Below are 288358 nucleotides of genomic sequence, written 5' to 3'. Positions count from 1 at the left end.
ATAAAGAATCTCAGTACGTAAGCCCCAACTTGAAGATTTAATTAAGGGCATGAGGAGTGATGGATTCTAGATGCTGATCAGGGAAGATGACCTGCCATGCATTAGAGAAACACCTTTGAAATCTGTGAGGGAAAAAAATCTTGGTTTCAGATTGAAGGTCTACTGAAAAACATTTTGAACAGACCGGGAAGAGCAGAACAAATTGGAATATCTTATTCCAAGATTGAAAAAAAACACACACACACACTTTTTAAAAAATAAACTATTTGGTGGAAACATTAGCCAATCCTATTTTTCCCCCTTTAATTCGAAAGAAATTGTCAGCCTGAGAAATAAAGTGGGTATGCTTTCTTAACTAAAGTGTAAAGACTGGCAATACCATGTCAAAACAATAGCTCAATGAAGGAGATGTAAGATAGCAGAATGGAGACAGGGTGAATCAGTTGGGTTGATTTAGAGAGATGGGTGTTCCTCATACTTTCCCTAAAAAAGATGGCTCACCAGCAGTGGCAGAAATGTTCCCAGAGCATGCCTTCTGATGGCTGGCATCTCCAGGAAGCTCCCCCCAAGATTCCATGCAATCATCAATAATTCCAATAATGCACGCACAGCAGTTAACACAATGTCTGTTACACAGACATCCTTGCAGTGAAAGATTTCAGTATTACCGTGAAGGTGATGATGATGACAGTAGTGATGATGACATGGTGACATTTACAATTTAGGGGAGGGAGCATCCTAGTAAACAGGCGGTCATGATACGATGTAATGAGATAATGCATGAAGGGCGATCAGGACTAAAGAGAGAAATCCACCAAGACTGGGGGCAAGGGTGCAGGTGGGAACCACACGATTCAGTCAACACACAGATGTGCAGTGTGGATGTGCATGACTGGCTGTCAAGCGGCCGCTTGGTTGTCCATCTGTCTGTGTAAACAGGAACAGAGTTGGGTTTAGACAACTGCTGCTTTATTTGTTTCCTCTTCTATGTGTTACATAAGGTCAGGATCTCCAGGAGCTTTAAAAAATGCCACTTTAGGATGCTATTGAAGAGTAGTTTGGATGTGTATTCCAGTCATTAGAGCTTTCATTGTTATATAAAGGGGCAGGCAGGATGGAAAGAAAAAGAATTATGGTTGCTTAGGAAACAGAGCACTCTTTCCTGTGATTACAATCTCAAGTCTAAAGTTTCATGCTCACTGTGGGATTTTCTTGACAGCAGGGTATACCAATCAAAAGATTTTTGAAAGAATATAAAACAAGGGTTCTTTGGGTTTCAGGAGACTTTTGCGCTGGACTCTTGTCTGTTGACCTTTCTTGAATGGACTTCCCTGGCCCTGGGTACTTGAAGACTTGGCCTCCTGGCTCCTGGTCATCTGGAAACATGGCTTTTATCTTCACAACCTGCCCATCAAAGGGCAGGGTAAATATTCAATCATTATCCAGTTGTTAGTAAGTATTAAAAATGCCCAAAGTGCTGTGGTAGGCTTTATGAAGGACACCTGAGCCCTGACCTTCATGATTCCAGTGTGGTGAGAAAGGTAATGTCTACATTAGGAAAGAATTAGTACCACAGTGAGCTGTTGTGGGGGGGAGTGCAGATACTGAGGGTCACAGGAGGCTGGAGGTGGCAGAGAACCGCCTTGCTTCACATAGGTGTTCGGGGGAAGGAATAGAAGGATGGTAGATGGTCGGCTGAACAGGTGGACGGGAGGGTGGATGGGTGGGCAGGCAGATGGGTGTCTGCAAACAGGAATGGGTATTACAGCATAACAGTGGCTTTAAACCCAACTGGGTCAGAGTGGCTGGTCTGTCGTTTACCGGTGACATGACCTTCAGAGATTTAATTAACAGCTTCAAATTATTTTACCTATAAAATAAGGTGATAATCCTTACCTTGCAAGATTGTTGAGAGAATCAGATGTGATAAGGTGTGTAAAGCAGCTTGTATATGGTAGACACTCAATAAAGAGTGAGCTTCCCAGATGGCACTAGTGGTAAAGAACCTGCCTGCCAATGCAGGCTAGGCGTAACAGATGCGGGTTTGAACCCTGAGTTGGGAAGATCCCCTGGAGGAGGGCGTGGCAACCCACTCCAGTATTCTTGCCTGGAGAATCCCACGGACAGAGGAGCCTGGCAGGCTGCAGTCCATAAGGTCGTACAGAGTCTGACACGACTAAAGCGACTTAGCACAATAAAGAGTGACATTTGTATTCGCACTGATCTAGATGTTTCCAGGTGGACATGGAATAAAGGCAGGCCTGGAGAAAGGACGGGATTGAGATGGATTGACAGGAGGAAAAGGACCTTCTGATGGAAGAACCGCGTGATGAGAGCGGGTACCTCGGAAAACTGGAGCACGTTCAGCGTCACTAAAGGAAGCCACCTAGAGCCATAGTTTCCTGAGATGGCAAAGGCACTCTGAGGCTGAAGCTCAGGGGATTTGCCATGCTAAGGAGTTCCGGCTTCTCCCTGGAGGTTGGCAGGGGATACCGGATGTTCAGAGGAAGCAGAAAGGCTCCCTCTGGGCCCCCTTTCTTCCTCAGCCCGACCTTGACAGCATCCGGACTGCCTTTGAACCTGGAGGCTCTCGGTTTTTACAGTATTTATAGTTCCCCTTACTTTTTACCAGTAGCCCCTGGACTTCCCGTGCCCGGCACAGCTGCAGGGCTCTGGCAGCCAGCCTCTCCATCTCCAGGGGAGCAGCTGACAGGCTGCTTACCACACAAACCCTCCCCTGACAGTGAGAAGCAAATGATTTTCAAAGATTAGCTGCCACAAAGAGAAACAAGGCCCCTTACACCTCCTTTGTCAAATAAATGCACCCTGTGAATCAGAAGAGCTCCCGCGGTGACTCACTCTTACACAAGGCTCGGTGGAGAAGTAGGCCATCTGCCAGCAGCTCTGAGGGCCTGCTGCCAGGCAACCGGAGGCCCCGGCTTGTGGGGAGGGGCTGCGCTGGTCAGGGCCACGCAGACCTCCTGGGGGCCAACCCCAGGGCCCGAATGTACCAGGGAGCTTTCCTTCCACAGGAGGCGACAGAGAGAGAGAAGGGAGAGCGGCCCTTTACTGCTTTCAGCAAGCTACAAAGCGCCCAGAGTCAGCCGATCTTAACAGCGGTTCAGGGACACTCTTCAGGAAGTCTGCCAGCTCCTGCAGAGTTAGGTGACTGCATTTTGTGGGGAGGGGACCCCTACTTTTAGCTAGATAGTTTTGGTTCTAAATCCCCCCTGGAAGCCTTGATCACGTCTCAACTCCTCACTTTGCCCAGAGAGCATGAATGAGTGACTTCCTAAAGTTACTCCACCAGTGGGCAGCAGAGAAAAAGGGTGGAAGCCAGGTCTCCAGGGCCCTTCCTCCAGGGCCTCCCTGGCCCCCTGAGAGAGCCAAAAATAAGATGACAGCCTGTGATGTTCCATCCAGGGCCCCCTGGATGGAAACTATGCGCATCAAGAAGGACTACTTTGAAAGTCTTCATGTGACTTTAAATGTGGCCTCTCCTCCTTCCGGGGAAGCCCTCTCCCCACAGACCACCCACCTGTCAGGCTGGCTTCTTATTATGAGGACAGCGAGCTCTTGGTGACAAGCGTTTGTGATGGGAGGATCGCTGAGGCTGGCTCCCTGACTACTAAGCATCTGGCAGGGAGGGGAGGGGAGGTGTGGGGTGGGGGTTAGGATCCTTGCTGGGTTTCTGGCGCTCCTGACTACACTCAGAGAAAACAGCAGGTTGAGAGTAAGCAGAAACATGGCAGCACTCTGGGGATCTAGAAGTCACTGTTGCTTTTTTATTCTCATTCATGTGGGTGGCTGGTTGTCATTCTGCCCTAACCTCCATGGAGCATTGTCATAGCTGTAGTGATAAAGCACATATACTCTGGGGATTGACAGCTTGGCTCTGAATCCTGGCTCCATCACTATTTACTGATACAATCTTGGGAAATTTTTTAACCTTCTAGACTGTGGTCTTCTCCTATGTAAAACAACACACTGGTGCCCACCTTTGGCAAAGAAGATCAGTGCCCACTGTTCACACACAGCCAGACTATTGTTCCCAGCCCAGTCTCCCTCCTGGCAGGCCTGCTGTGGGACTGAATTCTTCAGTGAATGGATTGTAAGGGGAGTGATGTGCTCTGATTCCAGGCCTAGGCCAGGGAAAATTCCTGGGTGGTACTCCACATTCTCTCTTATCCCATCCACTAGCTGAAGGTACCTAAGACGATCCTGAGGCGTTGGGAGTGATGGATTACCAGAGGGAAGGAGCCTGGGTCCCTGAGTCAGAGTGGAGGCTGCCTGCCAAACACCTGCATGAACTATTACTCGCGTGAAAAACAAATTTTTACTGTGTCAAGAAGCTGAGAATTTAGAGTGGGTTTATACAGCAGTTAGCCTACCTCATAAGGTGGTTGTAATAAATGAAGTAACATATGCAGAACTCAAAACAGTGTCTGGAATATATATAAATAAGCTACATACATGATTGCTATTATCATGATAGGTGGATGAATGGATGGATAATTAGAGATTGAGAGTGAGAGAGAGAGCCAGAGAATTGCGTTTAAGGGTTGCAAAGAGTCTTTCCCCAGAGTCTTTCCCCAGTTTTGCTGAGCTATAACTGACACACAGCACTGCATAAGGTGTAGAGCATAATGATTTGCCGGACATATATTGTGAAATGATCTCCAGAGTAAGTTTAGTTAACATTCATCATCTCATAGTGATATAAAAAAAGAAACAGAAAAACTTTTTCCTTTTGAGGAGAAGTCCTGGGGTCTACTTTTTAAACAGTTTTTAAATATACCACATATCAGTGTTAAATATAGTCATCATCAGTTCAGTTCAGTTCAGTCGTCGTGTCCAACTCTTTGTGACCCCATGGACTGTAGCACACCAGGTCTCCCTGTCCATTGCCAACTCCCAGAGTTTACTCAAATTCATGTCCATTGAGTCGGTGATGCCATCCAACCATCTCATCCACTGTCGTCCCCTTCTAATCCCGCCTTCAATCTTTCCCAGCATCGGGGTCTTTTCAAATGAGTCAGTACTTCGAATCAGGTGGCCAAAGTATTGGAGTTTCAGCTTCAGCATCAGTCCTTCCAGTGAACACCCAGGACTGATCTTTAGGATGGACTGGTTGGATCTCCTTGCAGTCCAAGGGACTCTCAAGAGTCTTCTCCAACATCACAGTTCAAAAGCATCAATTCTTCGGCACTCAGCTTTCTTTGTAGTTCAACTCTCACATCCATACATGACTACTGGAAAAACCATAGCCTTGACTAGACGGACCTTTGTTGGTAATGTCTCTGCTTTTTAATATGTTGTCTAGGTGGGTTATAACTTTTCTTCCAAGGAGCAAATGTCTTTTAAAAATTTCATGGCTGCAGTCACCACCTGCAGTATTTTGGAGCCCCCCAAAATAAAGTCTCTCACTGTTTCCACTGTTTCCCCATCTATTTGCCATGATGTGATGGGACCAAATGCCATGATCTTAGTTTTCTGAATGTTGAGTTTTAAGCCAACTTTTTCACTCTCCTCTTTCACTTTCATCAAGAAGCTCTTTAGTTCTTCTTCGCTTTCTGCCACAGGGTGGTGTCATCTGCGTATCTGAGCTTATTGTTATCTCTCCCGGCAGTCTTGATTCCAGCTTGTGCTTCCTCCAGCCCAGCGTTTCTCATGATGTACTCTGCCTATAAGTTAAATAAGCAGGGTGATGATACAAAGCCTTGACGTACTCCTTTTCCTATTTGGAACCAGTCTGTTGTTCCATGTCCAGTTCTAACTGTTGCTTCCTGACCTGCATACAGCTTTCTCAGGAGGCAGATCAGGTGGTCTGGTATTCCCATCTCTTTCAGAATTTTCCACAGTTTATTGTGATCCACACAGTCAAAGGCTTTGGCATAGTCAATAAAGCAGACATAGATGTTTTTCTGGAACTCTCTTGCTTTTTCTATGATCCAGCGGATGTTGGCAATTTGATCTCTGGTTCCTCTGCCTTTTCTAAATCCAGCTTGAACATCTGGAAGTTCATGGTTTACATACTGTTGAAGTCTGGCTTGGAGAATTTTGAGCATTACTCTGTTAGTGTGTGAGATGAGTACAAATGTGTAGTAGTTTGAACACTCTTTGGCATTGCCTTTCTGTGGGACTAGAACGAAAACAGACCTTTTCCAGTCCTGTGGCCACTGCTGAGTTTTCCAAATTTGCTGGCATATTGAGTACAGCACTTCCACAGCATCATCTTTTAGGATTTGAAATAGCTCAACTGGAATTCCATCACCTCCACTAGCTTTGTTCATAGTGATGCTTCCTAAGGCCCACTTGACTTCGCACTCCAGGATGTCTGGCTCTAGGTGAATGATCACACCATCGTGGCTATCTGAGTCATGAAGATCTTTTTTGTCTATTCTGCTGTGTATTCTTGCCACCTCTTCTTAATATTTTCTGCTTCTGTTAGGTCCATACCATTTCAGTCCTTTATTGTGCTCATGTTTGCATGAAATGTTCCCTTGGTGTTTCTAATTTTCTTGAAGAGATCTCTAGTCTTTCCCATTCTGTTGTTTTCCTCTGTTTCTTTGCATTGATTGCTGAGGAAGGCTTTCTTATCTCTCCTTGCTATTCTTTGGAACTCTGCATTCAAGTGGGCATATCTTTCCTTTTCTCCTTTGCTTTTCACTTCTCTTCTTTTCACAGCTATTTGTAAGGTCTCCTCAGACAACCATTTTGCCTTTTTGCATTTCTTTTTCTCGAGGATGGTCTTGATCACTGTCTCCTGTACAGTGTCATGAACCTCCACCATAGTTCTTCAGGCACTCTGTCTATCTTGAATCTATTTGTCACTTCTACTGTATAATCATAAGGGATTTGATTTAGGTCATGCCTGAATGGTCTAGTGGTTTTCCCTACATTCTTCCATTTAAGTCTGAATTTGGCAATAAGGAGTTCATGATCTGAGCCACAGTCAGCTCCCAGTCTTGTTTTTGCTGACTGTATATAACTTCTCCATCTTTGGCTGCAAAGAATATAATCAGTCTGATTTCAGTATTGAACATGATAGTCATCATGTTGAGAATTACATCCCTAGAACTTGTTTATTTTATAACTGGAAGCTTATACCTGCTGACTGTGCGTGCATGCTAAGTCACTTCAGTCATGTCTGACTCTTTGTGATCCTGTGGACCGTGGCCTGCCAGGCTCCTCTGTCCATGGTATTCTCCAGGCAAGAATACTGGAGTGGGTTGCCATTTCTTTCTCCCAGGGATTTTCTCCATCCAGGGAATGAACTCGCATCTTTTACATCTCTTGCATTGGAAGGCAGGTTCTTGATCACCAGTGCTGCCAATTCCTCCTCCCCCTCCTCACCCTCTGGTAACCACAAATCTGATTCTTTTTCTATAAGTTTGGTTGGGGGTTTTGGGGTCTTTTTTTTTTTTTTCAGGTAGATGCAATATATGAGATCACACTGTATTTGTCTTTCTCTATTTGGCTTATTTCATTTTGGCCAGAAACTTATTTCTCATATTATTGCCAAGATAATGTTAAAAATATATTTTTACCATACAACTGTAGAGTTTGCATTTGGTGGCAAAAGATGGCATTGTAGAAAAATATGCTGAGGCATTTATTAGTACATTCATATATTTCTTGAAGAAATACAAAAGACTACTGCTTTCCTCAAAGAGATATAGTATGGATGATATAATTGGATTTTTTTTCAACCAAATATGGTATTTATGAAAAAATAATACTTTTACTCTTCCACTCAAATAATTATTAAAATCATTTGCTTATTGAAATAAGAAGGAAGGAACATCATAACTGAGCATACCTCAGGAGTATCTCCCTTTCCAAATGTTGGTATTTCCCCTGCAGGGGTAATACTCTTTCTGCCCCAGTCACAAAGGCTTAAACCCCAAAATCATCATTAGTTCTTTCTAGATTATAAAAATGACATTCTTCTGGCCAATCTGCCCTCAGTTTCCTCTGCATGCCACCCTGCCCACCCTCGCATCCATCCATCACACTTTCCCCGAGAAACGAACCTCAATGCTCATCTGTCACTTCTCTCTCTCCTGCTCTAACCTACATGGCTCTTGCCTCCTATAGAGAATCTCAAACTGTTCTAAAGAAGAGTCATGTAGCCTAGTGGTAGAAGAGAAGAAACTCTGCCACCCATTCTTCAGTCACTGAGTCAATTCATTCTAATAACACTTCTAAGTACCTACTATTAACCAGGGGATACAACAGTGGGGGAAAAAAGGCAAAAAAAAAAAAAAAAAACACACCTCTGCCCTCAGGGAGCTTACATTAGAGTGCAGGAGGATAGAGGATAAATGAATAAAATAAATCATGGTACGTTACATGATGATGAGCAGAAGGAAAAAAATAGAGATGAATAATAGTAGGTACAAGGTGTAGATGTAGTAGGGTGCTATTTTAAATAAGGTGATCAGGGAAGGACTCACTGAAAAGTGGTGTTTAAGCCAAGATCTGAGAAGATGAGGGAGCAAGGTATGTACAGAGCTGAAGAAGAGCATTTCAAAAGGAAGAAATTCGAGCCTAGAGCAGGCCTGGTTTGTTTGAGGAACAACAAGGAACCCCTCAGGACTGGCATGGAGTGAGTGAGGAGAAAGAAGACAGTAGACCAAGTGAAGATATGAAATCCACCAGATGAAGTTTGGCTTTTCCCCTCAGTGAACTGGGAAGCCACTGGAGGGTTCCAAACGAGGAATAAATGGCATGGTCTGACTTACACAGTGAAATGGTAGCTCTGGTTGCTAGGTGAAAAATAGCCTAAAGTGAGCAAAGGCAGAAACCAAGAGATCAGTAAGAAGTCTAAGGGAGCATGAGCAAGAGACAATGGATCAATGCAGCTGAGACCAGGGTGGCACCAGTGGAAATTCTGGGTGTAGTCTGAACATAGAGGTGAGACAATTTTCTGATTGATCCGATGTGGCATGTAAAAGAGGAATCAATCCATTGTCTGAAGCCTAAAAATGTCAAAGATAGAGTTGTCATTTAATGAGATGGGAGAAGAACAGGTTTATTGTGGGAAGATTAGGAATTTCCTTTTTGAGTGCATTAAATATGAGATGTATATTAGATGCAAGTAGAGACGGTATGGCTAAGAGGTTAAAGCGTCTGCCTGCAATGCGGGAGACCCGGGTGTGATCCCTGGGTTAGGAAGATCCCCTGGAGAAGGAAATGGCAACCCACTCCAGTATTCTTGCCTGGAGAATCCCATGGATGGAGGAGCCTGGTAAGCTACAGTCCACGGGGTCGCAAAGAGTTGGACATGACTGAGAGACGAGACGAGACTTCACTTCACTTCAGAGATGTTAAGTAAGCATTTGGAATTCAGGGGGAAGTCCAAGCTGAAGACTGAAATTTGGACATGAACAAGCATGTAGATGGTATATAAAGCCGTTGTTGTTTAGTCTCTAAGTTGTGTCCAACTCTTCTACGACCCCATGGACTGTAGCCCACAAGGTTCCTCTGTCTATGTGATTTTCCAGGCAAGGATATGGGAATGGATTGCCATTTCCTTCTCCAGGGGATCTTCTGAGCCCAGGGATCAAACTCACGTCACCTGTATTGCAGATGGATTCTTTGCCATCTGAGCTACCAGGGAAGCCCATTTAAAGCTATAAGACTGATTAAGGTCACCACACCAAAGCATGTGAATAGAGCAGGCATCAAAGGACTGAGACCTGGAATGCTCCATCCCTTGCCCCCTGACACTTCCATGCAAAGTGGTCTGGGGAATGAAAAGAACCAGCAAAGGAGATGGCAAAGGAATGTGGGGTCCTGGGAACCAACTATAGACAGTGCTTCCAGGAGGAGAGGCCGGTGAACTACACTCAGCTCTGCAGCGGTCATGGGAGCTGAGGGCAGATAATCGGCCGCTGGATTTTAGCAGCATGGAAGCTGCTAGGCAAGGTGACGTGGGAGCCAAGCACTGGTGAGGTGGTTTCAAGAGAGAGTAGGATTAGGAGAAGGAGAGACAATGAATTTAGACACAGCATTTTGAATGAATTTGGCTATTAAGGAAGTCAATTAAAGGGGCTAGAGCTGGAGGAGTGTATGGGATCCCAAGAGGACTTTGCTGAACATGGGAGAAATTGCATCCTAATTATATGACACCAGAAAATTGGGAGTACATTGGCTGAAGCAGCCTGCCATAAGCATTAAACTCCTTTGAAGTCTTAAAGATGCACATCAACTTTCCCTTTTATTCTGATGAATATGTTTAATTTATAACAGTTTACCCTCTCAAAATCTTTGAGTAAAATTGAATCTCAAAAAAAAAAAACAACAACAAAAAAACTGTATCTGTCCTTTTGCCCTGCAAGTACTCAAGTACTCAAAAGATATACACACTCCATTATGATAAGCCGAATTCAGAGCAAATTCTGGCTGTTTAGAGGGGCTTTCCAGGCCCTCTATGCCCCCTGAACACAGGTCCTTTCCTGGCCTCCCTCACTCTCCACACCAACACACACTTGCCAGGCAAACGGGTCCATTAAAGAGGTAGTTCTGTGACCCAAAAAAGTACGCCATTCTGACTTTCTCCCAAGTCAAAATATTTAAACTTCCAGCCAGCCTGTAAATAAAAGGGTTTATTTTCTGTTACCCTTAAAAAATACCAGCATCTGACAGGCAACCAGAAGACTTGGAGAACCAAACCAAGTAGAAGTTGTGCACTGAGCAGGCCTAGGCCTAGGCAGTGGGCCAAGAACGAGGGAGTCAGGAAGAGTGAGTGGTGCGACCCAGAAAGCCTAGAGTATGTGGGGGGTCCCTGCCAGTGCCAACTTGACCCCTTTCTACCAAGAGACATGCAGGGGCGACACAAACTGTGTCTATCAGGAGCGTGGCGTGTGTCAGAAGTCCAGTTCAGACTCACTGGACAGAAGTATAAATTCACTCGCTCATTGTAACGGGAATGTTCAAAGGAGCTGAATCAGCTCAGACATGACATGGTGTCATTGAGAATCCATTGCTTCTGTCTCTGTGTTCCTCTGTGTTGACTTCATTCTCAGGCTCTTTCTAGCGGCAGCAGACAGTCACCAGCAGCCCCAGACTCTCTTGCTTCACAGCACCTGAAATCTCAGAAAGACAGGCTCTCTCTTTTGCAACAGCACTAGCAAGCCCTGGGAAGATATGTAATTGGCTCATCTTCTGTCCTATGCACATTCTGGACCAATCACATGATTGGCTAGATATAGAGCTCTGATTATCTTCGATCTGAGTCTTGTGCTTCCATCCTTGAGCTCGGCAGGGAGATCTCATTGCCTAAGGATGAAGGAGATGTTGTCCTCAAAAGAAAATCAATGGTCTGTTGCCAAAAAGAACAAGGATGCATATTATAAAAGCAAAAATAAATATTGACGTCCATTCTACACTACTAATTTCAATTTATTTTTGAAGGGAAAATTCCTAATTTAGTTAAGAAGTATTGTTGCTTAGCTCTTCACATTTTCCAACCTACTTTGTTAATGCTTTGGAGCTTAAAATTAATTTTTTTTTTGTTTTTATTTTTATTTTTTTTTCCATTTATTTTTATTAGTTGCAGGCTAATTACTTTACAGCATTGCAGTGGTTTTTGTCATACATTGAATTAGCCATGTATTTACATGTATTCCCCATCCCGGTCCCCCCTCCCACCTCCCTCTCCACCCCATCCCTCTGGGTCTTCCCAGTGCACCAGGCCTGAGCACTTGTCTCATGCATCCAACCTGGGCTGGTGATCTATTTCACCCTAGATATACATGTTTCGATGCTGTTCTCTTGAAACATCCCACCCCCGTGTTCTCCCATAGAGTCCACAAGTCTGTTCTATACATCTGAGTCTCTTTTTCTTTTTTTGCATATAGGGTTATCGTTACCACCTTTCTAAATTCCATATATATGTGTTAGTATACTGTAATGGTCTTTGTCTTTCTGGCTTACTTCGCTCTGTATAATGGGCTCCAGTTTCACCCATCTCATTAGAACTGATTCAAATGAATTCTTTTTAACGGCTGAGTAATATTCCATGGTGTATATGTACCACAGCTTCCTCATCCATTCATCTGCTGATGGGCATCTAGGTTGCTTCCATGTCCTGGCAATTATAAACAGTGCTGCGATGAACATTGGGGTGCACGTGTCTCTTTCGGATCTGGTTTCCTCAGTGTGTATGCCTAGAAGTGGTATTGCTGGGTCATATGGCAGTTCTATTTCCAGTTTTTAAAGAAATCTCCACACTGTTTTCCATAGTGGCTGTACTAGTTTGCATTCCCACCAACAGTGTAAGAGGGTTCCCTTTTCTCCACACCCTCTCCAGCATTTATTGCTTGTAGACTTTTGGATAGCAGCCATCCTGACTGGCGTGTAATGGTACCTCATTGTGGTTTTGATTTGCTTTTCTCTGATAATGAGTGATGTTGAGCATCTTTTCATGTGTTTTTTTGCCATCCGTATGTCTTCCTTGGAGAAATGTCTGTTTAGTTCTTTGGCCCATTTTTTGATTGGGTCATTTATTTTTCTGGAGTTGAGCTGGAGGAGTTGCTTGTATATTTTTGAAATTAATCCTTTGTCTGTTGCTTCATTTGCTATTATTTTCTCCCAATCTGAGGGCTGTCTTTTCACCTTGCTTATAGTTTCCTTTGTTGTACAAAAGCTTTTAAGTTTCATTAGGTCCCATTTGTTTATTTTTGCTTTTATTTCTAAAATTCTGGGATGTGGGTCATAGAGGATCCTGCTGTGATTTATGTCGGAGAGTGTTTTGCCTATGTTCTCCTCTAGGAGTTTTATAGTTTCTGGTCTTACATTTAGATCTTTAATCCATTTTGAGTTTATTTTTGTGTATGGTGTTAGAAAGTGTTCTAGTTTCATTCTTTTACAGGTGGTTGACCAGTTTTCCCAGCACCACTTGTTAAAGAGGTTGTCTTTTTTCCATTGTATATCCTTGCCTCCTTTGTCGAAGATAAGGTGACCATAGGTTCATGGATTTATCTCTGGGCTTTCTATTCTGTTCCATTGATCTATATTTCTGTCTTTGTGCCAGTACCATACTGTCTTGATGACTGTGGCTTTGTAGTATAGTCTGAAGTCAGGCAGGTTGATTCCTCCAGTTCCATTCTTCTTTCTCAAGGTTACTTTGGCTATTAGAGGTTTCTTGTATTTCCATACAAATTGTGAAATTATTTGTTCTAGTTCTGTGAAAAATACCGTTGGTAGTTTGATAGGGATTGCATTGAATCTATAGATTGCTTTGGGTAGTATAGCCATTTTGACAATATTGATTCTTCCAATCCATGAACACGGTATATTTCTCCATCTGTTTGTGTCCTCTTTGATTTCTTTCATCAGTGTTTTATAGTTTTCTATGTATAGGTCTTTTGTTTCTTTAGGTAGATATACTCCTAAGTATTTTATTCTTTTTGTTGCAATGGTGAATGGTATCGTTTCCTTAATTTCTCTTTCTGTTTTCTCATTGTTAGTGTATAGGAATGCAAGAGATTTCTGTGTGTTAATTTTATATCCTACAACTTTACTGTATTCATTGATTAGCTCTAGTAATTTTCTGGTAGAGTCTTTAGGGTTTTCTATGTAGAGGATCATGTCATCTGCAAACAGAGAGAGTTTCACTTCTTCTTTTCCTATCTGGATTCCTTTTACTTCTTTTTCTGCCCTGATTGCTGTGGCCAACACTTCCAAAACTATGTTGAATAGTAGTGGTGAGAGTGGGCACCCTTGTCTTGTTCCTGATTTCAGGGGAAATGCTTTCAATTTTTCACCATTGAGGGTGATGCTTGCTGTGGGTTTGTCATATATAGCTTTTATTATGTTGAGGTATGTTCCTTCTATTCCTGCTTTCTGGAGAGTTTTAATCATAAATGGATGTTGAATTTTGTCAAAGGCTTTTTCTGCATCTATTAAAATTAATTTTTTAATAAGAAAATAAGCCAACTGAACTAGGAAGATGAAATTAATGAGACAAAATCTAATATTATAGAAAAAGAAATCAAACAAAATAATGAAAGGATAAATAAATCCCAAGTTGAATTAATTGCAATGACTAATAATCAGAGTTTATGGGCTTTATTAAGGATGAAAAAGAGAAAATATATATTTGAAAATAGAAAGGATATGTACAGAATATGTATAGAAGAGATTAAAAGTCATAAAATGGTTGTACAATGAAAAATATGAAGGAAATATGAGATTTTTTTAAGCGAAATAAAAAATATCAAAATTAATCATAAAATAACTAGAAAAGTCAAATGTTAATTAGCATGTGAAAGTGGAGTCACTTAATCATACCTGACTCTTTGCGACCCCATGGACTGTAGCCTACCAGGCTCCTCTGTCCATGAAATTTTCCAGGCAAGAATACTGGAGTGGGTTGCCATTTCCTTCTCCAGGGATCTTCCTGACCCAGGGATCGAACCTGGGTCTCCCACATTGCAGGCCGATGCTTTACCATCTGAGTTACCCACTAGGGAGGAGATAGAAAAGGTGATTTTAAAACCACCATTGAAATAAGACATTAGCATCAGATGGCATCACAATTAAATTTAAACTTGTAAAAAATTTCTTTATTTTTAATTGAAGGAGAATTGCTTTACAATACTGTATTGGTTTCTGCCATACATCAACATGAATCAGCTATTGGTATTTATGTGTCACTTCCCTCCCATCTCCCATTTCATTCCACCCATCTAGGTTGACAAAGAGCATCAGTTTGAGCTCCCTGAGTCATAGACAAATTCCCACTGGCTATCTATTTTACATATTGAAATGTGTACGCTTCCATGCTACTGTCTCAATTTGCCCCACCTCCTCCTTTCCCCACTGTGTCCACAGGTCTGTTCTCTATGTCTACACCTCCATTGCTGCCCTGCAAAAAGGTTCATCAGTACCATCTTTCTAGAGTCTCTATATATGTGTTAATATACAATATTTGTTCTCTTTTGACTTACTTCACTCTGTATAATAGGCTCTAGGTTCATCCACTCATTAGAACTGACTCAAATGGATAATTAAATCTTACTTAAATAGTTCTAAGTCATTGAAAAAGGTAAAAAGTTCTCTAATTTAGTATTAAAAGATAAAATTAATCAATTAAACTGAAATGCAAAACTTGAAAATGAATCAGTCAATATAATCCAGCAGGGAATCAGAAGAATAACGGCCTCATGACTTGAGTTTTTATTCCAATAATTCAAGGCTAGTTTAGTATCAGAAAGTCTATCAGCATAATTCATTACTATATTTTCCCAATTATCTATTAATACTTAACAAATAACCTTAAAACCTGTGGCTTAAATAAATAACAATGTAGTATTGTTTGAGATTCTGCAGTTTGGGCTCAGAGGGGTGGTTCTGTCTCCCATGGAGCTGTTGAGGCCCTCATGTGATTGTCTGTGGGAGTTAAGCTGGGCCTGGAGCATGGACACTCATCACGCCGTAGTCTCAGCTTTATTATAGCATAGTGCCTGGCTTCCAAGGGGGAGTTCTCAAGAGGACCAATTCCATTGTGTAAGTGCTTATCAAGCTTTAATTGCAGCATGCTTGCTAATGTCCAATTGGCTGAAATCGTATGCAGAACTACACAGGGGTGGGAATACGGGGACGGGTATTCACTGGGGTTACCAATGCAACAGTCTACCCCAATATTAAAACAGAAAAATCATAGGACCCTGCCAAGAGTGCCAAAGCACATTTGATAAAATTTAGCAGTCATTTTTTTTAAAAAGCTAAGTAAAAGAGGTGTGGAAATCAAGAGCAAATATTTATATTGAATCATGTGAAGTAACTGATTTTTAATTCTTTTAGACCTATAAAACAAAAACTGTGAATGATTCAACCTAGTATTAACCTAAATGCGAACTGCTGAAACTATTTCCATTAAAACTAGAAACCTGACGTAGGAACAGACTTTTGGACTCAGTAGGAGAAGGCAAGGTTGGGGTGATTTGAGAGAATAGCACTGACCAATGTATATTACCATATGTAAAACAGATGACCAGTGAAAGTTCAATGCATGAAGCAGGGCATTCAAAGCCAGTGCTCTGGGACAACCTGGACGGAAGGGGTGAGGAAGGAGGTGGGAGGGGGGTTCAGGATGGGGGGGACACATGTGTACCTGTGGCAAATTCATGTTGATATATGGCAAAATCATCACAATATTGTAAAGTAATTATCCTTTAATTAAAATTAATTAAGAAAAAAGAAAACCAAGAATTTGGAAGTAAAACCATCGTCATTATTATTTAACAATGTCTCGAGGTTCTAACAAGCGCATTGAGACAAGAATATGAAAAAACTGATGTAAATGTTGAAAGAGTCTAAATGATCTCTGGTAATGATATGGTTATATATCTAGAAAACCCAAGGTAATCTTACAAAATATTACAGGAATTAATAAAACAATGAATGTATTCCCTCTTCAAGCACTTGCAAAGCAAAATGGGGAAAAATGTTTCATTCACAATAAAGTCAAAACTTTTCTAGAAATAAATTTGATAAGAAGACACAACCATAAATCAAAGTATCGAAGCCAAAATCTTAACAAATAGAAAAATATTTCATAGTCTTGGCTGAGAAGACAACATAATTTAGAAATCAGTCTCCCAAAATTAAGATATAAATCTAATGTGATTACAATTGAAATGCCAGCAGCGTTGGGAAGATGAGAATTGGCTAAAATTATCTTAAAATTTGTACAGAAAGATAAATGCCTTAGAATAGCTAAGAGAAAATTTTGAATAGGCAAAATTTTAAATTAAAATAAAGGGGAAAATAATACAGTGAAAAATGTTTTCCCATCATTGTCCCATACCTGCCCAGGTCCACCTCACCCCCCACCATATCCTTCCAGAATTTCTTTGTATATGTATAACGAAAGTCGTTCAATCGTGTCTGACTCCTTGTGACCCCATGGACTATACAATCCATGGAATTCTCCAGGCCAGAATACTGCAGTGGGTAGCCATTCCCTTCTCCAGGTTGTATATGTATAAGCAGAAGCGAATACAGAATCTTGTTTTTTTTCCACATTTTGTACATAAAGAGTTGCATGTTATTCACTCTGAATCATGTTTTTTTGTTTTGTTTACTAAGACTCCAAGGTATTTGTAGTATAAAAAGAGCCTTTCTGTTCTTTACTATAGTATGAGCTTCCCAGGTGGTTCAGTACTAGAGAATCTGCCTGCCAATGCAGGAGACTCAGGTGTGGTCCCTGGGTCAGGAAGATCTCCTAGAGGAGGAAATGATAACCCACTCCAGCATACTCGTCGGGAAAATCTCATGGACAGAGGAGCCTTGCGGGCTACAGTCTCTGGGGTTGCAAAGAGTCAGACACAACTAAGCATGCATGCACATTCTTTACTATATAGCGGCTTCATGTTCTACTGTATGAATATACCATAATTATTTGACTATTCCTCTACTATTAGAAGCTGAGGTTGTTTCTAATATTTTGTTACAGTGTTGCATGTGTGTCTGTGTGTATGTGTATATGCATACCTTTTCTCCTTAAAGAAAATGTATCTGTAGAATAACTTCCCAAAGTACAACTGCCAGGAATATGCATTTGACATATTGCCAAGTTGCCTTACAAAGGGGTTATGCCAAGGGGTTATGCTCTTAACCGGAAATGAGTAAGAATATGTTTGTCCATAGCATCACCAGCACAGAGGGTTAGCAAGCTTTTGAATTATTGCCAACTTAAGAGGTAGAAAACAGTGTCTTGACACAGTATGTATTTTTTTCTTATTGAGTAAGATTGAGCATCTTTTAAAAGACAGTTGTGTTTTCTTTTCAAAACTCTTCATATCCTTTGCTCATATTTCTACTGGGTTGAAGGATAGACAAATGAATCAATGGAATGAAACAGGGTCCTGAATGGATTTAACCATATATTTACAGTTTCAGGTAGGACAAAAGTGAGATTTCACCAATCAAAAAGGCAAATTTATAAACACAAAAAGCAGACCTGTGGTTGCCTAGGCTGGAGGGTAAACAGGCATAAAAAACATGTTGAGGTGATGGAAATATTCTAAAACTAGATTGTGGTGATTGTTGCCAAACACTATAAACACACTAAATATATTAAAAGTCACTTAATGATGGGTGAATTTTATGGTGTGTAAATTATACCTCAAAAAGCTATTTTTAAAAGTGATTTTTTCAATCCAGTAGGGAAAGATTAGGTATTAAATAAGGATGCTAAAACAACTGACTCTCCAGCCAGAATAAAATAAAAATGAACCCCTGTTTTACCCATATGCAAAAATAAATTATGGGTGGATTAAAGACCTAAATGTAGAAAATTAAATAGGATAAATAATACTAGACCATCACAAGTAAAATCTAGGGTGGGTGAAGGATTTTTAATCAAGACTGGAAACACAGAAGCCTTAAAGGACATATACATATATTAGACAAAATGAAAATGAGAAACGTTTGGAAAAGACACCATGAACTAAGTCAACAGATAAACACTAGATTGGGGAGCAGGGGAGGGCTGGCAACCCAGAGATCAGAGGGTAAATGGCTATAATATACAAAGAACTCTTACAAAACAAATAAATAAAGCAGGGATGAATACCACAACAGAAAATTAAGCCAAGGATATGAATAGGAAATTCACAAAAAAGCAATTTCAGGTGGCCAAACAAATATGTGAAAAGAGGCTCAAACTCGAATGCAAGCAGAGAGATCACAAAGATCTCTTGTAATCACAAAGAGACATCAATTTACATGGGTCAGGTGGAAAAATTAGAGACCAACAATCCATATTGCTACAGGGGTTGTGGAGACTTGTGTACATTTCTGGTTGGAAATATGTATTAATGTTGTCTTTTTGGAAAACATTATGACAGTTAGTGATTAAAAATACATACATCTTTGACTCAGAAATCCTACTCCTAGAAATCTACCTCTTAGGAATGAAAGCTTCCAAACCTAACGACATATTTACACAAAAGTGGACTGCATTGTAAACACTGGTAAAAAAATAAACCAAAAACTGGAAACAAAGTGAATATCATCCATATGGGAATAGTTGAATAAATTATAGTCCTGTCACTCCATAAAGTTGTATATGGCCATTAAAAATAATAAATCGAAGATAAAGCAGGTGAATTAAAAGAGATCCCATTAGGTTTTGAAGATTGTTTTTAAAGATAAGATACAGAAAAATATCAAAATAATAAAACAATGGTAAACAAATGTGCACCTGTGTTAGTGTACATGGATATTTACAGATGATTATATGAACATGGATACAATAGTGAAAGGATAATATCTCAGTCAGCTAGGGCTGCTATAACAAAATACCATAGATTGGGTGGCTTAATCATCAGACATTGACTTCTCACAGTCCTAAAGGCTGAAATCCAAGACCAAGGATCAAGAGATTCGGTTCCTGGTAAGCACCTTCATTTTGCCCTAATTACCTCCCAAAGACTTCACCTTCTAATGCCATCACACTCAAAGGTGGGACTTCAATACATGCATTTGGAAGGACATATACACAGTATAATAACAAGTATGTCCTAAGTTGTCTATACAGGTTGCCTAGGGTACCAAAGATGCACTGGGGATGCTATCGTACAACTAAAAAGAAGGGTGGATAAAGAAGAAAACAAATCACAGGAATTATCTGTTAAAATAAAGATTTATCTTCTACCAGCAGATTTCAGTGCACCTGACCAACAGCTGTGGCATGGAAGGTTTTTCCCTGTTTTCAATGTGGAGAAATGCAGGCTCAGAGAGGATTATTTCCTGAGCCAGGGCCCCACAGCGAGGCAAATACTGAACCATAAATACCACCCAAAGCTCCTGACTTTCCCATGACTTGAATCAGAATCATTCCCAGATAAATATAACCAAGTCATTAGCATGAAATCAATGAACATAAACATATAAATGACAAAGGCTTGGCTTTATAGCCTGGGAGTTTGGATCTGGCTCCGTGACTTAAGAGAGTTATCCAGTGTCCCTAGGCGGGGGTGGAGGTGAAGGTGGCTGCCTCTCTGCGTTTCCGAAGTAACAGAACAAATGCTATTGTGGCTGGGGAGCCATGTGAATCAGCCCCACAGTCCCGCTCTCAGTTGTCTCCGGCCCATTTGTGGCAAACGGTGCATTTGGAGGGATTAACAGGGAGTGGGAGTGGGTGAACAGATGCAACAGATTAGAGAGGAAATCTGTTCCTGGGTGGCTCTTGGCAAACTGGAGGGGTTTCTGGCAGAACAGCGGAGAGAGGATGGTTGGGGAAAGGAGATGGAAATGTCTCTCTCATTTTTTATTTTGCAAGGCCTTCTGAACAATAATTTTTCTGCCTGCATGCCCGTAGTAAAATGCAGCTATATTGTAAATAAAGGGTAGGGGGAAGTTAAGTTAGGAAATGTGAAATTTTTTGAAATTCAATGGATTCTAATGAATTCAGGTGGAATTCAATAGGCAGGCTCAATTTCTCTTTCAGTGGACTTGTCTGGGAGAACCCACGGATCTAACTTGGGATGGGGGGCAGGGGAAGCAAGTAGCTAGCTGCATTTTTCTGCATTATTAAGAAGTTAATCACTGGTAATCTCTGACAGCATATCGTGGGTGTTAACCCTGGCATCTGAAAGTCTACATGTGACCTGACTCCTCCCCAGCCTTTCTCTTGGGGGAGCTGGTAGACCTCAGCTAAACTAGAGCATCATGAAAGAGCAGGAAAGCCACTTCCCAACCTTGGTTCACTCAGAGGGGCGCTGGCTCGGCTCTAATCACCATGATGACCAGGCACAACGGAGACTGGTGTGGTCTGGGCAGCTGCGACAGAGGTCAGCTCAGGTTTGGGGGCCGCTCTCCCCTTCCTTGCGCTCAGCCATCCACTTCACTAGCACTCGCGCTGTGTGCGATAAATGGAGCTCTTAAATAAACGGGAAGCAGTAGACACAGTCCAGAGGGCAAGATTTATTTTTATTTAGAAAGGTTGAAGAGGAAAAATTTAAACCTGATTTAAATATTTACTCAGAGAGGAGATCTGCGGAAGGTTGAAGCATTCTAACAGACTCAGGACAAGAGGCTGAAGACTGATTTTCTGCAGTCAACCGCAGGCCACAAAGAAACCCCACTGGTAGAAAAAAAAGAGGGCGTGAAGATTCAGGAGATTAAGGAAATCAAGGTACAGTCCAAGGTCATGTAGCCCAGCTCCGCAGCCCACAGATGCTTCATTGGACTTGCCATGAAACTCTGGGAGAATGACTGAGGAGCTCGCAACCCTGATGTTTGCACCTGTTACAGCTGGGGAGGAAAGTACCTATCTCATAGAACTCTTGTGAGATTAAAAAAAAAGACAGGAATGTAAAGTGCTGGTTCAGAGGAAGTGCTTAATAAAAGTAAGCTATTATTACTTCACTCTACATGAGGCGTAGGAAACTACAGGTTCCTGGCACCCCCTTACATGAAGATTTGGTTTGTCGGAGAAAAGGCCCAGGGATCTGTATTTTGAATATGCTCTATAGGTAACCAGGTTTGGAGACCAGGGTCTCATGACCTCACACAGAAGTGGCCCCAGCCCCTACAGTGGATGCCAGCAGGATTCTCAACCCAGGGGTCCTCATTTCAATTCAGCGTTCACTCACATGTACTTATTGTTAACTATGGGCTTCCCAGGTGGCGCAGGGGTAAAAAATCTGCCTGCCAAAGCAAGGAGACACAGGAGACTCCAGTTTCAGTTGGACAAGGCTGAGCACACACACATTGTTAACTATAGTCATCCCTACACATAACTTATTTATTTTATAGCTAGAATTTCATTCTTTTTGACCACTTTCACTCATTTCCTCCCCCTTCCCATCTCCCACTGCTGGTGACCATCAACCTGTTTTCTGTATTTATTTATTTTTATTAATGTATAGTTGACTTACAATATTGTGTTAGTTTCAGGCATACAGTAAATGATTCAACTATACATATATAGGTATATATCTATATTTTTTAAAATTTCATTTCTATTGTAGTTTATTACAAGATATTGAATATAGTTCCCTGTGCTTTATATAATAGATAAATCCTTGTTTATCTATTTTATATATAGAAGTTAACATCTGTTAGTGAAGTGAAAGTTGCTCAGTCGTGTCTGACTGTGACCCGATGGACTGTATAGTCCGTGAAATTCTCCAGGACAGAACACAGGATTGGGTAGCCTTTCCCTTCTCCAAGGGGTCTTCTCAACCAACCCAGGGATCAAACCAGGTCTCCCGTATTGCAGGTGGATTCTTTACCAGCTGAGCCACAAGGGAAGTCCATCTAGTCAAAGCTATGGTTTTTCCAGTAGTCATGTGTGGATGTGAGGGTTGGACTATAAAGAAAGTTGAGCACCAAAGAATTGATACTTTTGAACTGTGGTGTTGGAGGAGACTCTTGAGAGTCCCTTGGACTGCAAGGAGCTCTAACCAGTCCATCCTAAAGGAAATCAGTCCTGAATATTCATTGAAAGGACTGATGCTGAAGCTGAAGCTACAATACTTTGGCCACCTGATGCAAAGAAATGACTCATTCAAAAAGACTCCGATGCTGGGAAAGATTGAAGGCAGGAGGAGAAGGGGATGACAAAGGATGAGATGACTGGATGGCATCACCGACTCTATGGACATGAGTCTGAGCAAGCTCCGGGAGTTGGTGATGGACAGAGAAGTCTGGCGTGCTGCAGTCAATGGGGTTGCAAAGAGTTGGACACGACTGAGTGACTGAACTGAACTGAATGTTAATCTCATATGCACTATTTATCCCTCCCCTCACTTTCCCTTTGGTAACAATAAGTTTAATTTCTATGTGAGTCTGTTTCTGTCTTGTAAGTAAGTTTATGTGTACTATTTTTTAGATTCCACATACAAGTGAGATCATATGATATTTGTCTTTCTCTGACTGGTTTAACTTAGCATAATGCTCTCAAGTTCCATTCATGTCGTCACAAATGACAGGATTACCTTCTTTTTTATCTTTCAATAATATTGAGCACACACACAATATTATATACATATATAATATATTTTGTATAAATAAATAGTATAATGTTTTATAGAAATAAACAATTACATATCTTACATTTTTCTTATTCACTCCTCAGTGGAAAATGTATATTGTTTGAAATAGTGCCAGGCACTTAGTAACTGCTCAATAAATGTAAGATGTGACCTCATATTTGTCTCACTGAATTACAATAATTTATTTATGTGCCAACTTCTTCTGCAGGCTATAAGATTATGAGGAGGTCTTACTCATCTTAATATTCGGGCCAACTGGCAGAGTGTCTGGCATAAAGACGTCTCTACTGGGTTGAATAATATACCCCAAAATTCATGTTCTTGCAGAACCTCAGAAGGTGACCTTATTTGGAAACAGTCTTTGCAGATGCAACTAGGTGAGATCATGCTGGATTAGGGCAGGCCCTAAAGCCAGTGACTGGTGTCCTCCTAAGAGACCATGTGAAGATGCATACAGGCACAGACACAGAGGGAGAAAGCCATGTGGTGACAGAGGCAGAAACTGGAGTGATGCAACTTGAGGCTAAGGAACACCAGAGATTGCTGGCAAATGCCAGAATCAAGACAAGGCACGGAAGGATTATTCCTGCTGGGTTTCAGACTTCTATCTTCTAGAATTGTGAGAGTAATTTCTGTTGTTTTAAGCCACCCAAAATTGCACTTTGTTACGGCAGTCCCAGGAAATGATTACGACCGCTGGTAACTGCTGACAGAGAGAGAGAGAATAATTCAAAGACACACTGTTCAGATTCCCCTGGCACTCTGACTCCCAAGAGAAGGCAAAGGCTACTCTTCTCCTTTCCCTGTAACATTACCAGGGAGCTCTGCAGGGTGTTGGCAGACAGGTGTTGGCAGTCCTTAGGGGATATAGAGCTGGGGACCCAAAGTCCTTCCCACTTTTGACTTGGAGTGGGGAGACCAGTAACCACCCTGCTTCAGCCAAGGTTAGCCCAACATAAACTGAGCCACCACCTGCCATCAAGACAATGGCATCTGTCCAAGGCAGGAGAAAGGTCTTCCACAACAAAAGTGGTTAAAACCCATCCATTGGTTCGGTGACGTCGACTGAGTACCCCTGAGTGCCAGGTACTGAGCCCGACTCTGGGATCCCACAAACAGTGCTCTGCTCTCTCCTGGGAAACCTCTCACTTCCTCTCTTGAATCTTGGCTATTTATATAAACTAAGCTGCCTCGTTTTCCCAAGGGGGTCATTTGGCAAATATACAAATGGCTCGGCAAAAACCACAGACCAAAATACATTTCTGATGAGAACCGCCCACCCTCAATGTGCGATTTGCAGGGTAAGTCCATTCCTTCTCCCATCCATGGTGGGACATCATCAGTTCACATAGGACACAAGAGCACACAGCTCAGTGGGTTTTTCTCTCTCTCTGGATCATAAATTCTTGGCCTTATAAGGTCAACTCCTACATTCTCTAGGCCAGGTCACAGGGTGAGACATGGTTATAGACTACATCAGGTTGATAGAACAATGGAGATTAATAAAAAATAATAACAGTTAATCATACCCAGGCATCATGCACTCTCTTTAACTGTCATTGGGGCTTCCCTGGTGGCTCAGAGGTTAAAGCGTCTGCCTCCAATGCCAGAGACCCGGGTTCGATCCCTGGGTTGGGAAGATCCCCTGGAGAAGGAAATGGTAACCCACTCCAGTATTCTTGCCTGGAGAATCCCACGGACGGAGAAGCCTGGTAGGCTACAGTCCATGGGTCGCAAAGAGTCAGACATGACTGAGCAACTTCACTTCCCTTTCACTTTTCACACCCCATGGGGTAAGGACTATTATGAACCCTGCTTCGGTGATGGAGAAACTGGAGCACAGAGATGTTGAAGAACTTATCCAAAGTTACACAGTAAATCAAGGACAAGTGACGAGCTAGAGTGTGATGATGGTGTTCTGGCCTCAGAGCCACTGCTGATAGCAGAGATGAAGGATACATCTTTGGAAGAAGCATCTCATGATATCATTGAGGACCCAAAAATGATTCCTCAGAGGTCTTAGCTTGTTTGCTGTGTTTCTAAAAATAGCTGGTATCACTTTCTTAGTGATAATCCATTAGAAACCTGTATCGAAGCACAAAAGAATATCGAATTTGGAGTCAGTGAGACATAGATTTCACTCCTGGCTCTGCCCTCACTAGATATGCAGCCTTGAGCAAATTAGTTAGTCTCTCTGGACCCTAGTTTCTCCACCTGTAAAGTGATGGCATTTACAAGTTGCCTGGCACATGGTAGGTACTCATTTCATAGTTCTGTCAGCTCACTCTGCCTAAGTAGATTTTACATGAAATTCCACAGTTTAGGAGACATGATATACCCACTGTCTTAATCCATTTTGGCCTCTCTAACAGAATTCCACAAACCAGGTGGCTTAATAACAGCAGAAATTTGTTTCTCACAGTTTTGGAGGCTGGGAAGTTCATGATGAAAGTGCTGGCAGGTGGGGTGTCTGGCATGAGCCTGCTTCCTGGTATATTTTCACAGGACAAAAGTGAGAACTCCAGTCTCTTCAGACACTTATAAGGGCACTAATCCCATTCCTGAGGGCTCGTGCTTACGACCTAACCGCCTCCCAGAAGCCCCACCTCCTCAAACCATCTCCTTAGGGGTTAAAATTTCAACACATGAATTTGGGGGCGTGTGCAAACATCGCATCCATAAAACTACTCTGGCTCACATCTAATGTGAGATTATTACTAAACTGATCATTGATGCTGTTCTTTAGTCACTGAGTCATGTTTGACTCTTTTGGACTGTATGGACTGCTCGCCAGGCTTCTCTGTCCATGGGACTTCCCAGCAAGAATACTGGAGTGGGTTCCATTTCCTCCTCCAGGGGAGCTTCCAGACCCAGGGATCAAACTCGAGTCTCTGTGTCTCCTGCATTGCAGGCAGATTCTTTATAGCTGAACCACCAGGGAAGCCCATTAAATTGATATTGGAGGCTAAAAGCGACCTCCAGGAACCGAGGATCAGGAAGTTTGGTTACTGATTCTAAACACCAACTAAACAATTATAAAAGTGTTTGGTAAACACTTAGAATGCAGTCATCGCTGAGCACCAGTAACCTGACTTTCTGGGAAGACATCGTGTACTGGAGTGAACCCTGGACGTTGAAGCGGAATAGATTTAGGCTCTTGGCTCAGCAGGGAATGGGTATTGATACCTGCTCTGCCCAGCTGGCCCAATTATGTTGAGACAAGGATGTCTGGGTTCAAGGTAAAGAAACAGCAGCTCTAAGAAGCCCACAAGTGTAAGGCATTGTTGGATAAAGCTGTGACATGAAATGGTGAGGCTTCCAGCAGCACAGACACCAACCTGAACAGTGAAAGTTACGAACTTCACCCTGGTGGGGGACAGGTGTACTGGACGTCCTCTATTTGGCTCACCCCCGCTGTTCCCTCCCTGCTCGGTGCCCCGGAGACCCTTCCTTTGGGGTCCACCGGGTTGCTGGGGCTTCCTGGCTCTCTGGCTGGTGGACTGGGCAAGTGACGGGACAAGGGAGCTCCTGCCTTCAGCTCCCAGCCTAACAAGCTGTGCCTCGGCAGGGCTGCAGTTTTCTAGGTAAGACCACACTGCCCTCAGATAACCACTTTCCCTGGGCTCCAGCTCTCCCTTCTTCTCTCCAAAGAACGCTCTTGGGGAAGGACTTTCAGCCTAGTGGGGAGGTGAGCCAAGAAAGGGAAGGCAGCGATGCAGGGAGCACTCATGAGCTACTGGGTTCAGACCTTTGAAAACAGTGTCCACGAGCCTCAGAGTTGTCCCGCGGAAGAGTGAGTAGGCCGGGGTCCCGCTTCGGGTACGCGAGGGCTCACTGGCTGCCCAGGGACACCAGCCTGACCGGCCCACACCTCTGCCCGATCGTCCCTTCATCCAGTTCTCTGTATTTTACCCCGTGGGTGCGCTTTCTCTTCCCTGCCTGACTACTAACGCGCCTTGTTTCTCCAGCTCATTCTATCTTAATAGCCAGAGGGCTCAGATCCTCGCCCCCGCCCCCGCCCAGCCCTCCATCACTAAAGTGATGCGCGCCCGCGGCTCTGGCTGCCGGCTTCTCAGGCTGCCGGCTCTGCTGTGACCCCCACTCACTCGGAGCCACAGAGTCGGGAATCAAAGCCCCAGGGAGCCGCTCTCCAGCAATGACGGAGCAGTCCCCTGGCGTCCTCGCCCCTGGAGTGGAATAAGTCTGAAGCATGTTTTCCAGCTGTCCAGGGGTCTGAGCTGAAGTGCTCAGGGCGGTAACCGCTGGTGGGAGCTCCCTGTGTTGGCCGCCATCCCTCTCCCTGCCCACTTTGCCAGCCCCCTAACAGTCCCTCTTGGGATCATCTCCCAGTGAACCTGCTGGCCCTTAAACCCTTGTCTCAGAATCTGCTTCTGTGAGGACTCAACCTAGGACCCCAAGTAATCAGATCCTGACCGCAGCATCATCGTGTGGGTGATGGCTCTATGGACTGAACTGTCTAAATTCCATAGCAAGATGGATAAGGTCCTCCAAGATCTTATCAACATCTTGTCCAGCTTCACCTTTCCCCAATCCTTTCCCCACCACAACCTCCTGCCTGACTCCCACATACCAGCTATGCTCAATTATGTGTGGTTCTTGGAAAATATTCCAATCCTCAAGCCTTTGGCCCTGTGCCATGCTAGTCTCTCTGCCAGGAACACCCGTCCCCACCATTCATTACTCTCCCTCTCACTAGGCTGAGTGACAGGTTGCAGAGGCTCCTCCCTTGTGGGACCACCTCCCACAAGCTGGGGGACCCGCCCCCTTCTGTTCTTCCAGGCCACTCTAGCATCACATTGCCTGTCTTCTCCCACTAGACTGTAATTTCTGGCATGCAGGAACTCATCTTATGTATCTTCAAATCCCAAAGTCGAGCACCATACCTAGACAGAAGAGGTTTTGAAAAATGCTTGATGAATTAATACGGACGAAAGTAGTAAATGAACAAAGTTTTTAATTTTGACAAATCCTCTAATACAAGGTATGATATGGTGAGATCATAAGGAAAGTCTAAACCACTTTGTGGGTGGCCAGCGCAGAGACAAGGCAGCGATGACTTTCTGGTAAAAGAGGTGAACTTTGGCTTTGAAAGTCATCAAGGAGGGTGATAAACAGGCAGTGGAACTGGAGATGATGAGGAGAAGGGAATGGAGTCATTCCAGAGAGAGGGAGCCCTGAGCACGGATGGCCTGAGATTCCAGGCCAGCACTCAGGAGAGCTTTGGGGGGGGGCGGGCAGTGAGGAAGGTGCAGATGGGGGTGCTTCCTCTGACCATGTAGACACTGTCTCCAAACGTGTGACTTTACTTATTGTTTCATATACTGACCCTCCCCCGGCTCTGCCATCTTTCCTTCCTTCCTCAGCTTCCTCTGTTAGTGGGTGAGGTTTCCTGTTAGTCGTTCTGAGAATTGTGGTTTTCATAGCTTCAGAGACCAGGAATGCCTGCCAGCAAAATCACCACTGAAGATCCCCAAGAATTCCAAGATACAATTCCTCGCTCTGCTAACCTGTGCACTCTAGGAAGCCCCAGCCTTCCAGGGCGTTAAGCTCATCTCCTCACTGTGGGAGTCCATCCTTGATAGAAAATTCAAGGCCACTAAGGAAGAGTTCCGTGCCCTCCACTTTTTGCCCAAAGCCAAATTGTAATGACCAGGATGCTTGCTATTTAAAGGAATCCTGCTATGAATCATTTCCAGGACAGAGACTCTTGTAAAGTGAATTGCCATTCTTTTCTATTTTTTGATTAATAATTTGAAAACATACCTATATAAGGTAAATTTCCATTTTTCTAGAATCCAGACGATACATATGTATATATATGTGTGTGTGTGTATGTATATAAAACTATGCAGTAAAAGAAAGACTATAAAAAAAATCAACATTCATAATAGTGACAATAAAATACTACAACTCCTAGGATGACTTCTGAAAATTTAACTTGTCCAGTTGCTCAGTCATGTCCAACTCTTTTGCAACCCCATGAACTGTAGCCCCCCAGGCTCCTGTCCGTGGGAAATCCTCCTGTCCATGGGATTTCCCAGGCAAGAATACTGGAGTGGGTTGCTATTTCCACCTCCGGAGGACCTTCCCAACTCAGGGATCAAACCCACATTTCCTGTATTGGTAGAAGATTCTTTACTACTGAGTCACCAGGAAAGATTTAACTACTAGTTAATAATTTCTTATCAACAGTTCAAAAAACCATTTGGTAGCAAAACTTGACTTGAACTAATGATAAATTATTTATATTTATTTGTCTCACTTAGGGTAAATATTCATGCCTTTTGCTGCAGATATACGAATGTATTTTGTTATAGGGTGCTGCCCTCAACCCTGCTGGGGGCGTTATATAACATGTAGTTCATGAGAGTAAAAATGCTTTCAATTCCAGGATGCATCGGGCCCACAGGGTTTCAGATAAGGGATTACGAGCCTGAACCCATATAAATTGTATTCATGTTTATTTTAGTGTTAGACATTTATTTCAACCCTGTGAAGTAGAAATAATGGCATTCCCTTCGAATTCCCGCCACTTTCCTATCCCCTGCTGGACCCATACTTCCTTACCCTGCTCTTTGTCATAGGTGGCCAGCCTATGTCATAGGTGGCCACATATGTCATAGTGCAGACAGCCTCATTTCTGATGGCCTCTGGATGGCCAGTGTCAGGGGCTGGCTGGAGCACCAACGGAGAGGGAGGTTGGAGTGTCTTCTCCCCTCTTCCTCCCACTTCAGTGTTGATCACAGGCACTTTACCTGCCTCCCTCCCCAAGTCAGCTCCTGCTGGGTAGCCCGATTCACAGTCACAGCTCCAGCCACTAAAATCCCCCACTTTCTCCTTGCTTCAGCTCTTAGAGATAGTATTTGCTCCCTACTCTTGCAGGAGGTGAATGCACCCACCTCCGTGTTTGTTCTCTGTACCCTGCCCACACCTCATAAGGAGCCCATTTATTAGAGTCTCTCCATTTGAACCATCTGGAGTGAACGCTGTTTCCTGCTGTACCCCAACCAATATACCAACAAATCAGGAAGTCCCTGTAATGCCCTGTAAAATACACTGATCTGGAATCACAAGGCTCAAGTTTCAGGACTGACTGACTTTGGGCAAGTCACTTCACTTTTCTGCTCCTTAGTTTTCCTATCTTCAAAGGTGTGATAATGCTTATTTGAGACAGTTCCTTGGTAATAAGACAGATCAGTGTATGTAAGTATCCAGGAAACTCTACAGAAATGCTAAGAATTCAAAAATGCTTAGGAAACTAGAATATGCAGTTATTCCAAATAGCCTAATCTCTCAGATCTTCTGGATGACAATGTCTGCTTTGTGTCACTTCAGACCGCTATAACAAATCAGCATGGGTGGCTTAAGCAGCAAACGTCTTGGGATGTCTAAGATCAAGTCTCTGGAAGATTTAGTCTCTCATGAGGGGACACTTCCTGGTTCGCAGATAGTCATTTACTCCTTATATCCTCAGCTGATGGAGAGAGAGATCTCATATCTTCTCCTCTTTCCATAAAGGCATTAATCCACCATTGGAGCCCCACCCTCATGATCTCACCTAACTCTAAGTACCTTCCAAGGCCCTACCACCTACTACCATCCCACTGGGGTTAGGGTTTCAACCTATGAATTTGGGGGAGTGGAACACAGACATTAAGTTCATGACACTTTGTTAAAGCAAAGTCTACCTGTGCCCTGTGCTGAGACTGAGGTGACCAGAAAAAGCAAAATTCCCAGCCTGCCCTCGTTCTTCCTAATTGTGCACCTTCTTCGCTGCCTAAACTTAATTTTTATCATCCAGCTTCAGTGAGTGTCTGAGGCAGAAGCTTCTGTGCTTTAGTCTTACAAGGCTAAATCTATTTTTTCTTGTCCATCTTCTGCTGTTTTGTAATTATTTGGGTTGCATTTTTATGATCTTCAATATTTTGTCCTGTTTGATGGACTTCTCTATCTGTTTTAAAGTCACATGTGTCCCCTAGAGTAATAATCTTTAGTAAGAACTCTATCGGGCTCCCCTGGTGGTCCAGTAGTTAAGCATCTGCCTTGTAATGCAGGGATATGGGTTCAGTCCCTGGTCAGGAAAGATCCCACATGCCACGGGGCAGCTAAGCCCGTGAGTCATGAGCACTAAGACTGCACTCTCAAGCCTGTGCTCTACAACAAAAGTGCTCCGTCACAAGAGAAGCCCACTGCAACGAGAAGCCCAGGCACCAGGCCCAGAGCGTAGCCCCCAATCTCCGCAACTGGAGAAAGCACGCCCAGCAATGAAGACCCAGTACAGTCATAAATAAATAAATATTTTTTTTTTAAAAAAAGAACTCTATCACTCACTGAAATTCTCTTTATCACCTTAATCCAAAACTATTTCAGACAAGAATCTCCTGTGGATTTTTTTTTATCAGTAAGAAATTGTGCTTTGGCTTTAGAAAAATCTAGATCAATTTTTTTGTGTGTGGCCAAAATTCATCAGAGAGATCTCACTCTGTACTTTAGTCATATGCTGCTGCTAAGTCACTTCAGCCGTGTCCGACTCTTAGCAACCCCATGGACTGCAACCCACCAGGCTCCTCTGTCCATGGGATTTTCCAGGCAAGAGTACTGGAGTGGGGTGCCGTAGACTTGACCTAAAAATCTGCTCTGTTCCTGGAGTTGGTCATTCCAGCACTACATGGGTGTTCCCCATAAAAGGGAACAATCAAGATTAAGTTACTTTGAGTTCTTAATTGGTTTGCCAGAACTTCCTCCTCCTGTCATAAAACATAGCCTGAGCAGCACATTCAGTTTTGCCTAATTCTGCCTGGACTTTAGTGAACAGGATACATTCTGGAAATAAAAGTGACTTCACATACAGATGACCAGTTGATACTTTTAACCTCCCAATAACCCTTATTATTATATGGGGCTTCTCTCATAGCTCAGTTGGAGAAGAATCTGCCTGCCCTGCAGGAGACCCCGGTTCGATTCCTGGTTCAGAAAGGTCTGCTGGAGAAGGGACAGGCTACCCACCCCAGATTTCTTGGGCTTCCCTTGTGGCTCAGATGGTCAAGAGTCAGCCTGCAATGTGGGAGAGCTGGGTTTGATCCCTGGGTTGGAAAATACCCTGGAGAAGGGAAAGGCAACCCACTCCTGTGTTCTGGCCTGGATAATTCCATGCACAAAGGAAACTGGCGGGCTACAGTCCATGGGGTCACAAAGAATCGGACACAACTGAGTGACTTTCACAGCCCTTATTATTTATCTTTACCAAATCTAGTGTAAAACAGCTTTGAGGGTTGTTCAAATTCTTTTGATCCCTCAGTTTCCTTTTACCAAATTTACTAGAAGTAAAGAGGACATTCTTACAGGACTTGGAAACACTTTGATATACAAAAATTTTAATCACGCTAATTATGATAATATATTTAATTTCTGTAACTTAGTAAACTTTTCCTTCTTGATAATTTATAGTTATATTCCAAAAACAAACAAAGACCAGAATGAATCTCTTTTTTGGTAAGACATTGCATGACCCCTCTGTAGTGTATGTGGGAACCCAAATGGGGAAGTCCTATACATGTCTGGGTTCCAGGGCAGGAATGCAGGTACCCCCACCTCCTAGACTTGCTATACCACTCAGGGCCACAGAATGAATGAATATTGCCTATTGTAAGTTAAACAGAAGTCCAATTCAGCAGAGCTGTCCCCATAGGCCCTTTTATCAAGAATCAGCGGACTTTTTTTATCAGGGCCAGGTAGTGAATATGTTAGGTTTTGAGGGCCATGTTGTCTCCACTGCATCTTCTCAATTCTGCCATTACTGTGTTAAAACAGTAGTCAGAAATAATAGGCAAGTAAATGGGCATAGCTGTGTTTCAATAAAACTTTATTTACAAAAGTAGGTGTTGGGCTAGATTTGACCTGGGGTCTTTTAGCTTGCATCCCTTGCTTTATTTCAGAGTAATTGCTATGTGGTACTGTAATTATCTGAAACTTGTCTGTCTCCTCCATAAACATATATACTTCTAATGCAGATTCTCCCCTGTTAAACATTTTAAAAAATAAAGTCCAATCTTTGGGCAACCCTTCATAAAAAAAATTGATTCCGGCGAGTCATCAGTAGATACTGAAACAAGTGGGAGAGTTTAATGAGAAACCAGATATTTATATAGTCTCTAAATATCTCCCCACAACATACTTATTAATTACAAAGAAGAAAATAGTTATTTTACCAAGGAGAAATCTGACAAAAACCTCCTCAGTCAAGTGATCGAAGTTAAAATACCTGGCCATGGGGTAAATCAACAGCATATGTCTCACTTCTGTGTGATTGTGATTCCTTCCAAAAAGAAATAATCTGGATTCCTGCCAAAAAGAAATAATCTGAGTCCAGTTGTGCGAAAACATCAAAGAAACCCCTTCTGAGGGGCATTCTGCATAATACTTGGACTGTATCCTTCTAAAGTATACAGGAGACACATAATTTTTCAAGGCAGAAGGCTGGTGTGTGGTGTGTCTCCCTTTGCTTGGCAAAGCAATAAAACTGTTACTGCTTCACCACTCCCCACCCCCACCCCTTGCCAAAATATCAGTGCCACTAAGATGAAGACTGAGGAACTGGTTCAGATTGAAGAAGGGAAAAAAAACATGACCAGTGACGGTGACACATAATCCAGGGTTTTATTTTTATTAAGAAAGAAAATCCTTATAAAATCCTTCTTATTGGGAAGACTGACAAAATCTGAAAAAGCTCTACAGATCGAATAATATTTTGCATCAAAGTTGATTTCCAGATTTTGATAATTGTACAGTGGTTATGTTCTTGGTTTTAGTAAATACACACTTAAGTATTTACAAGTAAAAGGGCATCACAGCTGAAAGAGGGCGATTAGTTGTCTCAGTTTGCCTGGGACCGAAGGAGCTCCCAGACGTAAGGCTTTTTCTAAAAATTAATTTTCTTTATTTATTTTTGGCTCTGCTGGGTCTTCACTGCTATGTGGGCTTTTCCCTAGTTGCAGCGAGCAGGGGTTTCTCTAGTTGCGGTGCCCAGGTTTCTCATTGCAGTGACTTCTCTTGTTGCAGAGCACAGGCTCTAGGGTGTGCAGGCTTCAGTAGTTGTGGAGTCTGAGCTCAGTAGTTGCAGTTCCCGGGCTCTAGAGGACAGGCTTAACAGTTGCGTCACATGGGTTTAACTGCTCTGAGGCATGTGAGATCTTTCCAGACCAGGAATCGAACCCATGTCTCCTGCACTGGGAGAATTCTTTACCACTGAGCCACCAGAGAAGCCCTCTCCCCACCCAGATATAGGACTTTTAATACTAAAATCAGTAAAGGCCCAGTTAAACTGGGAGGATTTGGTCACCTCAGTTGCAGTGGACTCTCAAAACGATTCAGAACAAAAATGTATATGTGTGTGTGTCTGGGTGTGTCTATGTGTTTGTGTTTGTGTGTATGTGCATACATAAAACAAATGTGGTAAATGTTAACATTTGGGGGATGTGAGTGAAGAACCTTTGTACTGTTCTTGCCACTTCTGAATGTCTAAAATTACAGCAAAATTTAAAAGTTGAAAGAAAATAAAAAGTGTTTTTTTGCTCAGTCGTGTCCAACTCTATGTGACCTCATAGACTGTAGCCTGCCAGGCTCCTCTGTCCATGGAATTCTCCAGGCAAGAACATTGGAGTGGGTTGCCATTCCCTTCTCCAGAGGGTTTTCCTAACCCAGGGATCGAACATGGCAGGCACAGTTTGAAGGAACGGCCTCCTAGATAGACAGATTCAAACGTGTTTTTGGTGTCGTAGTAATAAGTAAGTCGGACAGGACTGAGCACTCAGGCAGCAAATATAGCGGCCCAGTGGAGGAGCCACGGCGAATAGCAGCCTCCTTGACCTCGGCGGCAGGGAGCCCTGCAGCGCCCTGACCGACGCACTAGAAGCCCGTCTTAGGAGCCAAGCTTTTAGAGACAAGTTAGAGGTGAGCTGGAAAAGAACTGAAAGTCAGTTATAGTTTCCTCAGACTTTTCTTCAGGTACACTCTCTCAGTCCTCAGAACAACCTCAGGGGTGACTGTCAGAAACCTTTTCACAAATGAAAGGAAAATGTCATGAAAGAGTTAAATACTTAACTAATGCAACACAAACTACAAAGAGGGATGAAAACCAGGGATAAAAGCAGAAGACAACACAAATGCCTAATAGCAGGGCTGGACAGGGTGGTGGTGGGGGTGGGCAATTAAACACTGCACCGAGTCAATCCCTACAGGGGAATAGAAAGTGGCTGTTTAAAGATATGAACAACTGTTGCATATAATGATACATGGGAAGGTTGTTGATGATGTTATTGAGTTAAATTAGTTAGTCGAGTTACGTTCAGTTTGTGTTACGTGAATCCCTTTGTGCATGCAGGTATACGTTTAATCTGTGTGTGTGTGTGTGTGTGTGTGTGTGTCTGTGTGTGTGTTCAGTTCAGTTCAGTAACTCAGTCATGTTCGACTCTTTGCAACCCCATAGACTGCTGCGCGCTAGGCTTTCCTGTCTATCACCAACTCTCGGAGGTTGCTAAAACTCATGTCCATCGAGTCAGTGATGTCATCCAACCATCTCACCCTCTGTCATCCCCTTCTTCTGCCTTCCATCTTTCCCAGCATCAGGGTCTTTTCCAGTGAGTCAGTTCTTCGCATCAGGTGGCCAAAGTATTGGAGCTTCAGCTTCAGCACCAGTTCTTCCTATGAACATTCAGGACTGATCTCCTTTAGGATGGACTGGTTTGATCTCCTTGCAGTCCAAGGGACTCTCAAGAGTCTCCTGCAACACCACAGTTCAAAGCATCAATTCTTCGGCACTTAGCTTTCTTTATAGTCCAACTCTCACATCCATACATGACTACTGTGTGTGTAAAGCTATATATTAATACATATACACACATTTTGTGTTAATAGAAATGACAAAAGACTTCTCAAACTTTAGCGTTCATAAGAAATGCCTGGTGAACTTGATACTAATAAAATGTGTATTAATATCACACTCTGCTTCTGGTAGCCCAGGAGGGGACCCATGAATCTGCCTTTCCAACAAGCACCTAGAATCTGAAAAGCTGTCAGACTTTTTCTAATATTTTCACCTGGAGAGTAGGCATTTTTACCTTTTACTTAAAAATTTGAATTGTGTAAATATTTTTTAAACAGGCATATATCACTGTTATACATCTAAAATCTAATTCTCACCCCTGCCTGGATCCCAGTCCTCTGACCACCCCCCACAGCCACCTGATAGTTACAGGACTCAAGACCAGCCCATTACGGGCAGTGGAGACTCAGATTCCAGGGGAACCAGAGCACTGCGAGACCATCCTGTAAAAGTGAATCTTTCCAGATACCAGGCTTAAGGTAAGCCCAGGGGCTAATGTATATGCAGAAAACACATCTGAACTTCTGGAAACCACAGCTGTGGCATCTCCAAAGAAATGGATGCCAGGGAGGCCAGTGCACAACACAGGCGGGTTGGGACCTCCCAGGGGGGCTGCTGGAAGCAAGGACAAAAGAAATCCCCAGCGACTAACTGTTCCTAGAAAAAAGAATAACTGGTTTTTTTTCTTTAGTGTTTGCAACTTGCTCTAAACTTGGGCATCTGTTTCCTCTCCCAAGGTAGTGGCCCACGGACGTTCTAGGAACCAGAGATGGCACCTGGAGATCGAGATGGCTGGGTCAGAATCTCTGCCATTGGGAGTGCCTGGAAGGGGTGCTGGAGCTTCTGGGTCACCCATTCCTGCTCAGATTTGCTTCCTGAACAGAGTGGGGAATGATGGAGAGAGGAGGGAAACACACACACAGAGGAGAAGGAAAGATATAAAGTCTAAATGGACCCAGCACCTTATCATTTCTCATCATTTCCATCACACACACATTGGTGCAAGCTGCCCATGTCATCTCATCTAAATGACTGCAATGGCCACAGATTTGGCAGTAGCAACAGCAATACCCATGATTTCCCTGCTTCTGCTCTTGTCACTTTCGGTCTGTGCTCAACACTGCAGCTGTGGTCATCTTGTTAGTACGATATAAATCAGACTATGCCACACTGTTTCCTCCAGTGGCTTCCCATCTCACGCAGGGGAAAGTTGAAACTCCTCACAATGGCTCATGAGACCCTTCCCTGTCTGGTATTCAGATGCCTCTCTAAACTAACCAAATACTAGTCCCCACCTCGATTCCTTCTCTGTAACTGTGCTGACCTCCTTCTCTTCCTGAAGCTACCCAAACATTTCATGCCTCTGGACATCTGTGCTTGCCCTTCCCTCAGCCCAGAATGCTTTTCCTGGGCTGACATATCTGCCTGACTTTCTTCCTCTTAAAACTCATCTCTTTGCTCAAATAATCCTTCTTAGTGAAGCCTTCTCTTGCCACTATGTCTGTCTAGAACTGCAATCTTCAGCACACTTCCTTTGCTTGACTTTTCTTCTTAGCACTTACAACCACCTAAAATACTGACATTATACATTTAACTTATTTGGTGATAATCTTTGACCCCATTAGACTGAAAGCTCCATCAGTAAATGGATTTATTTGTTTTCAAAGCTGTATTCTGAGTGCCCAGAACATCTCCTGGAATACAGTAGACACATAAGTGTCTGTTGACTGGTTGCTAAATGGACGAGAATCACTCTACTCAGGTTTCTGCATGTCCTGCCCCTCGTGTTGAATTTGATGTAGGAATGCATTGGTCCTGATGTGGTGCATGGAATAGAGGACCTTTGGACTTAAGCATGCTTGTGACTAAATACTCAGAAGCTTCAGACTATTTGAAAGGTCTTCAAGTCCTAGCTACCCTTTCTCTTGAAGATCCCACATCTTAGAAAATTCTTACATCTTAGAAAATCTATTTAAATACACCTACCTTCTACATTCAACATAATTTTGGCTTAAATTTTCTTTAAAGGACTATTATAATTTTGCTTTTGAAATCATTTGGCAGTGAGTGACACTGTTAATTTACAATTGGCTCTGACTTTCAGCAGTTATGCACTTAGGAATTCTTTAGAAGTGAAGTCAAATCTAACCTTCAAATGGCCTCCAAATGTCATGAAATTTTTCTGAATAATCAATTCAACAGTTAATGAGGTGGGGATAATGCTATGCTTTGTGGGCGTTTATGTAAGCCTTGTGAATTAAGGTCTTACAATATGAGAGCAGATAATCATTTTCTTTGGGGGCTCAGCCAGGTTTACATGCTCCTGGAATCTCATTGTACCCACGTCTTGGACCTAGAAAATCCAACAGATAAAATAGTCATGGCAAAAATCAAAGATTAGAAAATCAAAGTGTCCCTTTCCTGCCTGATAATGTGAGTCCTTGGCTGGTAGAAGACGTTCCGTGAGCATGGTGAGGAGCCAGTGGCTGTGGCTGGGCTCGTCATGGTTGGGCTAGGGGTCTTCCTCCCAGACTGCTGTCATGCATGAGCTGGGCACCCATTCTTGATGTGTGGCAGACCTCTGGTGGCCAGGCAGACCACTTCCCTCCTGACCCTTGTCTCCATCACCTCCTGGGCTCTGGCGAAGGAAAATATTTTCACTGACATTTTATGACACTTCTGCAGAATTCTGTTGACTCATGTGAGACAAGATGGGGGATTTTTCTGCAGCAGTTGCCACCTGGGGCAACAGATGTATTAGTCACATCGTCTGCCAAGCCAGGCTGTTGTCTGTGCAGGGCATTCTTAGTCATGTAACTTTCAAAACTGTCCCTAATCTGCAATGACACTAGCCTGGGTGAATTTTTTGCCCGGTGTTAAGCTGACAGTGGTTGAAGTTTTCTTGTTGCCTTCTCTGGCAGAGGCACATTTATTTATCACAGAAGAGCCTGCCTCTGAAAGGATCCGTGCAAACTTCCTTCTGGAGCTGAAAAGAAAACATCTCATTCCTAGCCTGTGCCATCCACTGAAAACCTTCTCAAACCCAAAACTAGTGACTGTCCTAGGGGACAGATGTCATCTAAAGTAGGTGTGGACCATTTTGTTTGTTTTTCTTGCTAACGCTGCATGACTTTAAACTTACTCCGTAAATAAAAGAGACAGGAGCACAAAACTCCTTATACTTCCTACTTTCCTCCCGAAATGCTGACACTTCAAAACCCCAAGCGGTTGTTGTTCAGTTGCTCAGTCTTGTCTGACTCTCTGTGACCCAATGGACTGCAGCATGCCAGGCTTCCCTGTCCTTTACTGTCACCTGAAGTTTGCTCACAGTCATGTCTATTGAGTCTATTCAGTTCAGTTCAGTTGCTCAGTCATGTCTGACTCTTTGCAACCCCATGGACTACAGCATGCCAGGCCTCCCTGTCCATCACCAACTCCCGGAGTTTACTCCACTCATGTCCATCGAGTCAGTGATGCCATCCAACCATCTCATCCTCTGTTGTCCCCTTCTCCTCCTGCCTTCAATCTTTCCCAGCATCAGGGTCTTTTCAAATGAGTCACTTCTTCCCACAGGTGGCCAATGAGTCAGCTCTTCGCATCAGGTGGCCAAAGTATTGGAGTTTCAGCTTCAGCATCAGTCCTTCCAATGAATATTCAGGACTGATTTCCTTTAGGATGGACTGATTGGATCTCCTTGCAGTCCAAGGGACTCTCAAGAGCCTTCTCCAACTCCAGAGTTCAAAAGCATCAATTCTTCGGCGCTCAGCTTTCTTTATAGTCCAACTCTTACATCCATACATGACTACTGGAAAAACCATAGCTTTGACTAGTCAGACCTTTGTTGGCAAAGTAATGTCTCTGCTTTTTAATATGCTGTCTAGGTTGGTCAAAACTTTTCTTTCGAGGAGCAAGCATCTTTTAATTTCATGGCTGTAGTGACCATCTGGAGTGATTCTGGAGCCCAAATAAAGCCTGCCACTGTTTCCACTGTTGCCCCGTCTATTTGCCATGAAGTGACAGGACCAGATGCCTTGATCTTAGTTTTGCTCAGAGGACCACTGAGCCTGTGATACTATCTAAACATCTCATCCTCCCATATGTTTCCCTAAACAAAGCTTCATGAAAATATGTGTTAAAAAATAATACAATGGTTTTTAAGTTATTAGGAGGAGAGGAGAGAGGCTGACTGCCTGTGGCCGTGGAAAGTAGTTTATAGAGGTTCTGATTGTCTCTACCTCTCTTGGTAAACAGCAGGCATGTTTAAAAGGTTTAAAATGGAGATATGGTTGAAGACTTGGGATCCATGTATGCTTTTTCATTTAGACAGGTAGGTAAGCAATATTCTGCAACAATGTTGCAAGCAAGATACAGTTTTTTCTTTTTTTTTTTTCTTTCCATTTATTTTTATTAGTTGGAGGCTAATTACTTTACAATATTGTAGTGGTTTTCGCCATACGTTGACATGAATCAGCCATGGATTTACGTGTGTTCCCCATCCCGATCCCAGATAGAGCTTTTTCCATTTATTTTTTTAATTGGAGTATACTCCAATTGCTCTGGGGCTTCCTTGGTGACTCAGACAGTAAATCCACTCGCAATGAGGGTGACATTGGTTCAGTCCCCGAGTTGGGAAGATCCCCTGGATAAGGGAACAGCTACTCACTCCAGTATTCTGGCCTGGAGAATTCTGGCAGTCCATGGGATCACAAAGAGTTGAACACAACTGAGTGACTTTCACACACACGCACGCATAGTCGCTTTACTATGTTGTGTTAGTTTCTGCTGCACAACAACATGAATCAAGTCTACATACACACGTATCCCCTCTCTATTGAGCCTTCCTCCCACCCCTCCATCCCACACCTCTAGGTCATCACAGAGCACCAGGCTGAGCTCCCTGTGATATACAGCCACTTCCCACTAGCTAGCTATTTTACACATGGTAGTGTGTATATATATGTGTGTGTGTGTGTGTCAATCTTCTCCCTCAATTCGTCCCACCCTCTTTCCCCCTGTATCCACAAATCTGTTCTCTATGTCTTCATCTCTATTCCTGCCCTGCAAATAGATTCATCAGTACTATTTTTCCAGGTTCCATATATATATGTTAAAATATGATAGATACAGTTAACAAATATTTCTTATTCAGAAACACTATCTAGAGAACTAGATAGTGTTTAATCACATCAGATTCCTAAAGAATTTTTGTAGACACTTGCTACTCACCCCTCCAGCATGGAGTCTTCATTTCTCCATGTTGATATTCTTTGGGGGTACACATCTTCCAGCTTTCACTGGTGGTCTAGTTGGGACTGACCCCAGCCCTGGCTCCAGGAATGAACTATAATGGGCTGAAACCAATCAATGTATCCTTTTCCTCAGGCCATGTGGGTTGGTCAGGGATGAGTTCATGATTCAGTTTAGGTCAGTGATTCATGGTGATAAACACTGACATTAAGAAAAGAGTTCAAAAGAGCAACCTAACTTTATACCTCAAGGAACTAGAAAAAAGGGGAACAAACTAATTCCAAGTTAGTAGGAAAGAGGAAATAACAAAGATAAGAGAAGAAATTTTCAATGAAAAAGAGACTAAAAAGGCAATAGAAAAAAAGACAATAGGAAATATCAGTGAATGTAAGAGCTGGTTTTTTGAAAAAGTAAACAAAATAGACAAAACTTTAACTGGAGTTACCAAGAAGAAAAGAGGGAGGACTCAATAAACAAAATTAGAAGTGGAAGTGGAGACATTAAGAGTAATACCACAGAAATACAAAGGATTATAAGAGATCACTGGCAATAATCACACATCAACAAACTGGACAACCTAGAAGAAATGAATAAATTCCTAAAAGCATGCTTGTGTGCATGCTTAGTCACTAAGTCATGTCCAACTCTTTGCTACCCCATGGGCTATAGGCTGCCAGGCTCATCTGTCTATGAGATTATCCAGGGCAAAAATACTGGAGTCGGTTGCCATTTCCTACTCAAGGAAGATCCAGGAGATCTTCCAGACCCAGGGATCAAACTCACGTCTCTTGCATCTCCTGCATTGGCAGGAAGATTCTTTACCACCGAGCCACTTGGGAAGCCCTATACAACCTACCAAAGTCGAATCCTGAATAAAGAGACTATCTGAACTAGTAAAGAGTTTGAATCAATAGTCAAAAAACCTCCAACAAGAAAAGTCCAGGAGCAGATGGCTTCATTAGTGAATTCTACCAAATATTTGAAGAATTAATATCAATCCTTCTCAGACTTCTCCCATATGGGCCAGTGAGAGAGGCGACAATCACAGGACTTATGTGGAAACATTAAAAGAGTTTCTGTGTCCCAGGATCATACCTGGTGTGGTGTGAGGATGAGAAACTTCAATCCTGGGGAGAGAGCCCTGAGCTGCAGACGTCTTTGGTGTGGAATCTGGAGCTGGAACTGTCACCACTAGAGAGACTGAAAGAGCCAGATCCTTGGGTGTCTTAGCCTCAGTGGAGCCAGCTCTACCTCTGGATTTTTCAGTTGTGTGAAACAATAATTTCAGTTGTGTAAAACAACAAGCCACATCTAATTGAATTCTCTGTCACTTGCAACCACAAGAAATCTAAATGGTTTAAGGCTGCTACGGCTACTCCTAGCCATGCCCAGCCAGCCTCTGAAGAAACTGCAATCTTGTGGTGAATGTATCTTTGTTTTTTGCGTTTGTGACTTTTACCTCACCAGCACACTCCACTCTTCTTTTTTCACATGGAACCCCGTTGTTCCTTACTTCCCAAACTCTCACTCCAGCCTTCCTAGCTAATCCCACATCCTGGCTCCAGTAGAGAACCTGTGACCAAGACATAAAATGGCATTCCAGCTCACAGGGCTATTTGATAGGATCGCAGATGGGTGCGCTATTCCCGGATGGCCAATGAAAATAAGATCCAGGACTTTTAGGTCTTATTAAAAAGGCAATTGTTGGCTATGCCGAGGGAGAAGGGGACATGTGTGCCACCATATGGAGAGAATATTCCTGAAAATGAAGAAATAGAAAAGAAGACCATGAGATAAAGAGATGGTAAGAGAAGGACCAAGTCCTAACATTGATTGTCTGGGGCCTGATCCAACCATGCCTGAGGCATGTTCAGCAAGAACTTTCTTCTTAACAACAGTTTGATATGGGTTTTCTGTCACTCAAGTTTAGAATATTGATTATATAGACCTGATTTTTTTTTCACAGTAAAATATTTTTATTTATTATAATATTCTTATTTCCCCTAGTACAAAAGAAATACATGATTAATGCAGAAAATCTGGAAAAGCAAAGAAAAAGCAAAGGAAATAAAGCACTTTTCATACTACAACTCTGTAATCACTGTTAACCTCTTCATGTATGCTCTATGAGTCTATATCATATGCATATTTATGGAATTCTACAATATAATTTCCAAATTATGCAGGTGCACTGTAGTTTCTTTAATTCTTCCTTTTTAACAACTGAAGTAATTTTCTTTCTTCCTTTCCTTCTTTCTCTTTCTTTTTCCTGTTATTTACTCTTTACTAACATAAACATCAATATCAATATTGATATTGAGAAATATCAATAACCTCAGATATACGGATGACACCACCCTTATGGCAGAAAGTGAAGATTCAGGAACTAAAAAGCCTCTTGATGAAAGTGAAAGAGGAGAGTGAAAAAGTTGGCTTAAAGCTTAACATTCAGAAAACTAAGATCATGGCATCTGGTGCCATCACCTCATGGGAAATAGATGGGGAAACAGTGGAAACAGTGTCAGACTTTATTTTTTTGAGCTCCAAAATCACTGTAGATGGTGACTGCAGCCATGAAATTAAAAGATGGTTACTCCTTGGAAGGAAAGTTATGACCAACCTAGATAGCATATTAAAAAGCAGACATTACTTTGCCAACAAAGGTCCATCTGGTCAAGGCTATGGTTTTTCCAGTGGTCATGTATGGATATGAGAGTTGGACTGTGAAGAAAGTTGAGTGCCGAAAAATTGATGCTTTTGAACTGTAGTGTTGAAGAGTCTTGAAAGTCCCTTGGATGGCAAGGAGATCCAACCAGTCCATCCTAAAGGAGATCAGTCCTGGGTGTTCATTGGAAGGACTGATGCTGAAGCTGAAACTCATGCGAAGTAGTAGTTTGGCCACCTCATGCGAAGAGTTGACTCATTGGAAAAGACCCTGATGCTGGGAGGGATTGGGGGCAGGAGGAGAAGGGGACGACAGAGGATGAGATGGTTGGATGGCATCACTGACTTGATGGACATGAGTGGAGTAAACTGTGGGAGTTGGTGATGGACAGGGAGGCCTGGTGTGCTGCGATTCATGGGGTCGCAAAGAGTGGACACGACTGAGCGACTGAACTGAACTGAACTGAACATAAACATCTATGTTAGTAAATCTTTGTACACATCCATGTCCATTTCCTTAGAAAAAATTGCATTGCCATATGCATAATAAATTTCTCATGAGGTTGCTCCCAAGTTTTTATTATATATAATGCTTAAATAGACACATTTATGCATTCTTTTGCATAGAATTAACTCTTGGAAGTGGAATTACCAGGTGGAGGGCATGCCTGGTGAGGGTTTTGATCAAGTTGCCCTGTGGAAGCTTACTTAGCCCTATTCCTCTGCTGCTCCTCCCCATGATTGCACACACTGCATGTTACTATTACCTCATACTATCAAGATGAACAAATTCTCCATAGTTGGTTGGCTATTTGCATTGATCTTTCCTTAACACTTTATTTTATATTGGGGTATAGTTGATTAACAATGTTTTATTAGTTTCAGGTATATAGCAAAGTGATTCCGTTAAACATATACATGTATCTATTGTTTTTCAGATTCTTTTTCCCATTTAGATTGTTACATGATATTGAGCAGAGTTCCCTGTGCTGTCCAGTAGGTCCTTGTTGGTAACCTATTTTAAACAGAGCAGTGCGTACATGTCAATCCCAAACTGCCTAAGTATCCCTCCCACCCTGCTCTTTACTCTTCCCCCTTGAGAGCAATTAATTCGTTCTCTACGTCTGTGAGTCTGTTTCTATTTTGCAAATAAGTCCATGTATTGATTTTTCTTGACTTGCCTCTTTGCAACACAAAATTTGGAATTCTTTTACTTTTTTTTTTTCAAGCGGAACTGGATAGATAAGGGAATACCTCATTATTCAGTTGTTTTAGTTATTTTTCTGGAGGTGAAAACAAAACAAAAAACCCTCCAGGCTCTAATGGATGCATTTTGGTTGGAAATACCCATTGCCCATGGCTTCAAGTTTTTTCTGACACTTTTCTGTATTACTGACCTGCCATGAGTTAAGTACAATGGCTTGAGAAGCGCTATTGTCTAGGCACACTACTTGTGTAAAAGGGATCTGGAGCCAGACGCTCTGGATTCAAATGTGACATTGGAACCATTGCTTCAAATCTCTGTGCCTCATTTTCCATATCTTTAGAATGATAGTACCTACTTCTTAGGATTATTATATCATTAAGGTAAAGTGAGTAAAGTACTTGTAACAAAACCTCCTGATACAAGTTAAGCCCTCAATAAGTATTAACCATTAATACTGAAATATAATTATAGCTAAACTATATTGAATGTTTACTATGATACAAAAGAAAAAAAAATCCAATGTTATCTTCATCAACTTTCTGAATCAATTTCTTTTGTTATATTCATTTTATAAATGAACTAAGGTGTAGAGGGGTTAACTAACTTAGTCAAAATCTCCTTGTTAACATGTGGAACTGGGACTAAAATTCATCTGCCTTACCTCTGGGAGAATATGGAGGACAGGTGGTTCACATTTAAATTTTTTTTTAATTTGAAAGCAGTACTTTTGTTATAAAAGTGTAATTGAATCCCCACTTGCAGGTAAAACTTCGCATTCTGTCTGCCTATCACTTAAATCTAACATTAGAGCATTTTTACCTAGCAACCTAATACATATTTAATAATGCCAAGTATCACAAAAGGCAGGAAAATTTTTAACTGTTTAAAGCTAATATATATATATAATATATAGCTATATATATAAAACTGTTAATACTTATAGACTTCCTGTGGCTTTTCAATACACCTTTGGGAGTAATTGTTATAATTGCGTGCATTTTGTCAGATTGGGTTCAGCTAGACATTCAAGTCCTCTAACCACAAAGTCCAGGAAAGCCTGGCCTTATGACATTTCAGTTTATAACCATGTTGGTAGGCAGAAAAGATGGCACTGCTTTTACTTAATAAAGATTAGTGCTCCAGTGTTGGGTAGGTGTTTATATTGGTTCAGGATGTGATTGGTGACATAGATTGAGAGGAGAGGGCAGACAAAGTAGAGACTGAAGTGTTATTAGCAATAAAAGATAAGCTCTTCCAGAGAAATAATAATAGTTTTGAAATAGGAATGAACCTCCCAGTCAGTTCAACCCCCTACTGAGAGGTGGGGTCAGGCAAGTCTCTCTCCTAAACCGATTACATAATATTTTCTTTCCCCTTAGGAAGTTTCACAACCTCTTTTATAAACTGCTAATGTGCTTATTCAGTCGTATCATGGGGAAAGGTAACTAATTTTTAACTTTAACCAGGAGGGCTTGACCTTTCCATGATCACTCTGGTGAACCAATGTGGGTTACTGTTCCATAACCTTTCTTTTACTCCTCATCACAAATTCCATCATAATACATGATCAATACAAAAGCTGAACACAGTTTATTTTCCCTTTTACTTGATTAAAACACTCAGCTTTAAATGTATTACTATTTAAAAGATCTCTCATCTTATTCACTAAACCCATCATCTGGGTCAAAAACATGAGGCTGGCACCCACCTATCCAGCCCTAAATCCAAGCAAATGTGTTTTGAAGAAGGGACCACTTCACTGGGCTTTGAGATGGACAGAGGCCATCTGAAAACTCCACATCTGAAGATTTGTAAAACAAAGAACTTTGCACCGGCTCCTCCAAGAACTAGTATGGCAGAAGTTTTGATGACTGTGTGTTTAAACGGTAAGATGGAAACTCCCCAACACCATAAGTCCGAATACCTCAGCTCTGACTCGCATTGTGTGTGGTCCCAGGAGAGATATCAAGTCCTCTGAGCCTCGGTTTCCTCCTCTCTAAAATGACCTCAGCAGAGGATCCATGGGCTATATGTATAAACACAAAGGATACCCATTATTTTATTACTTCTGGGGAAGACATAATGTACATCACCTGGGGAAATAAACTTCGGCCTCCAAGACTGTAGCTTCAACTGCCTTAAATGGAAGGAACCTGACCTATGAACCTTAGCTAGGTTTAAAGTAGACTCTTTTTGGTAGATTTTTGTTTTGTTTTGTTTTTTCAGAAATTCACAGTGGGGTTAGAGACAAAAAGTAAGTACTGAAACATCTTTGCCTGTTTCATACAATCTTGGAGCTGTTGCTTTTACACTGAAAGATGATTTAATAGGAACCACTTTGTCATTCCAAATCATCTCTAGATTAGCCTTTGCTTGGATGATAAAATACTAGATGAAATGACATTTTAAAAACTTCAATGATAAAGCATTGCTTCCCAAATTCATACATGTCCAAGTACAACACTGCGCTAAAGTAGTTAAGAGTCTGCGCTCTGGAATCCTACCACCTTCAAATCCTGCTTTTGCCGCTTATTAGCTGTGTGACACGTTACTAAAGCTCTCTGTGCTTCAGTTTCCTTGTTGTTAAATTTGAATTAAAAAAGTATGTACCTCATAGGATGGGCTTCCCTTGTGGCTCAGCTGGCAAAGAATCTGCCTGCAATGCGGGAGACCTGGGTTCCACCCGTGGGTTGGGAAGATCTCCTGGAGAAGGAAAAGGCTACCCACGCCAGTATTCTGGTCTACAGATTTCCATGGACTATATAGGCCATGGGGACACAAAGAGTCAGATTCAACTGAGCGACTGTCGCCTCATAGGACTGTAGGGAGAGTTTGCTAAATTAACAAATTAAAATACGTAGAATATTGTAAATGCCGTGTTTAGTGTTAGCCCTTAGAACAGTTTGGCAATTAGCAGGCACTGAGTAAACATTAGCTTTTATATTACTGTTTTAAATGATAGAGACTGTGATGCAGGAGAGTGGGAAGAGCTCAGGAAGGGAGATTAGAACAATTTCATTTAGTTAATACACTTTAGCCATTGTATGTACAATGTTTATCAAACTAATTATCTTTCTTGAGAGCAACATTTGCCTGGGCATCCAGAGATGCCCAGAATTCAAGATTGGGAGCAAACATGAAGCTCTAATAACAGGTAATTAGAAGGAGCTCACTTAAAAAAAAAATTTGCTTTTTAATGGAGCTTTAAATGAGCTCATGGGAAGTTTATTATACAATGCTTGCCTGCACCAAATGCCTTAATGGGAAAAAACTTACTGCAGTTCAGTTGTTTAAATAATACACAGGCCATGTTCTTTCTGAGAGACTTTGTTCCCGCTATGCGAGTCAAAGATTTCTTTGACTGTCCCAAGGTATTCCAACACAATCATAACATCACATTTCAGAGCTATAATAGGAGGGAATTTAGAAACCATCTCCTCCTAAGCTCTCTTTTTATAGCTGAAGAAACAATCCCAACAGGGTTAAAGGATTTGCCTGAGGCAACTCAGCAACCTCCAACCTTGAAGCTGAAGTCAACCCCCACTTTCTTTAATTCTTAGTTCAGGAGAGAGGGGGAGAGGAAGGAAAGAGGGAGTGGTAGAGGCGAAAGGATATGCTGCAACTTGCAGATGGGGAGCACCCCAAGTTTTTCCCTTTCACACAGAAAAAAGGATAAACTGATCACATACCTATAGAAGCAATTATGGTTTACCACAAAGTGTCGAGGCTAAGCAATGGTCAACAGGTATTCAAGGAGCAAGTTTATTGGCCACAGGTATTTTCTTGTTTGTTGATTTTTACTTAATTGGTACTAAAACCTGAGCATTTTGAGATGCCTGTGGACAAACAGCATAGCCAGCTACCCAGCTGGTGAGGTTTCACCCTCCCGGAATTCCTCCAGCGAACAAGGGAACCTGACACGAGTATAATAGGGCTCTGTGGGTGGTTATAGCTAATCTTTGGTAATTCCTTCTGCACTGCCACCACACTCATAAAACCCTACAGGAACCATCTGGGAGCTGGGCTCGGGGAACAGGGACTCGAAGGTGTGGGTCGTTCCATCTCAAGGAAGTTATGGCTTCCCAACCTCAGGTGTCCACCATCCACAAAAGAGATTTCTGTAAGAAGCAGACCCCATCATAAGAGCACTTAGTCTCACATATTCAATGGGGAAGATCACATAACCGTTTACTTAACTTAACAGGTACTTGCAAATCACCTGCTCTGTTCTCTGTGAATAAGCAAAGCCTATATGCAAATGGTGAACGCCCTGTGTTTGACCAGGACTCCTGAGCAGTGTGGGTCTCATGCCAGTGGAGCTTCACTGGAGGGTTTCTGGCTCCCACCTTTAACTTGGTGGGTTATCATCCAGTTATTCTGATTTCTTTAAGTGTATGTGACATCCTACCTCTGCTTAGATGTTTCTGCCAACCTGACTTCCCTGGTATGCTAATGGGTAGACAAAACTGAAAGAGATAAGAGAGAGGTAAGTCTTTGCAGTTAAGCATGGGGCCCATGTGCAACTCTCAGAACTGGGCAGTGTTTGCATATTTCTGGGGTGTTTATCACTTCTGACTTCTGCAGTTGCCTTCTATTACTGGGGATTCCCTAACCACCAAACTGCAGCTTCTTCAATTCAGGGGCTCACAAAGGTTTTTGTTTGTACCTCAGATCACATAGTAGAAGCATTCAGATTCTAGTATCTGCAGCTTAAAAACCCTTTAAGGTTTTAGTTTCATAAAACGAAGTGACTGCCTATGAGGTTGATTTTCCATTATTGTTGGGACTGCCCAAGAGCCTCCACATACCCCTCCTCAAACCGGCTTATGCCTGGAGTTCTGCCTGTCAAGACTCATTGGTCAGTAAATGAGCAATTTACCTGGACTGTACAGGTAGACTTCAGACCTCTGTAAATTCTTGAGGTTAAACACAGAGTCTGTATGCGTTTGCCCATTTTTAGCCCTGAAGAGAGATACTTTAGATCTTTGCTGGTTCCCAAAATTATCAGTAACCCCCCAAAAGTTTAAGAATGATTGCTTTTTCTGGTAAAATGTTTTAAGTTATTTACTATTGAATGTTCTGGAAAACACATAAATGAAAAGACAATCATAAATTTTATATGTCACAAAGAGGGCCAACTGGAAACTTTGCCTAAGATATTTTCTAGAAAAACAAACAATGATTTTATTAGCTTTGCTCTCATTCTTTATTCAAAACAAAATATCTTCTTTCTTGAGAGAGCTGATCACAACACAGATGTGACCTTTTCATTCTTCACTTCAAAAGTAAGGCTAAGTACAGGACTAAGGAGAATTCTGAACCTGACTCTGGAAAATGTCATTTCTAAGAACAGAGGTGGTCAAATTTCTGCAAAGAGTCGGTAGTAAATGCTTTCAGCTTTTTTGGCCCTTGTGGTCTCTGCTGCTTTGTGCTACTCAATTGTGCTGCTTTGTGGAAAGCAGCCATAGACAACGTGTAAACAAATGGAAGTGGTGATGTTTCAATAAAACTTTACTTACAAAAACAAGTGGTGGGCCAGATCTGGCCTGTAGTAGCAGTTTGCTGATCCCTATCTTAAAGGTTTAAAGATGCTATTGAGTAAAAATAATAAGGCTTACATATTTTCCAGATTTATGTTATGTACCAATGTCAAGCTACTTTGCAAAAAATGATATGTCCGATTATGTTGCGTTGGAATGAAAGTAATTTCAACAAGTTATTCTGCAAGTCAGGCAAGCCGTGCATTACATTAAACATCTGACAATTAAAATCCATAACTCCACATGCCACCAACAACAAAACAAAAAGACAACCTACTGAGTGGGGGGATATATTTGCAAATGATATGACCAATAAGGGGTTAACATCCAAAATATAGAAACAACTCATGTATGTGTATGTGCTAAGTCACTTCAGTTGTGTCTGACTCTTTGCCACCCCGTGGACTGTAGCCCACCAAGCTCCTAAGTCCATGGGATTTCCCAAGCATGAATACTGGAGTGGGTTGCCATTTCCTCCTCCAGGGGATCTTTCTGACCCAGGGATCAAACTCGTATCTCTTGCGTCTCCTACATTGACTTTACCACTAGCTCACATGGGAAGTCCAGGCACATGAAAAGATGCTCAACATCATTAACTATCAGAGAAAAGCATATCAAAGCCACAATGAGATATCACCTCGTGCCTCAGGACATGCCTCATGGCGGTCATCAAAAAGAGCTCAGATAACAAATGTTAATGAGGATGTGGAGAAAAGGGAACCCTCATACACTGTTTGTGGGAGTGTAAACTGGTGCAGCCTCTGTGCAAAACGGTGTGGAAGTTCTTCAAAAAACTAAACGGAGCTATAAGAGATAAATGCATAAAGAAGATATACATACATACACACACAATCAGAAAAAAGAATGAAATTTTGCCATTTGCAACAAGGCAGAGGGACCCGGAAATTATTTTGCTAAGTGAAATAAGTCATACATATTTGTGTACATGATATCACTTATGTGTGGAATCTAAAACATAAAACAAACAAATGAATATAGCAAAATAGAAACGGACTTCCAGATATAGAAAATAAACTAGTGGTTACCAGTGAGGAGTGGGAAGAGGGGAGGAACAAGATAGTGGTAGGGGATTAAAAGGTACAAATTACTGTGTATAAAATAAAGAAGCTACAAGGATACATTGTATGGCACAGGGACTATAGCTAGTATTTTATTAAAACTTTAAATAGAGTAGAATCTATAAAAATATTGAATCATCACATTGGACACCTGAAACCAATATAACATTGTACATCAACTACACTTCAATTAAAAAATAAGATAAATAAAAGACATAGCTTAAAAAGACCAAAAGATTTAGACATGCCTGATTTTTCCAGGGCATAAGACAAAAATAAAACTGGATTCTTTAAACCATGATTTGTCTCCATGCACCTCAAGGAAATTGTATTTTTGGCAAATGATGACAGTAAAATAACCCTTTTACCCTCAGGCCTCACTCCAGGTGGGAAATCCCTCCCTGATCCTCCACAGGTAGACTTCTGTTTTTTTCTAGAAACCTGATATCCTTTAGAATCACAGGCTTTTGGCATCACAGACGCAAGTAGGCAGCTCCTGGCCAGGCTTCAGGCTGCTGCTTGTCCAACAGGGGAGAAAAGAAATCCTTGTGATGCTCCCAAAGTCTGCAGTTCCTTTCATTTCTAAAGCAAGTTGACAGAAACCCTGGACCTCTTTTTTACTTTCTGCGTTTGAAATAATGAGTCATTTTATCTTCCTGTTTAATATCTAGTTTTGCATGCTGTCTGGTTAGAACATTTCATATCTGCACAGTATCAGAGTGTGAGGTTTGAACAAATGAGCGAAAGGGCTGGAATGGGCACCAAATGAATCAGAGACAAGTCAATCGAAAGACCATCACGGAGCCCATCAAAACTGAAATCACTCTCTCTGGAAAACAGACTCCCTCGGAACGAGTGAGTGCTAACTGACCTACACGAAAAACAGCCAAAATGTAGGTAAGCTCAGCCCATTGTCTGCAGGAGCAAACAGCAGTTGCAAACAGCAGTTGCAAACACACACAGAGACAGACAAGGGATGATTTTACAGTGCTGTGCTGCGCTTAGTCTCTCAGCCGTGTCCGACTCTTTGCAATCCCAAGGACTGTAGCCTGACAGGCTCCTCTGTCCATGGGAATTCTCTAGGCCAGAATAGTGGACCGGGTTGCCATTCCCTTCTCCAGGGGACCTTTCCAACCTAGGGGTCGAACCCAGGTCTCCCGTGTTGCAGGCGGATTCTTTACTGTCTGAGCCAGCAGCGAAGCCCTAGTTTTACAATACACTGCCCAGTAACAGATTTAAGCTGACATGAGTAGCCAGACTTCATACATGCCAAAGTAGGAGTGGGTACAAGAGAGAAATTAGGGGTGCAATGCAGATGCAAGAGTCAGTAGGAAGAAAAGATTTTTTTTATAAGTTAAGCTTATTAAAGCATAATTTACAAGCAGTTAAATCACCCTCTTGAGAGTACAGTTCTGTGAGTTTTGACAAACACACACAATCAGGAAACAGGATTTTCATCACCATAAAATATTCTCTTGTGCCCTTTGTAGTCAACCCCTCTGGGGAGTCCCAGCCCCTCCCAAACACTGACTTGATTTGTGTCCCTACATATATATGGGGTGTCTGTTTTTGCCTTTTCCAGAATATCAGATAAATGGAAACATCCAGTGGGTAGCAGAAAAAGTGAGATTTTAATCTCAAGCAAAAAGGAGTGTTTTAGAGATCAAATGTCTATAAAGCATCTCAAGACAGAGAGGGCAGTTGGTAAAGGTGGCCTGTGCCATAAAATCTGCCATGGATAACGGATCTTCTGCAGGCATGTTATTTCCACACAAACTTCCTAAAATGAATACCACCATAATGGTTTCCCACTGTCTTTTAAGATAAAATCCAGATTTTAGGATGTAGCTTACCAGGCCTTCCTCGATAATGACATTCGTTGCCTCCCCCAGCCCCATCGTTCCCCATTTTCCTCTTTTCCATTCTCCACTTCGGAATCCCTGTGCCGTCCACTCTGCCTACACACTGGGTCTTCCGCTCGCGGTCCACTCTCTCTCACCTCTGGACCTTTGTACGTGAGTTTCTATCAAGTGCCTTTTCCCCTGACCCCCACCTCTTTGGCTTCAGACTTTGACTTCCTCTAGAAGCACTTCCTGACCCTCCCAGCTTGCTTTAAGCACCATTCTTGTGTGGGTTCCCACACTTGAACTTCCCCTGTCTTAGTGTTCATCAAGCTGCATCGTATGATAGTGAAAGTGAAAGTCACTCAGTCGTACCCCACTTTTTGCGACCCCATGGACTGTACAGTGCATGAAATTCTCCAGCCCAGAATACTGGACTGGGTAGCCTTTCCCTTCTCCGGGGGATCTTCCCGACCCAGGAATCAAACCGGGGTCTCCTGCATTGCATGTGGATTCTTTGCCAACTGAGTTATCAGGCAAGCCCACATTGTATGGTAAGTGCAGATTTAATGGTGTGTCTCCCCAATGAGATGTTAAACTCCATGGAGCTTCAGGGGAACTGAAGCGCAGGCTGTCTCACTCGTAGCTGTATCTTCGGCACCTAGCATGGAGCCCAGCACAAAGTGGTTTCTCAATAGGTATACTTTTAAGTTGTCAAAGAGACAAATGTAATGCAGACAAGATTTGGAAGAGGGAGTGTTTCTTTTAGCTAGGGATGGTGAAGGGGCAGGGAGGTAGGAATTAAGAACTCCTTTAGGAAATGCATGGAGTTTTTACAAGGCTCTAGTCCAGTTATTGCCTGTGGTCTTACAGCCCCATTCTGCTCCAGAGAGGTAAGTTGAGTGCCAGAAAATTGTATTTCCTAGACTCTCTTGTGAGCAGGGCCCAGGAGGGAATCCAAAGGCAGGAGAGAGAGGAGTCCTGCTCTGGATCTGAGAGTGAGGTGGTTGCTGGGGTCACTGCAGGGATGGGGGTCCAGACTGTGGCAGCCCAGACGAAGGCAGCATCATTTCAGCAGTTTCAGACTGGTCCAGGCAACACCCCTTTGGCAAACCCAGAACTGACCAGCAGCACAGTAGCAGGTGTGGACTGAGGGGTTTAGACCAAGGGTGCCTACTTGTGGTTTCTCCTTCATTCCTTCAGCTTACCCCACTTCACCTTTTGCTCTTCTACCACTTTCAGCATTTTTGCAACCCATTCCCTGTATTAAAATTCCCTATGTTTGAAACACCTAGAGTAATTTCCATTCTCCTGCCTGGATCCAGATCAATATTGTCGAAAAATCAGAATGAGGGTGAAGACATAAAGATATTCTGTTGGGAGAGATTGCCATGAGAAAAAGTCCAGAGTTGGAGGAACTTTTAGAAAACACAAAATAGTCTGGTTTGGCTGAGGTATAGCTCAGCTGGTAAAGAATCCACCTATAATGCAGGAGACCCCGGTTCGATTCCTGGGCTGGGAAGATCCACTAGAGAAGGAATGGGCTGCCCACTCCAGTATTTTTGGCTTCCCTTGTGGCTCAGCTGGTAAAGAATCTCCCTGCAATGAAGGAGACTTGGGTTCGATCCCTGGGTTGGGAAGATCCCCTGGAGAAGGAAACAGCTCCCCACTCCAGTATTCTGGCCTGGAGAATTCTATACAGGAACAGTATTCTGGCTTGGAACTGTACAGTCCATGGAGTCACAAAGAGTCAGACATGACTGAGCAATTTTCACTTCTTTTGGCTGAGGTATAGTGATTAAATGGGAGAACGGCAAGGAGAAAAGCCACAGAGGCATACAAAGCCTATGGTGTGGAAGAACTCAGATACTGGTAGAAACATCTGCCCCGGGGCTGGTGAACAAAGAGATTCACTGAGGTTTGAGTCAAGGGCTCTGACTGGAGATGGGCATGAGATGACAGTTCTGCTTAGTGGTGGGTAGGATGAGTTGGAAAGAAGGGAAGGATGCAAAAACTGACATCCTCTAAACGCTATTAGTATTATTAAATAGTATTTAGAGGTTGTGAGGCTTTGTTGGTTGAGGTGAATGAGAGAGGAAAAACCAAATGGCACCACAATTTCCCCCTATTTAATTCAGAGAAAAGTGGAGGTATTAGGTGAGTCAAGAAGACAGAATTAAAGTGACTGGGAAGCTGCAGAAGGCAGAAAATGACAACTGGCATCTGTAAAGCAGTTTGAGTTTTCGCCTATGATCACATTTGGTTTCAATTCCAGTTTCCTTGCTTTTCCATTACACTGCTTGTTGATCTTAGTCTACAGTTTGACAAAGAGATTGGGTTTACATGACATGACTCGACAGTCATTTGCACAAAAGAGAGAATCCAAAACCTAATGCTGGATGAGATCACTAAAGATGAGAGTGGAGAAGCCAGCCCCACCAGGATGACTGTGGGCAGGTGGGTAGGAGAATGAAGTGTTGGATGTGAGAAAGCGAGGTAGAGAAGTAGTTGGCATGTAGATGGCAGGAGGATCAAGGCAGTTCTGTGCCACGCAAATCAAGAAAGAAGAAGGCTTGATGAAAAATGGGGCTTGCCAAGACTGTCACCTCCTGTAAAGTGTTAGAAAGCATAAAGGTTGAAGAAAAATCTTTGGGCTTTGCACATATCAGTTTGAGTGATGTAGCAGGGACAGAATCTAGATTTCTAATGGCTGTGTGCGTGCTAAGTCGATTCAGTCACGTCCCACTCTCTGCAACCCCATGGACTGTAGCCTACCAGCTTCTCCGTCCGTGGGATTCTCCAGGTAAGAACACTGGAGTGGGTTGCCGTGCCCTGCTCCAGCGGATCTTCCCAACCCAGGGATCAAAACTTCATCTCTTATGGCTCCTGCATTTCAGGTGGATTCTTTACCACTGAGTCACTGGGAAAGCCCACTTCTAATGGCGAGAGTGGTTGAATAATAATGAGGAAGTAAGACAGTGAGAATGCATGTTTACCATCCTCCTGACCCCTTCTACACCTACCACAAAACCACTCTCTCTCACATCTCAGCCCCTTGCCCACAGCTCCCCATACCACCTTCATCCAAGTCTAGGATGGGTCATCTGTAGGAATTATGCATACAAAGCCAGCTCGCTGACTTTCAACTTTGGACTTCATGTAGATAGTATCAGCTTATTGTGGAGACCAGAGCTATTTATTGGGCTTCCCTCGTAGCTCAGTTGGTAAAGAACCTGCATGCAATGCAGGAGACTCAGGTCAGAAAGATCCCCTGGAGAAGGAAATGGCAACACACTCCAGTATCCTTGTCTAGAGCATCCCATGGACAGGAGAGCCTAGCAGGCTACAGTCCATGGGGTCGGAAGAGTTGGACACAACTTAGCAACTAAATCACCACCACCAAAGCTATTTATTAGCATCAAAGAATGGTGCTCAAAGCTGTAGATTAATGACCCTTAAAATTATGCTTAGGGGTTTTCCCTGAAGATAACTAATAGTTTATTAAATAAAGGCTGGTTGCCTTCTATAACTTCATTAAAAACAAACAGAAGAATTATGCAGCTCTCCCCTCCCCTCCTTTGTTTTTTGAATAAAGTGCAGCTTGTCTCATGTACTTGATATCCACTCAAAGTCACAAAAATCTCATCAACACACACTTTAAAGTGCCGAAAGCTGCCTGTGTACAAGACCCGGCTGAACTCTGAAGAATACACTCTAAATACTTGGTGAGAGGAGGCCACAGAGGGAGTGAGCAGGCTTCCTGTATTTTGAGACTAGCGGAAGCCAAGGTTAAAATCTGATTACTTTGCAAGGATTCCAAAACTTGACGTAAATCACCTTGCACAAGTCCATTAACAAATCAGAGCGTCTCCAGTAACACTGAGCCAGAGGTATTCAACCCTCATGATTCTGGTAAGTTCCGCTTTGGGGGTAAAGTATACTTGCCCAAGTTAGACCTTCCATAAAATGTAGAACCCACTAAATCCAAACCTAACTAGTTCATGGTAAAATGTCAGCCTCTAAGACTCATTCTGTATGGAAAAACAAGCCTGCAAAATATCCCAACAATGGTGCAGTAGGTGGAAACAGATGTCATCATTTATTTTAAGATTAGTTTATTCAACAATTGAAAGGGAGAATGTTGCTTATTCTACATAACAGCTTAAGATTTGAGTAGTTTACTTGTTGTTTTTTTCATTTTTAATACAGGGCTATCAAATAGTTTTCTAGATTTTTTAAGCAGTGCCTAAATGTTAGACTCTGCATTGTCCTGCCATATTAAAAAGAAAATCAGGTTTTTCCATACAACACTATGTTGCCATGGGATAAAATATTTTAAAGTAACTTAAAAAAAAAACCTTTGCCTTCGTCTCAAATGGCCTAATTTTATTTTTTCTAACTGCCAATATGAAGCAATAAATACTCATGATTGTTATCTTCGAGGATGACATTTTAACATTGAGCAGTAAAATCTCAGTTAATTTCCACTTATGGTCTTGAAGTGATTTTTTTTCCCCCAAGTGTAAAATTTCAAACAGAGATCTTGCTTCATGTCATGTTGCTTTCCTTCTTTATTTAGATATAGAGAGTGTGTGGGAAGGAGGACGAGGGAGGGATATAGAGAGCTGGTGGGTTCAAACCACTTTTCTATCACCCTCCTTTATGACAAAAAAAAAAAAAAAAAAAAGCCGAAAAATGAGTTCTTAGCCTTGCTGACTCAACTTCATCACCTCCCATTCACTTCACAACCCACTGCCATCTGGCTCCCATCCCATGGCCCCATTCAGACTGTTCTGATGCAGATGTCACTAGCGGTTTCCTACTTGCTGAATCCAGTGACCCATTTTTAGGCCCCCTCCTACTTGACATTTCTGCAGATTGGACAGGCTGTGGGAGCCGAGGTTCTGATCTCAGCGGTGATCGGTTGGGGGAAGCGGGTCCTGGCACGCCTGCACCGGTAGAGCCCAGTGAGTCGCCAGAGGCCGGTTCAGCTCATCGTCGATTGATTTTGGCTATGCTGGAGATGGTCCTCGGCTGCTCTTGGCATCTGTGCTTACCTCTCTGTCTGTGATCATCTCTGCCTTGTTTCCGCTTCCGTTTCTGTGTCTGATTTTCATCTACTCTCTCATGTCAGGGCTCCCCAGTCTTCCTTCTTGGCCCTCTTCTATTTTCTCATCCTCTTGGGTGATACCACAGGCCTAGGGCTGGCTCTACCGGTTCCATTGCAAAGAGTCCCCCACTTGGGGTTTCATGCTACTGTCTTGAGAATCTTCTGCCGGTTTTGAATTTGTTTGGGAGTGAAGCCTGATGGGACAACGGGAGCTTGCGCTGAGGGCTTGGCATCTCAGTTTAGGTGCCTTCCCTCCCCGCTGCCTCCCTAGGAAGGGTTCCTGGCCCCCAGCTCACTACGCTTGCACCCTGGGTCCTGCCTGCTCTCCTCTTCCTCGCCTTCTCCCCAAACTGTTACTGCCCTCCGCCCTGGCAGGGATCTGAGCACAGGTGTAAGAGGGTTGGGGTCACAACCAGTGGCATCTCGGGGGTACAGCCTGGCTGGTGGCTTTGCCCACCTCAGGTTGTCAACGCTGCAGCTCCTTCAGTGGGTGATTGGCCAGAGCCAACCTCTCGCCATAGGTAATTCAAATACCCAGCATATCCTGACACAAAGGCCATGGTACCCTTGGGGTTGCCTCTCTGCCGTGGGTTGGTCTGTGGAAATGGGAGATGCCTGACTTGATTTCCCCACTCCCTATTGAGGTATGGCCTTTAAGCAGGGGAATGGGAGGGTCCACTGGTGGGAGGGGGAATACGGTAGCCATGATGCAGAACTTTCCAGTTCCAAGGTGGAATCCCCAGGACCATTGAGGCACTGAACTTACCCTTCAACTACCTCCAGATCCTTAGGGCCCACACTGTGCTGGGGGAACCTCTTCTTCTTAACTTTCCTGAATCTGGCTAGGATTTATTTTTTATGAGCAGCTTGAGGCACCCTCCAGGGTCCAGCCATAAATATAAATTGCATAATTTCAGTGATTTCATGTAAGCTAAACATTCTGATATCTACATTTAGAACTGGCATTGCACAATATAAAGATGAATGGTAAAATTCATGCCAATGATTTTAAATTTTTATTTATTTAGCAGAACATTAAGCAGCAAATAAAAACCACCATGACATGCTAAGAGACTGGAAAAAAGAAAAAGCTTTGTGTTTTGGTAGAAGTTTAATAACTTTAATGGCATCCTTTCTCTGCTTTGTGAACAAGGAGGCCCACGTTTTCATTTTCACCAGGCCCCGCAAATCGTAAATCTGGTCCTGTCCTGGCCTTCATTTGCTGATGGCTCCCACCCTGTGTCTTCAGCCTGGGCACCCCTCCTCCTCTCAGACCCACATTTCTGAGGGCACAATTGGTCACTGCACCTGGAGGTTTGCAGGCCACTCAAATTCAACATATTCTCATCTGATCTCATCCCCTTAAACTGCTTCTCCCCTTACATTTCCTTTTTCTGTTACTGAAATATTCTCTTGTAACAGAGGAGGTAATAAATTTTTTGATGTATTTATGTGTTTATGTTGGCTGGGCTGGGTCTTCATTGCTTTGGGCACGGCCTCTCGTTGTGGCAAGCAGGGTCTGCTCTCGGTTGGGGTATGCAGGCTTCCCCTTCTGGTGGTTTCTCTTCTAGTGGACCATGGGGTCTAGGCTAGAGGCTTGGTAGCTCTGGTGCATGGGCTTAGTTGCTCTGCAGCAGGTGGACTTTTCCCAGACCAGGGATTGGCAGGTGGGTTCGTATCCACCGCACCACCAGCAAAGTCCTAAAATTAGTAAATGAACGAATAAAATCTTAGAAGCATTTTCAATTCTCTCCTTTCTCTCAGTTTCCAATATCCCATTGGTCATCAAGTTCTATCAGTTCAACCAGACATTCCATTCCCTCTCATGTCTCTGTGCCTACATATGGTACATGCTGCCCACAATATCTGTTTAATTCTGGTTCAAAACCCAGATCACATATCACCTTCTCCAAGAAGCCTTTTCATTACCATCCAGGAAGAATCAGTCATTCCTTTTTCTGTAATCCTATAGCCTGCTTTTACATTTATTATGCTATATTATGATTATTTGTGTGTATATATATATATATATCTGTCTCCCTTACTGGAGTGGGAGCAAGCCAAAGACAGGATATATTTATTTACCTCTAAATTCCCAAGTAGTGCTAGTGATTAAGAATCTACCTGCCAATGTAGGAGATGCAGGAGACTCAGGTTCTATCCCTGGGTTGGGAAGATCACCTGGAGTAGGAAATGGTAACCGACTCCAGTATTCTTGCCTGGAAAATTCCATGGACAAAGGAGCCTGTGGGCTATAGTCCATGGGATCAGGAAGAGTTGGACACAACTGAGCACACATACACATACTTTTATGTCTGGCATAGTATATTGGACACTCTCAGGAAATGATTAGATAATGCAGGAAAAATATGACAGAATTTATTGGCGCCAGAAAAAGCAGAATCTTATACAGAATAAAGCTATTCTCTAGGAATACCTGGGCCTCAGTGGACAGAAGATGGAGGCAGACCCCATACCTGCATAGCTATAGTTTCATTTCAGACACAGACTTGTCAGGAAGAAGAAAAAGTGAAAAAGCAGGAAAAAAAATTACTTGCAAAAGCGTTCAGTTCAGTTCAGTTCAGTCACTCAGTCGTGTCCAACTCTTTGCGACCCCCTGGACTTCAGCATGCCAAGCTTCCCTGGCCATCACTGACTCCCCGAGCTTGCTCAAACTCATGTTGGTCAAGTTGGTGATGCCATCCAACCATCTCATCCTCTGTCGCCCCTCTTCAATCTTTCCCAGCATCAGAGTCTTTTCTAGTGAGTCAGTTCCTCGCCTTAGGTGGCCCAAATATTGGAGTTTCAGCTTCAGTATCAGTACTTCCAATGGATATTCAGGACTGATTTCCTTTAGGATTGACTGATTTGATCTCCTTGCAGTCCAAGGGACTCTCAAGCGTCTTCTCCAACACCACAGTTCAAAAGCATCAATTGTTCAGTGTTCAGCTTTCTTTACCGTCCAACTCTCACATCCACACATGACTACTGGAAAAACCATAGCCTTGACTAGACGGACCTTTGTTGGTAAAGTAATAGTTTCTGCTTTTTAATAAGTTGTCTAAATCTGTCATAGCTTTTCTTCCAAGGAGCAAGTGTCTTTTAATTTCATGGCTGTGGTCACCATCTGCAGTGATTTTGGAGCCCAAGAAAATAAAGTCTGTCACTGTTTCCATTGTTTCCCCATCTATTTGCTGTGAAGTGATGGGCATTATATAATGAAAATTAATGAGTAATGAAATAATTTCTGTATTAATTTTTTTGGAAAGCATATCATGTCAATATGACATTTAAAAAAATGTAATATAGAGAAAGTTGTACATAATTAATGTATATGACTTGATGGGTTTGGAGATAAGTATATATCTGTGATGGAAAAGAGAACAGCAACCCATTCCAGTATTCTTGCCTGGAGAATCTCATGGACAGAGGAGCCTGGTGGGCTACCATCCAGAGGTTCACAAAGAGTCGGACACGACTGAAGTGACTGAGCATGAATGCATATATCCATAAAACCATCACCATGATCTGGGCATTAACTTGTCCCTTACCTTGAAAAGTATTTATTACTGTTGTTATTGCTATTACTGTGTGATGAGAACACTAGATATAAGATCTACCTTCTCAGCAAAATCTGAAGTATGCAGTATAATATTGTTAACCCTAGGTACTATGCTATACAGGAGGCCTCTAGGACTGATTCATCTTGTATAACTGAGACTTTATACCCTTTGGCCAATACCTCCCTGTTTCTCTGGCAAACTTCATTCTACTCTGTTTCTAAGAGTCTGACTATTTTATATTCATCTCATAATTGATATCGTGACACTTAAAGCTTCATGCTTATTCAAAGTCCACACAAGGAAAAAATATCAGTGCCATGTACGAGTAAATTCATGTTTCCCCAGACATTTTAGTCATAGCATACATTTGATCAAGACTTCTCTGTAATCGGTACATAGTCTTGCAGAGTGTTTTATAAATCCAGATGTTAGGATTAAGGAATTAGGGGAAAGTGATGTTGCAAAAGCATTCCAGTGAAAACACTATGATAAAATGTACTGACACCAAAGACCATTGCTAACATCTATTACACTTTCATCAGCCTTAACTAAGAACTCTGGGACAAAGTCTGTTGTTAACTCAAACTTTAAACTTTAGTAATAGCAGAGTGAGTGTTTTTTAAAGTTAAAAAGAAAACCATGTGATCAATATTACTAATCACCTGGGAAATGCAAATAAAAACCACAATGAGATATCACTTTACACCTATCAGAATGTTGGTATTCAGTCACTAAGTTGTGTATCTTTGTGATCCCATGGACTGCAGCACACCAGGCTTTCCTGTCCTTCTCTACCTCCAGGAGTTTGCTCAAACTCATGTCCCTTGAGTCAATGATGCCACCCAACCATCTCATCCTCTGTCGCCCCCTTCTCCTCTTTCCCTCAATCTTTCCCAGCATCAGGGTCTTTTCCAATGAGTTGGCTCTTCATATAAGTTCAGTTCAGTTCAATCACTCAGGCATGTCCAACTCTCCGCAACCCCATGAACCGCAGCACACCAGGCCTCCCCGTCCATCACCAACTCCCAGAGTTTACTCAAACTCATGTGCACCAAGTCAGTGATGCCATCCAACCATCCCATCCTCTGTCATCCCCACGCCTCCTGCCTTCAACCCTTCCCAGCATCAGGGTCCACCCAGATGAGTCAGTTCTTTGCATCAGATGGCCAAAATATTGGAGCTTCAGCTTCAGCATCAGTCCTTCCAACGTATATGCGGGGTTTACTTCCTTAGGGATTGACTGGTATGATCTCCTTGCGAAGGGACTCTCAAGAGTCTTTCCAGCATCTCAGTTTGGAAGAATCGACTCTTTGGTGCTAAGCCTTCTTTATGGTCCAACTCTCACATCCATACAGGACTATTGGAAAAACCATAGCTTTGACTATATGGACCTTTGTTGACAAAGTGATGTCACTGCTTTTTAATATGCTGTCTAGGTTGGTCATAGCTTTTCTTCCAAGGAGCAAGTGCCTTTTAATTTCATGGCTACAGTCACCATTCACAGTGATTTTGGAGCCCAAGAAAATAAAATCTGTCAGTGTTTCTACCGTCATCCTCATCTATCTGCCACAAAGTGATGGGACCAGATGCCATGATCTTAGTTTTTTGAATGTTGAACTTTAAGCTTGCTTTTTCACTCTACTTTTTCACCCTCATCAAGAGGCTCTTTATTTCCTCTTTGCTTTAGGCCATTTGAGTGATATTATCTACATATCTGAGGTCATTGATATTTCTCCCAGCAATCTTGATTCCAGCTTGTGATTTATCCAGCCTGGCATTTCTCATGATGTACTTTGCATACGTCTGTACCCTGTCAGAATGGCTATCCTCAAAAAAAAAAAAAAAAAAAGCAGAACAGAAATAACAATTGTTGACAAGGGTGCAGAGAAAAGGGAACCCTTGTACACTGTTGGCGGGAACATAAATTGGTAAAGCCACTATGGAAAACAGTATGGTGGTTTCTGAAAACATTAAAAATAAAAGCACCATTTGACCCAGCAATTCCACTCTATCTGAATATTTTCAGACATATATATATATATATATATATATACGTATCTGAAAAAAACAAAACACTAATTTGAAAAGATACATGCTTCTCAGTGCTCACAGCAGCATTATTTACAATTGTCCAGATAGGAAGCAACTTCAGTATCCATCAAATGATCAATGGCTAAAGAATATGTGGTGTGTATATATATATATATATATATATACACACACACACACACACACACACACACACACACACACAATGGAATACTACTTAACCATAGGACATTTTGCCATTTGCAACAACATGCATGGACTTGGAGGGTGTTATGCTAAGTGAAATAAGTCAGAGAAAGAGAAGTACTGTATGATATCACTTATGTGTGCATATGTGCTCAGTTGCTCATTTATGTCTGACTCTGCGACCCCATGGACTGCAGCTCACCAGGCTCCTCTGTCCATGGAACTTTCCAAGCAAGAATACTGGAGTGGGTGGCCATTTTCTTCTCCAGTGTATCTTCCTGACCCAGGGATCCAACCCACATCTCCTGTGTCTCTTGAATTGGCAAGAGATTCTTTACCACTCTTTTACCAAGAGAATTGGCGATGGATTCTTTACCACTGAGCCACCTTCCGCCTGATGTCACTTGAATGTGGAATCCAAAAAAAAACCAAAAAAAACTAGAGAATAAAGCGAAAAAGAAATAGATTCACAGATACAGAGAACAAACTAATAGTTCTCAGTGGGAAGAAGGAAGTGGGGAAAGGCAATATAAGGGTAGGGGGTTAAGAAGTACAAACTATGGTGTATAAAATAAGTGATAAAAATATTATACAACACAGGGAATACAGCCATATTCTATAGTAAATATAAGTGGAATATAATCTTTAAAATTGTGAATCAATATATTGTACACCTGTAACTTATATAATATTGTACATCAACTGTACTTCAGTTAGCAAAACCCAGAATTATAAAATCTTAATTAAAGGCAGTATAAGTGTGATCCTCAACTGCCTTAAAAAAATGCAACCAATTATTCTGGGTAGGTTAGTACTTTCCTTTAATCTAACAAGTGAGATTCTCTACCTCTTCCTCTGCAGAGCAGCAAGCACTGATATGTTCTGAGCTGGAGGCCTGATAAAGTGGAGAACTCACTAATAATTCTTAAGGTAAGTCTTCATAGCTTGATGCCACTGCTTCAGGATGTCCAGACCACATCATCTGAAGGGTCTGTTAAAAATGCCAATACTTAAGTCCCATCCTAGACTTGCTAAATTAAAATCTTTGGAGGAAGGACTGAGAACACTGCCTTTTTAACAAGCCCTCCCCACCATCTGAAGTGATCATTAGGCACTCCAGATTTTAGGAAAACCCAATTTCCAACATAAACACAAGAATTTTAAACTGTCAAATAAAATAAATTTTCTTTTCTCTTTAACAATATTGGGGAAATGAAAGTTCCAGCTGAGTTTCCCAAAAGAATTTAATTTCAGTTTACCCCCAAAAGTTTCAGTTTTTTTTAACATTTTAATGAAAATCCTTCTAAACTGTGTTATATAAGCACCATCTTCTCAAACAGAATATATTATACACATTAGGCAGCATTGTGGATGACTCAGGATCATTATTACAAATATCCATTATTACAAGAATAGCTTAAAAAGTTTTGAAGTCTATAAAACTGTCTGATCCTGCCCTAAACTCTACAGTCAGCTGTGTTTTTATAATACTACATTTACTTTTTTTGCTTTGTTTAGGTATTTTTTTCAGTTTTCTCCCTTGCTGGTAGATAACTTTTCTTAATGGTACCATTATTTTTTTTACTTTCCACATCACTCTTTAATAAGCTCTGGGAAAGCATGAAGAATTCTAGATGAGTAAAGTTCTTGTGTGGGTGTAAAGATCCGCTGGAATGCTTTCAGGTGTCATAAAAAGCCCCAACTCACATCGACCTAAACAATAGGGGAATTCACTATCTCACATACAAGAATCTTTGTTTTTGCATAGTCCAAATAAAATTGTATATACAAGTTTTACTCTGCTTTTTCTTCACTTATTATATCACACCATTTCCTAACAGGGTCTGGTATCTATGTGTTGAGCTTTCTGTGGTAAAATGCAAATGTTGAACATCATTTTAACTACTTCTAAATGTACAGTTTAGTGGTATTAGATACATGCACAGTGTTGTACAACCATCATCACTAACCATTTCCAGAGCTTCTTATCATCGAAAACTGAAACTACTCATGAAATGATAACCTCCCACTCCTTTCTCCCTAGACACTGGTAAGCACCATTCTGCTTTCTGTATCTGTGAATCTGACTATTCTAGGTACTTCGTATATGTGGAATCATATAATATTTGTCCTTTTATGTCTGGCTTATATCACTTAGCATAATGTTTTCAAAATTCATTCACAATATCAGTTTAGTTCAGTTCAGTCACTCAGTCGTGTCCGGCTCTTTGCAACCCCATGAACCGCAGTACACCAGGCCTCCCTGTCCATCACCAACTTGAGGAGTCCACCCAAACCCATGTCCATCGAGTCAGTGATGCCATCCAATCATCTCATCCTCTGTCATTCCCCTCTCCTCCTGCCCTCAATCTTTCCCAGCATCAGGGTCTTTTCAAATGAGTCATTTCCTCGCAATAGGTGGCCAAAGTATTGGAGTTTCAGCTTCAGTATCAGTCCTTCCAATGAACACCCACGACTGATCTCCTTTAGGATGGACTGGTTGGATCTCCTTGCAGTCCAAGGGACTCTCAAGAGTCTTCTCCAACACCACAGTTCAAAAGCATCAATTCTTCAGCACTCAACTTTGTTTATAGTCTAACTCTCACATCCATACATGACCACTGGAAAAACCATAGCCTTGATTAGACGGACCTTTGTTGGTAAAGTAATTCACAATATAGCAGTATCAAATTTCCTTTTCAAAGCTAAATAATATTTCATTATGTATCATTTCAGTTCATTTCAGTTGCTCAGTCATGTCCGACTCTTTGCGACCCCATGAATTGCAGCACACCAGGCCTCCCTGTCCATCACAAACTCCCAGAGTTTGCGCAAACTCATGCCCATCGAATCGGTGATGCCATCCAGCAGCCATCTCATCCTCTGTCATCCCCTTCTCCTCCTGCCCCCAATCCCTCCCAGCATCAGGGTCTTTTCCAATGAGTCAATTCTTCGTATGCAGTGGCCAAAGTATTGGAGTTTCAGCCTCAGCATCAGTCCTTCCAATGAACACCCAGGACTGATCTCCTTTAAGATGGACTGGTTGGATCTCCTTGCCATCCAAGGGACTCTCAAGAGTCTTCTCCAACACCACAGTTCAAAACCATCAATTTTTCAGCGCTCAGCTTTCTTCACAGTCCAACTCTCACATCCATACATGACCACTGGAAAAACCATAGCCTTGACCAGATGGACCTTTGTTGGCAAAGTAATGTCTCTGCTTTTTAATATGCTATCTAGGTTGGTCATAACTTTCCTTCCAAGGAGTAAGCATCTTTTAATTTCGTGGCTGCAGTCACCATCTGCAGTGATTTTGGAGCCCCCCAAAATAAAGTCTGACATTGTTTCCACTATCTCCCCATCTATTTCCCATGAGGTGATGGGACCAGATGCCATAATCTTAGTTTTCTGAATGTTAAGCTTTAAGCCAACCTTTTCACTTTCTTCTTTCACTTTCATCAAGAGGCTTTTTCATTCCTCTTCACTTTCTGCCATAAGGGTGGTCTCATCTGCATATCTGAGGTTATTGATATTTCTCCCAGCAATCTTGATTCCAGCTTGTGCTTCTTCCAGCCCAGCATTTCTCATGATGTACTCTGCATAGAAGTTAAATAAGCAGGGTGACAATATACAGCCTTGATGTACTCCTTTTCCTATTTGGAACCAGTCCGTTGTTCTATGTCCAGTTCGAACTGTTGCTTCCTGACCTGCATACAGGTTTCTCAAGAGGCAGGTCAGGTGGTCTAGTATTCCCATCTCTTTCAGAATTTTCCACAATTTATTGTAATCCACACAGTCGAAGGCTTTGGCATAGTCAACAAAGCAGAAATAGATGTTTTTTCTGAAACTCTCTTGCTTTTTCGATGATCCAGCAGATATTGGCAATTTGATCTCTGGTTCCTCTGCCTTTTCTGAAACCCGCTTGAACATCTAGAAGTTCTTGGTCCATGTATTGCTGGAGCCTGGCTTGGAGAATTTTGAGCATTACTTTACTAGCGTGTGAGATGAGTGCAACTGTGCAGTAGTTTGAGCATTCTTTGTGATTGCCTTTCTTAGGGATTGGAATGAAAACGGACCTTTTCCAGTCCTGTGGCCACTGCTGAGTTTTCCAAATTTGCTGGCATATTCAGTGCAGCACTTTCACAGCATCATCTTTCAGGATTTGAAATAACTCAACTGGAATTCCATCACCACCATATTTTGTTTATTCCTTCATCTGTTGATGGACACTTGGATTGCTTCTACCTTTTGGCTATTGTGTATATCCCATTTTCTTTTTAAATTTCACTCTAAAATAAATTATACCTGGTTAGGTCCATTGACAGTATATAAGTAATTTTTTTCTCCTTAGTTCCCATAATATTTTAAAACTTTGTTAATTAATAGAAGAAAAATGTCTTAGCATTGTTTTAATTGATATTTCTCCATTTGTTGGTCAAGTAGGGCATTTTCAATTGTTTATATTTCCACTTTTGTGAAATGTCTCTTCATGTTTTTCACCTATATATTTATATACATATATATTAGAATCTTAAGATTTTTCTAACTGGAAGAGTTTTTTAAATTTAAAAATATTTCCCCAATGTCAAATTTACTACATTTATTTTATCAGCCTTTTCATTTTGATTAAGCTTGTTTTTGATACTGAAAATATTTTTTATTTTATTGTAGTCAAATTAATCATTTAGTACATTTGTAAATTATATAGTTTATCTTAAGCTTAGAGAAGTCTTCCCCATCAAGAGCCTATTTCTTCACTGATTTTTTTCATTCAACATTTTATCTATCTGGACTTGGATATATGATGTAAGATGATCTAAGCAATTTTTGTGGACACTTTTTATGGCCACTCTTATCTTTCTGCTACATTGGCTGCTAATCACTCTTTCTGAAACTATGCCTACAATTTGCTGTTCACTGTTTTCCTGGTTCTTCCACATTCTTGCTATTGGTTTTCAGGCTCTCTCCCTGCACCTTTTTCATACCTGTTCCTAAGACTGATTTCAATCATTTGTTCTTCTCATGCTGTGCATGCTGTCTGAGTAATTAGCCCCTTGGGCCCATATGTCAATGATACCCTCTCCCCATTTTTTTTTTTAAATCTTTGGCAGAAACTCTTGCCCAGATCTATAAGTTCAGTCATTAGATCATTTAATATTCACCAAATATTACTTGAACATTTACTCTACCGGGCACTTTTTTAAGCTCAGGAGATAAAATGCCTACTCTCATGCAACTTACAAGGGAGAGACTGACAATATTCTAAGTACATACAATATACAGTATTTAACAGCTATAGAGAACAGGCAAGGAAGTTCAAAAGTGACTGTGGGTGGATATGAGGGTTGCAATTTTAAACTGAGTGGTCCCAGAAGGCCTGGCTGAGAAGGGGACATATATGCAAGCAGCTGAAGGAGACAGATGAGGGAACAACCATTGAGTACATTTGTTAGAAGAACATTCCAGGCAGAAGGAAAAGCAAATGCAAAAGCCTGAAGCAGGCTGTACTTCGTTTGTTCCAGAAGGAGTGAGGGAACTGAAAGGCTTATGCAGATTGAATCAGGGGGAAGGCAAAAGGAGATGAGGGCAGAGGTGCAATTGGGGCCAAATCACACTGGGATCTGTCAGTCATTTATTGTCTTTGCTCCAAGCAAAATTGTCTGTTTGAGAGTTTTAAGAAGAGCAATAACATGATCTCTGGCAGATGTGTCAAGAACAGACTTTAGGAGAGCATCGGCAAAGCAAGGAAGCCAGTTAAGAGTTGGTTGCAATAATCCAGGCGAGAGGTGATGATTGCTTGGACCAGAGTGGTAACTGTAGAGGCGATGAGAAATTGGCAGGGTCAACAGGATTTACTGAGCGCTTAGATGTGGGAGTGTGAGGAAGCACACTGACTGAGCTAGGGACTAGAGAGAAGCAGGATTGTGGAGAATGTCAGGAGCATGGGTTTTGAACATATGGACTGGAGATGTTAATTGGAGATCCAAGTGGAGATGTCAGTATGAGTCTGGAGTTCACAAGACAGCTCTGAGCTGGAGAAATTTGGGATTCATTAAAATATGATGGCATTTAAAGCTATGAGACTAGATGAAATTATTAAAGAATGAATGTAGCTAGAGTAGTGATCTATGCACTGAGCTCCAGGCATTCTGTATATGTATAAAATCACAATTTTCATAGAACAGAGGAATAAAAACTGAGTGGAAACAGCAAGCTGTTATATAGGTTTAAGTTTCTATATGATTATTGAAATTTCACAGCACATTTCGCTTTGACCTTCCTGGCAGCCAAGGAATAACACTGCTCATCAAATTCTCAGAGTCTTATTTCCATTATTACTTCTTTTACTTTGCAATGATAAGCCACTAGCTTTTCTAAAGATCTTCTCCCACCCATTTCTGCTCCAGTGGGTGTACATGACTGTGGTTTTCATTGCTTATTAGGCAGAAATAAACTTTTAGGTTTAGATCTTTCCATTTAAAATGTGGTATTCTAAGAACTTCCCAAGTTGCTCAGTGTTAAAATATGCATGTATGTGTGTGCGTGTGCGCATCATGGACCTGAGGCATCATGATGTCAAGATCTATTATTCAGTTATTTACATTTTAATGTTGAGTGAAAGGGTTCTCCAAAAAGTGCATATTTACTCTTCTGTAAGGAAGGTTTTACTTAGCTGCTAGTACTTCCTTTTGGAATATCTTCTCCTTCCTTTTCGTCTTGTTGCCCTTAGATAACAAGGGTATCTTGTTATCTAGGTAATTAGATAGGAACTTTCTTTGTAGCAAGCAGTCTATCTTTTTAACCTCTGATACTCAGCTAGGAGCACAGTGACTGGCATTAGTAATCAGTTAATACAAATATGGTGACAAAATTAAGGCCCTTTGCAAATGAAAGAGTTTAATGACTGCACAGAAAAATTAAAGTTCTCTTGTTGTTGGGTGGGCTTCTAAATAATTTTCGAAGTTTTACGATAACCTAACACACTTATTCTATGGGGTCGCACAGAGTCGGACACGACTGATGCGAGTTAGCAGCAGCAGCAGCAACAGCAACCCACTTATAGCTGCAACTATTGGTTGGCTCTGAAGGAGAGTGACATTTTCATTATTTTTAAAGCCAGGTCATGTCTGGTACTGTGCTAATTGTTGTTTGTTGTTTAATTGTGTCTGAATCTTTGCGACCTCAGGACTGCAGCCTGCCAGTTTTCTCTGTCCCTGGGATTCTCCAGGCAAGAACACTGGAGTGGGTTGCCATTTCCTTCTCCGATGCATGAATGTGAAAAGTGAAAGTGAAGTCGCTCAGTCGTGTCCGACTCCCAGCGACCCCATGGACTGCAGCCTACCAGGCTCCTCCGTCCATGGGATTTTCCAGGCAAGAGTACTGCAGTGGGGTGCCATTGCCTTCTCCGAAGTGAGGTTACTGGATGGGCTCTAATCCAGTATAACTGGCGTCCTTATAAAAGGGGGATATTCGGAGACAGACATGCATAGACAGAACACAACATGAACAGACATACGGAGAAAATGTCCATCCACAAGTCAAGGAGAGAGGACTGGCCAGATCTTTCTCCCACAGTCCTCAAAATGGACCAGCCCTACCGACACCTTGGTTTTGGACTTCTAGAACTCTGAGAATTCTTTTCCAGAACTCATATTTCTGTTTTTTAAGCCAGTGTGTGGTACTTTGTTATGGTAGTCCAAGTGAACAAATACAGAAATGTATTCATTTTCTCAATGACAGAGTGGACTGATTCCAGGATTGATTAGTTTCAAAGACTTTTTCTTTTATTGTGAAATATACTCCTTGGCATTTCAAACTTCGGGTGAGTGGTGCAAGAATATAAACGTAATCTGCAAGCTCACTTTGGACCATTAACAAAGTCTTTGCAGTTATTTAGTACTTGTTTCATAAAGCTTCTAAGGGCAGTACAGTCTATAAGTGAGTTCCTTGCTGTAATAAGTAATTTTTCTTTGATTTGTATCTGTTTAGTGCACACACACAAGAAGGACAGGGTGGATATTATTTTGGTAAAGTGTGTGTGGATAATCTCACAGTTTTATAGTCAACCTATGTGCTAATGAGCACTAAAGGAAGATCTCTGAACTCCAGGCCTGTATATCCAACAGCTCTTTGGTGTTTCTATTGGGATACCTAGTAGCATCTCAAATTAAACCGATCCAAAACTGAGCTCCTTATCTTTTCCAACACACACCACCTGATCTTCAAACAGTCTTCACCATCTTGGTTGATGACCACTCTACTCTTCTCGTCACTTAAGGCAGAAATGTCAGTGTCATCTTTGACTTCGTTGTCATGCATTATTTTCAGTTGGTTCAATAATGCCAGCTGATTCTACTTTCAAAATGTACCCAAGAATTTCACCATTTTTACCACCACATCTGCCTCTGTTCTGGCCCAAACTGCCATCACCTCTCATCTGGATTGTGGCAGGAGATTCCAAACTATTGTCCCTGCTCTTGCCGCAAAGCAACTGGAGTGATCCTATAAAAATGTATGTTGGATCTCATCATACTATTCAAAACCTTCTACTCATTTCTGAACTCATTCACAGGGAAAAGCTAAAATTCTTACTATGACCTGAGAGACGCTGCATTTTCTGGCTCCTGTTACTTCTCTTACATCTACTATTCTCTTCCTATATCTACTCTATGACACTTGTGTGGGCATGTGTGCATGCTCAGTCATGTCCAATTCTTTGCAATTCTATGGACTGTGACCGGCCAGGCTCCTCTGTCCATGGGATTTCCCAGGCAAGAATACTGAGTGGGTTGCCACTTCCTTCTCCTGAGGATCTTCTCAACACAAGGATTGCAGCTGCGTCTCCTGTGTTTCCTGCATCGGCAGGTGGATCCTTTGCCAGTGAGCCACCGGGGAAGCCCACTCCACCACAGTTATGTCCTTGTTATTCCTGGAACAAGCCACATGTATTGTTTTCCCTCAAATCTTCCTGCTTCAGGATCCTCTCTCCCCAGATATCTGTGTGATTATTTCACCTTGTTTGAGACTTCACTCAAAACTCTTTCACTCCCCCCCAATCTTTATTACTTATTAGCATTTAACACTGGACATGTACTTATTTATCTCATATATTGTCAACTTCCCCAGCTAGAACATAATTCCCATGAGGTGTGTTTTTCTTTTCCTCTTATATTTCAAGGACTCAATAAATTTTGGACAAACAGCACTAATTTGTCCTGTTTAGAGAGAGAACACTGAACTCTCATCTTCTTCCTTCTGGATTTGCAATAATGCTATGAGAATGTGCTCCTCCATAATCTGAACCTCCACGTCTCAGGCTGTTTTCTTTCCTTTCTAAGTCAGGCGGCTTGTTCCCAAACTCTGCTTTTATCATTCCACTCACCTGATTGCAAACACATTCTGGAACACCTTTGTGTAAACATTAAAGCATTCAGACAAATGCCTAATTTTCCAGTTCCTGGCAGTTGTACTTTGTGAAGTATGAGATCATTCGTAAACTCACTTGATATTAATCTTTTTGGGGGAAGAACTTTAAAAACAAATTATTTTCTTGGAAGTTTTAGCCACACCAGATATTGTAGAACCAGTGTTTAATGATGGCAGATATTATTAAACAGTTAACCAAGCATGAATAAATGAATGAAATATCTATTTTTTATTGCTGCTATGTGACTGTGAGCTCCTTCAGTCCTGGACCTAAGGATTATTTAATTCATCTTTGATTCTAGCACCTAATTTATCATCTAACCCCTAAAATAAATTCAGTGTTTGATGCATGAATCATGAAGGGCTTCTGTTAGTTCATATCGCCTTTTAAGCCTTGGTCCTCCTATGTCTCTGCCATTACTATTATGTCTAATCCAGGTTATGTGCCTCCTTGAGTTTGCTTGGCTAAAGTCTTCTGTTTGATGCTATGTTTACCATCCAGTAACTTGACTCCACTGTACAGCACTCTTCTAGGTTGCAAAAGGGATGTTTCAGTCTTCCTTGGAAGGAGGCGTGTTGAAATCTGTGGCTGCCTTGATGATAGTGGCCAAGATACTCTTGATGCTCTGCTTCTCAGGTTCCTCATGTTGCTTTTGGACATAGTAACGTTTTACTTAATACCTTGAAAACCCAGGCTTTTCCCCCAGAACTTCTCTGCTGCTACAGCGGTGGTAGGCACTGCTGGAAGCTGCAGGTTGCAGGTGGACAGCTGGGGAGTGCTACCGGCTCTCATTCACTTGCCAGCTCAGCTCATGCATGGATAATGCCACTGGTCTTCAGAGTCTCACTTCCCTAGAGCTGCCTGGGGAGACCAGGGACATGATTCAGAAGAACGGGGGAGTCCACAGCTCCTGCAGTAACCTGTGCCCAAAGGGAGCTCCATTATTCTCTCTTCCTCTGTTCCAAAACACTGTGGTCTCCCAGGTCTGCCATGGAGAAATCACACGAGACTGGGCAGCCAGAACTGTTTGTGGCCATCTCAGTTCATCACCTTGGATATCTTTCTTTTTTCTTTTTTTTAAACCTACTTGCCTGCCTCATTTCCCCTTTTCCCTCACTCTTGCTTTCCTGGGGTTGCACTCCCTAAAGAATTGCTATAGGGGAGTTCTACATAATTTTTGGAGGTCTTGTGAGATAAACAAGACCAAAAGAAAAAAAAAAAAAAAGAATTGTTATATAATCCCTTGCCTCAGGTTCTGTTTTCTAGACAACCAGAATTCAAATATCACCATTGAACATCTCCTCAGGCACAGGCCTTGTAAAGATTTTTATGTGTTTACTTTTGTGGTATGTGCTTTCATACATGTTTCTTATGTTCTTTCTTTCCATGCTCCTCTTTTGCACAATTCAAGTGAAAACAAGCTTTTATCCTTAACACCCTTAAGGGCTTAGATCAGGGGTCCCTAACCCCAGGCTATGGACTGGTAGTGGTCTCTGGCCTGTTAGGAACCAGGCTGCACAACAGGAGGTAAGCAACAGCAAGTGAGCAAGCTTCATCTGTATTTACAGCTGCACCCCATCACTCTTATTACTGCCTGGACTCCTCCTTTTAGATCAACAGTGGCATTGGATTCTTGGAGGAGCACAATAAATGTAATGTGCTTGAGTCATCCCCAACCATCCGCCCATCCTGGTTTGAGGAAAAACTGTCTTCCTCAGAACAGGTCCCTGGTGCCAAAAAAGTTGGGGACCACTGGCCTAGATAATAACAGCTAATTATGCACCAGGCATCTTTACAATCATTTTTATCTCACACAGCTCTGTCTAGGTACTAGCATTAAGAATGGATAATGCCACTGCTGTTCAGAATCTCACTTCCCTAGAGCTGCCTGGGGAGACCGGGCATGATTCAGAAGTACTTGGTCAAAGCTGCACAGTTAGTAAATGGCTATGTGAACTCCAGAATTCATAATCTTAAAGACATCATAGCTCAAATAAGCCTCCAGCGAGGACCTGGCTTTCCTGGAACCAAGATACAGGAGCTTCTCTCTTTACAAAGAGTTTAGATTCCAAATGGCTATACTTAACAGCCATGGCTTTAATTCATTCAAACTTAACACGAAGGGGTTTACATTTCCAGTCTCCAGATGAGTTTTCCACAAAAGGAAAGGGAGATGGGCAACCCTTTAAAACTTTAAAAGATGTCTACTTTTCTCGTCCTTGCTCATGTATGTCCCATGGCATCTCTTTCTTTTTTCTGGCCACTCCATGTGGCAAGTGGGATCGTAGTTCCCCAACCAGGGATTGAACCCATGCCCCCTGCAGCAAGCGCAAGGAGTTAACCCCTGGACCACCAGGGAAGTACTATAGTGTCTCTTTCTAAAGGAAACTTGTTTTGCATACTTTGAAATTGAGGGTAGGTAATTCCCTCCTAGATGATCTCTTCAAGTGTGAAGAGGAGCTGTTTAGCAGCTTTGTGCCCACAGATATTTTGAACATTTGATTAGTGCTTTGAGCCTATGGAACCACATTTTGCCCCCAAACACAAATTTTACCATCTTAAACTTTAGTTCTAGAGCCAATACTTGGTCTTAACTAACTTCAGATTAGGTTAGTAAGCATCTGACTTAAAAGCTTATCTCTTGGATTATACTACAAGGTTTTTCCATTCCATCAATCACTTTCCCAGTTCCCTGCTGTCAAGAGCATAGGCATATCATGTTTTACCTGTTGCATGATTTGCTTTTCACCTTCAGAATTGTCAGTACTATCCAAGGAGTCATCTGTGTGCAAATGAAGCAGTTCTCATTCTCATCAGTTTCAATTGTGAAATCTCTTTCTCTTTTATCTCCATCACAATTTTATTCCTCTTTTTTACAGGACCTATCAGCACTCCTACTGCTTTTGTACCTATCAGATACTACGTGATCATTATTATTCATGTAGCACCTCAAATTAAGCAGCAACAGAGCAAACATCTTTAATAAAAAATGACTCCAGAGCCCGCTGACTCCCGTGGCTTTGGTGGGGAAAGCTGACTTGCTTTTGCTCTGATTCAGTTCAGTTCAGTCTCTCAGTCGTGTCGGACTCTGCGACCCCATGGACTGCAGCACGCCAGCCCTCCCTGTCCATCACCAACTCCCGGAGTTTACTCAAACTCATGTCAGTGATGCCATCCAACCATCTCATCCTCTGTCGTCCGTTTGCTCTGATGGGTCGCTTTAAAAAATATGTTAATAAATTAACAGTTCTTAGTTTTTGATTTTCTACTCCGGATGCTTGACACCTTTTAGGAGGCTTCCTTCCTTCACTCAAGGAGAAAGATGTAATAAGGTTTACCACTTTCATTGAACTAGTTGACTAATACTCCATGCCTTATTGGGCTTACCGCCTTTAGAAAGAAAGGATCTTGCTAACGAGTTACCTCCCATTTTTATAGTGCTTTAATTTATTGATCAATTTGAAGCCCATGTTCATATGCAGAGGCTTCACTGATCAGATCCCGGGGCCATCACATAAGCAGTATTACTTTGGACATGTTTCCAAAGTTCTCAGGACGTCGATACCCTTGCAAGCTAGTGTGGGGAGTCGGCGGGAAGACATCTCATCTAGAGTTGTTATGCAAAAAGGCTTCCACCAACGGAAACTCTTTGAATTTCTCTGAGGGGCTTAACCAGGATGAGCAAATGAAGCGAGCTGTCAGTCCCCGATATTCCAGGGACAGGGAATGGAAGCTGAGAAATCCAGATCACAGGCGGACGGGAGAAATTCCGTGCGTGGAATGAGTCGCAAGACTAAGCCCCGCTGGGTGAACCACAGGCTGGAGCGCCACACTTCTTCACCTCCATCCCTGTTCTCGCTCCACGCCCACCCACAGCCCGCCAGCATCGGGACGTCATCGCCGGGTAGCCGGGTCTCGCGGCCCACGGAGTGGGAGCCGGAAGCCGAGCGATCAGGCGCGCGGCGTCCCGGAACCGCGGGAGCCTGAGAGCTCGAGCACCTGGGGAAAACCGGCAGGAGCCAGCGGGCATGCGCGAGGCTGCCGGGCGGCGCAGGCGCTCTGGTGGCCTCGCGCGAGGGACTAGATCTGGTTCTCCGGGTTGGAGCTCTTGGGGCGTCGCGGGTTGTGCTGGCTGCGGGGGCAAAAGGGGGAGGAAAAGGAGATGCGATTGGAGCCGGACTCTTGAGAAGGGCGGATTTGCTTCTTTGATGGGGAAGGGCCGAGTGGATGGATCCTAGTGTGCGTCTGTGCTGGACGTGCACTGCAGAGTCAGGAATTTGTCGGAAGATGAAATGAAACTATTCTGCAAAGGTGCGATGCGATTTTCCTAAGTCAGGAACACGCTCAGATTCACGCCCAGATCCTGGGGATAGTGCTCCTTCGGGATGACTCTGTACCTGTGTGCCGGCACCGCGCGAAAGCTGACCTGTTATTTCAGTCTTTTGTCAGCAACGACTGCAGGGCGGGCTTTATCACATTACTCCCCAGTTTCCCTTCCGGAAACCTAGGCCACATAAAGTTGTCTATAGGTGGCACAGCTGAAAAGTCATGGAGTTGCTCTTTCCACAAGGTTTGTTTCCAAAGCTCACCTGCTGCCTATTAGACGGTTGGAAGTCATGAATGGGTGATAATTAGACAAGAAAGACTTTCTGTAAATAAGTGGTAAATCGTGAGGTTTGGACGTTAAAAGCTATAAATCAGGCTGTAAGAATAGGTATGTGTCAGGGTAAAGGGGTCACAGTGGATTTTGAATAGAATTGGGCTGGAAGTAAGGAAAGGGAAAGCATAAACTTGGAGGTGGAACCGGAAACCTGAGAAGAAAAGGAAACAGTTGCCTCAACTGAAACCTTGTGTTTACATTTGGCTTGCAAATGATAGCGTCTGTAATTTTAGAGATTCTTCCAAAGCAGTGGACTCTCTTTTCTGTACCTAGATTATGCTAGATACATAATGATAACTATTCCTCTGTTCAGCCAGAAGATGCATTCCGGCCACCCATTTAACAGTCGGAAACTTTGGTACCCATCACAAAAATAATAGGAGATGGAGGGTTTCTTGCTGAACTCTGACCTGCCTCAGAGAGGTCTCTTCAACACTTGCAGGTTTTCCAGCTCCATAACTCCTTTTTGGCTCCAGTAGGAGGAATAAACAATCATAACTCCCAATCTAGTACCACCTCAGTGCCAACATCTATTTTTAAAAACAGGAAAAAGCCCATATCATCTTTGTTTAAAGAAGCTTGGACGCAGTGATTTGTTAATTTGTTCGTCGTTTCATACTGCTGTTAATGCTGTTAACAGCTTGCTCTGCCCAATTTAACGACTGATTACTGCCTTGTCTTAAGCTCTCATTGTTTAATGGGTATACATTTTATCTCCTAAGCAAGACTGTAAGATTCCCCAGGCAGGAACGGTGTTTTCTATCTTCTATCTGAATACTGACTTTGACTTTTTCCGCCTTGCATTCCCACTACTGAGCACACGATAGGCACTCAGTTAATAATGAATGAAACGTTGCCTTCTGGAGAGCAGGAAACAAGCCTGGTATGTCTTTATATTTTGCTGGCCCTCTAGCAGAATCTCCTTTTGGAGGACATTCAGCAAGTATGTGACTTGACTGCTGTGCCTTTCAGCAGGGGAAATATAATCTCCCTGTTGCCCTATAAAGAATTGGCACCTAAACACCATGTTCCCAAGAAGTCTGTCAAATCATTGTTGATAAATTGATTAGACTCAAAGAAATTCTTAATTCCTTTCTGAAGTGTGCATCTGTCCTTTCACAGTGAAATTCATGGTCTGGCTGCCCAAGAAATTCTTTGGGAAACTGTAATTTGAGTATCTTCTTGATTGAGAAAATAAATAAACCAATAAAAACCCCAACCCAACAACGGAAACCCAATACCAAACCAGACCTTTGTGCTTAAGAACCTCATCTGCCAATCAACTTCGTGCCGCTGGGGTAGGGGGAGAGAGTGGGGCGGGGGGGGGGGGGGGGGAGTTGGGGGAGCTGGGAGGGAGAGAGTGGGGGGGTCGGCGGGGGGAGAGAGAGAATGCTTGTGTGTGTGTCTCGTGCTCCATTTGAGGGAGGAGAAGCCAAGAAAAATCTGAAACACCGTTTTTCTGTTAGCCTATTCAACTGACAGCAAAGACTCCATAGGGTGGGGTGCGGTTAGGGAGGCGATGAGTTCAGGTAATGTTTGAGCACAGGAGAGTCAGAGGCTAGACCAAATCCTTTTCAATATTTACATTCATTGGAGCTAAATCTGGCCCCTTCTCCCTTATTAGCTGTGGGAACATTTCTGAGCCTTAGTTTCCTCTTTTGTAAAATGGGCATGAAAACGATACCACCATTTAAATTTTGTACTCACAATGTGTAAATTTGTAAAGCGCTCAGGATATTCCCTGGCACACTAGTACTTAGCAAGAGCTTTAAGTAAGTAAAAGGCGATGACCTCGACTTCCACACTGCTAGCCTCCTGTAAGCCCCACCTGTACCAAAATACTGGAGACGCCGCAGTTTCGGGTTACAAGGTTTTCCGACCATGCAATTATTTGTCTGCCGTCTGCTCGGCTAAAACTCGCTCAAACGATTTGGGATGTTGGCACTCTCCTCCTCGCCTCCTTGGTTCCCGATCCCAGTCCCCTGCCTTCTCAATCGCGGTGGGGGCGTGAATGGGGGAGGAGGACAAGCTGGTCTTTCTCCCCACCCCCAATCTTCGCGGCTCTGCGAAAGCCTTGGAAACCACTCCGCGGCCCTGTTCCTCCCTGGAACGCCCCCGGGGCGGGGCTCGGGGGCCGCGCAGGCCCAGTGCGGTCGCTCCGCGCCTGCGCAGAGGAGCAGCTGAAGGAGGCGGGGGATTGGTATCCGAGCGAATGTGTGAGGGGAGGAGGTGTCCGGGCCGAGCGTGGTACTACGACGGGCGCGGGCCGGAGGGGGCGGGGGGATGCGCCGCGGCGGCGGCGGCGGCGCGGGCGCTGGGACTGGTGTTGAGGCGCCAGAGCAGCGGATCCCGGTCTCGCTGCCGCAGCAGCGCGGGTGTCGCGCGCGGCCTGAAGACGCCGTACCTTTTTGCTCCTCACCTTTTTTTTTTTTTTTAAATAACCGGAACCAATGAACGCAGCCGGGACCCAAGCTCCAGAGGCCGCCGGTGCCGACGGGACCAGACTGGCGCCGGGCAGGAGCTCGCGTCTGGGGTGGCGGGGGCGGCCCGAGGAGTCACAGGCGGCGGCGGCGCCTCTCGAAGCGGGCGAGTGGCCGGCGGCCCGGGCGCTGCCGTGCTTTCCCCCCGCTCCTCCTCCTCGTCCTCATCCCGCCACGACGTCCGGCCCGGCCTCGGGCCGGCTGCGGCGGCGGCTCTGGGCTCCGCTGCTGGTGCTCGGGCTGCTGGTGGCCGGCGCGGCGGACGGATGCGAGCTGGTGCCCAGAGACCTCCGCGGACGGCGGGCGGCGGGCTCTGCTGCGGCGGCCGCCTCCCCTGCCCCTGCCGCGGCGGCGGCGGCGGCGGGCGGCAGCTCGGTGCTCATGACAGGTGAGGGCCTGGAGGGCGGCGGGCGGGGCTCTGCCGGGTGCTGCGGGACCCCCATCTTCGGGAGGGGTCCGCGCCGCTCCCCGACGCCTGCAGTTCGACGGCCCGGGTCAGTGCGTGATGCCCGGACGCCAGCGCCCTGGTCGCTGTTTGGTCGCGGACTCCTGCACTCCGGATGCCTTCCCTCTCCCCCCTGACACCCCGCCCTCGCCAGAGCCTCTCGACGGCATTCGCTTCCCCGCCCTTAAGTCTGCTACCCGGTGTTCCACGCTGAGCAATGCAGTGGTTTCTCTTCCGTGCTGCAGAAAGAGCCAGCAGGGTCTGCAGGGTACTGGGCTGATTTTTTTTTTTTTTTTTTTGAAGCTGCTAGAAGTAGTCAGCAGCAGCAATGCGGTATGGAGTCCGCCTCTGGTGCTGCTTTTGCAAAGGCAGCTGTCAGCGAGTCTCACCGGTTCAAAGCCCGGCTGAGCAAAATGTCCCAGGGGAGACTGCTAGAGCGGCTTCTTTGAGAGCCATAATACCTAGTAGTATTAGTGGTTCCTTGTTAGTATGGCAAATCTCTAGTCTAATATGTTTTCTTTTTTTTTTTTTTCCTTTTGAGGAGTGGGAGGAAGACCCTTTTAAAGGATAGATAGATAGTATTTGCTGGTGGGATTGTCACGGTTCACAGGATGCAGAAAGCTCAGCAGCTAACCAGCAAGATACCGAAAATTTACCAGTGCAGGATATTCGGTGCTTGTATTTGAGCAGCACATTTTTTTTTTTTTTTTTGAGTAGCATAGTTCTTACAGACTGCAATAGCACCTTTTAAAAATATGGAACGTTCTTGAAATTTGCGAACATGTATGGTAAGGTGAGGTAGAAAATTAAATCTAAAGCTTTCTGTTGTCATGTGCTACTGATAGGTTGTGGTTTAAGTAATGATGTCAAGGATCTTGAAATGATTTCTTTTGGAAAAGTAGTGGAGTTAAAATCAGCTTTTTTTTTGTATTAACTTTATTTGTAAGTAATTTGTAAGTAATTTGTAGGTTTTCTATATAATTGCAGGACTAAAAAGGAAACAGTCAAGTGTAACAGTATGACCCATCATTAATTTAACCAAAGAGCTAGTCGAACAGGCGTTTGAAAGTTACTAACAGCTGCTGTGAGTGTTGCTCAGGAGGTAGAGTTCAGAGCAAAGCAGCTATTCTCTGGATTTTATGACAGGATGTTTACTATTCTAGAGAGGAGGGTGTTGGTAAACTTTCCAAGCTCTTTGGAAGTTTTATGAAACATAATGATTGGAATATTTAACTTGCTTTACCCTAAAACTTATCAGGCCCTTTAAATGGAACTTGAAACATCAGATCTCCATGATTTTGATAAAAAGACTACAGAATGGTCAGTATTAGAAGTGTAATAGAGTTTGAGTGAGAGAATAGATTGGATATTTTATGCTTGAATAGTTTTATAGTAATCATTAAGAAGGTAGCAAGATAAAACTAGAATGTGGAGTTTTAATGCCTCATGCAGGAAGGAAGGGGGTGAAACTCCTTGGGTTTCTAGAGGCTATAGGAGTGTGACTCTTGGTTTCTTGAGTAGACAAGTTTGGTTGAAAAATAATTGACTACTGTTTTATCAATATGTAGTTGGTAGAAGGGCACATGATTCAGAAAATTTAGAATTAACCGCTAATGTGTGTCATGTAGATTACATCAGGAAAATTATTTAAATGGAAGTTTATTTTAATAAGTAGTTAATAATCCTTCCTTTTGAAGACTTAAGTTTCTCTGAGTTATTTATGGCATTGTGAAAAAGGCAAGGTGATTTGTATTGGATGAAAAGTATGATATATCACACAAAATGAGTTTGAGTGGTAGTGCTTTAAAGTAAGTTTACTAAAATAATACTAACCCTAGAATTTGTTTTTAATATTCTTTCCCTTTGTTAGAATATTGATTTTGAAAAGTTGGACATTTCTGTTTAAACTTTAAGATTATCAAACTACACAATGCACAAGTTAAATTGTCATTTAATAAGTATGTAAATACAGTCAACGGAACTGGTAGCTGGGAAAAGGTAAATTGAAAGTCCACAAGAAGGTTAGAGAATATTGAAAATTTTATTGATTTATATGGTCTGTATGGGGCTCCTTCCTATTCTTCTGATTGTATGAATAGTGCTGTCTTTTATGGTTTCCGTTTGTAAATGTTGTGCTAAACTCAGAACATAATTATTGCTATTGTACACTTCAGGAAGTAGAACCATAGACTGAACCAAAAAAATACTGTATTATCATAATCTAGTCAGTGTTAATGGATAGAAATGGAGTAGAGAGTTTCAGTAAGAAAACTAAGTTTTATGTGACTTTTGAAAGTGGAAAATTCTTGTAAGAATTTGGAGACAGTTGTTCTCTCTGACTCTGTATTAATGATGTCATTTAACCATGAATTCTTCGTGGATCTGAAAATGACAGAGTCACTCTCTTCTTTTCAGATTAGTATTTTAAATACTTAGCTTTAGCAACACCATGAGTTTTTCTCTTACTAATAAAATCTAGAGAGCATTCTCTTCCATTGAAGTTTTCCTCTCAAGAGTTTTACTTCAGAGGTTTAGTGAATTTTCAGAACAAATTGCCTCTCGGTCATCTAGTGCATGCTCAGTTTTGAGCAGGCAGGTAGGTGTTCTTTTAAAGAGAGTGTGTGTGCGTGTGCGCTCAGTTGCTTCAGTCGTGTCTGACTCTTTGCAGCCCCGTAGACTGTTGCCCACCAGGCTCTGCTGTCCGTGGCATTTTCCCAGCAGAAGTACTGGAATGGGTTGCCATTTCCTCCTCCAGAGGATCTTCCCGGACCCAGGGATCGAACCCCCCATCTCCTGCTTTTGCAGGCGGATTCTTTACTGCTGAGCCACTGGGGAAGCCCTTGAAAGGGAGAGACTATGTCAAATCATCAGGATAAACAGACCCATTGTCGTAAGAATATTGATTTATATTTTCCTTCCTTTTTTTTATATTACCTTTTTAGGATTTAGGGTGTGCACATTTTTGATAAGATGAAACCATTAAATGTTTGCAATGCTTTGTAGTAAGGGTTTAAGTTAATGTGTATATGTATCTAAGACATTAATAATCATTTTAACTTAATAACTGGATATATACTTAGGGTTCTTTGAAAGTGATTTTGAAATTTAAAGCAATTTAGGGATGCACTTGTTGATTATAATCTAAAGCAGTGCTTGAATAATTTAAAACATCATGTTTTTTCTCTTTTGCCTAAAAGATTCACAGTCAATGACTTGATCCCAATCAAGTCTGAGTGATTGATCTCATCCAGATATGGTCCCTGAAAAACAGTTTATGAAAGGACACTGACAGAGGGCGTATACATATGTACACACACATATATGTATGTTTGTGTGTGCATAATGTACATACATAAACATATTGCATGTATATAGAACACAGTTATTCTGGCAAAACATGCAGAACAATTGAAATATTAGAACATTTTCAGAGTCTTTTAAAACAAATATTATCTTTAAAAATATATGCTTCTGTCATTCTTTTATGAATTAATATAACCCTTTTTAGTGTTTATACAAAGATTTTAACTGTAATACTTTTCACTTGTTTGGCATACTACTAAAAATATAAAATTCATATTTTTAAACATGTCTTTTGGAAGTATTAACATTTCATTGAAAAAGTATTCTTTTTTGAAAGTATAATACCACTTAGAAGAGCCATGACTACTTTCTAGTGTTAAACATATCTGTGTTGTAGGGCTTTCACTTAGATGAAAATATCTCACATGAGCATGATTGTCTTTGGGAAAATGTTAAACTTTGCTTTTTTCACCTTGCCTCCCTAACATTTACCCAGCAAATGCTGTCACTTTTTTGAAAATTAGCAGTTAGCTTGAGTGTAGTGTGTGTGTGTGTGTGTGTGTGTGTGTGTGTGTGTGTGTGTATGTATATATATATATATGTTACTCTGAGTAATATTTTGTGAATTTACACATGTCAGTGGTTTCATTGTGACAGTAGTTAAATTCACAGTGTAGCTCACATAGTAATAGAAAATGTTTTTTTTTCCTTTCGTGAAGTTACTCTTTGGATTTAGCTTAGGATTTCATGAAACCACCTTTTGATGGCTAGCTCTTCTGCTGTATCCTTTTTTTCCTTTCCCATAGTTAACTTTTACCCATCCCATTCTTTACTAGTCTTTGGCCATAGCTCTAGGTTGTTTTTTTCCTGATTGCAGAATTAAACAATATACTCATATCCCTTTGATCTAGTGTATTCTGACCATTTAAGAATTGGTAGTAATCTCATTGGTCTGGAAACACTGCATTCCTTGGTGCTCTTTGAGAATACTGTGGCAGAACTGATTGGTCTCTGTTGGGAATCCCCTGGCACAGGAAAAACTCAGAGGGCCAGCTGGAAAAGTTAGTTCAGGATTTAGCTTAATTTTAACAATAGGAGGATCCACACAGAAATTGTTTAATTTGCTAAAGGCTTGCTTTGTGTCTGGATACATGCTAATATTTTAAGATTAATTAAGACTTTTGAGTAACTATATCAAGCATTTTAGATATTGCCCTGCTCATTGATAATAATGCAGCATGGAACACTTTATTTGTGTATATGGTAGCTAAAGTATAAACTCATTAAGCTAATGTTAAAATTAACAACTAATAGTACGATTAGTTGATTAGCAAGCCATTTTTGATTTTTGCCAGAATTTGGACCTTACCTGATTAAGACCTACCTAGGAGATTACTTCTGAATTGATCAGATTTCATCAACCAAGCAATTACCAAGTGTACACAAAATACCACGTAGTCGCTAAGTCCTGTCCGGCTCTTTTGCAGCTCCATGGACTGTAGCCCTCCAGGCTCCTCTATTAATGGCATTTCTCAGGCAAGAATACTGGAGTGGATTGCCATTTCCTTCTCCAGGGGATCTTCCTGACCCAGGAATTGAACCTGCGTCTCCTGCATTGGCAGGTGGATTCTTTACCACTGAGCCACCAGCGAGGCCCACCACTTACAGGAATGGGAAGAAACAGAAAAGAGAGTAAGACGTTTGGGGCTTGCCCATTGGGAATAGTACTACTACTTGGTGGTCAGTGTTTTGCTAAGTGCTTTATGTATATCAGTGTTTTTGATTGTGAAATTATTTCTGTTAGATAATTGGTTTCTTCATATAAAAGATGGGAAAATTGAAGCAGGATGATCTTAAGTAACTTGTCCAAGATCACAGTAAGTAGCAGAGTTAGACACTGATGTGGGTTTCTCTGACTCCAAAGCTTTGTTTCTTAACTGGTATGTTGTATGCATCATTATATACTCAAGTAGACATAATAATAGACTGTGATTAACTGTAACAGACTTCAAAATGTTGGAGAAAGTAAGGCTACTGGAGACTGTGCCTTGGAGGAGGGTTGGATTTGAGCTTGACCTTGATGTATTATAGATAGGACTTCTTGTGGAGATGAGTGGAAAGGCTTTCAAGAGGGAGGTGTATACAAGAATAAGTAACAAGTGAAATCGTTTTTTTTAATGTTTAAGCATGACTCAGACAGTAAAGAATCTGCCTGTAATGCCGGAGACCCAGTCCTGGGTGGGGAAGATCCCCTGGAGGAGGAAATGGCAACCTATTCCAGAATTCTTGCCTGAAAAATCCCATGAACAGAGGAGCCTGGTGGGCTATAGTCCATGGGATCGCAGGGTCAGATGCAAATGAGTGACTAATACTGATAGGGTGTATGTAGACTAGTAGAAATGCAGGGAGAAAGAAGGTTTTGCCAAATTATCAAGAACTTTAATATTCCTTAATGTCAGGGCTTCCCTGAAAACTTGGTTGGTAAAGAATCCCCCTGCAATGCAGGAGACACCAGTTTGATTCCTGGGTCGGGAAGATCCACTGGAAAAGGAAAAGGCTACCCATTCCAGTATTCTTGGGCTTCCCTTGTGGCTCAGCTGATAAAACATCCACCCGCAGTAGAGGAGACTGGGTTTGATCCCTGGGCTGGGAAGATGCCCTGGAGAACGGAAAAGCTACCCACTCCAGTATTCTGGCCTGGAGAATTCCATGGACTGTAGTCTGTGGGGTCACAAAGAGTCGGACACGACTGAGGGACTTCCACTTAATATTCTCTAGTTTATTCCCTGGCTATTGAAATGTCAAGACATCTAAAATTGGGGTATGCACCCATGTGCTGGGGAGTATGGAAAGCCACAGGGAAGTTTTGATACATTTTCTTGGTATATTCATTTTACTAAAATTTTGAAAACAAACATTAAATATTTGATAGTAATTTGAAAGATTTAATAATAAAACATGTGTAGGTTATGGAAAAAATAGGTTTATTATAAATTTTGAGGTTGAACAAAAGGCTTAAAAATGTATCTTAAGCTTTCAGAATGTTTTGTTCATGAACTGAGTGCTAAATCTATCATCCTGTCAGGGGTTGAGAAGCCCTGTGGTTTTTAAACATGGGAGTGACATGACCTCAGTGTTTGAAAAGCTAAGTATGGGTGGATGGAAGTGGGGAGATAAGAGAGATAAATAAAGAGGCCAATTAGTAAGCTATATAGAAGTGGAGGTCTTGAGAGTTTAAATGATGCAGTGGCTATGAGAATGTTTAAAGGAAATTTTATAAAATTTAATGTTAGATTAGAAAGGAATCTATTTATAGGAAGTCTGAGAAATAAAAGTTACCTTTAATCTTTAAACTCCTAGAGCTTGTAGAATGATTTAAATTGGTACAAGTCCTTGAAAGTTAGGCAAGAAGAAACCCTTGGTTGTAGAGGGTCTTCTTTATTCCAAAATATGCCTTTTTAATATAGCATTATTTTTGTATATGATTGGACTTATGTGTTGATTTCCTAAGTATTTATATGAAATTTTTTAGTATTCTGTATTTAGAAATGAATGTTTATTCCTTAACAAAGGATAACTTTATAGATTGAACTAACATTACAATGCTTCAGAATTGAACCTCCCCCCCAACCTCCTTTGAATGAATAACAGTGCCTCAGAGTACTCTCATATTGTTTCAGAATTAACTTTTGAGTTTCATTGTGTGAATTACACATTTGATCACATGCCAGATCTAAATGATTTGTTCTTTTCTGTATTCTTCCAGATCTCTATATTAGTAGGTATTAGATACTCAATCCTTCTTGACACTTGCTAATCCTACCTTCAGCAACTATTCTTGACTTTGTTTCACTGTTGCAGATTTAAGGGTGGCTTTCTCCTAAGCCTCTGTGCCCAGTCCTGTGTTTCTCTGGTTTAGCTGAACATTTCCTCCTCAGAGAACTTCATTACTCGGAAAGGTCTAAATTGGGGGTGGGGAACCCCAAGCCAATGATTGATTTGACTTTTGGCTTTATTTCATTTGGCCCTTGAGGTGATACTGCACAGTTATCATAGTTGCGGTCCTGAGAGTAATTTCCTTTTCTGCTAGGCTTCATTAGCCATCTGGACTGAAATGAAACAACTTTTAGGATTAAGGCTAAGATTAGTTGTAGAACAGTGCCTTTTCAGTGTTTTCTTAAGATAGTGGCAACTTCCCCACCCCAGGACCAGGGAGCTTGAGTGGGACAGAGTTTACTTGGACTGATCCATTTCAAAACCAAGTGTCTGTATCTGTCCCAGTATTTCTTTCTAATGAATTTGTGTTTTTGTGTGCTTCTGGATCTTAGCTTCTGTTATTTGCAATTTTTTTTCTCTAGTCATTTTCACTTTCCGTACCTCTCTTTGATTTTCCTAAATGTGATGTTATATGGAGCTGAAAATGCTGAAGACATTTTACAGACTTAAATTAACATTTAAAACTATTTGAATTGAATATCTTATTTGTGTAATTAAAAAATACTGAGAAACCTCATCACAAACCCCCACATTAATGAAGATGATTTATAATTGTTTTTTAAGTGATTCTCAATAATTGAAAAAGGTTTTTAAATCCTGATTTGATTTTTTTCCCCCTGCTATTCACAGTGTACATGTTATTGCACTCATGTTTTCTTTACACTGTTGTTTTTCTTTCCTTTCAAAAATATATGGTGTTGAGTAATAGATAATCTTAGTTTCCCTCCTTTTTTATTCCTCTTCTCCAGCAGTAGATCTTTTAACTTTTCCATTCGTGACAAATACATTATTTTCCCTATGTTTTCGTGCTTTCTGTCATCTTCAGCTGTTTCTACTTTGTCACACAACCTCAGTCTATATTAATCCTTGATGTTTCCTCCTTCTGTGTTTCTGGGTACCAAATGAAAAAAAGAAAACAAAAAACCGACTTGAAACCTTGTCCACCTGTGGTTTAGGCATCCTCTGCTGCTTCTGGGCTGGAGTGCATGTAGGACTCTAGACCCTGGTGAGGGACGGCGCCTGCCTCCCCTGCCTTGGAAGCACGAGGCCTTAACCACTGGACTGCCGGCGAACTCCTCTCTTCTGCTGTTTCTTGAATTCTTTTTAAAATATACCTTGTGCTGTGCATCCAGTGTTTGGTTCTAGTTCTGTCAAAATGGATTCTAAATGCATAGGGGCTAGAAATGAAAAAGTCAGACTTCAGTGAATGTGTGTGTTCACATAAGTTTTGAACATTTTTAAGTGACTGTTTTGTGCCAGGAATGATATAAAGAACTGGGGATATAAAATTTGACCATTTTTATTGTTGCAAAAACAATATAAACTTGAAAATTGCCAGAGTGTTGCATAATTTTAAAAAATGTTATAAATGTTATAGCATTTTAAAAAACTGAGGTATAGATGTACAATAGTGTATAAGTTTCAGGTGTAGAGCACAGTGATTCACAATTTTTAAACTTTATACTCCATTTATAGTTATTGTAACATATTGGCTATGTTCCCTTTGTATCCTTGTAGCTTATTTATTTTATGCATAGTAGTGTGTACCTCTTAATTCCTCACCCTTTTCTTGCCCCTCCCACTTCTGTCTCCCCATTGGTAACCATTAGTTCTCTATATCTGTGAGTCTTTCTTTTTTTTGTAACATTCACTAGTTTGTTTTGTTTTTTTAAAATTCCACAAATAAGTGTTACCATACAGTATTTGTCTTTCTCTGTCTGCCTTATTTTACTTAGCATAAGTGGTAAAATTTTGTTCTTTTTTATGGCTGAGTAGTATACCAGTATGTATGTATGTGTGTGTGTGTATGTGTGTATACATGCTGCACCTTCTTTATTCAGTCATCTGTTGGTGGACACTTAAGTTGCTTCATATCTTGATAATTGTAAATAATGCTGCTGTGAACATTGGGGTGCATATATCTATTTGAATTAGTGGTTTTTTTTTTTTAATGTATATAGGTGTGAAATTCCTAGATCATATGGTAGTTCTAGTTTTAGTTTCTGAAAAATCTCCATACTGTTTTCCACAGTACCCACACTAGTGTGCATTCCCACCAGCAGTGTAAGAGGGTTCCCTTTTCTCAACATCCTTGTCAGCATTTGTTATTTGTATTCTTTTTGATGATAGCCATTCTTAATAGATACCTCATCCATAATGAGGTGATAACTCATTATAGCTTTAATTTGCATTTCTCTGATGATTAATGATGTTGAGGATCTTGTCATATGCCCATTGGCCATCTGCCTGTCTTCTGGAAGAATGTCTATTCAGGTCTTCTGCCCATTTTTTAATTGGGTTGTTTGCTTTCTTGATATTGAGTTTTATGAGCTGTTTATGTTGGATGTTCACCTGTTATTGGTCATAGCATTTGCAAATATTTTCTCTCATTTAGTAGGTTGTCTTTTTGTTTTGTTGATTGTTTCCTTTTCTGGGCAAAAGTTTTTAAGTTTAATTTGGAACCATTTGATTATTTTTGGTTTTATTTCTTTTGCTTTAGAGGACAGAGCCAGAAATTATTGCTGTAATTTATGTCAAATTCTTCTAGGAGTTTTATGGTTTCTGGTCATACACTTTGATCTTTAATCTATTTTGAATTTATTTTGTATATGGTGTTAGGGAATGTTCCAATTTCAGTCTTTTTACTTGTAGCTGTCCGGTTTCCCTAGCACCACTTATTGTAGAGACTGTCTTTTCTCTATTGCATGTTCTTGCCTCCTTTGTTGTAGATTGACCGTAAGTGTGTGGATTTATTTCTGGACTCCCAGTTCTGTTGTGTTGATCCATGTGTCTGTTTTTAATGCCAGCACCATACTGTTTTGGTCACTGTATCTCTGTAGTATAATCTGAAGTCAGATGCCTCCAACTCTGTTCTTTCTCAAGATTGTTTTGGCTATTTGGGAACTTGTATGTTTCCATACACCTTTTAAAACTACTTGTTCTAATTCCATGAAAAATGCCCTTGGTGTCTTGATAGAGATTGCAGTGAATTTGTAGATTGCCTTGGGTAGTACAGTCATTTTAATAGTATTAGTTCATTTCATCTAACCCATGAACACAGTGTATCTTACCATTTGTTTGTATTGTCTTCACTTTTCTTTCATCAGTCTCTTAGAGTTTAATGAGTACAAGTCTTTTACCTCCACAGGTAGATTTCATCCTAGGTATTTTATTTTTTTGATGTTATTGTGAATGGGATTGCCTCCTTAATTTCTCTTTCTGATAGTGTCTTGTTAGTCTGTAGAAATGCAACAGATGTCTGTGTATTTGTTTTTTAAAGGGAAAAGACTATATGTAGTAGCTTATTTAGTAGCATGCCTGCATTTATTAAAAATATCTATTGGAATATTTGTTACAGGTGCTTGTTCTACATTTTCAGTGTTAAGAATAAGTCTCCCCTTTCTTTGGGAAAAGTTATAAATAAACGTTCTTTTTTGTTTACTCTTTTTTGTGTTACTTTTATCCTTTATTAACAAAGAAACTGAAAAATGCAAGCAAACAAAAAGCTTCAGTGGGTTTTATGTGCTACTCACCAAAGATTAATAAACTATCAATCCTTCCTGTTTTTCCAGGAGGGGATATACCCACTAAAAAGGTGATGCTCCATTGTGATGGAGGTATTTGAACTTTAGGCTATTTACTATATTTAATAGAATTACAAAGGTGGAGTTCCTAACTTTGATTTGGTGAGGTGGGTTATTAATGAAGATGTTCCTGCTTCCCCATAGTAGAGGTATATCCTTACTGAGAATATATGAGAGTTTACCAGATATGGAAATTTGTAGTGGTGTGAGAGGCATAAGCTGAGTGGAGTGGGAAATGACTCTGGTCATGGACATTGACATTTGAGAATGCTACATGGAGATTGTGAATTACCAGATACCCAAGATGGTAGAGTCAGTTGTGAGCCAGCTTGTAGTGTATCAACATTTGTATTTGAATGTGAGATTTAAATTTATACCTGGCATTTGTGTATTTTATCTCACTTAAATTTTACAGAAGCCTTGTGAAATTATTGTCTTCTCTGTGATAATTATTCCACATAATGGATAGATTTAGGATTGCTCTTAAATAGTTTATAACTTAAAAATCCTCCAGTGCCAAGGATTTTTATGATAAAGCCCAGGGTGTGATTGGAAGTGAATTAGAAAATGAGGCTGGAGAAGTAGCAGAATTAAACTTTCTGATTAATGTTAAATTCTAGATCTTTATTGGTCAAGGAATTTTATAAATTCCTTCTTCATTTATCTTTGGTTCAGTTGCTCAGTCATGTCCAGCTCTTTGCAACCCCATGAGCTGCAGCACTCCAGGCTTCCTTGTCCATCACCGACTCCTGGAGCCTATTCAAACTCATGTCCATTGCATTGGTGATGCCATCCAACCATCTCATCCTCTGTTGCCCCCCTTCTCCCTTCTCCTCTTGCCTTCAGTCTTTCTCAGCATCAGGGTCTTTTCCAGTGAGTTGGTTCTTTGCATCAGGTGGCCAAAGTATTGGAGTTTCAATTTCAGAAACAGTCCTTCCAATGAATGTTCGGGACCGATTTCCTTTAGGATAGACTGGTTGGATCTCCTTGCAGTCCAAGGGACTCTCAAGAGTCTTCTCCAAAACCACAGTTCAAAAGCATCCATTCTTTGGCGCTCAGCTTTATTTACAGTCCAAGTCTCATCCATACATGACTACTGGAAAAATCATAGCTTTGACTAGATGGACAGTTGTTGGTAAAGTAATATCTCTGCTTTTTAATATTTAGTCTAGGTTGGTCATAGCTTTTCTTCCAAAGAGCAAGCATCTTTTAATTTCATGGCTGCAATCACCATCTGCAATGATTTTGGAGCCCCCCAAAATAAAGTCTCCCACTGTTTCCATTGTTTCCCCATCTGTTTGCCATGAAGTGATGGGACCGGATGCCATGATCTTAGTTTTCTGAATGTTGAGTTTTAAGCCAGCTCTTTCACTCTCTTCTTTCACTTTCATCAAGAGGCTTTTTAGTTCTTCTTCGCTTTCTGCCATAAGGGTCATGTCACCTGCCTATCTGAGGTTATTGATATTTCTCCTGGCAATCTTGATTCCAGCTTGTGCTTCATCTAGCCCAGCATTTCGCATGATATACTCTTCATATAAGTTAAATAAGCAGAGTGACAATATGCAGCTTTGACGTACTCCTTCTGATTTGGAGCCGTTCTGTTGTTTCATGTCCAGTTCTAACTGTTGCTCCTTGACCTGCATACAGATTTCTCCAGAGGCAGGTCAGGTGGTCTGGTATTCCCATCTCTTGAAAAGTTTTCCAGTTTGTTGTGATCCACACAGTCAAAGGCTTTGGCATTATCTTTGGTAAATAACCAATTTTTCCTTCCTTAAAGTTTTTCTTTTACATATTCTGAGCACTTAAAAGTGCTCATTTAAAATGTACATTTCTAGGGCTTAAGACAAAGAACTTTAAAAAAAAAATTGGTATTTTCATCAAGTGGGTATTTTCTGTTTGTGCTTTGTTTTCTTGGCTATTCTTTTAAGGATGAAATGTAATTTTTAAGCAGCATAGCATTTTATATCTTGAATTTTTATTTGGGCCATAAGTCAGTTTCAGCTTTTGTGAAGAGTAATTAAGAGCATAGTCTCTAGACTGCAGCATGATTTCCTGGGCTTGAGTACCAGACTGACAGTGGTATTGTAACTTCGGGTAGATGGTTTAACCTATTAGTACCTGAATTTCCTTATCTCTAAAATGGGTTTTAAAGTACCAATGAGTTAATCTATGTAGAAGAGTGCTTAGAGTGTGGCAAGTGTAAGTGTTCAGTTATTGTTGATTTTTTTTTTAAATCTATAGATAGAGTTGTAGGAAAGTTGTAGAAATGTGAAGTGATATATTACATATTGTTAAGATGTTTTACATACATTTAGAAAAGTAAGAAGATGTAGTTTGAGTCACTTCTGTAATCTCAACAACCATTAATGGCCTGTTCTCCCGTCGCTAAGTCATGTCCCACTCTGCAACCCCGTGAACTGCATCATGCCAGGCTTCCTGTCCTTCGTGGCCTGAGATTAGTTAAAAGTTTGTAGAAATAGAAAACAGTATAGACAGAGATTGAGGAGCACTATGGTATTTTTAAGAAGTTGGTTGTATTGTTAGCTTGAGTTGTTCTGTACCTTTGTTTTATATAATTAAAAGATCTAAAGCATGTAACAGTTGAAATATCAGTCTTAAAAATCGTAAATTTCGAGTGTAAAGATTTATTACAGGAAATTTAGAGCATGTTGAAAATTTTAGTTAATGTATCTACCTCAGTAACTGGAAATAATAATTGTAGCATCAGTTACAAACTTTTAAAGATCTGTTTATATATTTAATAATAGGCTCATAGAATGATTTTTTTCTTAATGTGAAATTAATAAGTATTTAAATGTTAAGTATATAACAGGCATATGATAAATATTAGGGACATAACGATGAACAAGATTGATGAGGTCCTCGTCCCAATGGAGCCTGCATTTTGTTTGGGAAGATAGGGAAAAAAATAGTTAATTAGAAATGCCATCAAGGAGTGAAAGAGACAGAAGACAGAAAATAATGTGGATGGTGTGGGGATACCTATCAATTTAGGTAAGCTGGTTAGGGAAGGCTTCTGAGAAGGTCACATTTAAGGTGACACCTGAAGGATAGTGGAGAGCCAAGACTGTGAAGGATTAGGGATGACTATTCCACACAGGGGCAATAGAATGGACAAAGACCTTGAGGCAAGAAAGAATCTGAATTGTCTGAAGAAGTGAGAGAGTATTATTTTGACTGGGCATCTCAAAGGGAGGAGGGGAGTAGTGTGTGAACAGACTGTGTAAGCAAGAAGGACCAGGTGGCACAGAGCCTCATAGACCTTGTTTGAAGTTTATCAGTGGGTGACAGGAAGCAACTGAAGCACTTTAAGGAGAAGAGTGAAGTGATAGGATTTATTTTTGTTTGGCCTGGTGTGTGTGTATTTTATACTGTGAAAAGAATGCTTAACATAAAATTTGTCATTTTAACCATTTTTAAGTGTACAGTTCAGAAGTGTTAAGTATATTTGCTACCATTCTATCTTATTTCTGTGAATTTGACTACATTAGATAGGTCCTGTAAGTGGAATTATGTAGTATTTGTCTTACTGTGACTAGCTTATGTCACTTGGCATAGGGTCCTCACGGTTCACCCTTTTTGTAGGTAATACAGAATTTCCTTCCATCTGAAGGCTGAATAATATTCCAGTGTATGTTTATACCGCACTTTTAAAAAGAGGTTTGTTTCGTTTTTTGGCTGTGGGTGGGTCCTCGCTGCCGCACATGGGCCTTCTCGCGATGTGGCCGGCGGGGGCTCCTCTTCGCTGTGGTGTGCGTGCCTCTTGTTGGGGAGCACGGGCTGCGTGTGCCTGGGCTTCAGTAGCTACAGTGTGTGGGGTCAGTAGTTGGAGGCTTGGGGGTTTAGTTGCTCTGTGGCATGTAGGATCTTCCTGGGTTAGGGATCGAACTGGTGTCCCTTGCATTGCAAGGTGAATTCTTAACCAGAGAAGCCCTCTACTGCTTTTTTTTTTTTTTTTTAATATTCTTTCATCTGTTGGTTTTACCTCTTGGCTATTGTGAATAGTGCTGCTGTGATTGTGGGTATGCAAATAGCTCTTTGAGATTCTGGTTTCAATTTTTTTGGATGTGTGTGTATATATATAATAGTATATATATGTATATAAATAATATATATATATTAGTGTTTTGAGAAAACTATAAACTTTTTTTTCTTTTCCGTGGTGGTTTCTTTTCTTTTGCACTCTTTCCTATGGTGGTTGTACCATTTTACAGTCCCAGCAACACAGCATGTGTTCAGTTGCTCCATGATTTCTATTTTAAAGATTTCTTTGGCTGCTCTTTGGGGAGCAAGAGTGTCCACAGGGAGATTGACTAGGAGAGTAATTATTAGAGTCCAGTTGAGAGTTAATAAAGGCCTGGACTAGGATGATAGGAGAAAAGGGTTAACGAGATATTTTGGAACTAGAATTGATTTGATTTGCTGATAGATTGGAAAGCAGGGATAACTGTTAAGATTGGTAGCTTCAAGGTTCCTAATGAGATCTGAAATGCTAATGCTGGTAGAAAAGTTTCCCAGAGCCCTCAATGTATTTCTTCTCATGCCTCTTAGGTCAGGCCTGGGTTATTGGACAATGGAAATAGGATTTCCCTTGTTTAGAACAATCAGGATTCATTGTCCCAGGGCTAGGGGAGTGGCCCGCCTTCCTGAGCACATTGCTGGCCCATATTTGAACGAAATGGAGGTTGTCTTAGGAAGGAAGAAGAGAGGGAGTGACACATAAGTAATTAGCTTTGTGAGCTTTGTGAGTTTTGGGGAAGCCTCTTGACCTCTTTGCTTCATTTGTAAAATGGGAGTATAACTATCTCACAGAGATGTTTTGAAGACTAAATAAATAGTGTATTTAAAATGTTCAACGAGGAATAAATTCTCAACAAGTCATTTTCTTTATGTGACTCTTCCTCCCACCCCCACCATCTTGTTTTGGACTTTGTATTTCCTTTAATTATACTACTGTTTTTTGACCAGCCAAACTCAAATTCTGAAAATTACATTTCACCTTTCCCCCACTCCTTTCATTCTTATTGCTACCACAGTGGTTCTGAACTAAATCATTTGTGTTAGAGGAGGCAGTAATCTTATAACTCATCTTGTATTCTCTTGTATTCTAGTTTCATTCATAAAACTTACTATTTTTTGGTTATACCAAAATAAATTTAAACTTGTTTTGAAATTCGTAATGGACACAAACTCCTCCTGATCTTCTGCACGTTATAAATATACTCCACCAAAATTAGGCTAATTCTTGTTCTTTGAAACACATCTTTATTTCCTCCTTTATTCTTTTCCTTACATGTTCCCCTCAGGCTAGAGTGTCCTCTCAGCCTCTCAAGGTCCACTCTAAATATTTGCTTATTCAGTCAGTAAATATTACAATATTCTGTATTCCGCGCACTGTTTTAACAGTTGGAGATTCAGTGGTAGGCAAAAATTGACGTGGCTCCTGCGCGTCTGTGCTTCTTTAGTCATAAAGTATTTTCCGTCATCGTCAATTTGCAGACATGACTTCTTCTACCTTGAAACCTTCTTAACAGATTCTTTATACCCTTCTTATAGCAATTCTTGCAGGCAGTATCTGTCTACTTACATTGTGTTACAGTGGTTTTTTTTTCTTTTTTGACTCAGTTGAGAGGCATCTGTTATGGTGTCTTTCTCTTAAAAGTTGTATCATAGTCTTGTAAATGCTTTTTGACTTGAAGCTTTGTCTCTGTAATCTGTTATAGTTGATTCTTTACATCTGTATAGTGATCTATGGTTTACAAATATCACTTTGCTACATTATGGTCTAGCACTTTAAAATATATGCATAGTTAGTCTGGAATACTGTGTGATTTAATCATTGACACCTGATCTAACATGTATTTGATACTGATTTGTTTATTTGATATTGATATTTCAATATCAATTTGATATTGAAAAGTTTTGTGTATCAAGTATTTTTGGGCAGGATTATAGTACATCTTTATTTGTGCCTGTAACTTCTAGTGGAAAAATGTTAACAGGATTAACTTTGCTTTTCACTTTTAAAAACTGAGCAGTTATAATTAATATGTTAGTTGTCTTAACTCTTGAACTCTTTAATTGATAATTTCACATCTTTTTGAAAGAGTTTAGGGAAATTAAAATGATGTGGTTATTAAAAAGAATGGAATTTATTCAGTTTATAATCTTACAGACTTTACAAACTTTTAAGAAGTGCTGATTAATATGAAATTAAGAGGAATAAAGTCAGTAAGTATTCGGCGGGGACTTACAGTGTGTTCCTTAGTTGGGGAGTGTATTCAGCAGATGTTTGAATGCCTGCTTCAAACTATTAGACATGTTTTACATGCCAGAGGAGTATGGAAAGTGAACAAATGGAGTCTCTGGTCTCATGATTTCACTTGTCACGAAGTTGTAGTTTTGCTGTGTACAGTATCCGATCTTTGACCAGATTGACACTTTCCTCATTTTATGATTGCCACTGATCCCAGTGTTCACTGGTTTCCAGACTCCTTTGTAATTGAAGCTGGGTGGCACATTGATTTTATTTATGCTCATTTATAGTATCAGTTATACAAGTCATAATAAATCTCTTTGAGTTTTATGCAAAGCATATATAAATATATGTTTTCTAAAGTCAACTCTAATATAATATAATAGATCTAGAACTGGGATTCAAAAGCTGTTAATTCCTGGTCTGTGGTGTTTCTTTTTGCCATATGCCGCGTAATATTTCCTTTTAGGACCTGTTTTTCCCCGTTGTCCTCTGCTCCCTGCCCTCTGTCCCTCTGCTTCCTCCTGCCCCAGTCCGCCCCTCGCTTGATGCTGCCGCCCCTGCCCTCTTGCCCCCAGTTGCTCTCCTGGTGCCTGCCCCCGCCCTCAGCTCCTGCTTCTGCCTTGTGTAAAGGTGTGTCCTTAACTTCACTCTTGATGCCTCCTTGGGAGCCTCTTTCTGGGTAGTGCCAAGTGTGTGTAAGCCTTAGGGCAACCCCTGTTCTGAGCCTGTCTTTGTCAATTTTTGTGTTTTTATTTGCACCTCTTGAAGTTTACTTATATATCTTCTTTTCTTAAAGCTTACATTAAACTTTTTTTTTGTATTTGTATGTTTGTTACCATTTGTAAATTCTTAAAAATAACCAAAACAAAAATTCTTAACGTGTATTTTAAAAATTTTACTTTTTAAAACATTTAACCTTTGGGGATCTATTTTAAAATGTCCTAGAAACATGTAGATATGTTGGCCCTTTGAATTTAGTCAAAACACATGAAAATCTCTGAAGTTTTAAAAATTTGTTTATAAAATTATCAACTAGCTTTTATAATGTATTAAAATTTAGTTTTACATTTTGAAGTCTAAAAATTTGTTTTTAGGTAGGTGGCTGGTGGTTATGATATATTCATCAGAAGCCTTAATATTGAACTGTTAGTAATTAGGACTTTTTTCTTCATATTCTAGATTAGTAAAGGAATAAAAAATTGATATATTCTAGGACCTCTAATTTATAATGAAACGACATGGGAATAGACTCTGCTTAGGAAATAAAAGATAAGTCTTTTTTTGTCTTTAGTCAGTTTTTCATGATTTCCAGATAAATAGCAGCTGTTTTTGGTTAAATACAAATTCCAAAGCAAGACATGGTATGTTTATAGATAATTCTTTCCTAATGATGCTGAAGATGGTCCTGAAAAGTCCTAACCCTAGCACAATTTGACATTGAAGAACTAAAATCTTATAGGAAAAGTGGGCTTTGAAGTGAGGATCAACAGACACGTCAAAATCTATTAATATTTATGTTTGTTGAAAGAAAATACCATAGTAAAGAGTCATTGCATGTTCTGACTTAGTAATTCAGAAAAGTGTCTTCCCTGGTGGCTCAGATGGTAAAGTGTCTGCCTACAATCCTGGAGACCCGGGTTCAATCCCTGGGTCGGGAAGATCCCCTGGAGAAGGAAATGGCAACCCACTCCAATATTCTTGCCTGGAAAATCCCATGGACGGAGGAGCCTGGTAGGCTACAGTCCATGGGGTCGCAACGAGTCGAACGTGACTGAACGCCTGTCTTCAACACCTTGGATTTCCATTGATCATCTTTTCACTATAAGGAAGGGTTCAGAATTTCCTTCTGCAGCTTGTGAGGTGCTTGAGAACTCATTTTAAGTTATAGTAGACTCTATGGTAGTTTGTGTCCCTAGTTGAGCTGCGTGTGGCTCTCCTGTTACTAGTGTCCCCTTCAGTGCATCACAGACCTGAAGTTTCCCCAGTGGAGTATTGCTGTTCCTTGGTGTTCTGTGTGGCCTGAATAATGTTCCTGCTTCACTGGCAGCTGTCTGCAGCACGACTGTGCTGTAGAGGGGGCCCTCTGTGTGTGTGCTGGGTTTGTGATAGGAATGGAGGAGTTCTTGATTCTCCTGAGGTCCCTCCAGCTTTAGGTAGGGTTTGTGAGCCTGGACCTTGGCAGTGGGTCTTTCTAAGTCTTCTCCCTTTTCTCCTGCTACTGCTGCTGCTAAGTCACTTCAGTTGTGTCTGACTCTGTGCGACCCCATCCCTGGGATTCTCCAGGCGAGAACACTGGAGTGGGTTGCCATTTCCTTCTCCAATGCGTGAAAGTGAAAAGTGAAAGTGAAGTTGCTCAGTCGTGTCTGACTCTTCGCGACCCCATGGACTGCAGCCTACCAGGCTCCTCCGTCCATGGGATTTTCCAGGCAAGAGTATTGGAGTGGGGTGCCATTGCCTTCTCTGCCCCTTTCTCTTAGTAGAAGCTAAACTCTGCCCTGTGTCTGAGGGAGTACTTAGGCTAGAGCGAGCTTCCTGTCTTTTGCCCAGCGGGACCTTACTGCTTAGTTGCATCATCGGATCCTGGGCCAAGTGGGTTTCTTGTCTTTCTCCGAAGGTGGTGGGATTTTACTTCTGCTCTCTCTTAGGAGCAGTGGGTCTGCCTGGGCCCTGGGGATGGGAGGATTTCTCAGCTATCCCGCTGGTAGCCACCTACTTCTCCCAGTCTGTGCTTTTCTCTCAGACTCTTTAATAGTGGCTTTTGGTATGTGTATCATGGCTAATTCTTTCCTTCCAGGTTTTGGATTCTGTTCTCTTATCCTGGTACTCACTTGTCTTCCCTTTCTCTGTCTTGACTTCCTATTGATAATTTTTTGCTGCCCAAACTCCCATGGTCTAACTAAATTCCTAGTCTTCTGCTTCCTCTGCAGTGTCTTCAGGTTGAGTCATCAGCATTACTGAAGTAAGGTACTTTTCACTTCCTGAAAAGCCAGGAAGTGTTTCAGTTAATTTTGTGAATCAGAAATTGCCAGTTATTCTATAGTTGATCCACTTGACTGTGTATTATACTTAGCCCGCTGGACCTTGGACTGTTGTGTAATTTGTACCAAAAAGTCTCTAATGAGGATTCCATCCATTCTTAGTTGATTTCACAATCTAACAGTTGTTACAGGTTTTATTCTTCATTGCTCACCTGTGGTATAGTATGGTTTTGTAGAGTTTGAGTCAGATGACCTGGGTTTAAATTCCTATTTTACCATTTCTTTTATCTGCCTGTCTATCTATAAAATATTTATTGACTACCTTCTTTATTCTGGGTGCAGAGTCATTACTGTGACTTCTGGCAACTTTAACTTATTGAGCATAGTCATTGTGTTAAGCGCTTTTTCTAGGTTCACATTTAATTCTTCCAACAACTCTATAACAGCAGTAGTTTTTTTTTTGTTGTTGTTGTAGTAATTATTTGAGGATTTTTTTTTTGTAGTAGTAGTAGTAATTATTTGAGGATATACTGAGTAATTAATTTTAGGAACCTGAAGGCTCAAATAGTTAAGAGTCATGCCTACTGCCTCTGGATAGTAAGAGAAAGCAGACCTTCCACAAACATTAGTAATGTTTATCTGATGGATTCTTTCATAATATACTTAACTCTTCCTCTATTAGAAGCATGCTGGAAGTTTTAGTTTTGTAAATAATGATTCAGCCAAACTTCTAGGAGCTGTACTTGATTGTTCTGATTTCTCATTTCCCACATCCTGACCATCTGTCAGTAATACTATGGGTTCTAACTACCCACATATGTTTTGAGTTTCCCTACGTTTCTCTATTCCCATTGCCATCACTCTAGTCCAGGCCGCCATTACCCCTCACTGGGATTCCTGCAGTAGCTTCCTAATTTCTTGTTACTGATGTTAACCTTTGACAGTCTCTCGTCTCTGAAGCCTGTAAAAATGCATATAAGATCATGTCCTTCCCATTTCAGTGGCTTTCCTTTGTAATTACAGTAAAATAGCAACTTTTTACCCTGGTCTGCAGATCCCTGTTTGTTCTGATTTCCTTTCTGCTGCCAAACTCTTTCCCTGTTTCTAAGTCTTAGCACTTGAGGTTTTCTGCCTGTTCCTCATCAGCTTTTTAAAAAAAATTAACTAATTAATTTTAATTGGAGGCTAATTACCTTACAATATTGTAGTGGTTTTTGCCATACATTGACAGTCAGCCACGGGCGCACATGTGTTCCCCATCCAGAACCCCCCTCCCCACCCCACCCCCGGGGGTCATCCCAGTGCACCAGCCCTGAGCACCCTGCCTCATGCATCCAGCCTGGACTCATCAGCTTTTTGCATGGCTGACTTTAGTGTTTTGTTTGATGTCTTTTTCGGTGACTACCTGTAGGATTAGCCTGTTTCCTTCCTCTCTTCAGTATATACACAAATCACTTAATAGTTTGATACACTTATAACTAAAATTATATCATAATATATTTATTAACTTGCAATCTGTACTTGCCCATAGAAATGTATGTTTCTAAAGAACTGGACCCTTGTCTGTCTTATTTGTATCCTAAGTAGTGTCTAGTATGTTGTCGGTAATCTTTTTGGATGATGAATGGCCTGATTCATGCCTTTTGTGCATAAGTCTTTTTCTGTATTTTGATCTTTTCCCTTTCTGAAGCTAGAAAGCCAAAGTAGAATTAAGCTAAGGGAAATGTTTAATGTATTTTTTAACTGTATATGCTGATTTAAACATTCAGAAATGATTTCTGTTTAGATCTTATGATACTTAAAATGGGTGCTGTGTTATCTCAGTTTTCATTCTTCTTTTATACAGTTTTTTTTTATTATGAACTTGGAAAATACAGACAAGTGTAGCAAAGAAAATAAATTTCACCCTCAGAACCACTTTGTTATTGTTCTTTTAAAATATACAGTTACTGGATATATATATAGTTGCAATTCTTTTAGATGCAATTTTGCACCTTGCTTTTAAAAGTGTAATGTATTCTGAGTTTTTCCTAACTGTTAAATGAAATAGAAGATATTTGCTTGTTCTTATTGTTGGGTAGTTTCCCATTTTTAAATAGATTCTCTTCAGTTTTTCCATTGAAAATATTGTTACAAACATTTATGTGCATAAAGCATTTTGGCATTTTGGGTATTAAGGGTGAGTTCCCAAAGGCATACTATTAGATTAAAATGTATGAATGTTTTAAGATTTAAAAAATATATCTTACTGGCAGTAATTACTGGCATATTTTTGCCTAATGCATATATTACTGCCAAATTGCATTTTGGAAGGATTGTGTTTTTGAATGCCCATTGGTGTTTTCTGAAACTCCAGTACTTTGGCCACCTGATGCAAGGAACTGACTCATTGAAAAAGACCCTGATGCTGGAAAAGATTGAAGGCAGGAGGAGAAGGGGTCGACAGAGGATGAGATGGTTGGATGGTGTCACTGACTCGATGGACATGAGTTTGAGCAAGCTCCGGGAGGTGGTGATGGACGGGGAGGCCTGGCGTGCTGCGGTCCGTGGGGTCGCAGAGTTGGACACGACTGAGCGACTGAGCTGAACTGATTGATTAGTGTTTACAGTGAAAAAGAATCTTTGCTATTTTGGGTGAAATATCACATTTCATTTCTTTAATTATTAGAGTTTGAATGTTCCCCCATGGTGTATTGTTTAACACTTTGTCCCTTGTGAGGACTGGGGTGGAGTAGAGTGGTTCTGACAGTAGATCTCTTATCTTAAACTTATGAGAGTATGAAGCTTGATTCTTTCCTGACATTCCATTATTGTGATTTTTGTAAAAGTGTGATGTTAAAAAGGCTGAGCTTTCCCATAGATTATTTATGCTTCTTTTCTCCACTTTTGTTGAAGTTTCAGCTGTTGGTAGTTTTTTCCTCTCTTAATTCACATTAAATCCTGCAACTTAATTTCTTGAATTTAACAACTTAAATTTCTTACCAGTAAGTTACCGTGAATATTATAAATGTTGATTGCCTTTATTTTCTGTTGCAAATTCCCCTTGATTGTTGACTCTTCCAGATGGTAATGTCCATAGTACCTAATTGCATGGTTAGTCTGAAGTTTGTGTTATTCATCTCTTTTTATGGCTTGAAGGATAATATATAAGTCTGGGAACTGTGTGTCTCTCCCACCATGGGAACTGGTGATCAGAGAAAATTGCAGAGTGAGAAACAGGGAGGGTAGGAAGTGAAGACAGGCTTGGAATAAAGGGAAAACTAGCCTTTACGGTAATGTAAACCTGCATTTTAATTGTGTCCCATTTACTGATTTGAAGTTTCTGTGCCTCAGTTTCTTTCTTGGGGAGAAAAGGAGATGATGATTTCTATCTTAAGGTCATATTAAGGATTAAATTTTACACACACATAGCATGTGTATTCCTGTGCTGTATAGTATGTTATGGCATTCAGTAAATAGCTCTTTTTTTCCCTTGGGAAATAGAGGGATTGTCACGGTGTCTGGGAAGACCATATTGTTCAAACACAGGTGTGAGTTGTATGAGCATATGTTAAGAGATTGTCTCAGATTCCGAACATATGCAGTAAGTTACATTGTGGTGAGCAAAACTCTTGAACAGGTTTGTTCTCTGTAACCAAGCTGTAGTAGAAATAGAATTGTATAATTAAAATAGGGTATGAAAAAAATTTTAAACTTTAATTTAAAATGGAACCTTATTGCTACATTTGTTAATTTTTTTGGAAGAAGACTTAATGTTTTATCAAACAATGCTCTTTTTATAATTGAAGAAAGCAAGCAGCATGTGGGATACTGGAATACGGTCGCCTTACAGTGAGTCATATAAATTTGCAATATTGTGTCTTTTGATAGGATGTTGGTGATTTCATATTGGATGCCCATCAGATGGATCCTCAGGATTTATCTTATTCTCTGAAAAGTAGTTGTTAAAATAGGATTATCAGATTGTCACCTGAATTAACAATTGGCAAATGGATTGCCCTCTCAGTGAACCAAAAGCCTTACTGTATCTCCAGTGGGATTGGGATAATGGGATGAGGTGCCTGAGTTCTTCATATTCCTCTGGAAGAAAAGATGCTGCTGTGGAGTTCACTCACATGCAGTTGGGCTTAAGAGTCACAGCTTCTCACCTTGTAATGAGCCAGTCCCTGGAGAGCACCCCCCCAGTCCCTTTGTCCTGTTCTCTGTACCAGCTCTGGGAATGGGGAAAGTGAGAGTGAAAGTCACTCAGTCACGTCTGACTCTTTGTGACCCGATGGACTGCCCAGTCCATGGAATTCTCCAGGCCAGAATACTGGAGTGGGTAGCCTTTCCCTTCTCCAGGGGATCTTCCCAACCCAGGAATTGAACCCAGGTGGATTCTTTACCAGCTGAGCCACCAGGGGAGCCCAAGAATACTGGAGTGGGTAGGCTATCCCTTCTCCAGGGGATCATCCCGACCCAGGAATTGAATCCATGTCTCCTGCATTTCAGATGGATTCTTAACAGTAGAGGTACCAGGAAAGCCCTGGCAATGGGGAGTTGAGTTATTTATAACCTAGTGAGGAAGAGTGGATATAACTCTGAGACACTGTGATTAACAGAGGTGTATATAAAGACTTGTGAGAAAAAAAATTGTGAGTAAAGTGAAGGAGATAAATGTAATAACATGGGCTCTGAAATAAAATGGATTTAGGCCATTTTATTAGGATGAATAAAAATAAAATGGGCTTGTGCCATTTTATTTAGTGGAATTGTTTTGAATAAATGAGAGCAATATAGGAAAAATGTTTGACACAGTGTTTGCCACATATTGACTTTTATAAAGTGTTAGCTGTTAGTATTACTTTAAATTCCTGCTGTTTCTTTCTGTGATGATGAAGTGCTCTAAATGGTTTATTTAATTCTTTTTTTTCCCATTTAATAAATTTTAATATCATTTAGTAATGCAGAGCTTGTTTGAGATGAGGTATCTTAAGCAGTGCAAAGCAAAGCAGTTTCATTCCAATTGTTACTATAAATTCTGAACATAAACATAGAAAAGACTATGATACTGGTAAAGAAATTGTGTGACAGTTGTGTGTAAAGAACATAGAAAGAGATACTGACAAAAAGTGGTAAACTATTTGAAAATCATGGGGAATATTTAATTCTTAAAGTTATTTGGAGTAAAGGTTTAAAAAAGTACTGGAATGGGACTGGAGTGTGATTTGTTGCTACTATCCCAGCTTCTTTAGGAAACTCAAATACAAGGAAAGCTAATAGTTAATGATCCTGTGTTTTAGAAGGTCTTCACTGGTAGCTCAGCTGGTAAAGAATCTGCTTGCAATTCAGGAGACCTCGGTTCGATTCCTAGGTCAGGAAGATCCCCTGGAGCAGGCATAGGCTACCCACTCCAGTATTCTTTTGCTTCCGTGGTGGCTCAGCTGGTAAAGAATCCTCCTGCAATTCAGGAGACCTGGGTTCCATCCCTGGGTTGGGAAGATCCCCTGGAGAAGGAAATGGTAACCCACTACAGTATTCTTGCTGGGAGAATCCACATGGACAGAGGAGCCTGATGGTCTACAGTCCATGGGGTCGCAACGAATTGGACACGACTAATCACAGCTTTTTAGAAAGAGTACAGTGTATTTATTTTAAGAAAGGGCTTTTTGTTGTATACTAGCCCCCATCTGTCATTTGACTGTGGTGGAAACACCCTGTTTATTTAGCATCATTGGAAGATTAAGTATGCCACTCGAGTGAAAAGCTAGGATTTATTGTGTATGTACTGTGTGTCAGCTGTAGTTCTGAACGCTCTCCATGGGGTACTTCATTTAGTCTTCACCACAGGATTGCGAGGTAGAGCTCCATTTCACAGGTGACGTAATGGAGGCCCAGAGAGGTTAGGAAAACATTCATAGGGCTTCCCTGGTGGCTCAGTGGCAAAGAATTTGCCTGCAAATGTAGAAGCCACAGGTTTGATCCCTGGTCAGGGAAAATCCCACGTGCAGCGGAGCGACTAAGCCCATGTGCCACAACTACTAGCTTCTGCTTTGGAGCCTGGGAGCCGCGACCGCTGAAGCCTGCACACTCTATAGAGTCTGTGCTCCGCAGCGAGAGAAGCCTGCGCACCACAGTTAGAGAGGAGCCCCCACCACTTGCTCCAACTGGAGAAAGCCCACACAGCAGTGGAGATCCAGCACAGACAAATAAAAAAGAAAGCATTCTTAGAGCTGGTACATGGTAGAGACAGGTTTCTACCAACAGCACTCCTATCCTTAATCCTCTTTTGATTCTTGAATAATTAATTGTACTTTACTGAATTATAAACTTCTTTTATTTCATATGTTTTAGAAGTAGATTGTTTCTCAAATTTGTTACTTCTCTGCCTTGTACTGAATGTAAATTAAGAGGCACATTGTTAGTACTCATGCAGAAGCACAGGTATTTTTCAGGACTGTTGATTTGAATAGATTTGTTCAACTTTATCTTTCATGGCTTTGAACTGCTGTAGTATTTATTTCTTCATAAGCTTTTTACTAAAGTAGAACAGTACAGAAAATGGCACAAAATCATTCGTGCATTTATTTTTCACAAAGTGAATGCTCCAGTATTACCAGTACCTAGAAGAAGAAAACACACTATTGCCTCCACGTGTCATGTCCCTCACGTCCCCTTGTAATCACTGTCTGCCTCTGCCCATGGTTAACTGCTACTGTCGTTAGTATTTAAATTTTTTTTTTTGTTAGCTGCTTAGGCTGGAATGCAAAAGGAGAAAGGAGTGGCAGAAGGTGAGATGGTTAGATAGCATCACTAACTCAGTGGATGTGAATCTGAGCAAATTCTGGGAGTTAGGACAAACCTGAATCTGAGCAAACTCTGGGAGCAGAGGACAGAGGAGTTACAATGTATGAGGTTGCAAAGAGTCGAACGTGACTTACACGTGACTTAGCGACTGAACGACAACAAAGGTTGGAAGATGGGTGTCTAAAAGCTTGAGTTGTCATAATTATTGGTAGTGTAAGGGATCCTCCTTTGAGTAAAGGCTGTAGTTTTTAATGTGTGATATTTGTGATATCTTTTTCATTTCTGAGGATATATTTGTAGTTTTTCAGGTTTATCTGTGTTTTGACTGGGTGAAATCAGAAGGAAGCTTTCATATAATTCTGCTTATAAGACTACAGAAGGAAGCTTTCATATAATTCTGCTTATAAGACTAAGGAATTTAGGAGCAGAGAAATGCAAAATTTGTAAGGTTCACTGTTACTTGCATTATGAGAATGTAGCTAAAATGATCACCTCAGATTATAGATAGGGTGTATATATATGTAACTTATATATATATTACAGTGTTGACTAATCCTAAGTACTGAGAGATTTCATGATAATTTACTGAAAAATTCATGTGAACTTTGCTTCATACCTGATTTTTAGATGCTAGAGTTTTTAGAAACTGATTACCATGGGCCAGTTCCTCTTATTTGACAAATAAGGAAGTTGGAACACTGAAAGCTCATAATTTGTGGTTAAGTGGAAAAGAAGAAAAATATGACAGGTGGAACATTCACTTTCTTTTTATGTTCATTGTGAAACCAAATCAGTAAGAAGAGTGGAAGGAGAACTAGGATTCATCAAATTTTCCTGCTTAAAGCTTTTACTATCTAACATCATATTCACATAATTGAGAAGATTGTTTTAAATTTTAATTTAGGGCTAATGTATTAAATTAACATATAGTTATTGAGCATTTATAGACATTGTTCTAGGGGCTAGAGCAATGAATAAAAGAGAACAAAACAACGAGCTTACCTTTAAGTGGGTAAGACATAGTAAAGAAGTAGACAAACAAGTGTGTATTAAGTCAGTTCAGTTCAGTTGCTCAGTCGTGTCCGACTCTTTGTGACCCCGTGGACTGCAGCATGCCAGGCTTCCCTGCCTGTTACCAACTCCTGGAGCTTACTCAAACTCAAGTCCATTGAGTCAGTGATGCCATCCAACCATCTCATCCTCTGTCATCCACTTCTCCTCCTGCCTTCAATCTTTCCCAGCATCAGGGTCTTTTCCAATGAGTCAGTTCTTCGCATTAGGTGGCCAAAGTATTGGAGTTTCACCTTCAGCATCAGTCCTTCCAATGAATATTCAGAACTGATTTCCTTTAGGATGGACTGGTTGGATCTCCTTGCAGTCCAAGGGACTCTCAAGAGTCTTCTCCAGGACCACAGTTCAAAAGCATATGTTCTTCAGCACTCAGCTTTCTGTATAGTTCAACTCTCACATCCATACATGACTACTGGAAAAACCATAGCTTTGGCTAGACAGACTTTTGTTGGCAAAGTAATGTCTCTGCTTTTTAATAAGCTGTCTAGGTTGGTCATAGCTTTTCTTTCAAGGAGCAAGCATCTTTTTATTTCATGGCTGCAGTCACCGTCTGCAGTGATTTTGGAGCCCCCCAAAATAAAGTCTCTCACTGTTTCTGTTATTTCCCCATGTATTTGCCATGAAGTGATGGAACCAGATGCCATGATTTTAGTTTTCTGAATTTTGAAAACTAAGTATTAAGTCAGGCAGTAATAAATTCTTTTGGAAGAAAATTAAGTACAGGGAATGAAGAATGCCAGGGCAAAGTCTAAGTGTATTTTCTGTTTTGCATAAAGTGGTCAGAGAAAGCTTGGGTGACATTTGAAAAGAGGGAAGAGAGGGACAGAGTGATGTGAGTCCTACTTAGGTGGAAGGAACAGCAGGTACCATGGGCCCTGGAGTGGATGGAGTTTGTTTGGATGTTGCAGAAACTTCCAAGGAGATCTCTGGACTGGTGGGTGGAGTAAGATATAGAGAGAGGAGTAAGAGATTAAGTTGGAGAGGTAGATGGATTTAGAATGTTGAGAGTCTTATAGATTGATGTAGGGGTGTTGGTTTTTCTCTGAGATGGGGAGCCACTGCAGGATTTGAGGAAAGTTGTGACATGGTCTAACTTGTGTCTTTAAAGGGTAAGGATCCATTGAGATGAGACTGTAGAAGGTGCTAGTCTCAGGAAGCAGGGAGACCAGTTAGGAGGCTTTAAAGTCCATGTGGGAGGGAGTGGTGGAGCTCCAGTGCTAGCTGTGAGTTGGTGGGGGGTGCTATAGATGGTTCTATATGCAGATACTAAATGCAGTGAAAGCCTTTCTGTTCTCCGGCCTTGAAAATCAAGTTCATGTAACATAAACATTGTGATGTAAAGACATAAAAGCTTATGCTATATTACATAATTGAAGGAATTAGGAGATTGTAACAAACTTTGTAGTTTTTCAGATGTTGTATATTAGCATTAATACTAAGCCAAATAAACGTTTTTTTTTTTTTTTACTGCTCTCCATGTCCTTAATCCCTTTAAGACATAGTTTTTATTTCTATTGTAGCTTTTCCCGTGACTCTTTTTGTTGATGTTGCTTTCATTTCTGTTGTTTCTGCTTTTTAGCTTTCCTCTTCTGCGGTGGTGTAATTACAAATACCTCATCTCTTTTATTTACCCATACTTTAACCAGTATTCCTTTGGCAGTTTATTAGGTTTTTGACTTTTCTTTCTTGATTTGGATGATCTTTTAAATTCTCTTGAACTTAGATCATTGTCTCTGCTGCCTAACCTGAAGTTATTTTGCTTGATTATATAATTGGAGCTTTTTGCAATTCTGAAAAGGCGGTAGAGAGATATATGTACTAAGTAAATGCTCAATATTATTTTGCTTGTTCACTCTATTAGTTGCTTGTTATTTGGTTCACGGCTCACTTATCTGTTGCAAACTGTATTCATTATGTTATGAACACACTTAAAAATTTATACATATGCCTGTTTCAGTAATTATAGTCTGTGGTAAGTATCCAGGCTTTGCAGTCAGGCCAGTATGAGTTAGAATCTTATTTCTGCTGCTTATTAGACTTGCAGGGTATGCGAGGCCCTTCTTATACCTACCTGTGAAATGGGGAACACAGCACCTTCTTCCAAGAATATGAAGTGCATAACCGTGTCTGGTAGTGCTAATAATAGTCCTTCAAGTGGTTATTCCCTCTTTTTTTCTTTATAAGCCATTGCTGTTGTTTAGTCTCTAAGTTGTGTTTGACTCTTGTGATACAATGGACTGTAGCCTGCCAGGCTCCATGGGATTTCTCAGGCAAGAGAACTGGAGGTTGCCATTTCTTTCTCCAGGAAATCTTCCTGGGTCAGGGATTGAACGGGTGTCTCCTGCATTGGCAGGCGGATTCTTTACCACTGAGCCACTGAGGAAGCCCTTATAAACTATTGGGGTAATTTTCTAAGAGTTAACAAGTGATAAATATGAAGTTTTTTTTTTTTTTTTTTTTAATTTTCTTTAAGCTGGAATTCCCTTTGCCTTCTTTCTTCTTTCCTTTTCTTTGTTCTTATCCCAGTGCATAGTCATCTCGATAAAAGGCTGTAGATCCATTTTGGGAATGGCTGGGACAAAGATAAATAGAATGAAATTTTTGCTGTGTAGGAAGGTTTTTCGACAAGGGGACCTATTCTCCCCTTCAGCCGAGAGGTTCTAAGTCTTTAAGCTGGGAGGGCCTTGACTCTGTTTTGGTAATTCAAGTTAGTCTTGTGTTCTCTTGACCTGGTACTCTTTTGCGCATATAGATCAAATAAGAATTTAGTAGACAGCTGATCTGTTTCTTTTAGAGGTACCATGATCAACTGGCAAACGCCATATACAGTTTTCTGAGTCAGACTATTCTGATTTCTATTTTCACCCTACTGTGCATTGTGATAGCAAAGTCCACTTTGTCTTTGGTGATTAAATACTGTCTGGGCCCCTGCCTCCCGGGATCCATTTTTGTCCATTGCATTCGGGGACAGTTCAGTGGTAGCAGTTCCCACTGTAATTTCTGACCTGCAGAGAAGAGCAACCATGGAGTTCTTTAGTGATGCTGAGGCTCACCTCACACATTTATTTCTGACAGTTGTCCTGAAAAGTATGTCTTCTGGACTGTCCTGGGGTGGTTCAGCATGTTTTACATGATAAACCATTTTAAATGTTTCAGGTTCTCAAAGCCTTTGAATACCACTTTCTACATTATACTGGTATTCTAACATATTATTATTATTCTACCAATTGAGCTATTTCAAATCCTGAAAGATGATGCTATGAAAGTGCTGCACTCAGTATGCCAGCAAATTTGGAAAACTCAGCAGTGGCCACAGGACTGGAAAAGTTCAGTTTTCATTTCAGTCCCAAAGAAAGGCAATGCCAAAGAATGCTCAAACTACTGCACAATTGCACTCATCTCACACACTAGTAAAGTGATGCTTAAAATCCTCCAACCCAGACTTCAGCAATACGTGAACTGTGAACTTCCACATGGTATTAGAAGAGGCAGAGGAACTAGAGATCAAATTGTCAACATCCGTGGATCATCGAAAAAGCAAGAGTTCCAGAAAAACATGTATGTCTGCTTTATTGACTATGCCAAAGCCTTTGACTGTGTGGATCACAACAAACTGTGGAAAATTATGAAAGAGATGGGAATACCAGACCACCTGACCTGCCTCTTGAGAAAGCTGTATGCAGGTCAGGAAGCAACAGTTAGAACTGGACATGAAACAACAAACTGGTTCCAAATAGGAAAAGGAGTACGTCAAGGCTGTATATTGTCACCCTGCTTATTTAACTTATATGCAGAGTACATCATGAGAAACGCTGGGCTGGAAGAAGCACAAGCTGGAATCAAGATTGCTGGGAGAAATATCAATAACCTCAGGTATGCAGATGAGACCACCCTTATGGCAGAGAGTGAAGAAGAACTAAAGATTCTCTTGATGAAAGTGAAAGGAGAGTGAAAAAGTTGGCTTAAAGCTCAACGTTCAGAAAACTAAGATCATGGCTTCTAGTCCCATCACTTCATGGCAAATAGATGGAGAAACAGTGGAAACAGTGGCTAACTTTATTTTTCTGGGCTCCAAAATCACTGCAGATGGTGATTGCAGCCATGAAATTAAAAGATGCTTATTCCTTGGAAGGAAAGTTTTGACCAATCTAGACAGCACATTAAAAAGCAGAGACATTACTTTGCCAACAAAGGTCCGTCTGGTCAAGTCTATGGTTTTTCCAGTGGTCATGTATGGATGTGAGAGTTGGACTATAAAGAAAGCTGAGTGCAGAAGAATTGATGCTTTTGAACTGTGGTGTTGGAGAAGCCTCTTAAGAGTCCCTTGGACTGCAAGGAGATCCAACCAGTCCATCCTAAAGGAGATCAGTCCTGGGTGTTCATTGGAAGGACTGATGTTGAAGCTGAAACTCCAATACTTTGGCCATGTGATGCGAAGAGCTGACTCATTGGAAAAGACCCTGATGCTGGGAAAGTTTGAGGGCAGGGGGAGAAGGGGACGACAGAGGATGAGATGGTTGGATGGCATCACTGACTCGATGGACATGGGTTTGGGTAAACTCTAGGACTTGGTGACAGACAGGGAGGCCTGGTGTGCTGTGGTTCATGGGGTCGCAAAGAGTCGAACATGACTGAGCGACTGAACTGAACTGAACCATATTATACTGAGGCAGTACTGGCATTTCAAGTTCTTTTAGTGTATACTGCCTTTTGGTACATGTTTTATCCCATTGACCCAGAGCCTTTTCTAACCAGCCCCTTGAGGTACAATGTTGAATCTAGAATAGCCATTTGGTTAGTCTCGTAACAACAAATTGTTCTCATCCAAGTGTGTCTTGTCCATACTATCCCACATCCATGATATTAAATCCCACACATATTTCTCAGGTTTTTATCTGTATAAATAGGAAAAATCATGCTGTTCTTTTGAATTGTAGTACCAGGGGTGTAGACCTCGGGGTCACTCTTTGTATCACACTTTTGAGGGCCAGTTGGGACTTTTGGGTCTGGAAGGAAAGGGTCTGCGTAGATCCTGAAGAGAATTAGCTGTGTCTGGCAAGGCACCTCCCTAACGGGAGGTTATTACAGAGTCTTCATTGCAAACCAGAGGTCAATGCTGTCAAGAGTCTGTGTCTTATAGCAAAGAAGACCCAGCAAAATTTAGGGGTTCAGTGTCCCCAGCTTCATTGCGATTTGCGTACATGTTCTCACCCCAGTTTGCATGGCCCCATATTTCTTCCTAGCCACTGTCCTTTAAAAGACAGTATCTTATGAGGTCAGGAATTCAATTTGTGTTGGAATTCAGCCACTTGCCGGATGACTCTGGGTGTGGTTTACAGAAATCTCAGCTCTGAGGCTTCAGTAGATAAGGGTTTCTTTCAGGGAAGACAAGAAACTTTCAGGTCATTTATATAGCATTTGAGCTAGGCATGTGAAGTGCTGAGCTTATCCTTTTACTTCCCCACTTTACCCAGCACAGGAGTCACCCGCTCATCTCGTTGTAATTTTTAGTTTGACACGTGTTGTAAGGTATCATTTCATGTTCACCTAGAACCTTGATTAAGAGTACCCATTGATTATACATCTCTTTTGCTGTGTCGCGCTATGGATTGGCAGTGCCTTCTTTCCCTTTCTATTGGAAATGGAGCCATTAGTGCCTTTAAATTTAATCAGAGTAGAGAACCAATTTCATAAACCCCTGAAGAAATTCAGAATACTCATGTTTAAGCATCTGTTCCTCTAGACCTACTTTTGATACTCAAGTCAGTATCAGGTGGGGTTCTTTAGAGAAACAGAACAAGTATATATGTGCACACACATGTACACATGACTTCCATGGTAATAATTTTCTTCCTTTTGTTAAGCAGTATTACTTAGTTTTGTCTTGAAGTATGTATTTATAGAATCATGTACCTTTTGTCTCTCTTGCCAGTGCTGAGAAGTATATTTTGTTCATTTTATTGTATGTAACTTCGTTTTATTTCTGTATTATATTCCAGGTGTGAATACTCCACAATTTAATTTTTTAAATGAACATTTTTTTCTTTCCAGTTTTTGCCCTTTTGTGAACAGTGCTTCTGTGAATATCCTCTTATTTTCATTTATGTGATGTAATTAATGAGGATGGCAGGGTGATGTAATCAAGGAGTTTGCTGGGTCAGTATAGTATCATCTTTACTTGTTAGTACCTAATTATTTGCCAAAAGAGAAATGTTAGTTTCCCAGCATCACCAATATTGGTATTATATACACTTAAAAAAAATTTCTAGGGTGGATGTGAAAAATGGTATGTTTTTGAGGGTTTAATTTGTTCATTACTGTTGAGTGTTAGTTGCTCAGTCCTGTCTGACTCTTTGTGACCCCATGGACAGTTGCTCGCTGGGCTCCTCTGTCCATGGAATTCTTCAGGCAAGAATACTGGAGTGGGTTGTCATTTCCCTCTCCAGGGGAACTTCCTGACCCAGGGATAGAACCTAGGTCTCCTGCATTACAGGCAGATTCTTTACTGTCTGAGACACCAGAAAAATTAAGCATTATTTCATATTACCAGTTATTTCAATTTCTTCTTTTGGAGACTGTCTAATCAGGCCTTCTATTTTTTTCTGTTGGGTTGATCTTTTTTTTTTTTTTTTAAATAATGTTTTTGGAATTCTTTATATTTCTATCCTTTGTTACAAACTATTTTGTAATTCTTTGTATTTCTATCCTTTGGTTACAGTTGCAGTATTTCTTTTCAGTTTATGGCTTGTCTATTTACTTACTTATGGTGGGCTTAATGTTAGTTCTTATAGTTAGTATTGTCAAATTAACTGGGTTTTTCTTTTATTGTTAAATGCTTTTTGTGTCTTAGTTAAGAAATTCTTGCTCACTCTGATATATAATCTTACACTGTCTTCTCAAAGCTGTGTAATTGGTATTTCAGTTGAGGATTTTAATTTGCCAAGAATTGATTTTTGTGTATCTTGTGAGAATCTAGTCTGATTTCCTTTTTTTTTTTTCCTGTATGTAGATCCTCAGCCAATTTCAGAGTCATTTGTTTGATAAGTTTCAGTTTTCCTTACCAATTTGAATTACTCATTCTGCCATATATCAAGTGTCTCTATGTGTGTGGTCTGTTTCTGAGCTCTTTATTTCTTCCACTGATTTGTTTGTCTGCTACCTTGACAATACCGTTTTTTAAGTTACTGTCATCTTAAGTATAGTAGGTTTTCTCATTTTTTCCCTCCAAATTGGCTGTTCATTGTCATTTTGCATATTCATGTGCATTTTATAATCAACTTGTTCAGCTCTAGTGGAAAAAAAAACTATTGGGTTTTGACTGGAATTGGATTGATGCTTTCAAATTGATTTGGAGACAGTTGACGTCTTTATAACATTGAGTCTTCCAGTCTGAAACTTTGGTATGATATGTATATTTTAATGGCTCTCATAATGCTTTATAATTTTTTTCCTTAGAGGTCTTACATGTTGTTGTAATTATTCCTAGGTTCTTTGTTTCATTCTCCCCCTTTAAAAAAAATATTCTAGTATCTGTTTTAAAAATGGAATTGTCAGTTCTCATGCTTTAGGATAGCAAATATTATGGATTCATGGTTGTCTTGAGTTAGTTTTTTTTTGTACCTCAAGAAGCATTAACTTGTAAATTTTCTCTTTTCCTGGAATTTTTTAGCATGGGTAGGAAAAGGCAAGAGTTAGGCCTTAAATTGGGTTTTGGAAACCCTCTATGTATGAGAAATGTGAAAAAACAGAAATTTGACTCTAACCAAATTTCATCAGTTTGAAGTCTCCATCTTGCTCTGTTGTTTATGAGGGTCAGCTGAAATTGTAATCCCAACTAGGTAACTCCTTGGATAATTTCTTCTTATGAAACTTTCAGCTGGAACATGAGAGCCTAAGGTTCAGACAAATTTTGAATTAGTTTGAAAAAGTAAGTGAGTCTGCTTTAGACTTTATCCCCTCCTCAAAGTAATAGTCTTTTTAAGCATTTTTGAGGAATAATTCAAACTCACTGTATTATCTGTATTGCTGCATAGTACATTACTACAAACTCATCTACTTAAAACGTGAGTTTATTATCTTAGAGTTTCTATTGGTCAGGTATCTTGGCCTAGGTTAACTGGAGTCTCTGCTCTGTCTCCCAAGGTTGAAATCAAAGTGTTGATTGGGCCACATTCTCATCTGGAGCTTGGAGTCCTCTTTCAGGCTTACTCTGTGTTGGCAGAATTCAGGTCCTTGTGGTTATAATACCAAGGACCTTGATCTCCTGATGTCTTCTGGCCCTTTGTTACTCTCTCCACAGCATGATGGTTTGTGCCTTCTTGGTCAGTCTTTTTTACATGTCGTGTCTCTGACCTTTTTTTTTTAATGGGCCTTTTTAATGTGATGAGGTTACTTACTACCACCCTTGATTGAAGGCAAGAGGAGAAGGGGACAACAGAGGATGAAATGGTTGGATGGCATCACTGACTCAATGGGCGTGAGTTTGGGTAAACTCTGGGAGTTGGTGATGGACAGGGAGGCCTGGTATGCTGCGGTCCATGGGGTCGCAAAGAGTCAGACACGACTGAGCGACTGAACTGAACTGAATGTTCAACCAGTCTTCCATCCCTGGTATAAACTCTGCTTTGTCATGATGTATTGTTATCCCCTTTCTGTAGTTTGTTTAATTTGCTAATATTTTTAGATTTTTGTGTTTTAAGTGAGACTGGATTGTGATTTTCATTCTTAGTGCTGTTTTCTTGGCTTTGGTGCTAGTGTTAAGCTATCCTCATAAAATGAGTTAAGGAAGTTTCTGTTTTCTTTTTGTGTTAAAAGTAGGGTTCCTTTTTCCTTGATTGTTGTTAAAACTCAAAAATGAAAACAACTGGCTTGGATTTTCTTTGTGGGAAAAATTCTAGGTAGTTTAGTTTTCAGTTCTTTGAAGACTGTAAGGTTAAAGTAGTCTTCCTGTGGTGATAAGCTAGTAGCTAAAAGTGAAAAATTCCGTATTTTTATTTTAGGAGTTATTAGGCTTCCCTGATAGCTCAGTTGGTAAAGAATCTGCCTGCATTGCTGGAGACCCCAGTTCGATTCTTGAATCGGGAAGATCTGCTGGAGAAGGGATAGGCTACCCACTCCAGTATCCTTGCCTTCCCTTGTGGCCCAGCTGGCAAAGAATCTGCCCTGCAATGCAGGAAACTGGGATTTGATCCCTGGGTTGGGAAGATCCCCTGGAGAAGGGAAAAAAGGCTACCCACTCCAGTATTCTGGCTTGGAGAATTCCACGGACTGTATAGACCATGGGGTCACAAAGAGTCAGATATGATGGAGCGACTTTCACTTTCACTTTTTTATGTATGTATGTATTTATTTAGCTTGCCTAGTGTGTCAGTGGTAGAGTCTGACTGCAGAAGATGTGGGTTTGATCCCTGGATTGGGAAGATCCCCTGGAGAAGGAAATGGCAACCCGCTCCAGTACTCTTGCCTGGGATATCTCATGGACAGAGAAGCCTGGTGGTTTTCACTCCAGTTATATATTTATTTAAATTGTGTTACAAAGGATCTACAGTCCGTTAGTTTCAGATGTTTGAAAGTGAAAGTGTTAGTTGCTCAGTCTTGTCCAACTCTTTGCGACCCCGTGGACAGACCCCATCTGTACCCCACCAGATATAGAGCAAAGTGATTCTGTTACACACACACACAGAACAGGTCTTTAATGGTTGTCTCTTTTATATATAGTAGTGTGTATATGTTAATCCCAAACCCCTGCTTTATCTCTTCCCCCCTTCACCTTTGATAAACATGTTTGTTTACTTTACTTTGTCTGTGGGTCTAGTTCTGTCTTATAAATACTTTTTTTCATTTTTGAAGATTCTTTTTTTAGATTCAACATTGTTTGATTAGTATTTTTTACTGAATGGTTTGAGATGAGCTATTTTGTCTCCATTTTTTGAGGTATTGCTTGCGTGCTTTTTTCTGTAAGTAACAGTTATATTAAATAAAATTAACATTAAAATTGATTATCTAGTATATTGTGCTTTAATACAGTTTAGATTTGTGTTTTAATCTTCTTAATTTGTAAGCTTTCTAAATAATGAATCTTCAAGGAATCTTTAGAGGACTTTGAGCTAGATATCTAGCTTCAGCTTCTTCCTCTGCTGCTTACAGTCATTGAGTATATCTCTTAATTTTGGGGCTTCAGACTTCTCATTTGTAAAACAAATATCTACTTATGAGGAAAAACTGAGAAGTGCTTTATAACCATACACGTATATATATATATATATGTGTATATATACACATATATATATATATGTGAGAAGTTTAAAAGATCATGAATATAGATAATGTGTTCAAAGAGAGACGTGAGAAGGAAACTTTTTACTGAGGTATAGTTGATGTACAATATTGTATGTTACAGGTGTGCAGCATAGTGATTCACAGTTCTTAAAAGTTACGCTCCATTTATAGTTACTATGAAATACTGGCTATTTTCCCTGTGTTGTTCTATATATCCTTGTAGCATATTTATTTAATGCATAATAGTTTGTACTGCTTAATCCCCAGCCCTGTCTTGGCCTTACCACCTTCTTCTCACTGGTAACTACTGTTTGTTCTTTGTAACTGTGAGTCTGTTTCTTTTTGCTGTATTCACTAGTTTGTTGTATTTTAAAATTCCACACCGAAGTGGTATCATATAGTATTTGTCTTTCTCTGTATGACTTATTTAACTCAGCATAATACCCTCCAAGTCCATCCATTTCACTCTTCTATAGCTGAGTATTATTCCATTTTGTATGTGTATATATGTGTGTGTGTGTGTATACACACATACCATATCTTCATTATCCTTTCATCTGTTGATGAATGCTTAAGTTACTTACATATCTTGAAAATTGTAAAAATGCTGCTATGAACATTGGGGTGCATGTATTTTTTTGAATTAGTGTTCTGATTTTTAAAAAATTTTTTTTGGATATATACACAGTAATGGAATTCCTGGGTTGAATGGTAGTTCTATATTTAGTTTTTAGAGAAACTTCCATACTGTTTTCCATAGTGGCTGCTCTAGTTTACATTCCCACCAACAGTGTGGGAGGGTTTGTTTTTCTCCGCATCTTCACCAACATTTGTTATTTGTGTTCTTTTTGATGACAGGCATTCTAACAGGTGTGTGGTGATATCTCATTATGATTTTAATTTGCATTCTCTGAGTTTTACTGGCAGTGGGCATCTTTTCATGTGCCTTTTGGCCATTTGCATTTCCTCTTTGGAAAAATGTCTATTAGATTCTGCTCATTTTTCATTTGGGTTGTTTTATTTTTTATATTGAGTTGTGTGAGCTGTTTATACATTTTTCATATTAGCTCCTTTATTGGTAATATCATTTGCAAATATTTTCTCCCTTTCAGCTGGTTGTCTTTTTGTTTTGTTAGTGGTTTCCCTTGCTGGACAAAAGCTTTTAAGTTTAATTAGGTCTCGTTTGATTATTTTGGTTTTGTATCTTTTCCTTTAGGATACAGAACCAAAAATTATTGTTGTAATTTATGTCATAGAGTATTCCATTTATGTTTTTTTCTAGCAGTTTTATGGTTTTGTCTTAAAAGTAGGTCTTTAATCCATTTTGAGTTTATTTTTGTGTGTAGTGTTAGCAAATGTTCTAATTTCATCCTTTTACATGTAGCTGTCCAGTTTTCCCAGCACCATTTATTGGAGAGACTGCCTTACATGTCGTTTATCCTTGACTCTATGAGTTTATTTCTGGGCTCTCTATTCTGTTTCACTGGTCTTCTCTGTGTCCGTTTTGGCATCAGTACCATACAGTTTTGATTATGTAGCTTTGTAGTATAACCTGAAGTCAGGGAGCGTGGTTCCTCCAGCTCTGTTCTTTCTCAAGATTGTTTTGGCTATTTGGGGTCTTCTGTATGTCCATATAAATTTTAAAAGTATTTGCTTTAGTTCTGTGAAAAATGCCCTTGATATTTTAATAGAGATGGCATTGAATCTGTAGATTGCTTTGGACAACATCATCATTTTAACAACATTAATTCTTCAGCCCATGAACATGGTATATTTTTCCTCCTGTTTGTGTTGTCTTCATTTTCTTGCATCAGTGTCTCATAGTTTTCTGAGTATGTCTTTTACCTCCTTGAAAGTGAAAGTGAAGCCACTCAGTCGTGTCCAACTCTTTGTGACCCCGTGGACTGTAGCCCATCAGGCTCCTCCTTCCTTGGGATTTTCCAGGCAAGACTACTGGAGTGGGCTGCAAAATCCTTCTCCAGGAGAGCTTCCCAGCTCAGGGATGGAGCCTGGGTCTCCCGCATTGTAGGCAGATGCTTTCCTGTCTGAGCCACCAGGGAAGTCCTTTACTTCCTTAGGTAGCTTTGTTCCTAGATAGTTTATTATTTTTGGTAGGTTTGTTTCCTTAATTTCTCTTCTGATCCTATTTTGTTAGTGTTAAGAAATGTAAGATTTCTGTATATTAATTTTGTACCCTGCAACTTGACTAAATTCATTGATGAGCTTTAGTAGCTTTTTGGTGGTGTTTTTAGGATTTTCTACTTATAGTATCATGTCATCTGCAGACAGTGATAGTTTTACTTCTTTCCTTATAATTTGGATTCCCTTTATTTCTTTTTCTTTTCTGGCCACTGTGGCTAAGACTTCCAGTATCATGTTGAATAAAAGTGGTGAAAGTGGGCATCCTTGTCTTATTCTAGATCTTAGAGGAAATGCTTTCAGTTTTTCACCGTGAGAATGTTGTTAGCTGTGTGTTTGTCATACATAGTCTTGATTATATTGAGACATATTCCTTCCATGCCTGCTCTTTGAAATTTTTTTTTTTTTTAAATCATAAGTGGATGTTGAATTTTGTCAGAAACTTTCTGTGTCTATTGAGATGATCATGTGGTTTTTATTCTTAAGTTTGTTAATGTGGTATATCACATTGATAATCTTCAGTTATTGAAAAATCCTTGCATCTCTGGGATAAATCCCACTTGACAATGGTATGATCCTTTTAATGTATTGTTGGTTTCAGTTTGCTAGTATTTTGTTCAGGATTTTTGTATCTTTGTTCATTAGTGATATTGGTGTACTTTTCATTTTTGTGTGCACTGTCTCTTTGTGATTTTGGTTAAAAAAGTAACCTTTGAGATCTGGTTGAATCCCTTCATTTTTTAGATAATAGAAGCTACTAGAGGATGTATAGAGCTGTCTGCATGGCCTGGGCTTCCTGTTTCCCAAATTATTGGCTTTTCCTATTTTGTCTTCCTTCAAATTAAATACTGGGTACTTGAGAGAGACTGACTTCTTTAGGCACATAGATGACTGTATCATTCCTAAGAGGTCAGGTAGAAAAGTACACATGATATTAGGGAGAAAAAGGAATGTTAAGACTTCAGTTTCTTAAGTTACAAGTAATTAAAACTGCTTCAGAGAAGTTATTGATCTTTTTTTTTTTCCACCACAGTTTAGACAAAGAGAACCTTGTTATACTTTTCAAGGATTAAAATGGATGTAATTTAGTAAGAAGTAAAGCTCTGTGTGGTTGCTGCATAGCTTTGTACTTGAAATTTTACTTAAAAAAACCATTACTTCAGAATAATCTTAGTAAAATTTTACCTTATGTTTAATATGACTTTCAAATCAGTTGTGTTTATAAGAGAGAGTTTCTTGAAATCTAATTCATCTACTTGATTCTTTATTCTCACTAAATGTGCTTGTGCTAAGTTGCTGTAGTCATGCCCAACTCTTTGCAACCCCATGGACTGTAGCCCGCCAGGCTCCCCTGTCCATGGGATTCTCTAGGCAAAAATACTGGAGTGGGTTGCTGTGCCCTCCCCCGGGGGATCTTCCCGACCCAGGGACCGAACCTGTGTATCTTACATCTCCTGCATTGGTAGGTGGGTTCTTTACCACTAGCTCCACCTGGAAAGCCCCTCATTAAATACAGTCTTGAAGAAAATTGTTTCCTTCAAATTTAAGTTGAATCTGTTAGTGGGAAGGGTTATTATTTGAGCTTTGAAGATTCCGTATATTGTATCCTGTTCTGGGCTTCCCTTGTGGCTTAATGGTAAAGAATCCATCTGCCAATGCAGGAGACATGGGTTCCATCTCTGGGTTGGGAAGATCCACTGGAGGATGTAGTGGTAACCCACTCCAGTATTCTTGGTGGGAAAATTCCACGGACAGAGGAGCCTGGTGGGCTGTAGTCCACAGGGTCACAAAAGAGTTAGACACAACTCACCAACTAAACAACAACGACAGCATCCTGTTTGTGGGGGCTTTTTCCTCCCACTTCCTCACTGCTGCAGTAACTGAAGACCCCAGACCAGTCTGCTCTCCAGTCCTCCAGCTTAACCTTCTCTTGCCCCCTCCCTCTCTGCGTGCATGCTAAGTTGCTTCAGTTGTGTCGGACTGTTTGCAGCCCTATGAACTGTAGCCCTGTAGCCAGGCTCCTCTGTCCATGGGGATTCTCCAGGCGAGAATACTGGAGTGGGTTGCCATGCTCTCCTCCAGGGCATCTTCCTGACCCAGGGATTGAAGTCATATCTCTTATGTCTCCTGCATTGGCAGGCAGGTTCTTTGCCACTAGCGCCACTTGGGAAACCCCTCTCCTTCATTAGTACAGCACATATTTCTGTTGCTAATTATTATCTCCGGTTCCTGCTATCTGTTCTTGTTTGAGAATTTCCTCTTCCCTTCCTTTTTTACCCCTCCTTTCCCAGGAAGTTTATTACTTGTGAAATGATGAGCCACACGGGGTCTTATTAATGGGAGGAGCCCAGGTTTGCTAAGGCAACTTTAAAATCCCAAATATCTTGTAGAAAATATGTGGCCCATATTTTAAATGAATTACATGCTAGATTTGTTAATGTTTATTTTGAGTAAATATTTTCTAGAAACTGAGCCTGTGTTGCTTTTGTATGAATAGAAATGTCTCTGAAGAGTTAGGTGTAGTTGCTTAGTTGTGTCCGACTCTTTGCAACCCTGTGTGGTATCCTGCCAGTCTTCTGTGACCATGGAATTCACCAGGCAAGAATGCTGGAGTGGGTTGCCATTTTCTTCTCCAGGGGATCTTTCTGACCCATGGATCGAACCCAAGTCTCCCACATTGCAGGGAGATTCTTTACTGTCTGAACCACCAGGAAAGCCCCTGAGGAGTTAATAAGGATTTATATAGAGTTAATGGTAATTTTGTTTAAAGTAACTTTGATTTGAAGTTGAAGGTGGCATTTAATACAGCTTGTGACTTCTTTGTTCTGAAAAACAAGATATTTTATTCAAATAAAACTCATTACATACATCCTGTCACAAAGGTAGTGCTTATACCTCCACAGAGAAGGTTTAGTTCCTTTATGTAATAAATGTGAGTTTCTTTGTAGGTTTTATGAGTGTTATTAGCGGCACAGTAGTTCTCCAAGTTTACTGAAGTGAAGTATTGCTCTTTACTTGTATTTTTCAATGCTACTCATAAGAAGTCATGAGGATGAGTATTTTATGCTAATTTTTCAGCTAGGGAAACTAAAAACCAGAGATGTTGAAGTTTGCTGAAGGTTACATGGTTACTGTAATAAAATTGAAATTATGGCTTATGTCTGATGCTGAAGTTGAAGGTATTGTGATTATTTAGGAAGTTTTGGTGTTGATAGGTAGACTACTACTTGTAATTATAATCGTTATATATAAAAATGCTATAAGAGTGAAGAATAGGAAGTACCTGTTATGAAGTCAGGAAGTCTTTATAGAGGAAGTTAATCCCTGGTGAAGAGATTCTTCAGGGATCAGAATGTGTCTTGTATTAATGTTGCAGAGATTGGGCTTTACTCTATGGGAGACTGGGAAGTACTGAAGGATTTCAACAGGAGGGGAAGATGTGACCATCATCTTATCCTAAAGATGTGGTGACCATAAAGGGGGATACATTTGTAGCGTGGTGGTACTGGAGATAGGGAGACCATTCCAAGAACGCTGTGGGGCGAAGCATTGAGGTTCTCTCTGATGGCAGTGATGGAGAGGTAGAGAGGCTCTAGCTGGATTTGAGCTTTTTTTTTTAAAAAATTATTTTTTTTGAAAGATAATTGCTTTACAGATGGATTTGAGCTTTTGATAGTCTGACGACATACAATTGTTGTTCACACTTACTCCACTCCCCCTGTCACCACCAGTGTCAAAAATAGAGCTAAAAGTTTGTGTTTAGAAAACTGACCCAGTTCTACAATCTTGAGATTGCTAATTTGCAAAGAGCCTCGCTCTGAATTGTTAAGAGTATAGCTACATTTAGGATAGAAATCATCTTTTAGTGACAAATCTGTTTCTTTGGATGAAAGCTAAATTTATGCCTGGATTATGGTAATAGTGTAAATAAGACTTTTCAATGTAAGATATACACAGTCATTTCAGGAAGCAAAGCTCACGTTACTTAAAGTGATCAGTATTATTTTATGAATGACTTCTTTATTCCCTTCTAGATCATTTCTTAGAAATATCTGATTGAGTTCTGTAGGCAGGAAGAATGCAGTAATTGTCCATCTTTTTGACATCATATCCTTCTAAGCCAGATTCTACTTAACTCGATGCCACCCTGCATCTTGTCCTTTCTTCATATCCTGAAGTGCAAGGGACCTGTTGCAGTGTTCCAATCTGTCATGTGGTGGAGTTTTCTTAGATTTTCTGTCAGAACAGTCTTCCTGTTGTTAACTGTGCCAAAAAAAAAAAGGTTTATATGAGCTTAGTTTTTAGTCTTTAATCATTCAGAAATTTAGTTTATTCGTCTAGATGTGTCTTTCTGTAAAATTATGAAGTACAGAGGAAAATGATTCATCGTTATCTTTATGCTTGATAATCAATAGAGTCTTTTATTTAATGGAGGCTGCATACCATAGTGGAATTAAATGAAAGTTCTAGGAATTAATACAATTTATCTTTTAAATATTTTTGTAATCTGCCTCATTCTATCTCACCTTATTAGCACAACCTTAGTTTAGACCTTGTGGCTTGAGATAATAAAATAACTTGTCTCTCTGCCTCTAATTGGTTGTCCTTACATCCACATACTGGAGCTACCTGAGTATTCTCTTCCAAACATAAATCTGACACCATCCCACTCGTGTCTCCATGAGTTTCTCATTGCTGTTGTGTTTGCTAAACTTTTGAAGTTGTGGCGTAACTAGAGTGGTTTCTTGAATATTTAATTTCCATGAAATCTTGCTGTCCCTGACAGCTTTACACACCCCCCCCCACATATTTAATTTTTTGTAAAATATTTTAATGTAGATATTTCTTTTCATGTTTTAAGTACTATTTACTTAATTACTTATTGGTAGTATTTATTAAAATACTTAATACAGGTTAATGTTAGTTGAGACAGGAGTATAAAGTTATGAAAAGACAGAAAATAGGACACATCAGTTCAGTTCAGTCGCTCAGTTGTGTCCAGCTCTTTGTGACCCCATGAATCGCAGCACACCAGGCCTCCCTGTCCATCACCAACTACCGGAGTTCACTCAAACTCATGTCCATCGAGTCGGTGATGCCATCCAGCCATCTCATCCTCTGTTGTCCCCTTCTCCTCCCGCCCCCAATCCCTCCCAGCATCAGGGTCTTTTCCAGTGAGTCAGCTCTTCGCATGAGGCGGTCAAAGAATTGGAGTTTCAGCTTCAACATCAGTCCTTCCAATGAACACCCAGAACTGATCTCCTTTAGGATGGACTGGTTGCATCTCCTTGCCGTCCAAGGTACTCTCAAGAGTCTTCTCCAACACCACAGTTCAAAAGCATCAATTCTTCGGTGCTCAGCTTTCTTCACAGTCCAACTCTCACATCCATACATGACCACTAGAAAAACCATAGCCTTGACCAGATGGACCTTTGTTGGCAAAGTAGTCTGTCTGCTTTTTAATATGCTATCTAGGTTGGTCATAACTTTCCTTTCAAGGAGTAAGTGGCTTTTAATTTCATGGCTGCAATCACCATCTGCAGCAATAGGACACATAACTGATAGTAAATAAGAAAGTGGCACAGATCTCTGGCAACCATCTTCATAGTTCTTAAAGGCCAAATTTAGCTGAGGATTGCCAACCCTGCTACGAATAATAAAAGACATTTTGAATGTTTGGAGAAAAATAAGGAAAGTAGCAGATTATTTTTGATCTTGTAATCATAATGAAATAGAGACTCAAACTTTTCACCACCCGTTTGATTCTCTCTTTTGTTAGGAAAGTAATTTGATTGAAAATGTTAGATCCAAGTTATTTTGAGAGAATAGGATGAGAAAGGAACTAACTGTCCTCAGTGGCCAGGGTATTTTCATTCTAGGGTCTAAAAACAACTTTAATAATCCTCTTGTCATGATCTCTGAGCAGTCTTAGAGACCAGGAATAGTATGTGAAGGCTGACAGGCTTTTTTTTTTTTTGAAGATATAATTGATGTATAATAAATGGTTTCTATTAAAAGTGTACAGTTGGCAAAGTGTTAGTATATGTATATATACTTTGCCACAGTTAGTGTATGTATGTAAATCTTTGCCACAGTCAAGATAATTTACATAGCCATCATCCCCCCAAATTTCCTTTGCCCCATGGAAGAGAAGACAGAAAAAGCAGTCCATGTGGAGGAAAACAATGATACTACATTGTCCTGAAATCTGGAAAAAGGAGAGATTGATCAGCTGTGGCAGATACTTACTGATAGGCCAAGTAATATGAGAACTGAGCGTTGACTACTGAATTTAATAATGTAGAGATCACTGGTGATTTTGATCAGGACAGTTTAGGTGAAGTGGTAAGAGCACAAACCTGACTGGAATGTATTTTAAAACATTTTTTAAATTCAATTTTTTAAAGGTTACTTTCCATTTTCAGTTATTACAAAATATTAGCTATGTTTCTTCTGTTGCACAGTATTGGGTTGGCCAAAAAGTTTGTTTGGGGTTTTCATTACATCTTATGGAAAAACCTGGATGAACTTATTGGCCAACCCAATACATCCTTGATCCTATCTTATACCCAGTAGTTTGAATCTCCCATTTCTCCACCCATATATTGCCCCTCTCCCCCAAGCACTAGTTTGCTTTCTATATCCATGAGTTTGCTTCCTTTTTATTTTTTGTTATATTCACTAGTTGTATTTTTTAGATTCCCCATGTAAGTGGTATCTTACAGTATTTGTCTTTTTCTTTCTGACTTATTTCACTCAGTATAATACCCTTCAAGTGTATCCAAATTGCTGCAAAACTTCATTCTTTTTTTATAATTGAGTATTATTCCGTTGTATTTGTATACCATATCTTTTGTTGGTGGACCCTCAGGTTGCTTCCATATATTGGCAATTATAAGTAATGCTGCTTTGAACATTGAGGTGCGTATATCTTTTTGAATTAGTATTCTGATTTTTTTTTCTTTTTGAGGGAGACATATACCCAGGAGCAAAATTGCTGGGTCAAATGATAGTTCTGTTTTTAATTTTTTTAGAAACCTCCCTATTGTTTTCCATACTGGCTGCGCTGGTTTATGTTCCCACCTACAGTGTATGAGGGTTCTTTTTTCTCCACATATTCTCCAATATTTGTTGTTTGTGTTCTTATTGATGATAGCCATTCTGATAGGTAAGAGGTGATAATCTCATTGTGTATTTGATTTCCATTTCTCTGATGATTACTGATGGTGAACATTTTTTCATGTGCCTACCTGTTGGCCGTCTACATTTCCTCTTTCAAAAAATGTGTTTTCTTCTGTACATTTTTTAATTGAGTTTGTTTTTGATGTTGGGCTGTATGAGCTTTTTATATATGTTAGATATTAATCCCTTACTGGTCATATCATTCGCAAATATTTTCTCCCATTTGGTAGATTGTCTTCTTGTTGATGGTTTCCTTTGCTTTGCAGAGGCTTTTAAGTTTAATTAGGTCTCATTTGTTTATTTTTGCATTTATTTCCTTTGCTTTATGAAGACAGATCCAAAAAAGTATTGCTGTGATATATGTCAAAGAGTGTTCCACCTGTGTTTTCCTCTCAGAGTTTTATAGTATCTGTATCTGGTCTTACGTTTCAGTCTTTAACCCATTTTGAGTTTACTTTTGTGTGTGGATTGGTGAATGTTCTGATTACTTTCTTTTAGATATAGCTGTCCAGTTTTGCTAGCATTCTTTTGAGAGACTGTCTTCTCCATTGTATATTCTTGTTTCCTTTGTTGGCGATCAATTGGCCATAAGTGTGTGGGTTTATTTCTGGACTCTCCATTGTGTTTCATTGATCTGTGTGTGTGTCTGTGCCAGTGCAGTATACTGTTTTGATTACTGTAGTTTTGTAGTATAGTCTGAAGTCAGGAAACTTGGCTCTTCCAGATGTGTTCTTTCTCAAGATTGCTTTGGTTGCAGTGTATTTTAACAGAAAGGGAGGAGAGAAATTAGAGATGGTAAATTAACAATGTTTATGAGGAGATTTTCTGAAAGAGGAGTAGTGAAGTGAAATTGAAAGAAAAGTACTTTGCCTTTTTTTTTTTTTTTTTTTAAGAATTAGAGAAAGGATGTTTATATTCTGATGCTAGTAATCTGCTGAGAACAAAATGTTAAAATGTTAAGGATGAATACTTGGAGTAGTGCTATTGAGGAGTTCTATGGGGTGAGATTTAGTTCACAAGGGTAGGAGATTAACATTATATAGAAAGTCAAATAATTCATCTGTGTCAGTAGGTCAGAGGCACAGTATGAGGTGCAGACATTGGGAGGTTGATTGGTCCTGAGAGTTTATGGAAAAATCTTTTAATTGCTTCATTAAAATTTCTTTTTTTTGCAGTGAAGCATGGGAAGCAGAGTCATTGCCATGAATACGGATGAGGATAAGACATTAAGGGCTGAGGATCAGGAAGGTGTGAAATAGACTGCGAGAGTGGATAGACCAGGTAGTTGCAGTATGATTCCCTGGCAACATGAGGGTGCCGTTGACGTCTGTGGTTATGAATTTCAGGCGTCATGATCAGCCTTGTTTATATGCATGGGTATAGAGGTACAGTAGGTGGAGAATTAGATTTTTATCAAGGTTGTGGCCTGGCTAACCAAGTGAGATAATAGAGAAGGAGGTGAGGGTGTTTACAGAGGGGTGGTTATAGTGGGTGGCCGTGGATTTAGCTAATAACAGGAGGAGAGAGAAGACATTAAAGATGAGGGACAGAAATCCATGCAAGAGATGATGACCCTGAATAGGGCAGAGTCTACATAATGTTTTGGAGGGAGAACCAGCAGGTTTCTTGAGTTCAGATGTGATGTGTATGAGTGTCGTCAAGAATGACTTTTGAAGTTTTTGACCCTTAGCACTTGTAAGAGTGAAGTTGCTGTCAGCTAAAGTGTTCAGTTTGTTATCACATTTGGTGGTTTGGTCATATTTATTGATATGATTGTTCCATATAAAAGAGAAGGTTTTCTAGTGTAATTAAAAGTTCAGTTCAGTCGCTCAGTCGTGTCCGACTCTTTGCAACCCTGTGAATCGCAGCACGCCAGGCCTCCCTGTCCATCACCAACTCCTGGAGTTTACTCAAACTCATGTCCATCGAGTCGGTGATGCCATCTAGCCATCTCATCCTCTGTCGTCCCCTTCTCCTCCCGCCCCGAATCCCTCCCAGCATCAGGGTCTTTTCCAGTGAGTCAACTCTTTGCATGAGGTGGCCAAAGTATTGGGAGTTTCAGCTTCAGCATCAGTCCTTCCAATGAACACCCAGGACTGATCTCCTTTAGGATGGACTGGTTGGATCTCCTTGCAGTCCAAGGGACTCTGAAGAGTCTTCTCCAACACCACAGTTCAAAAGCATCAATTCTTCGGTGCTCAGCTTTCTTCACAGTCCAACTCTCACATCCAAAAATGACCACTGGAAAAACCATAGCCTTGACCAGACAGACCTTTGTTGGCAAAGTAATGTCTCTGATTTTTAAATATGCTATTTAGGTTGGTCATAACTTTCCTTCCAAGGAGTAAGCATCTTTTAATTTCATGGCTGCATCACCATCTGCAGTGATTTTGGAGCCCCCCAAAAAATAGTCAGCCGCTGTTTCCACTGTTTCCCCATCTATTTCCCATGAGGTGATGGGACCAGATGCCATGATCTTAGTTTTCTGGATGTTAAGCTTTAAGCCAACTTTTTCACTCTCCTCTTTCACTTTCATCAAGAGGCTTTTTAGTTCCTCTTCACTTTCTGCCATAAGTGTGGTGTCATCTGCATATCTGAGGTTATTGATATTTCTCCCGGCAGTCTTGATTCCAGCTTGTGCTTCTTCCAGCCCAGCGTTTCTCATGATGTACTCTGCATATAAGTTAAATAAGCAGGGTGACAATATACAGCCTTGACGTACTCCTTTTCCTATTTGGAACCAGTCTGTTGTTCTATGTCCAGTTCGAACTGTTGCTTCCTGACCTGCATACAGCTTTCTCAGGAGGCAGGTCAGGTGGTCTGGTATTCCCATCTCTTTCAGAATTTTCCACAGTTTGTTGTGATCCACACAGTCGAAGGCTTTGGCATAGTCAGTAAAGCAGAAAGAGATGTTTTTCTGGAACTCTCTTGCCTTTTCTTTGTTCCAGCGGATGTTGGCAATTTGATCTCTGGTTCCTCTACCTTTTCTAAAACCAGCTTGAACATCTGGAAGTTCTCGGATCACATATTGATGAAGCCTGGCTTGGAGAATTTTGAGCATTACTTTACTAGCGTGTGAGATGAGTGCAATTGTGCGGTAGTTTGAGCATTCTTTGGGATTGCCTTTCTTAGAGATTGGAATGAAAACTGACCTTTTCCAATCCTGTGGCCACTGTTGAGTTAGGCAAATATAAATATAAGCCAGCTTAACCCATGACCACTAATTAACTTTCTGTATCGATTCACTCATTCAGTATATGCTTACTGAATGCTTGTTATGTTTCAGGTGATGACTATATTACACAAATATTCTTTTTGGGTATTTTTAAAACTGAGAAGTCTTTTTCTTTTGACAGATTGTGGAATATAGAGAAAAATTAAGTTCTTTAGATTTGGACAGATCTAGGTTGAATTTCAGCAAAATAATTAAAACTTTTGACCTGTGAGTAAATTATTTTACTTGGCTAATTGATCGTGAGAAGCTCTAGTATGTTTCCAACTTGGTAGGGTTGTTGAAAGTAGAAGAATTAGCCAAGCAAAGCAGCTGGCATGTAAGTTACCCAACAAATACGCTATTCCTTCTTTATCTTCTCTTTTTATATTTTAGGGTGTATTTGGTTTTGGGATTAGGCAAAAGATATTCAGAGTTAAGTCTAATTAAAAACTAAAGTTTTTGCTATCTGTTAAGGTAATAGCAGTATAATAGGAAGAGTACACTTAGATTGCTAGAGACTTGGCATTGAATTCCTGCTGTGCTGTTTACTTTCAACGGCCACTTTACCTTTTCGGATAATAATAAAAGGTATCTATTGAGTGTTGTTTGTGGAGTTCTAAGTATGTGCCAACACTGTTAGATGTTTTATATGTAGATGTCTCATTTAATCCTAACAACAACCTTGCAGATATACTGTTATTCCCATTTTATAGATGAAATAGTTAAGGCGAAAAAGTTAAATAACCTCCCTGAGGTTGTATAATAAGTGGCAGAATGAGAATGAATTGAAAGTTCTTTTTTCCCGTATAGAATGCTTAACCTTTGTCATCAATAAAATTGGGATACTGTTTTTATTTTCTTATTGTTGTTGATTTCTTGTGCTGAGACAGAAGTGAAGCAGTGTCATGCTCTTAGATCAATGCCTGGCAGTACCAATAATGTTCTTTATTTCCCAAAGTGTTGATATAGGTAGAATGGTTTTAATAGTCTTTGTTTTCTACTTGTTTTGCTCATAGCTTTTAAAAAAATTGTAAAATATATATAACATCAAATTTACAATTTTAACCATTTTAAGAATATGAATTAGTGGCATAAAGTACATGCACCATGTTCTGGTTGTAATTTTCAATTACCATTTTCTTCCCTCCAAAACAAACGAAAATAAGCAAAGCTATTCCATGCTCTGTGCACATAATATTGCTAATCATCATTAGTGTTCATAGCATCCTGGGAAACCAGGAGTCAGTAAATAAATGTATACATACACCTGTTTACTTCTGTTTTTTCCACCTAGTCAGCAGTATTTTCCTGCGTATGACAGAGACAAAAATGTCCTGTACAGATACAGTATTGCTTTCTAGGAGGTTATAGTATAAAATACAATTGGAAAAATTAGGCAGCTGTCAGTGAATCTCGAGATAAATACAGCTGCATAAATAGTCCTGCTAATTTATTAATATTTATTAATATTAATATTTTAAAAATTGATTATTAAAGTCAAAAGAACATATTGGTTAACCATGAATATAAGTGTAGATATTTTTGGATTGAGGACTGTTTGGTAAATGAACTGCATATTAAGAGTTTTGAGGCAGAGGGGCTTAGCTTCTGTCTCCTGCCTTTGAGAAGATCAGTGGGGACTTCTTGCGGTAGTGAGGACATGTTTTGTGTAGGCGGGGGAATAAGTGGGAGTAAAATAATAAGAGATGGTAAGTTGAAAGATGTCCCTGGAAAGTGAAAAAGGACCTAAGTAACTGAGTTTGTATCCAATAGTCTGTTTAAAACATTTGGAAGGTATTTTTGGACTTAGCAGTTTTTAAGGGAAATTTTTAGCTAACAGATTGGGGAGAGTTTTTTCTCTTTACAAGAGTCAGACTACTTCTTTGTCAACAAAGTCAGTCATTCAGTGCTCCAGTCATTAGAAGAAATTTCAAAGAATAGGCCCTTTATTTTCTGTTCAGTATAACACTTAAGCCATATTTGATAATATCAGTGGATGTTTCTCAAAAAAATAATCTTCCTATATGGCAGGTTTTGGTGATATGCTTGACACTGGGAAAATAAGGGAAAATAAACTCTGCCTTAAAGAGGATATCAAAAAAGAAAGAAGGCATTATTGACTTTCTTTTTGAATTTGAATCAGATTGTTGGTTTATTGGAAAATGACACTGAATGCAAATCTCTGAAGATTTTAGAGAAAATATCTCAAAATACTCTGATTGAAGTATTTGATTTGATAAATGGCTAGAACCATTAATGAAAGTACTAAGTATGAACAATATTTGTTTAAAATTTTTCTCTCCGTGGTAGTAATTAAGAAAATCCTAATCATGAGACTCATAAATAGTCGCCAGTGTGTTAAGTCAAGTTCTTGGCAGTATATGATGTTACACATTGTTAATGGTCTTCAGTCATTGGTTTGTGATTAAGGCTGGCTCTCCTTCTTAGTTGTTATGAAATTGCTGACCTTAAAGGTTTTATAGGGGGGAAACTAGCTTTAAAGACTGGATTTGCTTTTTCAGGTTCATTTATTTCTTAATTTCTTACATTTCTGAACTGTGTCCCTGCTGTATCAATTTACTGGTACAAAAAAATAAAGAATATGGCATAAATATTGGTCTCTAGTAAAGGCTTAATGGAATCACTTTTGATGCATTTTGTAACTATGTTGTTTGGTTACACTCAGCCAAATAGAAGTGTACCTTTGTTTTACCTAGACTTATAGTTCAGAAATGTCAGTCATAGTTGCCTCCTTTCTCTGACTGCATTTCAGCTGTCCCTTCAGCCTGACCTTTTCCATCTGACCAACTGCTGTGATTGTGGTTTATATTCTGTTACTTCCTGCCTGCAGTTGGAATAGGCATTCAGTGGTGACAAGCATGTTAACTGAGACTATAGTTTCCTCTGTAGATTAAAATAAAACTGACTATATAGAAAAGCATTTTTTTAAACTTGAAAGCACGACACAAAATATAAATTGTGACTTATCTCTGTTCTAGTTACTAACAAATTACAGTTCAGTTCAGTTGCTCAGTCGTGTCTGGCTCTATGTGACCCGGTGGACTGCAGTATGCCAGGCCTCCCTGTCCACCCCTGGAGTTTATTCAAACTCATGTCCATTGAGTTGGTGATGCCATCCAACTACCTCATCCTCTGTCGTCCCCTTCTCCTCCCACCTTCAATCTTTCCCAGCCACTTAAAACTTTATCAGCAGCTTCTTGAATATTCTGTTTTTTACAATTTATTTTAATGCTCGGCTCCTTGTCATTCACTGACTGATAGCCCCAGGCCACCAGGTTCACATCCTACTGCTTCTCTGCTTGCTAGTGTTTCCTTCCTCCTCGGGAGGAGTGTTGCCTAGCAGAGGACAGTTCCCTGTAACGTGGGACTGACCTGGGCGCTACTCGAGTGAAGGCCTGAGGCAGCAGCTGGGGGGGGGCAGTGAACAGCTGGGAGCACTCAGTGGCACTTTCAGCTGAGAGCCAGTCTGCCAGCAGGTCCCAGATCTTATCTTACTTCCTCTTTGGGTTTGTTGTTTTCTCTCTTTTTAAAGCCCTGCTGATTAAAATCCAATTTCTTTTTCGTAATAACCCCCCAAAATGCAATTGCTTGCATGTAAAAACCAGTCAGGCATAATTATTTATTAGGAGTGCTGATTCCCTGGAGGAAGGCATGGCAGCCTACTCCAGTATTCTTGCCTGGAGATCCCATGGACAGAGGAGTCTGGTGGGCTACAGTCCATAGGATTGCAAAGAGTCAGACACGATGAAGCAACTGAACATGCACACACTGTATAATAATAACATACATATATCATAACATATATAATGGTAGTAATGTGTAGTAATCAGTAAAATGGGGCTCCTCTGGGGGCTCAGTGCTAAGGAGTCTGCCTGCCAGTGCAGGGGACGTGGGTTTGATCCCTAAGTTGGGAAGATCCCCTGGAGAAGGAAACGGCAACCCTATCCAGTATTCTTGCCTGGGAGATCCCATGCACAGAGAAGCCTGGTGGGCTACAGTCCTTGGGGTCGCAAAGAGTCGGACACGGCTGAGTGACTGAAACAGCAATCAGTAAAAACAAGCTGAGGCCTTGCCTTTGTGGAATTTTATCTGTACTGCTCGAGTTTTAGAGCCTTGAATCTTAAATATTTTAAAGTTCTCCTTCCATTAATGTTTTAATAATGTGTTATATATTTTGTTCATTAAGTATTTATACAGCTGTCTTTGACAGTGGATAGATAAGACTTCATACTTAGGCTCTTGGAGGCCATTGAATAGTTTTCATGAGAGGAGGAGTAATATTAATACATTTCAACTAACTGCTTAGAGTTAATGTCAGTGTCATAAAGGTGTAAGGGATTTTTATTGTCAGTTTCACATCTTAGTTTTCTAATCAGCCAAGTAATTTCGTGAAAAGTTTTTCTCTTCCAAACATTTGTATTGGAAACCAGTTAGGTAAGTAATTCAGCGTACAGATTTTTTGAGTGCTTACCATGAGCCAGGCCCTGTTCTAGGCACTCAAGAAAGAGCAGTGCCTATCATCTCATGATTGCATTATAGTGGAGGAGTGGAGAGTAAGAAGATAAATACATAATATATGCACTGTGATTAAGTGCTGTGAAGAAAAACATAGCAAATAGAAAAGGTGAGGGATATTTTAGATGAGGAAAGATGACCTCTGAGGAGAAACATTTGTGCTGGGATGAAAAGAGTTACCAACAATGGGTGAACTTGGGAAAAAGAGCTTTGCAGGTTGGGGAAACTGCAAATAGGGGGTTTCAGTGAATAATTTATTAGTATTTTTTCCCCTTTTTGGCACTTTATAATAATCTATAGATCCCTCCATAGTCTGGCCTTCATTGATACTGTCAGTCTTCACAATTTACCCAAACTCACGTCCATTGAGTCAGTGATGCCTTCCAACCATCTCATCTTCTGTCGTCCCCTTCTCCTCCTGCCCTCAATCTTTCCCAGCATCAGGGTCTTTTCCAATCATCAGGTGGCCAAAGTATTGGAGTTTCAGCTTCAACATCAGTCCTTCCAGTGAACATCCAGGACTGATCTCCTTTAGGATGGACTGGTTGGATCTCCTTGCATTCCAAGGGACCAAAGTCTTCTCCAACACCACAGTTCAAAAGCATCAATTCTTCGGCGCTCAGCTTTCTTTATAGTCAAACTCTCACATCCATACATAACTACTGGAAAAACCATAGCTTTGACTAGACGAACCTTTGTTGACAAAGTAATATGCTGTCTAGATTGGTCACAACTTTCCTTCCAAGGAGTAAGCGTCTTTTAATTTCATGGCTGCAGTCATCATCTGCAGTGACTTTGGAGCCCCCCAAAATAAAGTCAGCCACTGTTTCCTCTATTTCCCCATCTATTTGCCATGAAGAGATGGGACCAAATGCCATGATCTTAGTTTTCTGGATGTTGAGCTTTAACCAACCTTTTCACTCTCCTCTTTCACTTTGATCAAGAGGCTCTTTAGTTCTTCTTTCTGCCGTAAGGGTGGTGTCATCTGCATGTCTGAGGTTATTGTTATTTCTCCCGGCACTCTTGATTCCAGCTTGTGCTTCATCCAACCCAGCATTTCTCATGATGTACTCTGCATATAAGTTAAATAAGCAGGGTGACAATATACAGCCTTGACGTACTCCTTTTCCTATTTGGAACTAGTGTGCTGTTCCATGTCCAGTTCTAACTGTTGCTTCCTGACCTGCATAGTAGGTTTCTCAAGAGGCAGGTCAGGTGGTCTGGTGTTCCCATCTCTTGAAGAATTTTGCACAGTTTATTGTGATCCACATAGTCAAAGGCTTTGGCATAGTCAATTAAGCAGAAATAGATGTTTTTCTGGAACAGGTAATGGAGTTCAGAAGTCACAACTCATCAAAGTTAGAATTCAAAGGCCTTAAGACACTGTACCAAACGGAAACAATTTCATGTAGAGAAATGGATCACTCTTGCTATATCCTTAGCTCCTGTCTTTCCTTTCCATCGTGGCAAAACACCAAACCTTCGAGCAATCTTCATCACTTACCTTCCCATTCCTCGGGGGCATGGGCTGTTGAGCGCTGCCAGGCTTCCTGCAGCGCTTCCTGATGGTTGTGCCTCCCAGCCTTGTGTCCGATTGTCTTCCACTGTCACCAGAGTGATCTCTCTGTATGAATCTGATTTTGTGGGTCTTCTCCTTGAAATCTCTAGGGAGCTTCTCTTAGTTTTCAGGATAAAAAATCCAAATTCCTTAGTATGGAAAAACTACTTTTAGAGTTTTTAATCCCTTCTTACCAATCTCCTATTTGATCTCTTGTTTATTTAATTATTTTTCCTCTGAATGTAATTTGTACCAGACATGTTAACCAGTTGCATTTCTCTGAGTGTTTCTTCTTGTTTTCATGCCACTGAATGTATGATGCATGCGTTTCTCTCCCTCCCAAGGTCATCGATCTTCTTTTAAAACTCCCCTTGTTAAAACTTCATCTTTAAAACTCCCCATGTTTACCTCTAGAAAAGTTCTGCTTCTTCTTTCCCAGTCTGGATTAGGTGCCATCCCCCCATGCTCTCACAGCACTCTACAGTTAATGTTCTCAGTGCCAGCTGCACGCCTTTTTTCCTTTCTCGCCTGTGAGCTTTTTCAAGCACAGGATACTCTTATTATCACTTTAGTTCCTGATGCTGGCCAGTGGCTTGCACGGTGTAGAAGAGTAGAACTTTGTGATTTAGTTACTGTAGGAAGTAGCAGAATTTACAGAGGTCCAGAATGTGTCCAGCTAAGTTGTGGGCATTATGAGCATGTGAGTAATGGAAGAACACGGCCCCTGCCCTTTTCATAAGCTTAGTCATATGGACAAAGTCACATTAAGCAATTAGAGGTTAAAGTGAAAGTCGCTCAGTCGTGTCCGACTCTTTGCGGCCCCACTGACTATACAGTCCATGGAATTCTCCAGGCCAGAATACTGGAGTGGCTAGCCTTTCCCTTCTCCAGGGGATCTTCCCAACTCAGGGATCAAACCCAGATCTCCTGCATTGCAGGCAGATTCTTTACCACTGGAGCCACAAGGGAAGCCCAAGAATACTGGAGTGGGTAACCTATTCCTTCTCCAGCAGATCTTTCTGACCCAGGAATCAAACCGGGGTCTCCTGCATTGCAGGGGGATTCTTTACCAACTGAGCTACCAGGGAAGCCAAAAGCAGGACCTTTTTGTACTAGAAGAGGGATTCGAACCCACGAGGATATAAATCCATTGGATCTTAAGTCCAACGCCTTAACCACTTGGCCGTTCTGGTACAACATTAAAGAATGAGAATAAAGATACAGTTGAGAATTTCAAATTCCTTGGCATTTCATTATCTGCTCTTTGTTCTGTTTTTCCTTAATATTTACCACTCCTAACATGCTATTCATTTTGCTTATCTTGTTGTGCTCATCTCCTCCACTAGAATGTAACTTTTATGAGAAATTTTTCTCTCTGTTGTTCACTGCTATTTCCAATGCCTGACACATGGTAGTGCTCTGGATATCTGTTGAATGGATGGAATGGCATTCAGAGAAAGAAGTACTCAGTAGTTGGTTTTTATGAAATACTTCATGAAGAAGTTACATTCAGAGGTAGATTCTGAAAGATAGTGTTTTATTAATTTAAGTTAAAAAAATTTTGTTTGCATATGAGTTTTTTCCCAGATCATAGGACTTCCTCCTTTTCTCTGCTTTTTAACATTACTACTGTCCTCACTGTTGACATTGCTTAGAGAGTTTAACAACAAAGCTTATTTAATCAGAGTGAGTGATGCTGATCCTTTCCTTATGTGCTAGTTATAATAAACTTTCACTTCATATGCTTATTTGCAAAATAAAATATGTATAAAATTATGTCTGTGAGAGGCAATAACACATTGTACACATAATCTTCTTTATACCATATGTTGTTGTGATACCTGAGAGCTTATATTCTATTTTGCATTCATTCAGGATATGTTGTGGGCACCTCAGGGTTCTGGATGTTTTGTGAATTAGGGATTTTAATTGACCATTATTTTTATAAGTTCTTAGATTTTTAGCAAATGTTAATCAGAGTTTTAAATATTTACACATTTATGTCACATAGCTTATAATTTCTTTTTTTATTTTTATAGGCTTTTCTGTTTCCTTCCCTTTCAGGACTAAAGGAATGAAAATTAGGTTTTGATTTAAAACTATTAAAAATGTTAAATTGCCAAGATGGTCTGTAAGTAGAGCATGTAGGTAATAGAGGCTTAAATTGTTTTTTTTTTTTTTTGTTTTTTTTTTAAAGGAAGTTATTAGTTCATCTCCAGGACTGACTTCTTTTCTTATTTTTTTCCCTCAGTGCAGAATTAGATACTCTTAGGCCATTATAACTGCAATAGAGCTTAGTAAATATCTAGTCTACTTGCTTTATTTTAGAGGAGATGTAACTAAGACATAAGGACAAGTGATTTGTCCACAGTCAGTTAATTTATAGTAAGACCAGATGATAAACTAGGTTTTTAACTGTTGTTGATGACCATTTTAAACTGTTGCTGTTGTTCGGTCGCCAAGTCATGCCTGACTTTCTGCAGGCTCATGGACTGCAGCACACCAGGCTCGTCTTTCCTTCACTACCTCCCAGAGTTTGCTCGGATTCATGTCCATTGAGTCAGTGATGCTATCTAACCATCTTATCCTCTGCCACCCCTTTGTCCTTTTGCCTTGAATCTTTCCCATCATCTGGGTCTTTTCCAATGAGTCAGCCCTTCGCATAAAGTGGCCAGTATTGGAGCTTCAGTTTCAGCAAGAGTCCTTCCAGTGAATATTCAGGGTTGATTTCCTTTAGGATTGACTGGTTTGATCTTCTTGCAGTCCAAGAGATTGTCAGGAATCTTCTCCAGCACCACAATTCAAAAGCATCAGTTCTTTGGCACTCAGCCTTCTTTATGGTCCAGCTCTCACATCCTCACATGTGAGGATCTCACATCCTCACATCTCACAACTCTCACATGACTGCTGGAAAAACCATAGCTTTGACTTTAAACTTTAAGACCACACTATTTGTAGAAGTACATGTGAATTTAATGACATTTAAAAAAGATATTATTTTACTATGTTAGTGACTTGGTATAAATCAGTTCTTGAAATTTGTCAGTCTACCAGTCAGCCAGATTGGGTATGAGTGAAGTTTTGACAGTACTTTTCCATTTTGGTATATAGGCTGTTTACTATTTGAGGTCTACAAGAGGTAATTTTTATTAATCTCATTTTAAGTCATGAAAAATTACATATTTTCTCTAAATTGTTACTTTTTGACAATCTATATGTGAGGATTCACTCATTTCCATACAAAATTATTTAGGCAATAAATATGTTAAAAACATGAAGAACAAGGTTTTTAAAAATTCATTTTTTCCTTGTTGAATCTAAGAAGTTACACATTTAGAGACTCATGTGATGGACTGTTAGAATCTGTTAGAAAAATGATAGACATTTCTCAGGATCATGTCAATGGTTCTACATTTCTTTTTCTTGTATTTGTGATGTTTCCCTCAGGACTTAAGTTTTAAACTGGACTATACAAAAAAAAAACCCCCTCGTGCTCTGTAATTTTTTTTTTTTTTTTAGTTTTTAAGGAGGGAGCTTATCTGTTTTTTTGGGAGGGTTAATTTTCAAATATAATGAATTGAATAAGAAGATGATTGAAGATGTGGAAGAATGTGGACAACTTGAATTTAGTACTGGTTGTAGTTTGATATCAAGTTGGATTATTTATTTTTAGTCAGTATGTTCATATACTATACTTTTGATGTGATGAGTACCCTGCTAGATAGAATTCTTAAAGCATTGTAGTTTGACTTAGTCTGAAATTTAATTTGTTGCTTTAGTTTGAAATTCAGCTCTCTTGACTACAGCCTGTGTTTTGGGGTGGCAGGTTAGTAATCGCCCTTTGTTTTATTTCAGATCCATGCATGTCACTGAGTCCACCATGCTTCACAGAAGAAGATAGATATAGTCTGGAAGCTCTTCAAACAATACATAAACAAATGGATGATGACAAAGATGGTGGAATCGAAGTAGATGAAAGTGATGAAGTAGGTGGAGACCCTTTTTCACTGATATTCTCTTGTAACAGCGTAACCAAGTTTATATAGTCTTGAATTTTCCCATTATTCCTTATATGACTCAACTCCATTTTCCTCGTCTTTAGTTTTTTTCTTTACGTTTTAATTTTACCCTTTGTATTTAGCATGTTTTTTTCTTTTTTTTTCATGCATATATAAGTCTCCCCAGTTTTATAAGAATCCTTGGCCTCATGTACTTGCGTTTCTCAAACATATATTCTGTTCTATGTCACCTATTGCTGTTTTATAAACCACCAGCACATTTTGTCATCTAAAACAACAGTTTGTTATTTTTCCTGGTTCTCTCGGTTGACCGGGCTTTGCTGGGTGCATTTTCTATTCCCATAGTTATGGCCCAGGGTCACAGTGGCGGTTGTATTCAGTTGTGATCTCTTTTGGGCTGAAATATCTTAAATGACTTTCTTTCCCTTCAGTCTCGCCGTCTGGCAGTTACTAACCTGTCCCCATTCAGGGGTCTGGCTCAGACTTCCTCATGGCAAGACAGCTGGCCTTCCAGGTGGCGGTGTTCCAAGAAAACTTGTTTCCATGTGAAAGTGCTTCACGCACCCCTGCTTGCCAGTACCTGTTAATATCAAATTGGTTTAAAGCAAGCTAACTGGCTGAATTCAGGGTCTGTGTGGGAGAGGATTATATGAAAATATGAATGCCAGGATATGTGGTTTATTTGTGGGTCACCAGTATCGTAATCTACTGTAGCCACTGTACAAATAAATAATGCTTTATTTCGTAAGGATTCTCACCTTACCCATGGCCTGGTGTCCCTTTTAGTTTTCTTCATAGAAATTGTTTTCTTTATTTGGTTATGGTCTCATTCTTACCAAATTTCCTGGTCACTGTTTTAGGTCTGTTCAGCCTTTTTGTTGTATTTGTCACTGTTGACACTGCTTTTCTTTTAGTTTATATAATACTAAGTTATGTTGTTTTCTACATTATTATCTAATGTGTAACAGTGACATCTTCTCATCACACTGTTGTCTAATCACATTGTTATGTAACAGTAGCATTCTCTAAAGATCAATTTTTGACCTGCTGTATCCCTGTGGCTTAAATGGTAAAGAATATGCCTCTAGGCGGGAGACCTGGTTTCCATCCCTGGGTCAGGAAGATCCCCTGGAGAAGGAAATGGCATCCCACTCCAGTATTCTTGCCTGGAGAATTCAATTCACAGAGGAGCCTGCAGGGCTACAGTCCATGGGGTCGCAAAGAGTTGGATATGAATGAGCGACTAACACTTTGAATAGTTTCATAAAACATTTACCTTGAAACTCCTCATCTGTTTTTCGGTTACTCTTATTTCCTCCATCTCTAAGTCAGTCCAGATTCTGACCTACATGTATGGCTTTCTGCCTGATGTCTTTTGAGGACTCTTGTTTTCAGATTAATTTATCTAAAACAAAGTCCCAGCTCTTCTCTTTGAAATCCCTCAATGGCACTTGTGGACCTGTTTCTCCTCTTGTTTAGTCTTCTAAGTCAGGAGTTGGCAGACTTTAATGTAAAGGACCAGGCTAAGGGTTGAAATGTGTCCCACTCCCTAAATATTTTGAAGTCCTAACCGCCAGAACATCATATTGTGACCTTATCTGGAAATAGGTTTATTTCAGATGTAGTTATTTAAGAGGAGCATATAATGGATTAGCATGGGTCCTTAATCCAGCATGACTGGTGTCTTTGTAAGAGAGGAGAAAACCATGTGGAGAGGCAGGTGGGGGAGGACGATTATCATGTGCCAGTGGAGGCAGAGATTGGAGTTAGGAAGTTACAAGTCAAGGAATGACAAGGGTTGCTGATGACCCCAGAAACCAAGAGAAAGGCATCAAACAGCTTGTCCCCTAGAGCCTTTCAGAGAGCATGGCCCTGCTAACATTTGGTTTCAGAGTTATAGCCTCCAGACCTGAGAAAGAATAAATTTCTGTTATTTCAAGTCATTCAGTTTATGGTACTTTATTACTGCAGCCCTAGGAAGCTAACATAGGCTAGCTAATAAATATTTTAGATGTTTGTGGGCCATATAATCTCTTGTATCGACTCATCACTCCCATTGTAGTGCCAGGCAGCCACAGACCGTATATGGAGTAATGGTCATGGCTGTGTTTCAGTAAAACTTCGTTTGCACAAAAGCCAGTATTGGGCTGTAGTGTCAGCCCCTGCAATAAATGAGATTTTGTGTTCTTAGAATTAATTTCCCCCCCTTTTCCACTTATCTGTTCTAGTTATTGTTCCATTTTAATCTAGGTATTTATTATTTTATGGGTAGATTATCACTTCTACATTTTTCCACTCTAATTCATGCATATCACTTTGAGAATGTTTTTCTCTAGCTTAGAAGTTTAACAGTGATTTCTTAGTACTTATTAGATCAGATATTAACTCTTTAGTCTTTTTTTTTTTTTTTACTGTCTGTATCAACTGATTTCTGCTTATTGAGATAATAATCTCTTCTCATTGGGTTTAAATCATTTTGAATTGAGCTCAGTTCCAGTAATATCAAAATCATGGCTTCAGTTCAAAATAGTCAAATTTATTTGTTCACTTTTAGAACTATAGATGACAGGATAGTCCTATTTTACATTGTTCTCAACTTAAAAAGTATTTGAAGTATGTAAATATATTCTATTGTTCAAAAAGAGTGAGTGAAATGAAGTTGATGGATTATTAGTTTTACTTACTAGAATGTAACAAAGTAGTTGTCATTTATTAAAGGTCACTTTATTATACCGAATAATTCATTCTCTCAGCATCATCACCATTTTTTCTCTCTTCCACTACAGAGACACACAGTATACACAACAAAGTCAAGCTATAAAACTACTTTTAGTTTTTTAGTAAAGCATTTAAAAGTAATGCCCTAGATTATTAGTGATAAATTGTTCATTCTAATCCTCTTAAGATTGTCTAAATGGTTTATTTAGTTGCCAGTATATTTACTTAGGATCTTGAAGATCAGTATTCTCACATAAGTTTTATTTACTCCATAAATTATTACTATCTGTATGAATTATGGAATAAATAGCATTTTATGTTCATATATTTGATAACTCTTTGTAAAGGAAATTATATTCTCTAGACTGAATAGATTTCCTGAAAATATTGTTGTACATTTTCTTAATCATTTACAGTATTAGTTTGATCAAACTCTGTGTCAGCTCAGAGTGTCCAGTGTTAAGTAGATGAGTGCCTGTTCAGTTTCATAATTCGGTCCATCAATTAAATTGGAAATAACTTTTTAACACTAAACCTTGTACTGTGTTTGAAAGGTTATAATTTTAAGTTATTACACTAGTGGTGCTGTTTTCCTCTGATTTTTGGTATTACTGAGGAACTAATCATTGTTTAACATTGTTTTAGGTTAAGAAATATATTAATTCAGAGGGTTTATTTGGGGGAGAGTTAGAATTGGGCCTGAAGAGCATATATGGTTAATTTGGAAAGTTTTGGCATTATAAAATGTTTCAAAAAAGATCAGTGTGCACTTTCACTTTTTAAAGCTAGACTAAGTTTTAGATAGCCACATTTCAGAAGTTATAAGTTAATTTAAGATTGATTAATTTTGAGCCTAAAAAAGGTTAGATTTTTTAATATTAAAAACTACATGATAAAATTAGTCTTGTTATTAATTGATATATCAGGTTATAAATATTATTACTCTGGGGTGTTTTCTCACACCAAGCAGTTTTTCAGTTTTTTAACACCCAGCTGCATTTCCAGGAATTCAGTTGTGGCACTCTCTACCTGGAGATAGTATCAAATCCTGTGAGTCCAGTTAAAGGACTCAGTCTCATTACACTGCCCTTACTTCAGATGAGAGCCTCAAGTCTCTGGTTGTTTATGAACTTTAGCTGACTGGCCTTGAATCTGAGATTCCCATGGCTCTTTCCTCAGATTTGAAAATTTGCTGGGTATGTATCTGAATAAAACGAAGACATGAATTCAAAACATACATGCACCACAGGTTCATAGCAGCATTATTTAAAATTGCCAAGATATGGAAGCAACCTAAGCATCCACCAGTAGATGAACGGGTAAAGAAGATGTGGTATATACAATAGAATATGACTAAGCAGTAAAATGAGTGAAATTTTGCCATTTGCAGCAACATGAATGGACTTTGAGGGTATATGCTGTTAAGTGAAATAAGTCAGACAGAGAAAGACAAATACTGTATGATACTGCTGAAGTGTGCTGAAGTGTGAAATCTAAACATACAACAAATTAGTGAATAATACAAAAAAGAAGCAGAGTCACAATATTGAGAGCAAACTGTGGTTACCAGTGGGGAGAGGGAAGTGCTGGGAAGGCCAATATAGTGGGCATAGGGTATTAAGAGGTAAAAACTGTTAAGCTACATGGATATATTGTACAACACAGGGATATATAGCCAATATTTTCTAATAACTGTAAGTAGACTAGAGCCTTTAAAAGTTGTTAGTCACTATTGGTACACCTGTAAGTTAGATAATATTGTTTATCATCTGTACTTCAATAAAAAAAAGAAAATTTGCTTCAATGGCTCACAGAACTCAGGAGAACACTTTACTAATGTTTACTGGTTTATTAAAAAGAATGCAACTCTGGAACAGCCAAATGGAAGAGATGTACAGGACAGGGTTTGATAGAAGGGGCATGCCACCCTCCCAGCACCTCCGACGCCGTGATGTGTTCACTAGCTCTCTGAATCTCTAAGTTCAGTTGTTTTTACAGAGCTCAGGTTTCTCGGAGGTCAGGTGAGTGGTACTGAAATTTCCAATTCTCTAATCACTTGGTCTTTTTGGTGACCAGCTCCATCTTGAGGCTGCCTGGAGGCCCGACCCTTACTCATCTGATTAGTGTGAACTCAGGTGTGATCAAAGGAGAAAAGAACACTATCACTGAGGAAATTCCAAGAGTTTTAAGAGCTCCATGCTAGGAACCAGGGATGAAGAACAGATATATTTGTTATTCTGTCACAATTATAAAAATATTTAAATATGAAAAAACAGCAAAAACTCATGTTATTTAATTATTAAAAGTGCATTCAATGGGAAAGATCTATTCCAATAGTGTGTTATATATAGGCAGGTATTAAGTAAGCTTATACAGATAATTGACAGCCTATTTGAATGTATTTGATTGCATAATAGTTTCTAGAATTACAAGTTATTTTAATCTTTTTACCTCATCATCAGATATTAAGTGCTCCAGTGTGTGAGGTGTTATTATTATCACTGTGCCAAACAAAGTAAGCACGCATGACTGTATAATTTATACCTAAGTGGAATTCTTATTCAATCTTTTAAATTTTAATGGAATTCCAAATATTTTGTAATGAAAATAAAAACTGTAAAACAAAACTTAGGTTTAAAGAATCTTGAATTCTATTAGTATGATAGTTGACCTTTAATATTTAAAAACAGAAGATGATATCTTTCTCTATTTCTTTTAATATTTAAAAGCAAATACAGCGTGCTTCTGTGTTTTAATAGTGCCCAAAAGAATCTAGAAATCCATTGTACAGTGTGGTAGCTACTAGTGCGTGTGTGTATTGAGCACTTAAAATTGTAGTGTGTTACGTGTGTAAAATGTACTTCAAATTTGGAAGATTTATATAAATATAAAACATTTAAACTTTGAAATCTTGGTTACCTGGTGGAAGTGGTTATATTATGGACATACACACTGAGTTACATGAAATACAAAATTTGTTTTACTTATTTCTTTTTACTTTTTAATGTGACTCCTAGGGAATTTTAACTCACAATTTATTTCTATTGGACAGGACTGATCTTAGAGACTATAAGGTATTGCAAGTGTTAAGGAATGGGATTTTAATTCTGAGTTTTCAGACCAGTTTGGTGTCTTCAGTTCCTTACAGCCGTGTCTTGATTTGTATTTCTTCAGTGTCTCTTTTTTAAAGTGAATATTAATACTATTACAGGTCTCCAGTAGGCATCATTAGGAAACTTCCTGAGTTTCTTAGGGAACCTTACTCAGAAATTTTAAAAATCTTGATTTCTTGTGATTTTTTGAGTCAAAGTATTGCTTTTAAAAGTATTTTGAATTGAAAACTTTTTACCGTAGTATAATTTCTTCACAGTGTTGTGTTAGTTCTGCTCTACAGCGGAGTGAGTCGGTTATGTGTGTACATCTAGCCACTCTTTTTTTCGATTTCCTTCCCATTTAGGTCACCACAGACAACTGAGTAGAGTTCTTTGTGCTATACAGTAGGTCCTCATCAGTTATTATTTTACACTGGTGTGTGTTAGTTGCTCAGTTGTGTCCGACTCTGCCACCCATGGACTGTAGCCTGCCAGGCTCCTCTGTCCATGGAATTCTCCAGGCAGGAACACTGGAGTGGGTTGCCATTCCCTTCTCCAGGGGACTTTCCCAACCCAGGGGTTGAACCTGGGTCTCCGGCACGGTGGGCAGGTTCTTCGCTGTCTCAGCTCCCGGAGATGCCTGTTTGACACATAGCAGTGTCTGTGTGTCAGTCCCTGTCTCCCAGTTTGTCCCGTCCCCCACTTCCCTTCTCGATAACTGTAAGTTTGTTCTCTGTATCTGTGGCTCTGTTTTTGCTTTGTTTCATCTATACCATTTTTCTAGATTCCATGTATAAGCAATATTATGCAGTATTTGTTTTTTTTACTTCACTCTGTATGATTATCTCTAGGTCCATCCGTGTCTCTGCAAGTGGCAATGTTTTCATTCCTTTTTATGGCTAAGTAATATCCCATTGTTACATAGGTACCACATCTTCTTTATCCATTTCTCTATTGATGGGCATTTAAGTTGCTTCCATATGCTGGGCTATTGTAAATAGTGCTGCAGTGAACATCGGGGTGTATATAGCCTTTCAAATTATGGTTTTCTCCAGATGCATGCCTACGAGTGTGATTGTGGGGTCATATGGTAGCTCTAGGCAGCTTAGTATAAAAAAAATTCTAATCAAAAATAGGCAGAAGACCTAAATAGACATTTCATCAAAGAAAACATACAGATGACCAGCAAACACATGAAAAAATGCTCAATATCACTAATTATTCCTGGAGAAGGGAATTCTCTAATTCTTAGAGAAATGCATATCAAAACTACAATGAGGTATCACTTCACGCTGATCAGAGTGCCAGTTATTAAAAAAATCTACAATAAATGCTGGAGGTGCAGAGAAAAAGGAACTCTCTTACACTTAGTGGGAATATAAATTGGTGCAGCCACTATGGAGAACAGTATGCAGGTTCCTTAAAAAACTAGCACTATTGCTTAAAAAAAAAAAAAGTTTAGCATAATATTCAGCATTTGAAAATGCTGATTGGAAGCTTAATTTTTTTCTCACATGCCGTTTGTTTTTGGTCATATGAGGAAGCATTTTCTTTTCTAGTTTATTCATTCATTTGATATTGAGCTAATATTGGGTATCTGCTATATGCTAGATACTCAAGTAGGCCTTGGAATACATCAGGAACAAAACAGACAAAATTATGTAAATCTTTAAGCGCTTGCTAACATTCTAATGGGGCTTGTGGGAAGGCAGGAAAGGGGGATCAGACAGGTAGATAATGGATAAATATAGCTGTAGTTTTAAATAGGATGTCATGGCAGAACTCATTAAGAAGGTAGCACTTAAAATGTATACTTATGCAGTGCTTGGACAAGAGAATAAATATCTGGCAATTTCCCAGAGCTGTGCTAAAACTGAAATTGGAGGACTGGGGATGTTTTAGATTAGGAACAGGGTGTATGGCTTTTGCTCTCTAGGTCATTGTCTCCTGACTCAAGATCAAGGAGACTGGGTGTCAGTATATGCTGAATTTGTGACCTGCTTAGATTGACGTGTTGATTATACTTAAGGTAGCATGTTCTGTTAATACTGAAGGTATTTTGGACAGTGAAGGTACTTGATTAACAGATAATTTAAATGAAATTATTGAATGGTTTTGTGGCCCTGAGCTCAGCAGTAGCAGGCGGTGAGAATTGACATTATTATTGCCTACTAAGTGGTTGGAAATTTTATTAAATTTCTAGTGTATATGAACTTTGTTTTCTGTTTTTACTTTTCCTCCTTTTTCTTTTATATTTTAAAAAGTTTTTTCCCTTTTTCTCCTTTCTCTTCCTTTTAATCTATTCTTGCTTTCATTCATGTCATTTCGAATAGTTTCAGTTTTTGTTCTTATCAGTTGGTTTTATATGTATATAAATATATATATAAATTTGTATATACATATAAATTTCTGTGAAAAATCTAATTGTACCTTATATTTCAGTTTTTCTTAGCTATTCTGCCTGAAAAACACCTTTGTCATCATTTATCTGTACCCCTCTCAGAAGACTTAGTTTTAACCACACAGATATATCTGTCTGAAACAAGGAGAGTCACCTAAGAAAATAGGCAAAAGTAGGGTCAGAAAAAAGTAGTAGATAATACATTTCAGAAAAGGATCTCTGAGTTTTGAATTTCATGGAGTCCTGTTTCTAAAGGAATGTTGTTATTGGTGGTGTTTAGTTGCTAAGTTGAGTCTGACACTTGCGACCCCATGGACTGTAGCCCGCCAGGCTCCTCTGTCCATGGGATTTCCCAGACAGCAATACTGGAGAGGGTTGCCGTTTCCTTCTCTAGGGGGTCTTCCTGACCCAGGGATCGAACCCGCCTCTCCTTCATTGGCAGGCGAATTCTTTACCACTGAGCCACAGGGAAGGCCTTCTGAAGGAATAACTGCATGCATTCTTCTTAAGTTTTCTAAGTTAAAATTTCAACTTATGTATTATTATCTATTATATAATAAATTCTCCCAACTTAATGGTTTACTAAGTCACTCGTGGTTTTACCATCTCAGTTTCCGTGCGTCAGAAATCCAGGTGCAGTTTAGCTGGGTTTCCTCGCTCGCAAGCTGCAGTTAAGATGTCAGCTGGTGTACTTCCTGGAGGTCCAGTGGTTAAGACTTCATGCTCCCAATCCTGGGGTCACAAGTTTGATCCCTGGTCAGGGAACTAAGATCCTGCGTGCTCAGTGGTGTGGCAGGAATAAAACAGAAAATCAAACAAAAAGATGTCAGGTGATCCTGCAGTCATCTCAAGGCCTGATTTGGGGAGGATCCACTTCAAGGCCGACTTATGTGGCTGTTGCCCCCCCGGTCCTCCCTGGTCATTGGTTGGAGATGTTGGTTCTCTGTCACATGGCTGTCTCCCCTGGGCAGTGGGCTTCCCTCTGTGAGTGAGAGGGAGCTGAAGGGGGCAGGGGGAGTGTAGGGTGGGGAGAGAGGAGGAAGCAGGAAGAGCGGACAACATGGAAATCAAAGTCTTTTTGTAACCACATCTTGGAAGTGATGTCTCATCCCTTTTTTGCTGTGTTCTGTTTGTCTAAAATGAGCCTTAGGTCCAGCTGACCCTCAGGGGAGGCAGTTACACTGGAGCGCGGTTATCATGAGCCACCTTAGAGGCTGCTCACTGTGGTTTGTTTCTGTTTTCTAAATAGAGGTATTTGATAGGAGCTTCTCAAGCCACAGGATTATAAAAACAATAAAGTTATATAACTTCCTTCAAAAGGCTTCGTTTTATAAAGAAAGAAAAGTGAAGTTGCTCATTCATGTCCATCTCTTTCGACCCCATGGACTGTAACCCACCAGGCTCCTCTGTCCATGGGATTCTCCAGGCAAGAACACTGTAGTGGGTTGCCATTCCCTTCTCCAGGGGATCTTCCTGACCCGGGGATTGAACCCTGGTTGCCTGCATTGCAGGCAGATTCTTTACTGTCTGAACCACCAAGGGAAGCCCATCTTTGTAATAGGATACATCTAACATTTTAGAGCATGTTAAATTTGATTAAAATGATCTATTGAGTAGTGCTTTACATACACAAATGTACAAGTACAACATAATTTGACTGAAGGATCACTTGGTATTCACCCAAAAATGACAGGTGGGACAAAGTAAAATGAAGAGAGTAGGTGCTAAAGAATTCTTGTGTTAAATTATAATTATTGAGGTATTTTCCTGTATGCTGAGATTTTTCATAGTTTCATAGTTCAATTATTTAAAGACTTGATGCCATAAAAACAGGCTTTAGTTCTTTCTGGAAAATAGTAGCAGTAAGTGTACAACTAGAGTAGCGGAGAACATTAATAGTTATTCCATAGAAAGAAGTTTTTCTATGGAAAAACTGGGAAATAGCTAATTTGCTTTTGTTACTGTAGGACTTCTCAAGCTTCTATTTGTGCGTTTATGTACTAAAATAGTAGAAAACATTTATTTAGCATTTACTGTTTCTTACACAATTGTAAGCACTTTGCACACACTCTGGTATGGACTCCTCATAGCAACGCTAGGAGCTAAGAATGTACAATAATTATCTATCTGCAGACAAGGAAGTCCATTTAGGGAGATCAGGCAAATGCCCAGGGCCACTGGCTTATAAGTGATAAAACAGCCTGAACCCATGTTCTTGATTTCTAGTCTGTGTTGCTTTTCTGTGTTAATGTATATCATTAATCTCCATTATCAAGCCCTCCCTGATACAATTTATATAAGTAGTGTGTATATAAAAATATCTTTACTATACAGTGTATACATGCATGGGCTTCCCTGGTGACTCAGTGGTAAAGAATCCGCTTGCCAGTGCAGGGGATGCGGAATCGATCCCTGGGTCAGGAAGATCCCCTGAAGAAGGAAATGACAACACACTCTAGTATTCTTGCCGAGAAAATTCCATAGACAGAGGAGTTTGGCAGGCTATATATAATCCATGAGGTCACAAGAGTTGGATGTGACTTAGTGACTGAGAAACATATATGTACATGCTACTATATCAGTGTTATGTTTTTAAAATGTTTACAAAAATATAACTTAAAAATGATATAAGATTAAATACAAATGGAAGCTCTAATATTTTCTCCCTTTAAAGTGGATTAGATTGTACATCCCTTTGGCGTCTGGGCAACCAAATTGGAGACCACTGCAGTAATGAATTGTAAAGCAATGTCTATTATCAGTCACATAGGCTTCACTTCATTTTTGTAAGTACCAGCAACTGTGAGAATGTTTCACAAAAGCAAGTTCCTAAACACTGATAATGCTAATATTCTTCTCTAATTTTCCACTGTTCATTGTATACAGGTCTCTTTACTATATAGAATATCAGTTACTGATATTCTTATGGTGACTGCCCTGTTTCTTATGATTGAAGTTAGCTCTGATACTGTGATATCTTTAAGAAATTATATTGTGGCTGGGCTTCCCTTGTGGCTCAGCTGGTAAAGAATCCACCTGCAATTGGGAGACCTGGGTTTGATCCCTGGGTTGGGAAGATCCCCTGGAGAAGGGATAAGCTACCCACTCCAGTATTCTGGCCTGGAGAATTCCATGGACTGTGCAGTCCATGGGGTCGCAAAGAGTTGGACACAACTGAGCGACTTTCACTTCACTTCATTGTAAGAATGGAGGAGAGGTCACACTCTTTATACTAATTTAGAAAAAGGCAGGGGATGACTCAGGCAGAAAATTTAGATATCATTTTGATGAGTGAATCAATGATTAAAATCTATACTTTATTTCCTTTGAACAGTATGCTTTTTGTAAATTTATAATTTTTCATTTTAGATGCAAATTCTTTTAATTTTTAAGTTGAATTTTTACTTGGCATGTGTCTAATTATTGACTTGTAGAGATCACAAAAGAAGTAATGATTTTGAACACCTTTGAAGAGGAGTCTGTGCAAGAAATACCCTTCTCTTTCCAGGAGAAAGTCATCTGTTGGGGTTTATGCACTGTATTGTTTTTAAATTTTATTTTATTTTAAATTGGAAGATAATTACAATATTGTGATGATTTCTGCCATGCATCAGCATGAATCAGCCATAGGTTTACATACGTCTCCTCCTCCTTAAGCCTCCCTCCCCATCCCACCCCTCTCAGTGGTCACAGAGCGTGGGCTTTGGGTATCAAGTCACACAGAAGATTCCCACTGGCCATCTGCTTTACGTGTGGTGATATACATGTTTCAGCGCTACTGTCTCAAACCAGCCCACCATCTCTCTGCTTCACTGTGTCCGAAAGTCTGTTCTCTCTGTCTGCATCTCCATTGCTGCACTGTAGACAGGTTCATCAGTATCATCTCTCTGTATTCCCTATGTATACATTAATACATGACATTTGTCTCTCTCTTTCTGACTCACTTCACCTTGTATGATACGCTCCAGGTTCGTCCACTTCATTAGAACCGACTCAAATGCATTCCTTTTTATAGTTGAGTACTATTTCATTGTGTATATGTAGGATGTTCAAGGTGGTTTTAGAAAAGGCAGAGGAACCAGAGATCAAATTGCCAACATCCTCTGGATCTTCAGAAAAGCAAGAGAATTCCAGAAAAACATCTGTTTCTGCTTTATTGACTATGCCAAAGCCTTTGACTGTGTGGATCCCAGTAGACTGGAAAATTCTGAAAGAGATGGGGATACCAGACCACCTGACCTGCCTCTTGAGAAACCTGTATGCAGGTCAGGAAGCAGCAGTTCGAACTGGACATGGAACAACAGACGGGTTCCAAATAGGAAAAGGAGTACGTCAAGGCTGTATATTGTCACCCTGCTTATTTAACTTATATGCAGGGTACATCATGAGACACGCTGGGTTGGATTAAGTACAAACTGGAATCAAGATTGCCGGGAGAAACGTCAGTAACCTCAGATATGCAGATGACACCACCCTTACGGCAGAAAGTGAAGAACTAAAGAGCCTCTTGATGAAAGTGAAAGAGGAGAGTGAAAAGGTTGGCTTAAAGCTCAACATTCAGAAAACTAAGATCATGGCACCTGGTCCCATCACTTCATGGCAAATAGATGGGGAAACAGTGTCAGACTTTATTTTTTTGGGCTCCAAAATCACTGCAGATGGTGATGGCAGCCATGAAATTAAAAGACTCATACTCCTTGGAAGGAAAGTTATGACCAACTTAGGTAGCATATTAAAAAACAGAGAGATTACTTTGTCAACAAAGGTCCATCTAGTCAAGGCTATGGTTTTTCCAGTGGTCATGTATGGATGTGAGAGTTGGACTGTAAAGCAAGTTGAGCGCTGAAGAATTGATGCTTTTGAACTGTGGTGTTGGAGAAGACTCTTGAGAGTCCCTTGGACTGCAAGGAGATCCAACCAGTCCATCCTAAAGCAGATCAGTCCTGGGTGTTCATTGGAAGGACTGATGTTGAAGCTGAAACTCCAGTACTTTGGCCACCTGATGGGAAGAGCTGACTTATTTGAAAAGACCTTGATGCTGGGAAAGATTGAGGGCAGGAGGAGAAGGGGATGACAGAGGATGAGATTGTTGGATGGCATCACCAACTCAATGGACATGGGTTTGGGTGGACTCCAGGAGTTGGTGATGGACAGGGAGGCCTGGTGTGCTGCGGTTCATGGGGTCACAAAGAGTTGGACACGACTGAGTGACTGAAATGAATTGAACCACAACTTCTTTATCCATTCATCTGTCAATATCTAGGGTGCTTCCATGTCCTCGCTATTGTAGATAGTGCTGCGATGAACATTGGGGTGCATGTGTCTTTTGGAGTTATGGTTTCCTTAGGGTATATGCCCAGTAGTGGGATTGCTGGATCATATGGTAGTTTCTTTCCTAATTTTTTAAGAAATCTCTATACTATTCTCAATAGTGGCTGTATCAGTTTATGCACAGTATTTTGATACCCTGTGACACATCAAAATCTGTTAAGTACTAAATATGTTTGTCACTTTGCCTCATCTCTTCTCTGTTCTCTTGTTCCTATAGCTTGTGTGCTGTGCTGAGTTGCTTTAGTTGTGTCCGATTCTTTGTGACCTTATGGACTGTAGCTTGCCAGGCACCTCATCCATGGGATTCTCCAGGGGATCTTTCCAACTCAGGGATCAAACCCGCGTCTCTTACATCCCCTGTGTTGGCAGGCGGGTTCTTTACCACTAGTACCACCTGGAAAGCCCCCACTATAGCTCGGAGCTATTCAAAATAATTTGGAGGCTATAGACATGTTTTGGAAACAAGGCAGAAATGAGGTTAGGGCACTCTTCTACTTTGCATTTAACCTACAGAGTGAGGACATAAAGGCACTGAACCCTTCGGACAAAGGGATCACTGCAGCCAAATCTGCAGGCCTCAAGGGAGAGAAGTAGATGAAAACATTTTTTATCTTTTTGAAAGGTTGCTGTAAGGAATAAATTGAAGGGTGTCCCAGGATAAGCAGCAGCTTGTTAGAAATGCAAAATTACAGGCCCCATCCCAGCCCTGCTGGATCAGAAACGTGGGGATAGAGCCCAGAAATCTGTGTTTTAACATATTCTTCCATGATTCTGATGCCCACTCTGTACTTTAATAAATCTTGACAGTTTTTGCACTATGCTTTTGTAACAGTTTTTATAATATCAGGCATTATATTTGGCTGCTGTGATAGTCTTGGTCCCTGAACTGTGTGATTTCACTTTGGCCACATTCCACCTTAAAGAAGTTATAGACCTGCGGTTACTATGAAATAGGTTTGTGTGTGTTTTTTGAGGGAAGTTCTTTGCTTTTGTTAAAGTAAGGTGGTTCTATAGACTAGAATAATGATGAATCATTGTATAAATTATTTGGACAGATCTTAAGAAAACGTCTCATTTTATAGTTAAATGAATATAGTTAGAATGTTTCTTAGGTTCTAAATTTTCTATCCTGCTGCAGCGTGTGTTTACTTGAATACCTGGGCTCTTGTGCCTTTTCTTGACCATTATATTAATGTTACCTATTTACTAGACTTCCTCTTCTGTCTCTTACTTTTGCAGTTCATTTACCAGCTGCTGTTGTTATCTTTTTATGATAGTTCATAAGAACTAACTCTCCTAGAATGTTTCAGTTCACGTACCTCCTTCTCTTTCAAAGCAAGTGCCATAGAAACCAGAAGACTTGCTCTTTTATAACCATTCAGACTGTTTCACCTTTACCCCTTCCATCTCTGATTTATTATAGTAGGTTCCCTTTTGATGATTCCTTAGTCACAGGTCATTTGAGAATACCACTGATCCTATACAGTTCAGTTATATACAGATTGAATACTAGGCTTTTGTTGTAGGACCTTAAATACAACATCAATTTCTGTGGAAAGGTGGGTTTCAAATGGCAAATAAATGCTCTTACATACAACTGGGAGTTAATTTGTGGCATGAGATCTGTATATAAAGACCACAAAACTTCTGAATTGTTTTATGGTATTGAAACTTAAAATTTTTGTCTCTTTCTGGGAGTTCCCACAATCCCTGCTTCAACTGGTAAATATTTTAGCCTTTTCCTCCACATAATATCTGCTTTAGTATCCTTAGTCATACCAAATGAAAATTATGTTTTTTAATTTAATTGACTTTTCATTCCTGTTGCATGAATTGTTAAGGTAACTTACAGAGGGTTTCGTGTTGAGTACTGTTACAGACTGGAAGCGGGCAGCAGCGTGGGAGTGTGTATCAGGACCCGAGTCTGTACTCCTTCAGTCAGCCCGACTGTACTGCCAGTCCTGCTCTCTCCTCCCCCTCCTTTCCTGGGCACTTGCTGGATCACAGCATGGCACTGCATTTATGTAATTTTTTTTTTTTTTTTGAGAGTTTAGCACCCTTCACATTATTGTAAAAGATCTCTGAGTTCCAGTGGGTACAGGACCTATTTATTCCCATTTCACAAATGAATTAGATAAAATTGTACCTTTACTGGAACATTAACTCTATCTGCTGTTTATTGTGATTATGGACAGGATGACCATATGATTCATTATCCAAATTGGGATACTCTTCAGAATGGAAGGAGGTCATATTAGTAATTATACGAGGACAGCAGTTGTGAGTGAGGAGTGTCCCAGGCAAATGGGGCAGTGCAGTTACTTCACTGTGTGTCTTATCACAGTTTCCGGTTGTACTGATTATCTTTATCTGTTTACTCCTTTACTAAGTTGTTGTTAAATTGATCTAAGTTTGTGCCAAGGTTTGTTCTGTTAGTAAAGCTTGATTGGATCTATTTCAGTTTAGTTTATCATCTTATGTCCTTTTACATGGTCTAATTTGTTTTCTAGTAACATGATAGAGACATGGGCATTTTTCTATTACTTTTCTTAGAATTAAGTGATTTCTCTCTCTCTCTGTTCTTTAGAAATAATGTAGTTTAACAATATTTTCTGTATTAACCTAATACTCGCTGACTCTTTCATTGCTTTTTAGTTATTTTTTTTAGTAGTAAGTTTCCTGGCTTTCCCTCATTTTTATATGTGAAGAATTCAGTCTAAATTCCCCTATGAATCTATCCAGGGTTCAGCCTGCTAGGCAGAAAGGAACAGAACAAAGATGCGGGTTGGTTGTGTCAAGGTCGCTTTCCTTTAAAAGGGGACAGTAGGTGTCTGTCAGATAGCTTACTGCGATAGTGCTGACCAGGTGATTCCTGATTGACTGAATTAAGATTCCATTCCTGGGAGAGGGTGAAATCGTAATTAAATTTTGTCTTGGTTTAGTGATGTGGGGCTTAGCATAAGTGACTCAGTTATGGGCCTGTTGTCTTTAACAGTTCTCCCCTTTTGATCAGACCTTTGGCCTGAGAGGTGTAATCAAAATTTAAGGTATTAATGTCCCTGCCAGCTACTGCTCTGAAGTTCTTGCTGGTTTTGCTGACCCTCTGTGTGGTGTTGACAGGTCATGACTTCAGGTTCACATTTTCTTTTTTTTAATTAGTTGGAGGCTAATTACTTTACAACATTGCAGTGGTTTTCGTCATACATTGAAATGAATTAGCCATGGATTTACATGTATTCCCCATCCCGGTCCCCCCTCCCACTTCCCTCTCCACCCCATCCCCCTGGGTCTTCCCAGTGCACCAGGCCCGAGCACTTGTCTCATGCACCCAACCTGGGCTGGTGATCTGTTTCACCCTAGATAATATACATGTTTCGATGCTGTTCTCTTGAAACATCCCACCCTCGCCTTCTCCCACAGAGTCCACAAGTCTAGGTTCACATTTTTTAAGTTGGTCATTCTCTTCATTCCTTTTCTGATATTCCAGTCTTAGGGAGAGAGAGTACTTGTTTGGTGGTTAGTAGCTGCAAACATTCACTTAAAGCTTTTGAGAGAATGCAGCATACCAGGGAGACTCTATGGTTATTATAAGGATAGTTCTTAATATCTGGAGTTCATTTTGAAGCCATGGTCCCCAAGACCCAAACCACTCAGATTCAAATAAGTCAAAGACAGACTCTGTTGAAACAGTCACTTTGTTAAGCCAAGTGGCTTGTTCAGTGATCTTATATTGTTGAGTTTCAGCTCCCCCAGGAGTGTTAACCCAGGTTCAGCAGGTGGTGTTAGCCACAGCACAGGCACCTTCTTGCTCAGCTAAAAGATAACCAAGGGCTGTCCCATTACCATGAACAACTTTGGCCAGAGAGTTAAGGACTTTTGTTGGACACCTGTTGCTTTTGCAGCAGATTCTGTAGTATCTTCAAGAGTAAAGGAGAAGTTCCTGATCAGAGCCTCAGATTTGTACTCACTTCTGAGCCTCAGATTTGTACTCACTTCTAACCAAGGTGGCTCAGACGGTAAAGCGTCTGTCTACAATGAGGGAGACCTGGGTTTGATCCCCGGGTCGGGAAGATCCCCTGGAGAAACAAATGGCAATCCACTCCAGTACTATTGCCTGGAAAATCCCATGGTTGGAGGAGCCTGGTGGGCTACAGTCCATCAGGTGGCAGAGTTGGACATGACTGAGCGACTTCACTTTCACTTTCTAACCAAGGGAGGAAGTAGGGACCTGCCAAAGGAAGCAAATCCTGTATCATGAATGCCTCCTGTTAGATTCCTTCTAACTTGTTGATAGAAATTCAGGGTTGTTGACCAATGAGGTATTTCACTTTGATTGTGGATGGTTAGGGCTGCAGTTAGATCACCTCAGAGGCATTGCTAAGTTATGTGCCAGCCATCTAGGCATTCATAAGTCCAAGGAGAATGATAACCACCACAGGCAAAGATAAGTCCTGTCAAGGCACAGACTACTCCTGTGAAAATGGTACTGTTAATGGATCCATTTGCAGGCATGGTTGGATTTGTCTGTTCTAAGCCATGGGTCAGTTAGGTTTTCAGTGAATTTGAGAAGTAAATCTTCTAGCCTGAAATTAAAAAAAAAAAAAAAGTTCTAAATTCCTTGCAAAGACGGGTGCTCCTAAGAACATGCAGGTGCAAATGTACTGTGATTTGTATAGGTATTTGTGTCTAATTGAGAAAGTACAGTTATAATTGGAGAAAGGTTAGAACAAGGCCGTGGATGTTCTGGCTATAAAATTTGGACTCTGACTTCCAGGGAGTTTGATTGTAGTTTGTTCGTTCCCTCCCTTCTTCCCTCCTTCCTTCCTTCCATCCTTCTTCCCTTTTTTGTAGTTTATGTTGACATTGGGAATAGACAGAAAATTGGGAGGACGAGGGGGTCTCTGGCATCAAGGACAGATTGGAATTTTTTGATATGAAATTCAGCAGTCTGAAAAGGTTACCTCTCTTAGCAGTGGCTTGGGAGATGTGGATGATGGCTTTATCTTTCCAGGCCGGTATCAGAGTAAAGGAAAGAAAGAGAAGAAGAAAGGGTTTCATGTTTAGTAAAGTATGAAGTCTTGACCCAGCAGCTTGGATGGAAGTAGTCTACCTTGATGTTGGCAACTTCTCTGACTGGTCAGTTTGATTTGCAGATCTCCAGTGCTTGTACAGGACCTGATGTCAGGTGGAGCCTTCAGCTGTGAAACATGTACCCAGGTTTTAATGCCTTCTAGTTTCACTGTAGTGTCAGTGCTCAGAAGCACTTGGTAAGGTCCCTTCCAGTGGGGCTCAGGCATTGTCTTCCTCTGATGATATTTCCAGAATATCCAGTCATTAGGCTCTGGACAATGACCTACAGGGTCCTTTAAATTGGAATCTGGGAAAGCTTTTTTAACCTGCTGATAATAGGCTTTAGCATAAGATATTATAATAGGTAATCATATTAGCATGTGATAAAGGGATCAGAAAGTTGTATACCAGTAGTTTATATAGAGTAGTTTGTTTCCTAAAAGGAGTGCAGCAGCAGACCCCGACCAAGAAAGCAGCACCTTAGGCCAGAGGAAGCCAGTAGTTTCAGTGAGTTTTGCAATGTTTTTTTGTTAAGGGTTGTATAATCTGCCTAGTGAAGTGGGTTCCTTGATCACTGGAGGTTGTGGGAGGTAGACTCAAGTGGGACACATGTTTTCTAACAGTTCCTCTTCCACTGTGAGGACATTAGCCTTGTGGCTAAGGGAGACTTCGGGTCATCTGAAAAACATACACACACTAACAGAAACATATTGATAAGTCATTCAAGGTGGCAGTTGAGTAGTTTTCCCAGGAGTGGACCTGACCGGCCCGACACTGGTGGTAGACTGTTTTCACAGTTTTATAGGAGTGTCCTCGTGCGTGTCTGTTCATGATCTGAGTCAGACACTTTACCCTCTGAACCACCAGAGAAGCCTCAAATCATAGATGACCCTAAAGGCACACCAGCGGTCAGTATAAATAGTAATAACTTGTCCTCCTGATAATTTGCATTTTTTTCTGGTAAGGGCATGGAGCTCTGCTTGTTGGACTGATTTAGCTTGTGGGAGGTTTCCCCTCTCAAGTAGTTTGTATCAAGTAGCCAGCTGGGAAATTCCCACTTTCATTTTTACAGTATGATCTATCAACAAATAAAATTAGATCAAGATTAGTCAAAGGGGCATCTCATAAATTGGTGTTGCACAATGGGATGTTATTATCTCATTGTCTTGGGGTTCACTCTTAGCAGGCAAGGAAAGTAATGAAGCAGAATTAATAACTGCAGCGTTTAAGATGCAGATTAGGTGATGAACGCAGAAGGCTCTTGTAAGCGGTTAGACTGCTTGCAGAGAAATGCTGAGTCAGTTCAGAATTAAGAAGACTTTGGACAGCATGTGGAGTTTGTAAGTAAATATCATTTCCTAGGATTAAATTTGAGGCTTCTACTGACTTCACTGCTGCAGCTATAGCCTTAAGGCAGTTGGGAGAGGCACAAACAACTGAATTGAGTTCTATGCTATAATAGGCAATAGGCCTGTGTTTATCTCCTTGGTCTTGCATGAGCATTTCCAGGGCTTGGTTGTCTTGTTCATGTACAAATAAGGTGAAAGACTTTGAATTGTTAGGTAGCCCTAGGGCAGGTGGTTCTTACAGGCTTTGTTTAAGTCTTATGACGGCCTACTCATGTTTATCTTCCCAAAGAAGGAATTTAGAGGTTGAAATTTTAGTTAGTTCACAGAGTGGGGAAGCTGATAGAGAAAAGTTTCGAACCCGTAGTCTACCCGTAGCCAGGCAGGCCTAGGAATCCACAAACCTTTCCCTTAGTTGTGGGCCTACAAAATAACTGGTGCAATTTAATTCTTTTTGAAGATAGCTGGAATCCTTTAGCATTTAAGATTATGACCTAGGTGATGAATAGTGTTCAAGCTCTTTTGCAGTCAGCTCATAATCTGCCCTTTTCTTGTTACCGTTTGCCATGCAGCTTCTTTACCCACTCTTTACTCTTGCCCAAGTGAGCTATTGGCAGACAGCTCTCTGTACACATCCTGTATTCTTATGCTTACAAAACACTTCACTCATGATTTCTCACAGTGTCTTTTGTTCCATTTTTTGTTTTTTTTTGTTTTAATCTTTTGGCTGTACCATGTGGCATGTGATATCTTATTTCTCTGACCAGGGATCGAATCCATGCCTCATGCATTGACAGCATGAGTCTTAACCACTGGACCGCCAGGGAAGTCCTCTTGTTCTATTTTGCATGTCAAATTATATCCAGTTTCTTAAGATTAATTTTAAGATTTAGCTGAAATAGGACTTAGTCCATATAAAGTTTTTCCTTTTTTTTTTTTCTGTATTTTTTCCTGTCCGTTTTCTAAGCCTGAATAATCCCTTACATTGCACTGTGTTTTTCCCTTGGGGTATTTGTTGGCTTATAGTTTAGCTTGACCCTATTTTCAAGAAGGAAATAAAAATTTCCTTCTTTCAGTCAACTCTTTGTGTTTTACCTGTCCCATATTAGTTACTTAGCATATGTGTGTTGAGGGAATAAAAGCATGCCCCCAAAACCAACATTCTCTGAGTAGACATGGATTCCAGTTACGACCCTGAGTCTCACTAATGGAAATATTTTATCTCTTCCTGTACTCTCTTTTCTACAGTTGAAAACCACGAATGATAGAAAAAGATGTTTAAAAATTATAATATATTGCAAATTAATGAAATCTCTTAAAGGTTGGTTTTCTTAATGATCCTGAGATATCAGCAGTACTTTTAAATCTTCTAAGTGAGTAAACTTGTGCATATAAATATAAGACAGTGTTTCCTAACATTCTTGATGGTTTAAATATTTGAGGTATGTTTTACATTCAGTTCAATACAGAGATTTAAAATACATACTTTGATGATTTTTGACAAATGTGTGATGACCTGGATAACCATGATGGTGTAGTCACTCACCAGGAGCCAGACATCCTGGAGTGTGAATTCAAGTGGGCCTTAGGAAGCATTACTACCAATAAAACTAGTGGAGGTGATGGAATTCCAGCTAAGCTATTTAAAATACTAAAAGACAATGGTGTTAAAGTGCTGCACTCAATATGTCAGCAGATTTGGAAAACCCAGCAGTGGCCACAGGACTGGATAAAGGTCAGTTTTCATCCTAATTCCAAAGAAGGGAAATGCAAAAGAATGTTCAAACTACCATACATTTGCACTCATTTCACATGCTAGCAAGATAATGCTCAGAATCCCTCAGGTTAGACTTCATCAGTATGTGAACCAAGAACTTCCAAATGTACAAGCTGGATTTAGAAAAGGCAGAGGAACCAGAAATCAAATTGTCAACATTTCTTAGATTATAGAGAAAGCAAGGGAATTCCAGAAAAACATCTACTTTATTAACTAAGTTCATCTGTTTCATTGACTAAGATAAAGCCTTTGAATATGTGGATCACAACAAACTGTAGAGAATTCTTAGAGATGGGAATACCAGACCATCTTGCCTGTCTCCTGAGATGCCTATATGTGGGTCAAGAAGCAATAGTTAGAACCTTACATGAAATTACTGACTGGCTCAAAATTGGGGAAGGAGTAAGACAAGACTGTATACTGCCACTGTTTATTTAACTTATATGTAGAGTACATCATGTGAATGCCTGGCTGGGTGAGTTAACAAGCTAGAATCAAGATTGCTGGGAGAAATATCAGCAGCCTCAGATATACAGATGATACTGCTCTAACAGCAGAGAGTGAAGAGGAAATAAAGAGCCTCTTGATGAGGGTGAAGGAGGAGAGTGAAAAAGCTAGCTTAGAACTCAGCATTCTAAAAACTAAGATCATGGCATCTGGTCCCATCACTTCATGGCAAACAGAAGGGGAAAAAGTGGAAGCAGTGACAGATTTTCTCTTCTTGGGCTCCAAAATCACTGCAAATGTTGACTGCAGCTGTGAAATTAGAAGATGCTTGCTTCTTGGAAGGAAAGCTATGACAAACCTAGTGTGTGGGTGTTTAGTCGCTCAGTCATGTCAGGCTCTCTGCAGCTCCATGAACTGTAGTCCACTAGACTTCTCTGTCCATGGAGATGCTCCAGACAATACTGGAGTGGGTTGCCATGCCCTCCTCCAGGGGATCTTGCCAACTCAGGGATTGAACCCAGGCCTCCTGAGTTACAGGTGAATTCTTTACTCTCTGAGCCACCAGGGAAGCCCAAAAATACTGGAGTGGGTAGCCTATCCCTTCTCCAGGGGATCTTCTTGACCCAGGAATTGAATCGGGGTGTTCTCCATTGCACGCGGATTCTTTACCAGCTGAGCTACCACGGAAGCCCATGACAAACCTTGACAGTGTTTTAAAAAGCAAAGACATCACTTTTCCCACAAAGGTCCGTATAGTCAAACCTATGGTCTTTCCACTAGTCATGTACAGATGTGTGAGTTGGATCATAAAGAAGGCTGAGTGCCAAAGAATTGATGCTTTCAAACTGTGGTGCTGGATAAGACTCTTGCAAGTCCCTTGGACAGCAAGGAGCTCAAACCAGTCAATATTAAGGAAAATCAACCCTGAATACTCATTGCAAGGACTGATGCTGAAGCTGAAACTCCAGTACTTTGGCTACCTTATGCAAACAAAAAGATCCTGATGCTGGGAAAGATTGAAGGCAAAAAGTGAAGAAGGTGGCAGATGATGAGATGGGTGGATGGCATCATTGATGCAATGTACATGCGCTTGGGTGAACTCTGGGAGATGTTGAGGGACATGGAGGCCTGGCATGCTGCAGTTCATGGGGTCCCAAAGAGTGGACACAAGTTAGCGACTGAACAGTAACAACAAAAATACACCCATGTATTTACCACCCCATTTGAGATAAAGAACATTTTGATTCTCACATTTTGAAACTCTCATTTTCTTTTGTAGAAGACAAGAAATCTTTGTACTGCTTTAAATCTATTAAGTGTAATTGGCCGGTAATTTTCCTTTAACTCGCCATTGCTCGTTTATTTCTCACATTTTGTGGTATATTTGAAATCTCATTCTAGTGATTCAGTGACTAACCAAAGATATTAGAATTCAAGTAGGAAAGATTTTTCCTCTCTCATTGTTAACGACCACATAACATCGGGGGAGGGTTCATCCACCTGCATTCATATCTATAAACTCTGTATCTGTCCTGTTACTGTGGATTCACTGTTTGTACTCTTGGCAAAAATTGAATTCGTGCACTTAGGCATTCAGTCTCATCTACTTTTTGTCACTCTTCAGCATTTTTCTCTCTTCTTTAAGAACCATATTTTCCATTTTCTACTGGATTTTTCTCATCTGACTCAAACCTGCCATTATTTCCCCACCTTATAACCACAGGAAACTAAAAACTTCTCTTGACTCTACTTTTCCCTTTGGTTACTGCTTAATTACTTTATCCTTGCTTTCCAACGAGATCCCATGAAAGGACTTGTGTAGTATTTCTCTCATCTTGTTGTTTCTTGAACTCATGTAAACTTTTGCCTCTTGCTCACCAGAGATGTCTACATTGCTATGCAGTGGTCAGTTGTCAGTCGTTACATCACTTTTTGGTATCATGATATAGTTAAACACACTTACCTTTTTAAACATGAAATTTTCACTTGCTTCCATGAAGCTACACTTTCCTTGTTTCCTTCTAATTAGTTGCTTCTTTTCACTTCCTTTGCTGATTTTCTCTTCATCTTTCTGACTGCCTAATGTTGGAGTGCTCTGAACTTAGTGTTTATACCTCTTTGCCTGTTTATACCTACCTCCTTGGTGGTGAAGTACTTACTTCCTCATTTCAAGGCTTTCAAATACCTTCTGCTGATTGGTATCCTTAAGTTCTGGTTTTATGTATCCAACTGCATCAGCACCTCTATTTGGATGTCTAATAGTACATTAAGACTTATGTTGTTGTTCAGTTGCTAAGTCGTGTCTGACTGTGACCTCATGAACTGCAGCATGCCAGAATTCCCTGACCTTCACTATCTCCCTGAGTTTGCTCAAACTCATGTCCATTGAGTCACTGATGCCATGCAACCATTTCATCCTCTGTCATCCCCTTCTCCTCTTGCCCTCAATCTTTCCCAGCATCACGGTCATTTCTGATGCATCAGTTGTTGGCACTAAGTGGCCCAAGGATTGGAACTTCAGCTTCAGCCACAGTCCTTCCAATTAATATCCAGGGTTGATTTCCTTTAGGATTGACTGGTTTGATCTCCTTGCTGTCCAGGGAGACTCTCAAGAGTCTTCTCCAACACCACAGCTGGAAAGCATCAGTTCTTCAGCACTCAGCCTTCTTTATGGTCCAACCCTCACATCCATACGTGACTACTGAAAAAATCATAGCTTTGACTATACAGACCTTTGTCAGCAAAGTGATGTCTCTGCTTTTTAATACACTGTCTAGATTTGTCATAGCTATTCTTCCAAGAAGCAAGCGTATTTTAATTTCGTGGCTGCGGACACTGTCCCCATTGATTTTGGAGCCAAAGAAAATCTGACACTGTTTCTATTTTCTCCTCATCAATTTGCCATGAAATGATAGGGCCAGATGCCTTGATCTTAGTTTTTTGAATGTTGAGTTTTAAGCGAACTTTTTCACGCTCTTCTTTTACCTTCATCAAGAGGCTCTTTAGTTCCTCTTCACTTTCTGCCATTAAAGTGGTATCATCTGTATATCTGAGGTTGTTGATATTTCTCCCAGTAGTCTTGATTCTAGCTTGTGAGTCATCTGGCCCAGCATTTCTTAGACTTCAGTTGTTCAAAATTTATTACTGATTTTCTGCTTAACTCAGATCTTTTCTCAGTTGTCTTCATTTCCAACAGTGAAATTACTGTTTAAGCAGTGTATATAAGAAGCATTGACTGGCCTCCCATAATTTGCATCATCTTTAATGTTTTTGTGATTTTTTTTACTATTACTGTTCATATCTGAGATCCATTAATCTATTAGAGGCTGCAGAATGCTGATATTTTAATGCCGTTCTCCTTTCTTGCTAGCTGGAATACTACTTTAGAGAAAAATTTCAGTATATCAGTTATTGGAATTTCTATTTATGTGGGAAAGGCTGGATAAATCCTTGATTCTTTCCTCTTCTTTATAGATTTTAAAAATAACTAGGTATTTTTCAAGAGTTCTCCAAAGGAGATAAAAGAGAAGTATGTGTGTGTATGTGTGTGCACACATGTATGTGTGTAGTATCATGAACCCATAGATAAAAATGAATTTCAGGATGTTATTATTGTTATCATCTGTTTTATTATTTAAATTGTGCCAATATTTGACCAGTGGAAGCTTATTTAAGCTTGCACTCGGTCTTTTTGCCCCAATCTGAGTAGGCTTCCCAGATGGCACTAGTGGTAAAGAACCTGTCTGCCAATGCAGGTTGTACGTCACAGACATAGATTCTATCCCTGGATCGGGAAGATCTGGAGGAGGGCACTACTACCTATTTCAGTATTCTTGCCTGGACCGTCCCATGGACAGAGGGGACTACAGTCCATAGGGTCGCACGGAATCGAATTAACTGAAGTGACTTAGCACACATGCACAAGTTGCCTTTGATAGGTTTCTTGTTTTCTGCTGTAATAAGCTGTTCGAGGCTCTGCTTTACAAGCTGCTTTACATAGCTGGTTCTAGAGTTCCACTTTCTTGAGCCATCTCTTATGGGGATTTGATTGTTTTTATTGGAAAACAATTTCTGACAGACCGTAGTTAAGGTGCTAGCAGTGCTATTAGTCATTGTTCCTAAACGTTCTTTCAGTGGATAGAGTAAGAAACAGTTTATTGTTTTGTTTTGTTTTGACTAAAGGTTATACTATGAATTCAGCCTGAGACTTAAGATTCAAATTTAGTACTATGGGGTTTTTATTTAACTTTATTGATCTTACTCTTGTAATCCCACTGAAACTCTTTGTGCTTAATACCAGCATAATTACTCACTAAAATTATTCCACAGTAGGTACCCACCAGTCTCAGGATAATGGTACTAATATTAACTCCAAGATGTGATTACTAAAAGCAGTTTAAACCCTTTCTCTTTTAATTCTTGTTTTTGTCCAAAAGGTATATTCCCCCGGAGATACATGATTAAAATCATTGAAAGATAGTTCTATGTTGTTATGCTACTAACTAGATATAACAGATTCATTTGTTTTATTTTACTTGTGATTTTAGGGTTTACATTTTAAAATTCATGTTTTAATAATTATAAAAGACATTTATTTGATTCTACAGTCCTATCTGTAAAACAAAGTTTATGCAAAAAGTATAGCTTCTATCGCTGTGTCATATATCATTTTTCTTCCATTTCTTTTAAAGGTAACCCCCCTGACTTTATGGTTTACTTGTCCTTTAATTTTTTAAAAATAATAAGTAAATATTTACGTATTTTTATTCTTTTCTTAAAAAGTCAACCTTGTTTCAAGTAACAGTATACTTTTAATTTTATCTATTTATTTCTGGGTTCCACAAGCTAGGAAGTATAATCTTTGAGGGTAGGAATTTTTGGTGGTTTCAGACCTCTTTGTTCTCACCACTCAGAACAAAGTCCAGTTCATAATCAATACTCAAGAAATATTTATGTGAAGAATTGTTTGCATTGTGCTTTATGGTGTTTTATCTTAATGCAAATTAAAATTTCTGCGTTCATTAAAATATATTACTTTATACTGTATTTAAGAGTGATAATATACTGAAGAGCTCAAGTTAGTATTCTGAAAGTTTATTTTTACTTTTGTGTAGTAATTTTTCCCAGTAACTAGTGAAGACAGTTTCTTAATAAAAGTAATAGGACATTGTTTGTAAGTAGCAATCACTGAATATGTTTTTCTCATTGATTACCCAAATAGTATTTCCCCCTGTAGAGAATCCACCTGCAGTGTGGGAGACCTGGGTTTGATCCCTGGGTTGGGAAGATTCCCTGGAGAAGGGAAAGGCTACCCATTCCAGTATTCTGGCCTGGAGAATTCCATGGACTGTGTAGTTCATGGGGTTGCAAAGAGTTGGACACGACTGAGTGACTTTCACTTTCAGACTCTGTTAACTCTATGCATGTCTGTGCATATGTACTGATTTGTAATATGGTTCAGTATAGATTTTTAAATCTTAAAGTATGGAGAATGTTTAAATGAAAAAAAGCATGTACTGGGACTCCCTTGGTGATCCAGTGGCTAAGAGTCCGTGATTCCAATGCAGGGGGGACCCAGGTTTGATCCCTTTTCAGGGAACTAGATCCCACATGCTGGAACTAAGAGTTTACATGTAGCAACTAATAATCCCAAATGCTGCAATGAAGATCAAAAATCCCATGTACTACACCTAAGACCCAGGGCAGCCAAATAAATAATTGAAAATAAATAAATATATATATATATTTTAAACAGCATGTACTATAGAGGCAGAGGTTATTTGGAAACTCTATACTTTTCTGCTAAATTTTCTGTGAACCTTAAACTGTTCCAAAAAATAAAGTCTTAAAAAAAAATCATGTACTATTGTAGTACTACTAATACTATTTGAAATGGAATCCATGGCAGATTTTAAAACCTATAGTGATAATCAATTTTGTGCCAGGAGCCATGTATAAAATAGTTGCACTTGTCTATGATATCATTATTATAAATCGCACATTGCAAAAATCATCAGTTTTCTAGTATTAGTATTAGAATGAAACAAGTAATGCATTTAATAGACTAAGTGTCTCAGAAAGTATTGTGTATTAGTATTAGAATGAAACAAGTAATGCATTTAATAGACTAAGTGTCTCAGAAATAGAACTATCTATTATGTATATGATTAGTTGAACAGTGTGAAAATACTGGTATCTGACTGTTTGCATTATATAAAGGTAGCATTGTAGATCATTGGGGATATTAAAATTATTTCAGTAAGTTATACTTGGATAACTAAGATTTAGAGAAAAATAAAACTAGATTCTAGCTTTTCACCTTACATCAAAAATAAATTAAAAAATTTAATAAAAGTGAAACCACTCTAAAATTAAAAGAAAATATAGATGAATACTTACCAGAAGTCACTAGAACTTATGACTAAGAACCTGTCAGTTCCCTTAATTAGTCTGATTAAAACTTGGTTTTTAAGTTTGACAAGGGAGAAAGAATATTAGATGGAAGGAACTGTTCAGTTTATAGCACTGACTTTTTTTTTCCATTTATTTTTATTAGTTGGAGGCTAATTACTTTACAGTATTGTGGTGGGTTTTGTCATACATTGACATGAATCAGCCATGGATTTACATGTGTTCCCCATCCCGATCCCCCCTCCCACCTCCCTCTCTACCCGATCCCTCTGGGTCTTCCCAGTGCACCAAGCCCGAGCACATGTCTCATACATCCAACCTGGGCTGGTGATCTGTTTCACCATAGATAATATACATGTTTTGATGCTGTTCTCTCAAAACATCCCACCCTCGCCTTCTCCCACAGAGTCCAAAAGTCTGTTCTATACATTTGTGTCTCTTTTTCTGTTTTGCATATAGGGTTATCATTACCATCTTTCTAAATTCCATATATATGTGTTAGTATACTGTAATGGTCTTTATCTTTCTGGCTTACTTCACTCTGTATAATGGGCTCCAGTTTCATCCATCTCATTAGAACTGATTCAAATGAATTCTTTTTAATGGCTGAGTAATATTCCACGGTGTATATGTACCACAGCTTCCTTATCCATTAGTCTGCTGACGGGCATCTAGGTTGCTTCCATGTCCTGGCTGTCATAAACAGTATAGCACTGAATTTTATCTCTAGATTTTTTTTTTCCTTAGGAAGGTCTCTCACTGCTGCTGTGATCACCTGGCATGCTTGTATGTGTGTATGCGTGTGCACTTCTGTATATTTGCACTTCTCTACACTCCTCTTTTTTCCTTTTATCTAATTCTAATATGGAAATATGCCCTTCCCAGATGGCACTAATAGTAAAGAACCCACCTGCCAGTGCAGGAGACTAAGAGATGCCAGGTTTGATCCCTGGGTCGGGAAGATCCCCTGGGGGAGGACATGGTAACCCACCCCAGTATTCTTGCTTGGAGAATCCCATTGACAGAGGAACCTGGCAAGCTACATTCCACAGCTACAACTCACAATGAGTTGGACACAACTGAAGTGACTTAGCATGTGCTTGTTCCCCCAAAGCTGAAACAAATTTTGGATGGCTTCATGTCTCTTAATTAAAAGAATATTGAGATATAGTAAAATGCAGTTGGATAATCAGTTTATGAAATCAGTTTATCAGTTTAATTTTGTGGTTCTTCAGAGCCAGAAATCCTGGAATGTGAAGTCAAGTGGGCCTTAGGAAGCATCACTAGGAAGAAAGCTAGTGGAGGTGATGGAATTCCAGTTGAGCTCAGATCCTAAAAGATGATGCTATGAAAGTGCTGCACTCAATATGTCAGCAAATTGGAAAACTCAGCAGTGGCCACAGGACTGGAAAAGGTCAATTTTCATTCCAATCCCAAAGAAAGGCAATGCCAAAGAATGCTCAAAAACCACACAATTGCACTCATCTCACACACTAGTAAAGTAATGCTCAAAATTCTTCAAGCCAGGCTTCAGCAATACGTGAACCGTGAACTTCTAGATGTTCAAGCTAGATTTATAAAAGGCAGAGGAACCAGAGATCAAATTGCCAACATCCGCTGGATCATGGAAAAAGCAAGAGAGTTCCAGAAGAACATCTCTTTCTGCTTTATTGACTATGCCAAAGCCTTCGACTATGGGGATCACAATAAACTGTGGAAAACTCTGAAAGAGATGGGCGTACCAGACCATCTGACCTGCCTCTTGAGAAAGCTGTATGCAAGTCAGGAAGCAACAGTTAGAACCGGACATGGACCAGCAGACTGGTTCCAAATAGGAAAAGGAGTACGTCAAGGCTGTGTATTGTCACCCTGCTTATTTAACTTATATGCAGAGTACATCATGAGAAACAGTGGGCTGGATGAAGCACAAGCTGGAATCAAGATTGCCGGGAGAAATATCAATAACCTCAAATATGCAGATGAGACCACCCTTATGGCAGAAAGTGAAGAAGAACTAAAGAGCTTCTTGATGAAAGGGAAAGGGGAGAGTGAAAAAGTTGGCTTAAAGCTCAACATTCAGAAAACTAAGATCATGGCATGCAACTTCATGGCAAGTAGATGGGGAAATAGTGGAAACAGTGGCTGACTTTATTTTTTTGGGCTCCAAAATCACTGCAGATGGTGATTGCAGCCATGAAATTAAAAGATGCTTACTCCTTGGAAGGAAAGTTATGACCAACCTAGACAGCATATTAAAAAGCAGAGATGTTACTTGGCCAACAAAGGTCTGTCTAGTCAAGGCTATGGTTTTTCCAGTGGTCGTGTATGGATGTGAGAGTTGGACTGTAAAGAAAGCTGAGCCCCGAAGAATTGATGCTTTTGAACTGTGGTGTTGGAGAAGACTCTTGAGAGTCCCTTGGACTGCAAGGAGATCCAGCCAGTTCATCCTAAAGGAGATCAGTCCTGGGTGTTCATTGGAAGGAATGACGTTGAAGCTGAAACTCCAACACTATGGCCACCTCATGCGAAGAGCTGACTCATTTGAGAAGACCCTGATGCTGGGAAAGATTGAGGGCAGGAGGAGAAGGGGACAACAGAGGATGAGATGGTTGGATGGCATCACCGACTCAGTGGACATGGGTTTGGGTAAACTCTGGGAGTTGGTGATGGACAAGGAGGCCTGGCATGCTGCGGTTCATGGGGTCGGAGAGTCGGACATGGTTGAGCAACTGAACTGATAGACCCAGTTCCTTATTTGTCTCTTGCTTTATTTCCTGTGTCAGAAGCCACCTTTGCTTATTATTGGTCATTAGATGAGTCTAGACTTTGGGTAATAGGGACCTGCATGCTATAGAAGTTTTGTTATTTGAGGACTGTATATTTTAGGGTGATGTAGCCTCAAGTTATTTATTACCTGAATTAAAGTAGCTTTAAAAATAGGTGTTTAGTATTCAAAATTTCCATAAGTCTGGGACCAAATAGTGTCATGGTTAGTTCACAGGCTCAGTGACGTGTAGCTCCAAGCTTTGTGTATCCTCCCATGGTAATATCAAGAGTGAGGAGGTATATCCCAGTCTCTCTTTCTTTTATGAGAGAGGAGTCCAGTACATATTCCCAGTTGTAAATTAAGTATATAATATTTCATAAGATAAATACAATGGTTAATAAACATAAGAGAATTTTAACCTCAATAAGATTCTGGGAATGCCTCATTTAATTGTGTTGTTCTTGGGAATTATCAAACACTGCCTTAATGAATCTAGGTTAACACCTTTCTGCATCAGGATAGGAGTTAAGAGATACTATGAAAATGTCATCAGAAGCTCTGATTGATTTGTTATAATTTTATTTTTTAATGTATTCAACATATGGATTCTAGTTAGCATAAAAATATACAAGGAAATCATACTAAGTGGACATAATTTTATTAAATATCAGATTTATTAAATGTAAGCTGCTTTTTTTATTAAGGATAAATATGCCTCATTGTAAATTTTGCCATGGTAGTACCATAATTTGTGTAACAGTTCTAATTGTTGACAGTTTGGGTATTTTCAAATTTTTATTATTGGTAACAGTATTGTAATGAAAGTTCTTACCTTTCCTGAAAAGTGGAAATTCTGGGATAAAAGCAGTTACCATTTAACATTTTAATTGTTTTGCTAAAATTATCCTCCATAAGGTTGTACTATTTTTTACTCTTTTTTTAACAGATGTGTGAATGTTCCATTCCTTTATGTCCTGTAGACTATGTGTTTTTTTCCAGCCAGCAGCTTTTTGAGGTAAAGTTGACCTACAATAAATTGCATGTATTTTCCCATGTAGTTACATTTCCAGCAATCTTTATTCCTTTATGAAGATTTTGATTTTCAGCTGGTGATATTTTTCTTCTGCTTATAGGGCTTTAAAAACATTTCTGATGGTACAAGAACAAGCTCTTTTGGTATTTGAATATATGAAAATGTTTTTATTTTGCCTTCCTTTTTGAAAGATGCTTTTGTTAGGTGAGAATTTTAGATTAAGAGTTTTTTTTTCCTCTCCTTCCTTCAAATATGCTGCTGAAGTGGTCTCTGGACTCTTTGTGTCTGATGAAAAATCTGCTCTCCTCCTGTCCTCTGTTCCAGCTGTATTTAATGTGCCCTTTCCCCCTTGTCTGGTTGCTTTGAAGATACTCTTTTCTATCCCTGATTTTAAGCTATTTGACTATGATATGGATTGGTTAGTTTGTGTCTCTTGACTTGAGGTTCACTGATCTTATGGAATGTGTAGGTTCATAGTAAGAATTGGAACAATTATGAACCATCATTTCTTCAAATAAACTTTTTTGTTCCTCCTTCTTGGCCCCTTGGGAACTCCAGTTACACCTGAGTTATAGCTGCTTGAGGAGGTCCCACACCTCATTATCCAGTTTCTGATGCTTATTGTATATAAGTTTGCTGATATTAGTCTGTCATGTTTAATCTATCATTAATTTCATTTAGTGTGAGATTTTTCATCTCCTTCATTATAGTTTTAATGTTTAGAATTTTGATTTGGGCCTTTAAAAAAGAACTTTAATTTTTCATGTCTCCATTAACTTGTTTAATATTTACACTACCTTGAATATCTAGAATGTATCTAAAATGACTACTTTAATATCTTTGTTTACTGAATCTCCCTGCCATGTTTGGATTGGTTTTGATTGATTTTTATCCTAATTTGGGTTTTAATTTTCTGTATTTTTGCAAGCCTGGTAGATACAATTGGATGCTAGACATTGTAGATTTTACCTTTTTGGGTATGAGTATTCCTATTTATAGGCTTCTCTCGTGGCTCAGATGGTAAAGAATCTGCCTGCAATGAGGGAGACCTGGGTTCAGTCCCTGGGTGGGGAAGATTCCTTGGAGAAGGGAATGGCAATCGCTCTAGTATTCTTGCCTGGAGGATTCCATGGGCAGAGGAGCCTGGTGATCTACAGTCCATGAGTCGGACATGACTGAGCTACTAACACTTAACGCTGTTCCTGTTTATTCCTGTAAATGTTCTTAAGCTTTGTTCTAGGTCAGGTTGAAATTACTTGGAAACAGTTTAATCCCTTTGGCTGGCACTTTTAAGCTTCTTTCAGTTTCAGCATCAGTCCTTCCAGTGAATATTCAGTACTGATTTCCTTTAGGATTAATTGGTTTGATCTCCTTGTGGTCCAAGGGACTCTCAAGAGTCTTCTCCAGCACCACAGTTCACACTGTTCATGGGGTTCTCGAGGCAAGAATACCGAAGTGGTTTGCCATTCTCTTCTCCAGTGGACCATGTTCTGTCTGAACTCTCCACCATGACCTTGGTGGCCCACCAGGGTCTTGGGTGGCCCTACACAGCATGGCTCGTAGTTTCATTGAGTTAGACAAGGCTGTGATCAGTTTGATTAGTTTTCTGTGATTGTGGTTTTCATTCTGTCTGCCTTCTCACTGATAAGTATGAGAAGCTTATGGAAGCTTCCTGATGGGAGAGACTGATGTGGAGGAAACTGGATCTTGTTCTGATGGGCGGGGCCATGCTCAGTAAATCTTTAATCCAGCTAAAGATTGAGATGGTTGGATGGCATCACCACTCATGGACAAGAGTTTGAGCAAGCTCCGGGAGTTGATGATGGACAGGGAAGCCTGGCGTGCTGCAGTCCATGGGGTCACAGAGTTGGACACAACTGAGCGACTAAACTCTAAGCTTTAGACAGGACCAATGTGGTGTTTAGCCTAGGGTTAATATTTCCCAGTACTGAGGCACTCTTAGTATTCTACCTGGCGACTCACATATTATGGTTTTCTACTCTGTCTTGTTGGAACAAGCACCATTCCTTGCCCTGCATAATCTTTAGGGGTTGTTTTCTCTGATTCTTTTGCATGTCTTTTTTCCTTGCATGCATGAGCTGATTAGTAGTCAGCTAGAGACTCAAGGCACTCTTTCGAGGTGTCTAGGTTTCTGTCTTCTGTGCAGCGCACTCTTCTCTGGTACGTAGAGCCCATGTCCTCTGGCTTCCCTTAGTCTCCCCAGCTCTCTGCCTCCATCTCTCCAGCTCAGAACTGCTCGTCTCTGCCTGGGTCCTCTCTCCCCGCACCTTTCCTGGAAGTTCTCTCCAGGAACTAATTTAGGGCGGCCTTAGATGTAGTTTGTTTCTTGTCTCTCAGAGATCACTGTACTTTGTTGCGGAATGTTCAGTGTCCTGAAAGCTGTTGTTCCTTATATTTTGTCTTATTTTTTAGTTGTTTGGGGAGAGGATGGTGAATCTGGTCAGTATAATTTCATCTTGGCTGGAAATATAAATTCATCTTGGCTGGAAATATAAATTCTGACTTAACTAAATTTTAGCTAGTGAAAACAGAATGAGATTTTTTTGTTTGTTACATCTTGAATGCTTATCACTACTTAAAGTGAAATTCACATATTTATGTTAAATTTGAATGACTGGCCTTATGTATTATTGATTTTATGCTAATTGGATAGAAGTTTAATTTTTGTGGTCTTATGAGTATTGGTCACACACAAATTCATGGATGACAGAAAGACATTTAAGTAGCTTTTTGGGTGTCCAGATTTCTGGAATCTGAGACCGTATCCTACTGGTAGATATTGACAGAGGAAATGAAGGCCAAAACTTGACTTTGGTGATCTAGTTGCCACGATACCTATCTGTTTTAACTCCAGTAAAAGCAATAAATGTTCACCATATAATTGTAAAGCTGTGCTCTTTTCTTTTATAAATCATTATAATTTGTGAAATAATTTTTACCTTTTATTTCCTAAATGAGGATCCAAAAGGTAAATCATTTGGACCCTATTTTAGTGTTCTTTTAAATGATAGTACAAAGCTTTTTCTTTTTTTTAAACTAGTGGACAGACTGATAGAATCATGCATAAATAATTTCATTAGAGATTTTTAGATTATAATCAATAATAATACTGAAGAGTAACCAAGATACAGGGCATGCATTGGTTTCTGTAGAACAAATGGCAGACCGACTTCGTTCACAAAAACATTGGGTTTCACAAGTTTCTTTAGTTGCACCAGTATCATAAATAATGGTTGAGTTCTACAATTACCTTAAAAAAGACTGTGATCTAGGTTAAATGGTGTGTCTGACAGTAATTGTGCAGCTCAGTTGAACCCTGCAGTTGTTCAGAGAACTCATAAGGAGATCACCGTTGGATTTACTGTAGGTAAACTGGGGATTGATTGGTAGACTTTTGATGTTGGAAGCTCAGGGAATGGGATTAAAGGCTGAAATGGTACTATAGCAACACTGCAGGGAGTTACTGTGGTGGGAGATGGAGCCAAAGTGTAAAGTTATGCTTGTGTAAAATGGAGACTCTTTTCTAGGTTAACTTGTAGTTTTTATTAGCATAGAATTTAAATTTTTGAATTTCGGATCTGAAGAAATTTTTTCAGAAGTTACATAATTTACCTTTTAAAACAATTCTTAGTTGCATGACAACATATTCCATTTTGCCTATGTTCTCTTGTATCTTTATGTCAGTGTCATCATACACCTTAGATAATAAGATCAGTTCTTAAAACAGGTTCTATCTTCAGTAGTATAAATGGCTGACATTGTTGAGTGTTTACTATTTGTCAGGTATTGTTGTTTGCACTTCATAGGAAATAAATTAATTTCACAACCTTTTGATGTATGACTTTTATTACCATTTGCTGATGAGAAAGCAAGAGCACAGAGCATAAAGAAACTTACTGAGGTCAAATGACAAATAGTGGATTTGGGATACCTGTGTGCTCTGGGGACCCAGGGTGTGCTGTCAGCCACTGTGCTGTTTGCTTTAACAGTTTTGGGAAGAAGAGAGAAACATAGGCAGCTCATGCTTAATTAACATGAAGGGAAAGGCTACCCACTCCAGTATTCTGGCCTGGAGAATTCCATGGACTGTACAGTCCATGGGGTTGCAAAGAGTTGGACACGATTGAGTGACCTTCACTTTCACTTATCACTTCTGAAAGTTTGGGAGCCAGAGTATTTTTATAGAACATTTGGATTAGGATGGTGGTGAAGAACTTAAATTTTGAAAACCTTTAGAATTTACTTCCATTATTAGGTCTCCTAAATAGCTATACAAAATTGAATAGTTGTTAACCCTCTCATTGCCTTAGATTTTATTTTTAAAAGTGAAATTAACAATAGTTTCCTCTTTTGTTATTCATTCTTTCCCCTCTGAGACATTATTCTAAGCTATTTTAGTATTATTTTCAAGACAGGAAGACCCTGGAATTTTTTTTTCAAGGAATGAATCAGCTTTAACTGACACATATCAGACCTTGGACACTGTTGTTTTCATGACAGGTATCATTTGGGGAAGTCTCTGCTTACATTGTTATGAAAAAACTGTGGTTTTCCTCTTCACCTCTAGATTGTGTATTTTGTTTGAGGATATCTGAGATGGCACTTTAAGAGTACTGGGCTGGGATAGGAGGTGGGAGGGAGGTTCAAGAGGGAGGGGTGTATGTGTACCTGTGGCTAGATGATGTTGCTGTTTGGCAGAAACCAACACAGCATTGTAAAGCCTTTATCCTTCAATTAAAAATAAACGAACAGCATTGGGTAGCCTTTTCCTCATAAAGGTCTGAGTTCCCCAAAATCCTGACATATAGTCAGGATGAAACTCATTTGTTTAGGCTTTAAACAACAGTAATAACATTGACATATAAAAACCAGTCATTCTGGGTCAAAAATATTTTTATTGTCTAATACTTTTGTGCACTATGAATGCCTTTTTAATTTATTCATTTTCATAGCTGTATATAATGGGAACTTTTGTTTTCCTCACTGTATAGAGGAGAAATTTGAGATCAAAGAGAACATAAGTAGTAAACCCAGATTTTTGAATATAGCCTGCCAACTTCGAGAGTCTTGAGTGCTTAACTGTGATGGTAAATCACCTCTCCTGGGGTTTGAGGCCTTTAAGTGGTGCATTTAAAAATAAAAGAGAAAACACAGATCTGTCATTGTATGTCATAGAAATCAGGGCCAGAGTTGTGTAGCCCAGGCCTCCTGAGACACTGAGGCAGTCCTGACACTGTTTCTTTCTGTCTCTGTGTTCAGTCCTGTCTCTTTCATCATTTTCTTTCTCTCTCTGCATTTTGGCTTCCTCCTTCCCACCTGGCTCACCTTGACTGTTCCTAAAATGATACCTTCAACACAAGTGTCTTTACCACCTTAAAAATGCAGAACCTTGGCCAAGTGACTCAGCTTTTCATGATCAGATTTATAGTTTCTTGTGAGATAGAATTCTGTCGTCCTGGTCAGGCTCTGTATTATTTTCTTCAGGGTCGTGTCTGTCCTTCGATCACCTACCTGTGGTGGGGGTGATAGACTGAAGGACGAGTGAGTGGACAGGACACAGTCAGGGTTCTATCTACACAAGCATTAGTAGGTAGTTCTTAGGGAAAGATTAGTACCCCAAAATATGTCTATACTAGTTCATATTGGATTTTATTAAAGCAGTATCATAAAGCTAACTACACATATGTAAATATCAATATAGATGCAATAAACACATCATAAAAACTAAATGAAGCAACAAAAAGTAAAACAAGTAACTTCAAAAATACAAATATAAAATGCAAAATAATATATATGTTATAGGTACAGTTTTTTAAAAGGTGACTTTCTTTTAGGTTGTGAAAGTCAAGGGAAGATTGATTCATTGTTTTAAATTGAAGAAGACGAAAAGACACGTGGGGCTTCCCAGGTGGTTCAGTGGTAAAGAATCCACCTGCCAGTGCAGGTGATGCAGGACTGGGAAGATCCCCTGAGGGAGGAAAGGGCGACCTAATCCAGAGTTCTTGCCTAGAGTTTCCACGGACAGAGGAGTCTGGTGGGCTACTGTCCATGGAGTTACAAAGAGTCTGACTAGACTTAGTGACTAGGCGTGATGCAAAGGGACGTATGGACTAAATATAACACATGGTCCTGGATTGAATCCTTTAGCTGCAAAGATTTTCACTGGGACAACAGTGCATATGGAATGTGTTCTGTGAATTAGATAGTACAAAACAGAGAGTGTCAGTATTAATTTCCTAATTTATATGGTCATACCAATACTATATAGGATGAAATCATGTTTATAGGAAAACATGCTGAATTATTCAGTGGTAATGGGACAACATGCCTACAACTTATTACCAAGTAATTCAGTTGTGGGTAGGGGAAAGCGTTTTGTTTGTTCTGCAATTTTTGAAAATATATCAAAGTAAAAAAGAAAAGATAACTTCATGCAACTGCATATATAATTTCTTTAATGGTACATACTAGAAAAATTTATATAATAGAATCGTCTGATAAATGTTTTGAAAAGAATATTCGAGTCATTTATTTGTTGAGCACTCCTTTATTTGTATTGTCAATGCAGACTTTCCTGAATTGGTTTACATAATTGGATAGGTTTACCAAGAAACTTTACATTATTTGCTGTATGTTATTTGAGGATTTACTTCATAAGATTTCAAATTCTATTTTCAGATTTCTTAATTTACTGATCTTACTGAATAAGAAGTATATCCCTGGTTGCTCAGTGGTAAAGAATCACCCTGCCAATGCAGGAGACTTGGATTCAGTCCTTGGGTCTAGAAGATCCCCTGGAGTAGGAAATAGCACCCATTCCAGTATTCTTGCCTGGGATATCCCACGGACAGAGGAGCCCAGCAGGCATCAATTCTTAGGCAATCAGATTTCTTCACAGTCCAACTCTCACATCCATACATGACCACTGGAAAAACCATGGCCTTGACTAGATGGACCTTTGTTGGCAAAGTAATGACTCTGCTTTTTAATATGCTACCTATTTTGGTCATAACTTTACTTTCAAGGAGTAAGCGTCTTTTAATTTCACAGCTGCAATCACCATCTGCAGTGATTTTGGAGCCCCAAAAAACAAAGTCTGACACTGTTTCCCCATCTATTTCCCATGAGGTGATGGGACCAGATGCCATGATCTAAGTTTTCTGAATGTTGAGCTTTAAGCCAACTTTTTCACTCTGCCTCTTTCACTTTCATCAAGAGGCTTTTTAGTTCCTCTTCACTTTCTGCCATAAGGGCGGCATCATCTGCATATATGAGGTTATTGATATTTCTCCCGGCAATCTTGATTCCAGCTTGTGCTTCTTCCAGCCCAGCGTTTCTCATGATGTACTCTGCATATAAGTTAAATAAGCAGTGTCAACATAAAGTAATTCTAAATATAGTGCTTTTGTGATCAAAATGTTGAAGATAAATGAAATGTAGAATATACTTTTGTTATATGAGTATACTTTTGTGTTATCCTGAAGGTCATATATTTTAAAGCAGATATATATATTAATTTTTGAATAATTTCAGAGAAAACATAATTCACTGTATTTATCCAGTTTTTGCCCAACTTAAGAGCCAGATAGTTCTTTTACTGTAGATAGTCACTTTAAATTTATAAGCTTTTTTAAAAATTGCACTTTGATACCTTTATTTTATTTTGTTAAGCACACATTTTGGTAGATATATATACACTCATTTTAGGTTTTCTATAATAGTTCAGTATCCAGAATGTCACGTCTAGTTTAATATGGTAAATAGCTTTATTTTCTGAAGTGTATTGATCCTAAAGGCACTGAACTCTTTTTCTGGGTTCTCTGTGTTCATGTGGTAAGAAGAATTTCCTAGGACATTGTTTTTTTAATGTATCACATAAATGAAACAGTTGCCATTTGTTCCAGCTGACTGGACCATTTCCAAGGCAGGCTTCCTCTGTGTCCTGTCAATCACCATGCTTTTCAGTCTAGAATTTCTCTCTAGCTCTTGGATCTCTTCTTACAAGATAGGGATGGTTTATGAGCATCTCAGCAGCAGTGATTTTTGCAGGTATATCTACAGGATTCTGAAAATGTCAGTCAGGAAGAGGAAGTGGGATGGACAGAAATAGGGAAATAGGAAATAGACAAGAGAAGTAGAGGCAATGAGACAGGTCGCTTTAAAAATAACTTTTTTTTTTAAAGGAGCATTTAGAAAAAGAGTAAGGCACTGTTTAGAACAATAGCATATACAAGTGCTAGAGTGGACCTTCTAGAAGAGTGCTTTCCAGATTGTCTAGATTAGTGCTAACCTGTGGTGAGGGACCAGATTTTCCATTTCAATTCATTGTGGATAGGGCCTATCCAGTAAGTCCATTTGCCACACGATTAGGTAGGATTCTTTGAACACATTGTCTGATTGCTATAATGGTTTCTAAATTCTGAAATTTCTCCATTTCTGTGTGTATTGTATGCAGCTATCAATTTGCTGACTGATAGTAGTCTGCTGACCACATGTTGAGTAGTGGTTTTTATTTTCCTAAAACTTTGTTTCCTCATTTTACACCCAAGGTTATTTAGCTCAGAAAGGTTAAATGATTTTCTCGATATTATATAGCTGTTAAATTTTCTTTTGTAGTTTCAGTAGAGAACAACTCTACTCAAAAGCAAACGTTAGCCTTTTGTCGGAAGGGGATATTCACTATCGGTACATTATTGTTGTTCATGATGTCAGTCCTGTCTGACTCTTTGTGACACTATGGACTGCAGCATGCCAGGCTTCCCCGTCCTTCATTATCTCCTGGAGTGTGCTCAGATTCATGTCCGTTGAGTGATGCAATCCAACCATCTCATCCTCTGCTGCCCCCTTCTCCTCTTGCCCTCAATCATTCCCAGCATCAGGGTCTTTTCCAGTGACTCAGGGTCTTTTCCTGCTCCTCACATCAGGTTTTCAAAGTATTGGAGCTTCAGTTTTAGCACCAGTTCTTCCAATGAATATTCAGGGTTAATTTCCTTTTAGGATCGACTAGTTCGATCTTGCTATTCAAGGGACTCTCAAGAGTCTTCTCCAGCACCAAAATTCAGAAGGATGAATTCTTTGGCACTCGGCCTTCTTTATGGTCCATCTCTCACAATCATACATGACTACTGGAAAAACTATAGCTTTGATCATATGGACCTTTGTCGGCAAAGTGGTGTTGCTGCTTTTTAATAGGCTGTCCAGGTCTGTCATGGCTTTTCTTCCAGGGAGCAAGCTTTTTTAAATTTCATGGCTGCAGTGATTTTGGAGCCCAGGAAATTAAAATTTGTCCCTGTTTTCACTTTTTCCCCATCTATTTGCCATGAAGTGATGGGACCAGATGCCTTGATATTAGTTGATTTTGAATGTTAAGTTTTAAGCCAGCCTTTTCACTCTCCTCTTTCACCAAAAGTCATAAAAATATGACTTTGGGTTTGGGGCTGTAAGAGATGTCCACTTTCTGCATTATGGATTTCTTAAATAATCTTTTGTATGACCTTATAATTTCAGAATCAGGAAAAAAATCAGTAAAGATGCCAAGTAAACAATACTGAACAAGAAAAATCAGAAATATTGAGATAGAAAAAGCATAATAATCTACAAAAACTTTTTTTTGCATAATTAGAGTAATGGGTTTATATGTGGAAATTGTCAAGAGATGAGGCTTAAAAGATGGTCAGAAACAAGATTGGGAAGTAGTACATAATTCATAAAAAGTTGCTTTTTATTTGGTAGACAGTGGAGGGAAATTGAAGAATTTTATATAATGAGGCAATACAGACTGGGTTGGTTTTTAGCAAAGAAATTTTAGCAAAAAATTTTTAGTGTTTTCTTACTATATATTTTAAAGTAAGATTAATAGGGAGGACTACTTCAGTTTTGTAAAATACTTTAGTTTTAAATGCTGTAATTGAATGTCTTTCAACTAGAAGAGATGAATTAAAATGTAGAAGAACAAAAATACAATGTAGTGATTCAGGCTCTTTACTGTGTAATGAAATGTCCCTGTCACTAAGTATTTGGTCAAATTGAGGCAGCATTTTATACTGTTGAGCATAACCAAACTGCTTGGGCTGGAATCTCAACTCTGATGTTCTTTTTTCAACATTGGAAAAGTACTTAACCTCTTTGGGTCTTGCTTGGTTTCTTCACCTATAACATAGTGATACTTGATACTTTGCCTATAGAACCATCATGAAGTTAAATAGTTAAAAGACTCTGTGTGTATGTGTGCTGATGTGACATGTTTACTATATAACATATAGCAGTACCTGATAAATATGTGTGTTTAGTTGCTCAGTCGTGTCCGATTCTTTGTGACCCCATGCGCTGTAGCCCTCCAGGCTCCTCTCTCCATGGAATTCTCCAGGCAAGAATACTGGAGTGGGCTGCCATCTCCTCCTTCACGGGGGATCTTCCCAACTCAGGGATCGAACCCAGATCTTCTAACTTGCAGGTGGATTCTTGACCATCTGAGCCACCAGGCAAGCCTAAGAATACTGGAGTGGGTAGCCTCTCCCTTCTCCAGGGAATATTCCTGATCTAGGAGTCAACCCGGGGTCTCCTGCATTGCAGGCAGGTTCTTTACCAGCTGAGCTACCAAGGAAGCCCACCTGATAAATAATGAGCATTAAGTACGTACTTTTAACTGCTGCTGTTGTTATAATTAGAAGATATCTTATTAAGTAAACTTGATAAGCATTTGAGAATAATATGAGTATAAAATACCAAAAATATGCCAGTTGTTATCAGAAAATTACCAATCACTGGACTTCAAATTTTACTTTTTTTCTGTTTATAGAGAAATACAGAAAACTGTTCTATCAGTGCTCAGGATTTTCATTAATATGTGAGAAGATTTGCTTATATTTTTGTTTTCATTTAAGTATACTTTAATGTTTTCTCTTTTATAGTTTATCAGAGAAGATATGAAATATAAAGATGCCACTAATAAACACAGCCATCTGCACAGAGAAGATAAGCACATAACTGTTGAGGATTTATGGAAACGGTGGAAAACATCAGAAGGTAAGGCTGTTTTAGTGATCTGGAGCTCTCAGCTGCTTTTGTACACTGCTCACCCATTTTTAACATACAATTTACCAAAAAATCCAAATAGTATTTCTGTGAGAATGTTTATATTTTAATAAATAATTGTTCCAGTTTTGGTTTTGAAATATGATTTTCATTTTTCTTAGGATTTCTTAAGGGTCAGCCTGTTTTCAGTTAATTTGACACCTTATACTAGAATAAATAAGATAACACATGTCTGAGAGCTTAAAATTTTAGAGTGTTGTTTCATCTGTTAAATGGTATTATTATAAAAGGTTTGTCAAATAAACATATGGATCACAAAGTTTTCCTTTTAGTTATGGAGGACAGTTTCTAAAGTTTTTAGAAGGCACAGAACTTTTAACCTTTTCTTAAGCAAACTCTTTATGAAGTCTTCTAATAGTTGCTTGGTAAAGTTGTGTAGTTTATATTTTATTCCTTTCTCCACACTTAAGTCCTCAAACCGTCTTATGGATAATAATTATTTAGGGCAGAAAAGATGTGTGACATAAAATTTCAACTAGATCCCTAGTATTGGAAAGCTACTTTAAAAAAAAAAGTCTTCCAAGTTTTTTTTTTTTTGGTAACAGAGTTGAATAAAATGTCTTTTTTCTAATGTTTCTATTCATTTATCAAAATCACAATTATATTGTAGTTTATATTTTTCTCTTCAAATTTGAATAGTGAAATGAAATTAAAAAGAAGCTATGGCAGATTGCCAAGTAGGAATATGAAGAAATTATTACTAGGCTGTCAGTGGTAGCATTTGGAAATGAGAAGATACAAGAAACTATTTCCATCAGCGCTTCATATTTCTATTAATGCTTAAGAAGATTTGCTTACATTTTTGTTTTAATTTTTTAAAAATAATTCTGATGAAATACTCTGGGAAGAAGAAAATGAAAGAAGGGAAAAAATACTGTTGACCTCAATGAAATATACATAGATTTAAAAAAAAAAACCAGTTTGTCTCCATTCCCCTTTCCCATACCATTTTAAAGTAATACAAACTTGCTAGTTGCTGAGTTCTGTCTCACTCTTTGCAACCCCGTGGACTGTAACCCACCAGGCTCCTCTGTCCATGGAATTCTCCAGGTAAGGATACTGGAGTGGGTTGCCATTCCCTTCTCCAGGGGATCTTCTTGACCCAAGGTTGAACCTAGGTCTCCTGCATTGCAGGAGGATTTTTTTCTTTTTTAGCATCTGAACCACCAGGAAGGAATAAATGAGTATAAATTTCATGGGCTAAAGTGCTAAAATGGTCAAACTCAGTAAGATTTAATCAATTTATATGAGATATCTCAGTAGTACATAGATACTAGTAAAGGACTTGGTGATCCATTATGGAGTCGATTGCTCCTAACATCTTTTAGATTTGGAGTTTTGTGGTAAGTTGAATGGAGCCCACTTAACCATGTTTGAAGAAAGGAAACAAGACGTGACCACTTCTCACCACCTGTTGTGCTCTTACCATGGTTCAGCTCCCATCTCTTCCTAGATATCACGGTAATTTTCTCATAATGGTGGTAGGCCCTTAAGCATCTCTTAGTGAATGCTTGTGTTCTGTGGTAGTCTGTTCTTCACTTGCAGAGCAATCTGTTGACCATATAAATCAAAGTTGCTCAATATCCTGTAATGGCTCAGTCAGTTCAGTTCAGTTGCTCAGTTGTGTCCGACTCATTGTGACCCCATGGACCACAGCATAACAGGCTTCCCTGTCCATCACCAACTCCTGGAGCCTACTCAAACTCATGTCCATCGTGTTGGTGAAGCCATCCAACCGTCTCATCCTCTGTCGTCCCCTTCTCCCGCCTTCAGTCTTTCCCAGCATCAGGGTCTTTTCCAGTGAGTTGGTTCTTTGCATCAGGTGGCCAAAGAATTGGAGTTTTGGCTTCAGCATCAGTCCCTCCAATGAACACCCAGGACTGATCTCCTTTAGGATGGACTGGTTGGATCTCCTCGCAGTCCAAGGGACTCTCAAGAGTCTTCTCCAACACCACAGTTTAAAAGCATCAGTTCTTTGGCAGTCAACTTTCTTTATAGTCCAATTCTCACACCCATACATGACTAATGGAAAAACCATAACTTGGACTAGATGGATTTTTGTTGGTAAAGTAACGTCTCTGCTTTTTAATATGCTGTCTAGTTTGGTCATACCTTTTCTTCCAAGGAGTAAGCGCCTTTTAATTTCATGGCTGCCATCACCATCTGCAGTATTTTGGAGCCCCCAAAAATAAAGTCTGACACTGTTTCCATTGTTTCCCCATCTATTTGCCATGAAGTGATGGGACCAGATGCCATGATCTTAGTTTTCTGAATGTTGAGTTTTAAGCCAACTTTTTCACTCTCCTCTTTCACTTTCATCAAGAGACTCTTTAGTTCTTCTTCTCTTTCTGCCATAAGGGTGGTGTTATCTGCATATCTGAGGTTATTGATATTTCTCCTGGCAATCTTGATTCCAGCTTGTGCTTCATCCAGCCTGGCATTTCACATGATGTACTGTTCAGATACGTTAAATAAGCAGGGTGACAATACACAGCCTTGACGTACTCCTTTCCTGATTTGGAACCAGTCTCTTGTTCCATGTCCAGTTCTAACTGTTCCTTCTTGACTTGCATACAGATTTCTCAGGAGGCAGGTCAGGTGGTCTAGTATTCCCATCTGTTTCAGAATTTTCCACAGTTTGTTGTGATCCACACAGTCAAAGGCTTTGGCATAGTCAATAAAGCAGAAATAGATGTTTTTCTGGAACTCTCTTGCTTTTTCCATGATCCAGTGAATGTTGGCAATTTGATCTCTGGTTCCTCTGCCTTTTCTAAATCCAGCTTGAACATCTGGAAGTTCATGGTTTACATACTGTTGAAGTCTGGCTTGGAGAATTTTGAGCATTACTTTGCTAGTGTGTGAGATAAATGCAAATGTGTGGTAGTTTGAACATTCTTTGGCATTGTCTTTCTTTGGGATTGGAATGAAAACTGACCTTTTCCAGTCCTGTGGCCATTGCTGAGTTTTCCAGATTTGCTGGCATATTGAGTGCAGCACTTTCACAGCATCATCTTTTAGGATTTGAAATAGCTCAACTGGAATTCCATCACCTCCACTGGCTTTTTTTTGTAGTGATGCTTCCTAAGCCCCACTTCACCTCACATTCCAGGATGTCTGGCTCTAGGTCAGTGATCACACCATTGTGGTTATCTGGGTCATGAAGATCTGCTTCTGTTAGGTCCATACCATTTCTGTTTCTTATTGTGCCCTTCTTGGCATGAAAGGTTCCCTTGGTATCTCTAATTTTCTGGAAGAGATCTCTAGTCTTTCCTATTCTGTTGTTCTTCTCTGTTTCTTTGCATTGATCGCTGAGGAAGGCTTTCTTATCTCTTCTTGCTATTCTTTGGAACTCTGCTTTCAAATGGGTATATCTTTCCTTCTCTCCTTTGCTTTTTGCTTCTCTTCTTTTTTTAGCTATTTGTAAGGCCTTGTTAGACAACTGTTTTGCCTTTTTGCATTTCTTTTTCTTGGGTATGGTCTTGATCACTGCCTCCTGTACAGTGCCATGAACCTCTATCCACAGTTCTTTAGGCATTCTGTATATCAGATCTAATCCCTTGAATCTATTTGTCACCTGTACTGTATAATCATAAGGGATTTGATTTAGGTCATGCCTGAATGGTCTAGTGGTTTCCCCTACTTTCTTCAATTTAAGTCTGAATTTGGCAATAAGGAGTTCATGATCTTAGCCACAGTCAACTCCTGGTCTTATTAGAGCTTCTCCATCTTTGGCTGCAAAAGCTAAAGTCTTTAGGAAGACCTCTAAAGGTCAGTGATCTGCCCTATCCTAGACCCTCTTTTCCATTTTCTGTTCTGTCCATCTCATTCTCACTGGGCTCTTTCCTAGATGGACTCCTTGCTGCAGGAATGCAGATGTCCTCCTGATTACCTCTTTTATTGGGCTAGTCTCTCCTTACGGTCTCTCCTGACCACTCTATTGAAAACAGCAAATTGCAAACCACAACCCCCATTGTCTTTTGTATCCTTGTTGATCCCTCTTCTGTAGCTTGACTTTCTCCACCACCCCCATCATGTATGAGCTTCCAAGATATAATTGGTTAATTTGTTTTGCTTGTCCTTTTTGTTCTCTCCCCTGCCCCCAAAAAAGTTAGCCTCAGAGAAAAGGGGGATCTTGGTGTATTTTTGTTTATTATTGTGTCCCAGATTTGATGGGGTTTTGTCCCTAAACCCTATTTTGATTTCTCACCCTAGTGAGGTATCTTTTGTGAGAAATGAGAAATGTCTGTTTGGGTTTAGTTGGAAGATCTTTTTAAGTTTTGAATAGCCTCTTAAATCTCTTTTTCCCTGGGCTTTTAACTTCATTTCCATGCCCTGAGATTTTATCATCATGGTGGTGTGAAGATTTTCCCCTTGACTCTTCAAAGAGTTGGCCTAAATTATCTACTCCAGGCTTCTTTTTCTCTGAACTCCGGTCTCCACCCCCACATAACAACCTCTTAGGGGTCAGGGTTTGGAACAGTCTCAGGCTCCTTCTGCAACAGCTGCACGGGCGGGAAGAGAGAGGAGCTGAATGAAGGAAACGTCTCTTAGAAGTTTTGTAGTGGTCTAATTGATTTTCTCAGTGTCATTTCTCTCAGTTGACTTTATCATGTCTGACTCTTCCATTTATTAAAGTGCTCGTGTAAAAAGGCAGGGCATTGTTCCTAAGTCAGTGATTTTAATCGTAACCTGACAAGCCCCAGGTGTCCTGGAGGCATTTCGGGGGACAGGGCATGCTAAATGTGTAGGGTTCTGCTTTTATCTGGTATATTTTGTTTCTCTTAAAGATTTCCTTTGGGAAACAGAAGGTAATTCTTCGGGAAAGGTTTGGAAACTGCTGATAAAGTGACTAGAATACAATAATATGTAACTTAAGTTTGTTTAGCTGAATATGGATATAGATACATACACACACATGCAAACACACATGGACATAGACACAAACATACAGTCATACCTGTGCCCATCCTTGTGTCTCCATTGCCTAGAACAGTGCCTTATTTACTGTGATATTCAGTAAAGATCTGTTGAATGAATGAGTGTATAATGTCTGATGAGCACTGGATACTCAGTAATTCACTTCTTACTTTGAGTACAGGCATTTCTGTTGTAGGAAATATATGCATTCCTGGAAAACTTAGCTATTCAATTATTATGCTTAATAATTGGAATTTATGGAAGAAAATTGGGGTTGGAACCAACTACTCAAAACCTATGCAGCTTTGTAATCAGAGCACTAATAGTACTAATAAAAATACGAGCACAGGTAAGAAAAAAGAGGTGTTCAGTTTCTAACCAGTAAATACTATGCTCACTGCAGAACTTTACCTTTAATAATACATAAAGATAACTTAAAAAAAGCAGTGTTAGATAGGGTTGAAGTTGCTGAATAATGACGATAAGGGCAATGTATGCAAAGATGAGAACTAAACAACAAGCATTTCTAAGAGGCTGTGGCCAGGCTGAGCTAAGAGGAAGAAGGAATGGCAAGCAGACATCATTTTCATAGCTTTATTGTTCTGTCTTTATACTTTGTATCCAGTTCCTGTTACTTGGTGGTGTAAAATGATAACATGTGAGGAAGAGTCACCTGTGAGATGATATGACTTTTGTGTTAACATGATTTCTTTTTATCAGTTGCAGGTAAGCTAATTCATGTTACAGAAGCAGTGTGGCCTCATGGGTTGTGTTAAGCAGGCAGTGGATCCTGGGTATTAAAGATAAGTTAAATGCATTCTGAGCTATTAATATGAGAAGTAAGTAGATGAGTGGAGAAAACAAAAGTAAAGAAATAATTACAACATATGGTGATAGTGTATAATAATAGAAGTAAGTGTAAGATATGAGGTAGCTCATTGGAAGGACTAATGAACTCTCTGATAGAATTATACCCAGAAGGGGGTGTTTGCAATCAGCTGTGAGGATTGACCAGGAGTTCTGGAAGGGAATAAGGAAAGTCAAAGTTGCTCAGTCATGTCTGACTCTTTGAGACCCCGTGGACTATATAGTCCATGGAATTCTCCAGGCCAGAACACTGGAGTCTGTAGCCTTTCTCTTCTGCAGGGGATTGTCCCAACCCAGGGATCGAGCCCAGTTCTCCTGCATTGCAGGCGCATTCTTTACCAGCTGAGCCACAAGGGAAGCCCAAGAACTGGAGTGAGTGGCCTGTCCCTTCTCTAGGGGATCTTCCCAACCCAGGAATTGAACTGGGGTCTCCTGCATTGCAGGGGGATTCTTCACCAGCTGAGCTATCAGGGAAGCCCTAGGCAATAAGGAGGTAGACCATAAATGGTAGCCCCCTTATAGCTTCTCCTTCAATTACCTGAAAATTTGCTGGAAGTAGAGGTAGCCTGCTTTAGGTGGTGTGTGGGTTTTCAAGCTGTACAAATTTACATCCCACCCCTTCTGTTTATAAACATTAAGACATCTGGCACATTTTAAAATGCACTTGTAAAATGCACTTGTAAAATGAGTCATGTAGTAAAAGTGCCTGGCATACTTCCTGGCAACACCTGATAGGCACTTAGTAAGTATTAACTTACTTATCTTTGTAATAATGCTGAATGAACAAAAATGTTCAGCTCTGTTTAAATTTTTGTAAGGTTTTTGCTTCAGTCTCATAATATTCATCAGTAAAATGAACAGATATATTAGGCTAAAGACTCACCATTTAGTATACAATTCTCTGGGTGATGAAATGTAACTAAGATCTTTATGCAATGTTGTCAAATTGGGGAAAAGGTAGAATTGTGTTCCTCAGAAATTGATACTGATCTCATATAGAAAAATTTCAGTGTGACCTGAATGTATGTGTGTGTGTGTGTAGAGCATCCTTGGTTAGCTTGCACATGGCAAAAGTCCGATATAAATAAAAGTCATTTAAAAAACTAATATTAGATTTCAGACAGATTTTGATAAACTGGATCAGTTGTTAAAACTAATAAATGCAGCAATTAGATAGCAGCCAGATACCTAATGAAGGAAAATATATATAGAAAATTATTGATTATGTATGAGATCTAGGGGAGTCATGGTAGATATAAAACTGATTAAGTAATATACTGTTTTTAAAAATAACTCATTGGGTTAAATAGTTATTTTAACCTGTGACAACCATGAGGTAATCTTTCCATCCTGTTCATGTTCAGTATGGGTCTTATCTTACATAAGGTCATTGTATAATTTTGGTTTTTACACGTTGACTAGATATTTGGAAATTTTGCTGAAGTTTTATTATTGTTGTTTTTTTAATTAGGAGTTTAAAGAATCTGAAATTGCTGGAGAGAATGAAAGATGTCAGCCTTTAATAATGTATGTTTTAAAGTATGTTCAAAATCTAGCTAGAGAGAAATGAGCAAGAGCATTTTCCTTCTGTTAAGGAAAGTAAAAATGCCAGTGTTACATGAAGAAAATATAAAGGAAAAGAATTCCTGACGATGGGTGTTACATTTCTAAAAGAAATGAGGATTTTAACTCTTTCTTTATGTAGATCCTTGATGTTCCTAAGGACTTTTTTCTGGGTGTAAAAAAAAATACACGTGGATCTCTAAATGGCAATAAAATTGCTTTTTCATGTATATGCTGTTGGTTACAGTGAGACTGGAATGAAATAAAATGTAAAACAATCAAACAATCAATGCATATTGTTTGACATTATCAGCAGAGTAACTCAAAATGTAGACCTCGTGGATAATAAGGTAGCCAGTTATCTTTGTGGCATCCATCAACACAATATTGTATGTTTACAGTATGCATAGCAGTCACTATGGCAGGATTCAAGTATAAGATAAGGCCCTTTTCTTCCAGAAGTTTACAGTATTGTTACGTGTCCACAAACGAAATGTTAAATAACAATACATGAAGATTTGATTAAATAGTAGGTAAGTGGTTCTATTGTGGCACTTTAAAAGAGTGGATAGATTAATTATGAGGAAGTCTTCATCAGGGGATGACTCTTTAGCAAGATTTTGAAAGACAAAATTTTCCTAGAAGTGAGAAAAAGAGGGATATACTTACAGGTTAGCACATTAAAATGAGTACTTGTAATTCCCAACATTAGTCCTAAATCCCTCAACTAAGCACAGTTTACAAGTCAGAAATGTAATTTTTTAGTGTATGAGATAGAATAAATCACTGTTTTAATATTTGTCTTCTGCTGTTAACATGTAGTGCTTAACCTTTCTGTGTCTTGGTTTTGTCATCTGTTAGATAGGGGTAAGGCCATCTACTACATCAGAATGTTGAAGATGAAATAAATTTGTAAATGTAAAGTGCTTCGAATAGTGCCTGCCACCTAGCAAGTGCTCAGTGACTAAGATAAGTGTGAGCACAGAACATATAGAGGACACTGGAGATTAAGGTTTCTGAGTTGGGGGCAGTTATCACTTACTACCTGGAGCACTGTATTAAGGATGTTTGATGTGTGCCTGATCTCAATAGCAAAGAAGGATATTATTGTAGAAATTATGAGTTGGCATTGTTTACAGTATTTCAGTCTTTTTATCATCATTGCACTAATTAGGAGCTATTACAGTTTCTTGTTTTAGAAAGTTGTGTAATATAGAAGAGTTATAGGACAATGAATTCGCTATAGTCAAGAAACCCTGCTTTGAGTTTAATGTAATGTGGATTTGAGTGGGAGGAATGAAAATAAACAGATACTGAAGATACACAGATTCTGAAGATACATAGATGAAGAATATGTTTTCTGTCCTCCACTTGCTGACAGTCTGCTATTGGAGAAAGTTCTATTGACAAGTAATTAAATGATGTGCTACTTTCTACTATCTGTAATCAGGATAGGTAGTAGGCACTGTGGGTTAATAGAAAAAGAAGTATGTTGGTCTGCCTGCAGAAGTCAGGTAAGGCCTGAGGAGTTAGTTGCATATAAAGGGGCATTTATCTTTTATCTTTTGTCACTCTTTCAGTGGGAGGCACTCTGCTGGATTAATAGCTTTCAGGATATTTGTAGTTAATATAGCACATTTTAAAAATGTAAGACTCAATATGCTTCAGATGCTTATCTGTTTTATTAATCCAGGTGTTTAACACTTCAACTTTTATGTCATACTTTTAGTTCTAGGAGAAGTTGTTGTTACCTATCTATAGAGGTACTAGGTTTTCATAGCCCATAGAAAGTGGTTTATACAAAGGAAGGCCTGTTCTCGACCTAGAGTTTCAGAATGACAAATATCATTATTTGCACCACTAGCAAAAGTCTTGTATAGTCAAAGTTTCTTTTATGTAGAGAGTAGGTAAGACAAGCATATTGTTCATTTATTCTATCAACCAACATTCAAGTGTGTTAACACGGGCTTTTTCTGTAAGAATAGCATAAATATTACTTGATCAGTATGTAAATTACTTGATCATTTTGCAAAAATAGTGTTTTGTATTAATCAGAATTGATTTTTATACTTTATATAAAGTGTGTTTTTATCCTTTTACAATCAAATAGCTTTCTTTGTGTTGTGTACTTATCCAGATGAGTTCCGAGCACTCACAATAAATCGCTAATGTTTCTTAATCTTACCCTGTGTTAGTATTTCGGTCTCTTTGTTCCCTGAATTTCAGGTCTCTTTCAGGGCTAACTATTTTGGTTTTAATTATTTTAGTTGTCTTCTATTTCTCTTTCTCTTTTATTGTTGGGACTCTGTTTTATTTCAGGATACTTCTGGAGACTTAGTCATTGCATATACTGATTTGCTAGGATGAATTATGACTTTTGAATCTATAGCAGATACTTGACTTTGAGACAGCTCTGTATTCCTTTATAGTTCTCTCTTGGTTTTGTTCTGAAATAGAGACCATCTCTCAGTATAAGATGCAGAGACCCACTGCTTATTACATCTCTCTGTACGCTGGGCTCTGGAAAACTTGATCGTTTCTATTCTGTGTGAAACGTGAATTAGATGTATTGTGAGCTTCATTTTTTCCTCAAATAATGAACTTTTATATATTCATCATGCAGTGAAGCTTTTTTTTTTTTTTATCATTTAAGGAGGTACTATTCTAAAATTGTTTGCGAATTTGCCTTACTATGGTTTTTTATATACCTGAATTATTCTACATTTCTCCTCTGCTATGTTCACAGACTCAAGGGATACCTCACGTTTGGAGTACAGTAACAGAACCTTCTGCAGAAGGTAAAAATAAGGGCTGTCCACTTTTCACTGTGATGGACTATCTAGAAAACCGTAGGCTTTCTTGAACATCTTATTATTCTTTCTTTCCTTACCCCACCAATTGGGAACCAGTTCCATATAGATGTGTATTAAATTTTGCTTTACTAATCTTTTGGGAAAGGGGTGGGTAGGAGGGACTCTGGTTCAAGTTCTGGTTGTTAAAATCACATGATTTTCGGAGATTCACTATGTCAAATTCTACTTTAGGTGGAACAGATGTTTTGTTCCTGCTCTTTTGGATACAGAACTTGTTCGTTGGTAATAGTATTTTCTTCTTCAAAGGTGGCTAGTTTTACAAAATCTTTTCTCAGGCAAGGCTTATGTTTACTTGGGTCTCTTTTTCAATTCTAGTGAATATTAGCAATTTATTATTTTTTTTTAATAATGTACTTTGATTTTATTTTTATTTTTTCATTGGAGGCTATTTTTATTAGTTGGAGGCTAATTTTTATTAGTTGGAGGCTAATTACTTTACAATATTGTAGTGGTTTTTGCCATACATTGAAATGCAATTTAGAAGCAATTGTAATAGAAATAATGCAAATTATAAATACAAAGAAAATAAAGATTTCAAAGATACTAGATAACCGTTTTAATTTGAATGTGAACATGACTTATTTCTAAAAATTATAAGCATTTATGTAATTCTGGAACATATGTATATACATATATTACATATATAAATATGTTTCGGAGGGAATGTATGATAAAACACAGGATAAATCACATAGCACTTATGTTTTATACTTAAAAATCTTTACACTATGAATGGGTACTCTATTGAAATAGAGTACTAAGTACAAATAATGTTAATTGTCTAACTTTCTCTGGTTAGGGTGCTCTTTAATAAGAGGTCCTTAATAAACATTCTTCTAACATTTGACTAGTCTTCTGTTTCTCTTTCTCTTTGTATCAGTATTAATTCTTCCAGGAAATTGAAAGTGATGAATCATTTAGAAACTTTTGCTTCAAATTGTTTAAAATCAGCTGCATACTTAAGTTATTAAACTAGAAGGTCATTACATTTCTATGTATCTTCATAGAAGATAATGTCCAAAAAGGATTGAAAATTCACATTTGAAATTAAAATATTTCAAGGTTGAGAAAAAGAGTCTAGATCAGTCTGACAAAATGAAACAGCAAATGTCAGTTGCGTTGAAGGAGACTTAATTTTTACTTCCATTATCAATTTTCTTTTCTTACCATGTAATCAGCTAAAAAAAATAGCCTCAGGTGTTTATCGCTAGGAGCTTACGGCTGCTTAAGGGCTGTTTCAGAACAGGACTAATGAGTAGAGCTGTGGTTCTTTCATATAAAGGTGTCATAGTTAGAGTCATAGGAATTAAGAGTTCATCAAAAGAAGGAAAAGGAAAGAGAATAGCTCCTTGGGAATACTGCTAATAAGACAAAACAGATGAGTAGCTAATGAGGTAAATAATGGCCATCAAGACATGGGAAATGAATCAGGAGGATACAGTTTCTTGAAAGTCTGTAGAGGAGAGTTTTCAGAAGGTGACAGATGGTTGTATAGTTGAGTCCGCCTGTGCCACCAAAGGATATGCTGAGAGAGCCCTCATGAAGAATCTTTTTTTTAATTCTCTGTAATGAGAACAGTTGTACTTAGGAGGAGATGATTTGTGCTTATTTTGTGAACCCTTTTGGTGATTTCATTTCCTTCTTTGTCTACTTTTTGTAACTGTTAAATAAGGGTCCTCATGTATATTTCGTGTGTCTTCTTAGTTTCATTTTACTTCTCTAGTTCATTGGTGTCCTTCATGTTTTATGTCTGCATTCTATGAATCCTTATAAGTAATTTCTTCTCTCTTTCTGGGGGATAGAGAGAGGAGATGAAAAGTGGCCAGTAGTACTGAATAGAGAAATGTGATATATTGGAAAAAAGCCATTAAGTATGGCAAGAAGACTTATCGTTAACCTACAGATAGCAATTTAAACATTGGTATGGGGAATTGACTCACATTTGCACACCAAATAAATCTTAAAAAAGGTGTGAGTGGAGCAGCCCAAATGGTTACCAACAGATAAATGGATAAACAAAATGTGGTATACAGTGAAATACTGTTCAGCCTTAAAAAGTATGGAACTTCTGACAAATGTTGCAACATGGGTGTACCCTGAAGATATTATACTAAGTGAAATAACTCAGTCACAGAAAAGCAAATACAGTGATTCTGCTTACATGAGGTACCTAGCGTAGTCAAAAGTCAAAGACAGAGTAGTATAGTGGTTGCTGGGGGCTAGAGGGAGGAGAACGGGGAGTTATTGATTAATGGGTGCAGAGTTAAATTGTGCACGATGAGAGTTCTGGAGTGGGTGGTGGTGATGGCTGTACAACAATATGAATGCTTAATACCATTGATCTGTACACTTAAAGTGGATAAAATGGTAAATTTTATGTTACACATATTTTGCCACAATAAAAACTGATTTATGAGAATAAGTAGATATGAAATAGATAAATGAGTAACTTCTTATTTAAGGCATAGGTAAGAAAATGGAGGAAACGGAATGGCAATTACAAATGGTTTGATCAGGTAAAGGGCTTTCTTAAGAAACTGGTAGATTTGATTATGCTTAAAGAAAAAAGGAAGTACTTTACTGACATGTTAAAAAGTTGAACATTTCAAAAACTTTTTAATTCAGCAGGGATTTTGTTCAAAAAGTACTACCACTCTGTATTAATGTAAGAGTTGGAAGTTGGGATTACACCTTATTGCATCTTTTTTATCCCCAAAATTTTATTAGAAATATTATAATCTTGGCAATTATATAAGCAAGCAACAGAGTATACCTTATTACATCTTAATGTAATGTGTCAGTATTTCTTTATTTACAATTATGTTGGTTTATGGTTTGAAAAGATAGGTTAATAAAAAATGAATTTAGTGTAAGACAGGCAAGAAACTGGTTGACAGTATAATTTTCCATTGCTAAATGGCACTAGCCATTTTCAAACCCTTTATAGAATTACTTCCTATGAAGAATTTGAGTGACAGTTCTCTTAAAGCAATGCATTGAACTTTTTGGAAGGGGATGGAGGTGGGCTGGGCTGGGAAAAGGGAAGATGAAGAGGATGCGTAATTAGAGAGGGGAGATCCAAGAATTCTTACCTTTAAAATTTGCTTATTCGTTTGTTTGGTTTCTGAATTATATATCGTAAGAATATAGAATTCTAACATCCTTATTTTCCATGTTTTGACCAGTACCAAATATCTTGTGGCAGGATTTTAATGATAGTGCTACAGCTCTACCACAGTGAATAATAATAGGTTTCTGTGTGCTAGCTGCATACCCACTGATCCAGAGCCTGTGACCCTAGCAAAGGTAAGCAAGCATATCCCAGATTGCAGTGTGAGATAGTTGAAGATTGATCGGCTTTGGCAGCTGTTTAAATTTCTCTCATCTGTTTTTAATGAGCATGCCCAATTGCATGAATCTGACCATGACTTTAGACTGCATTCTCTTTTAGATGTGTAATTTTGAAAAAGAGAAGATTAAGTTTTAAGTTAGTTGATATATGTTTTTAGGCCTGTGTCTAGATTCTTTGAGTGGTTTTTAAGAATGTCCCCTCAAAGTAATCGCTCTAGTTTCTAATGGAACCTGCACTATATTAAATATTGGACGCTGAATTTATCACAAGACTAAACGCTTAATAAATTACTGTGCATAACTGACTGTTCAACATGCTTTGTTGATTGGCTTGAAATTACAGTGTATTATGTCTTCTTCTTTACTATAGAGCTTTCTTTTAAAGTTTGAGCAGTTGATATGTTTTAGTTAAGTCTTTTTTTTTTTTTAGTGGCAGAAGATAAAGAGACTCAAAGTACTTCAAGTAATGGGAAATTTGTTGTAAGAATGCAAATCATCAAAGATATTATTTATTGCAAGTGACAAAAGCATACCCATTTGCTCCATTCGTTAAGTCATTAAGAGTTGATTCAATTCCTCCTGAAGACTGGCATTATTCTGTGTTTTGGAAATAGAGCATTGATCAAAATAGATATCCTACCTTCATGAAGTTAGCGGTCTTAGGAAGACAGGTAATGAACAGGTTTGCATGATCTCAGAAGACCTTGTAGGGCCTAATAGAGTTCAGGAATTAAGTATAATGCCATTATACTTACTGCAATTCTAGCTCCATTTAGGAGTTTTGATCTAAGCAGTGATGTGTGATCTGTCTTTTGAAAAGATTATGTAGTTACTGTGTGGCTGGTAAGACTCTGGAGAAGACAGGAGTAGAAGTAAAAGGTCTGCTGAGGCTCTTACAGTGACCTGGTAGAGGGAGGTAGCAGAGGGGTCTGATATAGTTTGAAGGACTAGCTGACAGGATTTGTTGTTGGATTGGATTCAGGAAGTTGAATTCAAGGAGGTTGGAGACAGGAATTAAGGATCATGCAGTGCCTAGGTTTTATGTACCTGTGGTGGTAAAATTTCTTGGAGGCAGTTTGGGGGAAAAAAGATTAAAAAAGGCTCAGTTGAGGGATCAATAATGGGAGGAAATAGGTGAAAAACATCAAGATCCCATTTCAAAGAGGTGAAGGACTGAGTGCTGAGAGGTCAAGACGCAGAGAAGGATCCCGGAAAGAGGAAAGAGAAGTGACCAGTGAGATTATGAGGGGAACTGGGAGAATCTAGGGTGCTGAGGTATATGAAGGAAACATTTTTTTAAAAAGGACATAGACAGGATCAGATGCTTCAGAAGTTTGAGTAAGATCACAACAGAGATCTGCCCTTGGGTCAGCAAAGTGGAGAGGTTGAGGTTGTTGATGATTTTGATAGAGCAGTTGCGCTGTAATGGTGGAAGTGAAAGCGCATTAGAGTGGATAAAAGAGGAAGTGAAGACAGTAAATACTGACTTTCAAAAGAACGGGAAGAGAAATGGGGTTATGATACCTGAAGATAGATACGATGTGAGGGGCAGTTTTTTTCTTTTTTTTAAGGTGAAAGATTTTAAATGTGTTTACATATTAATGAAATGACCCAGTTGAGATATAATTGATGGAGGAGAAAATCAATTAATTAAAGCCATCTTTATTTAAGGAGAGTATAGGTATGTAGTCAGGGGCTTAATCCACTCTGGTCATCTGTATTTCTCTCTGTTTCTTTCTGGGTTTTGCTTTCATTTTCTCCTACTGTATTTCCTAAGGCTAACTCTGTGGCTGTGGGCAGTTGTAGACTTACCTTTTCCCAGGGTCATGACAAAAGAGAAAAGAATTTTTCCTGCCTACTCTAGTTAGAAAAATTTCAGGAAGTAACTGGCTTTAGGTCATGTGGCCATAACCTAGAACTGTCAGTGTGACCTCCAGAATGATGCCCTCTGATTACTTCCTTTTCCAACCCTCTCTCCCTGGTGATTATGAGTCTTGTCTCAGAAGACAGCAGAGAGAAAAGGGGTACTTACTTGACAAACCAGCTGTAACAGATTGATGAGCAAGAGAAGCTAGACTTTGACAAGAGTAGATTGAAGAAAAGCTTAAAAGGTTATTCTGGATCCAGATGTAGGTGAGTGGAGTCTGGCAGCATGGATCACAAGATACAAAATATAGTTACTCCTTCAGAAAATCTGATACGTTCTTGACATTTTCAGTTGAAAACTTTTGGATTACAAATAGATTTTTCTCACAGACCTCTTTTCTTCCCACTCTGGATTTTATGGTAAGAGCATGTTATTTCCCAAATATAAATGCTTCATTAAATCCCATTTTGGTATTTTAATTAAATGAGCTAATGTAACTGTCAGCACTGGACACTATCAGTAAAGTTTGCTCCACCTCTACCTTTTCCAGAATTTTTCTGGCTGTTACAGATGTTCACTACCACACAGCAGTTTTTTCATTGATGAGGTGAAACCCTGACTGCGTTCACCTAGGATTGCCAGAAATGTCTGTACTGTGCGGGAGGAGACATAGGTGTTTTTAAAAGCATCATTGGAGGATCAGAGAAGTGAATTTGAGGTGGCAAAAAGCAGGTGCTGTCCATTCCGCGTTAGTCTGGAAATCTTGAGAAAGTGATGCCCTCCAGATACTTGTCAGTGTAAGGAATAATATGATTCTTGGCACATGACACACTCCCTAAAGGCAAATAGTATGCATCACACTTAAATAATAATACCGCCTGCTGTTTGCAACTACTGTAAAGAGCTTAAGAATATGGAATACTTTTCCCATGCTGTGTCTTCGTCATGTCCTAGAGTTCTTGTCAGTTGTGTTACTCATCAATTTTTGCCAAGTGAGGTCTTCTCAGTAGGGAAAAGAACAGACATAACATTAGAGAATCAATGACTATAAAGTTTACAAAGTCATCCTTAGTGAGTTGTCTGGAAAGATATACTTTTGTGAAACTACAAAGAGTCACTAAATTATTAGTAGTTATGGGTAATTTCCTGCTGTTATCAATTCTAGGAAAAGCAATACTTGTATGAGTTTAGGCTACTAGAAGAAGTGGAAGTTTTATTTAGTTTGCAGTGCTATTTTCATTTTCTGTATTTTCTAATGAAAAATTTGGACAGTATTTTTTCAAAAAATTGTCATTGTGGTTGTCTTTCACTTTTCTTTATATTAATAGGAAGCAAGGAGCAGAATTCTCTGAAGTAGCAAATTTGTGTAATATTTTTACTAGTAACATTTGTGTAGACTGAAGATGTGCATAAGCTACAAAACAGATAATGTATTGTCTTCAGGAATGTAAGAATTCATATGTTGTGCAAATGAACTGACTAGGCAGGATTTATAGGTCACTTGTAGGGTTTTGGTTTGTCAACAATTCCATTGAAATAAATTATCATTACTTACTAGATAATAAAGTATTCTGTTTATTGGAATAAGAGGGCAATTCATAATTTAAGAAGAATTCTGAGTTTACTTATTTGGTAATAACTTGTTCATTTGTCTCCAACACTGTTTCACCAAAGTAAGCATAATTACTTTTTTCCGCAGTGACACGTCTGGGGCCTGAAAAAAGAATTAAACCAGGAAAACACTTTTGGATCTTGGAAATAAGTCAATTGCAAGAGAACAAGGAAATATAAATGGGAATTATTGAGTAGACAATTAGAAAAGTTAAAAAAAAGAGAGAAAGTTTATTTCAATTCCAGCTGTGCTTTTATAGTAGAGCAATAGTAAATCTCATTTTAAAAGTGTCAAAGATATTTTTGCAGTAGTTTATTATTTTTTTTTTCTAAATAGCATAAATTATTGGCAAGCTTTCCAATATTATGAAGATAGGATCTTAATCTTTTCAACCCGGTACTAAGTGAATGTTGAAGACCAACCTGGTACTAAGTGAATGTTGAACAGTTAGCTTTTTTAAAGATTCTGAGTCTTTATAATCACTGAGGTCTCTCACCTTTTGGATACCGATATCTTGAGAAACTCCAAGGTACAGCTATCCTTTCCTAAACAGACAGTATTCTAAAGAAAGTGTGGCACTTGACTGCCTGGATTCAAGTCTTTATATAGATTTTTTTCCCCTTGGGCAAGTATGTTAATCTTATCTGTCTTTGACTTTCCCCATCTGTGAAATGTATCTGGTATTAGTACCCTCTGTAGAAGACTCTGTTAAGGATTAAATGAGTTAATCAGTATATACAGCTTAGAACTAGACAGCTAGTAAGGACCTAGTATTTGCTTTAACCATTATTAGTGTTAAAAGATTACCATACTTTCTTGAAGAAAACCACAAACTACAAAGTAATGAAGAAGTTAGCAGTTATTAGAATTCTATGCCTATATAATTGAAAAAGAAAGATTATTAATACAGTTTTTAATTTCTTAATTGAAAGCAGCTTCAAATTTAGTGAAAGTCTTCAGGAACAAAACACTGCCCAGAGGCCCTCATTCCAACTTTGCTTTTGGTCCTAATGATGAGTATGCAAGTATACCCCGTTGTCCTCACTTTGTAGTCTTCTTTAATCTGGAACAATTCCACAATATTTCCTGGCCTTGTATGTCTTTGGCCAGTAATTGTTAACAGTGTAATTTTGTAGATCGTATCTAAATTAGGATTTGTTTAATGTTTTCTGTGATTAGATCCACGTTAGGCATTTTGGGCTGGACCGTCACGGGAATAATTCTTCTCGTTAGATCTTTCTGAGTGACACATGGTGTTGGTTTGTGTTATGCAGTTTACCTTTGATCACTTGATTAAGATAATGTCTATTCTTATTCTGTAACCATAAAGCTGCATTTTTCCCCTTTGTAGTTAGTATTATTTTGTGAAGAGAAACTTGGAGACTTCATAACATCACATCCCTCATCACTTTTCACCCACTGATTTTAGCATCCATGACTGTTTTTTGCCTGAATTAATTGTTACTCTGATGGTTGGCAAATTATGGTTTTTAGAATTCCGTCATTCCTTCTACTTATTAGTTGCATTCTACTATAAGGAAAAATTAAACAGAGTATATTAACATCTTGTCCTGTGAAGATGGTGGGAGATAAATGGCATATCTTGAAAATAGAAGTGGGAGAAATAGTGAATCTCAAAATCTTATGACTGGTCTGAGATTGATCATCTGCATTTATTCATTTATATCAGCATGGCTCCTGGATTTCTACTTTGTTCAGTGAGTTTGTTGCTCTTGTTATTTTGATGCTTTAATTGTCCTGGATATGACTGTTGTAAACCATTCAAGCTGACTTTTCTATTCTTTTTTTTTATATGTGTGTCTTCATAGTTTTTTGAGCCTTCCTTATATTCTGGCACAAAAAGGTGCTCTGGGCTTATTTTGTTATTTCTTAGCTGTACCCCTGGAAACAACCATTACTCCAAGGAGTTATGGTTACTTCTAGTTGAGGTAGTATTTAGAAACCAAGATTTGCACACTAGGTCTTCTCATTGCTATTGAGGTATTATTCCCAGGCCCTCTCAGCAGAGAGAGTTAAGAAGCACATACCCCTATATTTACTTCTCTCTATATATTAAAAGTCATGAGTTCTCACTGATACCTGATACTAGTTCACATTGATAGCAGTCTAATACTACTGGATTAATTCTAGCTGGTTTATTTAGTAGACTTCTTGCCCTGTTTATCTCTGAGTTGTGTCTGACTTTTTGCGACCCCATGGACTATACAGTCCATGGAATTCTCCAGGCTAGAATACTAGAGTGGGTAGCCTTTCCCTTTTCCGGCAGATCTTCCCAACCCAGGAATCGAACCAGAGTATCCTACATTGCAGGCAGATTCTTTACCAACTGAGCTATCTCTTTTCACCAGTCATGAAAAACCTAGTTTTTTTATCATCAATATATTTTCTAATTAGCTCAATCCCCCTGTACATATGAAGTCTCTTGACACCATTGGGCTGTTATCTCACTCAGGAGCTTGCCTTGTATGGACCTAGTATTCCCATGTCCTCATTATGCAGACTCTGACCACCACTAGTCTATCTTCCCATCCTCATATGGAACTCAGCTACTGTTGGGCAATTTGAGAGTTTTTATGAATTTATTTTTATTACTAAAGCACATTATTCACATTTTTCTTTTATCACATAACTCTAGCTATTGAAAAAGTCCCCTGTAAATGGGAGTGCCATTTAGTATTTTAATGTTTTAATCATTGTGTCAGTAGTACTCAAAAAACAAGTAAACTTTTTCTAAAAGTTGTTTTGGTGTTAGTAATGTATGTAGTAGATGAAGCCTAAATTGGAAAATGGCTATATACCAAATGCAGCTAATATAATTCGTAAACTGTTTCAGATGCTAGATGTACTAGAAAGAGTCATATCAAACAAATTTCCTGAGTAACATTATCTTGAAAATGCTTTTACCTTTGGAATTGGTGGATTTTTCTATTCTGGAAGAAATAAGGATTAACACCTTTCTCATGTAATGTCTCTTCTTGCCCAGAGATGTGTGACGTGAAACTGTGAAAGCTCAATTTTTATCTGGCCTTTGATTTAATAGTCTTTAGAAATAAAGTATTTATTAACTGGACTTTGTGTTCATCATTTGTTGAACTCCTTAAAGTCAATACATTTTTTACATTAAGCTTTACATCAGTCTTAGTAATAATTTCTTGACTCTGATGTTTTATCTAGCGCCCGCTAGTAATTACTGTGCACTCAGTAAATATTTATTGAATAAAAAAATCCCAAGTCACCTGTGCAGGTAATCTTTTCAAGAGACTTGCAAATTCCAAGAGGAAAAAAAAATTTGAGCATTTTGAACTCTTAGCAGGTAAAAAAGCAAACATTTGTAAAGCTGTAATTTTAGAATTGTTTTTGTTAAACGTATTTGAAAAGTATCATCCTCTCTTTTTTATGAAGTTTAACCATACTTTTGAAAAGTTTATGGCTTTATCTAGAAATGCCTCTCTAAGAGTGAATGCAAAGGTCACATTCTCCTGGCGGCTTTGGTTAATAAATCATTTTATTATTCACTCACTTATCCAGCAAGTATTAATTGAGTTCCTAAGAACATCTGCCTTTCCACATTTGTTTAGTGTGTGTTATATTTTTGGCATTGTATAACGTGTTGTGAATATAGAAATGAATGAGAGATATTGTGTGCCCTTAAAGAACTTGTTTTCATTTGATGTGAATTGCTCTTTATAGTCTCAGTTTGGGGTTTAAAGAAAAAGGTCAAGGGCTGAGTATAAAATGGAAGATACATAACTAGAAATTCATCCACTCAGTCCCTAAGGTGATGTCCTCAATGATGCCATAATGAGATATTTAGGAAAACTTGATTAAACATTTAGTTCGTTTATAGCCATTGAGTCCACTGATTTTATTGACTGATATATAAAGTAAGTAGATTCCTTGAACTTATTATAAGTAATAATATTTATTATACTGTGATAATAATTTACATTTGTGGAGAACTTCTACCATTCTTAAGAGTTATTTCCTATATGTTTTGTTAATCTTCAGAACAGTCATACAATTTTGAGATTCAGTGTTGTCTCCAGTTTCTGTTTTTAGATATGCCTTTGTTATCTTCCATTATCTTCATGAAAATAGGTGTTGATGGCATACTCTGTTTAAATGATAAGAATGCAGTTGACAATAGGAAAAGTATTAAAGTCTTCTCTTAGTGTCCATTGTACCACTGTTGGGAAGAGAACTATACCCTTGTAATTTTTGAACTCTGAACATTGAGACATTTACCAGTATTTATCTAGGATGCCTAAAAATTACATGTAATTCTTGCATGATGAAAGGTAAGTAGCTCCTTGAAAGAAAGTGTGTAGTTATTTCTCTTTGATACAGCTACTGATATTTAGGCTTCCCAAGTTCAGGGTGTGGCTCTTAGGTGTCCAAATATAGCATAGTGCAGGAATTTAGTCCATGTTACAGAGACATGCCCCGCTGACCACCATGTATCCGAGGCACTCACATGCTGGCTCTGTTCTAAAGATAAGCTTCTCTTGATGGTGCTGAGCAGCTGATCAGCTGAAGTCTCACTTGAGCTCTGGATACTACAAAGTCTATAAACTGCCTGAGTTAAGACAGAGTGTGGAAGGCTTTAAACTTTTTCATTTTTTTTAATTTTAAAAAGTTATTTTTTATGTTTATTTTACATTCAGTTACAGTTGCTTTTCACCAAAGTCTTGCTGTGTTGAACCTTCAGTCAGTTGCATTTTCCCATGATAAGTTATGACTATCACTGTAAGAACTTCTGAGTCTTTTGTAACTTGAAATTCTTAGTTGAAATAGACTTTGGAAAAGTTGTGAATACTGCTTGCACCTATATTTTATAAATTAGCACTTCACATAAATATGGCAATAATTGAGATATTTTTCAAATGACAGTTTTTAGGTTGTGAATCTGAGTAGCTTCAAAATATAGAACTTCTTTCACTAGCCATTTCATATAGCCAGCTTTAAGGATACTTACTTTTCGTTAACAATATTTTTACTTTCTCCTTCCTGACCCTCCTACCATACCTTTTGATACTTATAAAAAAGTTTTCATACTTTATTAGAAAGTAGTAAGTGTGTAGTAATGGTAAAGTATTTAGCTGTGCAGTACTGTATTAAGATATTAGGAATTGATTTTTCTAAAATACGTAGTTTGCCAAAAGAAACTGTTATGCCAGTTGCTTTCTTAATATTAAGAACGTTAGATATGGTACCATAAATTTAGACTGTAGCACTTTTTAAAAAGTAGTAAGAGAGATATTAAGAAATGAAATGCAGAGTAAATGTAAATGATGTATTATATGTATTATATCCATGGTGTAGATATAAATATTTTATATCCAAGGTGTGACACAGCTGATTGTGAATTTGGCTGTATTTTGAAATATTCTCATTAATGCAGAGAGAGGAGGATGTGGAGTGTAATGGTGAAGAGCCGGGGCTTTGAAGTCAACAGATACTGTTTTGAATCCTATCTCCACTGCTTACTTGGTGTATGAATTTAGACAAGTTACTCATACTCTGTGAGCCTCAGCTTCCTGATCTGTAAACCAAGATTATAATATTATTCCTAAAACCTACTTCATGGGATTTCATGAGATAGTTCACATAAAGCATTTAGCCCAGTTGCTGGAATTTGCCAAGTGCTTATAAAACGCTGGGTGCTGCTGTATTAACGTGTCTCTACATGCACACTAATGCTTTGTAATTAGTACCCCCCCACACAGAATTTAGGTGATTTCACAAGTCATATTTGAAGGCTTTCAGGACAGTTTGTACTTATATTAAATGTAACAGATGAAAACCTATATGGTGGTACTTCACAAAGCTATTTTGTATCTTTAGGCCTGTAACTTAATACATATTAAGTATATGGCTAAGTGCACTGGGTGCATTAGTTTTATAAGATTGCATTTTATAGATGATGTGAGCAAGTAAATACATGTGTTTTAATCTTCTGAAGTTTCTCTTTCACAGTTTTTGTTTCTATCACATTTGCTTGAGGCAGGAATGGACTGGAAGCACACAAATTCTTACCTCATCTTAATGTCAAATACATGGCTATAAATTGGCACCTTCCAACTTCCTTCATGTTATAAGTTCCTATGATCTTTCGAAGTCAGGGATTCTCCAGTGTTACTTTGAAACCTGATGTTGTGAAAACAGTATCATATGTCTTTCATACAACTATGGATTATCAAGTGGACACAGTTAAAACAAAACAGGTTCTTTTAAGGAAGAAAAAACTCAGTTATTTATTCAGCTAATACTTAAATGGCAACTTTATGCTGAGCTGCTGGAAACTTACAATATGGTAGGAACCTAAGCTGTAATTAAGCAAATAGTTACAAAATAAGGCAGCACATATGATACGCCATGCCATTCGGTAGGAATAGTAAGTACTACAGAAATTCAGGGGAGGGAGACATCGCTTTCAGTTGGTGTTTCTTCTGCGTATAACCTCGTTTGTTCAGTTGAGGATGCACCTATGCATGGCTCACGCGTCATTTCTGGAAGCCTGCTTTTGGTGAATGGGCACAGGAATGTTCCTTTCTTTACTCTGCTGCTGGGTGTTTCTAGCCTTTCCTGTCTCTTCATTCTCCTCATTACTACAGCTCCTACTGCGATCTCAAAGCTTTCTCCACTTAAGCACAGTTATAATTTTTCTCTCTGAAGTGCTGGTCCAAAATAATTGTGTGGAGGTAGGATTGACAGTAACAGGATAAGGGGAAGAAAGGGAGGCTGTTTTGGTACAGAACCAGGAATCTCATCCCTTATTAGAGAAATAGCTCTTTAGCTAGCAGCAGAGGAAGAAAATGGAACGGAGAATCTTCATCTTGCCTGTGTTCCTGTGAAAAATCCATAAATGTGCACCCCCCACACCCTCTTATCTCCTGGAAATTTGCTTCTAGTCACCATCCTGTCCACATTCTCCCCTGCCTCACACTACTTCCTTTGGTCCAGAGCCCTGCTGCAGTTCTGAATCTCCTGAAATCTCTTTGAAATCTTACCCTTCAGGCTGGTAGAGCCCCCTTTTCAAGTCCTAGAAGCTGTGCCATGATGAAGAACTGGCTCAGCTCCATTGGGCTATTGTGTTACTGTTGCCGGGACTTCAGTAGGCCATGGTGCTTACTTGACGTCTCTAGTGGAATCCTGACTCCATTAACACAATTACCCATGGCAGATTGCCCATGTGTAATGTTTAACTCTTGAGTTACTATTAATGCTATATGTCTGGAAGCTTTGTGTTTAAGAGAAAATGTGTTTTGAGTTTTTAAGTTAAATAGTGAGCACTTCTTTTAAATCAGGAGCCACCTATATTGGCAGTGAGCTTGGGGTCAGAAGATTAGAGTTCAAATTCTAGCTATGTGACTACATTGCAGTTACATGGCTTCTCTTGGCCAAGGTTCTGTGTATAGACTGTGGAGAAACAACTGTCTCACAGATGTGGTTGGGAGATGTTAAATATAGTGTATGGTAATATGTAAAATGCTAATCAAAGGAACGTGGCATCATGGTGTTGATGGTCACCGTGTTAGGCAGAACAAGTTCCTGCCCTTGAGGAGCGCGTCAGCCAGAGGGCAGCAGGAGCACGGACAGTTTCACTAGAGCACGTGTGTGAGTCCTGCGGCAGATACAGGCACGTGTGACCAGGGGGTGAGGAGGAGCAACTGTGATCCAGAAGTGGACAGACAGGGAAAACTTCATGCAGGAATGAGTTCCTGATCTGGGTCTCCAAGGCTCGGGAAGAACAGCCTGACAAAGAAGGAAGAAGGCAGGCATGCCATTCCAGATTGAAGGAATGACATGTGGGAATGTGGCAGATTTAGAAAGCTACATATATGGTTGCAAATGTGGAGCATAAACTGTCTACTTGAAGTGCCTAATTTGATTATGAGGGCCATTTACCCAATTCTAAAGAGGTAACGTTTACTGTACAGTGGTAAACAATTCTAGACATGGACTTGTTCTGAAACCTGGTTTGAGCATTTAGTAATCTGTTTTAGCTAATTAAGAACTTCACCTTCATAAACTAACAGGTTTAGTGTGATGATGAAAGTACCTACTTCAAAGAGTTGTTGCAGCGGTTTTTGGATTTGTTTAGTAAACACTTAGTACCTGTTAGGAGCAGTTTTGTTGCTGTCCTGAAAGTTCTTAGAGTTACTTTTCCCCCTCATTATTCTATGACCTACTGTTCCAGGTTAACAGTTTAGCAGTATTTTAAACATCATCTTTTGTTCATTATAATGAAATAAAAAACAAAGACTTTGAATGAATTTTAAAGATGGTCTAGCTCAGTTTCATTATTTTTTGTGCTGAGAAATTGAGTTGCTGGGACTGGAATCAGGTCTGTTTTAATTCCAGAGTTCTTTCTGTTGATACTGGAATAAATTGTCCCAGATCACTCAAAGACGACAACCTGTAGCACTGGTCGCAGTTTCTAACAGAAACAATAGAATTTAACAGTGTAGAAACTGACATTTCCATAGCTTTGCAGATAGATTTTTTTAAAAAATCTATATTTTTAAAGAAATACATTATCCTTCTCTGTCTGCCCTCTGGTGGAACTGCTGTTTAGCAACAGTGCATGTGAAAGAGGCAGAGAGACTTGGATGATAAACTGGATAATTTTTTAAAATTTACTTTTTAAAAATTGAAGTGTAGTTGATTTCCAGATAATTCTTAATAACTCTTTTGCCAACAAAAATTTCTTACACAGAATAGTTCCTCTTTCTGTTTGAATCTCCTTTCTAAAATGTGTAGATAGATTTTCACAGTAGTTGTCAGTTACAAACACATGCTGCTTCATTTATTCGAGAGAATCCAGTAGGTAATTTGTCGAGCACCTTTTGTGTACCAAGTGCTAGGGATAGAAGAATGAGCAAGAAACTTATGCTTTAGAGGCATAAACAGATGTTGAAACAATAATCATAGAAACAAATAATCTTACATGCTATGTTAAATGCTATGCCTAAAAGTACAGTGTAATATGTGACCATATAGCAGTGTGTGAGAAGGTTCCCCAAGGAATTAAAGTTTTAACTGCAGTGTGAAGGCTCGATAAAGTAAATAGATAAAGGTGAGTCAGAGGGGTGAAGAGAAGGAAAGAGGAAACACCATGTGTGCAAAGACACCGAGGAAGGGCATACTATTCTCTGCCCTAAGAATCGAAAGACAGTTACTGAATTTGGAGCAGAGAAAGCTAATATACAGTACAGGTCCTCAGAAGGTACTTACCAGGCATTCCCAAAGAAACCAAATAGCACGAGAAAAAGAAGACAACGAAATGAACTCCCCACCCCGCACACCAAAGCAAACTGTGTGCTCTGTGTTAGAATTTTGTAGTTTTACAGATTCATTGTAAAGAAAATTACTTTAGCACCAGTGCAATTCTCTACTTCTTAGATGGGATAATACTAGAATTTGGGTACTTTAAACATGTCTTCTTCTTCATTTGATTTTTTCTTCTTTTGTGTCTTGCTTCATTGATAATTGAGAGAATATTTTGATGCACTGGAGTGTTTAGGCTTTTGCTGTTGATCAGATGAACAGCCATGGATTTGACAGCATCTCATCCTGTTATCTTGGCTGAAGTTTTCGTGTGGGTGTGTGAGGTGCAGCTGTGCTGGCGGTTTCTTGGCAGAGTCTCAGACCAGGCAGTTCTCAGTGCAGTTTGTCTTGAATAGGAAGACACTTTAAAAAAAAGCTATGTTGCATGTATTAAATTTGGTAGAAAGCACTCAGGGCCTGAACCTTTGGCTGATATTTATTCTAAATTATTTGGCTAAATGGATACAGCAGCCTCAGGCACATGCCCAGTCTTAACGGCAGGAACACAAGGAGAGATTATTTTTAAAAAATTGTCAGAGCTCTGTCTCAGTATAAAATTATCAAATGTATTTTATCTAAAAGTTAATTTTTGTTAATGTTTTGTTTCTGATTTATTTAAACTTTTCTTCTAAAGAACACTTAATGAAAAAGGCAGATTGTGAACATCCAGCTTTGCTTGCAAAAGTAAATTCATACCCAGGAAGATCTCATCTCAGGTTTATCACCGATGGATTCCCAGATCTGCTTTTATTGCTTACTTGTTTCCTTCCTTCTCCTTCGGCCTTTTCTGTGATCTGTAAGCATTTTGTTTTCCCACATCTTCAAATTATATATGAAGATGAATATGGAGCTCTTCTTTTTTCCAGCACATGCACACCCTTTCCTTTGGATAAACTTGTCTTTGTTCTTCTTGAAGTAGAAATGTCTTTAGCTGCTTCCAGTATTTAACTGCTTGTGTATATCACTACTGTTATTTAATATTATTCCTCTCACAGTAGCATAGAATCAGGTCCTGAGGTCCTTTGGCCTGGGTTGAGATCCAGTTCTGCTACTGACTGTCTTGGTCCCATTAACTTCTCAGTTTCTCCTCTCCAAAATGGAGATAATCATGTTAGTGCCTCGTAAGTTTTTGTTTGTTTTTTTCTTTTTAAGGCTTAAAGGGAAAATTGCATATAAAGGGCTTAATTCAAAGTAAGTGTCTAGGAGAAGAGATGTTAGCTGTCCTTTTCTTCATGATTTGGAGCTAGTCTCCTGGAATCCAGTAATAGCTATCTTCAGCTCTTTTGGGTGATCTCATTCAGTCTAAAGACCATCCGTATGCCCATGACTCCTAATTTATGTCTCTATTCCTAACCTCACTTTTCCCTAAGCTCAAGAGTTGTATATCTGACTGCTCTTGTCTATCTGCACTTAAATATCTGATACATACTTCAAATGTTTAGACATGTTATAATGTCTAAAAATAGAACTTTCGATCTCTATCACCTGCCCCTACTCGCCTCCCAAGTCTAGTCCTCGCTCTTTCTATCTTAATTAGTGGAAGCACTGTCTGTGCTTCTTTAGGCTTGCTTCTGCCTACCAGCTTCCGTCCATTTCATCAGAACATCTAAAAGCATTTTCCCCAGAATATGTCTGAATCTGGCCACTTGTCACTATATCCTCCACTAGAACCTTGGTCCCAGGCAATAACTCCTTTTGTTTGGATAAGGACTGGTCTTATTTTTCTTTGTTTTCCGTCTTGTCTCCCACAATTCATTCTCCACAGTGGAGAGTGCTATTTTAAAAGCATAGATTATTTACTTCTCCTTCTTCTTATTGAAAGATATCCAGAATTCTTGAAAATCTTTTTTGACCTGGCCCTTCTGACTACTTTCTGTCCCTCATACACAGCTGGTTCATTCCGTAAGGTTTTTACACCAGCTTTTAAGTCTGTTTGGATTGTTTTTTCTGCAAGATCATCACAGTGTTGGCTCCTTGCAATTTTTGGTCTTAAATCGGATAACAGCTCCTCAGAGAAACTTACCCTGACATCTTTCATTTCTTTTGTAATAGCTGATCATTATCTGAAACTGCCTCTTTTCTTCCTCCTTTTATTAAGTGCCCCTCCCCACTCCCAGAAGAATTTGTTTTATGAAGGCAAGGCATTTATCCATCTTCTTTACTGCTATATTCCCACTGCCTAGAATGGAATCTGATACTGAGAAGGTTTATAATGTTATGTGGATGGATGGTTGTTATGTGGATGGATGGTTAAATGAAAGGAGGAATGAATAAATATATATCTGGTAAGTTTTTTTTACAGCCAGGGAAATAGTAGATTATTTCATCCTGTTCAAATTTGCACAGATGCTTATTTTAGACTTAAACATGCTAATGTTTTGTTCTCTCTTCCTTTGTGTGTCGTCTCTGTTCTAGATTGTAAGCCCTTAAGGGTAGGAGGTATGTCTCCATTGTTTTGAGCTTCTCATACAATGCCAAACATTATTGTAGTACTTATTAGTGATTGAATTGAAAATTCAATCCAACATCGTTATTTCCTCTGAAGTTACAGTCGTGTTATATATGTATGTATACACATATATATAATTTTTATAAATTCTGAAAGCACATGTCTTTAAAATATTCTTTTGCTTTTTATCTTTTGTAGTTCATAATTGGACCCTTGAGGACACACTTCAGTGGTTGATAGAATTTGTTGAACTACCCCAATATGAGAAGAATTTTAGAGACAACAATGTCAAAGGAACAACGCTTCCCAGGTGGGTCTTTATTACCCACGTGTTTTTTTTTTTTTCTCTACTTGTGGAGAATACAGGTCACTTTTCAATTAAGTTACTTCTGTGGCTAAGGACTCAAAGAAAATATTATAAATATATCCATTCTTTGATACTTGTATGAATTTGTAAGTTTTAATCAATTTTTTCTTGCTTGAATAATCAGGTCTTTAAAAAAAATTATTCCTAGGGAAAGTAATCTTGAGAATTAGAAGATGGGTCAACTATATCTTTTTTAGATAACATCAAAGGACCAACCTCTGACCCTGTGGTAAAAGTAACAAAACTTATTCATTTGATATGAGAAAACCTATTTGAACAGATTAATGTACAAATGCCTCTTAATTGTTCTTTTAATAACAGCAATAACCACTTAATATTAGTGACACTGTTAAATCTTTAAAAAAGTGATAGTAATTATTTTTGAATGTATATTACACAGAGATGCTTTGTATTATCTCATTTAAGCTTCAGGTTAAAATTAAGTGTGTACTATTATTCCCATTTTATAGATTGAAGAAACCAAGTCAGAAAGAATTTGAATACTTTGCCCAAGGTAGTATTTGGACCTGGATAGATATGATACCAAAGTATAAGATGCTAGTTTATCCCTTAGATGTCTGGAATTAATTGTCACTACTTTTCTAAATTATATTTAAAAATTCCATTAGCTAACCTAATAATCACTGAAGGTTTAATGTTAAAATTTGCAGAAATTTCGCTGAAATTTGACCCTTACAAGATTGCTCGTGTTCCATTCAAACTTAGATTGTTTCTGTATCAAAAAAGGCTTTAGTAATGCTGTCTGTTATTATATGCATATTTCTAATCAATTTGCCTGCACATATCTTATTTAAGTACACAGCGTTTTTTGCTTAGAAGTTTGTATTTTGGATCAAGTTGAAAGTTTTCATATCTCCTTAAATGTTTTCTGAACATCAGTATTTCTGATTTTATTGTGCACATAACTATAATGATGAAATTAATGGGGTTAAGAGTCAAATCAGTAAGTATATATTAAGTATTTCTTACGTTCATGGTGCAACTAGATGCTGGAAAGAAGAAAAAAATTAAAATTGGGTTCTTTTAAACAAGACAAGTTTCTAAGTTAAAACAGGATAAGTAGACCATTAAGGTGGGGTTAGGGTTTTTTAAGTTTTTTATGTTAACCCTGTGACTTACACAACTTTTCTTATGTTGTCCTTTGGAAAGTTTCTTTATATAATAACAACATGAAATAAACAGGCTGCTCAGTATTTTGACTGTAAATGTTATGGCCACTTTTTTCTTTTAGTGAAGTAAATGTTTTCAGTTATTTAGTCACTAAGTCATGTCAAACTCTTTTGTGACCCCATGGCCTGTAACCTACCAGGCTCCTCTGTCCATGGGCTTTCCCAGGTAAGAATACTGGAGTGGGTTGCCATTTCCTCCTCCAAGGGACCTTCCAGATCCAGGGATCAAACCTGCATCTCCTGCAGTGCAGGCAGGTTCTTTATCACTGAACCACCTGGGAAGCCTGCAGGTTATCAGAGATAACCTCAAATTCTGGTAGAATTGTTGAGATAACATCGTACTTAATCAAGATAAGTTTTTCAAAATAGTGAACATGTTACTACAGAAGAAAACTTATGAATGTAGAAGTTCAACTTTTAGGTCAGCCTACTGGTGCATTTTTTAATGGAGGGTAAAGAAAAACTGGCATAGTCTTCATCAAGCCCCTTTTATATGGTGATAGAAATTAGATGAGTCCATTCAAAGGGGCAGTGGCAATTACTTAGCTAGGTCACAAAGCTTTTTGTAGTGTAGCTGTAGGTATAAGAGCTGTTTGTAAGAATGTATAAGAAAGTGTATTACGCATTCCAAATGTACACATACCTACAATGATTCATTATTTGTTTCCTTTCTGTGACTTTGCATCTGTAGTAGGTAGGTGAAACTATGTTAGTTTTCATGTCATTGGTATCTTAAGCCTTTTACTGTATTTTCTATATTCTGTAATTCTGTTACCAGAGCTTATACTAAGGCTCTCTTCACCTGACACATGCCTCCTCATTCCTTTCAGACCTGTGTGAACTTCCCTGACATCCTCACCCACTCAGGTAGAATCCCGTCCACCTCTGGACTCATATTGAACTTTGCATAACATTCTGTTTTATAGTTTCATTTTTACTACATCTCATTGTCTCTCTTAAACTTTGTATACTGTTAGTATTGCTACTCATTCTTGCACCCATCCATGCATTCATTCATCTATTACATAAACATTTATCAAGCATCTACTTTTGCCAAGCACCATGCTAGGTTTGGGGATAAAGAGATAAGATACAGTTTGCCTTCAGGCACTTTAATAAGTGTCGTATTAAAGATGTGACAAGGGCTTACACACAAAAGGTTACCCACATAGATGATGAATGCAGGCATTTTTCTATAGGGAAAGTTAGAGTTCTTTACTCTCTAAAGTTTTGTGGAAACCTCATAGGAGTTCTGTAACCTGAAATCTTCCTAAAAAAAGGTTCAGAGTTCAGTCATTGGAATCATAGATAATTGGGATTGAATCCCTACCTTACTTCTTACTAATTATGTCATCTTGGGCAAGTTACAACTGCCTTAGTTTCCTCATTTATAAAATGGCAATTTTACATATATTATAGAATTTTTTGAGTTTGAAAAGTTCTTGGCACAGTACTCAGCACATAATACATGCTTATTTTTTTAACTGTCATTGTTATTAACAGTTTTATTATTATTATTACACTTTGTGTCATAAGATTCATCTTTGTATCCCACTTGGTTGATAAGAAACCTTAACTACTGGCCTACTTGGATTGGAAGTCCAAAACAAAGCAGTTTTATTTCCTTATTTCACCTGAGCCTTTTGGCACCCTGCAGACTTTCTTTATTGCTAGTGAAATGGTTCTGTACTTCTTATTACAAATATTCCTCAATTTATTCCCCCAACCAGTGATGACTTTTTACTTTTCATTTATGACTTCAGTGAACTTTAATTTTTAAATGGTTTACATATTAGAATGTAAAGGTACAGGTTTTTAAAATGATATTTATAAAGAAAATGGATATGATCTAAATTGAGAATGATAAATCTGCTGTGTTAAAAAGTAAGTTGCTTACAGTTTTCTTGTTGTTTATGAAATGATGGTAAAATGCCAGAGGTAATTTAATAATTATAAAATATTTTTAATTTGATAAATTTCTGAATCACATTATAGCATAAAGAAACCTTACAAAACAAAAACATCAATATAGCAATGAAATTATTGACATACAGAAGTATTTGCACTGCTAAGCTTGCACTGAAAAGGTTTTTGTTGCATATAATAAAGTATTGAATTGCACTTGGGTGAACTCTTAAAGTTATCATCACTAATATATGTAAGTATTAAGTATGTTGCTGAAATATTTAAATGTACGTCCTAGTAAGATTTTTAATATGTATGTATTTTTTAAATGAACAGGATAGCAGTGCATGAATTTTCATTTATGATCTCTCAGTTGAAAATCAGCGACCGGAGTCATAGACAAAAACTTCAGCTCAAGGCGCTGGATGTGGTTTTGTTCGGACCTCTAACGCGTTAGTATTCTCTCGCACAAAATATGATGAAAAAGAATAATCAGATCATCTGTTGTTATTTAAAGAAGGAAAAAGTAAGAAAGGTAGTAGACCAGAAGAATCCTCTGTTAGGTATAAAAGAGTATAATGCTGTCTTAAAAGATTTACAGGATGAGATTTTTCTGTCATTGAAATACTGCGTGTGGTATTTTCAAAGCTGGTTACTGATGTAGAAAGTTGTAAAACTGTATGTAAGTTGACTAAATTTCTAGATTTAAAACTCTATAGCAGTTTTAATGTTTGTTATTATAGTTCGATATTCACTAGAGTCCTTTTTAAAAAAGGTGCATTCTAACTATCTTGATGACATGAAATAATAAATCCTAACTGGACTTTATTAATTACCAGGAAAAGGATTTTTAAGATACAGATCAAAAACAGTGGCCCTAGAGGCCTGCTTGAAACTGTATAAAGTAACAGACTATTCTGGCAGAAGTACAAGGTAGAGAATATTATTTGATTGTTCTGAGGAAGAACATTGAAGAAATTGCTTTGTCATATTTGTAAGGAAAATAAACCTTCTTCTTCTTTACCTTGACAGGAATACTTTCTTCCCAGAAGGGAAGTTTGCTTTGTTTACGTCATTTACTTCCAGATTTCAGAAAGCTTTGGGGGAAAATTGTTTGAAGAGTACACATTTTAGAGGAATTTTATTTTTCAAAACGGAGTAACTAAATTAATTCTAGAAAAATGGCTTTCACAAATTATAAATGAAGAAACTAATGTTTATTTTACCTCAGTTTTTGCAGTTAAGAGGCTTATAGATTTCTGTGATACTGTGTTGGGGGTGCCCCTGCTTTAAAAAGAGTTACCGGAGAGGTTGGATGCATTCCATGAGTTTACTGGTGGTTCTTTTTTGGCTCAGGCTAAAAGAGCAGCTGGTGAAACAGCTGGAACCCCCCTTTGTGAGAGCTGGTGGAAGTGCACTGTTGGTGGGAACTGCAAACCCTAGGAAATAGAACACTGTTGAAATGTCAAGCATTCCATGGAGCTGATACCCTTTCTAGCCTTTTACTTGTCCTGAGTTTTCAACTGACTCTATTGGGGATTGTCTTCTGTGAGATTTACTCTAGTTTTTTCATGTGAATTATTGGTTAAAATAGGAATTAAACTATAGCGTTTGTCTCTATATACAGATCGATTGGGGATATTTTTATTTTATTGATCCAAGAACAAACTACTCTGTAAGCCAAACAGTATTATCATTTGTAAAGAAACCAAACTAGTCTCAAAGAATGTTGAAAACAAATGTATTAATAAACAAACCAGTTTAGAAGTTAATGATGCATTACCTTTTTAATGTGTTTGTCTTAGAATTATTACTTGAGTGAATGAACCTTATGGTTGAAACACCCACATTAAGATTACTTAAAAAAAAAAAAAAAAAACCAGCAGTATCAAGTGAATGGAGATACATTTTAAAGGAGTTTTCACTGAAATCCTTACCAGTTCATGGTATTTATTGTATAGTTTGAGACTTGTTCATCTTTTTATTATTTCTGGTGATTATAGTTCAGCTTGAATAAGTCTCATATTTGAACTAGAGCCTGAGCTGAACCCTCTCAGCCTGAGGCAGAATAAAAATAAATTCTTTTGAGACTTTAGCTTTCTGCCAGAGAGTGAAGAGAGAATCTCTTTCACTGTAGGTGAGGGTATCTGCTCTGAAAATATGTAGTTCTGAGGGTCTCTGGTGTAGAGCATGCTGTTTATCACACTAGGTAAACATACACGAACCCTAGACTTGTAAGCATGGGAACTTTTCATTTCTGTGGAGCTCTTCATCTTGTCAAACATGGAAAATATCTCCTTGCTGCCAGAGGTATGGGCAGCTAGGCAGTTTTTCACTGAAAACCTATAGTCTCTTTGCAGGAAATAATACATCATGTTTTATTAATTACCCTGCATCCCTCAATTGAGCCCCTGCATTCAGAGATAAACTAGGAAATTATTTGACTAGCGGTTTCTGTGTTTTGTATTACTGAAGACAATAGGCCCTGGCTCCTTACTCCTTACTTTAGAAACAAGTAAGTGTGGGGGTTGCTTCTTTCCCTGGCACCTGTTTCCCATGAGTCACCCAGATCTCTCTGGCAAAAAGCCACCTAAAACATGGCTTGTCATGATCATTTGACCCATGGTTTCTCAACCTTGCCACTATTTGCATTCTGGGCTGTATAATTCCCAGATAATTCTTTGTTATCACCAGAGTGGGAGCAGGAAAGAGATTATCTTGTACATTATTGGGTGTTTAGCAGCATCCCTGGCCTCTACCTACTAGATACCAGTAGCAAATAGCCCTACTTCCACTTCCCGAATTGTGACAAGCAAAACTTGTCAAATGTCTGCTGGAGGGAAATGTCACTCTCAGTTGAGAGTCACTAATTAATCCTAACTAGTTACGTGGCTGCATGCTTGGGAAGAACGTTTTCTGGTGAATGATTAGGGTTTCAGTTTTTATATTAAAGCGTGGCTGCTACCTAACTTGTCTGAAGGAGGGGAGTTGGGCTGGTGATGGTGATACTCGTTATGACCCTTTTCACCCCGTAGAGGACCATTCTCTGTGTGATTGGAGATACTCTGCTTTTTCAGAATGCCCCAGGATTTGTCACTAACTCCTGTACCAGCAGGGTATAGTGCATCCATGTGGGGTTACCTCTGCCCCGTTACTGTTGTTGTTGAGTTGCTCGGTCATTTTCAGCTCTTTTGTGACCCCACGGACTATAGCCTGCCAGGCTCCTCTGTCCATGGGATTTCCCAGGCAAGAATACTGGAGTGGGTTGCCATTTCCTCCTCCAGGGGACCTTCCTGACCCAGGGAACGAAACTGCGTCTCCTGCACTGCAAATTCTTTACCACCGAGCCACGGGGGAAGCCCCGTCTCCTGTAGGTCTAGTATATCAGGTAGTGATCGTAAACTCGTTGATTATTTGAGGAAAGAATTTGTAAAAGGCTGGGGCTTATATATGGGAGGGACATCTTCATATTTTGTTTTGTTTTTAGATATCTACTACTTTTAAAATTAACCAGCCATGTGTATTGAGACTTTTTGATACTCAAAGATTAATTTGCCATCTGTAATTCTCTTTATAGGACCTCCTCATAACTGGATGAAGGATTTTATCCTTACAGTTTCTATAGTAATTGGTGTTGGAGGATGTTGGTTTGCTTATACACAGAATAAGACATCAAAAGAGCATGTTGCAAAAATGATGAAAGACTTAGAGAGTCTACAAACTGCAGAGCAAAGTCTAATGGACTTACAAGAGAGGTGAGTAGGTAAAAAAGGCTAAAATCTTGTTTATGTGGGACCGTACAGTTTGTGAATATGTAATATGGGCATGTGCTTATGCATTTGTATTTAGATTGATACATACATCAGGAATTGTATGTATACTTCATTTCACATTTTTAGAAAGGTCATAATTACAGATTTATGAAAAAGGTATGCATTAGGGAATAAATGGGTAGAAGACAAGTGGAAATCAAATGTGGGTAGAATTACATGTGTAGTTAAATTTTATTTTAAACATGTCTTAAATAATTATCAATTTTTTAAAAGTCTTTTTCCTGAAGAATGTTTCCATGCTATTTCTGTATTTTTAGCCCAAGATAAACCAAATAGCTATCTAGTAGGTTACCTGATGTTTTTGTTGTCCAAATTTAAGATTAATAGAAATTGCTTTGAATTCTGATTGAAACATATATATTATTGCTTGATATGTATTTATTCTTCACTAAAATAATGAAATTTGGGGAACTTTTGTGAGGAATTTTCATGTTTATTCTGTAAGGCTTGAAAAGGCACAGGAAGAAAACAGAAATGTTGCCGTAGAAAAGCAAAATCTGGAGCGCAAAATGATGGATGAAATCAATTATGCAAAGGAAGAAGCTTGTCGACTGCGAGAGCTGAGGGAGGGGGCTGAATGTGAACTGAGTAGACGTCAGTATGCAGAGCAGGAACTGGAACAGGTATTTACGTGTTAAAGAAGTGTTTGTGAGGAAGTCTGTATTGCTACTCTGAGGAATTTCTTTGAATTTGTTCAGTCTCCTACAGTTTGTTCCATCACATACTCTTCCTTGGTTAGTAACAGGGTCACCTTTCCATATTGTTAGCATTGGGCAGAGTTCATACAGCAAAAAATCAAAGAACCAACTAAAAGATAAAGTTAGCATCATGTTCATTCACTCATGAAGTCCAGCCCATGCATGTTGTCTTGAGTAAACCTAAGATGTTTATTTAACATCTGTACTATGTCCCAGTTTCTGACTATAACCTCTGGAGAAGGAAATGGCAACCCACTCCAGTATTCTTGCCTGAGAAATCCCATGGACAGAGGAACCTGGCAGGCTGCAGTCTGTGGGGTATTAGTATATATAATGTAAAACTTCTCTGCTCAGTGTTAATAATCTCCGTTAAACATCCATTTGAATCCTGTTAAATGGTTTTAGAACATTCTGTGGCACAGATTTTGAAGTTGTCCAAAAGATGTCCTTTCCAATATCTGCTTCTGCTATGCATTTACTCAGGATGGAATTCAGACATTGCACCATCCTTCAGAGAAGGTGGGTAGGTCGCAGGAGAATGCATTCAGAGGCAGATGTATTAGTTTTCTAATTCTGCTATAAAAATTACCACAAACTTCGTGGCTTAAAACAACACGTCATTATTATCTTAGGGTTCTTGCAGTCAGAGTCTAAAATAGGTCTACAAGGCTGCATTCCTTCTGGAGGCTCTGGGAAGGATCTGTTTCCTTGCCTTGTCCAACTTCCAGAGGCTGCCTGCATTTCTTGGCTCATGGCCCCTTCCTTCATCTGCAAAGCCTGTCACTCCAACCTCCGCTTCCATAATCTCATCTCCTTCTTCTGACTTTGACCCTTTCTCTACTGATAAAGAATCTGAGGAACAAAATGAAGACAAGAATGTGTTCAAGTTTAGAGAGTGACTTGTAAGACAGGGCCAAGAACTTAGGTATTCTGCCTCCCACTTTGCTTTATGCATGTTGCCTTCTCAGTCAAGTGCTAAATATGAAATAAAAATTAAGTAATAAATGAGAATCGGTTTAAACTTAAACTCATCAGAAAATATCCAGTGTATGTTACTAGTTCCTTCAGGACTGTCATTTTTGGTAGGACTTGTCTGGCTGAATGCAGCTATCTGTTGTGTTAAGCATTAACTGTTCTTTGTCTCATACCCTAGACATTGTCTTTTGAGTCTTTTCCCTGTCAAGAGTTTGTTCTCTAAAATGACACCTCAACTTATTTTGTAGTCTGGTCCTGTTTACCTGACAGAACCTTCTTTATACAGAATGTCGTAAAGAAGCAAGGAATTCACAAAAAAGGCCTAGCCAAAATTAGCCTGTGTTTGAGAATTAATTTTATGTTCTTTACTTCCGTGACAACTCCATACCTGTTCTCAACGAGAATTCAAGTCTCGGTTTGTTCCCAGGACTAAACTAAAAAGCTTGTTAACTGTTTTTCTGATCTTTGCAGATAAGAAAGGACAAATCAGAAAGCAGTAGAGGGAAACCTTTATAGAGACATAAACTGATAGCATGTTGTAATGGAGACTGCCTCTCAGTGAGAGGAAAAGACACCATGTAAAGAAGGACCTCTAAATCACAAGTATTCTAGTCTGGGGTCTGGAGCCTAGAGGCCTTGCACTGCATGGCAGACCCTGAGATTACCAGGATATTACAACCCAGCACAAACTTAATAATCCTAATGAGATCCTCAGTCAGTAATTTAAAGGAGAGAACTGGGTATTTAAAAAGAACTCTGTCCAATATGATTATAGTAATAAGAAACACAATTTTGTCAGTGTTTACTGTGTGCCAAAACTTTATGCTGTGTACATCACTGCAAATGGTTTGCTCATAAATTTTAATCCTCACTGTACATAGATACTTTCTCATCTCCAGATGAGATATGTATGTAGAGGTTAAAGAACTTGCCGTAGGTAACACAGCTACGATGCGGCAAAGGCAAGATTACATGTGTCTTGTTCCAAAGTCCGTGTTTCCCCATACTGCTGTTAAAGGCTTTGTTTATAGAAGTAAGTTTAACTGGGAAATTAATTTATATATTATGTCGCATAATCCATAATTCCACATAGTTTAAAGCTTTATTGTATCTTATGTGATGGGCAATCAACTCCTCAAAATTAGAAGGCAGAAAAACCAGTACATATTTTGTTAATTTCCATTAAACAAGAGCTTTTGGATGAATAATAATACCACTTTATATTTTGTGTGGTTTAAATACATAAATTATTTTGTTCTTAAAGTCTCAAGAAACTTAAAATCAGGACAAAGTCATAGTACCCCTATACACAAAACAATAAGCTTCAGAAAGGGAAGAACTTGTTGAAGCTCACAGAGGTATAAATCATAAAGTCAGGTCCAGAAGCCAAGTTTTCAGACACTTAATTTGTTTGTGTGTGTGTGTGTGTGTGTGTGTGTGTGAGTGATACCGTGTTTTTAGTTATTACTTTTTTTATTCCTAAGACACAAAAATTATGTAATTGTTGTATTTTGAAACAATTTAATTCATCATTTTTAAAAGCTATTAATTATTCAATTTTCACTGCATCTATTTCCCTCTTTATTGAGCTCTTTGGGGGAAATACATTTATGGACATAACATTAAGGAAAATCTTACTGAGAAAAGCATGAGTGAATTTGTTCAGATTATCTGTATACTTACCTGACAATGAAAACTTGCAGAAATTTTAGCTTTAGAAGAAGACGGGCGTGTGACCTACACTTTGCAGTGTTGCATAGAACTCCGTGTCACAGGACCTGAGCCCAGCTTCTTTCTTGAGAGATTAGCAGGGACGCCGCAGGGCTCTGCCAGCTGTCTTATTAAGCGCAGTATTGTCCCAAGCATATTGCATAACTAATCACGTCAGGCAAGTGTTGCTTACTATTTGTCTTAAGTAGGTAAGTGTTGTTTTACCTGCCCTGTTAATGTCTATATTTTGAATTATTTACTTCCTGTCTGATGGTTTTAGAGTTTTAGAAAGTTTTTAGAAAACTTGAAAAAGTTTTAAAAAATATTTTTCTACACTTTTTTTTTTCTTGTAGTATCTGACAGCTGTTCTCAGATTATCAGAAATTTGTGTCTGGTATTCTAGTTTACTCTGGCATGTAAGGTTTATTTAAATAAATTAGATTTGATCAGATCAGACATTCCTTTGCACGTTAGTTTAAGAATGAAGTTTTAGTTAACTTTGGAAAAACTAATTTGCAGTTTTGGTGCTCCTGAAGCACAATGCTCCATAGTTCACTCATCACTTTGAAGGTCTTGAATATATGTGCATAATTTCATAAATTCCATCATGTATCTTTACACATCCTTAGCTTGAGCTCTTGCTAGTTTTTAAATGAATCATTCCTAGAATGGGTTGTCTCTTCCTCTGTGTCATTTTCTTAGACTGTCCTTAAGAGTTTTCTTGTTAGCACTTAATACCACCTCACAAACTCATACACTAAGCATTTTAGGTTTCTGTTTGTTGTCTGGCTCCCCTAAAAGTTGGCTAGAAGAAAAACTTAGACATTCTGACACTGAAGCTATTCATAGTTTCCCTTGGAAAAATCAAGAAGAATCTCACTCAGAGTTTTCTTGAAATTTACATTTGGTCTGCAGGTGTTAATTTATCTACTTTCTAGTGTGTGAGAAGCAGGAATAAATTAAATATAGGTGATATAAAACAGACTATAAGAGGCAGATGTGCTCCTAACAATGAGAAATAACTGACATAAAGAAGATGTCTGAAAACCTTTTTTGAAATGGTGTAATTACCTAAAAAATGAATGTATAGTTATAGCATATAGTTCCCAGCAGAGTCTGTATAGTGTATAGTTCCCAGCAGAGTCTTCTGGGAACATTAGAAGGGGTAATAGAACAAGTATTCACCCTGTTTTGGATACTTCTTCATATCCTGTCCATAAACAAACAAAAAAACAGATTATGAGAAAAATGTAATCCATTTCAGTTGGTACGTGCCCTGGGTTTTTGTCTCTCAGTTGAGTCTGGCTATTATAAAATGTGAAAGCGCAGTACTGCAACCTAAGAGAGATGTAAGCTCCCTCTCACCCTCTGGCTTTTTACAACCTTGCTTAGTGAGTTTAAGATGTACTTAAACCTTTAACTTTTGTTTTAATGTTAGAAATACCATTTTAGACTGTGATTTTACAAAGAGTATAATTCAGATTGCTTTTTTCTTTTAATTCTGGTACTAAAAAATCTTAATTTCTTTTTTTAAAAAAACTTAATTTGAAAACTTTTAAAAAAGAGAAATTTCTCTTTCTCTCTCCAACCTCTGCCACTTTCCTCTGCATCTCTTTCTACCCCCCTCTCCTCTGCTCCTTTCCTTTTTTTTTCCCCTCTCCCCCTTCCAGGTTCGAATGGCTCTAAAAAAGGCGGAAAAAGAATTTGAACTCAGAAGCAGCTGGTCTGTTCCAGATGCACTTCAAAAATGGCTTCAGCTAACACATGAAGTGGAAGTCCAGTACTACAATATAAAAAGACAGAATGCTGAAATGCAGCTAGCTATTGCTAAGGATGAGGTATTCGACTATATTGCAGAACTTACTAACATTTCTAAAGGGATTAACCAGTTGGTGTACAAAGGCCTGAATAAAATTTTTAGTATCACAGATTCTTTCATGAATTGGAACTTAGTGGGTAGATTGACTCTTGTAATCATAGGCTGTAAAGTTACTTTTTTAAGAGAAGGGTAAACCTTTCAGAATGACCTTAGTATCATTTAAAAATCATCCCTACTATCATGATCATAAATGTTTTATACAGAGCTTTTCTCCTCTAGGTTGCTGCTTCATATCTGATTCAGGTTAGTAGTTACTAGAAATTAATGTCTGACTATTAATAATTGTGTGAAATTATTGAGTCTTATTCTGATTTCTAGTGAAAAAGAACAATAAAAAACAGTGCATTCACTAACACCTCCATTGCAGTAGGATATAGTTTATGTTCTTCTAGTTTTAAATAGAAGATTCAGGTCTTTCTGATTCATGGAAATAAAGAGAAAAAATTCTCCAGAACAAAGTTTGGCTTAGGAAAGCATGCTTACTCCTCATCTGTTTTCCTTTTTTTAGAAAATAGGGCTATGTCTTGGCTAATAATTCTCCACTGATTTTATAATTATTAATATATTCAAGACAAAATAAACCTTATTAGTGTGTGTATTCTTTCCCAAACTGAGCCTTATTTTTCTCTCCCTGGGCATTTAGGCAGAGAAAATTAAAAAGAAGAGGAGCACAGTCTTTGGAACTCTACATGTTGCACATAGCTCCTCCTTAGATGAGGTAGACCACAAAATTCTGGAAGCAAAGTAAGAATCTTATTGCAGTTATCTGTCTATTTTTATTGTGTAGAAATAAAATTTATAGACAATTTGTTTTAATTTCTAATTATAGACAATTTTTTATTTTAATTTGTAATTTACAGACAGTTTATGTTTTAATTTGTCATTTAATCATGTACTGTTATATCCTTTATGCTCATTCTAAGAGGGGATAATTTCTTCTGGAAATTGGCTAACTGCCTTGGTCTGCTCATATAGTTGCCTGTTTTCAGTGCTGTATTAAAGACTTTTTGATGGAGGAAGTAATTCCTATATTGACTTTTCCAGGAAAGCTCTTTCTGAGTTGACAACTTGTTTACGAGAACGACTTTTTCGCTGGCAGCAGATAGAGAAGATCTGTGGCTTTCAGATAGCCCATAACTCGGGACTCCCCAGCCTCACCTCTTCGCTTTATTGTGATCACAGCTGGGTGGTGATGCCCAGAGTCTCCATTCCACCCTATCCCATAGCTGGAGGAGTAGATGACTTAGATGAAGATACACCTCCAATAGTGTCACAGTTTCCTGGTAAGTGGTTCAAAAAAGAGTTGATACAATTTAAAAATTAACTTTGTACCATACCTTTTATGAATCATTTGCTTTGAAGTCTGTAATAAAAATTTAGTTAATTCTTCATTTTTTTTTCTTTTTGTTCATTATGTTTACTGTTTGAGAATACTATATAAGGTATGTGTGGTACACATAGGTATGTATGCATATATAATAGCATATCATACATGCTAAGTCATTGTATGAATGAAATGCTGAACTTTGAGGCAAAACATCCTTTCATATGATAGCGTTATCTATAGTAGAAACTAAAAATTAGTGGAAGACCTTAGAAACCTAAGTTCCAATCCTAGCTCTGCCACTCGCTAACCAACTCTGTGACTTTGAGCCAATCAATTTAAATTGAGTTGCTGTCCCAGTAGGCAAGTTTCATAGTATTTTGTTTTGCTTTTCCAATTCTGTCTTTTTATTTGAGAGTGTTATCCTGCTGAATTTAACTCATAAAGCACTAAATCCATTCAACTTTAAACAAAGTTAAATGTGTTTATGTTTATAAAATATATTTTTTTGTTGCTAGAAAGTGGTGCTTCTCCCAGAGGTGGTTTTAACATGTACAATTTTCATTATAATTGCTTTGTTATGCTGTATTCTTTGAAGATGTTTACAATGTTAAGAGTACATTTTGGTAGAAAGGTGAAGTTTTAATATTTTAGAATTTATTAATATTTGGAACTGTTAAAAAATTACAGGGATTAAACTTAAAATATATATTTCTTACATTAGAAATTATTTGAAGAACTGTTTATCCTTATTACTTCTTGTCTGATACATTTTCCCAATCTTTGTAACCATTTTGAAATAGTATATATTGAACAAGATTCCAAAGAATGGCGCTCAAAGTTCAATCATTGATCAGTTGAAAACTTACACAGAAATTTGAGACAAATCATGATATATGACCATTTTCCAGTTTAAATTTTTCTGTCTAGTTGTTAGAACTTTCCTAATAGTTAAGATTTAGAAAGTGTTCTAATTTTAAAGCAATTTTATGAAATAAAGCCCTAATTTGCAAATAATTAGTCAGTGACCTATTTGCTTGTGTTCATATCTGTGATTTTAATTATCTAGTTTAATCGTAGACAGATAATACAAGCAGACTGGGGAGACACTAACCTCTTACAAGAGGAACAGGGGAGAGGGCAGATTGTATGCAGTATTCACTGCATTTACATACTGCAGGTGTGTGACCTCAGTCATTTCCCCTGCCCCATGCTGCAGAATAGTGATGATTGCAAAGTTTTATCTAGATGTGGGCCAGCTCTGCTGACAAATTGTGTTTATCTGAACCGTGTGCTGTTAGGCTGCCTTTAAGCTTGCCATATGCAATACTGATTCATAAGTATATGGTTTTGTTTGAAAATGATAGCTTTTTAGTTACAGTTTCTCCTTAGAAACATTATTCAATATCAGAAGTATATATATATGTATTCCCTTAAATTAACCAGTTTTTTTCTTTCCTTTTTTTTTAAAGTACTTTTTGATAGGGACAAGATATCCACATATGCATTTAAAACAAAACTCACAACTAAATGTGAATAATTTCTTAGTGATTGTGATATACAAAGAAATTTGAACTTTTAAAAATAAGAAAGTACAAGAACCGATTTTAAATTCAGTATTGTATGATGTTTTAGAAATGCTGAAATTTGTTATATCTGAAAAATGTTATACCAGAGACTACACTTTGAGAGCTTTGTCTCCACCCGGTGGCAAAAAAGTAACACTCCACTCTGTTTAGTGACAGAAGCATAATTTCTAGACCTGATAGATAAACTCTTGGCAGCAGCACTAGGGTCTAGGGTAGAATGAAGGATCTTCATTATATATCCTTTAAAGCAGTTTTAAATCTGCACCATGGATGTGTGGTAAATTGTCTAAGTGTGAAGTAATGACAAGGAAACCTGCCTATGGTATGTTAAGTGCCAAATAAAAGATTAAAAACTATATCCAGAATAATATTGTATATATTTAAATAATAAATACAAATGTACAAATAAAAAAAGAAAATATTATCAAAGGTTAGCTCTGTGTGGATAGGAGAACAGGTAATAGTTGTTTTCCTATGACCTTTACAGTATCTACTAAATATTTATAGTGAAATTGTAGTAGCAATTTATTTTAAATTTCTTACCATAAAGCTCTTCAGATATGCTTTAAAATGCTGAAAATAAATTACTTATTTACTGCGAAGATAACATTTTGCTTTATTCATCTTTCTTTTTCTCTGAAAAAGAAAATGTCGTCTCTCCTTCCTGCTAAAATTGTTGTATTGTTGTGTGTCTCCAAAGCCTGTTGTACTTTCATTACATGCAGCTATATCTGTAAGCAGTAGATGCAATTGGTTGTTTAAAAATGTACATAAATATTATCAAGCTGTAGGTATCATTTCACAACTTGTCACTCACAAATATGTTTCAGAGATTTCCCATGTTTATATACAGATTAATTAAATTCACTAAAATGGTTTAATATGAATTAACCACAGTATATTTATTTATATATTATAATAATAAACTAAGATCATGGCATCCAGTCCCATCACTTCATGGCAAATAGAAGGGGAAAAAGTGGAAGCAGTGACAGATTTTATTTTCTTAGGCTCCAAAATCACTGTGGATGGTGGTTATAGTCACAGAATTAAAAGATGCTTTTTCCTTGGAAGGAGAGCTATGACAAACTTAGACAGCATATCAAAAAACAGAGACATCACTTTGCCAACAAGGTCTGTGTAGTCAAAGCTATGGTTTTTCCAGTGGTCATATACAGAAATGAGAGTTGAACTGTAAAGAAGGGTGAGCGCTGAATTAATGCTTTCAAATTATGGTGCTAGAGAAAACTCTTGAGTCCCTTGGACTCCAAGGAGATCAAACTAGTCAATCCTAAAGGAAAGTAACCCTGAATATGCACTGGAAGGGCTGATGCTGAAACTGAAGCCCCAGTACTCTGGCCAGCTGATGTGAAGAGCTGGCTTATTGGGAAAGACCCTGATGCTGGGAAAGATTGAAGGCCAAAAAAGAAGAGGGGGGCAGAGGATGAGATGGTTAGATAGCATCGCCAACTCAGTGGACATGAGTTTGCGCAAACTTCAGGAAACAGTGAAGGACAGGGAAGTCTGGCATGCTGCAGTCCATGGGTTTGAAAAGAGTCAGACACGCTTTAATGACTGAACACACACACAATAGTAAACTACAGTTTATCCATTTTTCTGCCAAGATAGGTTCTTTCTGCTCTTTTGCTCTTGCAAACAACACTGCAGTGAGTATCCTTTTCTCTGTCTCCTTCTTCCTGACTTGGAGGGTTTCTCTGGGTGGACACCTAGAAATCTCTCAGTTGCTGGGAAGGCATTTCTTAAGAGTTGTTGCCAAATTGTTTTCAAAATGGTTTGTGAATTTTCAGTCCTCCCATTTTGCTAATATATGATATTATGGCTATGGATTTCCCTCTGAGAACCACTTTCACTGAACCTACAGGTTTTGATATGTGTAGTTTGATTGTCATATAGTTTTAAAAGTGTTTCCAACTTTGTAACATGTCTCTTCCTTGAGATATTAATTACCTGGGAGTATATGTTTTAGTTTCCAAATGTAGTGTATTTGTTTTGTTGTTTATTTGGTCCTTAGTTTTTTAAAAATATCTTTACTTATCAATTTCTAATTGTGGTTAGAGATTTGTATCTGTATAACATTTATTCTTTGGTATCTCCTAGGACTTGGTTCATAACCTAGCATTTATTTGATTGAATACTTAAAGTTTTGCACACATATCTGAAAACTCTTTTCTTAGTTGTTAGTTATAGGGTACTACATTGTTAAATCATGTATTAGTTATGAAAAATCTTCTATATACCAACATTTTTGTCTACTTTTCTATCAGTTACAGAAGATGTGTTAAGAGCTCTCATATTTATCCGTTTATTCTTGTGATTCTGCTCATTTCTGTTTTATATAGTTTGAACCAAGTTACATGGTAAATACAAGTTCACTGTATCTTTTTAGAAGATTATTCTTTTATGATTTTGCAGAGACTGCTTTGCAGCTAACAGTACTTTTTGCCTTCAAGTTTGTATTATCTGATATTTAAATTGCTAAAAGAGCTTTCTTTTCATTAATATTTGCCAATATAATCTCTTCTCTTTTACTTAAAGTTTTTTCCAACATCAGGCTCTAGAATATGTCTGTATAAGAAATAGCAGTAACTGTTACTCTATTGCATTCTCTTTGAGGATCTCTGTTGCCAGCTGTGGTCAACTTAATCCAGTTACATTTAATCTGCTTGCTGATTCATTTGGATTTATCTCTGGCATATTATTTTGTCTATTTCCTACACCACTTCTCAGCTTCTCTATCATTCTCCTAAGGTTGTTCAGATGCTTTAATTTAGACACTCCCCTCCCCATCTTCTATATTAATGTTGTCTAGTATTTTCTTTTGAATACCCTGCAAAAATCATTTTTTATTGTTTTATTCCATCATTGTTGAGAAATACTTAAGTGTTTCTTTGTTCATTGTATTTTCTTCATTCTGTCCTTTTTTCTTCTTCCTTAGAAATATATTTTTTGATAAAAGTTCTTTCAGGGAGTGACTGGGAGTGGTAAATTTTTTGTCTTTGCCTGAAAATGTCTTTTTTTCCCACTCTCACTTTAGAATAGTTATTTAATAGGATATCAAATTCTAAATTGATAATTGTTTCTCGCATAGCATTTTGAGAGCATTTTCTGGCCCCGTGTTGTTACTGCTGAGAAGTTTTAGTAAGGTAGATTGTTCTCATTTCTTTTTAGTTAGTCTCTTATTTCTCTCATTGCCTAGAGAATGTTTTCATTTTCTTTTATTATATAGTTCTGTTGTAATATAATTAGGTATAGAATTTTCCCCAGATACTTGGTATGCTTTTGAATCTGAAGATGTATATCTCTTTTCAATTATGGAAAATTATTAGTAATTTTCTCTTTGAATATTATTTTTCTTCTGTCTTTACTCCTACTGTAATATTAGCTGCATAGAAATATAAGACTAATATTAGCCTCTAGTTACATGCTGGATTTTATTTTATCTTCCATATCTCTTTTTTTTTTTTTTTTTTTAATTTTTATTAGTTGGAGGCTAATTACTTTACATCATTACAGTAGTTTTTGTTATACATTGATATGAATTAGCCATGGATTTACATGTATTCCCCATCCCAGTCCCCCCTCCCACCTCCCTCTCCACCCGATCCCTCTGGGTCTTCCCAGTGCACCAGGCCCGAGCACTTGTCTCATGTCCCCAACCTGAGCTGGTTATCCGTTTCACCCTAGATAATATACATGTTTCAATGCTGTTCTCCTGAAACATCCCACCCTCTCCTTCTCCCAGAGTCCACAAGTCTGTTCCATACATCTGAGTCTCTTTTTCTGTTTTGCATATAGGGTTATCGTTACCATCTTTCTAAAGTCCATATATATGTGTTAGTATACTGTAATGGTCTTTATCTTTCTGGCTTACTTCGCTCTGTATAATGGGCTCCAGTTTCATCCATCTCATTAGAACTGATTCAAATGAATTCTTTTTAATGGCTGAGTAGTATTCCATGGTGTATATGTACCACAGCTTCCTCATCCATTCGTCTGCTGATGGGCATCTGGGTTGCTTCCATGTCCTGGCTATTATAATCTTCCATATCTCTTAACCTTTCTTTTATCAAATTGTGCTGCTTGCAGAGAAATTTCCTTAGATTTGTCTTCTAGATTACTTATTCTTTCTGCAGCTCTAAGTTTGTTTAACCTGTTCCTTGAATTTTTTAATTTCAGTGCCTGTTTTCATTTCTCTTCTCCTTGATTCTTCATAAAATCTACTTGTTTTTTAATGGTTTTCCTCTTCTCATATTTTCAGTTTTTATTTTATAATTTAATGACTTTAAACATCTTATTTTTTAGTTTTATTTGATAATTGTATTACTTGGTGTTCTTGATGAATTATTGCACCTGTTTCTTGAGTTTGCATAGCAGATGGCTTCTCCTGTCTTAAAGTGTTTTACTGAACTATCTTAAGGGATTTACTTTTTTTTCTTCCTCCTGGGAAACACTTTGCGAGGAGCTCCTCAATAGGATTTCTTTTGCTCTGGCAGTAGTTTCAAGGGCTTCACCTACTCAGAACCATCCTTTTCTTTTTTGGTTAACTTCTTGAATTTGAGTTTCACATACCTTTGCAGTAGTGAAAACTTGATCTCCAGGGTAATATGAGTTAGCTTGTACTGAGTTTGAGTATTGAACACCCAGAGTACTGATGTTTTCACAAGAACCTTTTTAGATTCCTGTGTCGGCAGAACATGCATTGAAGGAAGTTCCTTTGTTCGTTGGTCAGATTTTTTTTCCAATACACCCTCCCACTGTGGAGGGTGGTAGCCCTTTGAGGACCAGGCTTTTATCTAGAACACTCACTCTTGATTCCTTTTCCTCCCCTTATGTGGGCTCTAGCCGTCATTTATAGCCCCAAATTAAAACCCAAACCCTTAAATTACTGAGACTGAGCCACTCCCACAGCAGTTCCCACGTCACTCACAAGCCTATCGGCTCTGGCTTTAGTCTTTCAGTTTGGCATCTGAGAATTTTCTCTTCCTTTCAAACTCAGCTATGCTCTTAAAGCTAGTGTTTTATTTTATTCCACATATTGAAGTATTTGAGGATATTTAAAATGTGTGATTGGGGGCTGAGAGGTTGGGAATGGTGGTCAGGTTATCTTTGACTGCCATATTGCTAGAACCAGATGTCCATATATGACTTATGATTTTTGGTTGTTGGTGGTAGGGGGACCCCCTTATTCAAAACAGAATTTTACCTTCTTTGTCATAAGGACATAACAGTTTGCAAAATAGCATCATATTAAACCACTGTGCTTCTGTATGTAATTACTGATACTAGAATGAAAAATTATCTCAGAAATAAATTTCTGTATAGTAAACTTACAGTGTTTCACTTAACTACTCTGATAAATCCCAGGATGGGATAGCTGTAGACTTTCATTGAGAATTAATAATTGCCTGGAGATATACTCACCTATGTATAGAAGAGTTTGTTACCCAAGGTCAAAGTGAACTGCTTTTTAATCCTACTTGAGTTTTACGGTGTTATAACTGAGTGCAGCCCTGTGTAGACCTCATTAAGCCATAAGGAAGAAGGACCCTCAACGATACCTCTAATGGAAGGGTTTGTACGTTTCTTAAGGTGAAAGAGATGGCAACATATGTGAGAATAAAATTTTTCAAAAGAATTGAAGAGTTGTAAACAATTCCATATGTGACCCATGTACTGGTTCTTATCTTTGTTATATTCTCTATTGGATTACTTAGAATTTTCCTCATGTAATATATTTAATTTTTTTCTTAAACCTTCTTAGTGACATATCTTTCCATATTTGTGAGTAAGACTCATTTTTTTCAAGCAGGGAGTCCTAATTCTTCTCAGTCTTTCTCATCACTCCTAGTCATGGCTGAATGTGGCTACATTTTACTGTATATACCAAATAACCAGTGGCTGATGAGAATGGCTGCATCATATGCTAAGAGTTGTAGAACTTAATTATCTGTGTCAGCCTGGATACATTCCTTTAGTATTTGTAGGATGTTATTTCTTCTTTGGTGAAGTGATAGTGGACTTTGGAAGATTCCGATATTGGAAATCTTATAGTTTTGTAATATATGAATCATAAGTAAGTAAAATTCTAACTGTTGGCCTACTAAATTAAAAGTGTTTTTATATGGTATAATTTGTGCTTCAAAAAAGCCTTGTATGGAGGTAGTCCGTTATGGAGGTAGTCAGATATTATGAATATATTCCCTTCAATTTCACCTCCTTTTTATTTTACTCCATCAAGATATTTCATTGGCTGTTTCTGTTTGAGTTGTTCATTGATTCACTCACTGAATTCTTTCAGTTTACTGATTCACTCAGTACATACTTACTGTACATCTGCTTTTTTGCCTGGCTCTGTGCTCGTTGTTGCGATGCAGTGCTGAACATTTTACACAGTTACTTCCTTCATGAAACATGTGGTTTAATGGGAGACCAGCAAGAGCAATGCAATGAGAAAAGTTTTATGATGTGGAAATACACTGTGGTATTGCCATGTGAGCACAAGGGGGAAAATGCTGACCTTAAATTTGGAGGGGCCAGGAGAGTTCCTGAAGGACCTGCTTTTTAAGCAAAAACCTGAAATAGGAGGCCAAGGGAGAGATGAGATGAGGAATGAAAGTGTGAAGTGAGTATCTTTTTCCTAGTATTCTTATAACAGAGAAGAGGGACCCCAGTTCCAAGTTAGAGGCTAGATAAATAGGGCATTCTAAGCCAGGTTAAGGTGTTTGGCTTTATCCTAATCCTAGAATTAATGGGAATCAAGTGTTCTAGGCAATAAAATGTCATATTCCTTTTCCATCATAAAGAGATTGTGTAGGCTGTGCATGAAGAGTTAGTTGGAGGAGAAAGATGGGTTATTAGTTCAGCATAATGCAGTGGTGGTGGAGGGAGGAGTGGACCGATGTGAGAGAGACTGAGGAGGTAGAGTTGGAAACACTTTATGATTAACTGGATGTAGGCTATGGAGGAGGCACTGGCAGCCCACTCCAGTGCTCTTGCCTGGAAAATCCCACGGACGGGGGAGCCTGGTGGGTCTCCCAGATTCGGACACGACTGACGTGACTTAGCAGCAGCAGACGTAGATTATGATGAAGGAAGAAGAGTCAAGAGTATCTGGTGTGTCCAATTCATATAACTCGGTGAGGTATGATGGCTCTTTTTTTTTTTTTTTCTTTTTAACCAAGGTAAAGAACATAGAAGGAGGAGTGTGTTTGGAAGGAAAATGTTGAATTCAGTATGGACATCTGTGGAATACTTAAATGTCCAGTAGGCAGGTGAAGTTCCGAGTTTAGAAAAAAGATGAAAGCAGGAGTCACAGATTTGGACTTCTGTTGACTTTGCAAAGGACAGTTGAAGTAATGGGAGTGGATGAAATTTGTTGAGAAGGAAAAGTGGAACAAGAATGGAACAAGGCCTAGAATAGAACTTTGAAGCGGTGAGTAAAGGAAGAGGTAAGAAGATGGTTGGAGAAGTCGAGGAAAGGACAAACTAATAACGTCATGTGCTCATTCAGTGATAAGAAAGGATGGAGATACTCACTGAACTTAGCAGTGAGGAAATTTATCTTAATTTTGTTAACAATAGTTGTAGTGAAATCATATGGAAGCACTTTACCATTTCTTTCCTGAGTGAGTGAAGATAAAGTAGAGCAGAAAGCAACACTAATCATTTACATAAAAAGGAAGAGATGTCAGCCGAAAACAGTCTGAGGGTAGAGGAGGTTTTGTTGTCACTGTTACGGTTTATCTGTTCTTTAGGTTTCTTTTTTCAACTTTTATTTTTAAGTGCTGATGGGAAATGGAAGACGAGAAGATGAAGATAAAGGCAGCAGAAGGGACAATCAGTTAGAATAGGGTCATGGAGCTGAGGGTCAAGAATGGGGCAGGTAGTGGAAGGAACAGAACGTGTGAGCTTGAAAGGTCGAAATGTGATCAGTCTAGATTATCTGATATCTTAAACTTACTATTTCAAAAATGGAGTTTTGAATAATAGTAAGACCAAGGCATTCTCGAGAATGGGTGGTGGAGTAGAATAGAGGTGAATGTCAGGTGAGAAGAGATGAGAACCATGATTGGTTAAGGTGATGGTCTTATGGATGAGATGGGTCAAATTGATGAGAGGTTGGATGAACTGGGAAGAGAATGACTGAACAGCAAGTGCCTAGTGAAGTGGAGGTAAGAAATTCATATGTGAGCTTAATAGTGTGAGCAGTGAAAAAACCACGTTTTTATAAAAGGAGTGAGAGTTTACAGACAATATTGGGGAATGAGAAGGTCATCAATGTGATGTTCTGATGCTACAGATGGGAGTTGTGTAAGAATGAACAGCTTCGGCTTGAGCAGGGTGTTCTTAGGAGAGTTTGTTTCCATTAAGACAAAGAAAGAGGTGCCCATTCAATGAAGATTTAAGTATGTAGGGGAAGTTTGTCTACAATCAGCATAGGTCTGGACTGAGACTTGGAGCAGATGGAAGGTAATCTAAGACTTCTGGTTAGTTCCACAGTAGTCAGTGTTTAAAAAACAAGTTTTTATCTAACCTTTGCCTAAAAAGTAACGAGACTGTATATACAGTATTTAATGATTCTTGATTTAAAATGTCTCAGTGTTCAAACAAGTTTTGCTGTCTTTATGCTATGTTGTTTTTAAATATAAGGATTTGTTATCATAGGTAAATATTTAAGCTTTTAGGTTAGTAATGTCAGTCATTATATTAAAACCTCAAGTGTTTATGTTCACTTCTGTTTATTTTTTAGACCTGTTTTTATTTTTGTTACTTTTTTTTTTTACTTCTTAGCATTCCTGAGAACCACAGGTGGTAGAGGATGGTAATACGTGTACAGTTACTCAACTGCAGTGGTGGTGGATTCACTGGTGACAGGACCGCCAGTTCTCCCCAGTGTGTCTGTGCAGCGTGCGTGAAAGCAGCACTGGGTTTTATGAGCCCTGTCATTTGTTTCCGCTTGGTTTTCAGGGACCATGGCTAAACCTGCTGCGTCCCTGGCCAGAAGCAGCAGCTTGTGTCGTTCCCGCCGTAGCATCATGCCGTCCTCCCCGCAGTCTCAGCGAGCTCAGCTTCCTGCACACGCTCCTCATCCATCACACGCGCGGCAGCCCCACCACGCGCCACACGCGCAGCACTCGTTGCCTTCCCCTGATCCGGATATCCTCTCAGTGTCCAGTTGCCCTGCTCTTTATCGAAATGAAGAGGAGGAGGAGGCCATCTACTTCTCTGCAGAAAAGCAATGGTATTGGCAATGAATGAAGTACAGTATGTGCTTGGCTGGGTGGGTGGGAGGAGGGGGGAAGGAGGTGGGTGGGTAGGAGTGGTGTGTGGTATTAAGTTTTCGTTGCTGCATAACACATTACCACAGACTTCGTGGCTTCTAACAACACCCCATTTATGAGCTGTTAGTTCTGTATGCTAAAGTCCAAGCTTGGTGTGGCTAGGTTTTCTGCTCAAGGTCTCACAAGGCAAAAATCAAAGTGTTGGCTGGGCTTTGTTCTTACCTGGAGCTTGCGGGGCCTCATCAAAGTTCACTTGGTTGTGGCAGAGTTTGGTTCCTGTGGTGCTAGGACTGAGGTGCTGGTTTCTGTGCGTGCTCTCAGTTTCCAGAGGCTGCCCACTATTCCTTGCCATCCATGTGTGGCCTCTATGCCTCCTTTGCTTTGAATCTCTGCCTTCCTTTATCTCTGATCTCTAGACTTAAATTTAAAAGGCTTAGCTGAAGAATAACCTCTCGCTATTAAGATGAACAAGATTTGGTCCTTAATTGTACCTGCAAGATCCCTTCATAGCAGCGCCTGTGGTAGTGTTGATCAATAACTACCTGGGAGAAGATGTGTGTGTACCAGGGCTGGGAAGTGGGGAACCATCTTAGAAATCTGCCCACTGCAGACCTAGGATATTTTGAGATATAACTGTTAGGGGCCATTGAACACAGTTGACTCACATCTCAGAATATAAACCTGTCTAATGAATAGTTCTGTATGTAAACTGTAAAGGCACGAACCTCAGTATGCTTGAGCACAAAGATACATTAAATATGAATGACTCAGGTTTTAAAATATTTGTTGTCACTTAATGATTTGTTCTGTTGCATGCTAGTACTTGGTAGCAAGCATGTAGTATCAGATGCTAAAGGTTTAGGAACTTAAAGGAGGAACTTATATTCACAACAGCTCCTTTTTTCTTTCTATAAATGGATATAGTGGCAGTGTGTTCTAGTCCAGTGAGACCTCGTGTTATTGGGGATCTCTCTTTCTAAACCATATTCCTTTTTTGGAGGAGGAATGAGTGACAGGAAAACTGTTAATAGTTTCTGATCCTGCCACTTAATAGCTGTGTGGCCTGCCTTCTTACTGCTCTCCTGAGAGAAACAAAGCCAGAGGGAATGGGCTGGACGTTTTCCATGAGCCCCGGTGGTTCTCTGTCATGTGATTTTTTTTTTTTTTTTTAACATATCATCGTTTTATTTACCAGTAGAAGTAAAATGCATGATTAGCAGGGGATCAGTATGGCATATTCCTAAGGAGGTAGAACAAGTTTTGTATCCTCACTGCTACTGAGAATTTGATGCAGCTTTGCTTGGTTAATACTTTATAGCTAGCTTTTTTGGTCTAGCCTTTGCAGTGTAACTATAGTCACCAGTAAGATGGCTTTACTGACAAAACTAATTCTGTATGGCTTACAGAATTGGTAGGAAAACTCTAGAATTAAAATTCTTGTCTAGAATTTTTTGCAGTGATGGAAATGTTCAGTCCTTGTTTCAAAGAGCACTGTCAGAAATTCACAGCTCGCTGATGAATATGAGAAGAATTTAGATTCAGAAAACGTCCTCTTCTCTATTTTAGTCTTTTAAGTGTTGAACGACCAGAATCCTTACAAAATGATAATAAATAAAGCATTTGCTATTTACTGATCTTTTAGGTTCTGCACATTACTACATGTACACACTCATTTAAACCTTACTTTAAGTCTTGCTATACATGCATTAAACTTACATAAATTCAACTACATATCAATATGGAGAAAAAAAGGTAGAAAAATGACATAAATTGTATATACAATTAAGTTCAACATTCCAAAGAATATATGTTGTAGAAAAAATGGGAGATTTTAAGGTGAACTGGACCTATATTCCAAATCTGACTAAGTTATACAGAAGAAGCAACACTTCAGATTATCATTGTTTTGAAATTAGGATGTGAGGACTAGAAGAAATATTAGAAGTTAATAAAATTCTCTTACTCTGACAGGAAAATTGAGATCTGATTAAGTGATGACCAGGACAGGAATCTAGGTTTCCTAACTTAGACCAGTATTCTTTTTGCACATTATTTAGATTTTAGAAACTAGACTTTGGAATATTTTTAACCTAGTTTAGAATTTCATACACAAAGCAGCCAAACCACATAACAGAATAAAGAGTAAATTCATAAAATTTTAACTAAATCCCCTTCTGATTCTGGAAACTGAACAGCTCCTAGGAATGGTGATATATATATATATATATATATATATATATATATGCTGTTTGATTAATGGAAATCTACTCCAGAAAGAAGCCTTGCAGAAAAGTCCTTACCAGTGATTGATTTCTGAGTCATTTCTTCCTGTCTGAACTGCCTCTTGCCCCCTGTTAGCACTATCCATTATCAAGTTGTAAAAGCTTTTGAAAAAAGTATGTAGTACATGTAACTGTATAAAATGAAAGCATCATTTAAATCTCTTATTATCCCCAGGAGACTTTCTGCCTTCTGAGAGCTTGTGGTGTAATAGACAATCTGCACATACATGTATGTGTAAAGTTCATAGAAAGACTAAATACATTTAGCAATCTAATATGTATCTAAAGTATGATATTAAGATACATGTCAGAAGCCATAAACATGCATCTCATAATGTGAATTATGATAGTAATCATAGGTCTTCCAAGGTGAGAGATGATTTACATCATTCACTCTGTAAATGTGAATTTAGTCCTTGCTGTGTGTTGTGTACTTGCTAAAAACTTGAGCTGGCAAGACAGGTGAGACAAGGTCCTGGCCTAGTTCCAGCTGGTGGATTATGATCATATGTGTTCCTGCTTTTCTGTCTTCAGTTCTTTTCCTTCTCTCACCTTATTTCTTTTGCCAGTTACTTTTTTACTCTGATCCTACCTTGACTGTACTTTCCATTTCGTAGTCATTCCTTTCATGGAGTGAGTGCTGTTCATCTCACCTGGATGGTACATACGAAAATGAATATAACATGATCCCTGTTCTTCCCTCCTTCCCTCCCTTATTTATTGAATGTCCCCATTAGCTTGTCACTATTCCAGGAAAAAACAAGTTAGTAAGACTCCCTGTCTTCATTCAGTCTCTATTCTTTTGAGGAAATTGACTATAAACAAGTTAATATAAAGTATTTTAGGTAGTGATAAGTTCTGGGAAGCTAAACAAAGACAGGTAAAAGGAGAGAGAAAGCGGCTTTGTATAGGGTGAATGGGGAGATATCTCTGGGGAGAGAACATTTGAGCAGTGATGTGAATGACAGGGAGAAGCAAGCCATGCAGAGAAGAAGGGAGAAAGATGGGGCAGAGGGAACAGTAAGAGCAGCAGCCGTGAGGGGTCACAAGACCGGCATGTGGCAGGAGCCGGGCTGAGGCTGAAAATGGTACGGCGTGCCGCCGGAGGGACGGCGAGCCTGACTGTCCCGGTTTTAGTGGACTTCGGCAAGGACTCTGGATTCTAGCCTAAGCGAGTGAGGAAGCATTGGAAAGTTTCTTGAGCAAAGGAATGACGTGCTCTGGTTGAGTTTTTAAAAAACACTTTAAGGGCTGTTCAGAGAAGTCAGCGAGAGGGAAGAGCAGGAATGGAAGCTGGGAAGCTACTGCGGTCCTTGAGGTAGGGCAGGAAGCGGGATAGTGGCAGCGGGACAGGCGGAAGGAGGTAGCTTCGAGCTTATTTGGAGGGAATAGCTGGTGGCATTTACTGTATGTGGGCTTTGGGGTTATAAACTTTATTTTCCTAGTCTTCTTTATTTCTGTTTCAACTGCGGAGAAAGTGAGGGAAATCACAGAGGAATAAAGTGAGAACTTACTAAATAGCCCTGTATCATTGCCTTTCGCCTGCCATCCGCTCCCTACCCTGATACACCTCAGCTCTCTTCTCTCTTTTTAGACTTGGGAGAGGTGATACTTTAGCTTAGTGTATTCTTTTCTTCCTTAGGAAACTATATTCAGTCAATTTAATGACTAAAAATATAGGGAGAGGCAGTGTCTATAATTTGTCTTTTCAACTGTATGTCAAGTATATGATTTCGTAAGAAAAGTTTTCAGTATGGAAACAAAACACAAAAGTAGCTAAATGATAAAAGTCCGTAAAAATTAAACATTTTCATTTCTCTAACAATTGAAGGAGTTGTAACTTCAGTTATAATGTTTTCTAGATTGTTTATCATAGTTTATGTTAAAAATTAAACATTGAATTTTGATAAATATTTTATTTAGAGTAGCAGTTTTCTAATTTTGTTGAAATGTGTACAGAAGGATAGCTTAGACTGTGGAAGTTGTTTTGGTTAGGATTCGCTGGAACATCTGCTGATACCCTTAAGAACATACTGACAGAATTTACCTTTGCCTCTCTCTCATCCAGGGAAGTGCCAGACACAGCTTCAGAATGTGACTCCTTAAATTCTTCCATTGGAAGGAAACAGTCTCCTCCTTCAAGCCTTGAGATATACCAAACGTTGTCTCCTCGAAAAATATCAAGAGATGAGCTCTCTCTAGAGGATTCATCGCGAGGAGATTCACCCGTAACTGCAGACATCTCGCGGGGTTCTCCTGATTGCGTGGGCCTGACAGAAACTAAGAGCATGATCTTCAGTCCTGCCAGCAAAGTGTACAATGGCATCCTGGAAAAATCGTGCAGCATGAACCAGCTCTCCAGCGGCATTCCCGTGCCTAAACCTCGCCACACCTCGTGTTCCTCAGCGGGAAACGACAGCAAGCCAGTGCAGGAAGCCCCGAGTGTTGCCAGGATAAGCAGCATCCCACATGACCTTTGCCATAATGGAGAGAAGAGCAAAAAGCCATCAAAAATTAAAAGCCTTTTTAAGAAGAAATCTAAGTGAACTGGCTTGGCTGACTTGGTGGAATTCCATGCACATCTTTGACATCTTTAAACTTTTATCTCCCATCCTCACTCCCCCTTTTTGTTTTAATTTTAGGAATGTAACTCCGTTGAGGCTTTCCAGACTGGATGCCACAGTGGAATGTCCTTAAGGGCAGCTGTCTACTGTCTGCTTATTTAAATGACCATATAATCAATTTGTCAAGCCAGTTATTACTGAAAAATCACTAAGAGATGAGACAGTTTACAGTCGTTTTTGCCTATTTATTTCTGCTTTGTTATTAGTGATGTATATACAACATTTTGTTGAAAGCCACTATGGACTTACAAGCTTTAATGGACTAGTAAGCCAGCATGGGCTTGCAGAAGTTTCTTGTTTACCAGAGCATCTTCTTATCTTTCCACAGAGCTATTTACATCCTGGACTGAAATAACTTTAAAGGAGTAAAATTAATTGCACTACTGTTTTCCAGACTGGAAAAATATCCCTGCAAGTGAAACTGTATAGAGTTTATAAAATGACTACGGATAGGGGACTGTTTTCACTTTTAGATCAAAATGGGTTTTTAAGTAGAACCTAGAATTTCTAATTGACTTGATTTCTGGAAATGAAAACCCGTGCTTTTATTATGGGATGCTTCTTTAAATGCATTTATCATTGTAAGTTTCAAGTCCTGCTGTAAAGATCATGTTGTTTCGTTTATCCCAGGGCTTTCACTGTGATTTTCTGCATTGCAGGCTGTATGATAAAATATAAATAATTTAAAGAGAGAAGGCTTTTAATTCCTTACACAAGTAGAGTTAAAAAACTTGATTGATGGACTTAAAACATTCACAAGCATATTCTGAGGTGGGGGAATGTGGGAATTCAGGCACTTGTTTACAGACTTAATAACTGCAAAGGATTTATGGTTTGTGAAAAACTTGTACTGTGGAAAAGATAATAAATCTCAGACATTATTGTGTGGGACTGTGCTGATTTTTGTTGATAACACTCCACTAAGAACACTATATGTTTTCTGGAGAGCTGTGTAAACTGTCTTCTTGCTTAATTGCAATATAAGAAATAGTGATGTTTTGAAAGCAAGTTGTCAACAAATTTCTTTCTATTTTATATTGTTTGTCATATTTTTATGTAGTTTGAAATGTTTAAATGTTCTAATATCAAGATTAACAAATATAAATTTATGGTGCATTTAGATTGTGTTGTATTAATTTGTAAAGCTTGTTAAAATGATAGCATATGATAAAGGTAACTTTTACCATGAAGATTGTCACATGGAGCAACAAAGTACATTAATATCTGAGGAGTTTCTGCTTAAACAAATTCTTTAAAAAAATTCAGCCAAAATGTTCTGGTTAATGCAGTGTGGGTGGATGTTTGGTGCATATTAACTAGATGGTTTTTCAGCTTTATGGCTGTAACTGGTAATGTGCAACTCAGTCCTGTTTAGATGAAAATGCTGATTAAACAATCAGCATTTGAGATTTACTCCAAAGAAGTACTTTAGTTAGAATATGAACAGTTTCCCATCAACTCCTGTAAATTTTGCGTACTTTAATGCAGTTGTTAAAACTGTTAAGGTCTTGAGTGATTTTTATATATACAGATATTTATATATTTAGTAGACAGTGGTATGAGTTAAATAATTTGACTGAAATGGACATAGTGTTTTGGACTAATTATAAGGTAAGTTAACCTGAAAGGTCAAGAGTTGAGGAACATAGGCTCGAAAGCTGTTGAGGAAGGGGAAAAACTGCATAAAGAATTGAAAAGCATTATGCAAAGTTTCTTCAGAATGAAGGGAATATCTTCTTTCTTCTTCTTACACCCAGGCAGAAGTTCTTCCCTTTGAAAACTGCAGAAGGAATGAGAACTTTTCAGTTTGATGAATAGAAGAGGTAAAAGCTGCAGTGTGCGGAGTGGGGCTGGGAGGAGGAAGGGCTCTAGGAACGCCCAGCAAGGCCCCCACTGGTTCAGGGTTTCCAGGGATTCTGGATCAGAAACACCTGTATGCTAGAACTTGTGATTGGGAGTGGGAGAGGCCAGCCTAAGTAGAATGTGGGCTGTCTTAAGTCAGAGAATGCACTGTTTGTGCTAGATTTCATACACTTTTTATAAACAGATTCAACCAAGGAATACTTGTTGCTGCTCCATGGTGCTTGTAATATTTACTTTGCATTAGTACAATGCTCCATATTCGTAAATTCAAAAGATAATTGAGTTTTGGAAAGCCACAGTAATTCCACATCACATCATTTACACATGAAGAGTTGGATGTTAGTATAAATTTTTGAACTTAACCTATTTGTAACCTTATTTTAAGCTTATAAAAACTGGTATTTTCCTGATTTTAAAAGTTATTACTTATAAAAAATGATTCATGATAGAAAAGTATGAAGAAGAAAAACAACCAAGCAGGTCAAATTCTACTGCCTAAAGTAATCCTTTTAATATTTTGGCATGTTTTCTACTAGATCATTTTCTATATATTGATACATACTTTACATAATTGAAATCATACTATATATCTTTATATTATACTTTTTTACTTAATATAAGCATTTCTCCATCATTAGTAAAAACTCTTTAAGAGCAACTTTTTAGTGATTATATGATTTCAGGAGCAACATTTTAATGATTGTATGATATGCTGTTGTATTGATTTATCATTATCTTTTTAAACATACTTTTATTATTAAGCATTAGGCTGTTTCCAGATACGGAATGCTAACATTTAACATTTGTTGAGCACCCTGTATGCCAGGCACTGTTTTAAACTCTACTGTATTTTCTCATTTAATTTTTACACCAACCTTCTAAGGTAGGTATGATTTTTTTTCTTTTTTTAAAATAACCATTTTACTGATGAGGAAACAGTCCAGAAAATTAATTATTTGCTGAAGATCATTAGCAAGTGGTAGACTTATGCTGACTTCTAAGAAATACTGCATAAATTCTAATGAACATTCTCATTCCTTGGAATACGTATTTTTAGAAAAGCATAAAGACTTAGTTTATGTACATGCATATGTATTTGTATGTATACACATGGAGTCTTAACATGTATACCTTGAGGGTAACTGAAAGTTCTTGCTCCATGTAGCTGTGTTTATATTCCCCTAATACCTGAGTGTACAAGTACCTTTTTATTTCACATCATCATTTCTGAATTACCATTTTATTAAAACTTCACTATTTTAATAAGTATTTTTTTTTTTACTAGGTAAATAATGTCTAGTGTGGATGGAAAGTTTTTTTTGTGCCATGTGTTTTTAATTTCAGTGAATTATTTCTTCATGTCCTTTGCCCATTAAGTTCTTGGGGTCCTAGTGTTTTTCTCAATCTTTTACACAGTCTTCAAATACTATTCTTGTATTCTTTATTTACTAACTAGAACAGTGAATTTTTTTTTTTTATCAAATAGCATTTTACATGTTTATTTTTAAAAGTAAGCTGAAGAAAACCTACCTTTAAGTTTTAGTCTTACTGCTCTCCTGTTTTTAGGTGTCGAGAGAGACTAGGTCCCCCCTCCCCCAAATAGCAGATACGAAGTATTCAGAATCTGCGTAATTCATTCAACAAGTACCTAATTGCTTACCATGCACCAAACATTATGATAAGCTCTGGAGATATGGAGGCTAATGTGACAGGTACCTCCCCTAAAGGAACTTGATATTTAATAGGGGAGACAGGTCATAAACCCTAACGTAAGGGCAGTAATAGAAATACAAACCAAATGTCGGGAAGAGGGATTATGTAACTCAAAAGTATTTACTAGATCAGGGGTAATTTGATGGTGTTAATTTGCTAAGGATGTGGAGAGGTTTGCTATGGCTGAAATATGCCAAGTCCAAAGGCAAGTTAGTTTTAGGGCTCCTACTAACTAGTAGTCTAGTTCCAACAAGCGAGCTTGCAGTTGTTGAGTTCCAGCAAAACACTTTGTGATAGCCGTGAGGGTGCCCACTCTGGGATAAGTTGTTCACCAGAGAGACACCCTGAACTGCCGCACAAGAGGCCTGATAGCGCCGTGAGAGACTTCCCTCCCCACCTTCTCGACCCTGAAACAAAGCGGTCTGTTGAAAGACACTCCAGATTTACCCAAGTGGTCCTGATCTGATCTTTTGCCAACTCATATTTTTGAGGAAACTCCATCCTGTTTTCCATAGTGGCTGCACCAGTTTACATTCCCACCAGCAGTGTGGGAAGGTTCTGTTTTCTCCACACCCTCTCCAGCAGTTTTTATTTGCCGACTTTGATGATGGCTATTTTGACAGGTGGAAGATGATACCTCATGTAGTTTTGATTTACATTTCTCAGCTGGTATCAGGAGGGCTTCAGGCCAGTTTTCAGATGTTGCCTCAGTCTCATCATTGGGCTTTCCTGAGGTTATCTACGGGTCTCTGACCCACAGGGTCCTATTCATGACAATGTCTGTTGTGGGCCCAGGTAGGACATTATAGGGAGGGCTCAGTCCAGATCTTGATTTCTTATCTGCGAGAAAGGATTGAGGCAATGCTCAGGATTCCTTCATGAGCTAGAATTTTGACTGTCAAGGTCTCCATTATCCCGAAGTTTGATCTTTTACTGTTTATGTTGCAGTATCTTCATTTGCCTTTAAAAATGAGAGAGCAGGCAGGTAAGGAGAGCAGTTGTGCAGCTGGCAGGAGTCACAGTGACTCGGCCCCTCCAAATCCCCAGTCTTTTTTTTTTTTTTTCATTTATTTTTATTAGTTGGAGGCTAATTACTTTACAATATTGTAGTGGGTTTTGTCATACATTGACATGAATCAGCCATGGTTTTACATGTATTCCCCGTCCTGGTCCCCCCTCCCACCTCCCTCTCTACCCGGCTCCCTCTGGGTCTTCCCAGTGCACCAGGTCCGAGCACTTGTCTCATGCATCCAACCTGGGCTGGTGATCTGTTTCACCCTAGATAATATACATGTTTCGATGCTGTTCTCTCGAAACATCCCACCCTTGCCTTCTCCCACAGATATGCAAAACAGAAAAAGACACAGATGTACAAATCCCCAGTCTTTAAAGCAGCAGGAGTGTGCAGCCTCCCCTTCCCACATCCTGCCTGGTTGGCCTGGCAGGTTCTAGTCCTCTGTTAGCAGGGCTCTAAGAAATGAGTCAAACTTGTTCTTGTCTTGCTTCTAACTGCCACATTTTAGTTTCAAATAGTTGTGTGACATAGCAGCCTTTCCAGTGTTGTGGTTCTGTTGAGAATACCTAGTGTCTGTTTCTGGTAGAGGTCTATCACCTCTTTAATTGGAGCATCTTAGTTCTGAAGTATCCACATGGGCTAATTTTCCATGTGTGAGAGCATTAACTTCTGGACTCTCTCACATACCTTCAGTCCCTGGGATTTGATAGATCAGAGGGGGATTGAAGGGCAATACCACTTAGGAACTGAAAGATTTCTAGAATAAGAATGTGGCTTTTTTGTTTTGTTTTTGAAATACCAGTTATTCAACTTTGGTGCTGCTCCTTGAAAAAGCTTTCAATTAACACTCAAGATGTGCATCTGTAGTCAAAAAGTACTATGACAGGAAATTAAAGAGGGGCAGGTTGAGGGTGGGTGGGGGATAACGCCTGGGTGCAGCAGTGAGCCAGAGGTTACCTTTGACCTATAAAGTATAAAGATAAGACAGTGAACCCGGGAATACGACCAGGGCATGGAACCTTGGGAAAGGAGAGGACAAGTAGGGAGCGAAAAGGTGCATTTATTGTCAGATCACCAAATCTTGTTCATTTAATTCCTGAACATCTCAACTAATGCCTCTGCTGCTCCGGGGCCTTGCTCTCTTCATTTCTCATCTTATTAACTTTAAAGGGCCTTACCATCTTTCATCCACTTGGTGAGCTTTCCAAGCTGCAGGATGGATTTTTCTCTGATTAAAATCTCTCTATGCCTCTCTGTTGCCTGTACGATAAAGTACAAACTTGAACTAGCAAAAGACCTTGGTGTTCTGGGCCTGTTTGCTTCTCCAGCCTCATGGCTTTCATGAGGACACAACCACGTGTAACCTTCAGTTACACAGAACCACATGGAGGTTTCTGAAAAGCCAGGCTACTGCTTTTGCCTGGAATGTCCGCTCCAGTCGTGGGCCATAAACTCTGAAGGTTTAACTCGGCTCAGGTATCTCAGGAGGCCTTCCATATACGTCCCGATCAGAGCGTGATAGACCACTTCTGTGAATGTCCAGAACTTGGTGTTGATTCTAGCCCTTGTCACATCAGACTGTTAGTATATGGAACTGTTGATCTGTTTTCCCAGTAATCTGAAGTGCTTAAGAGCACGGGCTCTGCCTTCTCTTGCTTTGAAGTCCCAGGACTGGAACTTCAGTCACTGAATACATTGCATGCCTGATGAATGAATAAATGAGTAACAGACATCACTGCTGCCTTCGAGTTTCAGGCTGTTAGGGCATTCACAAATTTAATGATTAAAAGGCAATTCGAGACTATTACCTCGTATAAATGAACGTGATATGGCTGTATTTCCATTGTCTTATAATGCAGATTCCAAAGAAGGAAGAGACCAAGATGGCGTGGGGGTAATGAGTCTCTTTTCTTTGTGAAAGAAATGTAATGTAATGTAGTGTAATGTAATGTAATGTATATTTAGAGCTGGGTTCTACCCCTGGGTTAGGAAGATCCCCTGGAGAAGGAAATGGCAACCCACTCCAGTATTCTTGCCTGGAGAATTCCATGGATGGAGGAGTCTGGTCGGCAGTAGTCCATGGGGTCACAAAGTCAGACAAGACTAAGTGACTGACTTTTCACTGAACGAGGAGCGCTGTCTGATTAGGCCTAAAAGAAACGGTGTCAGAATGGCTGGCTTCTTTCCTTTCAGGCTCTGTTCAGGCATTTCCTCTGTGCAGTTGCTTAGCTTATCCAGTCCTGCTCTTCACTTGAGCTTTTAATGACTGTTCTACATATCTGGTAATTAATGGGATCCTTGAATCATTAGATCTTATTCTTTTAGTAAGTATATAGTGAGAGCCTATACTATGCTGTGTGCTGAGCACAGGACAAGAAGATAAACATAGTCTTCACCTTGCTTGTTGAACACATCCATAAATAGCTGTTTAAATCACCCTGTTTGTTATTAGGGGGCTTCCCAGGTGGCACAATTGATAAAGAACCTGCTTGCCAATGCAAGAGATGTAAGAGACGTGGGCTTCGTGGTCCCTGGGTCAGGAAGATCCCCTGGAGGAGGGCATGGCAACCCACTCCAGTATTCTTGCCTGGGGAATCCTATGGACAGAGGAGCCTGGTGGGCTGCAATCCATAGGGTCACAAAAGAGCTGGACATGACTGAAGTGACTTAGCACATTTAGTTTGTTATTAGTGCTATGAAGAAAATGGTCACAGAGCCAGGCAGGTATTGAAATGAGCTTTAACTCCATTAAAGGGCAGGAAGGGCCTTGCCATGAAGTGATTTTGTGCTTCACCCTGCGGAGTTAGTAGGAAACAGACAAAGGAGATCCAAGTTTTTGAATTGCCCAGGCAGTGGTAATATAGAAAGACTTGGGAGGAGAAGCATCAGGTGTGTGCAGGAAACTGAAGGAAGGCTGGATTGTAATGAGGAAGCCAGAGAGCGCTGAGAGAGCAATGCCTTGCAGGTCATGTTTAAGACGGTAAACTCGCTCCTGAGACCGTGGGAAATCATTGAAAGGGTTAAGTGTGGGGAAAATGATTCTTAAATTTATTTTACATTTCTATTGCTTCCAGATAGCTTGAGGGGTAAACACTGTTGATTTATGTATCCTTACATTCCCTCTTAGCACCTGTCACTAAATCAAATAGTGAATATTTAGCGACTTGGTTTCCAAGCGGAGAGAGAGAAATGCCAGTGTGAGAATTAGCAGGGTAATTCAGGAGACAGATAGGGACTCTAGAAAAAGCCACGGAGAGTCACGGGGAGCCTTGGGAGTAGGGTGGTTCTACTTCCCTTTGGTTAGAAGTTTGTATTATAATAGCTGGGATTGCTGTGGCAAAACACCATGGACCGGGGGCTTCAACAACAGAAACTGATTTTCTCACAGTTCTGGATGCTGAAACTGAGATCAAGCTGCCAGCATGACTGGGTTCTGGTGAGGCCTTTTCCTGGCTTGTAGACAGCTAGCTGCCTTCTTGCTGTGTCCTCACAGGGCAGAGAGGGGAGCGAGAGACGGGGAACACTCAGGTCCTATCAGGTTAGGATCCCATTGTGTGGTTTCATTGAACCTTAATTACCTCCTTAAACTTCCCTGGCGGCTCAGTGGTAAAGGACTCGCCTACCGACACAGGAGACGCAGGTTCAATCCCTGGGTCGGGAAGATCCCCTGAAGAAGGAAATGGCAACCCACTCCAGTATTCTTGCCTGGAGAATCCCCATGGACAGAGGAGTCTGGCAGGTTATAGCCCATGGGGTCACAAAGTGTCAGACATGACTTAGTGTCTGAACAACAAGACTCTGTCTCTAAGTATAGTCACAATTGGGGTTAGACCTTCAACAAATGAACTTAGGGAGGATACAACTCAATCCTTCACAGGTTTTACACTGTGAAACCAGTGAAGCAGTGGTTCTCAACGTGCAGGCAAGTCAGCACTAGCTCTCCCAAAGTTAATGCTGAGGGGACCTTTCTTGGAAGTTCCTGTTTCTTTTAATTCTTGCTAGGAATTCAATTGACATTTTAAAACTATATCCCAGGATGATCCTGGTTGTATCAGGGAACAATGACTGTATCTATGCATTGTATTCCTTGCCTGTAAACTGGAGGGCTTCTCCACATTTAATTCTGTTACTCGCTCTGAATTTTTTTCCTGGTCAGGAAAATTTAAGCAAAACCAACCTTTGCTTGGTCTTTACAGGAAAAGCAGCCAGTTTTTCACTGTCTTGTGCTGGGTGTTATTTGTCTTGCCACGACTGACTGCCTTGTTAAACAGCTATTGTAATCTCCATATTGTTGGCTGAGTGGGTGCCACGCATGCATAACTTTCCCGCAGATGGATCACAGCAGAGTTAGATTTGAAGGAGGGGAAAGCAGGAAATGCAATTCTGACCTTAGTGGTTTTTAACCGGAATGCTTCAGCTTCAAGTCACAGAAAACATGAGTAAACAATGGCTCAAAAATTTGAGGCTCTATTTTCCCTCCTAGGATTGAATGTCCAGAGAAAGGTGGTCCAGGTGGTGGTCCTTCCCTCTTTCCACTGTATCCATCCTCGCTGCCTAATGGCCCAGGACAGCTGCACTGCCTCTCACATCACGCATCCATGCCAGGCAGGAAGAAGGCAAAAGCTAAGCAGTGTGTGCCTGTTGACGCCACTACCTTGTAAAGAGCTTTTCAGGAAGCTTTGCCCAGTAACACCCCTCTTCACTTCATCAGCCAGGACTGTGGCTCATAGCATCATCCACAAGAGAAGCTGGGAAATAGAATGGTTTAACATTTATTTATTTATGTTTTGTATGCTGCTGCTGCTCTCAGACACAACTCTACTGATGATAGAGAAGGCGGCTGGATTTTAAGGAAAGAATTAGAAACGTCTGCCACAGGTCACTGGGCACTTGCCTGACCTTGAGATAAATTTTGAAATGTTGGAGTTTCCCACAACTAGAGAGTGGCCCCTGCTCCCGGCAACTAGAGAAAGCCCTCGGGCAGCAATGGAGACCCAGCACACCAAAAATAGCTTAATAAATAAAATTATTACAAAATAAAATGTTTGTACTTCTATCATGTGCCAGGGACCGTTCTAGATACTGGGAGTACAATAGTGAAAACAAAAATGAAAAAACAAAAAGAAAACCAGACAAAGCCAAGTCTTCACTCTCATGGGGTTACAGTCAAGTTGGGGATACAATCAACAAATGAACTATGTAATATGTTAGATGAGTGGAGTGAAGACTGAGGTGGTGGTTTGCAGTTTTCAGTTGGATACTCATGAAGACCAGTGTTTGGAACCTAGTGTATGAGTAATAACATGAAGGAAGTGAGGTATGTAAATTCCTTGGAATATAAATACCTTGAAAGGAAACTCTAAGGCACGGCAACAGGGAACAACAGATACAAAGGCCCTGCATTCCTCTTTGTACTTCCAGTCTATGTTTGTTTTATGGGTTCTCATTATTTTTATCTTCATGGGCATTTTTATCTTCATATGGACATTGGTATATACAGTTGAGATATGAAGGGCACTTCTAGGGGTTGTCTTAATACTTCTTCCCCCTTTGGAAAAAATAAGGTACTCGAATGTACATCTTGAGAAAGACACTTGTTAAGTGTCTTTTCCCACTTCTCTCCCTCCTCCTGAATCCTGTTCCCTTATTTCCTTATCCTTCCAGAGATAATGCTGTAGAAATTATAAAAATGGATTTGATAGCTCTGAGTATTAGCCCTTACATTTCCTACCTGTGATACTGGGCAAATAGCATATCCTCCCAGAGCCTATCAGCTCATCTGAGAAGCTGGGATGGATGCTGATGCCCCCCCAACTCTTGATGTACTAAGTGAGGTGAGGTGGTGAAGACCTCGTCTCAGAGCTGGGTACCTGTTGGTTATCTCTACTCTTCTCTTCCTTATGGTCTTCAGCCTCTGGGTCACATAGAATATCTGAGGTAGGTCAAGCACTGTTCTTTGAAAAAAGGACTTCATACACTTTACCAATGTGTGAGAATCTAGTGTCACATGTATATTCCTCAGTGAAGTTATATTTACCAGCCTGTCCCTACACCCAACCCCAAAGTCTTCTGAGAGGCGGACACCAGGCCTTTACTTACTGAATGTCAGACACCAGTGCTGCTCACATTGTGAAACCTCATCATCATCCGGAGCCATCCACATGCCCTGTGTATCTTTGCTCCATTTTGCCTCACCAGCTTTGACAACGTTGTAAAGAGTGGTTCATTTCAGTTTGCAAAAGCATAGTCTAAAATGGGATCAGCAAACTTTTTCTATAAAGAACTGGACTGTAAATGTTTTCAGTTTTGCAGGCCATGGGTCTACCACAAATTTTGTGCTCAAATCTGCTATTGCAGCCTGAAAGAAGCCACAGATAGCATGTAAGCAATGGCACATAGACTAGATTTGACCTGTGGTGAGCTGGATTTAGTCCATGGACCATAGTTTTCTAATCCCCAATTTAAAATAAAGGTTAGGTATTGATCAGAAGAAAGAGGTTCATCATATGCCCATAAAAAATAGAACATTTAAAATAACACCAATTCACAATAAGAAATAATGTGCTAAGTCATGTCCGACTCTTGCGACCCATGGACTGTAGCCTGCCAAGCTTCTCTGTCCATGGGATTCTCTAGGCAAGAATACTGGAGTGGGTTGCCATTTCTTTCTCCAGGGGATCTTCCCAACCCAGGAATCAAACCCCGGTCTCCTACATTGCAGGCAGATTCTTTACCGACTGAGTTACAAGGGAAGCCCTAAGAAATACGATCCCAGTACAAATAATCACAATTCACCCAATCAGTTCATTCATGCCCATGTAACTAATACTTGCTGCACTGGGTGCTAGGTCTGCAATCTGCTTTTACAAAGTGGGTGCTTCTGGACCGAAATGAAAGTCCTGGAGATCCTGACTCAGTCCCTGCTGCCATCTGCAGTTGTCTGCGTGGTGTCAGCTTGGACGTTAGTGATGTGTCGGTGTGTCTGTGAGAGGGTGCAGTGGACCTATAAAGGTGTCTTCTGGGTCCTCAGCTGAGAGCATGGCTGAACATCCACAGGTGAGGCTTCATGAGGCTTAGGGGAGAGTGACAGTGATGAGCTAGCAGGTGTCCATGCTGTGAGACACTGAAGTCTGACCCATCCCCAAGGGAACATCTTAAATAAGCACTGCAGGGATTCAGTTGAGAACTAATAAAGGCCACATGCTAGGATTGAGGGACCATGCCCAAAAGTAGAGGTCTAGAAACTATGGCCAAATCTGGCTTGTGGCATGTTTTAGTGTGGCCCATGAGCTAAGACTGATTGTTATTTTTCAAAGGTGGTGTTCAAAAGCAGCAGCAGCAGGAGCTGGAAGAAGAGGAAAGATGAAAAGAAGGAAAAGGAAACTGAGACCATACATTGCTCACAAGAATTAAGTTACTTATTGCCTGGCTTTTATAGATAATGTTTGCCAAAGCCTGCAATAGAGTAAAAGCCATATCCTGGGACTAAGAATAAATATGAGGCAGAACCACCCTAACAGGGTAAGAAAATTTCCCAATAATTAGCTGCTTTGCAGAACAAAACCAACCTTCTTTAAAGAAAATAACATAATCCAGACTCCTTAAATATCATCCACAATGTCCAGTGTACAATAAAAATTATTAGGCATGTTTGCAACATGTGTTACCTCTGATCAAGGGGACAAACAGCAGTCAAAGAAATAGATTTTGATATGACCCAAATATTGTACTTAGCAGACCAGGACTTTAAAAGTACCATTATAAAAATGTTCAGAAGACAAGTGCTCAGGGCTGGTGCACTGGGAAGACCCAGAGGTATGGGATGGGGAGGCAGGCAGGAGGGGGGATCGGGATGGGGAACACATGTAAATCCATGGCTGATTCATGTCAATGTATGGCAAAAACCACTACAATATTTTAAAGTAATTAGCCTCCAACTAATAAAAATAAATGAAAAAAAAAAGTTCAGAGACTTATTAAAAAAAGATGGATGCAGTAAGTCAGCAGATATGAGATCTCAGTGGAGAAATAGATGCAATAAAACAGAACCAAATGGAAATTCTATAACTGAAACACATGATATCAGAAATGAAAGGTTCAGTGAATGAATTTAACAGCAGATTGGAGACTTCAAAAAGAACGACAGTGAAATTGAAGGAAGATTAGTAGAATTATCCAATCTGAAGAAGAAAGATGTAAAAAGAAAAAAGTCTGAAGAAAAAATATGAAACTAATGTAGAGAGTCTCAGTAATCCTCAGTGACCTTTGAGAGATCTTAAAATGTCCATTAAGAGTCTGAGAAAGAGAGGGAATGGTTCAGAAAAAAATGTTTGAGGAAACAACACCTGAAAATTTCCAAAATTTGCTGTGTGTGTTAGTTGCTCAGTTGTGTCCGATTCTTTGTGACCCCATGGACTGTAGCCCTCGGGGTTCTTTCGTTCATGGGATTTTCCAGGCAAGAATACTGGAATGGGTTGCCATTTCCTTCTCCAGGAGATCTTCCCAACCCAGAGATTGAACCTGGGTCTCCCACATTGTAGGCAGACTCTTTATCACCTGAGCCAGCAGGGAAGCTCCAAAAGTTGGTAGAAAACTAATTAATCTATCTAAGAAACTCAGCAAATTCCTAACAAGTACAAAGAAAACCACACTTAGCCACATCACAGTTATTCTTTTGAAAACCAAAGATAAAGAGGAAATCTAAAGATGGCCAGGGGAAAAATAGTTAAAGGGGAGTAATCATGCATATGACAACTCATAAGAAACAATGAAGTCCAGAGGAAAATGGGGCAACATTTTTAAAATGTTGGAAGAAAGCAAAAACTATGCAAACCAAGAATTCTGTATCCAGCCTGAAAACTCGTCAAAAATTAAGATTAAATGAGGAGTTTTTAAAATAAAAGAAAAACAGAAAATTTCTTGCCAGAAGACCTGCACTATAAGAAATGCTAAAGCAAGTTCTTTAGTCTAAAGGGAAATGATACTGATGAAAACTCAGATATACTGAAAGTAATAAAAAGCACTGGGAATGATAAATATGTGGATAAATATAAAGGTGCAATTTTTAAACTTTATTAAAAAACATGGCACTTTAAAGCAAAGGTAATGTTGCATTTTGGAAGTTATATAACACATGTAAAATAAAATATATGACACTAATAGCTCAGGGGAGAAGAATGAAATTATTCTCTTGCAAGTATCTTACATTTCACAGTAAGAGGTTTAATATGAACGCTCTGCAGTATGTAATTAGCATGGATGAGCAGTGTCATCCCAAGATATAGCTAAAACTTCAGTGAAAGTAACACACAGAATGCTTGAAATATGATTAATTCAAAGAGAATGAGCCAGGTGAAATGGAGAAACCATAAGAACAAACAAAAAGGATTCAAAATATAGAAAACAAATAGCGGGATAGTAGAATTAAACCCAATCATTTTAATTACTTAAAATGAATTGACTAAACTCTTCATTTAAGAGAGAGAGACTGCTTGCACAAAATGGAAGACTCTACAATATGATACCTACAAATGAAGCAATTTAAATATATGTATGCATGTAGTTTGAAAGTGAAAAAAGGATGAGAAATAATGTACCCTGGATAGTAAGCATAAGAAAGCTGCTGTGTCTATATCAGTTTCACATAGACTTTCAGGCAAAGATTATTGTTACATATAAATAGAGACATTTCATAATGATGAATTAATTCATCAGGAAGGCACAGAACTCCTAAATATATAGAGATACACATAATACAGCTTTAAAATACATGAAGCAAAATCACAGAATTGAAGCAAGAACTAGACAAAGTCACAGTTATAAACAGATTTTAACACCTTGTTTTCATAAATTGATGGGACAAGGGTATTAAAAAAAATCAGAATAGAAAGAGGAGGGAAAATTGGAAAGGAGATCAACCCCCTTCACCTTCACTGACGATGCATGCCCCTGCTTCCTCCTAGGGTCTTGTGAACACAGTTTTGAAATGTCCTTCTCTCACCCCTCTGTTTAGCAGAAGTGTGTGGAATCAGCTGAATAAATTACGAAACATATGTCATGATTCTCTCTGTGACAGTGTAAACCTGCTATTATTTATTGGGAGGAAAAACAGAACACAAAGAGCAGCTCAGTACAAGATAACTGAACAGTGCAAATCAATTGCAACATTCCACCTTGCCTGGTGTTTTGCTGGCTACCCACAAACATGTATTTGCTCAACAGAAACAGCGCAGAGCTTCGCCTCACTCTGTATACCATTTTTTTGTTTTATTCTCTCTGCTTTATTTGATATTGAGGCTGTAGTCAGTTATACGACTTTTGCTCATTGCATTGATTTGAAAACAGTATCAAAACAAAAGCCTCATATTTCCTTCTTTGGCAGTTTCTCCCTGCCTTGGGCATTTCCCCCTTTCTCTCATTCCTTTCTTTCCCATGGCATCTCCCATCTCCTCGGTCACAATTCGTGGGGGAGCTTTCTCAGCTGTAACCAGGGTTAAGACTGGCCCAACAGGAATGATTCAGTGTTATGAACATTTTTCCCTGTATGATGAGGTGGCGGAAGAGCTCATTGCATTAGCGTGTGTGAGACTGTGTGTATTTCCTCAAGTCCTATTCACTGGACTGCCAGGAAAATCCCTACTTTATCTTGTTCTGACTTCCAGCAGCATTTATCATACTCCTTCCTTCTCAAAACACTTCTCTTCATTGTTGTACCCCACACTCTTCTGAATAGTCAGGCTTCCCTTGTGGCCCAGACTATAAAGAATCTTCCTGCAATGTAGGAGACCCGGATTTGGTCCCTGGGTTGCGAAGATCCTCTGGAGAAAGGAATGGTTCCCCACTCCAATATTCTTGCCTGGAGAATTCCACGGACAGAAGAGCCTGGCAGGCTAAAGTCTATGGGGTCGCAAAGAGTTGGACACAACTGAGCGAATAACACTTTCACTTCATGCCGCAGAAGTCCTTGAATTGCCGAGTTGGAGCGGGAAGGCCACTGTTACCTTAGACTCTTGTCTTCCTACTTGATGAGCCTCAGGGTGTGGCCGCCAAATCCTTTTTAATACTTTCCAAGCTGGTAACAGCCTCCTAGGTTCTTTCTTCCTTTCTCAGGTCAGAATTCACCAGTAGTATTTTTCTTTCCTTCCAAATGTCGCACACCTGCTACCCTTTGAGCCAAAGTGGCACCCCAGACATGTATTCATACTGAACAGTTAGATTTTTTAAAAAATTGCCAAATTAAAAACATCTGGAAATTTCACATACAAAGACAAATTTTCAGATTTCCTTAAACAAACAAAAACAGAAAAGGAGGCGGAGTCATCGCTCCGCTCACCTCTTCAGGTTCCTGCAGGCCGGGCCGCAGCCTCCTCGTCAGGTCAGAAATCATGCCTTCTCTTCAACCTCCCAAATACCCGAGTCCAAAGAAGTGAAAAAAGTTTGGAGAACTCTGCTCTAAGTCATGTAGGAAAATAGGAATCTCCTTTTTCTATCCTTATCGGCTATTTTATTTCTCTGGAATAAACCAACCTGAAAAAAAAAAAAAAAGTAAAAAATAAAAAAAATAAATAAATAAACTGTAGTTTCCTCTAGTTGCCTCTAGATGGCAGTATTGTACTGACATTCTCTCAGCTATCCCCATTCCGGCCGCCTTCAAAATGTTAATTATCTAATTTTTCAGTGCGAATAATTTTTGTTTCTAAATTTATTTCAGTATTTTTCCAATGATGTCAAATTTATCAGTAAGCAGGTAGAGTCCACAAGCTGCAATATTTAAAAGAACAAAACGACAATCTTCTTTTCTTCCCCCTCTTGGAGCTTCCTGGGTTGATTAGTAGAAGCAGAACATATTGCAACGTGTAATTGTCACGATTATGCAGGCTGTTCATTTAGAGTTTGTGTGTGCACATGAATTCAGCTGCTGCATCTGCAATGCATGTTGGAAAAATAGCCCCTTTCTCTGCACTTGGAAACATCAACTGTTTCTCATTTGGAGCAATTTCTTTATTTTGTTTTGTGGATTCTGAATGTTACCCACAAATATAGGAGGCAAGGGAGCAAAACATAGTGAGTACTACAAGGAGGAGGCTCTTAAGAGATGTACATGTACATCAGTAGACACATGTGAGCTGTGTGTTGGCCTCATATATAAACGAGGCGAGTGCTGCAGAAGGGAAGTTGTGTATGTTAATTAGATTAATGGTTTGGGAGCAAATCCATTTCAGAGCATCTAATTAAATATTTCATTGGAGTTATTTTATGTAATTTGCTTTGGTATGCCACAGACAGATATTAAGTATTTAATTTTATCTTCAAGTACAACCAACAAATATTTCACTGATTTAATTCTTTGGTTTTGGCTTCAGGTTTTCAAAGTGCTGTCTCTTTAGTCCTGGTTAATCTGCCTGACAGCTGAGTGTGACACAGGGACCCTGCAGGTCCCTTTTGTGAAAGCTTGGTCAATTGCACCTTGGACCAACCCAAGTAGGAGTTAAGCCCTCCTGTTTTCATCACCTTGATTACTCCCTAAAAGGTTAGCGTTGGAAGAACTCCATTCAGTGTTTGACGGCACAGTTTCCTTGATGGACGAGTCCCCCAGTCCCTGCATGCGCCCTGTCAGGGATGGGACTGTCTTGGGCAGCACTGTGCCAATATTGGCCCCACTGAGGGACAGAGGTGACTCTGGGGACCTTTTTTCTTCGCTCTGAGCTGGGGGAGGGCAGCGGCAGGAAGGAGATGCAGGCAGACAGGCGAGCAGGGCTGCGCCCAGGGAGTTCTGCAGGCTACATGTGGAGCATGGGTCCCAGGCAACACAGCCTCCAGGAAGTTATCATGATTTCTTTGGAAATGGCACAGAGAAGGAACCCATTTGACTGGGCAGGCTTATTTTACATGCAGCATGCAGAGTTTGCTGTGACCTCTCTCTGCTATGGATAGACTATCTTACTTCTATGGCTCCGGACTCCTCCCCACCCCTGAACTGAATGCCTTGACTCTTAGACCCAAATGATGGATTTTACCTTTGTTCCACTACTTGGCATACTCTTTCCACATCCTTCTTGGAGTCTGGCTTTTGGATCAAACTTGGCAGCACCCATGGAAGATCTTTAGAGAAAAGGTCATTGGTAGCTTTGGCTTTCAGGCAAAATCACCCTTGCTAGCATGAGCGGGTTCCTCCCTGTAAAGTCAGAACAGAGTCAGAAGAGACCTTCTCAGGTATAACTTCTACCCTGCCGGGCAACTGATCATTCTTGCCTTAGACGATTCCAGCTCCTCCCAAACACCCTTCCTGATTCCTGTCCTCCTCTCTCTTCCTTTTCTGTCGTCTGGACCTTAGTTAAGACTGAACGTCTTTCACTAAGCCTTCCTGGACACATCTGTTTTCACAAGAGAATTTTCCCTCTCTCTAAATACTTCCAGATCCTCAGTCCACCCGTTTCAAAGGAGTTAAGAAAGATATGAGGTCTATCTTTTTGTCCAGATTTTCAGTGGCTCTAACCCTGGGTAAATGGAATCAGTATTACAGCACATAAAATCCACCCTTCTCTGGAGCATTTAAAATTCTGACAACTTTTCTAGTTTCAAGAAAAATTTCAAGGCAGGTCACTTTTTTACACAGCATGCATTTTCAACACCTTAGCCTTTGGGTAATGGGATCTTGTTATAGGAAGTGTGAGGTCTGCATTTCCACCTTGGGACAGTCTCATCTTGCCCCAGGTCTGGAAATTCCGTGCTCAACCTGGCTCTCTGTCAAAATGCTCACTGTGTAACTGACAGAGTTTGCAAAGACTGAACAACTTGAAGGAGCAGAAAGGAAAGAGCTGAGCTGAGAGGTGGGGCTGGTGGGAGTATGCCCTGGCTTTAGATTTTGAAATCCTTTGAGAAAAAATAGGTGTTTTCTAAGATGAGATGAAGAGTGGGTTCCAGGCAGAGGGAATAGAAGATGCAGAGATATGGAAATAGGAAACAGCTAACTACATACGCCCTGTGATTCAGGGCTTAACTAAATTCCTAGCTTCTTCAGAACTCTTTCACTGATAATCTCAGGCCACAGAGATGTTCACTGTGGTTGCTTGTCATCCCTACAGAACAAGACTGGAAGCCTTTGGAGACGGGAAGCCCCAAGAGACCAGTGCCATCCTTTCTGACATCCGACCCAGTCCTCAGGACTATGCTCCCGAACTGCTCAGACCCTGCTGTCCTGTAGGGGGAGCCCAGGATGAATACAGTTGAAGCTGGATTTGCAGCTTTCTTACTGATTCTGCAACAAAGGAAAAGATCTTTCATCGAATGTGTAAGGTGAAAAAAAAAAGGCTTGCATTTCTCTTGGTGGAAAACAAAGGGAAGTTTGCATAATTATGACTCTGTCTTTTCAGCATGTAAAGTGCTGTTTTTCTGCAGAATAGGGCTTTTAATATTTGATGAGTCTTTGAGAACACTGCACGATACCAACCCTGAATGGTGGGGCTCAGTTCAAAGGCTTGTACAAACATTTCTAAAGAAGAGCCATATTAAAGAGTCCAGTTTCCCTGATTTGTGCTTTAAGTTTATTGACACATAAATCTTCAGAAGCGTTCTTCTCGACCTCACGTTCCTGCAGACTCTAATGCTGGCCTTTTTATGGACCAGAAATCTGGCCACTCTGTGTTCTTCCAACAGCTACCACAGCGAAGCCACCTTCGTTAGGCAATAAAATTGAAAACTGCCTCCCGATTGAGCAGTTGATTTGAATGAAATCTGTTGTTTGTCTTAGGATGTTGTAATCAATGATAGATGTTGAGGGGCATCTGGGGGCTTCTGTGGATCCTGACACAAGGCCTAATAACTGGAAGCTGCACCCATGCCGGCATCCATCATTCTGAGCAGTGTGAAGGGCTTCCCACTGAAAGCTGGTGCCCACCACTGGCCCGGACGGGGTGTGGGCTTGCTCTGATTTGTCACATGGTGCCTTCAAGGCAGGTCAGAGAGGTTCGAATTACGTTCAAGAAAAATCATAGTTCTTTATTTGTGAACATCTCTTTAAAGGAAATACTTTCTGGTGTGTGTGTGTGTGTGTGTGTGTGTGTGTGTGTGTGTGTGTGTGTGTGTGGTGTCCCAACCAGCTCACCATCAAGGACACCCCATTTTGGTTCCCGCTGCACACAGAGCGTATTGCTTGCGTGGCTTCATTTGTAATCTGCCTAGCCCTCTCTCTCTGGTCAAATACCAACACAGCTCTCTGAACCCACAGCTGCTGCTTCATGCTTTCCCTGCCTCTTCTTAAATTCAGAGAGGGGTCACTTTCCCCCGTGTGGTGACCTTCAGCTGGGCTTGCTTGCTCTCAGGCTTCCTTCCTGACTGGTGAGGGAGAGTGCTAAACTGGGGCTGGCTTAGAATTCAAACATGTTGTCTGTCCCCTGAGTCTTCACTGTCTTAATTAAGCCATAAGATGTTGCTGAGGGATGGGGTAACAGTGAATAATCATCTCTTTTTGATTTGCCCAAAGTGTATTTGGCTCAAAATAAAATGCAGGTATAGGTACATTTCTTTCCCTAAGAGCTTGGAATAATAGAAATATTACTGTGCTGAGCAGGGCTCGAAGCAGGAAGATATTTGAGGAATTTACTTCTGGTTTTGCTCCAGCCCATCCCAGGAAGGGGGTGATGGACAGTTTAGAGGTTGGCCAGTCCTTCTCTGGGCCTTGTGTATCTTCCATGTTTGGTGGTGATATAGACCAGGTCATAGACTGTTCTGGTAAACAGCTAGATTTTTTTCTTCACTTCTTATAGAATCTTCTTTTGTATCCTTCATTTACAAATAGGTCAGAAAAAATAGGGTTTTCTCCAGAGGATGTGTTAACTCATTATCCACTAGCTGTTGTTTCACAGATGTCTGCCAAACTTTGCACTTTATGTGGTACATATTTTATTAGTTTGCACATAGATGGATGTTGGCAGTTACTCAAGGATCTACTCAAAGCAAGCAAATCCTTTACCAACATCACATGTTTATTCTCTTGTGTTCTTTTGTATATATTTATATCCCCTCTTGATAGCAACTTATGTTATCATCATCTATCATTTCCTTTTGTCTCCTTAAATATAGAGTGAATTTCTTGCATGGTAAATTTCTGGAAGATTATCTTTTGAAATATGGTTGTGTTGATTTGCTAAATGTTTTGTAAATATTTTTGGAAAACATGAGTTTTATAAATTATAGAGTTTGATAGTAAATAATGAATGTTTCTGACTTCCTGGTGACTGTGCATATGAAAATCAATTATGATTTCTGTCTTATCCCCACTTCCCGGGCCCCTCAGGCCTGTGCCTCTTCTTTCTTTGTTACCTTTGTTAGTCAGTGTTGATTCTATTTCCCTTCTCTTTATATTATTCATCATCAATTTAAAGGGCTAGTTGTGATTAACTTTTATATAAGCAGCTCATCATCTAAGTCAAATACAGTTGTTTGAGCAAAGTGCTTGGGAACACATGTAAGGAGGTTGGAAAAGGGAGTAAAAAGAGAATGAACTCACTGTAGATTCTGTGCCAAGTGCTTTACTTAAGTTATTTTATTTCTTGTTCACAGTGACCCTGTAAAACAGGTATCAGATGCAAGGGATGAGACTCAGAAGTTAAATCTTTCACCCAGGGCCATGCAGTGATGGAGATGAGATTGGAACCAGCCAAATATGGCTTTGGAACATAATCAAGAGAATTCAGTAGGTGAGGGCAGATGGAGGGAAAAGGATGGTTTGAAGATAATAAATTTCACCCACTAATGAGCAATTAGTTAAAACACATGTAAGGACATATGTTCACCTGTCATACACAGATACACAAAATTAATCTCGGGACTCAGGGACAAAAAAGAAGAAAGAAATGAGAGAAAGTATGAAGGTGTGCTGGGACGGTCCAGCAGGAACTTTCTGATAGGAAAGCACAGCTGCTAGTGCAGGCCGGTCCCCAGACAGGATAACAACCCCTCCGCTTGCGTCTCTGCCTTGTTAGGTGATTCTCTATCACTGTGCTACCTGGCAAGCCCATATGCACACTACTATATTTGGGTGGACTCCGGGAGTTGGTGACGGACAGGGAGGCCTGGCGTGCTGCGGTTCATGGGGTCACAAAGAGTCGGACACGACTGAGCGACTGAACTGACCTGATACATAAAGTAGATAACTAATAAGGATCTGCTGTGTAGCACAGGGACTCTTCTCAATACTCTGCGGTGACCTGTATGGGCCAGGAATCTGAAAGGTGGATCAAGTGTATGTATCACTGATTCACTTTGCCGTACCCTTGAAGCTAAAACGGTGTTATAACTCAGTTATATGCCAGCAAAAACGAAAAAGCAAGAGCTCCAGAAAAACATCTCCTTCTGCTTTATTGACTACGCCAAAGCCTTTGACGGTGTGGATCACAACAAACTGTGCAAAATTCTGAAAGAGATGGGAATACCAGACCACCTGACCTGCCTCTTGAGAAACCTGTATGCAGGTCAGGAAGCAACAGTTACAACTGGACATGGAACAACAGACTGGTTCCAAATAGGAAAAGGAGTACGTCAAGGCTGTATATTGTCACCCTGCTTATTTAACTTGTATGCAGAGTATATTATGAGAAATGCTGGGCTGAATGAAGCACACGCTGGAATCAAGATTGCAGGGAGAAATATCCATAACCTCAGATATGCAGATGACACCACCCTTATGGCAGAAAGTGAAGAGGAACTAAAAAGCCTCTTGATGAAAGTGAAAGAGGAGAGTGAAAAAGTTGGCTTAAAGCTCAACATTCAGAAAACTAAGATTATGGCATCTGGTCCCATCACCTCATGGGAAATAGATGGGGAAACAGTGGAAACAGTGTCAGACTTTATTTGTGGGGGCTCCAAAATCACTGCAGATGGTGATTGCAGCCATGAAATTAAAAGACGCTACTCCTTGGAAAGAAAGTTATGACTAACCTAAACAGCATATTAAAAAGCAGAGACATTACTTTGCCAACAAAGGTCCGTCTAGTCAAGGCTATGGTTTTTCCAGTGGTTATGTATGGATGTGAGAGTGGGACTGTGAAGAAATCTGATTGCCTAAGAGTTCATGCTTTTGAACTGTGGTGTTGGAGAAGACTCTTGAGAGTCCCTTGGACTGCAAGGAGATCCAACCAGTCCATCCTAAAGGAAATCAGTCCTGGGTGTTCACTGGAAGGACAGATGCTGAAGCTGAAACTCCAATACTTTGGCCACCTCATGTGAAGAGTTGACTCATTGGAAAAGACCCTGATGCTTGGAGGGATTGGGGGCAGGAGGAGATGGGGACGGCAGAGGATGAGATGGCTGGGTGGCATCGCCGACTCGATGGACATGAGTTTGGGTAAACTCCGGGAGCTGGTGATGGACAGGGAGGCCTAGTGTGCTGCAATTCATGGGGTCGCAAAGAGTCAGACATGACTGAGCAACTGAACTGAACTGAACTGAAAAATGAAAAAAAAAAAAAAAAGAACTTTTCAATACACCTTTGATGAAGGAAGGAAGGAAAAAAAGGAAGGAAGGAAGGAAGGAAGGAGTTCCATCAGATGGCATAACTTTGACTGTATCCTAGCCTCAATGTTCCTGATATTATAATACTCTCTTCCGTTAAACTGATCTGGAAATCACCATGCTTAATAACTCCTTCATGGCCCGGGTTTTTCTGTCATCCAAGTTGATTAATCTCATGTGCCAGCATTGACTGCAGCTGGTCTTGAAAAGTTCAGAAGGCTGGCTATGGCTCTTGGTGCCTCATCCTTGGAGTGTTTGCCTCACAGTTTCTGAGTTTTCCACATACTGTGTAGCTCTTTTTTCAATGCGACAGGTTCTCACTTCCTTGTACCAAAACAATCCCACTCTGGCTGGTTGCACTTGTATGTGTGGAAAAACATATACTTAGGTAAGAGATCCTTTTGAAAATAAACTGGAAAGGATGCCTGGAATTAATCTCAAAGCCTCTTCTGTAGCTGGCAGCTTTTTCTGCAGATGTGTTCATCTGCTCAGGGATGTGGACTCTGGTTTTCTGAGTGTTGGTGTAAGTGCAGTCTGTTTGGAAAAGCAAACCTGCGTTTATCTCCTAATTAGACATTACTGTGAAACTACGAGGCCCTGGCAGAGGCGACGCATGCTCCCCGCTCCTCTCCCAGGCCCCATTTCACACTCTGAACTGTTACATGTCCCCTTTCAGCTGGGAGAACCCACATTCTCTTGGTGTAAGTAACATGTCTGAACAAAATGTGGAAGCAATGCACTTAGAACCAACTCTTCTTGGACACCTAAGTGGTGGACCTAAAACTGCATATCAACACCAAAACCAAATACAGAAGAGAAAAACATGAACCCCCTCCATCCCCCACCCCCAGCCCGTAACACACAAAATGGAATAGCAACATCCTCACATCTGATCTGAAAATCTCAGACTTCTCTGAAATGGCTGGCACCAGTCCTGAAGAATTCCAGCGCTCCTGTGGCAGAGGCTTGCAGCTTGGATGGCGAGGCTGATGGAGCTGGGACAGGATCTGAGTCTGGCAACACAGTGACCTTGGGCAGAAGTTTAATGTCACTTGGGCTCCCTCTGGCCACTTCACACATCTGTCAAAGGCGCATAATAACCCATCGTCATCTCATGTGGGGGCTGAGGATTAATTAATAAGTGATTGTAAATTACTTGGCACTCCTCAGAGTCCAGGCATTCCATAAATGCAAAGAATCGTTATTATCCTGCAATTCAGCTGGCTCTGAAGCACTAATGACCTCGGGGAAGCTGCTGGAACACACGATGTGGTCTTTCCAGTTTGGAAACCAAAAGTGGAGGGACTAAATGGGGCTTTATTTCCCTGTCAACGCTACTATGAAACAAGACATTCTTCCCCACAAAAATGTCTGCCCTATGGCGTTTTATCCCCTAAATTATGAAAACAGGTACCATCCTCATTTCTGGCTTTGAATTCACAGCGGGAGTGCGGCAGTTCCCAAGGCCAATTCTCAGAGCACCAGGCTCGCATGACATACAGAACCAAAGGCGCTTTGTCGGGACACCACACATAACGCACTCTAGTGTGTTAACGACCTGCAAGGGGTTTATAAGAACATGTTGAATTTTTTGCTTGTTTTGTTTAAATTCATTTATTTTTAATTGAAGGATAATTGCTTTACAAGATTGTGTGGGTTTCTGCCATACATCAGCATGAATCAGCCATAGGTATACATATGTCCCCTCCCTCTGACCCCTTCCCACCCCTCTAGGTTGTTACAGAGCCCTGCTTTGAGCTCCCCGAGTTATTCAGCAAATTCCCATTGGTTATCTATTTTACATATGGTGATATGTTTCCCTGCTACCCTCTGCTCTCTCCTTTCGTCCCAACCTCAACTTACTCCCTTCCGCCCATGTCCGTAAGTCTAGAACAGGTCGAACTTTATTTATCCTGCTTCTCAAATTATTGGATAAAGTCTGGCAGATGTTTGTAAAAATTGCACAGTCCAGTCGGTGCCTCCCTGATTGGAATGTGACTTTAAGGCTTTTCTCATCAGTGGGGGGGCTCTGTGTCCGTGCCTTTGAGTCTGGGCAGGCCTGGTCACATACTGTGGCCAATAAGATGTGTCCAAAGTGAAATTGTAACAGTTCTGAGCCTGGGCATCAGGAGGTTTTGCAGCTTCTATTTCCACAGTTAGAACCGTGCCAGTCTTCACAGGATCCAGCCCAGGCCCTTCTGCTGGACGATGAGAGAGATGCGGGCCCAGCCAACTACCAGCCAACAGCCAGAGCCATCCAACTTAGTGGAAAGAAGCCGACCAGACACGTGAGGGCGACCTGCGGTACACAGCCCAGATTGTTGGGCTCGTGAGCCCAGATAATCCACTAGTGTTGCTTTAATCCACTAAGTTTGGGGTGGTTTGTATGCAGCAATAGATTCATAATACAATAGTGGCATCCATTTAAAAAAGTCCTTATACTATTCCCAGGGATACAAATTGGAGTTACAAGTTGGCAATGCATAGGCTAGCATTTGGCCAGGTTGGCTGTGATCAGCTTGGGATCATTGCTGCCTCTCTATCCATTTTTTTCTGTGTTTGGAGGAAGTAGGGACTTATATGCCCCACGGTTCCTCTCCTCATATGGTTCTGGGTTATATTTAGCCAATCAGAACCACTTGAATGAGAACTGGAAAGTGAATGAAAAGCAGAAATGTGGGCAGATGCTGGTGTGAACTTTGGAACAGCTTCCGGTGAGCTCCGAGGAATCATCCCCAGGGTCCTTCCACTTCTGGGTTTATGAACTCAGGCAGTTTCTTCCCCAGACCTTTCCAGGGTGTGTAAACCTCTGATGGGGGGATTTCTAGTTACATTTGGAATTAGAATATGATGACAGCTATAAGGGCATTTCTAGTGTATAGCACATGCCTGTGGCTGATGGCCCAGGGGAACCACACTCCAGCTAAAAGCTCTACTTTGCTATCTTTTAAAAACAAATGTTTACTAATGTATTATAAGGGACTTCCCTGTGGCTCAGAGGTATAAAGAATTCTCCTGCAAGGCAGGAGATGTGGGTTCAATCCCTGGGTCTGGAAGATCCCCTGGAGAAGGAAATGGCAACGACTCCAGTATCCTTGCCTGGAGAATCCCATGGACAGAGGCTGGTGGGCTACAGTCTGTGGGCATCACAGAAGACTCGACAAAATTTAGCAACTAAACAACAACAATTATAAGGGATTCAATTCGGTAACAGCCAAATGTTAGTTGGTGATGGACAGGGAAGCCTGTAGCGCTGCAGTCCATGGGGTTGCAAAGAGTTGGACATGACTGAGCGACTCAACAGAACTGAACTGAACAGCCAAATGGGAGAGATGTTTATAGGAAGAGGGAGCTTCTATGACCTCCTGGGGCACACCACCCTTCCAGCATCAACCTGGAAGCTCTTATTCCTTTTTAGTTCAGTGACCTAGGGACCTTTGTGGACACTTTGCCTCATTTTACTCATGTAAAATGGGAATGACAATTTTTATCCTAAAGAGTTGTGAAGAAAAGACATGGTCCAGATGTGCAAATCTGTGGGACATGGTTGCTCTCTAAACGGCACTTGTCTGTTAGTTGAGGCCAAGTCCAAATTTCAGTTAATGGAGTCTACATTACTGAATTGTACTCTTCAAGGGGCCCCATGTTTCTCCCTTCACTTTTCTATTAAACATGACACATTAGTACATCTCAAGGAATCCGCAGTAACTTCCCCAGTATCTCTGTTGGCCTCTCTGCTTCCTGATCTCTACATCTTTTGCACGACTTGCTCCTGTTGAAAAGATTGTTTTCTAATAAGCACAAGCATCGACTCAGGTGAATTAGAGCGCAATTGCTGTGATATTTCCCAGGGATTTGCATTTGAAATCAACAAACAAATCAAAATATCTCATTCCTCTGAAAGGATCTCAATAGGATTGTATTAAAACTCAAAGGCAAGGTGGGCGGTGCAGGAATGAGAAAAGCAGCCAGCCATTCTCACTGTATAGTAGTTGCTGGGTTGTGAGAGGCCCACAAGGGATCAAGACTGAGTTAGAAACTAAAAAACAAGAAAAACTTTGTCTGATGTCTTGCTGTTTTATCTTATTGCTTGCTTACTTGTAGGGAGGCGGGGGTGGGTGTGGGTGTTGGGCTTCTAGAACTTTTTTATGAAGGAAACTTCAAGTGCAACCAAGAGGAAACTCATTTTCCCAGAGACCTCCATGTGTGGTCCAGCCCACAAACCCATGGCATTTATTTGATCTTAACAATGCATATTAATTTTTCCTAGATGTAATATGAAAATTGTATTTCCCCCTAACTCTTTGTAGATAACTGATACTTCAGGAAAATGTGTGTACCAGGTTTGCTTCTTGAGTGGTAATACTGTGAAGAGAACGGACTCAGACTCAGATATGGGTTTGAATTCTGCACTCCCCACTGTATAGCTGCATGAGCTGTGGAAAATGAATTAATTAATCTGAGCTGATTATCTCATCTGGGAAAAAAAATATAACAATATTTCTTTGGCAAGGTTATTGAGAGGATAAGAATTAAATAAGACAATGCATGTAAAGTGTCTAACAAAGTAAGTGATAATATGTGCATAGCAAACACTAGCTGTTATTTTTAGTGTTATTTATTCTTTTGGGGGGGCTTTCCTGGTGGCTCAGTGATAAAGACTCCTATGGGTTCGATCACTGGAAGATCCTCTGGAGAAGGAAATGGCAACCCACTTTACTATTCTTGCCAGCGAAATTCAGTGGACAAAGGAGCCAAGTGGGCTACAGTCCATGGGGTCGCAAAAGAGTCGGACATGAATTAGTAATTAAAACACATACACACATTCTTTATCTAAATACTTAAAAAAAATTGAAATAGAGTTGAATTATAATATTGTATTAGTTTCAGGTATATAGCAAAGTGTTTGGGCTATGTATATGTATGTATATATCTATATTCTTTTTTCAATTCTTTTCCATTATAGATTATTATAAGATTTGAATATAGTTCTCTGTGCAATACAGTAAATCCTTGTTGTTGATTTTATATGTGGCACTGTGCATGTGTTAATCTAATACTCCCAATTTATCCCTACCCCTCTTTCTTCTTTGGTAGCCATAAGTGTGTTTTCTATGTCTCTGTGAGTCTGTTTCTGTTTTGTAAAGAAGCTCATTTATCTGATTTTTTTTTTTAGATTCCATGTGTAAATGATATCATGTGATATTTGTCTTTCTCCACCTGACTTAACTTCACTTAGTATGATAATCTCTAGGTCCCTCTGTGTTGATGCAAATGACATTATTTTATTCTTTTTTACGGCTAAGTAATATTCCATTGTATATGTATGCCACATCTTCTTTTTGCATTTATCTGTTAATGGACACTCAGGTTGTTTTTATGTCTTGGCTTGTTGTAACTAGTGCTGCCATGAACATTGGGGTACACCTATCTTTCCAAATGAGAGCTTTGTCTTTTTTAGATATATGTTCAAGAGTGGAACTGCTGGTAACTCTATTTTTAGATTTTTAAGAAACCTTCAAACAGTTGTTACTTGCTCTTAGAAGGAAGAAAGTCAAAGTTTTCTCATCTACTTGATGCTGGAAGACCACTTAAATTTCAACTTATGGCTGAACTCTCACAGTGGACGCTGTGAAACTTTTGCTGATGTGGAGTTGAATAAGGAGCCTGGACTAGCCAGAGAGAAGGAAATACACATGTGCAAAGATGGACTGTATGTGAAGAGTGACTTTGATATCCTTCAGCTGATGGTAGCCAATGGTTTCTTCCTGAGAGACTTGCCTATGTTTACGTAAATCTAAAGTGAAGTGAAGTGAAGTTGCTCAGTTGTGTCTGACTCTTTGTGACCCCATTGGACTGTAGCCTGCCAGGATCATCTGCCCATGGGATTCTCCAGGCAAGAGTACTGGAGTGGGTTGCCATTTCCTTCTCCAGGGGATCTTCCCAACCCAGGGATCGAAGAACCTGGGTGTCCCATATTGCTGGCGAATGCTTTTACCGTCTGAGCCACTTTTACTCAAATAGCCATGTCCTTGGGACCCTGGAGTTTTTATGGAATGTCGAGCTGCCTGTGCCCATTCATTTGGTTCATTTTATCTGCTTGATTTCTTTGCCCAAACAGATAAATTTCAGACATTCAAATGCCTTGTCAAGTAAGTATGATAGGAAAAAATTAGAGGATAGTAACCAACATTTGCCTCTTGGTTCCTTTTTTGGTTTTATTTTATTTTCTCTCTCTCTCTTTTTTGTTGTTCACAAAGTATTTATTGCCTCCAGGGGGTGAGGGGAGTGCTAAGATATCTCTGAATGATGGCTTTCAAACAAGTTTCTGAATGGAATTTAAGAGATAGGATGAGATAAGGGGAGTGCTAAGGTGTTTCTGAATAATGGCTTTCAGACAAGTTTCTGAATGGAATTTGAGAGATAGTGGTAGACACAATTGTCTTGATAGCATGGTCTATTAAGAACTTTGTGTTTTGGTTTTATTTTTGACAAAAGATATTTTGTAACCAGAATTTGTCATAAGTCTTAGAGTGATGTTATGGTTTTAATGCCATACTTTAAATGGAATACAGCATGTTAGATCAAATAGAGTAGAATATGGCAGAAGTGATGAGATGCCACTTGGAGAAAGTGGCTTTCATCTCGGGAGCTGTCCCTCACTCTCTCAGTGTCTGGCTCTGGGGGACACCAGCTGCTACATCGTGAGGTAGTCCTGTGGAGAGGCCCTTGTAAGTGAGCTGGAAGGCGGACTTCAGAGGCCTGCCATATCACCTGCGGGAGCCTGGAAGTGAATCCTCTCAATCTAGCCTTGAGAGAACTGCAGTCCAGCCGATGAAAGATTGACTGCATTCTCAGGAGACAGCTTGAGGCAGAGACACCCAGCTTAGCCATGCCCAGGTTCCTGACCCATAGAAACTGTGAGATCACCAATGCTTGTTTTGCCGAGCTGTTAAGTTTTGGAATCATTCGTTATACGGCAATAGATAATTAATACACGTGGCCAGTTCATGGTGTTATAAAATCAGGTTTTCTTCCAAAGAGGTGATAAAGATCTATGGTTTGTTGGTGGCAAAGGATGAGCAGAGTGAACGTCACCAGGGTTAAGGCCATGATGGATTTCCATTTGGGAACATCGACAAATGCCTGTCTTAGTAGAAACCCTGGGTAAGTTTGAGGGGTTCTGCAAAGTAGAGAGGACGTAAGCCTTGCTTCCTGAGGAGGCAGCAGACTTCCTACAGGAGAAAAGAATGTCTGCTGTGCCGAAATAGAAAGTAGAAGTAATGGCTGGTGTGTCTCGGCCAGGCAATGGCAAGCCTCTTCTGTAACGAGTCAGATAAGTATTTTTGCTTGTGGGCTGTTACATTCTCTGTCACAACGACTTAAGTCTGCCCTTGAGAGGGAAAGCAGGCAGCCTTCTGGACCTGGAAGTGCTTCTCTGTGATCATGAAGGGATGCAGAAGGGGCTGTGTGGGCCAGAGGGCAGAGAAGGCCCTCACATTTCAGCAGCATCTACAGACAGATGAGGACTGAAGGGTAAAGACCAAAGGGAAGCATACATCCCAGTCAGCGTGGATGGCTGTCCACGATGGAGCCAGGGATTTCTTCCCAGACTTTAATCCCTCTTGGGGAAGTGTGGGGTGTGTTGTGTGTGTGTGTCTGAGAGAGAGAGAGAGAGAGAAAGAAAGAGAGAGAAAGTTTACAGGGACAGTATCCTGAATTGATTGAGTTCAAACCCCCAGATCACTGAGCTTCTGTGAACTGGAAAATTTTTTTCCTCCATCAGTGGTAAATGGCATCTCAAGAACTAAGCTTACATCAGTCATGGGGAAATTAAAAAGGTGACATTTTTGCACACTGGGCACTGTGATTATGTAAAATCTGTGTATGCTGTGAGCATGTGAATCATTATAAGAAATAATATCAAGGATATTCAGATTTGGGAGTTGGGAAAAAGCCAAAAGTTCAGAGCACCTAAGTAGAAATATCATTTCCTGCAGTTCCTGGCTTATTCTAGAACTGAGTCAGCTTTGTTATTTGCAGGGTCCAGTGCAAAATGAAAATGCAGGTCCTTTTCTTCAAAAAGGGGAAAAAAAGTACTGTTTAAAGGTGGTATAATATAAAACTTTTTCCTTTCTTCCTTGGTCTGTTTCTCGATTTGTGATGGCATTTTGTATTTGCTCTTTAAGGTTGTTCTAAGTAAAGACAAATTAAAAATTTAATTATTAATAGGACATTTTACTATTCATCTGTATATTTTGCAATGCCTCTTTTAAATGCAAACATAAGAGCATTTAACTCATATAATCATCCAAATTACATAACTCATATTTTGCACCTTGTACCCATATATAAATATATATGTGTGTGTATATGTATATATATATATATATACACATACATACATACATAAAAAATATATATACTTTTTTTCTTACCAGAGAGTCGAAATGCTGCACCAAATGTGCATGTACTGAAAAGTGAAATTTCAAACAGTTTTAAAACAGCTGGGTTCATGCACATTCCACCGTGACTCTATATTTGGCTGACGATGAGTCAGGAAGGACGACGGAAAGGAAAAGGGATTATGAGTTAACTATCTTTCCTTTTCCTCCTGTGTCAACATTTTCAGCATCTGTGGTTGACTAACAAAGGTGAGTCACATGAGGAAGAGAAGATATGGTAGGGTTCAGGTTTCCTGGTCGGGGAATGCTCTAACAAGGAGCCACAAACGGAGGAACTTATGTTAGTTGCTCAGTCATGTCTGACTCTTTGTGACCCCACGGACAGTAGCCCATCAGGCCATGGAATTCTCCAGGCAAGAATACTGGACTGGGTTGCCATGCCATGGAGGAACTTAACAGAAATGTATCATCTCTCAGCTCTGGGGGGAGAGGTCTGAGACCAAGGTGCTGGCAGGGCCATCTCTTCTGAAGGCTCTAGGGAAGGCTTTTATCTCTCCCCAGCTTCTGGAGCATGCCTGGGCTTGTGGCAGCTTGACTCCAATCTCCACATGCCGTTTTCCCTGTACATGTCAGGGTCCAAATTTCCCCATCGTATCAAGATACTAGTCATATTGGAGCAGGGCCTGTCCTACTCCCAATATGACCTCATTTAAACTAATTACAGCTGTAATGACCCTATTCCCAAATGAAGTCACATTCTGAGGTGCTGGGGATTAGGACTCCAGCCTATGAATCTGTGGGCAGGGATGCGGTTCAACCCATAGCAGTTTCCTCGGTTGCTCATGTTTCTTAGAACTCACAGCTGCATTTGGAGCACGTCCTGGTTGAACAGAAAGCATGACCTCTCAGTGCCCCCGTTACCCCGTCATATATGTGAGTCCTGCTGGGTTCCTCCCATTGGCCCCCTGCTTTCTGTGCTCCCAGGGAGCCGAGACACCATGGGGAGTGGGATGGCAGGGGAGAGAGATGGACACAGTGTCTATCTCCTCTGCTCATGAACATCTTCCACTGTCCCATCAGACTTCGCTTACAAAACCCAAGTTCAGAGAGAAAATCTCTAAGGATGCAAAGACGGTGACACGAGCGTTAAACCAAGCAGGGGCCTCTCTGAGCCTTGGGTCCTGCAGACTGCATGGGTTGCGCCTGCACAAAGTGAGCTGTCTCTGAAATGTGGCCCAGATCTCTTACCTCAGCTCCATCCTCTGCTGTATAGATCCTTAGAAACTTGTGGGTGACCAGATGCAGCCACTGACTTCCTGAGGTCCATGGAGGTTAAGCGCCTGTCCCAAGTTTCCCAGCGAGAACACGCAGAGCTGGAGCCCCTCTGCCAGGCTCTCAGGCCATCGCTAAGTGTTCTCCACCCATCACCTGGCCACCTGCTTCTCAGCTACCTTGCTCACTGTGGATGCCCAGGGCACAGAGCGTTCTCCAGGTTCATTGTCCCCAGGATGTATCAGGATGCTCCTCAGATGGGTATGAACAGGGGCCTGACCCACTTTGCCTTCTTAGATGGCAGTGGAGGCAAGTGGCAGCTGTTACTCATTGTTTAGGGCAATGGGACAGTGAGCTAAACTGAGATGTTGGAAGGATCTGAATTTTCCTGTTCACTGCTCAGTGAAAAGCTCTGAATTTTGAGTGGGGTGCTGGAGAGTGAGGAAGCCAGAAAGTGGTGTTATCACACAGCAGGGGCTTGGTATTTAGGTCTAGCCTAGGGCAAAGTGCTCCAATGATGGAATTGAGTTTTAGGGTTCCCTGGACACCCCCTGGCCTCTTTCTTGTCTCAGTTAACTTTTGCTACATAACAAACCACCCAAAACTTAGGGTTTTAAGAGAATAGCCATCCACTTGGCTCAGTATTTTGCAAGAAATTTGAATTGGACTCTGCAGGACAGTTCTGGTCTGGCCTATCTTGCTCAGGTATTTGTGTCTATGGCCATGGCTTGCTGGCTTGTAAAGGATTAGAGTAGCTTTTGACCATGTCATGCCACATTCTAGGCACATTCTAGAATATGCCTGCCATGTTCTATTGATCAAAGTAGGTCACAGGCCAGCTCAGATTCAAGAAGTGGAGAAGAAATAGATTCCACTTTTTTTGTGGGAGGAGCTATCAAGTATTGTGGCCATTTTGTAATTTACCTCATAAACCCTAGGACGCCTCTCAACATCTCATGCCTTCCATCCAAGCCTACTACACTTCACCTATCCTTGGTCTCACTGCTTTTTACTACTCCCCACCCTCCTTGTTCTTCCAGGCTCTTTATTTGAAATCTTTTATGGGAAAGAACCAGTTTATTTTAGAATGACTTGTGACAGATAATAGGTAACAGAAGTGGAAACATTAATAGGTTTTTCTGGGACTCGTCTTATGATAGAACTTTTGGGCTTTTTGGAAAACCAGGCCTTAAATCTATCTTAAAATTTCGTGATTATAAGAATTATCTGGGGAGCTTGTTGGAAAATGCAAATTTCTAATTCCAAATTTTCTGGGAGGAACTGAAGAGTCCATATATTTCAAGCTTCCTGGGTGTTTCTTTTTAAATAACTGGTTTTGGAAACACAAACTCATTTCAAAAGCATAAGAAGCATCTTGGCAGGAGGCAGGGAAGGTGTCTGAATCCCGGAGGGACAGACTGGGTCTTATTTATTTCTCTGACCCCACGGTGCCTGACACCTATGGTGTAGTTGTCTTTCCATGGTTAACTGAATTGAGTGGAGCCATGGTTCCCACGGGTAGTTTGTGTTCCAGAAGCATCACTTTCTTGCGAACATATTAGGAGTGCAAATTCCCTGGCCCTACTACAAGCCCACTAAACCAGAGACTCTGAGCTGGGGGCCATGGTCTGCTTTAGGAGTCTTCCAGGTGGTTGCAATGATGCTCTCTTGAGTGTGAGAGTTGCCAGGTTGGAGCTCTGTACCTGTGAGTAGGGCCTCCTGGGCTTATGCACAGGGAAGTGAGACGGCCCCCCCCAGGCTTTGAGGGAGGGACCCCCCTCTCCCTCCCTGCCCACCCCCACCAGGCCTGACCCACTCACTCTCCAGAGGAATATTCCCGCTGCTCCCAGGCTTGAGTGAGCTGGCCCTTGGGTCTGTCCACACCTGTGCTAACACACTCCCAACTTGCTGAATTCTTTCTCCTGCCTTCTGGACAGGGCTTCTGGCTTGTTAGTTCAGGTTTCTGCGCTAAGAGAAAAATGATGGTTCCTGCTGGGCGAACAGAGCTTTTAAGTTGGTGTCAAGATTTCTCCCCCTTTCTTGAGCAGTTTTTAAAACTCTATGCCTTAGGGGGTATGCTAGGGATTAGGAATTAAAAAGGACTTGGCACAAGGAAGCCACCATTTCTGCAGAGTTTCAGATGCACACTTAATTATAAAAGTGGGTATACCAGCATGCACACACACACACACACACACACACAGCCTAGGTGTCAAGTTCCTTAAAGCCAAGTTCTGCTTCATTATGGTTTCTTGGATAGCCCTCCGCAAAAACGAACCTGAAAGTCCTCGTCAGCCTCATCGGCCACTGGACATTTTGTTCTCTGAGCCAGAAGGGCCTCTCCCCCACCAAGAGAAGGAGGAGACTGAAGAAGTGAGGACATTGGCGTGGACATTAGGATTTGACTTCTAACCCAGATACCACCACACAGTCTTGAACTCATTGCTTCATCTCCTCAAGGAGCAGCCCCTTCTCTGTAAAACAGAACATATAATTAGATTTCACCTTTCCGTAAACTATTTTTGAAATCACTTATAAATATAAATGCATGTAAAATGGCACTTAAAAATACATAAACAAAGCTAGGAATTCAGTAGGATATTTGAACAAGACAAGTGGAAGGAAACGGGAAAGAGAAAGTCTGAGCATTAAATTTGATTCTGAAAGTTTGGACAGGCTGGGAGGCCTGGGAGAGGTACAATCAAAAGTTATTCCTCACTCTATCAGGTAAAGAAGGTGGTGGGTGAGCATGGGTAGGGAGTACAGATGAGCTTGGGGTGGCCCGTGGGGTGTCTGTTTTCAGGTGGGACTTCAAACGGGAAGCGAGTCTTTCAACTCAAAGAAGTACAAAGCATCCCATCCTTTGCTGGATCTGCAAACTTGAAGGGGAGAGATGCTACTAGTGGTTTACAGAGCCTGGCAGCAGCTGGGGTTGTGTAGTCTGGCTGGAGGGAGCCAGATGGGAATGGGGTGTCCCCATACATCTTGCTGTGCTAACAGACACCTCTGAAAGTGAAGAACAAGATGGGGGAGTCTCCCTGCCAGCTCCCAAGACAGATCCTGAAGCTGTAGTGAGGACAGGGTGGCACTGGCACAGGCAAATAGATCACTGGCAAAGGATAGGGAGCCCAGAACACTCCAGGCATATCTGGCTGGCACTGCAGCTCAATGAAAAGAATGACACCATTCAGTCAACTTACTTATTTATTGGCAATTGGTTATTACTATGGAGAAAAATACAGTGACATCCCCAGCATCATATGGGCTGAAATTTTAATTGTGGAAAGACTAAAATATAAAAGTCTAAAAGCTTTTACAAGAAAATAGACCATTTTTATGAACTTGATGAAAAAAAGAATTTCATAATGTTCCAAACTGACAAACCATAGCAAAAATCAAAAAGTTCAATTTGTGTTAAAACAAAAAATTTTTTGTCCATCAAAAGATACCTTTAAGAAAAGTTAGGAAGATATAAAGAATTAATATCTAGATTACATAAAGAACTTCTCTAAATTGAAGAGAAAAGACAGGTTAGTAAAGGCAGGCAGAAAAGATAAAATTTACTGAAGTGAAAACATCAATTGCTAACAAACACATGAAAAGATATGAGAAGATACTTAACTTCATTATTAATAAGGGAAATGCAAATCAAAACTAAAATTAGACGCTGTTTCACGCCATCAGATTAGCAAAAATGCAAAGTCTGACAGGATCAAGTTTTGTTAGGGTATGGAGTGATGGGACCTCTTACCCACACTGTTGAAAACTGGCAATGCTAAGTTGAAGATACATGTACACTGTTGTTCAGAAGGGTACCACGAGATGGCTTCCCAAGTGGCTCAGTGTAAACAATCTGCCTGCAATACAGGAGATGAAGTTTCAATGCCTGTATCAGGAAAATTCCCTGGAGAAGGAAATGGCAACCCACTCTAGTATTCTTGGTTGGGAAATTCCACAGACAGTGGAGCCTGAAGGGCAATAGTCCATGGGGTTTCAAAGGAATCAGACACTACTAAGCAACTAAACAACAAAAACACCATTAGATATATATCCTAGATGAATTAACATGTACACATATGTACACACATATATGCAGGCATGTACATACACATGTATGTTAGTAGACATGAAAAATAACAATCATAAAAGTATTATTTATAATAGCAAAATATTGGCAACTTTCCAGTGTCCACACAGAGGAGAAATAAATTGTGTTATATCTATAATGGAATTCACATAGCAGTGAAAAGGAATGAACTAGAGCTACATGAATCAATATGGATTAGTTCCACAAACATAATATTGATCAAAAGAAAGCAATTTGCAAATGAATATTTGCAGTATGATATCTACAAGAAAGTTCAATACACACCATAATTCTATTAATTGAACAGGGAGAAATATATATGCAAAGGAAAAAAAGAAACATAAATAAATCTCCAAAATCTGGGCCGAGGGTTCCTCCTGGGCAGGAAGAAGGGAGCAAAGGAGTCTTGGTGGGCTCTGTAAAGGGGATTTAACTATGTTGGCAGTGAGTTACTTTTTTAAGCTGGGTTATGAGTTGTTATTCTTGATGCTGTATTTTTGTGTGTGTGTCAAGCATTAAGGCAATGGCACCCCACTCAAGTACTCTTGCCTGGAAAATCCCATGGACGGAGGAGCCTGGTGGGCTGCAGCCCATGGGGTCACTAAGAGTCAGACATGACTGAGCAACTTCACTTTCACTTTTCACTTTCATGCATTGGAGAAGGAAATGGCAACCCACTCCAGTGTTCCTGCCTGGAGAATCCCAGGGATGGGGGAGCCTGGTGGGCTGCCGTCTATGGGGTTGCACAGAGCTGGACATGACTGAAGAGACTTAGCAGCAGCAACAGCAAGCATTAATAATAAAAAGGTAAAGCCCTGTTGGTTACTGACCTGATCACGTGCCTGTCCTCAGAGGTAAATCAGCAGTGCGCTAGTCCAGGCAAGACCATTCCATTTCCTTTGGCCAGAGACTCACTTTCCTAAACCCTCAGATTCTCCCTTATGTGTGGGATTGGGCACATGACCTATTTTCAGATCTAAGATGACATCAGCTGGGGGACTTGGTTCTGGAAATCTTTTATTTTCCTCCTTTCCTTCTTGGGACATCAGATGAGGATGTGATATCAGCTACAGTGGCAGCCACCATGGTGGGGTGACAAGCCCCAGTGCGGAAGGCCAGTGCTCTGAGGATGGGAGAAGACAAGAATGGTCAGAGCAAGGCTTATATCTGATGACATTACCAAGTCACAGAATGACCCTTGAGCCATTCAGAACCCACAGAGTTTCATGAAGTAAACAATAATTACCTTCATGGCTCAAGCTACTGGTGGTCTGGCTTTCTGTTACTTGTGGAAAAAATCTTCCTTTGTATTTGTTGATACAAAACCCAACAAGACATTCTCCTTTTACCCTTGGTGTTGGGCTTGCCATTCTATGAAAACACTAAGCACTTTCCTTCAAATCTCTACTCTTTTTTCCCACATACAAGGCCCCTTATGTCCTGGCGAACTCCTCAATCTTAAAAGCCCTCCTGAAACGTGTTGTCGGTAATGCTTTCCCAGCAAGCCCAAGGCAGCAGCACTCTTGCTTCTTTCTGGCCCCGCGCTCCCTTTCTCTATGTTACATCCTTCCCTCGTGCGACTGTGCATCGCACCGCGAGTCCTTTTAAGGCAGGACCATGATGTCATTATTGCCGTGTCTCCAATAGCTGACATAGTTTTGGGTACAGCATACAGACCTGGTAAAAGCTGGATAGAACGAATGATTCTGCCTGTATCTATATCTTAGAGGGAAAACAGATTAAGTACCGAAATTGATAATTTCAGTTACCGAGAGGAGGAGAGATATGGGGAAGGAGGAATTTGAATGGCTTTCCCAGAAATGAACATGCCAAGGGAACCTTTTTCTTAACAGCTCATGATGCAATATTCCATCAGTCACATTCACATCTACTAATAAGCTCACCAGCCTATTAAAATCCTAGTTTTCTTTTGTTTCCCTATCCTAATCAGGTTTAAGCAACAATTGTAAGGACTTATTTTCTAGGAGAAAAATGAATGCACAGGTGATGCTGGGCACTTGCAAAGCAATTGCCATCTCAGGACTTGAAGTATAAAAATGTGGGCAACCTTTATTATTAAACAGAGACAGCGACACTCTTTATTATTAAAGAGATACAGTAACACAGGCAATGCATTATTTAATTTTAATGAGTTTAAACATTTCCTCCAGTATACTTCTCTGTATGAGTAAGCATGAGAATAGAACAGGGATTACATTAAATGTTTCTTACTGTCTTCTGAAAGCCTTTTTCTTTTTTAAGTAGCTGGTGTGTATGTGTGAATGTGGAGGGGACTCAGAGAGAAATGAAAGACAAGGAGCAACAATATGCAGAATAACCTTGAGAACAACTTCAATGCATTGAAAGGTCAGCATTAGCTTTTTATGTAGCCAGGGCGCTGGGACCATTAATTGGTGCATGTGTAGATGAGAGCAGCCCTGGTTGAGAGAAGATTCCAGCTGCAACAGGAGTGGACTGAGACAGAAAGACTGTTTAAGCAGATGTTCATTCTGCAGAGGGTAATTTGAAATACCTTATTTTAGGAAATGTATGTGAATTATGATAGCAACATTTTATATAATATTTATTATCTATCTGCATGTGCATGCTCAATGCTTTACATGCATTCTGTCATTTAAATTTATAAAAATCACGTGAGGTTGATACTATTATGATTTTCATTTTGCAGAAAACAGAAAACTCATCCAGGAATCATAGAACCAGCAAAGCAAAGAGCTTCCCAATTTCCTGGGAAGAGGGTATAGCTCTTATTTGTGGGTTTACTAATGTCTCCTCTCCCATCAGGTCCTAGGAGAACCAGTATGAAGGGGGCCCCAGGAGCAGTCAGGACATGAGGTAACCCACATCTCAGCCACTAAGGCACAGAAGTTAACATTAGAATAGGGCGATCCTAACCAAGGCTGGGGCAGTGAAGGCCAACAGAGTCCTTGGTGGGTTTACCATCAGACTGGAGATCTGGGACAAAAGGCCTGGACTGATGCACAATCAGAAAGGAAGACGCTGGAGTCATGATCCTGGATTGTGGCTGCTGGAACTTAGCCTAGAGTTTTTACAGCACTTAGAAGCATTTTCTGTCTTCTCATTGTGGATAGTAAAAAAGTGAAAGTGTTTTTCTCTTGTCAAACAGGACGTTGACCACCCGGAATCAGTGAGATTGCAAACTATAAAGCTCTCCTGATATTATTTTCAGTCTCTAAAGTGGGGATAACAGTAGCCCTGCTCACTGGATTGCAGGAAAAACAGAATGAGAGGCCTTATGGAAGTCACAGAGCAGAGTCACCTCCTGCCATGGTTCCCTGCCACAGAGGCCGTGGAGGCTCAGAGGTTTCTAGTAATTCTCATATTCTATACAATATGGGGGTTGGTCCTTCCAGGGCTGCCAGATGTGATGACCCTCATTCAACACAGACAGAGGAAGTCTCCTGACACCCAGACTCTTCGCTCTGCCTTGGGGTAGACGCATAGCATCATCCCACCCCTAGTCCTGGCTGCTCCCACGGCTGCTGGCCTCCTTTCTCTGGTCCTTCTTTTCTTTGCCCATCAAGATAGATCTATTTTGTTTCTCTTTCCCTCAGGGTTCTCTCTCTCTCCGTATTAAGAACCTCCGCAATATGCTCTGGTGATTTAATTAAAAGAAGCTGTCAATGGCTGGGACCCCGGAATTGAGGAGCAAAATATCAGAGTGAGGGGGCTCTTTCCGGGGCGCCTGCCAAAACACTGGTGGCAACGTCCTGTTTGGTGCACTTCAAGTCCAGCGCTGATGAGCATCTGTGCAAAACGAGGCAGGCTGGGACCTGGCCGTGCGATTCCTCTTGTGGTCTCCACACTTCCAACCTTGGCCCCTAGACATGCAAACTAGGACTACAAGATGGGGCACAGGAGCTCAGCTTTTGTCTTGTTTAGGTTTTGGGAAGGAACTGGTTTTCTGATGTTCAACCCACAAGCTCCTCCCAGTGGAAAACTGGAAGAGAAGTGAAGGCAGCTTGGTTAGAGAACAGTGAAACTGGTGTGCACCAAAAGGATCTGGTGACTGGAGGTGACAGGTCTAACTTTTCATTAGCAAGAAAGGGTGTACGGTCATCTCTTGGCAGCCAGGGAGGGACTGGTTACAGGGCCCCTCTCTCCTCCTACTGATAACAAAATCTTTGGACACTCAAGATGGTTCAATAAAAAGGCCTAGTACAGTTGCCACCTGCCTTATCCGTAGGTTCTCCATCTGCTGATCAGAACATGCAGATGCAGAGGGTGACTGTGAGTTTCCATGGACATATTTTCCAGTTCATGACTACATCTGGCCAGTGCTGCTCATCAATTTGCTCAACTCAACTGAACAACCCATGATTCCAGTGGCACCCACCAGCTGGAACAGGCTTGGGGGATTTGTCTCTATTTTAATTCCTTTAAAGTGGAGCAACTGTTCCTCTGCTCTGAAGACTCCACCTAAACTTCCTAGAGGAAGGTCACTACAAGTTTTATTCCCATGTCCCATGTGTGATTTCTTTTTTTTTTTACACCAAGTAATTCTCAGATACCAGCTGGGTGTCCTACAATTCAACTAAATTCTAACACCGAAGAGATGGCATCAGATTCCACAGCCTAAAGACTCAGACCCACGAGACTTGTATCCCCTCCCCCTTCAGATGCCAACGTCACTTGTGTTTCCGATGTGCCCATATAGATAGAGGTTCTCCTGACCCCCTCCTTGGGCTCAATTAACTTGCTAGAGCTCAGAGAAACATTATACTTGCTAGATCAGCATTTTATTAAAAAAGGAGAGAATTCAGGAAATGTTAACTGGAATAGATGCCCAGGGCAAGGCATGAAGAGGGGTTGCTGAGCTTTAATGCCTTCTCCCCAGATCTCCACATGTTCACTGATCCAGAAACTCTTGGAACCCCACCCTTTTGGGCTTTTATGGAGGCTTCATCATGTAGCCATGGCTCTTTAAATTATTGGCCATTGGTGACTGAATTCGTCCTCTGCCCTCCCCAGAGGTCTGGCTGGGACTGAAAGTTCCAATTCTCTAATCAGTGGTTGGTTCCTCTAGGTTGTTGGTCAATCACCTAGCCCCTGGTCTAGGTGATTGCTGAAGTCACCTCATCCAAATAAAAAGTTATGTTTATTTCTCTCATCATAGGAAATTCCAAGGGTTTGGAGATTGGTAGGAAAGACAGTGAAAGTGTTAGTCATTCAGCTGTGTCTGAGTCTTTTGCAACCCTATGTACTGTAGCCCACCAGGCTCCTCTGTCCATGGAATTCTCCAGGCAAGAATACTGGAGTGGGTTGTCATTCCCTTCTCCACGGGATCTTTCTGACCCAGGGATGGAACCTGGATCTTCTGTGTTGCAGATAGGTTCTTTACTGTCTGAGCCACCAGAGGAGACTCAAATACATATATCTCATTAAAAGTCACACTATCACAGTGACAAAAATTCAAGCTTCAAGAGGGGAGGACTTGGGAACGCCTCTCCCTAGGCCTGTTGGGGGCTGCATGTTGAAGACCGGAGATCTTGGCAAAGAGGTGGTAAACTTCCCGTAAGTGCTTTTCCTAAATCACTATGAATTCCAGTACTGAATGGGGGTTAGGAATAAACATTTCACCTCTCTGCCCATCAAGAGTTGGTTAATCTTCATCTTCACACACAAAACAGCAAAACTTTTGTGAAAGAAGCAATGAGAAAATAATCCTATGGGCTGTTCTTATAGCTGGCTGTTGCCCTTTTGAGAGAGACTTTTCTGTTTGTAAATGAGGAGCTTGTCTGTGAACCAGCAATTCATTAACTGTGATTCACTGAGTACTTACTATATCCCAGGCTAGTTTCAGAGAGAAAAGTGAAAGTGTTAATTGCTTAGTTGCGTCCAACTCTTTTGAGACCCCATGAACTATAGCCCACCAGGCCCCTCTGTCGATGGAATTCTCCAGGCAGGAGAGAATTCCTACTGGAGTGAATAGCCATTCCCTTCTCCAGGGGATCTTCTTGACTTAGGGATGGAACTCGGCTCTCATGCATTGCAGGCAGATTCCTTACCATCTGAGCCACTAGGGGAGCCCAGAATCAGAGAGAAGAGGCATATTATTCTTTCACTACCACATTCTGATTTGTTTGGTTGCGTCTGTTTGCCTTTCCCTTTGTGTATGTGTTTTCTTTTCCTTGACCTGCTTTATTTACTCCTTCTCTTGGCTTTACTTACTGTTGCAGGAGGGGAGAGGACACAGCAGTAGCACTAATCAGGGACTGGGATGGGCTAATCCTGACCAGGGCTTTCTCACGGCTAATAGTGAGATGGGGGCACATCCCTTTTCCCCTTGAGGCTGATTAAGCATCAGTCAAGTGAGCCCATTGAATCAGACAACTATTTCTTCTTCCAGTGCTGACACTCCTGGCCTTCCTCTACCAGTTGGAGCTTTTTATCTGCAGAAGTTCTTTCAAGAGGATATTTATTTGTTGTAATTTAATGTAGCTTCATTATGATAAGTGCCTCTAAGTAGTTTTATTCTTACTGTGGGAATTCTTTCTTTTTTTTTTTTATGTGGCTTTCCCCTGTAGGATAATCATTTCAGCAAGAGCCTGAGTCTCTGGCATATACTCATGGGACTGACTTCACTCCTAGTACTTTTCAAGGGGAGCACATATAAATCTGGGAGCATTAGGACTGAGTAGGGTCCGACCTTCAAAATCCACTCTTGTGCACTGACAGTCCATTCACAAGCCTGGCAGCCAGTGAGGATGTGGCAACTCCAGAGATGCTGGGTCATTCAGATGCTCTAGACAGTAGGGGACAAACTCAGGGTGGCTGCAGTGGGTACCTCCTGGGTTATCTGCTCGGCCCTCTGCTCTAAGAACCACAAAGGTAGGTGACTCCTTACAGCCACGTTTGCCCCTTGCCTCTGACTGATAAAGGTGGGCATTTGATTCAAGGTTGGCTCATCATAGAACTTCCCTGAGAAAACAGAGTTAGGGTTGAGAAAGAGATCACTCTTTAAGGTAGCTGGACCGCCCTGAAGGAGATGTGGGCGGATTTCCCCAGGCAGAAACAGAGACAATTGTGCTACAGAGAGAAGGATGAAGTAGCTTTGTGGGTGGGGCTGTG

The 288358-nt window shown here is 39.7% G+C and overlaps 1 protein-coding gene across 2 annotated transcripts; it reads left to right on the top strand.

Annotated features, from left to right (window-relative positions):
• Positions 1 to 80718: 80718 nt before the first annotated feature.
• STIM2 (stromal interaction molecule 2) lies at positions 80719 to 245261 on the top strand. Of its 2 annotated transcripts, XM_020897628.2 has the most exons (13): positions 80719 to 81363; positions 142181 to 142311; positions 185669 to 185783; positions 214901 to 215012; positions 218501 to 218616; positions 221742 to 221919; positions 222443 to 222620; positions 227051 to 227218; positions 227479 to 227502; positions 227903 to 228003; positions 228304 to 228542; positions 239161 to 239434; positions 243825 to 245261. In XM_020897628.2, the coding sequence occupies exons 1-13, from the start codon at positions 80946 to 80948 to the stop codon at positions 244300 to 244302; spliced, it is 2532 nt and encodes an 843-aa protein (XP_020753287.2). In that variant the 5' UTR covers positions 80719 to 80945; the 3' UTR covers positions 244303 to 245261. The 2 variants fall into 2 exon arrangements, with proteins under 2 accessions (XP_020753287.2, XP_020753288.2); XM_020897629.2 differs by lacking the exon at positions 227479 to 227502 and having other exon boundaries at positions 80721 to 81363.
• Positions 245262 to 288358: the final 43097 nt, after the last annotated feature.

This window comes from Odocoileus virginianus, chromosome 21 (genome assembly GCF_023699985.2).
Source record: "Odocoileus virginianus isolate 20LAN1187 ecotype Illinois chromosome 21, Ovbor_1.2, whole genome shotgun sequence".
NCBI classification, from domain to species: Eukaryota; Metazoa; Chordata; class Mammalia; order Artiodactyla; family Cervidae; genus Odocoileus; species Odocoileus virginianus.
The sequence above is the reverse complement of the archived record's forward strand: the minus strand, read 5'-3'. Positions and strand labels throughout refer to the sequence as shown.

Excerpts from the sequence above, each read along its gene's own strand:
- STIM2 (XM_020897628.2), top strand. The coding sequence starts at position 80,946 with ATGAACGCAGCCGGGACCCAAGCTCCAGAGGCCGCCGGTGCCGACGGG. Across the intron at positions 221,920-222,442 it reads CTAATGGACTTACAAGAGAG|GCTTGAAAAGGCACAGGAAG; the intron begins GTGAGTAGGTAA and ends TTATTCTGTAAG. Across the intron at positions 227,503-227,902 it reads CTGCTTCATATCTGATTCAG|GCAGAGAAAATTAAAAAGAA; the intron begins GTTAGTAGTTAC and ends CTGGGCATTTAG.